General features: G+C 42.4%; 1 protein-coding gene across 4 annotated transcripts; it reads right to left on the minus strand.

Moving 5' to 3' along the window:
- Positions 1-122,029: 122,029 nt before the first annotated feature.
- On the minus strand, positions 122,030-235,595 carry LOC124711395 (cortactin-binding protein 2-like). 4 transcript variants are annotated; one of them, XM_047241446.1, is made up of 4 exons: positions 235,447-235,585; positions 185,091-185,296; positions 165,460-166,801; positions 122,030-122,697 (listed from the first exon to the last, which is right to left on the minus strand). In XM_047241446.1, the coding sequence occupies exons 3-4, from the start codon at positions 166,788-166,790 to the stop codon at positions 122,106-122,108; spliced, it is 1,923 nt and encodes a 640-aa protein (XP_047097402.1). In that variant the 5' UTR covers positions 166,791-166,801; positions 185,091-185,296; positions 235,447-235,585; the 3' UTR covers positions 122,030-122,105. The 4 variants fall into 4 exon arrangements, with proteins under 4 accessions (XP_047097402.1, XP_047097404.1, XP_047097401.1 ...); XM_047241448.1 differs by having other exon boundaries at positions 235,451-235,578; XM_047241445.1 differs by lacking the exon at positions 185,091-185,296 and having other exon boundaries at positions 235,451-235,595.
- Positions 235,596-243,793: the final 8,198 nt, after the last annotated feature.

A 243,793-nucleotide genomic window follows, 5' to 3' on the forward strand; every position in this document is an offset into this window, starting at 1 on the left:
AACCCTCTAATGTTCTGATGAAATTAACTTTATTTTTCTCGAAACTTATTCGTATTATGGACTCCTATTGCTCTAATTTCTTTCAGCACTCTCTGTCTGGAACCTGACTCTGACCTGAAAACTGTGCCCCTTTGATTCCAGTAATCGCAGGGACTTCGTCTTGTGTACTTGTGGCCCTCCTTACGGTTTCTGCAAGGTGCTCAGCCGGCCGGAGTGGCCGAACGGTTCTAGGCGCTACAGTCTGGAACCGCGCGACCACTACGATCGCAGGTTCGAATCCTGCCTCGAACATGGAAGTGTGTGATTTCCTCAGGTTAGTTAGGTTTAAGTAGTTCTAAGTTCTAGGGGACTGATGACCTCAGAAGTTAAGTCCCATTCGTGCTCAGAGCCATTTGAACCAACCAAGGTGCTCAACTAATCTTTCCTCCCCTCCCATTCAGAGGCAGGCCATGAATAGTGTATTACCATCCCCTCATCGCAAGAAGAATCACGGGACAGATATAAGATTTTCTTTTCGTCAAAAAAAATTCGCACAGCTTTTTGTTCACACGGCTAACAGCGGTATTAACCCAGGGCTGCAAAATTTCAACAAAGCCCATCCGAGTGTGTGCTGTTGGTGCTCCTATTTTCTGCAGGTCATCTTTAATGCTGTATTCTAAGTTGCTAGCGAAGCTGTTTCCTGCTCTTCCTACTATAACTACCTGATCCTCACCATCAAAAGCTGCACATAAGGCCCCTATGTCCTCGACAGGAAACCTGGCCAAGCTTGAATGTTTCTCGATGCTTGTAACCTGGTGTTCTACGCCTAGCTTTTCTTTTAGCAACTGTCCTACATTCTACTCGTGACTGATCAGTAGTAACAAGACTCCTTTCCTTCTATGTGATTTTTCTACGGGCCTAAGGTCGTTCCTACGAGTCTGATGAACCCGGTTTAGCACAAAAACGGGTTGATCCTCTTTCCCTACTTCTGGTAAAAAGTTAAACTGATTGCCGACCGTAATTTTAAATTTGATTTCTGAGGTTTTCCCCTTTCTACATATTGCTTGTCATCTTCTCCCAGCTCCCATTGTCTCTTTCCCCCTTGAACATATCTACTTCAACATGAGCCGTTTCTAATTCTGCCTGGAGGGCACATATCTTTCTACTCTGTTCCACGAGTTTCCTGTCTCGACTACATAATCTGCAACTCCGTGGAAGAGCCTCATCTGACGCTTTCTGACTTCTCCGCTGCATTACCCCCAGTGAAACACCAACACACAGGCCTGATATACCAGGCCAACTAACCATACCAATTACTCTAGGCAACATCCACATTTGCCACACGTGAATTAGTATTAATGAACTAAAAAGCACCACAACACACTTGAGCTATAAAAAGGTCAAAATCAGTAAAAACTTATCTTTCGGTGAGTTGTGCAGCTAACTTCCAGGCGTCAGGCAGACGTAGAATAAAACGCTCGAAGTTCGTTGAACGTAGGTAGCACCAAACACGGAGTGAATAAGAACTATGAAAGTGCGATATTTTCTAACAACACTATTAAATTGACGCTGTCAGGAAATTATTTAAAGCCCTTTAATGGATTCAAGACAACACATAACGTTGAAACAGCGACCGTAAGTTAACAGTAGCTTGTAAACACACCTCGATTTTCTCTTAGCGTTGCTTTTGAATCGCAGGAGACGCGAAACGAATGAAAATTGTAGAAAGCGCGATGTTTAAAACAAGGGTATTAAGCAAGACACAATCCGGAAATTATGGCGAGCTCTGCACTGTATTCAAAATAACTCGTAACACTACGCCATTGCCGTTGTTTACGTCCGAGCGCTATTGTGATCCGTCTGCCAAAGCTGCCAACTGCCGAGTGGGCATCCCAAACACTTGAGAAGTACTCAAGAATGGGTTGCACTTTCCTAAAATTCTTCCAGTAACACGAAGACGACCATTTGCCTAATTTACTGCCATCCTTGTGTGCTCGTTCCATTTCATATCTCTTTGCAACCTTACGCCTACATATTTAATTGAGATGGCTGTCAATCACCACACTACAAATGCTGTATTCGAACATTACGGGATTGTTTTTCCAACTCATCTGTGGTAACTTACATTTGTCTCCATTTAGAGCAAGCCGCCATTCAGCACACCAACCAGAAATTTTGACTAAGTCATCTCGCATTCTTCTACATTCACTCAACGACAACACCTTCTTGTACACTACATCGCCATCAGCAAATAGCCACAGATTGCTGCTCATCTTCTCCGTTATGGCGAGGTGGTGACACACAACCGCAGTTTGGTGTAATATTGAGCTAGTTATACACGTGAGAGTTTGTTTGCTCTGAGAGACCTTTTGCGAGTAATTCGTGCTACGTAAAGGGCGCGATAATCAGTTCACCGACAGTGTGCGAGACTGGATCAAGACGTCACATCTCAGATAGTCGCGCTCTGGGAGTTTAGACTTCTCGGGAACTGTTCGCCGTAGTTCTCAGACAAGAAAAATTTATACTGACATTCTCATAAGAGTTGAGAATTCTCAGTGAGTGCTGCGTGGCCATGTTGGGTCCAGTATTTGTGCCATATTTCACAATTTTACCGCTGCCACATCTCGATAACATATTTTTCTGTACTCATGCACACATCAGATGAAATTATTCTCGAAATTGCGTGTTCTGAGCCATAATTTGTGGTCGTGACATGTTTCTGAGTGCAGAAATAGCCCGTTTTATTCGTAGATGCTACATGAACGGCACGAGCTTATAGTCGAGAACTCTAGACTTAAACAATGCTGTCCACTAAAGAACTTATAAAAGCATTATAGCTAACGAACTTGCCGCAGATCACGGAAGTCAAGAGCTGCCGGGCTGGGATAACACTTGGATGGGTGACCATGTGGTCTGCCGAGCGCTGTTGGCAAGCGGGGTGCACTCGGCCCTCGTGAGGCAAACTGAGGAGCTACTTGATTGAGGAGCAGCGCCTCCGGTCTCGTAAACTAACATACGGCCGGGAGAGCGATGTGCTGACCACATTCCCCTCCATATCGGCATTCAGTGACGCCTGTGGGCTGGGGATGACACGGCGGCCGGTCGGTAGCGTTGGGCCTCCCAAAGCCTGTTCGGATGGAGGAGGAGACCTGTTATATGGAATTAATAAACAAAAAATTACCACTGAGGAGACACAATCCTACATTTACATGATGGAAAGACTCACGCATTGTGCATTGCGCAACTAACTGCTCTATAACTGTGTACCGCGATAGTCGGCACGAAAATTTGTGCGATCTGAGCCTCGAACCCGGATTTCCCGCTTTACTCGAATGGTGACACCAGCTTCTTCGACTGTCCGAACACGACCCACGGCCAGAACCAAACTACCATACTTCGTTGTCCACATGTCATACCTGTACTCGTATACCCCATTAATGTTATTCCCATACAGGAGAGACATTTTAAGACGCAGGTCCGGTTCGGTCGATAGACACGAAATAACAGCATGCATTGTGAAAAAATACGATGGAATGTTCCTGCCCAAAGGGATAATATATTTACTTTTGAATGCATTATGGGAACAGCAGTGATCAATGTCTTATAAATAATTACTATTAAAAACAGTCTTGACCACAATTTATTTAGTAAGGTGACCGGTTTCGACCACTACTGTGGTCATCTTCAGACCATTGAGTAGGAGCCTCTTTGTTGGAGAATCACTAGAGTAGTGATTCTCCAACAAAGAGGTTCCTACTCAATGGTCTGAAGATGACCACAGTAGTGGTCGAAACCGGTCACCTTATTAAATAAATTGTGGTCAAGACTGTTTTTAATAGTAATTATGGATAATATATTCTTCGCAACACAAGCAGTGGAATTTCCTGTTTATCGACAAAGGAAGTGTCTCCCCTGTACGAGAGTAACATAAGTGGGGTGTACGAACACAGATGTAACACATTGTCGACGACACATGGAAGTTTGGGTACGGCTGTTGCTAGCGAACGTAGTTGACTCTCAGCCGTGTTGCAGAGCGGACGTGCGCGGCGCTGTGAGCGGCATTCCGAAAGCGTGCAGTTGTTCACTCGCGCAAGTAGTATTACTGCAACAGATCACCTTGATCGACGGTGGCGCTTTCGTGCAGAAAGGCCACTATAAAATTACTGTACCATGCCCGGTACCCACGACCTAAGGCATACGACGCAGAGCGTTTTCTGCGTGAAGTAATACACGTCGATGACCAGGAACTCCTCGGAAAACACCTCTCGATCGGGTCCAGCACGATGTACCTGAAAGTTGTCGATAAAGCAGCGTGCGAACGGCTTATTCATCGTTCCATCGATGGATACATTTTCCACCATTCGGACGGCAATGTGGGCGCAGTGTCTGTCGACCATGCGAAACTCCGGGCTCGGACCATACGAATCTTCGAGATGCCGTTTGAAGTTCCGGCCACAATAGCTATGGACGACCTGCGGCTTTATGGGTAGGTACTAAGTCACGTGGAAGAAAAGTGGTACACGTTCCAGACGTTTGCTGCTCTGAACAGACTCCATCAAGTGCGAATTTAAGTGCACAAATATATCCTAATTGACCATTTGCGGCTATACAACGATCACTACTAATGGAGATCAACTGCAGACTTGTGGGGCTCGAGTCAGGAGGGCTATGTTCGCTTCAAATGCCTGCAGAGACGTCTCTTCCAGATTTCTCGTGATGACACGACGCCTATATCGTAACCGATGACATACGTTGAGGCAGCGAGGAACATGGCAAACACGGACGTTGTTCCGTTCCAGTTACCGACTCCCACAGGCCCTGTTTCCGCGCCCACGATGCCACAGCCTGCGTCGGAACCGTCGACGTGCTCGGCTGCAGCGACTCCGTCTGCGCTTTAATCGTGTGAAGAAGGGGAGCACCTGAAGGTCGATTCAAACTTGGACGCTGAGATGCCGGAGGTGCCTGCTGTTCGTCCTGATCGACAGGGCGCAGACACGCGTTCTCACAAACAGAAGTCGCCCAAACGCCGAAAGAAGAGGGAGCTACCCACAGGAAACGTTTTCAAAGACAGTGACACACTGCAGGAGGATGAGGGTAACCCGTCTACAGCCCAGGCTACTCCAATTCCAGCCGTTCCTAGTTCGCTGCTGACACCGGCTCCCCAAGGAGAAAGCAGCTTGATGGTACTCAGCCAACCGGTGGGCCCCTGGCAATGATGCGGCTGAGAGACCAGATGAACGTCATCCATCGCCTAGCTTACCGCTCCTCTAACTTGGTGACTGTACAGCTAAGATGAGGATGGAAATAATGTATCAGACTCGAACGACCACCTGGTGCCTGTAGCCAGTGGTTCATCAGACAGGAATCTTGTCACAGCCAATCACTAACATGCATGTTGCCAGTGAGAGGGACGGTCAGTTGGGTGACATAGCACTTACTGCCACAAACGACTGTGAAATATGTGATTGTACTATCCAATGAACCAGGTGTATTGGATAGGTACAGTCAATGTCAACGGCATTACTTGCACGATCAAAATCCGCCTGTTAAAGGATATTATTCAGCTAGCGGACGTTATTATAGTGCTTCTACAAGATGTCCGGCCTGATCACTGCTTGGATGTTTATGGCTGCATTACTAGTGGCAACCTAACTACTTAAGGTTGTGATGGTATGGTCACACTACAGTAATGGTGTGGAAGCAATGGACGTACACTAGTTGCCTTCAGCATCAGGCTTTGCATTCACCATAAGTGCAGTTCACTTTGTGAATCTGTACGTCCCATCTGTACATTCCATCTGTACATCCCATCTTGAAAAGCGAAAACAGCGAACAATATATTACACTACTGAGGTGACTGCTGTTTCAGAGCGCCATGCAGCACTTAGTGGTAGGTAGGGGCTTATGCAGCATCTTACTCCCTGAGGATCAGATCCCTTAACATGTTTCGTGTCTGGCCCGTCATGCAGTGGTCAGGGAACTAGCATTGCACTATATATCCAAGGCGGACGACTCGGATATATGAACCGAACCAGCTACCTGGCCAGCAGGTTGAACTGGATTTATATGACTCATGGTCTTTGCACAGCAATTGTTAATGCCAAGCAGTGGCTCACTCCATTCACGCACCATCAGGCCTTCACCTGCGCCGTGACCCTGCGACAACAACAGACGAGCTGTATCAGAGGACCATGAGCTCTTAATATCACCATTCTCCAGGAAGAGGTTTTGTCATCTATCTGTCATTGTGAACGACGACGTTATCCATACGATTCTGCACTGCGATGGTGGACACACTGTGCCAAGCCAGCTATTCATTGCTTCCTCATGGTGTATGAGCGAGACGAGGCGCTTTTGCAGTAGTCGACCTCTGAATTTTATTACACGATATTTAGTTGATATGTCATTGCCAGGAGATCCTATGGATAGTCTGGCTGCCTGTAATCACTGTTGCTCAATTAGCACCACCCAGGAGGCACGTGTAGGGTTGATCAGGCAGGCTTCAGACCAGGGCGTAGCTGCTGCGACCAAGTATTGTCTCTCACATCCTTCATAGAGTCAGGATACCAAATGAAGCAGAAAACATCAGTGGCATTTGTTGATCTAACTGCCGCCTTCGACACTGTGTGGAGGGAAGGCCTTATCTACAAATTTCTCCGCATCATACCCTGCAGAACAATGGCTCGGCTGATTAACAGCATGCTAAGTGATCGGAAGTTCCAGGTAATCACTGGAAGCAACATAAGTAAGGAGAGGAAGCTGAACAACGGATTGCCTCAAGGATCAGTTCTCTCACCCTTACTGTTCAACCTATATCTATCTGATCTACCTGACACTTCGTCCAGAAAATACTGCTATGCCGATGACCTGGCTCTAGCCGTCAAACACCAGGAAATGAAGACAACAGGAGAGATTTTAGCCAATGACCTGTCTGCATTAGACAATTACTTCAAAATCTGGAGACTCCAACCCAGTGTGAGTAAAACAGAAGTGTGTTGCTTCCATCTAAATAACCAGTTGGCGAACGTAAAACTGGAGGTAAGTTTCAGAGGCAGAATTCTTCATCACAACTGGAACCCAAAATATCTTGGTGTCATCCTGGATCGAACACTATGCTTCAAACAACACCTTCTTAACTTAGCTCAAAAGCTGAGGACTCGAAACAACATCCTCCATAAGCTATGCGGAACTACCTGGGGATCTTCAGCAACCACCCTGCGAACTTCAGCTCTGGGCTTGGTATACTCAAGTGCTGAGTATTGTGCACCTGTTTGGATGAATAGTCATCATACAAGGCTTGTTGATACCCAGCTGAATACGACAATGCGCATAATATCTGGCACAATCAGATCTACTCCAGTTTATTGGCTTACACTGTTAATCGGTATAATGCATCCTGATCTACGCAGATGTACTGCCCTTATGAGAGAATTCCACAAGATCTCCAGGAATTCTAACCTACCCGTGCATAGCGACCTGCCACTTTTAAATCACAAGAGACTGAAATCACGTCATCCAACTCTGTGCGATGCTGCTGACATGGTTGCTAAGAATTTCAAACCTCTTGAAGAATGGAAAGGTCGGTGGGAAGCAATGACAGATGTGCACCTGCATAACATCTTCTCAGGTGCTAAACTTCCAAGTGGATTCAACTTACCACGCAAGACGTGGTCTACTCTCAACAGAATCCGTACCAGCCATGGGCGATGCAGGGATGCTCTCTTTAAGTGGAACAAGCTGCCTGATCCAGCTTGTGACTGCGGGGCTCCATACCAGACTGTTCACCACATTGTCAGTGAATGCAGGATTCGAGCCTATCACGGCGCCAAAGAGGACTTCCTGCTAGCAACTCCAGATGCAGTGCGCTGGATTGAAGGACTGGATATTCAGTTGTAAAGACATACTTAAGTTTCTTGTGTGTCAATATGTACATATGTATATGTAATATCATGATATGTCTGTATTAGCCATACGCCAAATAAATATTACACGATTTGAAGGAACTAGCGTTGCAACCACTTTCGCTGGAGCGCCAGATCGCCACCCACCAGACACATGGCATGGCATGGCTCCTGTAGATCACCTATGCCACGTTGGAGGGCATGTGGGTTCGAGTGAGGCTGCAAAATTCCCTCCCAGATCAGTGTGCATCTCTCTGTCACATCATCTGAGAATAGAGACTACTCATCACTGCTGTTATTATGGCCGATGGTAACAAGCAGAGACACATGCCGCCATATCCTGTGCTTTCACAGATCATAATCGCGCTCTGTATCCGGCCAGTCAGCAACCTGACAACGACGCTGAGGACGTGGTGAACGACTTGCTGCCTTTGGAAGGGCACAATGAGATTACACATTCTTGGAGGCAGTCACATTGGAATAACTGAGCGTGGCCCTATCAAAGGGCGCGAGAAACAAATCCTCTGGACACGGTGCCCTTCCTCTTGAGTTTTACATAACATTTTCTGGCCTGACGGAGGAAGTTTGGCGCCAGATATGCTGCAAACTCATGCATCCGGACGTTCATGTCCCTCTAGAATTTTTGGAGGGTATGGTAATTCTTATGCCGAAACCATGGAGGTTTCAGACTACTCGCAGCTGTCAAGAATGCCATTCGTACTGGGAGATTTAGTAATGTACACATAGCATTAAGCTCTTATAATGTGGTGGCACTCATGTCGGCGTGTCGTTTAGAAGGCGGCCTCGTGGTGGTCGACCTAGACCATGCTTTTGTCTGAGGTGAGCAAGGTTTCTTGAAAGCTGTCTTAGGGGAGATGGGTCTGTCCCCAGTACTGGCTGGTGTGGTTCTCCATCTCATCTGCACCGCCTCTTTCACGGTCCTCGGCAATGGCTACCACTCGCCACCATTCACTCTTGAGCGCTGGTTGGAACTAGGTTGCCTCCTGTCAGCCTTTCTCTTTTCTCTCGCCCTCCAGATTGTACTTCATGGCCTATGTCAGAGTTTGGAGGATATTGGCCAGCACAGTGTGCATCTTAAGTGTTGTGCCTATGCGGAGAATGTAGTTTTCTCGGTCAGCAGAAGACGTGGGTGGCTTCAGCACTATGACAAGACGACCAGCAGCCATATCCGCCTGCAGAAGTCACACTACATGGACATGCACAAAAGACTATCAGTACACCATTGCCCACTACCAAGGTCCAAGCGCTGAAATATTTGGGAGTAATGTTCCACGGAAACGTGCAGCATACAGCAGCAGCTACTTTTGACTGACTACTTAATATTATCCACACCCAAGATCGTCTGCATACCTTTCGAACACTTGAATTGATCACGCAGGTACATTTTATGAATGTCTACCTCGGTCCTGAACTTAATCGTCACACACATGTTCTACCTGCTGCAATGGCTGCCAAGTTCCAAACGGCCTTTGGTCATTTCGTCAGGGATGGTAGGGTTTTCAAGGACCATAATGAAACACTAACGTTGCCCATATATGCTGGCAGCATTGGAATGGTACATGTGCAACATAGCACACATGCTCTCTTTCTACACATGCTTTGGACAAGGACACCCTCACTGGCACACTGATTGAGAAGTGGCGCCTCAATGCCTTCACCCGATGATCTGTTGGACATATCATGCCGCCGCTAAGTCACATTCGCACCTATCTGGTGATGTGAGTTATCTGTTGGATGTCCAACCGACCATGCCGGAGCCTACAACCAGGGACTTGTACTGTTACTTTTAACAGATACTTCCTGCTAATGCGACTGACCTAAAGTGACTGAACGCCAACATCAGGCGTTGGAAATAGGTGTGGAGTAACATATACTCGCTTTTCATTCCCACTGCAGTGAAGGTGCTAAGGTATGTGACAGTGACTGAAAAGTTCCCCATTCGCCAACATTTATACACTATCATCTTGGCGAGGCCGCTCTCTGTTCCAGATGCGACTTCGAGATGCACCGTTTCATTTGTGATACGGCTGCCGACTGTTGGTCCCTCACACACCGCATTTTGGCATTGCTGTTACGACGGACGCCTCAGTCATAGAGCCCATCGAAATGGTTGAACCTGAAGTCACTTATTTCCCTGCTAATGGACATAATGCCACGGTGTGGGTTAAGGTATGGCGTTGTCATACTTTTTTAGTAAGGCCACTGCAGAGTTGTTAGATTTTTGGCACTACTTAACGAGCAATTACACGATTTTGCGGCATAATCAGTCGTATTGTTTACTCTTACGCGAATTACTTGGAATCGTTGTTTACGCATCCTCCAGGGCACTGCGGGTACCGGGTGTAGGTATAGTAGAGGATGAACTGACTTGAGTTGTTTAACTGTCGATGATCGAGAAGGCGACGTGGACACCCCGCCGTCTGGCCATCGTGGACACACAGGAAAAAAAGATAGTACCCTCTCCTTTCTCACCCTTTCTTTACAGGAGCATCGGAGACATATTTCCTTTTTTTTGCGGTTGGAGCCTGAAACGGTGGCTTATAGTGTGAAAGTGGCGGTGTCACTACTTTTTTCTTTTAGGTTAGATAGTTTTGGGGTAGTATGGGTGTTAGGGGCCAACACCTGAAGTGGAAGAGATCTAGAGGAATATGCCCACGAAAGGCAAAGGTCCCCAGTTAGAGTCTCGGTCTGGCACACAGTTTCAATCTGTCAAGAAGTTTCACTTGTGGTATCCGCCAGCATCCTCATAAGATTTTTGCACCGAAATGTAAAACTCCATTCAGAATCCTAGACACCAACGGAAATTGTTCATGTGTGAAGGGTCATTGTATCGTATTTCTGAACAACACATCACGGTAATATCATATTTACCAACCGACACCGAGCAAGCGAATTTTACATAAAATATCTGACCTGGAAGGAAACGTAGATGATGGAAGTACGAATGTAGGTTGTGACACATGGGTGACAAGGTCTGGAAGTCTGGGTCTGGCGTGGAGCGTGCTCGGATAGCCTAGACGTAAGATGACAGATCGCGGTAAGCGGGAAACCCGGGTTCGAGTTCCGGTTCAAACGGTTCAAATGGCCCTAAGCACTATGGGACTTAACATCTGAGGTCATCAGTCCACTACACTTCGAACTACTTAAAACTAACTAACCTAAGGACAGCACACACACATCTGTGCCAGCGCCGGAAAAAAAAACCGCAAGAACGAGACCAACGTCGACTGAGGAGAATCGTTCAACGTGACAGAAGTGCAACCCTTCCGCAAATTGCTGCGGATTTCAATGCTGGGCCATTAACAAGTATCAGCGTGCGAACCATTCAACGAAACATCATCGATATGGGCTTTTGGAGCCGAAAGCCCACTCGTGTACCCTTGATGACTACACGACACAAAGCCTTCCGCCTGACCTGGGCCCGTCAACACCGACATTGGACTGTTGATGACGAGACATGTTGCACGGTCGGAAGAGTATTGTTCCAAATTGTATCGAGTGGATGGACGTGTCCTTGTTTGGAGACAACCTCATGAATCCATGGACGCTGCATGTTCGCAGGGACTGTTCAAGTTGGTGGAGCCGGCCGTTGTAACCGAGTGATTCTAGGTTCTTAGTCCGGAACCCCGCTGCTGCTACGGTCGCACGTCGAGTCCTGCCTCGGGCATGGATATGTGTGATGTGCTTAGGTTAGTTAGGTTTAGGTAGTTCTAAGTCTAGGGGACTGATGACCTCAGATGTTAAGTCCCATAGTGCTTAGAGCCAGTTGAACCAATTTGGTGGAGGCTCTGTAATGGTGTGGGTTGTGTGCAGTCAGAGTGATGTGGGACACCTGATAAGTCTAGATAAGTCTAGACGACTCAACAGGACCAGCCATACCTCTGAGGATGTCCAACGTAGTATTGTACGAAACGTTAGAAATAGAAGAATTCCATGGACCACGGCCGTATAACGCGGAAGAATTATCAACAACAGTACCATCCGGTCGTGAAAGCCTTCATTGCATCATGAACATTGTTGAGCATATCTCGGATGCCTTGCAACGCGCTGCTCAGAAGAAATCTCCATCCCCTCGTACTCTTACGGATTTATGGACAGCCCTGCAGGATTCATGGTCTCAGTTCCCTCCAGCACTACTTTAGACATTAGTCAAGTCCGTGCCACGTCGTGTTGCGGCACTTCTGCGTGCTCGCGGGGGCCATGCACGATATTAGGCAGGTGTACCAAATTCTTTGATTCTTCAGCGTAGTTTGTTACGTGCCAACTGAACTGTCATTTTAAGATTGTAAGATCGTAAGATTTGGACATTGTAATTCTGTCAGAGACAGCAAAGGACCTGGAAGAGCAGTTCAACGGAATGGACAGTGTCTTGAAAGGAGGATATAAGATGAACATCAACAAAAGCAAAACGAGGATAATGGAATGTAGTCGAATTAAGTCGGGTGATGCTGAGGGAATTAGATTAAGAAATGAGACACTTAAAGTAGTAAAGGAGTTTTGCTATTTGGGGAGCAAAATAACTGATGATGGTCAATGTAGAGAGGATATAAAATGTAGACTGGCAATGGCATGGGAAGCGTTTCCGAAGAAGAGAAATTTGTTAACATCGAGTATAGATTTAAGTGTCAGGAAGCCGTTTCTGAAAGTATTTGTATGGAGGGTAGCCATGTATGGAAGTGAAACATGGACGATAAATAGTTTGGACAAGAAGAGAATAGAAGCTTTCGAAATGTGGTGCTACAGAAGAGTGCTGAAGATTAGATGGGTAGATCACATAACTAATGAGGAGGTATTGAATAGAATTGGGGAGAAGAGAAGTTTGTGGCACAACTTGACTAGAAGAAGGGATCGGTTGGTAGGACATGTTCTGAGTCATCAAGGGATCACAAATTTAGCATTTGAGGGCAGCGAGGAGGGTAAAAATCGTAGAGGGAGACCAAGAGATGAATACACTAAGCAAAGGATGTAGGCTGCAGTAGGTACTGGGAGATGAAGAAACTTGCACAGGATAGAGTAACATGGAGAGCTGCATCAAACCAGTCTCAGGACTGAAGACCACAACAACAACAACAACAAGATTTTTTAGCCATACGATAAATGACCTCGTTGGGGTTCTGCAATGTGGCGGCGAACTGTGTTCCAGGAGGACCGCGATGGTGGAGTGGCAGGTGTCGGACCGCAGCCTGTCGGACGACCTGGCCGGCCTGCTGGAGTCCGGCCGCGGCGCCGACGCGGTGCTCCTGGCCGGGGGCTCGCGCCTGGCCGCGCACTCGTCCGTCCTCGCGGCCCGCAGTCCCGTGTTCGCCGCCATGTTGCGGAAGGCGGGCCGCGGAGCGTGCATCCAAGTCCTGGGCGTAGAGGAAGAGGTCGCGCGGCAGCTGCTCTACTTCGTCTACACGGACAAAGCGCCGCGGATCGACGACTTGGCGCTCGACTTGCTCGTCGCAGCTGACAAGATCGCTCTACCGCTGCTGAAGGAGATGTGCGAAGAGCAAGCGGCTCGGCACATAGCGATAGAGAATGCGGCCAGTGTCGCAGCGCTCGCCCTGGAGAACTACTGTACCGCGCTGACGAACGCCGCGGTCGCTTTCATCAAGAACCATCATGCGGAGGTTATGAAGACTGACGGCTGGACAGACCTGATGCAGAAGAACACCCATGCTGCTACGGAAATCTGTCGCCTTGTAGCCGCCCGTGAGACAGAAAGCAGGTAGGAATGGTACCACTGTGAGCCAAACCACCCTCTCTTAACACCTACCTATCTGATCAGAAGTATCCGGCCACCCCTCTGTAACTCAGACTTGACTGCTAGGTGACAACTGAGGTGGACCCGCCAACGTAAAGGGAGCCAGGAAGAATTTTAAAAAGATGGTTCAAATGGCTCTGAGCACTATGGGACTTAACTTCTGAGGTCATCAGTCCCCTAGAACTTAGAACTACTGAAACCTAACTAACCTAAGGACACCACACACATCCATGCCCGAGCGAACTTGCGACCGTAGCAGCAGCGCGGTACAAGACTGAAGCGCCTAGAACCGCTCAGCCATAGCGGCCGGCCCAGGAATAATTATGTTGTCAGTCGAGGTGCAGTAACATGGGAATGGATCGCTCAAAAGAGCTCAGTGACTTCGAATGAGGATTAGTCACTACATGTCACCTGAGTAACAAATTCACAGGGACACTGGATTCATTGCGGGGAGGGAGGGGAGGGGGGGAACAGACAGACAGTAATGCGAAATACTTATGAACACGTTTTCTGAAAATTGTTTTGAGCAGCTAGATTGGCAGTCCATACGCAATGGTAATATCTTAGACCTCTTAGATACAAATAGGCCGGAGTTTATCGAAAATGTCAGTATAGAAAGGGGGATTAGCAATCATAACATTATAGCAACTATGACTGCGAAGTTAGTAAAACAGTCAAGAAGACTAGGAGAGTGTTTCTGCTAGATAAGCATTCGTTAGTATCTCACTTAGACATTGAATTGACATCACTTATTTCCAGTAAGATGGACGTAGAGGAATTACAGGCAAAGTTTAAGCACATTGTAGATCGTGGTCTAGACGGTTATATGCGTGATAAGTAGTGGATAAAGGATGGGAAAGATCCACCGAGGTTTAATAACGAAATTCGAAAGATGCAGAGGAAGCAGAGGTTGCTGCACCTTGGTTCAAAAGAGAACGCACTAATCACAACAAGCAAAGGTTAGTAGAGATTAGTGCGTCTGTGAAAAGATCTATGGGCGAAACATACAACAGCTACCACCGTCACACCTTAGCAAAGGATCTGGCAGAGAATACGAGAAAATTCTGCTCCTGTGTAAAACCGCTAAGCAAGTCTAAGGCTTCCATTCAAAATGGTTCAAATGGCTCTGAGCACTATGCGACTTAACTTCTGAGGTCATCAGTCGCCTAGAACTTAGAACTAATTAAACCTAACTAACCTAAGGACATCACACACATCCATGCCCGAGGCAGGATTCGAACCTGTGGCCGTAGCGGTCGCTCGGATCCAGACTGTAGCGCCTAGAACCGCACGGCCACTCCGGCCGGCGCTTCCATTCTACCCCTTGTTGACCAGTCTGATGTGGCAATTCAAGACAGCAAAACGAAAACTGAAATTTAAATTTCATGCTTTTGTATTTCAAGACTCAGGAGAATCCTTTTTTTTTTTTTTTTTTTGGTCATCAGTCTACTGACTGGTTTGATGCGGCCCGCCACGAATTCCTTTCCTGTGCTAACCTCTTCATCTCAGAGTAGCACTTGCAACCTACATCCTCAATTATTTGCTTGACGTATTCCAATCTCTGTCTTCCTCTACAGTTTTTGCCCTCTACAGCTCCCTCTAGTACCATGGAAGTCATTCCCTCATCTCTTAGCAGATGTCCTGTCATCCTGTCCCTTCTCCTTATCAGTGTTTTCCACATATTCCTTTCCTCTCCGATTCTCCTTAGAAACTCCTCATTCCTTACCTTATCAGTCCACCTAATTTTCAACATTCGTCTATAGCACCACATCTCAAATGCTTCGATTCTCTTCTGTTCCGGTTTTCCCACAGTCCATGTTTCACTACCAAACAATGCTGTACTCCACACGTATACATCCTCAGAAATTTCTTCCTCAAATTAAAGCCGGTATTTGATATTAGTAGACTTCTCTTGGCCAGAAATGCCTTTTTTGCCATAGCGAGTCTGCTTTTGATGTCCTCCTTGCTCCGTCCGTCATTGGTTATTTTACTGCCTAGGTAGCAGAATTCCTTAACTTCATTGACTTCGTGACCATCAACCCTGATGTTAAGTTTCTCGCTGTTCTCATTTCTACTACTTCTCATTACCTTCGTCTTTCTCCGATTTACTCTCAAACCATACTGTGTACTCATTAGACTGTTCACTCCGTTCAGCAGATCATTTAATTTTTCTTCACTTTCACTCAGGATAGCAACGTCATCAGCGAATCGTATCATTGATATCCTTTCACCTTGTATTTTAATTCCACTCCAGAACCTTTCTTTTATTTCCATCATTGCTTCCTCGATGTACAGATTGAAGAGTAGGGGCGAAAGGCTACAGCCTTGTCTTACACCCTTCTTAATACGAGCACTTCGTTCTTGATCGTCCACTCTTATTATTCCCTCTTGGTTGTTGTACATATTGTATGTGACCCGCCTCTCCCTATAGCTTACCCCTACATTTCTCAGAATCTCGAACAGCTTGCACCATTTTATATTGTCGAACGCTTTTTCCAGGTCGACAAATCCTATGAAAGTGTCTTGATTTTTCTTTATCCTTGCTTCCATTATTAGCCGTAACGTCAGAATTGCCTCGCTCGTCCCTTTACTTTTCCTAAAGCCAAACTGATCGTCACCTAGCGCATTCTCAATTTTCTTTTCCATTCTTCTGTATATTATTCTTGTAAGCAGCTTCGATGCATGAGCTGTTAAGCTGATTGTGCGATAATTCTCGCACTTGTCAGCTCTTGCCGTCTTCGGAATTGCGTGGATGATGCTTTTCCGAAAGTCAGATGGAATGTCGCCAGACTCATATATTCTACACACCAACGTGAATAGTCGTTTTGTTGCCACTTCCCTCAATGATTTTAGAAATTCTGATGGAATGTTATCTATCCCTTCTGCCTTATTTGACCGTAAGTCCTCCAAAGCTCTTTTAAATTCCGATTCTAATACTGGATCCCCTATTTCTTCTAAATCGACTCCTGTTTCTTCTTCTATCACATCAGACAAATCTTCACCCTCATAGAGGCTTTCAATGTATTCTTTCCACCTATCTGCTCTCTCCTCTGCATTTAACAGTGGAATTCCCGTTGCAGTCTTAATGTTACCACCGATGCTTTTAATGTCACCAAAGGTTGTTTTGACTTTCCTGTATGCTGAGTCTGTCCTTCCGACAATCATATCATTTTCGATGTCTTCACATTTTTCCTGCAGCCATTTCGTCTTAGCTTCCCTGCACTTCCTATTTATTTCATTCCTCAGCGACTTGTATTTCTGTATTCCTGATTTTCCCGGAACATGTTTGTACTTCCTCCTTTCATCAATCAACTGAAGTATTTCTTCTGTTACCCATGGTTTCTTCGCAGCTACCTTCTTTGTACCTATGTTTTCCTTCCCAACTTCTGTTATGGCCCTTTTTAGAGATGTCCATTCCTCTTCAACTGTACTGCCTACTGCGCTATTCCTTATTGCTGTATCTATAGCGTTAGAGAACTTCAAACGTATCTCGTCATTCCTTAGTACTTCCGTATCCCACTTCTTTGCGTATTGATTCTTCCTGACTAATGTCTTGAACTTCAGCCTACTCTTCATCACTACTATATTGTGATCTGAGTCTATATCTGCTGCTGGGTACGCCTTACAATCCAGTATCTGATTTCGGAATCTCTGTCTGACCATGATGTAATCTAATTGAAATCTTCCCGTATCTCCCGGCCTTTTCCAAGTATACGTCCTCCTCTTGTGATTCTTGAACAGGGTATTCGCTATTACTAGCTGAAACTTGTTACAGAACTCAATTAGTCTTTCTCCTCTTTCATTCCTTGTCCCAAGCCCATATTCTCCTGTAACCTTTTCTTCTACACCTTCCCCTACAACTGCATTCCAGTCGCCCATGACTATTAGATATTCGTCCCCCTTTACATACTGCATTACCCTTTCAATATCCTCATACATTTTCTCTATCTGTTCATCTTCAGCATGTATACCTGAACTATCTTTGTCGGTGTTGGTCTGCTGTCGATTCTGATTAGAACAACTCGGTCACTGAACTGTTCACAGTAACACACCCTCTGCCCTACCTTCCTATTCATAACGAATCCTACACCTGTTATACCATTTTCTGCTGCTGTTGATATTACCCGATATTCATCTGACCAGAAATCCTTGTCTTCCTTCCACTTCACTTCACTGACCCCTACTATATCTAGATTGAGCCTTTGCATTTCCCTTTTCAGATTTTCTAGTTTCCCTACCACGTTCAAGCTTCTGACATTCCACGCCCCGAGTCGTAGAACGTTATCTTTTCGTTGATTATTCAATCTTTTTCTCATGGTAACCTCCCCTTTGGTAGTCCCCTCCCGGAGATCCGAATGGGGGACTATTCCGGAATCTTTTGCCAATGGAGAGATCATCATGACACTTCTTCAATTACAGGCCACATGTCCTGTGGATACGCGTTACGTGTCTTTAATGCAGTGGTTTCCATTGCCTTCTGCATCCTCATGTCGTTGATTATTGCTGATGCTTCCGCCTTTAGGGGCAATTTCCCACCCCTAGGACAAGAGAGTGCCCTGAACCTCTATCCGCTCCTCCGCCCTCTTTGACAAGGCCGTTGGCAGAATGAGGCTGACTTCTTATGCCGGAAGTCTTCGGCCGCCAATCCTACATACTATTATTTGACCACCGGACATACTCCCATATGAACGACATAGCAATAAGCATCCCTGGTGTAAAGAAACAACTGAAACATTTGAAAGTAAATAAATCAGCAGGTCCAATGAAATCCTAATTCGGTTTTACAAAGAGTATTCTACGGCGTTACCCCTTACCTAGCCTGCATTTATCGTGAATCTCTCCTCAAGCACAAGATCTCAAGCGGTTCTAGGCGCTACAGTCTGGAACCACGCGACCGCTACGGTGGCAGGTTTGAATCCTGCCTCGGGCATGGATGTGTGTGATGTCCTTAGGTTAGGTAGGTTTAAGTAGTTCTAAGTTCTAGGGGACTGGTGACCTCTGAAGTGAAGTCCCATAGTGCTCAGAGCCATTTGAACCAACCAGAACCAGGCATACCGTATACACTGACGGGCAGCGACAGTCGAGAATTGCGAAGGTTAGTTGTAAAAAATCGAATGAAATCAGTCTAAGGAATACTTATGAGTTCCTAAGTGCCAGCAGCAGTCCATCAAGCATAATAACTCTGCCTATGAGTAGGAAGGATGGGATACAACGGTCGAGCAGTTCCTCATAAACCAAATTGCTGTAGTCAGTGCTAAGCGATTCTCGATGTGGTGTAAGGTGTGACGCAACTGGCCAGTGGATGACTGGAAACGAATGATTTGGAGTGATGGATCACATTATACCCTGTGGCATTCTGATGGATGGATTTGTGTTTGAAGAATGCCTACCGTCATGTATAGTGCCAATAGCGAATACAGAATAGATGGTGTTACGGAATGGTGATGTTTTTCGCGGTCAGGATGTGCTCACCTTATTGCGCTCAAGAAAAAGGTAAATGCGGAAGGATATGAACACATTTGGCGGCGTTGTGTACTGCCTACAGTAGAGGATCATTTTGGAGACGATGATTATTTCTATCAGCAAGATAGCGCAACCTAAGCAATATCTGATCTGGGGGGGGGGGGGACAATATCATTCCTAAAGTGGACTGGCCAGCCCACAGTTCCGTCCTGAACCGAATGGGACACATTTCAGATGACTTACGAAGTTCACAGCACTATCATCTCTGGTGCTGATACTTGACGAAGAATGAGCTAACATTCCTCCACTGACATTCAGGCACCTCATCGAAAGCATCCGCTCAAGAGCCCAAACTGTCGTAAATCCGAAGGATACTCTTATCCTAATACCGTCCGGATACTTTTGATCAAATACTTTATGTATGTACGCTGTAATGGCTCTGAGCACTATGGGACTCAACTGCTGAGGTCATTAGTCCCCTAGAACTTAGAACTAGTTAAACCTAACTAACCTAAGGACATCACAAACATCCATGCCCGAGGCAGGATTCGAACCTGCGACCGTAGCGGTCTTGCGGTTCCAGACTGCAGCGCCTTTAACCGCACGGCCACTTCGGCCGGCATGTACGCTGTAGGCTACCCTGTCACGCATGATATTAATGTAACATATGGTCACGATTTCCAGATATTGGTTATAAATGACATGCTCATTATTTGAGGTCATAATAGTCCTGTCGTTAACGGTACCCTCCTATTGAGAAGTGAATGTTACTATTTAAGGTAAATGAACATTAGAATAGGCACAACTCGTAATTAAATGATCAGAGTCAATGTCAATCCAAATTATATTTTTCAATAATGTGTCACAGAACTTAAATTATCAGGTCGCATTCTGAATATTTCCCACACGGAGGATATAAATGATAATCAGCTTTGGACCTGTTAATGTCAGGTGATGTTTTTGGAAAAGATAGTACTTAGTCATAAGGTTGTGCTTCGAAATCATGATCAGTTCCATGTAATACAGGTTTTGGGGCGTGGCTGTTATGGAGTAAAGGTCTTATTGGCTTTAAGAAGGCTTACTCGGGGCGTCCTACCAATCTTCACATGACTTTCACTTTGTGCTACTTGTAACAACAATCACCAACAGAACTGCTGAATTTTTGAAATGATTTTCTTATGCCTTCATCTGAAATTTTCTTTATTTGATGTACGATTGTACAATTTCGGTTTTAAGCCATTTCCAATTTTCTACAACGGAACCATTATGATTTAGGTGCATTAGTATCACTTACGAATTTATCGTAAGAATAATTCATATCCCAAGATCTACTAGAAGGATTATAACTTACTTTATAGAGCAGTCGTTAATAGTATATCATGCCATGTATGTTTTTGCTCCTATGACTGCATATAATTTTCACAAAATAAATTGGAAATAGTTCTTAGTAATTTTAGGAGTATGTTATTTTTGAGCAGTTGTTGCAAAGCTCTTTTGTATAGGGTCGATATTTTTAATGTACCTAAGCTAAGAAGATTATAACTATTTTTCTGAAATTCGCTAACTAACCCATATAGGTTAGGTCCTTATATATATTAATTCTCGTTCATCATTGATGTAAATACGACAGCATGAAATTTCCGTAAAACAAGTTGTTTTGTTATTATGCGAGCATGTCACTTCCGAATAGTATTTAGATGGATCTTACATATATAGTTGATCACAGTAGTGATACGAAACATTAATGAAAATCGAATAAAATCTTCAATGATGTACTTAATTGCGCCATTTTTAGCATTGAAGTCGTATTTTTTAAATGAGGATAGTGATTCCTACATGTTCTGTTGTTCTACACTGTCCAATAACAGCAATGTGATGACTTGCCAAAAGCTGAATAACCATCTTTTGCAGTGCAGGAAGAGAGTCAGTGAGGTTCTGGAAGGTATCGACAGGGATGTGGAGCCATAGTGATTCCAGTGCCGTGCGTAGCTGCACTATGCACTAGGTTTCTCGCCTAAAAATCCATGTCACAAACAGCTTGATCAGGGTTGTCTTATAGATTGGGTTTTGATACGCAGAGTCTGGTGATCAGAGGAGCATGGTAAACTGATACCGGTGCTCTTCGAACCACGCGTGTACAGTACGAGCTGTGTGACTCGTTGCATTGTCCTGCTGGTAGATGCCATTGTGCCGGTAAAAACAAACTGATAGATGCTCACTTACGTTGATCCATTGTGGCTTCCCGAATGACGACGTCACCCAGGGGATTCCACGGAAAGATTCCCCTGATCATAACGCTCACTCCTGCTTGCACGATGTTTCCTTTCAGACGTTTCACGCAGTACACGTCAACGGCCATCTGTCCGTAAGAGCTTAAAGCGTGATTCATCTGAAAAGGCCACCTGTTACACCTGTTACCACTTAGTCGAAGTCCAGTTGACCACGACTAAACGTCAACTAAATGGCGACAGGTGGCTTTTTTCAGATGAATCACGCCTTTTGCTCCATCAGGCAGATGGCAAATTGCTATTTCCATCAATCGCCGCCGATTAACAATAGCTACCATGAACCAGGCGCCTGCTGCGAAGGTCTAGCAACGTTCCCTGAACATTCGTTGGGGAGTCACAGTTTGTAGCCCCTTGGTTGATCTGGACTGCTCGATAGCTGAACGTCTATTCGCCCGTACATATCTCTGCAGCCCTTGTTCACCTCTGTCATCTATGGCCCGTGGTGTACTACTGCTGCCTCGCCGCCGGTTTTGCATAACACGATGTACTTTAACGCGGCAGCATGTGAACAGTTAACAGCCATTTCGCAAATGCATCCATCCCTTGCCCTGAGGCCGGCCGGAGTGGCCTTGCGGTTCTAGGCGCTTCAGTCCGGAACTGCGCGACCACTACGGTCGCAGGTTCGAATCCTGCCTCGGGCTTGGATGTGGGTGATGTCCTTAGGTTAGTTAGGTTTAAGTAGTTCTAAGTTCTAGGGGACTGATGACCTCAGATGTTAAGTCCCATAGTGCTCAGAGCCATTTGAACCATTTGAACCTTGCCCTAAAGCCAATGTTATTCCCTATTGGTCGCCAGATAAATCACTTCGTCTCTGCATTATGTGAACGGCTGCACTGTTCTTCTAGCGTCCCCCCCCCCCCCCCCCCCCCCCAGCCCGACACGCTTTGTATACCCTCTACTGCTAGTGCTGCTGCCTGTCGTCTGTGAGTGGTTACTGCACGTTGACGTCGAACATTGTCGGTGGCCCCATTAATGCGACTGCAAGTCGTAGAAGTGGTGAAAATTGGTCTAAAAATTTTCTATTTCGCCAGTCTTTTTGTACATTTAAAACTCTGTCCGACTAGTCTTTTATATGGATGTAAATTTCAATTTTTTCATCACATTCCTGATTTTACCTTTCTGTAACTTACGTAATATTTGTAGTGCTTTATTATTATTAGGTATTTTGTGGTTGGTGTCTTTTTAAAGTATGCAACGAAGGTGGACGGGAAATTATCATTTATTGTCATGTGTTCTTTAGATCGTGTGCTAACATTCCTTCCTGTTTGTTCATATAAAATATTGAGAATTCTTCACACTTAATATTCTGTATTCATGACTGCGAAAAAGACCCTAAAGAAAAAAATTTCAAATGAGAAATATGAACATAAATTCGATAGTTAACCAACACCGACCGAGGTGGCGCAGTGGTTAGCACAATGGTCTCCCATTCGGGAAGACGACGGTTCAAACCCGCGTCTAGCCATCCAGATTTAGGTTTTCCGTGATTTCCCTAAATCGCTCCAGGTAAATGCCGGGATGGTTCCTTTGAAAGGGCACGGCCGATTTCCTTCCTCATCTTTGACACAGACCGAGCTTATACTCCGTCTTTCGTGACCTCGAGGTCGACGGGACGTTAAACCCTTTCTTCCTTTCTTCCTTCGTAAACCACCGATAGATATAGTCAGCCACAACCAATAATTCCATTCGAGGGCATATAAACTTGCAGATTTTCACTCTGTGATACAGAGACTGGTCAACCTACCACTGGAAAAAGGAAAAATTGAAAAAGAATTAAATATTCCCCGAAATGCTACTATAAATAACAGTTATAAAAACTTAGAGGACACATTATTCAAAAAGAAAGCCAACACAATACGCCCAATTATGTAGATGAAATAACTTTAATCAGAAATAACTTTAATCAGAACACTAGAAAAACAAAGTTTTTTTAAGGTCATATTCAGGCTTTGCTTTCCACATTATTATTCTATGTTTCAAGAATACGAAGTTACAGAAACGTTAACAATCTACAATGATTATTGAGACAGACACCAGGGAATTCAGAGCCTTTTTTTCAGTCAGGAATATAGAAAACAAACCGTGAAGATTGCTCAAAACTTTATATTGGACAAACAGGAAGGAAAGTTCGCACACTATTTAAAGAGCACACTGTAGTAAGTGACAATAGTCCATCCACCTCTTCTGCACACTTAAAGACTCGAACCATAAAATACCTAATATTAATAAATCACTACAAGTATCGTAAGTTACGGAAAGGTCAAGTCCTGTATGTGATGAAGGAAATTTAAATTTACATCCATCTAAAAGACCGATTGGACAGAGTTTTAAATGAACAAAAAGATGTCCGAAATAGAATATTCCTAGAGAAATTTTCACTAGCTGTCTGACGAAGCATCATAGAACCACAAAACGCATAGTTATCGCTATGCTCATTAATAAGTGTGACTGTAATGTGAAAGATCACGCAACCATTAAGAAGGCAATGAAAAGTTTTATTCCTTTTTTTATTTTATTACTGAGTCAATAATAGATAATAGTAATGTAGCATGTCTCGAGTATTATCTGAGCTTTGACAATATATGGCTGATCTTTGGTGTGCTATAGGATCTCTTCCTGCCAGTCTAACATCTTTGACGATGTGTTCTGTACTGAGGATCGGCTGTTAACTCAATTCTGTCTAGTACAGTACTTCATCACAAAACTATGAGATGCTCTATCTATTTTTTAATTTGAGTTTAGTGGAGAGGTTGGCTTGTACCATGATGATTTATGATGCTTATGAGATGTATTACATCTGATTACGATTTCAAAGTGCAAGCTCTCAACAAGTTGTGTATGGTTTACCATTTCTACAGTTGTTCAAATGGTTCAAATGGCTCTGAGCACTATGGGACTTAACTGCTGAGGTCATTAGTCCCCTAGAACTTAGAACTACTTAAACCTAACTAACCTAAGGACATCACACACATCCATGCCCGAGGCAGGATTCGAACCTGCGACTGTAGCGGTCACGCGGTTCCAAACTGACGCGCTTAGAACTGCACGGCCACACTGGCCGGCTCTACAGTTGTCTTTCTGATGAAGCGTTGTGGCTCATTTTGGTTGTGTGATGTATACATCGAAGCCAGCTGTGTATTAAATTTTGGAGTGATACAGCTAAGTTCGATCATGAGTTTTCAACATCCCCAATTTTGATATTAATTTTAACCTTATTTCTGGTACTCCTGATTACTTTCGTCTATCTACAGTTTATTGTCAATCAAGGATGTGTCCTCATTAGATTGTTTCATTCCATTTAACAACCCCTCCAGTTCTTCCTCACTTTCACTGAGAATAGCAATGTCATCAGCAAAACTTATCATTTATTATGAATTTTGATCCCACAGCTGAAGCTTTATTTCTTTTACATCATTGCTTCTTCGAGATACAGTGGGGGCGTAATATTCCATGCTAGTCTTATAATGCTTCAAATGCGAGCACTTCGTCTTCGGTCTGCCATTCGTTCTTTTTGTTCATACGTGATTCTTGTCTCTTTATCCAAAAAATAATTAAATTGTCTCTATTTTCGGCCAATAAAAACTTTGAAATGCGAACTAGAAAGGGAGGAGGGGAAATGCAAGTTGTAAGCACACATTAAATTTCAAGCATAGATGCACAATTAACTTTTCTTTCTCCTCACAATTTATCACGTAATTTACTTTGAAATGTCTCCGTGTATGCACCAGTCTGTTATAAAAATACCAACAAGTGCCTACTGTTAGTGGGTGTAGAAATATTTCAACTTTAGTATTGTATATGCATAATTGGAATTTTCTTAACCTTTCGAGTCCCAGAAATGTAAAAAAGTTAATTTTAAAATTTTTCACAAAATTGTGCATTATCGTCATAGTAAGTAGCGAATAAAAGAAAAAATTGACAAAAAGTAAAAACGCAACTATTTTAAGGAGGTAGTTTCACTTCGAATACAATTTTAAAATTTTTCACAAAATTAACCTTTATTACCCACACTAAGCAACGAATAAAAGAAGAGATTGGCAAAAAGTAAACAATCAATTATTTTAAAGTTGCGGTCTCACTTTGGAACCACTGGGACATACAATTTTCAACCACCCTTCATTTCATTTCACGTCATATATCTGAAATCAATGTCGCATTTTTCGTAGAGACAATCCCACATCTCGAAACTTTCAAGAACTCATAATACCTAAAACAAGTTATAGCCCTAAATAACAAGCAAAAACGGACCCAAGATATAATACATTTATGTCAAAAGTACATACTACTTTTTGTTTCGAAATCACCCATAACATTAGTAGTATACCGTTACAGTAACTTTAGATACACTAACTTTCACGGTCAATGATCTACAAAAAGAAAGAAAAAAGACACGCCACAATTTTCTACAAACATGTAGCACAATCTCAGCGCCGACGGTTGCCTTGAACGCTTTAAGTGACTGCCACAGTGCACCACATTCGTAGGAGTACCTCAGTGTACCACTAGATATCCACTGCCTCTCAATAGTACGTTTTAAAATTTTTGTTGAAGACTTGAATAATAAGCGATTACTGGAATACACGTCATGAAAGACATAATGTGTTTGTAAACATTTTGTTAATATCTGAGAGAGAGCTACACTCCACAGACCAAAGAATCAGCCACTGGCCAGCAGTGTGCGTGATCAGCAGTGCTGTATAATGATCGTCTCCAGCGGAGAGATTTGGCTCGATGTTATGAAATGTGGCAGTATAGTGAGAGGAGGGAGGAGGCCGTTTAACACCATAGAGTATTAGCCATAAACTTACAGTGGAGACATTGCGACAGAGAAAGGAAAATTCCGACCCACCAATAAAATAAGGTGTCTACTTCAGCTATACGTACTCCAGTACACAGATAAGCTTCCAGAGTGGATTTTCACTCTACATCGGAGTGTACACTGAAACTTCCTGGCAGATTAAAACTGTGTGCTGGGCCAGGAATGGATCTTTGCCTTTTGCGGGCAAAGGTAGGAGATGAGGTACTGAAGTAAATCTGTGAGGGCGGGCAGTGAGTCGTGCTTGGATTCTTCGTCGGTGTAGGCTCAGCGTGTTCGGCAACCTTCTGTAATAATAATAAAAAAAAAAACACTAAGTGAAGTTTTCATCAATAAAACAGATTTCACGCGACGTCCACACACAACTGCCAATGCAAAATGACGGAGAAACAGATGATAAGAACGGAAAAAAGTCGCTAGAACGTTTGCTCGCGAAAGGTAGAGGTCTAAGTTTAGAGTCCCGGCCCAGCACATAGTTTTAATCTGCCAGGAAGGCTTAACACAGGTCATATTGTCACAAACTCTTCAAAGTAAATCTCTCAGTAGTTCTGAAAAAATTATAATTTGAAAAACAAACTGTTATGCATGATTTCAAAGCTTTGATGACAGTTATACCCATCATGATAAAATTGTATCTTTCGTAAAACATCGAACAGTGACAGAAGGAATTAACTGTTCTATTGATACGAAATGGTAACATTGAGTAGTGTCACTAAAATTAGTTAAAGCTGTTTGGTTTCTAAAATCCATTTGAAAGGACCACATTTTCGCTTCATGAAATTGTTTGGTAACATTACGTATTTAAAAATCATCACAGCCATTTCATCATATTGTAGTTACTGCCCATTTGTTCTGATAGGTCATTATTTTCAAAACTTGCACTTCTATTTTTGTCCAAGCTTAATAATAACGGACTGCTCACGTGAACGTTAAGTTACTTATTACGTAGTTGCAATGTTGATAGTGTTTCTTATAAATCATTGGTCACACCTTCGTCAACTTTAATAATGACATATGATTTCATAGAACTGTTTCGTTTCAGAGATACACACGTGAAGGTGCGGTGCTAATTCCACGTGTTCTATGAAAATTTTTGTTGTAACACAACGAAGAGTGTCCTATTTGCCTATGGTGAATATTCCTTACTAGGAAAGGTTACATGACAAACCAGACGGTCTTGTTACAGGTTGGAAGATGACATGATACATTCAGATGATACACTTATTAAAATATTCCAGGCCATTATGCCATGGGCGGTTGTTTTTCTTGTTGAAACCCAACGTTTCGTCACCCTCTGCGGAGGATATTTTCAAGAAAGTCTGCCGTTTTTATGAAGATCTGATGTACACTCTTGCTCGCTACTGGCTGAAGTAAAATTTAGTTTCAGCATACTCCTGCGCGGAGATGTGACGTCACATGTCTTGAAAAACCGACGCAATTGGGCCTTGTCTGTAGCTGCCGTCCGTTATTGCTATCATCCCTTGGTGGAAGACAGGCACATATCTTCTTCAGCGCTGGAATCTCGATACCATCAAGTTTCACACCTTCTTCCTTTCGATTAAAGTGAGTGGGGCGTTTATTAACCTCTACGGCCTCACTGTATAGCCTTGCACAGTGTCCACTTGTGGCTACCAGTACCTAAGTAATATCACCTCGAACCCAATGGCCTTCTAGATGCAAAGCACATTCCGTCTTTCTCTGTACATCTACAGTTGCCTTTGTATTCTTTGCTCAGTTTTCGAGCTTTATTTTAGCAGTACCCTCGAACACCTCTCCACAATTAAGTATCTTTAAGTTCCTCCTTTTTCTATGCGGCTTGCGAGCATCCTTGACCAAGTTTCAGAGTTCCTGTATCTTTCAGGTGAATTTATAGATTACAGCGATAAGATCTTGACGAAACGGAATACCGCCGTAATCGACAAACGCACCTGTATGGTACAGGAGCAAATGGTTCAAATGGCTCTGAGCGCTATGGGACAACATCTGAGGTCATCAGTCCCCTAGAACTTAGAACTACTTAAACCTAACTAATCCAAGGACATCACACATATTCATTCCCGAGGCAGGATTCGAACCTGCGACCGTAGCAGTCGCACGGTTCCGGACTGAAGCGCCTAGAACCGAGTACATGAACAGGCTACTGGGCAGCAGCGAAGACGCCTAAGTGAGTACTCCCAAGAACAGTCAGAAAACGACTAGACAAACACAAAGGGCGACTGTAGAAAGGAAGTAACGACAGATCAGCTGTGGCGGAACGTGCTTTGCAGCCAAGAGAACACCGGACTCGATGTGATATGACGTCCGCCGCTCGTGGTCTAGTAGTTGGCGTTGCTACCTCTGGATCACGGGGTGCCGGGTTCAATTCCCCATCGGGGTTGGGGATTTTCTCTACACAGGGACTGGGTGTTTCTGTGGTTAGTCATTTCATCATCATTCGTGCAAGCGGCTACATTGGACAGAGCAAAGATTGGATTTCGTACGGGCGCTGATGACCGTGCAATTGAGCGCCCCAAACCAAGCGTCATCATCATGTGATGTGACTCAGGTACTGGCGCCCCCAAGCGGATACTATGACAGGCCATACAGAGAGACCATAAGGGTTACTAAACTTCAGTCTTTTTAATCGGAAGGAGGACGAAATAGCCGCGCGGGATTAGCCGAGCGGTCTTGGGCGCTACAGTCATGGACTGTGCGGCTGGTCCCGGCGAAGGTTCGAATCCTCCCTCGGGCATGGGTGTGTGTGTTTGTCCTTAGGATAATTTAGGTTAAGTTGTGTGTAAGGTTAGGGACTGATGACTTTAGCAGTTAAGTACCATAAGATTTCACGCGCATTTGAACATTTGTTTGGAGGACGAAATAAAACTGAATGGATTTAAATTTCGGCGCTGAGGAACATACTTGTCATGTTATTTCAGTCTCTATTAAATAGCGATAAAGTAGAGCATTAAAATTTTATTTGACAAACCTCCTTTATTCGACAATGAACTGGTTTGCGTGAATGCTTGTCAGTTCCTTAAAAATGAAAACCTAATAGACTTCTGTGTTGATTTTAAAAGAGGTACGTAGGTACGTGGTGTTTGATAACTGTAAGCCCTTGCTATCAACACTTGTAAAGCAGTAAAATTATCCCTATCTTCCATCACTCACTTATAATTAACTGCGGTATCACTCACCATTCTTCTGTAACCCTCGACTTACACCTTCTAGGGACCCATTCTTTCGCCATACTAAATGAATTTGGGATCGATTGCCGACGCAGTTCGACAATCTTAGTAAGTTGTCTGACTCCTCTCTATTCTCACTGAAGTGGAAACTTCGTCCACCATATGTGAAAAGGTCCTACTGAGTAGTGGTAGACAAAGACCTAGTACATCTGATATTCATGACAAAAGTACGGAACGGAAAATATGTGATCACATACGACCACACGATGACGAACGATTCTATTGTGATTCATCACACATACCTGAATTTAGTGCAACTTTCGGATGGTTCTACTATGTGGATGTATTTCAGAGGGTCACTCGAACTGAAGATTAATTCCCATAAAAATCAGAAATTTCAGGAGGAGATTAGTGTTTAACGTCCCGTCGACAACGAGGTCGTTACCGACGGAGCACAAGCTTGGACTAGGGAAGGGTGGAGAAGGAAGTCGGCCGTGCCCATCAAAGGAACCATCTCGGCATTTACCTGAAGCAATTTAGGGAATCACGGAAAATCTAAATCAGGATGGTCGGACGCGGGTTTGAACCGTCGTTCTCCCTAGCGCGAGTCCAGTGTGCTAGTCACTGCGCCACCTCTATCGGTACAAAATTTGCGGATGTAGTACGAATGCATACTCTCGAGGCTATTTCCATTAATAAAGCATTCTCGGGTTTCAAGCGAAGTCAAATATTTAACTACCCACGAGCTTACGGCAAAGATCTGTGCCGTTGTCAAAGGTTGACCGTCGTTGAATGTCGTGCTTACATAGCCGCGCTGTCGCTAGGGACGTCACATGTGCTCTGTCCTGCACCATGTATGATAATGTATTGGTGGCGCGCCCGCTAGGTCCAATTCAACTTACCAGTATTTTATTAACAAAATACTTCGTATTTTATGTTGAACTGAAATTTTACTAATAAAATTTCCGTTCCTCATAAAAGAACGATCTTAACATTAGGTTTAAATTTATGTTACTATTGTTCCTTATACATATGGAAGGACATTGGTTAAATTAATGAAATTAATTAGCAAGAACACCTCTAAATACGGCGTGGCATAGGACGCCATTAGCACTAGGGAGAAGAAAGTTCCAATTTTAACATAACCATAAAGAATTTAATTATTCTACTAACATCTGTTAAAAAATGAAAGTATCACCATGCATGTGAGGGTTCATCCACCTCAGGACAAATAGTGTCACTAGGTTTGGTTAGAGGTTGCGAATGGATAAAGTAAACAGGACCAAATTGGGGTAGCAGAGACCGTTAAACAAAAAAATTGTTTACAAGAGCTCGATATTATTGACATGGATATTCAGTAAGCTCTTAGACTGGAGTTCTCTCTGGTAAGAGCGACTATTGATCGTAAAACACGGCTTTGTCATCACGTGATGTGCAGTACTATAAAAAAGATGGCCGAGATTCTGCTAACGTTCTGATTCGAGAAAGAAAATTAACAGTCCGCATTTGAGCTATAATGGCGAAACTTACTGAAGGTGATGGGAAGAGGAAATAATAAACGGAACCCAAGATTACACACACGTGGGACCATCCTTCATAAAAGACGTCAAATCGGCTCCGAAACTAGAATTTCATTACCTTCAAGAATTTTACTCAACTGCGCTAAATTAACTGCACTGGTAATTAAGGCAAAATCCGGAACACAAAACTTAACAGCGCTATACGACCACATGGAGGGATAATACTGTGGAAGAACAAATCATAAACACAAGAACCGAAGTGGCACACAAAGCTGCTGGTATCCACACGCGAATAATATTGAAAAAGCATAACTGATCAATAACTGAACATGAAAATGCTGATACTTTCAAACCTAACACCACCCTAACTCACTCATCGCATTCAAATTTGCAGGAAAAGAGTCTCAATAAAAACCATCTTGCGTTCATCCGCTGAGGACGGCGCCTCGCTTTATTGCAAGGGAAGGTGATGAAGCTGCTCAGATAGCCAATCGAGTCAGACAGAAAACCGGTAGAGCTCCCACATGTTTCTCTAGGCCATCAGAAAGATCAAGAAGACAGAATTCGCTACATATTACTTTACTGGACATCCCTTGACCTCACACTGGGAGGAGAGAAACGTAAATTGGAAAGTCGTTTTTGACTATTTCTGAGGGAAAACCTCTCTGATCTACTCCAAACATTCTGAAATACACACTCATGCTTCCATATCATGCAGACAAAGAAATTAGAAATGGAAAGGATGAGGCTGCTGATCTCAACAGAAAATAAAACAAAAAATCCCACTGTATTAATCTCTCAATCATTGGCATCGGTTCAAAATGTGATACTGAGAGCAACAAAATCGCGCCATAAGAAAATCATGAAATCTTAAAATTATGAAAGGGTGGCAAGAGACATACCTCTTTCAATTTGAATATGTTATCTTTGCAACGACATTCATTACGCCTTCTTCAACATCTTGGCAGTGTTAGTCTCAGAGTATGAATTTTTCCTGCCTGATGAAAAAGACTGTTGAGGTTAGCGCAGGAGGAGAATTCGTGACGGGCCGTATCAAACCAGTCAAAAGACCGATGACTCAAAAAAAAAAAAAAATGACACTTGTGTACATGGGCAAAGTCACAGGTAAGAAGCTCCTCCTAAATCCTTGGATCGATTTCAACCAAACTTGGCATAAATATTAGTTACTGCCTGGAAATAAATATTTTGGGCTAAGAACCTCAGAGAGATTGCAATACATCTAGCAAATAATTGAGCCCATAAGCTGCAAGTTTTAGTCTGAGATGAAGAGGTTGGCACAGGAGAGGAATTCGTGGTGGGCCGCATCAAACCAGTCAAAAGACTGATGACTCAAAAAAAAAAAAAAAACTGCTATTGGAATGAAATGGTAAAGGTTGAAAAAGAAAGGGAAGGAGGAGATGAACAGGCAGAGACGAGGAGGGGGGAGATGGACACAGACAGGGGGAGGAAGAGATAGAGAGAGGAGGAAGGAGATGGACAAAGAGGGGGTGGAGGAAATGGACAGAGACAGGGAAGAGAAGAAGATGGAGGAGAAAGAGGAGAAAATGGACAAAAGAGAGGGGGAAGAGGAGGTGAAAAGAGAGAGGTGGAGGAGGAGATGGTCTTAGAGGAGAGGAAGAGGAGGGGTGGAGGAGATGAATTTAGAGGCGAGAAGAAGGTGATAGAGGAGTAGAGGAGGAGATAGAGGGGGGAGGAGCAGATGGACAGAGGGGCAGGAGAAGATCGACAGAGAGCGGGGGCTGAGAAGGTAGAGAGTGGAGGGAGGACGAGATGGGCAGAGAAAGGGAAAAGTAGGAGATGGACTCATAATGATTGGATTTAATACGGTAACGCCGGGTCCTCAGCTAGACTTTTAATACGTTTCCGGCCTTTATAGCTTAGGTTTTTCAATAACAGTGGAATGTTTGCAGTGCTGCGACAAGACGGCGGCGGGACGGCAGAGGCACGCTGGCGGCCGACCTGTCGGCACTGCTGGAGTCCGCAGACTTCTCTGACGTCTACCTGGTGGTAGGCAGCTCTCGCCTTCCAGCCCACAGCGCGCTGTTGCGCTCCCGCAGCCCAGTCTTCTCCAGCATGCTCGAGGACGCTTCCGACGACTGCCTCCACATACACGACGTAGAGGAGGGCACGCTTCGGAAGCTGCTGAACTTCCTGTACACTGACCGGCTGCCTCCGCCGGAGGCTCTCTCCGATAGCATGCTGATGGCGGCCCACGTGTTCGGCCTGCCCGTCCTCAAGAAGCACGCCGAGCTCGAGTCGGTCAAGAGGCTCGGCGTGGAGAACGCGGCCGCCAGCGCCGTGCTGGCCGCGACCCACGGCTGCCCCCTGCTGGAGACCGTGGCCGTCGACTTCATCAGGCGGCACATCACCGAAGTCATGGCCACGGACGGCTGGAAGGCTGCACTGCGCAACAACACGGAAACGGCTGTGCGGATATGCAGTCTCGTGGCCTCGGCAGCAGCACCAGCTGGCACAGCGACTTCCGGCAGGTTCGAATTCTGTGTCTGCATCTGTTGTGTTTTTCCTACATTTGTTATTTTATAATCCAGCACATTATAATGGCGTGCAGATAAGAAGCTGGTGATGGGACGGTGCACATTGCCGTCACATGAAGCTCCAGGCAGTAGAATCATTTTGCCGCGCCTTTCTGTGGCGTACGTTTTAGAGTGCGCGTAGAACGTAAATGCAAAAGAGTCTTTAATAGCCACTTTTTTCTTTATTTAATGACAAGAATAGGTAAGTTAGATCATCAGATCCACCTGGGAAAGGTGAAAAGAATGTGCAAACATATCAGTGAGAGCGTAACAGTGTTACTAGTATTCTTGCCGTACATGGCCTGAGAAGCAGTTAAAAATACACTGCCGAAAAATATGCAACATCCTGAAGGGTTTGTCAGTGACACCAGGATGTAATACGTGCTTACTGAGAGGCTATAGCCGGCCGCGGTGGTCTCGCGGTTCTAGGCGCGCAGTCCGGAACCGTGCTACTGCTACGGTCGCAGGTTCGAATCCTGCCTCGGGCATGGATGTGTGTGATGTCCTTACGTTAGTTAGGTTTAAGTAGCTCTAAGTTCTAGGGGACTGATAACCACAGCAGTTGAGTCCCATAGTGCTCAGAGCCGTTTGAACCGTTTGAGAGGCTATAATGTTAGTGATTCATTTGTGTTGCGTTGTTTTGGGGAGGGGGGACCAAACAGCGAGGTCATCGATCTCATCGGATTAGGGAAGGACGGGAAAGGAAGTCGGCCGTGCCCTTTCAAAGGAACCATTCTAGCATTTTCCTCGAGCGATTTAGGGAAATCACGGAAAACCTAAATCAGGATGGCCGGCCGCGGGATTGAACCGTCGTCCTCCCGATTGCGAGTCCAGTGTACTAACCACTGCGCCACCTCCCTCGGTGGTGATTCATTTGTCACGGTCATTAGGGATCAGATGGCGTTCAGGAATCCTGTCTGTACTCTCACTGTTTTGACACTGTAGGCAGTAACTGGTCTAGTTTATAGGTGAACAGCGTCTGGAACATTCATTCTGGAGTATACTCGTGCCCCACCGACGAGTGCGAACTCCTGTTGAACAGTTCCAACCATTTGAAAGGGGTCACACTGAGGGCCAGCAGGAAGCTTGATGGTGTACCGATGGACTGCTGTGCATGTAGGGCCTAGTTCACCGGTGTGCGTCGCTGCTTTCAGCAGTGGTCTTGCGGAACATTCACACAAGCGCCGACCAGGTTCTGGATGTCTTCGTAGTACATGCCCCAGTGGAAAATCGTAACAAACATACCGCTGTCCGACCGTCGAACAAACTCCCGTATGGACGACATAGTAACAAACATCCCTGGCGTAGAGAAACAACTGAAAAAGTTGAAAAGAAATAAGTCGCCTGGCCCGAGTGGAATTCCAGTTCCGTTTCACGAAGAGTACTCGACGGCATTGACCCCTTACTTAGCTTGCAGTTATCGAGAAACTCTCTCCCAGCGCAAAGCCGCAAGCACAGGTGACTCTTGTACCTAAGAAGGGTCAAACAACGGCCCCACAAAATTATGTACCAATACTCTTAACATCGGTTTGTTGCAGAATTCTTGTACATATTCTCAGTTCGAATATAGTAAATTTCCTCGAGACCGAGGAGCCTATATCCACGAATCAGTACGGTTTTAGAAAGCATGGCTCTTGCGAAACTCAGCTTGCCCTTTCCTCAGATGACCTGCTGCGAACTATGGATGAAGGATCACAAGTAGGTAACAAATTTCTAGATTTCCGAAAAGCTTCTGAGACGGTGCCCCGCTGCAGATTCTTAACGAAGGTATGAGCATATTGAATAGGTTCCCAAACATGTGACTGGTTTGAAGATTACTTAAGTAATTGGACAGTATGTTGTTGTTGAATGCGAGAGCTCGTCAAAGACAAGGGTATCGTCAAGAGAGCGCCAAGGAAGTGTAATAGGATCGCTATAATTTTCTGTATAGAGAAATGATCTGGCGGACGTTCGCCCCCAGCAGCTGAGTGGTCAGCGCGACAGAATTTCAATCCTAAGGGCCCGGGTTCGATTCCCGGCTCGGTCGGAGATTTTCTCCGCTCAGGGACTGGGTGTTGTGTTGTCCTTACCATCATCATTTCATCCCCATCGACCCGCAAGTCGCCGAAGTGGCGTCAAATCGAATGACTTGCACCTGGCGAACAGTCTACCCGACGGGAGGCCCTAGTCACACGACATTTACTATTTTATCTGGTGCACAAGGTAGGTGTTTGTTTTCTGATGATACGAGAACTTATTGCTCATACGGATGCATATAGACAGTCGTTTTTTCCTCGTTCTGTTTACGAGTGGAACAGGAAAGGAAGTGACTAGTAGTTCTCAAATGGCTCTGAGTACTATGGGACTCAACATCTGAGGTCATCAGTCCCCTAGAACTTAGAACTACTTGAACCTAACTAACCTAAGGACACCACACACATCCATGCCCGATGCAGGATTCGAACCTGCGACCGTAGCAGTCACGCGGTTCCGGACTGAAGCGCCTAGAACCGCACGGCCACCACGGCTGGCTCTAGTAGTTTTACAGAGTTTCCTCCGCCGCATACTGTAAGTGGCTTGCGGAAAATGTATGTAGATGTAAATGTGTACATAGATGCATCATGTTAGTACTGATAGCCGACTAAACATCATCCACGGACGGAATCCGGACACAAGTTGTACCAACTGTGCCATCAGGGACCGTTGGGAACCGTCTTCTTGCAGCAGCTGAAAATGGTTCAGATGGCTCAGAGCACTATGGGACTGAACATCTGAGGTTATCAGTCCCCTAGAACTTAGAACTACTTAAACCTAACTAACCTAAGGACATCACACACATCCATGCCCGATGCAGGATTCAAACCTGCGACCGTAGCAGTCACGCGGTTCCGGACTGAAGCGCCTAGAACCGCTCGGCCACAACGGCCGGCTCTTGCAGCAGCACTAAGAGGGACAGAGTCACTGCTACCTCACCTGCGAACTCATAGTCTCACTATCGATAGCTCTGACTTTGGTCATCTTTGGTGGCACTAGTGTTCAGTGTGTGTGTTATCTTTCCTGCTTCAGTCCGAGAACCGAGGTTTTGAATTTGCATGTACGCCTCCTGTCCGTTGCAGTTTGCCTTTAAAATGGCGGGGTATTCTCCCGCCGATATATCGGCGGTCGCTGAAAGTGTTCCCTTGCTGAATTCCCGGAAGTTATTTGAAACTAAGATGACATATGCATTTCAGCAGGCTAACAATGAGACAACGACACCACAAAGCATGGCTACTCTGGTGTCATGAGACAGTCAGCTGGAAAGCGTAATGGCGTTCTGTTGTCGTCAGTGATGACAATATTTTATGACTGTATGCAAGTCATGGTACTGCCATCTCTTCAACAGTAATCTATCAAAAAGCGAAAAAAGTGGTCCAACTAAAACATTTCTTTACGTACTACACGAATACGTAATAAAAAATGGGGGTTCCTATTTAAAAATACGCAGTTGATATCTGTTTGACCTATGCGCCATCTGGTTTCCCCCTTCAAGGTAGACGAGTTTAGTTCTTTGTAGTTTTTTCGTTTGATGCTTATTTCGTGAGATATTTGGCCCGGTCACTATCAATGGAGCACCCTGTGTACGGACAGTACGCTCACTGATACCACATTCACCGCGGGTGTGTCTGAGTAGCAGTCATTCCTCGCCAAGTGACGCTGCTATCTCCTGGATGGGTTCGTATCGATAGTACGTCGGTGATCATAATGTTCTGGCTGATCAATGTATACATAGTATCTACATCTACATACATACTCCGCAATCCACCATACGGTGCGTGGCGGAGGGTACTTCGTACCACAACTAGCATCGTCTCTCCCTGTTTCACTCCCAAACATAACGAGGGAAAAATGACTGCCTATATGCCTCTGTACAAGCCCTAATCTCTCTTATCTTATCTTTGTGGTCTTTCCGGGAAATGTAAGTTGGCGGCAGTAAAATTGTACTGCAGTCAGCCTCAAATGCTGGTTCTCTAAATTTCCTAAGTAGCGATTCACGAAAAGAACGCCTCCTTTCCTCTAGAGACTCCCACCCGAGTTCCTGAAGCATTTCCGTAACACTCGCGTGATGATCAAACGTACCAGTAACAAATCTAGCAGCCCGCCTCTGAATTGCTTCTATGTCCTCCCTCAATCCGACCTGATGGGGATCTCAAACGCTCGAGCAGTACTCGAGAATAGATCGTATTAGAGTTTTATAAGCGGTTTCCTTTACAGATGAACCAAATCTTCCCAAAATTCTACCAATGAACCGAAGACGACTATCCACCTTCCCCACAACTGCCATTACATGCTTGTCCCACTTCATATCGCTCTGCAATGTTACGCCCAAACATTTAATCGACGTGACTGTGTCAAGCGCTACGCTACTAATGGAGTATTCAAACATTACGGGATTCTTTTTCCTATTCATCTGCATTAATTTACATTTATCTATATTTAGAGTTAGCTGCCATTCTTTACACGAATCACAAATTCTGTCCAAGTCATCTTGTATCCTCCTAGAGTCACTCAACGACGACACCTTCCCGTACACCACAGCGTCATCAGCAAACAGCCGCACATTGCTATCCACCCTATCCAAAAGATCATTTATGTAGATAGAAAACAACAACGGACCTACCACACTTCCCTGGGGCACTCCAGATGATACCCTCACCTCTGATGAACACTCACCACCAAGGACAACGTACTGGGTTCTATTACTTAAGAAGTCTTCGAGCCACTCAGATACTTGGGAACCAATATGCTCGTACCTTAGTTAGGAATCTGCAGTGGGGCACCGAGTCAAACGCTTTCCGGAAGTCAAGGAATATGGCATCCGTCTGATACCCTTCATCCATGGTTTGCAAGATATAATGTGAAAAAAGGGCGAGTTGCGTTTCACAGGAGCGATGCTTTCTAAAGCCATGCTGATGCATGGACAGCAACTTCTCTGTCTCAAGGAAATTCATTATATTCGAACTGAGAATATGTTCGAGAATCCTGCAACAAACCAATGTTAAGGATATTGGTCTGTAATTTTGAGGATCCGTCCTTCTACCCTTCTTCTATACAGGCGTCACCTGCGCTTTTTTCCAGTCGCTCGGGACTTTACATTGGGCAAGAGATTCGCGATAAATGCAAGCTAAGTAAGGAGCCAATGCAGTAGAGTACTCTCTGTAAAATCGAATTGAGATCCCATCAGGACCTGGCGATTTATTTATTTTCAACCCAGTCAGCTGCTTCACAACCCCAGGGATGTCTATCACTATGTCCTCCATACGGGAATCTGTACAAGACTCAAACGGCGGTATGTTTGTACGATCCTCCTGCGTGAAAGATTTCTCAAATGCTAAATTTAAAATTTCAGCTTTAGTTTTGCTGTCTTCCGTTGCCAGGCCAGACTGATCAGTGAGTGACTGTATGGAAGCCTTCGATCCGCTTACTGATTTTACCTAAGACCAGAATTTCCTTGGGTTTTCAGCAAGGTCTTTTGCTAAGGTATGACCGTGATAGTGGTTGAATGCCTCGCGCAACGCTCTTTTTACAGCAGCACGAATCTCTACTAACGTTTGCCTGTCCTCATTCTCCCGATCTTTCTTGTACCGCAAGTGCTTCATCGACAGTAGAAAATCTGTCATTTTGCAGGACAGTGTCGGAAGAGAGAGTCGGTGCCAACTTGACAGAGAGACTGCACGAGGCGGCGGGCCTGGACGACGTCGGGGAGCTGCGGACACTGCTAGCTGCGGGGGCGGCAGTGGACGCCCGCGACAGGTGGGGGCGGACGGCGCTGCACTGCGCGGCCGAGGGCGACGGCGAGAAGGCGGCGCGGTGGCTGCTGCACGCGGGGGGCGACGCGAGCGCGCGCAGCCAATCGCAGCGCACGCCGCTGCACGGCGCCGCGGCGCGGGCCGGCGCGCAGCTGGTGCGGCTGCTGCTGGCCGCGGGCGCGGAGGTGAACGCGTGCGACCAGCTGCTGATGACGCCGCTGCACTGGGCCGTGGCCAACCCCAGCGCAGAGGTGGCGCGCCTGCTGCTGGCAGCGGGAGCCGACCGCCACGCCAGGGACTGCTGGGGCCACACGCCCCTGGACCTGGCCGCCGCCTGCGACCGGCAGGCGCTCGTCGACGTCCTCAAATGATCCGGCGGTAGAAACTCCTCCTTGTGAACACCACGCGAATTCCAGGAGACTGCTGTACACGCACGAAGTGACCTGTTTACAGCCAGAGAGTAAACTGCGACGTTGCCAGTTGGTTCTCTGCCTTTCTTGCTGCCTATAGTCCATTTTACGTGAGCGGCTTTCTTGTCAACGCCGTGATGACTTTCTTGAACTGGGTTCCGTTTATGCCACAACAATAAAATGAATGTCCACTACAGTAGCGGATATCTACAGGGTGAAAAGTAATTAAACCGACAAACTCTGGGGGGTTGTAGGGAACACCAAAACAAATATTTTACCCTAATGTCATTTTTTCCTATGAGGAGTATTTAAACCAGTAAAGGAAGATTTCCGTGGCTGCAAATCAATTAAACCAACAAACACCTTTCCATTTTTTATGACCAAGAGACAACACATTAACACAAACCAATTTCAATTACAGTATATTTTCAAAAATGCCTCCATTGACACGTGAACAAAGGTTACACCGTCGGATCATGTTCTATCTGACACGGGCAAAAACCCCAGGAGTATCCTGAATTGTTCCTGCTGCTGCTACTATCCGGGCAACCAGATCTTCTTCTGATGCAACAGGAGTTGCGTAAACAAGGTTGCGCATCTCTCCCCACACAAAAAAGTACAGAGGGGGCATATCTGGGGATCGAGCAGGCCATGGTACAGGACCACCTCCGCCAATCCACGTTCTGGGAACCGTCGTTCCAGGAATCGACGCACACGACGACTGAAATGTGCCGGCGCCCCGTCATGTTGGAACCACATGCGTTGTAGGGAGCGGGACATCTTTCAGCAATTCTGGCAATGCTCTGGCGAGAAAATTGTAATAGTGCCTGCCAGTTAATGACCTAGGTAGCAGATACAGCCCAGTTAAACAGTCCCCAACAACACCGACCCACACATTAACGAAGAACCGCACTTGATGAGCGCTAGTAACTTTGGCATGTGGGTTATCCTCACTTCAAACATGCGAATTGTGAATGTTGAAGACTCCATCACAACCGAACGTTGCTTCATCGGTAAACAACACAGAGGATGGAAATGTAGGATCCATTTCACACTGTTACAGGTACCACTGCGAAAACTGTGCTCTGGGTGGATAATACTGGTTCCAGGTTGTGGGCACGCTGTAAGTGCAATGGACGTAACAATTGCTCTCGAAGAACTGTTCTTACATTTGTCTGATTCGTCCCCATGTTACGTGTAATTGCACGAATGCTGATTGAAGGCTCCCGCTCCACATGTTGCAAGGCAGTTTCCTCAAATTGCAGCTTTCTTACCGTGCGACGGCGTCTCTGTCCAGGTAATTTGCTAAATGACCCGGTCTCACGCAGACGTTGGTACACAGCAGCAAAGGTCGTATGATGCGGGATACGGCGATTAGGATATTGTTGTTGATAAACCCGCTGTGCAGCTCGTCCGTTGTGGTGCGCTACGTAGTACGCACCAACCATATCATTGTACTCACTCCAGGAGTATCGCTCCACTAGTAAGCAGAGACAATGCACTACTACACTGGTGGACAGCAGTTGCCTACAACTGAAGAGCGTAATACGCCCTCTAACAACTGAAGATCGTAATACGGCCTCCACCGGTTTAAATAATCCTCATAGGAAAAAATGACATTAGGGAAAAATATTTGTTTTGATGTCCCCTACAACCTCCTAGAGTTTGTCGGTTTAAATACTTTTCACCCTGTATACAAAGGCTCATCCATTTGCAGGAAAATTAACATTACCGGCTGGAGTAGTTGTGTGCAGTATATATACAATAGTGTGAAACGCAGTATATCGACAAATGCAGTCAAATGGTGTAGTATTTTATGTCAGTAGTACAGTGCATAGCAAGGTATCAACGATTCAGGTGCTAGAGGGTGAAAATCGGTATAAAGGCAATTGGCCCTGTGCAGTGTTATTGTGTACGTACGTACCTTTACTGAAAATATGGAACAGACAGCACTAGTGACAGCGTGTCGTGTACATAAACCACGCGGAAAGCCGTTATCGTGTGACGAAAAAGCCAAAATCGTCAGTACAAGGAAAAGGGACTCTTTAATCGTCAAATTGTCAAGAAGTTGAACTGTTCAAGTACAGTGTTTGATAATTTCGGTATATTCGGCGCACGATATGGACAGAAAGGAAAATATGGGCAAAGTAAAAAATTATTTGAGTCATAGAAAAGGTTACTTTTGCGCAAAGAAAGAGCCAAGAACCGTTGTTTGTCTCAAGTTTGTTGCTGATTTACAGTTGCTAGTGACAGTCACACGTGTACGACAAATTCTGTCACATGATCTTGCAGAAACCCGCTCTAACAGCCAAACATAAACAGCCTGGATTGGAGTTTACTAAAAAAACGTATTAGGTTACCTTCCATTGGAAAAGTGGGTGTACTCAGCGACTGTTATGTGACATAAATTATAGAGTGCCGCAATCAATCTAAAAAAGGACGACTGATTGCTGCACTCTATAACTTATAAAAAACGTATGTCATGGACTTCAGAATGGAATAAAGTGATCATTAGTGATGATAAGAAGATTAATTAAGATAGAGTTCAATATTGTTGGCGTGATCTGAGAACAGAATAGAAGGTAAGAATGAGTAGCAATTTTGATGGTGCAGGTGTAATCATTCGGGCATCGTGCTGCGCTAATTATAAGTGACGCATTGTTTGGATGGAGACTAGAATTAAGTCTAACAAGTACAATGAGATGCTACAGACAGAAATAATTACAGTAAATGAGGACCTAGGGGGCGAAAATTTAATGTTTCTACATTGTAATGCATCTGTGTACGTTTCTGCTACAATCAAAAAGTGGTCAGAAGATAAACATATCGATGTCTTTCCCTGGCCAGCACGTAGCCCACATTTAAACTCCGTGGAACACCTTTGGAGGATACTTGCAAGGCGTGTTTATCGCAGTGGAAGACACTTTGAGGCCGTATGTGAGGTGACGTGAGTGGATGACAATATCACTACAAGAACTACAAACCCTAACAAAATCAATGCGGAAGAGGATTTTTGACGTAATTACGAAGAACGAAGGTTGGCCAAACTACTAATAACGCAATAACATAACATGACAGGAAGTGCCTTTATACTAATTTCCATCCAGGAAATGCTGACGCCTTATTTTGTTACTCGTATTATGAAAGAAACTATGTAATCTCGTCATAACTGTTTATGTCTTACGTATACCTTCTACTTTCGTAGTAAATTCGATTCATGTATCTCAATCACAGTATTATCATTCATTTATAGCTGCCTCACTGTGCGTCTCACAAACTGTTTCTCGTCGATGCTACTAAACTTTGACACATAATGAACACAGAGGTCATTACTTGCCACTCGTCCTTCACATTGAATAAATGTAATATAAAGTGAATAAATAGATAAAGGGACAAGGTCAGTTCAGTTACATAATTGCTAAAAGAGATATATTTGGAATCGTTATCTGAAACATACTATTCATGGTAGTCACGTATCTGCACTTTACCTCTCCGGCATTCTGTTATCTGATCTTATCTTTGCCTTCTGTCCCTCCACCACATCTCACCGTATCAGTGCACCTCCGCGACTGTAACAATATCAATTCGAGCGAGCGCAGGCGTTTAGCAGCAGGGGAATAACAACCGTTCTAAATTAAAATTGTAGAACTGCCGCAAGTCGCATGTAACTTTTACTTTTTTTATATATACATGTTTCTTCAGAGACTGCGTGGCCGAGGGACACTGGTTACAAATATCTGGCTATGTATAGTGCCGACACCATACGAGTACGTGAAATTATGTATGGAGGCGGTGGTTTACACAGCCCGATAATTGAAAAGAATGGCCCTCGGCCACGTGATACCTGAAGATGCTCGCGTGTTCGATTGAAACATGTAAAAAAAAAGAAAAAGTTACATGCAACTTGTGGCAGCTCTACAATTTTAATGGCAGTTTCGTAAGGCAATGGGTCGTATGTAGCCTGTAAGATATGTGCTTCAGTTGACAACAAAAATAATGAGTCAATCCTTTCACTGAACAGGAAGAATTTTCAGCAGTCACAGTCAAGCAACATGCAGAGCTATAACAAAAACTCGAGCGTTCCAGAGTGTGCGCTGATTTGAAACTTCGAGGCAGATTAAAACTGTGTACCCCACCAAGACTCGAACTCGGAACCTTTGCCTTTCTTGCTTAAGTGCTCTACCAACTCAGTTGTTTTATGTATAATGAAAAAAGTGACCCAGTCATGATTTTTTTTTAATAAGGAGGAGCACAACGATTGTCACGGGGAAAGGGGGGGGGGGGGGGGCGAAGTGAGTTGGGGTCGCAACCCAAAATCTGGCCATTACGTTCCCATCACCCATGGCGATCCCTGTGTCAAGTTAGGAAATATATTGATGTGTTCGAGAATGGGCGTCATTAATGAATTTATTTTTTACTTTTACTACTTTTTAAATTTTCTGCTACTTCTTTATTTATTTCAATTTTTATTTTTTGTCCCAGCTGTGCTAAATAAGGGTAGGGTTCCCTGTTGGCTCAAGGAACGCAAACATTGGTGCATGAGAAGAAACAGAAACCAAAAACGAGAAATAAAGGAGAAAACAAAGAAAGGTAAGACGGGGGAGATGTAGCGTGCATTTTTTCGGGCACGTCTTCCGCTCACTGACTGGGACTGGGCTGTTACACCGTAGCGTTCCGAGAAATGGTGCCGTGAGGTGTCAGGCATGTCGAGCGTCGGAACGCCCCATCTGGCAGTAGAAGTTTTTTTGAGGGGGGGGGGAGGCGGAGGTCGTAAATTTCACGGTATAAGACCAACTCAGTTACCGCGAAGCACAACTAACGCCCTGCCCTCACAGTTTTACTTCTACCAGTACCTCACCTGCCTTTAGCCGTGCTGCAGAATATGATGTCAGTGAGTCGGAAGTTGAATCCCACGAAGGCGGTAATGACGGGTGGACCATATGGCGCGGTAGTAAACCTTAAGAGCAAATCCTGGTCAGCAGTAATACGTAGGAGAACCACAAGTTTTCTGACAAGAAACTCAGAATTCTCTTTATTAAATATTGTTTATTAAAGACCACTTTTGACGTAGGAAATACCAGGGAGAGCCTACAGGGTCATCAGCAGTTTAATATCATAATATCGCTGCGCAGCAAACCAGTTAACTCAGTAGACAAATGAAATTATTAAATTACTGAAGATGCACGAAGAGCTACCATGCTTTACGTAATAAAGTTTATGACACAAGCAAGAGATTTCGGCGGCGTGCCGGTCACCCCAGTCGTCGATAAGTTGTAGCCGAACTCTGTTCATATACGAAAGTCGGCTTAACCATGCTTTCGAATTTTATTAACTTTTTGAAATCAATCGTCTCAGGCTATTAAACTGTTACTGTTTTGTGATATTTGCTAACAAATGCATCCTAATGGCATCCCGAGACTCATTTCAAGTAGTGCACACTCTGGTGAGAAGGCGTGACCAGTTATGCTGATACGAAATGATCGTATGGCTTGATGGCTGGAAGTCGCCACTTGCGAAAGTGCGGCCAGAGAGTTGCAAAGTCTTTCCAGCCGATCCCAGACTGGGTAACTGGTGTGTCGATGATGATAAAGACGATCTATCACCCAGTCCCCGAGCGGAAAACATCTCCGACCCGCCTGGGAGTCGTACTCGGGCCCTCTGCATGTCAGTTAGACGGACGGACTGTCAGTCACACCGTACGTTACCTACGAGGTGCGACAATACAGTAATGAGACTGATGTGAAAAAAATGTTGTTTACCGTTTTAGTCGAGTTTAGTGTTGTCTCCTTCTAAGTAGTTCCCTTCTGATTGCACACACTTTTTCCAGCGCTTTTGCATTGATGGTAACGTTTCTGAAACTCATCTTCTGTAATATCCTCCAAGACCCTCTTCACAGCTTTTTGTACATCTTGTGTTGTTTTTAAATGGTGTCCCTTGACCGCCGTTTTGACTCTTGGAAATAGAAAAAAGTCAGGTGAATGAGGTGGCTGTGATAGTAGTGAAATTTGTTTTGAGGTTAAAAATTGCTGTACTGGCAGAGCAGTATGGGGTGGCGCATTATCGTGATGCACAATCCAATTATCAGCAGTGTTGGCACGGACACGAAGAACTCTTTTAGGAAGTCCCCCTAAAATTTCCTTGTAGTAACATTGGCTAATTGTTTGTCCAGGAGGCACCCACTCTTCTCTTGGAATCAAAGAAGCACACAAGCATGCATTTCACTTGTGAGCTTTTTTTGGTCTTGGTGATCCCTTTGAGCACCATCGCGAACTTTGGCGTTTTGTCTCTGGATCGTACTGAACAAACCAACTTTCATCACCAGTGATAACACGGCTCAACAATTCTGGATTGATTTCTGTTTGCTCTAACAGATCGGCTGCCACATTTTTCCGTGTTGTTCGCTGTTGTGGTGTGAGATTTTTGGGGACCATTTTTGCACAAATCTTTCTCATACCAAGATATTCAGTTATTATTAGACGAACCGTTTCTCGATTGATGTTCAGTTCTTCTGCAGTCATTTTCACAGATAATCTTCGATCAGATCGTAAGAGTTCACGCACCCTGGCTAAGCTGACATCCGTCCGTGAGGATGATTGTCGTCCACTGCGGTCTTCATCTTCAACATTCGTTCGGCCTTCAATAAACATTTTATGCCAATGGAAAACTTGAGCTCTTGACATAACCTCCTCTCCAAAAGCCTTATGAAACTTACCGTGAGTTGTCTTCGCGTTTTCACCCAGTTTAACGCAAAAAGAAATGGTATATCGTTGCGCAATATTATGCGGTTCCATTCCCGTGACAAGAGACACAAACACCTGTTAACTTATTACAGCACAACTCACGACTGAGCAGCTGCATCGATGTGCCGCTTGGACTAGAAGCAGCTTATAGACCAAGGTCAAAGATATTGTGCCTATGCAAGCCTGCAGGGTTGCCACATGTTGCAAAGAAAATTAGTCTCGTTACTTTATTGTCGCACCTCGTATACCACTTTCTACAGAATCACAGCTAAATTGTGAAATTTTTATATGGTTTGGCACAGCGAGGGGATTTTGCAAGTTCTCCGAAAAATTTCCAGGTGAAGCACACCGGAAACAAAGGATATTGCGGAGACATGTCTTAGCCACAGCCTGAGGGATTATTTCCGAAATGAATTCTTACTCTGTAGCGGAGAGGCAAAAGTCGCAGATTCGAGCTCCGGTCCGGCGCAGAGTTTTAATCTACCAGGAAGTTTCAAATCTAGTGTTATGTGTTTTCAGGTATAATTAATATCTAACGTCATAGCACTCTACCTTGCATAATCAGTTCACCGTAAAAAATATTAGTCACATCCATGAAAGAGCACACTTTCGCTTTGAAATGTTGTAGCTGGTGTAGACTGAAATGGTATCAAGTGAACATGTGACCGCCACTGCTGACGTAAGACATCGTAGTGAAGTAATATGTATGTGATTGTCGGTTGTATGCACTCAGGGCACTAAGGTAAGTCAACGTGGAGACATGATAGACTGGTAGAAAGGAGTTAATATGTTTGGGTGTGCACATGCCTACACTGTGAATTAAGTTGCCAAATTTGCTGGTGTTCCAACACGGACTGTCGAACATTTTTACAAGAAATAGTGTAGCACTTGCAACCATGTAACACAGCGTAATAACAATGACTGTAAAAAAGATCCTAACCAACAGGGATCAGAGACGACTGTCACATCTTGCCAGGGGCAATCGGTATCGATCACGAAACGAATTTCTGCCGTCAATTAATGCTGGTTCATCTCATCCAGTTTCTGTGTAAACATTGAGGGGGGAACGGTACGAGATCTATTTCTGGGGGTGGGTATCTCACAAAACACATTCCTGTCTCTAGCACACAGAGCTTCACATCTGCAGTGGAACAAACATTACAGAATATCGACAGTAGCTAAGTTGAGTGTAGTGTAGCCCAACGGGTCGAGATGTTGTCTGTTTTCCAAAGGTTTCAAGACGTCGAGTACACGGAGGAGCCAAGAAGTTGCTTAACATGAAGTGTGTAGGTCATACTAGAGATGGCTCAATGATGTTTAGAAATTTTGTACATAACTGGAGCAGGCAATCATTTGCAAATTGGAAGGTTTATGAAAACTCCTTTACCATGGTTTCAACGTTTATAAAATGGTCTTCTTCCGAAGTAAATATAGATAGCTGGATTACAAGTTGTTGGAGAGGTCGTTAAAATATAGCAGAAAGGTGTCAGTCAAACATTATAATTTCACCTCCATAATAAATTAAAACGTGCACAACATGGTTTCCTCTGCAATAAATACACCGATGTGGAAATATCATATGACAACAACAATGTTGTGCATGATTTAATTTATTAGGCAAGTGAAATTTTAATATTTGACTAACTTCTTTCGGCTATATTTTAATGTACATCTGCCACAACATGTAATCCAGTGGGTATTTATTTCTGAAGACGACGGATTTATAAACGCTGAAAGCACGGTAAAGGAGTTTTCATAAAGCTTCCAATTTTCAACTGATTGATTGTTTACTATTTCTAAAATAATGATGTTTTGCTTGAGTCTTTCCTACCTGGGTCTAGCCATTTAGGTTACCGTGAACGTGGATCAGGATGTTTGTTTCAACATCGTCGGCGACAAGGTTTTGCCATTTCTTCTACATCTTCATAATGCATATGCTCGTAAAATTTCCATCTTCCAAAATGTCAACAGCCATTGTCACAAGACTGCACGTGTACGTTCCTGATCTGACAAATTGTGGCATAGTGTAGCATACCTTGACTGGCCCACTAAATCATCCTATCTTAATCCCAGTGAAAATTTTCGAAATTAATTCGCTGACTGCGAATTCCTTGACATCAGCTATATTAGGTAACTATTTATCACTAGCAGAAACTGATAACATAAGCTTTATCGCCCCTTCCTTTTCTCTTATTTTGTAGAAAACTAAGTATTTATCAGAAGATATGCATTTATAGTTCACATTTTATTTGTAAAAAGTGCACCCATTCAATTTGTAATGCTCTTGTGATTTTATAGCTAGAGGGCATCATTTACTACGCTCTGTTGTTTTGTATGTTTATATATAAGATCTTTTACACCTTACCTTACACAGTTTATGTTGCAATATTTTCTATCATACGTTTGTTTACTTTCATTTTTTCTGCTTATAAATCTCAATATGACTGCAGTTAAACCATACCAGTCGAAATCTGTCATTCTATGAATAAAAACAGTGTCTGTCACCTGGATAAATAAAAGAAACCAATTCTGTCTACGCCGGCAGGTGTGGCCGAGCGGTTCTAGGCGCTACAGTCTGGAACCGCGGGACCGCTACGGTCGCAGGTTCGAATCCTGCCTCGGGCATGGATGTGTGTGATGTCCTTAGGTTAATTAGGTTTAAGTAGTTCTAAGTTCTAGGGGACTGATGACCTCAGAAGTTAAGTCTCATAGAGCCATTTGAACCATTTTTAGTTCTGTCTACAATTATTATTTTTAAGTTTTTCTGCAGTTCCCTCTCATCTATCGTACACTCATCAAACAAAAGTTTTGCATCACCTCGGTTCCGAGAGTTCCGGAAACTGTACAGAAAATTGGAATAGAGATCAACATAAATATCATTTCCGCCATTTTTGTTGCTCATGAAAACCACACATTCCCTGTTGTACCACCACAAAGCGAGACCTTCGAAGGTAGTGGTCCAGATAGCTGTACACACCGGTACCTCTAATACCCAGTAGCATGTTCTCTTGCAATGATGCATGCCTGCATTAGTCGTGGCATACTATTCACAAGTTCATCAAGGCTCTGTTGCTCCAGATTGTCCCACTCCTCAACGGCGAATCAGCGTAGATCCCTCAGAGTGGACGGTGGGTCACACCCATCAACAGCCCTTTTTAATCTATCCCAGGCACGTTCGATAGGGTTCATGTCTGGAGAACATGCTGGCCACTCTAGTCGAGCGATGTCGTCATCCTGAAGGAAGTCAGTCACAAGATGTGCACGATGGTGCGCGAATTGTCGTCCATGAAGACGAATGCCTCGCCAATAAGCTGCCAATATGGTTGCACTATCCGTCGGAGGATGGCATTCACGTATCGTACAGACATTTCGGCGTATTCCATGACCACCAGCCGCATATGTCGGCCTCACGTAATGCAACCCAAAAACAGCAGGGAACCTCCACCTTGCTGCACTCGCTGAACAGTATGTCTAAGGCGTTCAGCCTGACCTGGTTACCTCCAAACACGTCTCCGACGTGCGACACTCATCGGTGAAGAGAACGTGATGTCAATCCTGAGTATATTGTTGGGTCCATCTGTACCGCGCTGTATGGTGTCGTGGCTGCAAAGATGGACCTCGCCATGGACGTCGGGAGTGAAGTTGCTCATCATGCAGCCTATTTCACACAGTTTGAGTCGTAACACGACGTCCTGAGGCTGCACGAAAAGAATTATTCAACTTGGTGACGTTGCTGTCGAGGTTCCTCCGAGCCATAAGCCGTAGGTAGAGGTCATCCACTGCAGTAGTAGCCCTTGGGCGGCCTGAGCGAGGCATGTCATGGACAGTTCCTGTCTGTCTCGTCCATGTCCGAATAACATCGTTCGGCTCACTCCGTGACGCCTGGACACTTCACTTGTTGAGAGCCCGTTCTGGTACAAAGTAACAGTGTAGACGAGATCTAAACGCGGTATTGACCGTCTAGGCATGGCTGAACTACAGACAACACGAGCCGTGTACCTCCTTCTTGGTGCGGTAACTGGAACTGATAGGCTGTCGGACGCCCTCCGTCTAATAGGCACAGCTCATGCATGGTTGTTTACATCTTTGGGTGGGTTTAGTGACATCCCTAAACAATCAAAGTGACTGTGTCTGTGATAAAATATACACAGTCAACGTCTATCTTCAGGAGTTCTGGAAACCAGGATGATCTTCTTTTTTAATGTGTATTAGGATATTTCTCCACTTAACGTCCAGAATAATATTATCCTGACTTCATATAATTTCGATGTTTTCTTATCAAAAATAAATCTCAGTATCCTTTTCAGGTTTTCATTAATTATTATTGTAAGTATCGTAAAACTGATTATATGTCTCGCAGGTTCCATTTTAATCCCATAAACTGGCACCAACTAACGACACTTGAAGGTTTCCAAATCACTTCATCGTATTGCACAGTAGCTTGCGGAGTATTCTATATGTAGATGTAGATAACATTGCTGACTCTGATAATAATCAGGACCCGCAGCTGATATACTTCCAGTCCAAAAGTTAGTTTTAAGTGTCTCACAAATCATGCTAATGAAAGCCTTATTTTTCCCGCTTTTTCATGTGTACGTGCTTACTTCTTTTCATATGTTTGGAACTTATAATAAAAATTTCATAATTCCCACTGCACTCTAATTCCTCTCCCTACCTCCCACTAGCTAAAATTAAATTCTTTATTTTTTTTCATTAAAGGAACATTTCAGTGCTCCATTGCAACAATTTTAGTCTTCTGTTTACGGTGAATTGTCAGATATTATTTTACTGCAACGTAATCGGCTACAGCGAAATCTTAACAATACTGACTATTAACTCTAAACCTTCCAGGAAAATAATTTCGATATACTCTGCCGAGATTACTACTACACTGATAGAGAAAAATCGCAATACCAAGAAAGAGTTATGCGACATAAACAAAAGTTGGTAGACCTGTTTCTACATCTGAAAGACGGTGTCATTCAAATTTCGTGCTAGTCGCATAAGAGTGGTGTTAGTTCATATGGTTCAAATGGCTATGCGACTTAACTTCTGAGGTCATCAGTCGCCTAGAACTTAGAACTAATTGAACATAACTAACCTAAGGACATAACACACATCCATGCCCGAGGCAGGGTTCAAACCTGCGACCGTATCGGTCGCTCGGTTCCAAACTGTAGCGCCTAGAACCGCACGGCCACTCCGTCCGGCTGGCGTTAGTAGCGCCAATATGAGGATGCAAATAAGGTTTGCTTCAAATACACGCTGTAGCGCTCGTGAGCGTCAGTTATCTTTGGACGTGGTGACTTGATGTTAGTGAAGAGTGTCTTTAAAACGACAAAGAGATCTGTAATAGGACTACGAGAAACTGGATGTTCCTTCTGCAATAACACTGGAACACTTGGCAGGAATGTGGGTATTGTACATGGCAGTTGTGTCACGGGAATGTACGGTCGCAAGAAGATCGGGCCCCGGACGGCCACGTGACAATACCGAGAGGGAAGACTATAGTGATAGGCGTATCGCTCTACTGATAAGAATCAGTAGATATACTTCCAGTCCAAAAGTTTGTTTCAAATGTCTGACAAACGATGCTAATTAAGGCCTTATTTTTCCCGCTGAGTTTTGGATGTGTACGTTCTTACTGCTTTACATATATTTCGGACTTATAATAAAAATTTCATAATCCCCACTGCACTCTTATTCCATTCCCTACCTCCCGTTAGCAATCTGAGCAGAAGTTGGCACCACAGTGACACAACGAACTGTTACAAATCAGTTACTGCACGGACACCTCCGCGCCAGACGCCCTGTAGCGCTGATTCCACGGACACTAGACCAGCGTTATTTGTTTGGGATCCTTCCCACTCGTCTTATATAGGGTGCTTAGGCAGCTGTTTTCTCGGATAGCTAGACAATTCAAGCAAATCATATTAATGGAACTTATTACAGTAAATTAAATAGAAAATACTGAATTTTGCCTTTTTACAAATAGGTGTCGCAAGCAATTGTCGACATGCAAATAATCAGTGTCCTTCGATATATACAATTTACATGCAAGCAATTAATATAGGTCAAAAGACACGACTAAATCGTTTGGATCACGGCTCGTCTTCTAGTGCGGCTCTTGTAGTGCGCGTCTTCTAGTGCGTCCGAGGCTAGCTGGAGCGGCACTTATATACTATTCGTATAGGTGCCACTCCTGTCGTGGTGTCGTCCTAGTCATCGTTCTACTGGCTGACGTCGTCTCACAGCCTTCTCTGCATTTACGTCCCACGTCGGCGCGCCGGCGATTGATGTTACACCGGAGCAATTTGTGACTTCAGTTTCGTCAACACAGAGCTCACTGGAGGGCAGGGTGGAGATCTGTTGTCTTTTCTGATGGAAGCAGGTCCTGTCTCGGTTCCAGTGATGGCGATTTGTTGGTTACGAGGACGCTAACTGAAGGCCTGCAACCAACTTGTCTGTGTGCAGGACACTCTGTAACTACACCTGCAGTTACGGTATATGATGCGATTTCGTATGGCATGAGGAGTACTCTCGTCGTTTACCATGCAACTGACTATAAATTTGTTCGTCAGTATGGTGATTTGACCTTTTTGCTACCATTCACAAACAGCACTACAGGGAATTTTTGGGACAGGATAATGCTCGCGAACATACCGCTGTTGCAACCCAGCATACTCTACAAAGAGCCATGTTGCCTCGGCCTGCTCGATCATCATATCAGTCTCCGATCGAGCACATATGGGACATCATCGAACTCCGACGTCATCCACAACCAGTAGTAACAGTACCTGTATTGAGCGACTAAGTGCAACAGGTATTGTACTCCATCCCTCAAACTGACAACCGGCACCTGTGCGACACGTCTGCATGCTTTCATTCAACATTCTGGAGGTTGCGCCGGCTGCAATATTAATCTCTTGAATATGTTACCTATTTCCAAAATTTCATTAACTCTATATTATTTATTTTTTCGTGTTCCGTCAGGGATCATTGAACGACGTTTTCTCATAGGGAGTAGATAGGCCAAATGATGCAGGGCGACTGACAGTCGCCGATGCAGTTGGCGGGCGTGGCTGTGGAGAGGCCGTGCGGCACCTCACAAGAGGAGTTGGAGTCGGCAGCACTCGATGGCGGAGAATGGCTCGCGACCCACTCATTGCCAGTCCTGCATTACACATTCGCCTATGGGAACACTTCGTAACATACGAACCGGTTAATGTTCTCTCACAAGGGGACCTCGTCTACCCGCCAACTCCTATTTCTTCTAAACTCATGGCATACGTGGGGCTTATCCAGAAATGAAAGTGACAAGCTGGAGCTCCAGATGGCCTAGAGTTTAGAAAAAAGGCGTTTTTGCGCGGGTCGGGTGGGACACAAGTATTTTGTGTTAGCGTAACATACAGGCAGGTCGGTGCTGCGGAAACAGTACAGTGTAGTGGTTGGCGTTCCTACCGTGCAGCTGCCCGGCGGCTGACGGTTTCCGCCAACAAGCAGTGATCGGAGCTCTCGCACTGACTGGCCCGACCGCATATATGTGTTACCAAATACAATAATTTCATACACCTGAAGATGAGATTCTAAAATCCCGAAACCGTTCGTAGTTTGAATAAATATTAGTACAACTGAAGCGGATCTCTCTAAATTAATTATCATGCCTCTGAGTTGCGGATGTGTTTCGTACCAAATCTTGTACAATACAGGAGTCTCGTGGGTTCGAGTCCTTTTGCAAAAACGTTTATTTTCAGTTTTCACGTTACTTACACTGCAAATAAACCTAAATAATTCTCAGTACATAAAACTTCCTGGCAGATTAAAACTGTGTGGCCGGCCGGGGTGGCCGAGTGGTTCTAGGCGCTGCAATCTGGAACCGCGGGACTGCTACGGTCGCAGGTTCGAATCCTGCCTCGGGCATGGACGTATGTGATGCCCTTAGGTTAGTTAGGTTTAAGTATTTCTAAGTTCTAGGGGACTGATGACCTCATAAGTTAAGTCCCATAGTGCTCATAGCCATTTGAACCATTTTTTTAAACTGTGTGCCGGACCGTGACTCGAACTCGGGACCTTTGCCTTTCGCGGGCAAGTGCTCTACCAACTGAGTAAACCGAGCACGACTCACGCCCCGTCCTCACAACTTTACTTCTGCCAGTACCTCGTTGTGAGGACGTGGCGTGAGTCGTGCTCGGGTAACTCATTTGGTAGAGCACTTGCCCGCGAAAGGCAAAGGTCCCGAGTTCGAGTCTCGTTCCGGCACACAGTTTTAATCTGCCAGGAAGTTTCATATCAGCGCATACTCCGCTGCAGAGTGAAAATCTCGTTCTGAATATGAAACGTCCCCTTAGAGAAATTATACAAGACTGTGCTTAAAGTGACACACAATATTTTTTAGCGCAACGCAATCTGACTTTCAATAATCCCTACAAAAGAATGGCCCTGTCTAATATAACCTATACGTTTCCCAAATCACTTACCTCACAAAAATCTTGGTTACTCGAACTACTGCAATACAGCGAGCGCCACTACTGCCAGCTAAATAAGAGATTCAAACTACGGAAGGCACTAACTACTGATAGGGATAGTTAGCAAATGAAAGATATTAATAGAGAACAAACAATGTATTTACCTTAATAGTTATAATATATGTAGCAGTTCATGACAAATTACAAAACTCCGCCATCTCTCTCCCCACATCCACCACTGCCTGCGGCTCACCTCCAACTGCGCAACGCTACGCGCTGTTCACAGCCAGCTGCCTAACACTACAATGGCGAGTATTACAACAATGCAAAGCAGCCACAGACTGCACACAGCACAGCCAGTGATTTTCATACAGAGGTGGCGTTACCAATAAAAAAACCTAAACAGCCTACTTACATAGCCCCCATGCTCCCCACAAAAAATTTTACAAATTGGTTTGGGCAGTGGCCAATACAGATTTGAAAAAATTTTTCATAATTACAATAACAAAGAAATCAAATGCACACACTTATTGATACAATGTTGGTCAAAAGCTCAAATTTTCTCACAGTCCATAAAGACAGTCCTGATCGTTCATCACGGTAAAATAGTAGTGTTTTTCTCAAAGTCTGAGCAGTAGAAGAAAATGCACACAGAAGTAGTGGATTTCCATGCAGTCTTGAAGAAGTAGTGTTGTCCTTCCAACGGAAAGACAGTGCTGACTCTCGACATGCAGACAAGTAATGGGTCACAACAGAGCAAACTCACAGCAGAGTCATTCGAAGTTTTGAAGAATATTGGTAGGTAGGTCATCACAGAGCAGACCCACTGTAATCCTGGTAGAGATTACGGTATTGGTGGGCCACCAGAGGTGCAGACCCACTGCAGTCCCTGTAGAAATAATGGTAATGGTGGGCCATCAAAGATGTAGACCCACTGTAGTCCTTGTAGAGATAATGGTACTGGTGGGTCATCAAAGATGCAGACCCACTGTAGTCCTTGTAGAGATGGCCAGCAGCCATCTGTTGCGACTGTGCAGGTGCACAATCACCATCGAAGAGTCTTGCGGGCAATATAGCAAGTCCATAAACCACCACTTGTGCACTCACAAAGTTTTTGAAATTGTCCTTAGAACCAGCAATGCTGTTATCCAGTCCCTTGCTGAATTATTAACACACGTGCAAACACTAACAGTCCCAACTTCTCACATACTGTGCATATATTATGGCCAACAGAAACGTGTGCAGTGAAATGATACTTAATTTGAAGAACTAGTAACAATTACAATTTGATAACATAAAAATACAATAACAAAGGTACAAAATACATCATTAAAGAACATAACAATACAGAGAACATTTGTAGTACAGGCTTTACAAAAGAATCGAAATAACATATACGTCAGTGTTCCAGGAATTATGACATGAGTACATACATAAAAGATCAGAATAACTTTCGAAACACCAACTTCACACATGAACATTGAGACAGAACAGAATAAATAATGTATAAACATCTTTACAAAGAAAATAACATAGTATTTGAAAAATTCTACAACATAAATCTTATTAGCTAAACACATAAAGACAGGAAAAAGACAAATACACAAGGGTACATAAACATATAGCGGAATAATACAAAAGGAAAGGACACGGTTTGTTGTACTGCAGTATTTTGCAAACAAAACTTTCTTTACTTCTTGGAGATCTCCCTTCATTCATCATTATTCCCAAAAGTCCTATCTATACCTCTTTTCTGTATTCTAACCATATTTCTTTCAAAATAATTATGGCTCATTGTACAATACTCATTTTGGCCCAAATCGTTTTCATATAACTTCTCAATGCATTCTTTCCCTATTCTCCATAATTAGGTTCTTATATAGTCTACCCCCTCTTAAGCTAACTTAAATCTACTGAGCTCAGATGCTAAACTAAGGAACGAGGCAATGCAGCAGCACAAAACAACAATTAACACAAACAGCAATGATAAAAAATACAAAAGGCAAAGTAAGCAGCATAAATTACAACTAATATAATGCAATGAGCAGCAAACAAGAAAAATAAATCAGTAGTAAACTGGCTTAGCAGCGTAATACAAAGTCAAATTCAGTAACATTATGCCTGGCAAACAGCAGATATCTAAACATGACATAGCTCAAGCAGAAAAAATATTACACTAAAAATGGCCATGTCTAATACCTATGTCACATCTTAACACTAGAGTGATGAATCACGAGAACTTACACTAGCAGATAAGTTACCAAATCGTAAAGAAATTATTTATGCAATTCCTGTGAAGGGAAATGTCTATTTATGTGCCCTCGTTTTCTTGGAAGTAGATCATAAATTTCTTATTGACTGGATCTGCAGGCATAAAATACCTATATTAGTACATATATTAAATTTTATTTTAACCAATGCTGCAGTGCAGCTAGAAACTAGATATTAAAGAAAATGAGCAAATATGTACAAAGGACGGCATGAAACATCATTCATTAATCATATGGCATTTCATAAGGCAGTAAAAATTCTCTCAATTCTCGAGAAAAACGCTTGTCATAATCAGGTGTGCAGATGTAAGTATCTTTCCAAGTGATGAGCGTGTCGTATTTGCGGTGCTTTCTACAAAGGAATGTCGATAGCGAGGATAATGGCCTCCCTTTTTTTTTTCTTCCTGTGCTCTGAAAAGGCACACGCTAATGGCTTTTTCTCCAGGCGTCTGACACAGCTGGGTGCCCACGACGCATTACGTGCAGGTGGTCATTTAATTTTCTTACGGAAATATTTACGACAGCAGTTTCCGCTACAGTGGCAGTCTCATATAAAAAATTTCAGAGGTCGAGAATTTGCGTTCCAAATGTGTAGATACAAACTCTTATGAATGTAACAGTGTCCAAAAAATTTTCGCCAGCATTGTGATACATTCACGCATATACACACACATTTCATAACTCTTAAAGTACGTTTCTTGGTTTCCAACATCCTTTTCATAAATCAGAGTCCCTAACCACTACTCCTTATTCCTTACCTTATTACACATATACATATTCGTCGACACTTCTTCAATATTTTATCATAATAAATATGTAGCATAATCAAATTCCTCATTTAGCATCAGCTTATTGATCATAAACATACCTCAACAGCATAATACACATCGTCATCGTAATAATAACATCATAACACCTCAGTCAAATCTCAAAAACGTCGTAGCTTTCTGCAGTAGTTTCAAAACCTAAAAATAATTCTCTGCTCATTTCAATAGTGTCGTCTACATCAAACGTACTTTTAAAATCATGATCTCATACCAAATACAACATTCAAAGCTCTCATAGTATCACAATGGTTCCAAAAAAAATATGAACAGTTCACAAAGTACAGACAAAATACAATTTCGTAAGTGTGAAGTTACCCAACTGTGTAATTGCGTAAACATGTGTCACTGATGTAGTAAAAAAAAATGTTTATCTCTCAGTTAAATGATCAGATAGCTGTGTAATTTGTGTGTTAGAGAAATATGGTACTGATGTGTAAAGTTGTATAAGCAAATACCATATTAGCTAGGGCTCCTTGGGCTTGCCAAACACATGGTACACAAAGTAGGCATGTACCCCCCTGAGGATAAATGTAATTATATCCTCAAGTGTTAGAGATTACAGCAATGGAATGAAATGTATCACGGAAAACTTTCTTTGTAATTCAAAAATCTTGAAAAATAAATGGTTTAAGTACAAAATTGATCACTCAAATGCGTGTCCTGTAGCGCTAAATGTGCGTCTTGCTGTAAGATAATTCTGTGGAAGTGTCGTAGTTATCGTCCTCTGTAAGCAAAGTTCTGCTGAAGTCAATGTACTTACCTCATCATAAACGAAAGTGAAATGCTTTGCGAATAGATATCGTAGTTATTATGTTTATTGGCGTGATGAAGAAAGTACTGTACAGTAACGTATTGTTGTGCCACGAAAAAGGCTGCCTCATTGTTGCTATACCACAAAAGTTACTACTAAAACATGTTTTACTTTCCAGAAGAATTCAGAAAAACTGTGCAGATATAAAACAGATACACCGCAAAAGCAACAAGGTAAATTGTGTCACACGTTAGTAGCGTCGTGATAAAATCGTGTAGCTGTCACATAAACTAACCACTGTGTCATCTGGTATCTCACTGAAAGTACTTTAAATCCAGAATATATTTTCAAGTAAACCAAAATGTTGCATTAAAATCTCATTAGCAGTACTGGTATGTGTCCTATGTATGTAAGCCTGATAGTCGTTACGTAATTGTGCAACTAACAAGCAAGAATGTACAAATAACAACATTGTGTCGTCTGTTCACTATAACAATGCATTCATAATTTCTGTTGAAATAATTTCTCTTGGTTCTTGAGTGGATATTTAACTTCAAACATTGTTGCATATTAACAGATTCTTAAGTCTGACAAAGCATACTAGAAATGTGAAGTGAAAAGTTTTATACCAAAGACTAAGTTAAAAAGCAGATTATCTCTCAATAAATGGTTTTACATGTGAAATGTGGTGTAAACCTTTACTCTTCCTAGTACGCAGAGTTTCAACTTCAACGCAATTATCATGTGGTATACGTCGGATGCTGTATGGTCCATTGTAAACTAGAAAGAATTTGTGACTTAAGTGTTTCTTCTTATGTGACAATGAATGAGCTTTAATGAGAACTTTCTGACCAATATACAATTTCTTTGCATTTGCTTGACCGTGTAGTTTTCTCCTTTTGTCTGCTGCAGATTTTATATTTTTAAGAGCAAAATCAATTATGTCTTTGTGTCGAAGTTTACGTGAATTCGGGAAAGGTACAAGCTCTCTCATTCTGTTCGGTGGTTCTTCATTCTTCAGTACAAGAGTAGGTGGTAAAGCAGTGGAATCATGAGGCATTTCATTCAGCACGTTTTGAAATAAATGTAAATATATGTCCCAATGCTGATGCTTTCTGTGACAATTAAGTCTGCAAAGCTTATTGATTTCTTTCATAATCCGTTCGGAGTACAATGAAATAAAAACAGGTTTGATTTTATGGTTGCGAAGCATGCGTGACCAAACAGCAGATCTGAATTGCGGTCCGTTATCTGAAATGACTTTACTAACGTGTCCAACTTCACGTAAGAAATTTTTAACAAAGGCGTTGGATACAGACCGTCCAGTGGCTTTACGTAAGCGTGTGAAAGAAACAAATTTTGAAGTAAGTTCAACAGCGTCTAGAACGTACGAAAATCCATTAGATGTTCTGACAAGCGGTCCCAAGAGATCAACAGCAGCAAATTCTTTTAATTTAGAAGGAATAATAGGAAACAGCGGAGCACGATGGGAGATAGTAGATGGTTTCGCCTTTTGACAAAGTTTACAAATAGACAAGACTCTTCGAATTCTCTTTTCCATATTGTTAAAATAACAAGTCGTTCGAAGAATATGATAACATTTTCATGGGCCAAAATGTGCATAGCTGAAATGAATATACCAAATGAGCTTATTAACAAAATAATCTGGAATGCAAAGTACCCATAGCTTGTCATCAATAGTGCAGCGTTTGAAGAGAATGTTGTTTCTAACCAGGTAATAATGCCGAATCTGAGTGTGTGTCTTTTCATGCCATTTACTTTTGATGTCTTTCCAAATCGGATCTTTATCTTGTTCATGAGCAATGTCCTTCAAAGATGTAGTGATGAAGTTTCCAAAGGCGACTTTCTGAATGTAAAGAATACTGAAATTTTTCTCGAGGTTGCCTTCTGTGTTACTTTTCTCAAGCCCAGCCGGTGCGCGTGACAGTGCGTCCGCAACAATGTTCTCCTTGCCGGGAATGGAGACTATTGTGAAGCGGAATTCTTGCAGAAACAATGCCCAACGTTTTAACCTGTCATGATTTAATTTTGAAGACATAAGAAATTGTAATGCACAATGATCACTGTATACTTTTACGTGCTTACCAGAAAGAAAGAAACGGAATTTGTTAAATGCCCAAACGATAGCTAAAGCTTCTAATTCAGTAACGGAATAATTTTTTTCAGATTTTGTTAGCACTCGGCTAGCAAAAGCAATGGTTTTCTGAACAGTAATGTCATTTTCAATGGTTTCTTGAAATAAATGGGCACCAAGACCGACTTTAGAAGAATCCGTGCTAAGGCAGAAATCTTGTGACAGATCTGGATGAGCTAGTATTGGCGCTTGAAGTAACGCTTCTTTCAAAGAATTGAATTCCAACTGTGCTTGTTCGTCCCAGTTCCAAATAGTATTTTTTCCAGTGAGAGAACAAAGTTTTGGTGTAACAAGAATTTGCATATTCAGAAAACGACGGTAAAAATTTAAAAGACCTAGAAAGCTGCGGACTTGTCTTTTTGTGGATGGAACTGGAATGGCTCTGGTTGCTTCTAACTTTTCAGGATCCGGCTGAATGCCTTCAGAAGAAATAATATGTCCCAAAAACTTCACCTTTGTCCTACCGAATTCAGACTTTTCCAAGTTAACTGTAATTCCAGATTCTGCAAAAATACGTAACAAACTGTTGAGGATGCGATTATGTTGTTCCCATGAAGCTTCTGCTATTAGAATATCGTCTACATATAAGGTGATGTCACGTTTTAAGAACTCAGGTAATATGGAATTTAGCCCGCGAATGAATGCTGCCGAAGAAATGTTCAAACCAAAAGGAAGTTTCCGAAACTGATAACAAACGCCGAAACAAAGGAAAGCTGTGTATTTTCTACATTCTGGATGAAGTTCGATCTGATAAAAGCTGGATCTGAGATCAATGGAAGACAACACTTTTACACCATTAAAATTTTGAAGAAGTTCTTCCATCGTCTGCGGCCTGTCTGTTTCAGGAGTAATGATAGTATTGATTTGTCTCGAATCTAAGACAAGCCTGATTGATCCATTTTTCTTCTCAACAACATGTAACAGATTGTTGTATGAGCTTACTGCAGGCTCAATAATGCCCTCATTAAGCATAGATTGTATTTCTGTTCTAACACGGTCCCTATAATGTGCTGGAATTACGTATGGTCTAACACAAAATTTAGTATGCTCACGAACACGAAATTGGTATTGAAATCCCTTGATTGTTCCTGTTTTGTGAGTAAAAACTGTGGAATGTGCTTGTAAAATCTCAAACAGGTCCTGCCTATCTGTGTCATTACAATTCTCAATTGTTTGAATTTTATTCTGAATTAACTTATTAGTGTCAAATGCGCCGTCGATATCATCCCTGTCAGTACTTGCAGAGTGATTGATAGTGTCAAGTTCCGTCGAAAATTCCGAACTGTTGTCTAACAGGAGGTAAATCTGATTAATTTCTTCGTCATGGTTTGAGAGCCAATCTTCAAATTTCAAAGCTACTGACTTACCTTCTTTTTCTAAAGTTATTTCAGCATCGTGAAAGTTTAAGATTGCTTTGTATTCATTCAAAAAGTCTACTCCCAATATAATTTCCGTCGACAATAATGGAACAATAAGAAAGTTCAAAGAGAAGCTGTGGCTTTGACAAAAGAATTCTAAGTTGGTTTGTTGGCGTACATCTACACTTTTTCCAAAGATTGCACCTTGTAATTTAATCTTACATAACGGAAGTGTGGGGCAATCGTTCGATTTGTTGCATTTGCTAAAGGCTGTTTCACTGATTACTGAAATGGGACTGCCAGAATCAAGTACTGCCGTAAATTTTACATTTACTGTAATGTGAATCACAGCATATGCAATGTTGTTATGTTTTACGTCGTGTTCTTGGAGTAAGATGTCCCTAATGTCTTCCATTTTTACGTAATTACTAGTTACGGCAGCTGCGTCGTCAGTTTCATACGTACGTTTTGTGGATGCCAGCGGTATGAGTCATTGCCTATTGCTCATTGCTGGCGCGCATCGTTATTGGGATTTGGAGACCTAACTTCTACAAATTCACTCTGATGAGAAGGCCCTGCCCTGCTTAAATCCCGCCAGTTCTGATGCAATTCAGGTCTGTCGTTACGATCATATCGTCTGTCGTCATGTCGGTAGATTCCATAGTTTCTTTCTTGTCGGTCACGTGGTGGAGAATTTCTCCCTGAGTCGTAACTGCGCGCTGGTCCGTTGCGTCTAAAGTTATTCTGTCTCCCTTGATAATAATTATTTTGGTTCCCATATTGTCTGTTTCTCTTATTGTCTCTGTGATAGTCATTACTGCGGAGAGGTGATCTTTCCCTGTAATTATTACTACTCTGCCAACGGTTGTCGTACGGGTGGTGTCTATTTTGGTCACGATTTGCGTTGTAAGAATAGACCAGTCGTGTCCAGTTATTGTTTCTGTCGTCACGGAATTGTGACAGATGTGACCTGTAGTGATTGTTTTCCTGTTTTCGCATCCCGCGACTGTCTGTATCAATTTCTAATTCTTGTAAGAGTCCCTGAAAAGCTTCAATGTCGTCTTTGCAACGTCCTGCCAAAATAATATGTTGTAAATGTTCAGGTAATTTGATTAAGCAAATGCGGATGAGTTCTGAAGGGCTGTATGGGTTTGAAAGATATTGATTCTTATGCAACATGTCTTCAAAATATTTGACAAGACTGGAAAATTCAGATTGTTCAAAGTGTTTCATCATCATGATGCTATGTTTTACTCGGTCTTGTGTAGCTTGAGACCAATATGCTGAGAGGAAGGCATGGTAAAACTCTCCTTCACTGTGGCAACCGTGAATGACCGATCGCATTCTTACAGCTGGTTCATTCTCTAAGTAGCCACACATAAATTCTAATCTGTGCTCTAATGACCAGTTGGGAGGAAAACAATGAGAGAATTGATGGAGCCACGCTTGTGGATGAATGTCGTTGCCAGAATTCTTAAATGTTTTGAATTTACGTGTAGTAATGAACAGCTTATAGTCAAAGTCATCATGTCGGCGAGTCGCATATCGGTCATTGTTACGTCGTTTCGGCGGTTCCATTTCAAAATTCGGTGCACCTTGCCAATTCCTTTCATAATTTCCGAAATGCGCTGTGTTATTATTTTGTGGCTGTTCCGTATTTGTATGTCCCTCTTCCCGTATTGGGGCGCGAGTGTCCTCTGAAATACGTAATTCTTGTATTACCTGTGTCAGCTGATCTTGTACTTCCCGGATTTCTCTTTGGTGTTGCGTATTAATTTGATTCTGATTTTCTTTGAATTTCCTAATTTGTTTGCACTCTTCTGTGTCATTCAGATTATCATCTACCTTCGTAGATAAATTAGTGACCTGATCCGAAAGTTCGGCTACTTTCTCCGATAGTGAACACATTTCCTCAGTGTGTTTTTCTGAACCAAGTTTCAGAGTGTCCATTTGTGTTGAAATCGAACCTACTGTGTCCTTTAAGTTTTCTTGAGTTTTTGCAAGTTGCGTAACCGAATTGGTAGATGCAACTGAGTCAATTTTAGCTTGCAAGGTGTCGTGATTTTCATGAACAATAGTTTGCAGTTCTTTTATGGCTGCTTCGTGATTCTGTAATGAATTTTCATGACGCGAAAAAATAGGTTGGAAATGCTCACAAATTTGTGTTTTTACGTCATTACAGACTTTTTGACATTTCGATTCGATGTTATGTAACTCAGTAGTTAAATCTTCACGTGTTTGTTCAAGCGTGGTGTCTAACTTTTGAAGATTTTGTTCCATTGTGTCTAACTTTTTAAGATTTTGTTCCATTGTGTCTAACTTTTGCTGTGTTTGTCTCTGATTTTGTTTCATTTGCTGCATTAATTGCAATAATAATGTGTTAGTGTCTGGAATCGGTTCCTCTATGCTTTTCGGCACTGCATTTGCACCGGCAACATTTACATTTTGACAGCGGAAAATGTGTCTTGACTCATTTGAGAAAACGGTGAGGACGCAAAACCTGAATCTACAGTATTTGCAAAATTGTGTCCTGTCATTTCAGATTCCTGAGGCGAGCTGTTGCCGAGCGATCGATCGATAATGCTTCCCTGTTCACTACCTGTTTCACTGTCTACGCCATTGTTTGCAGCCCGCTCCATTTCCCTGTGCACAGTTACCAAATTACTACTTTGAACGTCTGTTAATTCATTACACAGTGGTGCTGGCAAGCTACGCTCGTCGTCACTATTATTTCTCAGTTTACTTTGGAGCCTAGTGTTACGTTTTTCACACGCCATTATTGTCACAATATTTCACACGATAACACAGAAAAGCACATTTTTAAGAGCAAAAATAAGAGAACACATTAACATAGCACTGAAAATAATATGTAGTTAATTGCAAGCGCAGCTGCGAAACGCTTGGAGCAAATCTACATGCATGCCACAACTGTTTTACTGTACAACAATGAAAGACTGCAACTACAAAGGAGATTCTCTCTACAATTATGCGCTAGCAATAAACAAAAGCTACACTAATTACACAAACTACAAGAAAAAAATCAGAAGATTCCAGTGAGGTATCCTCGGCTAAGGGTCGACAACTGCTGGCGGCTCACCTCCAACTGTGCAACACTACGCGCTGTTCACAGCCAGCTGCCTAACACTACAATGGCGAGTATTACAACAATGCAAAGCAGCCACAGACTGCACACAGCACAGACAGTGATTTTCATACAGAGGTGGCGTTACCAATAAAAAAACCTAAACAGCCTACTTACAAATACTCAGTATATAGTTTTTCTTAGTATTTTTATAATAGGGATGAAAAGGAAAATTTAATGAGTCATTATATCCAAAAAATACAGGAAACTTACTACAACTTCATACAAAAAGTTTTTGACTGATGCATGGAGGCTTACGTGTAGAAAAACAATTTTTTTCTGTTGATTGACTCGTGGGGAGGAGAAAAAAATTCCATGATGAGGTTTTTCAAGATGAAGGATTGCTATCATGCAGTAGTAAAGTGATCCACACATTCCCAAAATGAGACCCTTTTATTCCTATTTTTGTCGTCAGGTAAATAATTTGATGAAATATCTTCAAAACTGCTCTTATCTCATCGAGAGAGGAAAATAAATCACATGCCGAGAAGACTGCATCAAAATACATTCCATTGCCAGTACTTGATTCAATGATGTGTTGCACATGGTTTGCTGGTACACTGTGCGATGAGAGATGACCTTTTATGAATTTAACTAAGTTCGTTTTTCTACAGAAACTTTAAAACTAAGAAGTATTTGTAAAAATGTGGAGTTTATAACGTGTGCAAGCTGCCATGAAAATTACTGCTTCCCCCGTTTTTACGATGAATATCACCACGGCACATGTAAATCGTCAGTTGTAAACAAAGGTATCCAATTTTATATGCCAAGTTCTCATGTACCTCGTACAATCCCTTCCTGGAAATTTTATTTGCAGTCACAAATTTTCATTCACCTTGCCTTTTCATGCCTTCACACCTAGCTCATAGATTCTGGTACTTGAACAACATACCAGAAACATAATTAAACACTCCAATCATAGCACATCACGTAACACAAGTACTTCACAGAAAACGAAACGCATCTCCACCTCAAAGAATTCTCTTTCTTCTTTCTCATCACCCTTGCAACTCTGTATACCACTGCTCTCTTCACAGGTTGCTCTCCTGTGGAAACCTCCAGAATTCTACTTTCCCTCAAGCCAGACAAACCCTCCACTGGTATTTCCTCGTACTGCCCCATTTGCCTCACCTCAGTATTTAGCAGGGTCTCTGAATCCATCCTCTCCCGACACATCCACTGCCATCTGCACCAACACTATTTGATTCCTATTACCTAGTACGGCTTCTGTCCCTCCTCTGCTGATGATGAACTCTTGAACCTCATCCTCTCCTATCCCAACTGCTCAACATGTATGAGTGCGCCATCTTTGTCTCCCTTGACCCAGAGAAACCACATGACCGTGCATAGCATTCTGGTCCTCTTCAAGCTCTAGACTTATGCACTTTCAGTCAACTACATCTGGCTTTTTCATCCTTCCTCTCCAATCGCCCATCCTATGTCATTTTTAACATCACCAATTCCCATACTTCCCACACCACTGCAGTAGTGGCCAAGGTTCCGTTTGCTGCCTTCTCCTTTATCTCTTATATACTGCTGATATGCCCAAACCACCTCCTCCCATCCACCTCCTTCATTATGATGGTGATGACACCACATTCCCTGCAGTGTATCTTACGCTCCAGAAATCCCAACAATCCCTCTAAATCCACCTGAATCAGTTTACCTCCTGATGTAACCAGTGGCTCCTTAAGATCAATCCCTCGAAAACCCAGGCAACAATTATAAGACGCACCATCTATGCCTTCCATTTCCATGATTTCTACCTCACCATTTATGACTATGCCATCCAGCTAACACACTAAAATATCTCGGACTAATCTTTGATTGGGAAGATCATCCAACAGAAAGCTCAAAATAGATTAAAACTAATAACTTTCCGTAGGTGGGGACTACACACCTCCACTGTTCTTCACATGTGCAAATCCCTGATCCGCCTAACCCTTTGAGAAGCAAATGTGGCAGGGATATCCGCCCCTCCCAAGTTCTGTACGTCCCTCCAGATTGTCGAACACCATGCTTACCACCTTGCTTGACACATATACTTACATTCCCCTACAAGAATCCTTTACCAACTCATTAAATTTCCAGCTCTCCTTACTCACATTGAACACCTTAGAATAACATACAGCATCCAAAACTCGGCTCCAATAATCTTATTGTGTCCAATTTCCTTCCCAATCCAAGTGTGCTCTTGTACCTCCAGCTTCACATCCCAACCCTCCACCTGCAAACTCTTCATATCTTCTCCCAAAGAAATTTCAACCGTCTCCTTATGCCACACCACAAGCTCTGCTCTGCCCTGACATATATACCCATCCTACCAACTCTGAATCCACCTGACCCTATCCTCCCTCTCCCCCCACTCCCCAATAGGCTCCCTCCTCGCCCTCTCTCCATACAACTCTTTCTCCTCCTGTCACCCCTATCGGTTTTCTTCTCAAATCTATAGATTCCAATACCAACTACCTCTCTCTCCTTGTTCCCAGCAGCCACCCCTATCGTGTGACTACTTATTACCAGTTCTTAGTCCTCATCACCACCACTCCCCTATCTCCCTCCATACCTATCTTTCTTTTCATCAATCATCTACCATTCCAGGGCAGTGAAAGCCATTCAAGGGCAGTGAAAGTGTACGGTGTTTTGTTTTTAATGGTCAGTGTATCTTCTGTCATGTTTGGTGTTTTTGAAGTGTTTTTTTTCAAATGTTTAGTGTTTTTCAAGTGTTTTTAACTGTGCTGTCTGTCCATATTTTTATCACTGGTTTTAAACAATTCGTGAAGATAGCATTATGTTACTTACGCTCTCCCATTAACATCACATCTTAAAGCAATTTTAAATTTATTATACGTATATCTCCTCCTTTTTTTTTGTTTAAGCATGTAAGTTTAAGTTCTCATGGTGGAAGAGCGAGTTGTTTATACCACTGACAGACCAGCTCCCGCCACCCACGTGGGGCGAGGAGGATGAAATAACAATAAACAAAAAAGGTCAATAACATTGCTCAATAATATTGTGCAATATTTCTCACATCTCTCTTTGAAAGATTAATAAATTTTTCAATAATATTGTGCAATAATACTGTAATTCGGAATATTGGACGATAAAGGCACTGCTGCTGTGACAATTGCTCTACTTTATTGCAAGCGGAAAAAATAAGATGAATGAAAAATTTGTTCGAGGAGCGTCAAAAATCACACACAAAAACTTGTTAAGAGAACTGAGTTTGAACGGAAAAAAAAGATTATCATAACTTTTTGTGTGTTTATGGCCCAATATTTTGGTACATTACTGGAAATGGTTCTCCCCATACATCAGGCACTTGCCTGGGTACGCGCCTCCTCCCTCACCCCTCCCCCCCTTCAATCCATTGATAAATTTCTGCGGCCACCCATCTCCCCATCAACAGAACACAAAATAATACACAGTATTTGAGACATAATTATGCACAAGTGTCATGTAATAACACGCGAGCTAAAGAATTGTCTTTTGGTCATTAATGTATAAACAGAGATAAATATCTATGTATACTTCTATTAATAACTTTGCGTTAGTTAAATTTTTAAAACTATGTTTCTTTGTTTCGTACATTTTCTTAGCAACGAATCAAACTAATGAGCATCTTTAACACGTCTGTTTTTGCATTCATCTGCCTTAACATCACACAATGCTGGCGATGATTTATAAATTTCGATCCACTCTAATAATAATAATGCTCTTTCGTCTTGTTTTGAACTCTTTTTCCCGACAACAACAACAACAACAACAAAACAAATCTAAACTCCTTGGTCAGTGTAGCACTCGAGAGTCTATCAATACTGGCCACAGACGGGACAATATTTTCGGGCAGCGCAATATATTCCAAAACTTTTTGATGTTCTCAGTATTATTGCGCAACTTCACAGTCTAACCCCTAAACGAGCAATACTATTCCGGATCAGAAAATATTTCTCAGTGTTATCGATCGTCTAGGGGCGCTAAAGTGAAATTAAATCATTCTAAGTTATCGATCTACGGTTATAACTATGGCTTACGCTATGTACCTTTTGGGATGTTTCACGTCATTATGCTTCGTTAAGAAAGGTATTGATGTGTGCTTATCTGTGTTATAAGTCAATATTGAGTTAGTTTTTTTGTAATACGCGAATACGCGTCTTGTACCTTGCATGTATGTTGTAGTGATATATGTATTAAGATATAATGATGTTTTCTGTGTAACTTGGTGACAGAATCAGAGATTGATTGAATTATCTCATAGTAACAAGTCACTAATCCGTAATCCGTCAAGAAGTTTCCTATGTGTTGATACTGGCCTAATTTCACTATACATTGCGGTTGTATATTCGTAGTTTCCGTCATGAAAAGTCACTGAAGGGTGCAGCATTGTCAAAAAAATTAGATTAAACGACTGAAAATCTGAAGGGTACTCATGCTCATGATCTTCGAAGTGAATTTCTGTAAAATCGTCTTTAGGTTATGTTGAGCAAGAATTGTTGGCGAAATTATCCGCAGAACTCAACTGGTACTGTCACACAAACGCAGAAATTTAAGCAAAAATATTTTGCAAAATATTACGCCATTGGTTTCTCCATTTAATACCCGTTTAAATCGTTTCAACAGAAGGTAAATGGAATCGTACTTGCATGGTTGTTCGCCTGGAGGAAGTAAAAGTCATTACAATGACAAACGAGCCTAGGAAACTTCAAATTCCATCGCTGTTGCCTGTCGCTGATAAGGGGATCGGTACATAGTTACAGCCCAAAACACAGTGTTGGGTGTATCAAGTCAAATATGGCCCTTACATGCTTTCAGAACACTTGTGGGCGATAATAGGCACCAGGGATATATTTAAGGGACTTTCGTAATCAAATCGCAGTTTCCTGATATACTGCCAGTGAACCAAAGCTCGTCATTTGTTCCTCTGACGCGATTTTTCCTCTTTTTATCGTGACATATTCATACTCTCAAGGATTTTTATGTCATAAATCCTTCCAGTTGTGCGTTAATGATCAAATATCCATAGGCTACCACACATCGAGAAGAGTCCATTTCACAAAACTGCAGCTAAAATTAATTCTGTCTGTCGACAACTTTCTACTCAGGAAAACATGTTCTATCTAAAAACTTGCAATCCAGTGGACTGGTATTAGATTTCACAAAACCGGTCGTTTCCGAATTCATTCTGGTTTTCCACATAACATACTACTTCTTACACCAAAGTGTAGGTAGGATTGATGTATAGCGATCGTCCAGAGAAAATTATTCCTTGGAGTGTCTACTTGTTGTTCTTAAACGCTCTAGCGTTTCTGAAAGCATTGAGATCCGCTGGGTTTGACAGAAGTCAGTTCGATAGTATTCCACAAGCCATACGTTTGCTTCCAAAAATATCTTGCAGATCACCAAAGTAAGATCCAAATTGTGACTTTAGATGCAGACTGCTCCACACTGTTCCATGGAATAAGCACATAAAAAATTTAGATTTCTTCATCGCATGTCTTAATTATTCAGCATGGTATTCATTGTGTCGAAGAGAGTCACAGTCGGTCTGCAGCCAGGGGTATCTATCGGTCAGATACAGTGATCGGCGCTGAGATCGCTCTAGGTTAAGTGACTTTGTTTTCCTGGTATGCTCCTGCCGTGATAGCTATTTTTTTAATACGTTCTGTTCTCTGTTTCAACAACGTGTTCGAGGTCACTCACACTGTAAAACGAAATTCTTTTGAACCAAATATGAGGTATTCGGTATTGGCGCAGACGGGGTTCACGCTAGGGATGTTTGGCAGGGAATTTCTAGTTTTGGCGTTTGCCTTAGAACCGAAGGAAATCTGCCGAAAAACTTAGTCGAAAAAGGGAAATTGGAGCTTTCTTTAACTTAATTCTTGGACATTATGTACCAGGCAACAATCTGAAGGTCTAATGCTTGTCTGAGTACATGTTTATGTACGTAACAGAATAAGGCAGACGACTTCCTCTACATATGCAGTGTACCGGTTGTAGTCGTGTGCAACAGTTCATCCGTAATGTGGTTCCTGAGTTGACAGTGGTTAGCCGATAACAGGAGTCTACAGGATGTCATTGAAAGGTTTGTGCAAGGAATTGGTCGATCTAGTCTCTCCACCTCGTACAGGCGGACACTGCCAACCTGGCACAGACTTTCTTTCCAGCTATACTTTCATGTACGCTTAGGCACTCTGAGGCAGACAAAATGGAAAAGGTGCCATGCCACTCACAAATCATCGTTTTCCTTTCTTAATTGGACTTTCAAAGTACTTACAGATGTATCCAACTATATTTAGCTACTGCAATCTCAATTATATCAATACTGATAGTAATATAATCCTTTAATGGCGTTATGTTGCGAATTCTAGTCACATCACATCTGTTTTTTATGGTCGATCGTTATATGTCGCAGGAAAAAATCTGGCCCTTTCGTGTTGTTTGGCAGTTGGTGATCATCACAAAGTTTCCAAAAGCCATAAAAGCTGACATTTAAAAAAATACATCGCCGTTGAAACACTGGTTTTCCAAAGTGCACCAAGCTTTTCGTAGGCAGGTGCAATGAGAAGCTAACTCCTCCGATGAGTAGCAAATACTATAGAGTTTTGTGACCATTAGTACGTTCCTTACAGTGCCCTTACAACGTCCTCGAGTAGAGAAAAATCTCCGACCTGGATGGGAATCGAACTTGGGCCGTCTGTATGCTAGTCAGACGCGCTGACCAATTTTCTTAAATATTTTTTATATGAATGGTGTAACAAATAATTAACATAAACTGCTTCTTTTAGCACATATCAACAACGGACCAAATCCCACTTCGTGGGTGGGTTCCTCGCCAATCTCATTGTACCTCGTGTTGGTGTCGCGTTCGTCTTCATATGTGATTGTGGATCCTCACCACTGTCCTGGTCCTTTCTTGTTCAGGAAATTGTATGTGGTAATTACATTCTTCTATCCGGTACACCTCAACTGGGTGAGAGATCAAGCAAGGCACTCCCTATAAAAATTGAGTAATATGTTTGATATCTCGAATTTTGCATAATCAATGAGTGACGCTCTTGTAGTAAGGCCCAAAAGCCTAGCACATTCTTACTGCCCTCTCGGAAAAGGTAAAGCACAGTGAGACCCCGAATCCAAGTCACTGCGCAGGTCTTCATCCAGAAAAAAACATGTCGTATGTACAGAAGTAGTATCTGTGGTTCTATTGTTTGTGGTACCACCCAAAGGAGGAAGGCAGCCGTCTTTTGAACCAAATACCACACTGCCGCCGAAGGCTCGCATCTCAGACGATGTTCATCTCTGTCTATAACGTTGCACTGTGGACACAGTGGCGTATCCGTCTTGTGAATTGTATGTAACCTGGAACGTGGCATATATTTCCAATTTGCAACCCGATATCACAGTGTGCGCTTCCCAGTATCAGGGTGTACTTGGTGCACTGTACGCCATGCCACTGTGAATGTCACTGTTGGCCGTCCTCGAGTGAGGATGCGATATGTATATCACGTGCCGTTGCCGTCCTCGTAATCGGTAGTTCCATGTGTACGTAACTATGTTTCACAAAAAAAGAGTCGTATGTAGGCAAGCGATGGTGATATGTAAGCCACTGCTATCGGCGTCAGACGAGACGTGGTGCCAGTTCTTCTATAAACGAGCCAGTCAGATGTTCAAAAATGGCTCTGAGCACTATGGGACTTAACATCTGTGGTCATCAGTCCCCTAGAACTTAGAACTACTTAAACCTAACTAACCTAAGGACATCACACACATCCATGCCCGAGGCAGGATTCGAACCTGCGACTGTAGCGGTCACGCGGTTCCAGACTGAAGCGCGCCAGTCAGAGGTGTCTTGTGTCGTGTCCACATCTTGATCATCGTGCTTACATAAACTGCGGATGTGAAATAGCCCGAGCTCTCCACGACTACTATGGAGGATGACCGTATCACATACGATTTTAAGAAGCATCCCTGTGCTCACAAAATATCCTAATGCCACCAGGATTCAGCGTGGTATCACCACCAGCATTGGAAGAACTGTAGCCAGGTCGGGGATGCAAGAAGCCAAGTAAGTGTTAGCAAAGGTGACCCAGTGCATCATACACAGTGGCCTCAACCTGTGACTTTAAGCACGCACACGAATCGTTTGCAGAAGACGTCTGTAGCTGAGTGCCGCAGTGCATCGAGCGTCTGTAGTGAAGATAATTACCAAGCATTTCATCTCGTCTATCGGCTGTAATGGTGTCACTCTTCCCGATGGGAGTTCTATCCCGATCTTCATTGCTCCTGACTGTGCCGTGTTCATGCTACTTCCCATGGCCATACCATAGAAATTAATCCAATGCAAAACCGCTCTTGCCTCGTCGTCCGACCGTGCTAAAAACACTAGATCAGCCACGTATGTTCTGCATATAAACTTTTGGTGACTTGGCGTCGGCTCCTGAGCCCGCAGAGCAGTGGCTCAAGAGCGATGGCATAAAGTGTCGTCGACAGCGGGTACCCTTGCCTGACCGATCGCGAGATGGTGATTGGCCCCACCATGTGCCCATTGATATGCATTCTGGAGGAGGCGCCATTGAGTAGGTGCATTAACACGGTGACAGAATTCTATGGAAGCTTCACTTGGGTCATCACATCCACAAGATAAGGGTGGCTCACGCTGTCAAAGACGCGATCGAAACCTATACACACCAGTGGCACCCCGAAGAAATGTTGTTGCCATGGTGCTCTAAAATTGCGGTTGTTGCGGAGTGCTGTTTTCATATTATTATTCACTCCTAGTAGGGTATGGTCGAGTGATATCACTTGGTACAGAATGCATTTAAAACGTGCTGCAAATATCCTTGTATAGATGTTGCAGTAGCAATTAAGAAGTGTCAGTGGCCGGTAGGCCTATGTCCCCTACCGCCGGATAATCATTCCTTCCACAAAGGTGTATGAAAGAAGCACTTTGTAGGACATCAATTTGCAGTACATGTCAGTACATCGCTGGGTCATGGGATCTTTAAATGTCCGATAAAACTCTAACGGAAACCTGTCGAACCTCTGCGATCTGTTCGATGCTCTCTTATAGAACGCTTCCAGTACATCATCCTCTGTGACTTCCCCCGTTAACTGTCTTTCGGCCGTCGCATCGAAACACGCGGGTACTGTTCGTGGGACATCGTGGAAGGCTGTCTCGTCATGTTTCGCTTCGTCGTAGAGGTGACACTATTGTCCACAAAGGCGTTGGCAGTTTCTTTTTGTGTTGTCATAAGGCGCCATCCGCCTGTGTTAAGACTCTGCGGCTAAACTGTTTTCCTCTGATAACGTGATACATCGACGGCGATTCTTCACAGACTTTTTCAAAGGCACTTGCGCAGACTGCGGCCCTCTACAGACGGCGCTACGAAATGGAAAATATTTGGGTTTGTGCTCGTTTTATGGCAGCACTCCAGTATTGTGAAGGCGCTTGTACCGAAAGTTCGGGGATCATCGTGAAACAGAATTCCATAGTGTTTTAAAGTTCTAATTTTTCATTCTCTCTATTATTTAATGAGCGTTTTATTAATGTCATTGCGTATTATTATTAACTGATTTTTATTTATGGTTTGGTTTAGCGACTCCTTTTTAGTTTTTTGCTCCTTTTATTTGAGTCCTTTTAATTATGTTTGCGGCGATTATGAAATCAGTATTGCTTACTGTTCTCCGTAAGTTAAAGATTAAGGTAACACCATATGCGTTTCGCAGCAGCAGATCTCGTTGAGTCTCCTTGCTGGAACTTCTCCACCTGAAACCGCTAAAGATAATTTATCGCTCTATGGAATGTGGCGTCCAACTTCAGTTCGTGAAATTATTTAGATCTTCGGAGAAATATTCTCGACGAATCCCAAAACCGTGTAAAACTGCAGGTCCGCACCATCAAACTACACAACACTTCCGAACGACTTGCGTCTTTATAATCGCTGAATATTTCTTTTGAAATAATTAAGGGTTATGAACTCTACACACCTGATACTCCTTTTGTGCTTTTATATGTATTTATTTTCTTCAATGCCATAAAACCTAGATTACTGTCTTAATGTCGGCTTCCAACAATCTCCTCTCAATCCGATATAGAACATCTCTCTTCCAATGTCCAGTATGGAACAATTATCTTTTTGCCGTAGCTTAATGCAGTCTGTATATCTTTGTTATCGAGTCCTCACGGAGATATTTAAATTCCACAGAGTACTTATCTCTCTTTTACATTTATCGTCGTATTAATAGTTCGTCGCTCTTTATTAATGGGTTTTTGCATCACGAAACGCTTCGGTGTGACGCCTTCGCTTTATTATATGCTCCCGTATGCAATCAGGGCTCGGCGTAATGCAGGCTTATCGCATTCCAGACACCTATACAAAATCATCAGATATGTCGGGAGGCGTCGTTCACGTATGTGTACGATTAAGCACCGACACTCACGTTTCCTGAGGTTCGCTGTATTCAGTTTCCAAGCACCGCGACTCTTCCACACTCATTGAAGACGCGGGGAGACCGTGCATGTGTATTCTATGTGATCTAAAAAGGCGACGCGCCATAGTTCCGCATCGAGGATAGCAGATCCGTGACGACCTGTTACGTAAATTAGATCAAGATGATTTGCAGAGTGACTTGTGACGTATATATAGCCGCCTCTCTCGCCACATATAGGTTGGATTAATGTCCTGTACCAGTTATCGTAGCTCCTGGCATGAATTATAGCATAAGTGCTGATCTTTTGGTGCGATCCCACAGTTGAAGTCGCCACCAAATGAGATGTCTTCGAAGCGGCGCAAGAATAGTGGCGCAATCTGCTCTGCGTAAATTCTGGATCGATCGCGCCTTCTGTCGGATCACAATGGCGGATATTAACGATCCGTACTACTAGCACTGTGAATGCCAGCCCTCACGCTGACGGCAGATACATCACATCCTCTGCTGCTATGCCTTTACGAAGAAGTATCGCTGTTCCGCCGCCTTCGACCATACTGGGTGTGATGTATGTATCACAATCATCGAGATCAGGAAAGCTCTCGACGCATATTTCCTGTATAAAGATGATGTCGACGTTTGACGTAAGCAGAATGTATCGTATTAATTGAAACTTGGTCGGCTTTCTAATTGTATTGATGTTAATGGAGAGTGTTCGATATGCCTACCGCTGTTCCACAGTGAGTAAAGCGCACATAAACGCTTGTGTTAACTTGTGTGCTGTCTGGCGACCTGATGTCTGTGCAACCGTCTGCAACTTCTGCGTGGCTAACATCTGGTGGACGCCGCACTCGCAATTGCTGCTGCGTCGACGATCTCCGGATCAGTATCAGGTTCATCGCCCCAGTTTCCTTGCTGAAGGTCTACCTCTCGCCGTGTTTCTCCCGCTGGGCTGATCGAAGGTAAAGATGTTGCTGCGTTGGATGGACGGGCTCCTACCGGCGGATCTCCATCTGGTGGTTCTGTACTCAGCCCCTGTCACGTGTGATTCGCGTCGTACTGCTTTTACGGAAGAAGAACCTGCCGTTGCGCATCCGGATTCACTCTGTCATCGCTGTACGCTGAGTTTATTAAGAAGGTGTCCGACGGCGCTAGCCGTCGTTTGTTGTGGGACCTCGGCAGTCGTTGTCTTCGAGTGTGCGCCTCTGTGTCCGAGTGCGGAAGTGACTCCTGGCGCTCAGGAACGAAAGCAACTTCGGGACTATAATGGCATCAATTTCCATCCCACCTACCGATCCGTTCTCGTCGGTTAATGGCGTCAGCAACGCCGGAGTGGCTGGAATGTACGTCGTTTCTTCACAGGTGGCAGTCTCTGCTGAAGGCAGTTGACATATACTGTTAGGATGGTGGACCTGGTCATTCCCGTGGGACTGCTACGGTCGCAGGTTCGAATCCTGCCTCGGGCATGGATGTGTGTGATGTCCTTAGGTTAGTTAGGTTTAAGTAGTTCTAAGTTCTAGGGGACTGATGACCACAGCTGTTAAGTCCCATAGTGCTCAGAGCCTGCCTGGTCATTCTTTGTGATGGGGTCTGTTCGAAGCGGCGTGGATGGTGGTACGGGTTCGCCATTTGGAACTTGCGCAATGCTCCATACATTCTGAACGAACGTGTCCTTCTTTCCTGCATTCATAGCATGTTTTGGGTTTCCATCGTAAATGACTATTGCTCTGCATCCGCCAATTAACAAGTATTAGGATACATGTTGCGTCATTTCTGTTCTGATCTGTCGTACACCACTAAGAACGGGGTTGGTCGTGAAGTTCAACCATTTGTCCTCCACATGACTGAGCGCTCTTCCATATGGGCTTAGGACATCAATCACTCTGACAAAACCTCGAAGGGAGGTGCCTATGATTCGTATTCCCAGTTCCGCATGATCAATAGTTACCTCTCTGACATGTCCATCGGAGTGACGAAATATGAGACCATATTTAATATCTCGAATGATTTTTTCACACAGTACATCATTAACCAGTTTGACGTAGACGACACTGCTCACTATGGAGAGGTGATTTCCAGTAAGTTCGGTGTAATCAAGTGTAACTTTGTCTCATAGTAACCTTTCAATTTCATAGGCTTTCGGTCGCGCATTTGCGTTCGAAAAACAAATCTTGAGAGTCGATTTTGGGTATACATGTTCCATTCTACATCGGTTGCTTCAAAACCTGCGAGTACGTCAGATAGGTAAAAAATCGTGCGCGCGGTAGGGACATAAACAGATGTCCGAGCCGAAGCATTGCCGAAGCTAAGAAGGCGGAAACAGACAGCAGGAAAGTGGAGGCAGTGATCTTAGACAGTCTGTGCAAGTCCACAGACTTGTTGTGCGTAGTCGGACACTTTTCACAGAAACGCCAAAAAGAAAGCCGAGTTTCCATTCATGGAATTAGTACAGAAAAGAGAGAAATTATGTTATACCTTGTGTAAAAGTACTTTTTCAATCGACCATGTTCTGCAACACAAGCGTTTCAAGCAAAACTTCGTCGCAAAGTATGATGTCTTTTGTTACAAATTGTGGGAATAGTAGCATCATAAATGAAGAAAAAAAAGCGTAGGGGAAGCTGTGCTTAGGTTCCATGCAATGGAAAAATAACCTTTCCTTCAGGTCAATGGACTACACCGAGGAAGTGAACCACGTTACAAATGTATGCGAGCGAAAAGCCATGAATTAAGAACTGATAAGTGTGTTGGTGAAAAATTGTCTATAATTTTTAACTTACTTGCTTCTCAACACATCAGCAGCGTTTTTGCTAGCACTACACGTTATTTACGCTGCTCCAGAAAGTGTGTTCCTCATCACAAATGCTTAAAGGACCGGGGGCAAAAAATACGTTTGCTGTGGAAACGGCTAAGGAAATAATTACAACTAATACTCATTTGAAAAATCATGACAAACTTACATTCTTGTGCAAAATATAACAGAGCAATATAACTGAAGAAATAATCATCATCTACACTAGTCAAAGATCTTGTTGCATTAAAATGATATATTGTGTTTGCATATGACAACAATAAGATATTTACTCACATAGTAATACAACGTATTTTGAAATTTTTTATTATTTAGTGCGAGTTTTAACGAAAAGGTACTTGCAGCATAAACCAAGTATTCTAATATAAATCTGCTACGTCAGTATAGCATTAACGGAAGTTTCTACAAAACGCTTATTCATTGAACTTTTAATTTCTGTCCTATGTTTTGGTTTTGGAAATCTGGTCACCAACATCTAGTAGTCTCCATTACTTCTTGTCTTCGCCCCATCGTGTCGTTCAAATTCCGAATGTCTTCGCTGTCGGTACTGCCAAGCACTGATTTTAGTCGTTTCCCACCAGCGTCTAAGTTAGACGGCCTAACCAATCCCTCTTTTAACATACCAGGGTTCGTGGTACCATGTCCATAACCTGCGTAAGTTGTTTCCTTAGTGTTTCATATGAGAGTCGTAAACCTCGGTATTCCCCACGTACTCGTTCTAATGTATAAAACGATTAAATTTCTAAGGTTGAGAACAAACACCGTCCAGTGAACCAGTTAGATTCAACAGATGTTAATTAAATTATATTAAAAGAGAGAACACATGAAATATATTTTAAGATAGTGCAGGCACTATAACGATAACTTACAATTATCTCAAAAGGCAAAATTGCTTTTCGATATGAATTCAATTATTGCTGTAAGAACTTGCACATCGTTCTCAGTGAAAATTGAAATCATGTTCAGTGCAAAACGGACATGAAACGACATCATCTGCCACGTAATATTTTCCTCTCATGAGATCACCTGTTCCACAAATTTTTACTCATAACTTGGTACCTGCTGAAAGAGAACAACAGATGGTTCAGATCAGTGACAGATTCATTGTCATAGTCACAAAACTGCGCTGCACTGGTGTCGATTCTGCGAAACGATGAATACTCATGTCCAAATTTCACACTGCATATCTTAGTTCGTCGTTACAAATTGCGATCCTTAAACTAGGTGTTGACCGGGATGGTACGCAGGGTTGTACCTCCGCGTAGTGCATTCCCCAAACGAGTTTCGAAGTGTTTCTTTGTACTTGCCACTCAGACGTAATTCTCGACGCTAGGAAGGTATAAAATCTTGATACAAAATCTTAATACACTCCTGGAAATTGAAATAAGAACACCGTGAATTCATAGTCCCAGGAAGGGGAAACTTTATTGACACATTCCTGGGGTCAGATACATCACATGATCACACTGACAGACCCACAGGCACATAGACACAGGCAACAGAGCATGCACAATGTCGGCACTAGTACAGTGTATATCCACCTTTCGCAGCAATGCAGGCTGCTATTCTCCCATGGAGACGATCGTAGAGATGCTGGATGTAGTCCTGTGGAACGGCTTGCCATGCCATTTCCACCTGGCGCCTCAGTTGGACCAGCGTTCGTGCTGGACGTGCAGACCGCGTGAGACGACGCTTCATCCAGTCCCAAACATGCTTAACGGGGGACAGATCCGGAGATCTTGCTGGCCAGGGTAGTTGACTTACACCTTCTAGAGCACGTTGGGTGGCACGGGATACATGCGGACGTGCATTGTCCTGTTGGAACAGCAAGTTCCCTTGCCGGTCTAGGAATGGTAGAACGATGGGTTCGATGACGGTTTGGATGTACCGTGCACTATTCAGTGTCCCCTCGACGATCACCAGTGGTGTACGGCCAGTGTAGGAGATCGCTCCCCACACCATGATGCCGGGTGTTGGCCCTGTGTGCCTCGGTTGCATGCAGTCCTGATTGTGGCGCTCACCTGCACGGCGCCAAACACGCATACGACCATCATTGGCACCAAGGCAGAAGCGACTCTCATCGCTGAAGACGACACGTCTCCATTCGTCCCTCCATTCACGCCTGTCGCGACACCATTGGAGGCGGGCTGCACGATGTTGGGGCGTGAGCGGAAGACGGCCTAACGGTGTGCGGGACCGTAGCCCAGCTTCATGGAGACGGTTGCGAATGGTCCTCGCCGATACCCCAGGAGCACAGGGTCCCTAATTTGCTGGGAAGTGGCGGTGCGGTCCCCTACGGCACTGCGTAGGATCCTACGGTCTTGGCGTGCATCCGTGCGTCGCTGCGTTCCGGTCCCAGGTCGACGGGCACGTGCACCTTCCGCCGACCACTGGCGACAACATCGATGTACTGTGGAGACCTCACGCCCCACGTGTTGAGCAATTCGGCGGTACGTCCACCCGGCCTCCCGCATGCCCACTATACGCCCTCGCTCAAAGTCCGTCAACTGCACATACGGTTCACGTCCACGCTGTCGCGGCATGCTACCAGTGTTAAAGACTGCGATGGAGCTCCGTATGCCACGGCAGACTGGCTGACACTGACGGCGGCGGTGCACAAATGCTGCGCAGCTAGCGCCATTCGACGGCCAACACCGCGGTTCCTGGTGTGTCCGCTGTGCCGTGCGTGTGATCATTGCTTGTACAGCCCTCTCGCAGTGTCCGGAGCAAGTATGGTGGGTCTGACACACCGGTGTCAATGTGTTCTTTTTTCCATTTCCAGGAGTGTATCAAGACAGAACACACTGGAAATGTCCTTCTTGGAGAGCTTGGAAGCCTTCTCATTGTCAGTTACTCTGATGGAGCTTTTAATCCCAACTATTTCAATCGTGTGACAGCGGTCTCTACATTATATTAACTCCTCTATCATTTTCTTAATGAAGTAATTCGCTCTTTCAGGCCAGTTGCTAGCTTCCAGTTTTGGCATAACATTAGCAACACTTTTATTATTTAGATTCTGCTAAGAGACTTCAATGCTTCTACACTGACAGAAAAAAATCACAACACCAAGACGGAGCTATGTGACGTAAACGAAAGTTGGTAAGCACGTTTATACATCTGAAAAATGATGTCTATTCAAATTTCAAGCAAGTCGCATAAGAGTGACGCTATAGCGCCACTATGAGGATGTGTATAGGGTTTGCTTTAAATACACAGAGTAACGGCCGTGAGCGTTAGTTGCGTTCAACATTTGACGTGGTGCGCAGATGTTAGTCAAGAATGCATTAAAGGCAACAATGACGCCATTAGCAACAAACTCAGCGAGTCTGCGATCGTTTCTTCTACGATTGCAGAAAGACTTGGCAGGAATGTAGCCGCTGTACATGACTTCTGGCAGGGGTGGTCACGAGAATGTACGGTGGCAAAACGAAGGCTAAGTGGCACTACCGAGAGGGAAGACCGTCGTGGTCGGCGTATGGCTCTGGTGCATAGTACTGCGTCCGCAGCAGCAATCTGAGCAGCAGTTGGCACCACAGTGACAAAACGAACTGTTACAAATGGGTTACTTCAAGGGCGGCTCCCAGCAAGACACCCTGCATCGTGCCTTCCACTGACGCCAAAACACTGCCGTTTGCGACTTCAGTGGCGTCAAGCGAGTGCTCATTGGAAGGCAGGATTAAGGCCTTTTGTGTCTCTGATGAAAACTGGTTCTGTCTCGGTGCCAGCTGGCTAGAAGGCCAGCAACCAACCTGTTGCTTGCTAGACACACTGGATCTACACCTAGAATTATATTCTGAGGTGCAATTTCATATGGCAACAGGAGCACTCTCGTGGTTATCCCATGCATCCTATCTGCAAATTTGTATGTCAGTCTGCCGGCTGAAGTGGCCGTGCGGTTTTAGGCGCTGCAGTCTGGAAGCGCGAGACCGCTACGGTCGCAGGTTCGAATCCTGCCTCGGGCATGGATGTTTGTGATGTCCTTAGGTTTAACTAGTTCTAAGTTCTAGGGGACTAATGACCTCAGCAGTTGAGTCCCATAGCGCTCAGAGCCATTTGAACCATTTTTGTCAGTCTGGTGATTCGACCTGTTGTGCTGCCATTCATGACCAGCCTTCTGGTGGGAGTTTTCTAGTAGGATAATGCCTGCCCACATACAGCTGTTGTAACCCAACATCCTCTACAAGGTGTCGACATGTTGCCTTGGCTTGCTCGATCACAAGATCTGTCTCCAATCGACCACATATGTGACATCACACGACGACAATTCCAGCGTCATCCACAACCAGCATTAACCGTCTCTGTATTGACAAAGTACAAAGGCATGGAGCTCCATCCCACGAACTGACACTCGGCAGCTGATCAAAACAATGCATGCACATTTGTCTGCTTACATTCAACATTCTGGCGGTTAAGCCGGTTATTAATGTGCCAGCATTTCACTTTTGCAACGTATTATCTCGCGATTACATTAACCTGTGATCTTGCAATGTTAATCACTTAAATGTATTACCTAGACAACTGTATTCCCAAATTTCATCACATTACATTAATTATTTTTGAGTGGTGGGATATTTTTCCGTCGGTAGAGCACTTGGTTTGTAATTATAGAAATTCTCGAGGCAGCTAAACCAATTTTGGGTATTGAGATCAGAAGAAGCATGAAGGCGCACCCTACATTACTTTAACTTACGATCCATCAGTGTAAACTTCAAAAGAGCCCGGTCACTTAACTTTCAGCGCTACCCAACAATTGTAACTGCGATATCTTTAAATTCATCATTCTCTGTTGTATGAGTTGAGTCTCGAAACATTAACACCGAGTAATTATTTTCACTCGCTGCAGCTGAATTGTCAGGCAATCGGTTCTACACTACTGGCCATTACAATTGCTATACCACGAAGATCACGTGCTACAGACGTGAAATTTAACCGACAGGAAGAAGATGCTGTGATATTCAAATGATTAGCTTTTCATAGCATTCACACAAGGTTGGCGCCGGTGGCGACACCTACAACTGTCCTGACATGAGGAAAGTTTCCAACCGATTTCTCACACACAAACAGCAGTTGACCGGCGTTGCCTGGTGAAACGTTGTTGTGATGTCTCGTGTAAGGATGAGAAATGCGTACCATCACGTTTCCGACTTTGATAAAGGTCGGATTGTAGCCTACTGCGATTGCGGTTAATCGTATCGCGACATTGCTGCTCGCGTTGGTCCAGATCCAATGACTGTTAGCAGAATATGGAATCGGTGGGTTCAGGAGGGTAATACGGAACGCCGTGCTGGATCCCAACGGCCTCGTATCACTAGCAGTCGAGATGACAGGCATCTTATCCGCATGGCTGTAACGGATCGTGCAGCCACGTCTCGATCCCTGAGTCAACAGATGGGGACGTTTGCAAGACAACAACCATCTGCACGAACAGTTCGACGACGTTTGCAGCAGCATGGCGCGGTTACCCTTGACGCTGCATCACAGAGAGGAGAGCCTGCAATGGTGTACTCAACGACGAACCTGGGCGCACGAATGGCAAAACGTCATTTTTTCGGATGAATGCAGGTTATGTTTACAGCATCATGATGGTCGCATCCATGTTTGGCGACATCGCGTTGAACGCACATTGGAAGCGTGTATTCGTCATCGCCATACTGGCGTATCACCCGGCGTGATGGTATGGGGTGCCACTGGTTACACCTCTCGGTCACCTCTTGCTCGCATTGACGGCACTTTGAACAGTGGACATTACATTTCAGATGTGTTACGACCCGTGGCTCTACATTTCATTTGATCCCTGCGAAACCCTACATTTCGGCAGGATAACGCACGACCGCATGTTGCAGGTCCTGTACGGGCCTTTCTGGATACAGAAAATGTTCGACTGCTGCCCTGGCCAGCACATTCTCCAGATCTCTCACCAACTGAAAAGGTCTGGTCAATGGTGGCCGAGCCACTGGCCCGTCACAATACGTCTTGATGAACTGTGGTATCGTGTTCAAGCTGCATGGGCAGCTGTACCTGTACACGCCATCCAAGCTCTGTTTGACTCAGTGCCCAGGCGTATCAAGGCCGTTATTACGGCCAGAGGTGGTTGTTCTGGGTACTGATTTCTCAGGATCTCTGCACCCAAACTGCGTGAAAATGTAATCACATGTCAGTTCTAGTATAATATATTTGTCTAATGAATACCGATTTATCATCTGCATTTCTCCTTGGTGTAGCAATTTTAATGGCTTGGCTCTGAACACTATGCAACTTATCTTCTGAGGTCATCAGTCGCCTAGAACTTAGAACTAATTAAACCTAACTAACCTAAGGACATCACACACATCCATGCCCGAGGCAGGATTCGAACCTGCAACCGTAGCGGTCGCTCGGCTCCAGACTGTAGCGCCTAGAACCACACGGCCACTCCGGCCGGCCAATTTTAATGGCCAGTAGTGTAATATAAGTAGATTATTCCACGCCACATAACTGTAATAACGCTAGTATTCTCTAGTGCCTCTATTTATGATGCATTCATAGGTACGCTCCTCATTGATACGTTAGACATACTTATACATCCATATTAAAAGGTATCTATTTTCAAACAGTGCTACCATAGTCCATTCTGGATGGGAGAGAACTCTGTAAATGATAGCCAAATTGCTGAAGTGCGTCCCTGTCATATTCTGCGTGTCGATTTCTAGCCAATAGTTATATTACTAAGAAGGCATATACGTCTAAGCTAAGTGTCAGGTATTTCTCGCAAGAAGTTAACCTGTGGTTTTCGTGTCTTTACAGATCAAACTTAATAGATTCCATGTTGGGCGTACGTCTTACAGATAAGGATGTCACTTCGGCGAAAGCTATCTTTCCTCGAAACTGCTGTTTGCTTTAGATAGCATAAGGCAGTTCACATTAAAAACATCCTGTCTGCATTAACACAAAAATTTTGAGAGTATAGTGTTTTAATTTCAACAGCACCGTCAGAAAATTGAACCTGAATAGTCTGAAACAGTCAAATAAACACAGTTTCAATAACATGCTAGACTGTAAACTGTATATGACCCAAATCGTAATGTCACACATACAGCACTCTTACAACCTAAAACAATACATTGATGGCCATTAATAGGGCAACACAACGAAAAAGGCATGAAACAAACCGCAAAATGGCATGAAGCGTATTGCATGCTTCGATATGTAAAAAAGGATTTCAGCGCAAATGTTCAAAATAGTCAGTCGACATTCTGTATACAGATTGGTCAGAAACAGTGTGAAAAGATTATAAGGTAAGTTGTGCTGAGAAACACACACATCAAAAAAAGTTTTGTATTACCTCGGTTCCGAGAGTTCCAGAATCTGTACAGAAGATTGGAGTAGAGATCAACATAAACATCACTTTCGCCCTTATTATTGCTCATGGAAACCACACATTGCATGTTGTACCGCCATACAGCGAGACCTTCAGAGGTGGTGGTCCAGACTGATGTACACACCGGTACCTCTAATACCCACTAGCATGTCCTCTTGCAATGATGCATGCCTGTATTCGTTGTGGCATACTATCCACAAGTTCATCAAGGCACTGTTGGTCCAGATTGTCCCACTCCTCAATGGCGATACGGCGAAGATCCCTCGGAGTGGTTGGTGGGTCACGTCGTCCATGAACAGCCCTTTTCAATCTATCCCAGGCATGTTCGACAGGGTTCATGTCTGCAGAACATGCTGGCCACTCTAGTCGAGCGATGTCGTTATCCTGAAGGAAATCATTCACAAGATGTGCATGATGGGGGCACGAATTGTCATTCATGAAGACGAATGCCTCTCCAATATGCTGCCGATATCGTTGCACTATCGACCAGATAGCGGTTACGACACCTTCCATGACCAATGGCGGCGTAGTACGTCAGCCCCACATAATGCCACCCCAAAACAGCAGGGAACCTTCACCTTGCTGCAATCGCTGGACAGTGTGTCTAAGGCGTTCAGCCTGGCCTGGTTGCCTCCAAACACCTCTCCGACGATTGTCTGGTTGAAGGCATATGCGACACTCATTGGTGAAGAGAACGTGATGCCAGTCCTGAGTGGCCCATTCGGCATGCTGTTGGGCCCATCTATACCCTGCAGCAGGGTGTCGTGGTTGTAAAGATGGACCTCGCCATGGACGTCAGGAGTGAAGTTCCGCATCATGCAGCATACTGCACACAGTTTGAGTGGTAACACGATGTCCTGTGGCTGCACGAAAAGCATTATTCAACATGATGGCGTTGCTCTCAGGGTTCCTCCGAGCCACAGTCCGAAGGTAGCGGTCATCCACTGCAGTAGTAGCCCTTGGGCCGCCCGAGCGAGGCGTGCCATCGACAGTTTCTGTCTCTCTGTATCTCCTCCATGTCCGAACATGTCACTTTGGTTCACTCTGTCTGGACACCTCCCTTGCCGAGAGCCCTTTCTGGCAAGCGATCGAAACGCGGTATTGACCGTCAGGGCATGGTTGAACTACAGGCAACACGAGCCGTGTACCTTCTTCCTGGTGGAATGACAGCAACTGATCGGCTGTCGGACCCCCTCCGTCTAATAGGCGCTGATCGTGCATGATCGTTTACGTCCTTGGGCGGGTTTAGTGACGTCTCTGAACAGTCAAAGGGACTGTCAAAATGGTTCAAATGGCTCTGAGCACTATGGGACTTAACTTCTAAGGTCATCAGTCCTCTAGAACTTAGAACTACTTAAACCTAACTAACCTAAGGACATCACTCACATCCATGCCCGAGGAAGGATTCGAACGTGCAACCGTAGCGGTCGCGCGGTTCCAGACTGTAGCGCCTAGAACTGCTCGGCCACTCCGGCCGGCAAAGGGACTGTCTCTATGAGACAATATCCACAGTCAACATCTATCTTCAGAGGTTCTGGGAACTGGGGTGATGCAAAACTTTTTTTGATGTGTGTAGTAGTTAACAAAAATAATCGATAAGTTGCGCCGTTTACGATTTAATTAGGTAGCACTGAAGTTAGCCATTCAGAAAGATGCGAGCGCAAATTCAAGCAGCCTGCCAGAGGCAGTGTTGGCAAACATGTCCTTGTTTCCCAAAACTGAACGAAAAAGCAATACAAAAATTAGACATAGGACGGTAGTATGGGTCTAACCTGAGCCAAAGGCTGAGCTGTCTCGTGCGCAATCATCTACGCTATGATAGAAGCTGACATTAATTGTATTTTTCTTAATAATTGTTTCTCAGTACTATAGACCCTGCAAGAAACTTGATAAATTTTCAGATTGTTTTTGTCCCGTCTGTATGAAGAAAGATTGCGCACGACATTTCTGATTCTGAAACCGCATTTGAGTATAAGTTATTTGCGTGAAGATCGTTTTACACCTCGTCTAAGAAAGAGAAATGTCTACCAGCTCATGCGGAATTCAACAGCGACAAGATCTTGGTCCATCGAGAGTCCTATTTATTGTTCCGTGATATTTCTGTTCATGTTGATCAGAATCCAACGACTGTTCAAATGGCTCTAAGTACTATGGAACGTAACATCTGAGGTCATCGGTCCCCTAGACTTAGTAACTACTTAAAGCTAACTGACCTAAGGACATCACACACATCCATGCCCGAGGCAGGATTAGAACCTGCGACCGTAGAAGCAGCGCGGTTCCGGGCTGAAGCGCCTATAACCGCTCGGCCACAGGGGCCGGCCCAACGACTGTCATGTGAGTGTGGCAGCAATGTGTTCAGGAGAGAGAGAACGTCTCGAACCACTAGCGCGCGAAAGAACTGACATGTTTTTCAGACATGCATGATTACAAATGTTCAAATGTGCGTGAAATCTTATGGGACTTAACTGCTAAGGTCATCAGTCCCTAAGCTTACACATTACTTAGCCTAAAGTATCCTAAGGACAAACACACACACCCATGCCAGAGGGAGGACTCGAACCTTCGCCGGGACCAGTCGCACAGTCCGTGACTGCAGCGACTTAGACCGCTCGGCTGCATGATTACACATCCGCAACATATCTTGTATCACAATGTTTTATCCAGCAAGACGAGTACCCACATAGACAGTACGACGTTGTCTGGAGTACCGCAGACATTACTGTTGCAGTTTCTCTTGCCGTGGCAGCAGAGATTGGTGTGTCAAAAACTGATGTAGTGAATGACAGTACTGGGCACTGGAGTGGAAAAACGCCGTATTTTCAGACGAATCCTGGTTCTGCCAGCAGCATCACGATGGATGTATTCGCGTGTGCGGGCTGCCAGCAGAACGAATGTTGAGCATTCATCATTGTGTAATAGTATGGGAATGCCATTAGGTACACAACGCAGTTTCCTCCGGTTCACATAGTCAGTAATTCGGACGCCAGCATCTACATTTCTAACGTTCTAAAACCTGTGGCTGTGTGCCCTACCTTCGGGGTCTGCGTAATGCTATCTTTCAACACTACAGTGCAAGACCGCATGTTGCCCACGTTCTTTCATCTACCTCGATATAGAGGGTGTTCTCTAGATCCCTCACACATTCAGACCGTCTCTTTACCAGTAGCTGAAAGACTGGCACTCCAGTACTTTTCAGTCCGTGTGATTAATGATCTCTATCACAGAGCAGAAGCAGCAAGGAATGAAACAACCGTATCTGTCATCCAAGATCAATTATGCCCGATAACTTGCCGAATTAGAGTTGCGATTGGTGCCAGCTCCGTGTAATACATTTCCCACCCTGTATGCATAAAAAATTTCCACAAATTGAATGACGTATTCCTCCTACTACACAGGGTTGTCCAAAAAGATGTTAACACTCATATGGTACCACACGATTTTAAATTTTCTTATGTAGCAGACCAGAGACGACCACCTGACATTCTAGAACAGAGACAGAAGGTAGCAGCTTGGATGGAAGTGTCTGGGTCAACCGCAGTGGTAAAAGAAAATTTTCAGCTATGGTTTCGTTGGGGTCCTCCAAGATGTGTAAGAATCCACGGATTCCAGGAGAAATTTGTGGGAACCACGTCTGTCACCGATGACTTTAAAGGAAACTTTGGACATCCAAGAAATATTCGGAAAGAAACTCCGTCCGAACAGGCCATGAAGGCCCAACGGTACTGACCGGCCGCCGTGTCATCCTCAGCCTATAGGCGTCACTGGATGCGGATATGGAGGGGCATATGGTCAGCACACCGCTCTCCCGACCATATGTCAGTTTACGAGACCGAAGCTACTTCTCAATCAAGTAGCTCCTCAGTTTGCCTCACAAGGACTGAGTGCACCGCGCTTGCCAATAGCGCTTCGACAGACCGGATGGTCATCCATCCAAGTGCTAACTCAGCCCGACAGCACTTAACTTCGGTGATCTGACGGGGACCGGTGTTACCACTGCGGCAAGGCCGTTGGCATTCGAACAGAAGATAACATCAAAAATGTTCAAGAACATTGATTAGAAGTCCAGGAAAGTCAAGTACGAGGTTGGCATTGGGAAACAGTCTCATGCAGACAAGTGTCTTAAGAATTCTCCACCTCAATTTGGGAATGAAGTCGATCACGTTCAAATGATATGGGCCCTATTTGACACTGATAAAACTGACTTTGTACGAAAGCTGCGGAAGTGTTGTTAGAAATGATGCAATAGATCGTAATGTTGTGTTCTTTATGTCGGCTGAAGTCACATTTCACGTCAGCGCCGGCGTGAATATGCGCACAATTATGTCATCTGGAGTACAGAGAGTCCCCTTGACTAAGAGAACGCACTCCACCCTCTCTGGAAGTTAACGTAGGGTGCACTATTTCGAAGTTTAGAGTACCTGGTCCATGCTTTTTATGATCAGACTGTAATGGGAGATTCTTTACTAGATACGTTGCTGAGTATTGTTTTGATAAACTTCCTCTCCGTATCGAAACGTCAGGTTACTTCCAGCCAGATGGTGCACCATCACATTATTCATTAAAGGATCGATATTGCCTGCATGAAACATTTGGCAGACGCTGGACTGGAAGACTTGCCCTTTGGCATGGCCACCACAGTCTAGAGTTCCGGCTTTCAGGTCTCTCAGGTGTGGCAACCACGACAATTTATAGAGTCAAAAATGAGGACCAGAAATCGCACTTAGCCTCTAAAAGGTAAAATAGTGTCCCTCATATGCAAGTCAGGTAAATTAAAAATATGACGAGAACGAATAATACGCGCGCGCACACACACACACTCTCTCTCTCTCTCTCTCTCTCTCTCTCTCTCTCTCTCTCTCTCTCTCTCTCACACACACACACACACACACACACACACACACACACACACACACACACACTTCTGTGCTGAAAACTAAAAATCCGTCTTTGCGGCCCACTCCTCTAAACTCTGCAATGTAAGCTGCAACTAGTGACTCAATATTGCAACACTGGAAGAGGAACAGAAAACAGCAAAATCATCCACAAATACGGAGCACTATGCAGGACTCCTTATCATTGATGTGATACTGTTAATGGGTATGGCAAAGAGGGTTACATCATAGCGTGTAGGCTTTCACGGCCGGTGTCTTCAGTAATTAAAACTTCAGGGCTAAGAGGCCGTGGTCCAATAGTAGAAATACTTCTCCCTGACGTTTCGTTGCCAGCTGCAGGAAACATCATGTGAGGTGAGTCTATGACTGGCTGCTAGGCCGTGGAGGTCCTGTTTATATAGAGCGCATAGAGGGCGCCACCACTCATCACGTGTTGTCAACAGTAAAACTACCTCTGGCTGGCGTCATTACTCTTGATCGAAGGTAATTGAATGTCACATCTTTGGTACAAAGTCGATCGCCATATCTTATCTAACTTCAAGCCTTCTTCTTTCCTGTTAAAATTATTGTGGTGTTTAAAAATCTCTACAGCCTCTCAATACATACGCGCATAATAATGCGATGTCTTAGCTAGCACGCTCATCTCACTAAATTTTATTTCATGGTCAACCGTTTCAAAAACATGTTCCGCTACAGCCGATTTGTCCGTGTGTCCCAGTCGACAGTTCCTTTTATGTTCAGTTAGGCGAGTATTGATACTTCTTTTTGTGGTTCCAATGTAAACCTTCCCACAACTGCACGGAATCTTATACATACCAGGAGTAGCTAAAGGGTGTCGTGCATCTTTCGCCGATCTTAAGCATTCACTAATCTTCTTGGTGGGTCTGAAGATTGTTTCAACTCTGAACTTGGCCAGCACTTTCCCGATACGGTCCGTAATATTGTGGATGAATGGAAGAAAAACTTTCCCCACCGATGGTTGTTGTTGTTGCACGTTTTCGGACATTTTTCTTCTGCGATGTAGTGCTCGATCTATCTCCTTTCCAGCGTACCATTTTTCTGGAAAGCGGTTCACAAGTGATTTAGTTCCTCTTGCAAATAAGCTGGCTCACAGATTTTATTAGCCCTGTCCACCAATGTATTGATAATACCTCTCTTCTGCCTGGGATGATGGTTTGAATCCTTATGAAGATAACGATCGGTATGCGTATCTTTTCTGTAGACTTTGTGACCCAGATTCCCATCTGCTCGTTTAATTACTGAGACGTCCAAAAAATTAATCTGTCCATTACTTTCTGTCTCCATAGTGAATTGCATTTTTGAATTGATACTATTCAAATGCTTCAAAAACCGGTTCAGTTCTTCTTCACCGTGATTCCATATGACAAAAGTGTCATCCACATACTGATACCACCTCAAAGGCCTTTTTCTGGCTGACTGCAGTGCTTGCTGTTCGAAAAATTCCATAAAAATATTAGCAACGGCTGGACTTAGAGGGCTACCCATTGCCACTCCATTAATTTGTTCATAGAACTCATTATTGTACTGAAAATAAGTCATGGAAAGGCAATGTCTAAACAAAGCTACTATATCAGTAGGAAATATGTCAGATATGCAAGACAGAGGTTCGTTGACAGGAACCATGGTGAACAGAGACACCACATCAAAGCTGACAAGAATATCACTGGGGCTGACGGTAATCTCCTTCAATTTTTCGATGAAGTGCATAGAGTTTTTAATGTGATGATCAGTTTTTCCAATAAACGGTTGTAACAAGGTGGCAAGATGTCTAGCCAGCTCTTGAGTAGGGGATCCAATAGCACTTACTATCGGTCTCAGTGGGACATTAGGTTTATGCACCTTAGGTAGCCCATATAATCTAGGAGGATAAGCTTCCGGTTTGCAAAGATCTTTTTTATCCTCTGAAGGAATAGAAGACTTTTTTATTAATTGATTGGTAACTGTCAACACTTTCGTTGTAGGATCCTTTTTTAACTTTTTATACGATTAAAACATTTTAGGAGAATTTGCTTTGACGCTGCTGGCAAATGTCGAAGCATGCAGTACCGGATTTGGACGTGTCCGGGTGCAGTGTCATAAGTCTCAGACAGTGCCAGTCACAGCTTCCACACAGAGAAAGGGGAGCTGTAGTAATCAGAACTGTTACATCTCATGTCCAACTTGTTCCTCTCTACAGTCACACCGTAACAATGAAACACCAGATCCTGTCTTGCTTTGGCAGTATGTAACACCGGAAATGCATATCCTCATATTTCCATCTATTGTACTATAAATTTTTTTCCTTATTTTATTACCTGAAGATATGACATTTCTGTGCCTTTATATATCGTAATTGTTTTACTATTTGTATATATATTTATTTATGCATTTATGTCGATGTATAATTGGATTATTTTGTAAATATTATTTGTACTTTTACACTGGGTCTTGCATAGGGAAAACTATGCTATCGAACGAATACATCGATAGGTCGTGTGGAGAACCAAAGTGTTTAGGACTTTGGTAGTGTTAACTCTGCCGCGTGGAGTGCGGGCAGACGAGGGTCTGGCTAGAGTAGGGCGGTGGAGCAGGTGTGTTGTGTGACACTCCCGCGAGTTGCCGCGCTTTCGGGGTTTGGCAGCATGTAATTGCACTCGACTTGCTATGATAGTTTCTGACATGGTGTCACGGACGGGAAGCATTAGCTGGTGCACATCAAGAGCCCGTTTCACCTGGTGACAGTCTCGAGAAGAAGGCGTGCCAACATCCAGCTTCTGCAACAGCGATGGCCTACAATGAGTGACTGTCGCCACCTCCCCGATCGACGATTTCAAACCTTCAATCAACCAACAAGGAAGACTAAAAGCACGTAAAGTTTTAGATCTGTATAGCAGACCTCAGCTTTTTCAAACTGTTGCCTCGCAAAAATACAGCAACTTAGCATGAAACTTTGTTGCTCATAGTCCCAATTGCATTACCAAGCAGGGCCCCTTGCTTTTCTGGAATGAACCCCGAGTGTCGTTGAAATTCATACGCCAGCATTAAAGTAATATCATCCATTCCACTGCTTTAATTTCAAAGTTCAGTTAAAGTATTCATAGCAGGCTACAATATTTAGATTACACAAGCAGAAATTAAGAGTGCGAGTTTTGTTACCATATTTTAGCTTACCTGTGACTGCAGCTCAGCTTGGTACGTACTAAATTTTACTATTGTTAAGTGTTCAGAATCACTTAATTCAAGTTCAAAGTTAAATCTCTTATTTCTAAATTGCATAGATTCAAGTAGCTTTTGAAATGATTGTTGAGGTAGCCCAAGACTAACCTTATTTTATTGAATTTCGTAGTACTTCAGAAACAACGTTCACTATTAATTTTAGTCACTAAATTAACTTTCAATTTTCCGGTTTTATTAATTCTTTTGCTAAATTAAGTCAAAGTGTATCGAAATTTATTACTTCTGACAAACATTCAGTTTTCACACATCACGTGTTAACCTTCAGTTGCCACGCTTTTAGTGCTAATTATATGTGCAATAACCTTTCTTTTTCAGTTATTATAGTAGTTGTCCATAGAAATGGCGACCGTAATTTTCCCCAAATCTCAAATATCTAATTAACGCCAATTAATTGTTAACGTAACGACTGCACATTTACTTTCTTTATTAATTTTACCCTTTTCTCAAAATTAATTTCCACCAAATTCATTTGCATTTTTCCTTTCATTTAGATGTAACCCTTTCCTCCCTCTTTACCGACAGATTAACTTCGGTGACGATTGCTTTTCCCAAATTTACATTAGCTGCACGTGGCTTAATTTTTCACTGTCATTAAGGTCGATAAGTGAGGGGGAGGTTACAAGTAGTTTTTGCACCGTCTGAACTATGTCTCTGGGCGTTGCTTGGCGACACCTGTTTTTCAACATTGCAGCTATTAGCACATGGCCATGTCTACCATAGATATTCCAGATGGCTTCCCATACTTTCGTAGAACAGTTGACAGAGTTCAGGAACGCTTGCCATGATCTTTTCTTGCTCTCCTTAATCACCCATCGAGCCTTGGCTCTTGTGACTCGAAAGCTGGCATTTAAACTGCCAAAGATCTGTATGCCTGGCCTGAATTGGTGAACTACACTCATCTGTCCACCAAGGTATAGGTCATCTCTAAGATGACCTGAGGACTTTGGAATTGCTAGGTCAGCGGCATGTGGATCACTCGTGTGATGTGGTCCACCCATTTATGGATGCTGTCACAGTGTTCAAACACAGCCAGATGGCTGAACAGAGTCCAGTTAGCATTGCTGACCATCCATTTTGATGCTTCTCTACAGGGAATGCTGCATCCAGTATGTGAATGCGGTGTGGGAAGTGATCAAAAGAACAAAGGTCATCAGTGACATCCTGTTGAACAGAGTCTGCAAGGACTGGAGAGCAGTAAGAGAGGTCAATGGCTGAGAATGACCTCAAAGCAGCACAGAAACGAGTTGTAGTACTTGTGTTGAGAATGCAAGGCTCATGAGTCGACATGAGGCTCTACAAAACCTGACTCCGAGCGCAAGTAGAGATGGAGCCCCACAAGACTCATAGACATTGAAGTCTCCCAGTAGGGAAAGTGGTCAGGACAGTTGTTCTATACGATGTGTGTGAGTCTCATCTCACAGAGGAAAATACAGCGAGCAAACAGTGATCCTTTGACACACATGAATTTCAGCCACAATTGCTTGCAGGTTAGTAGCCAGGGGGAGATCATAGGAGTGGTACACATTACTGACAAACACAGTGACCCATCCCTTGACCCTTTCCCCAGTCGAGTCATCCTTGCAGTGTAGCATATAGCCCTGTAGCACAGGGGCATCAGTATATTCAAAATGTATTTCTTGTAAACAAAAGCACAAGGGCCGTGCCTGTGCTAGGAGTTTGTTCCTCCATGAGTCCTGAACCCATTCATGTTCCACTGTAGTGTGGGAGCCAGTTCATCTGTGTGGTTCTAATATACCCCTATCTATGCACTGGGGAGGCGAAGCACTTGTAGAACAACGGGGAGCAGGGGCTGCCAGAATCTGGAGCATCGAAGTCCATCATGTTTCCCTCATCAATCAGATGTGCCAGAATGACATCTGACGGAGCCCAGGACAGCTTTTGACCCGAACAGAGTGATGCTTTCCCTCCGCCCTGTCCTTTGACAATGAGGGGGAAAGGGGGTTGTGAAAGGCATTCTGCTTTTTGGTTTCTTCTGGACGCCCACTGCAGAACTGTTGTTGGTCTTTCCTGTTGCAGCTGCCTAGATTGCTTTGTCCTTACTCAAAGACAGGAGTTTCGTCACCTTATATTCTTTTTGGCTTTGGCATAGGGGATCCACTTGGACACTTATTTCCTATGTTTTGCATTTCTCAGCGAAAACAGGGCAGTCTCGGTTCTTAGCTGGATGGCTCCCAGAGTAGTTAATGCAGATCGCTGGAGATGTGGCGGTTCGTATATCTCTACCCTTACGTCCATCCGCAGAAGGCTTTTTATCTGCAGAAGGCCATCTCGACCAGGTAGTGTGGTAGCACTTTTGCAGTCGAATCCAAGGAAGTTGAGCGCCGCTTGTACTGTGCTGTTTGGGGTACTGGGGTCCACTCCCTTTACTACGTACTGCTGTGTCCCTTCTTCAGCGGTCCTGTACGTATAATGTTCGATCCCCTTTTCTTTGAGGAAGATAAGGAGATCTTTATATTCATTGTTAGTTGATACGTACAGTGAGGCCCTATCCCCAGAGAACTTCGTGTGTAGCGTGCAAGGTGAGTGCCTTTCCACGAATGTTGTGCTGAGGACACTGAGGTCCCCGTAGTTCTGTATTACGACTGGGGGAAAACCAGTCTTCTGTTGTGCGGGCGTAGCTGCAGTTGGTACTTGTGTGGTGTTGCTAACCGCAGGTCGGGTCGTGTTTGTTGTTGTGTTGGTGTTCCTAACCGGAAGTGCGGGTTTTGGTGTAGGTAGCAGCGCCTTTCGGCTACCTTGCGAGGGTGGTTGATCGCTTGTTTGTGTGGTGTTTCTCTGTTTGCGTCGTGGGCCCTCCACCTGCCAGGGCCCAGTGTAGTGTTGTTCTGTGTCCGCATCTGCAGCTGCTGGTTCTGCCGTTGGAGTCAGCTGCCGCAGTGGGACAGTAGTGCATGAGTCACCAGTTGCAGGTGAATGTAGCGTTATGTGGAGGGTACTTGTCCGCGTGGGGGATTCACCTGGGCCGCAGAGGTCGGTTATCAATCGACGCTGGCTCAGCAGTTCCTGCGCTTGCGCAGCGATCTGCCGGTCCTTGCCAGCCAACACCTCCTCAACGGCGGCAAGCGGGACGCTGACGTCGACGGGAACAGCCGACTCTCGCGCCTCTTTAGCTGTAGCCTTGCTGCAGGTTAGGGCGGGGGAAACACCGGCGGAATCTGCCATCTTAGTGTTTACAGGAGCTTTATTTGGTGTGGGTGGGCACGACAATTATGCTTTTTCTGAAAAGAAAAGGCTAACAAGTAGGTCCTACAGAAGAGGGGAATGCCCTACGGCCTAGCGTGCGCCGTTGGTGCAGTGGTGCGGCACCTAAAGGAGGTGCGGAGGAAGAGAAGTGGCCTACAGTACGTGGGGTGGTCCGACGTGAACGGGCCCCTGGCACTGATCAACCCTAACACAGAACGAGATAGTCTCGCTAAGTTTGTAACCGAAGTTACGGGTTACTGTGAGTCAGTGACTCTTACAACAATTGAGCTTCTCCGCAAGCTACGCGGCTTTTCGACGAAAGGGAGCAAGCTCAACCTTCCGCCGATCCACCGAGCACTACTGGCGCTTCGAAAGGGAACTCTCTGTAGAGCAGAGCGGTCAGCGAGGCCTAAACCCCAATAGCTACCGTTGCACCGGCCTATCACCGGCTGAGAGCTCCTTCCGCTGCGACGGCAGGAGCGCGTCTGGCAATGTTCGAAATCTTCACCAATGTTAATGACGTTTCTTTCCAGAAATATTCATATGACGAATGCCGCTGTAGCAAACCTTCATTCACGCGATGGTCATAGTGTTCGGAATATCTGTTTTCACACGCTCGAATATGTCTACGATCGTTATTATCCAAGAGAATGCACCAATTCTTCCTTATGACAAATATATGAATAAAATATAAGAATGGATATGACAATGAAATATCAAATATGAGCATTTAAAAATATTGCAATCCCTCACCTTATCATAACTCATATGTTATATAATAAATATGTGACATTGTGAAATCTAGTTGAAATTTTTCAACTATAATAACGTTCTTGTATCCCCTACTTCGATAAGAAACATCCGTGTAGTAACCTTCTATGTACATAGTTAGATAAAAATAAAATAAATAAAAACAATAGCCGGGTTCCAAACCTGGGGCGCAAAATTTAGAAGCTGTGACGCTAACAACTGTGCCACCATGTCGCCTACATAAACATACATAAAGGACTGCAAAAAATACTTCAAAAAGTTTGTTGTTTTTTGAGAAACGGTCGAGGATCTACGGGTAGGCCGATACGCATGTTCGCTTATTTTGACTCCTCTTCCACCGTGCGAAGTTCCTGGGAAATGGGTGATGGCACTTCCTGTGTTCTCCTCATGGGCCAGAAAGTTGCGTAATTAGTTACATCAACCAGCGAACGCTTTGGTTGGTGTTTATTACACAACTGACATTGACAACACAAATTACACGAAAATTGTGTGCTCTTTAGCAAGAATCCCTCATACTTATGATCGCTACGTCAGGTACCGTACAGAATCAAGAATTTTATTCATCATGGATCATTTTACAATGATATTGGCTTCGTCATACAGGATGTACTAGTACATACAGAATAATAAAATAAACAAGTGTCAGTACGTTATAGAATACATTTCAAGCATGGCAGTGTACCAAATTACACCAGGATAGCTTCTAAAAGTTAAAGCAATAAGCTATACTATAATCTAATACAATATACTATTATATTGTTTATTTATACACTATGTAATTAAACATAATTAACCACAACACACAATAATATGTTTAACTACAAACAACTTTTAAATGCTAATATCCCCCTAAGGCATCTCAAAGAATTCTTTAATGTCATAGAATGGATGATCTGACATCCAGCTTAATTTTTTTTTAAAAATTATATCGATAGACTGAACATGAATTGGCAGTTTATAGAACATTGTGAGAGGATTAACTTTGTGGGAATTTCCTGTTCTTGCTAATCTGTGGTGCAGTATGTCTAAATTACCCTTAGCCCTGGTGTTGTGTTCATGTATTTCCCCTCTGGCAATAAATTCAGAAATATTATTTTTAATATAGAGTACAGACACATAGATGTATAAATTTATAATTGTGAGTATTCTGAGTCTGGAATAGCCCCAAGTATGTCACACTAAGGTACTCTAAGCTCACTACCTCCCTTAGTTTCAAGATAAGGTATGCCACCTGAGATATTTTTTCACATACGTGATTGACATGCTCCTCCCAATAGAGTTTAGAGTCAATGTAAATACCTAAGAGTTTTACTGACTTATTGCCTAATTCATTTGATATTCCCATCAAAAGTTGTTGGGCTTTATCAGGATTGCACAGGAGCTTATTGGCTGGAAACCAGTCCAGTGTCTTATCAAGCGTTTCTTTAGTTAGTTTATTGAGATCTGAAATGTTCAGATGTGTGGTAACTAGTGTTGTATTGTCAGTATAACACACGACAGGGTGGGCTATGTTTTTAGGTAAATTATTAATACCTACAATGGAGAAGAAGGGTGCAAGGATATACCCTTGTAGTACATCTTGTGCTGATTTCCATTATGCAAGAAGTTACATTTCTGACTGAAACAAATTGTTTTTCGATATACCCTTGTAGTACATCTGTGCTGATTTCCATGATGCAAGAAGTTACATTTATGACTGAAACAAATTGTTTTTGGTTAGTTAAATAAGAATGTATCACAGCTAAAGTGCTCCCTTTCACACCATAAAACTCTAGCTTCCCCAGTAGTATGTCAACAGGAATGCAATCGAAAGCTTTGCTTAGGTCACATGATACCAGTGATACCATGTTACTGTTTTCAAAAGCTGTTAAGGTTTGGTCAATGATTTCCAAGATGGTCCTTGTTGTGTTTTTCCCTTTGCGAAAACCAAACTGATTGCTACATAGGATACTGTGTTTTTCAAAGAAGCTGCTTATTTATGTGTGTATCAGTGCCTCAAATATCTTTGAGAATATTGGAACAAAGGAGACTGGTCTGTAGCTTTGGGGAAGATATTTGTCCTCTTTTTTTTAAAAACTGGGACAACTTTTGCTACCTTAAGTGCATCTGGATAAACTCCAAATTCTACACATTTATTAAAAATAAAAGCTAATGGTTTGGCAATTGAGTGTATTGTCTTTTTAATTACGTTATTTGATAACCAATAACAGTCCATACTTTTAGAACATGAACATTTGGATACAGCTTTTATAACATCAGCAGGTGTGACAGCCCTCCATTGAAATACCAGGTTAACAGGCAGTGGTGTTCCAACAAGGTCCATTGCAGATGAATTTGTTGCTTTAATACTGTTACTTATTTCTTTAACTGAGTTTAAAAAGTATTGATTTAATTCCTCACGTTCAAGCAGAGCTGTTTCTGTACATTTTGGTGTATTCTCTTGTTTTATTATTTGCCATGTTGCCTTGCATTTATTGGGAGCCCAGTTCCAGTACAGCACTCGTGGCTGCCACATCGCGGTCACGAAGTGGGGCCGAGGCAGTTTCAGATAAGTTTTTACAGTCTGACGATAATTTATGGATTTGTAGTTTTAGCTTGATGATGTCCACTATGGACAAATGGTAGTTACTGTTATTCTGAAGAAGGTTGGGTTATCCCAACTGAAACCTAGGTAAATGGTGCAACTGAGGCTGTTGATTATTAAAATTAAAATGAATATTCTAATGCAAGAGCTGCCTGGAACACTGCAGCAGCAATTACATGTGAACGACTATTACTTTTTGGATTTTGCTGGGATTTTTTAAAAATAAAATGCTGATCTGTGAGTACGTAGTCACCACAGCTTCTGTATGGAAAGAGACTGACAGGGAAATAGCAATGTGATTGCGGACAATGACAAGGGAGTTGGGATTGACTGTTTAATGTAAGATAAAGATAATTATATACCAAATCACAAGCCTAGAAATGAGCAATTTTATTGGTAACTGCCTGGTAGATTTCATAGTGTCCGGGCTATGAGAAACTTTAACGTCATCCTTGGCTAAAGGAGGACATAGTATAACCAGACTGAGCTGTATTTACAATGTTCTCCATGCATTACTCCCATGTGGTATCAATAAATACTTTACAGTACAGCTGTTGCATTGTGTTTAATGATGTACTGTAAGGGTAATAAGAATATGCACAAACTGCAAATAAGTCTACCAGCTACACAAGGCCAGGAAAAACTTGTTAATTATGTTTCATCTGCATGTAGTTTTAATTATTTACCTATAAACTATGTGAAGATTCTTAACACCTACTCCAACAAAGAAGATGTAAGTATTACACAGAAGTGCTATATTAAAGAGGTGTAGCATATTTCTCTCAATCCATGACACTGCTGCCCAAATACCATCTAACATATAGACATTGCCAAAAAAACTTCAATTGGGAAAAAAGAGGTAGCTACTGCAGGCAAGACTGTTTTAAACACAGAGTATGGTGAAAACTGACTGTGGAGTACAGGATATTAGCATTTGTGTAAGCAGCAATGAAGATTAGTTGCATGTTAGATTACTGGTCTAAATCAATCAATTGAATTGAGAATGTTTACTACTATATCATATGACACATGAAAAATCTGTTTACCAAGCTCTGCTTCCACCTGGATTTGCTTAAAAAGCATGACAACATTGTTTATAAAGATGATGTGGCTTCAAGGAAATGTAACTAGCAACAGAAAAGTCATTTGCAGGGCTTAAAACTGATGATGCAACTACTTTTAACGAGCACTTGTTTGAAAAAGGTGTAAACTTAAAAGTTCCATATGGCGATTTCATAAGAAAGTGCAGCAGCAGAAGAGTTGGTAATGTAGACCCAGGAAGATGTGGTGTGCTTTAACAGGAATTGAACTAATTGTTAAAGCCATAAAACAGATGCTTTACTGTAAATAGCAGTGGTGAGTGGCTAACAGTGTACTGGTGGAAAATTTTAGAATTGAGAACCTTTACAACATTAAGGGACACACGTAAAAAAATCTGTTTGGAGAGTTACGTTCACATCCGGACCCACTTAGACAACATAACAATCATTTGCAGAGTTTAAAACTGATTCAGAATACTGTGGTGGCATATCGTCATCTATTTGCATTGCTCGTCCTCCTACTAGATATTTGTCCTTATTCCTAACACTAGCAAATAAAACCAGTGGTGCTTCTTTCAGCCATATTAGCAGCAGATAGCCATATGGAGTAATGTCTGGAATCAAGACCATTTACTAACTTAAGTAGTACCTGAAACAAAAATCTATACATCTAAATGTGATGAGAATCTTATAGCATGGAGCAGAGTGAATCATATGTCAAGTCCTGTGCAAAGAACAAAAAATAGTATTTACAACCACTCTGCACCAGTCAAATTTGTTGGAATTGAGACCGTTTATTGGATTAAGGGACACACATAAAAACTACAATTGGAGGAGAAATGAAGAGGTTTACATACTGTCTTAAACACAGGGAGATACTAGTGCATACTGTAAAAAAAATAGTAGTGGGGGGTAGCCATATGTTGGAATTATATGCACAACTCAACCGTATTTAACTCTCTGTAGGACATATAGAGGAATATGTCTTAGCATAATGAGGTACAATAACACGTAATCTTCTGGTCATACCTTCTAAACGTGAACAGCCATGCAAATCCAGTTATACATTATTTTGTGTGGGCTGCTGTGGCACAGATAACCGAATCGGTGAATATTTGCTGTGTAATATGCATACATAAGCATAGGGCTGTCAGTAAAATAGACTTACATGGAGGCAGTCCAATTCATTAGCCCCACCTGAAAAGTCTGCCAGACTGTTGATGAAATTGCGTATTTGTTGTAACACTCACACCACAAAAATCCTAAACATGCGATGTATGTGGTGGTTACAGATTTGATGGTATTTATTTACATTTCCAAGTGGACATCTCCGCCTGCTTCGCTGAATGGTAATGTGCTTGCTTCTGATGCAGCGGGGTCGGGTTCGATTCTCGGCCGGGCTGGAGATTTTCTCTGCTCATGGACTGTGTGTTGTATTGTCTTCATCATCATTTCATCCTCATCACCGGTATGCAAGTCACCCAATCTGGTGTCGACTGAAATAAGACTTGCACTTGACGGCCGAACCCGAATGGGACCTCCCGGCAAACAATGCCATACGATCATTTCATTTCACCATGTGGGCATTAGCACTGCATGGTGACACTATAATATACATCAGGAAAAGACAAGGTTGGCAGCAGGCAGCAGCTGAGTTGCATGGTCATGAGTCATATAGAAGAGATGTGACGATGGTGGAGGGGCATGCCTGATGATGCCAGTGACAGGATAACTGGGTGGCAAGATGAAGAGCAGTGTGTGCTCATTGTCTCTCCAGTGTTAACGATGATGCAGGTACTGGGCAGAGCAGGGAGTAGCATGGTCAGGTGTTGGTTGAGTGTGACTGGTCAGTGAGTCCAGGGACACATATGCACTCCCACTCTTGTCACGATGACGGTTGTGTATCAAGAGCATGAACAGCCCAAGCACTTGGGTGAGGGCAGCGTATATCTTGTTATTACGTTGCGGGAACAAAATGTTCATATGGTGTGTGTCAGATGTCACACAGCAGTCAGTGTAGCACTGGTGAACCATCAAGAGCTCGTCAGCTGAGGAGGCACACTTCTTGAATGTGTTGATGGGTGAACGATTGTCTTCTTGTAGTCTGTGTTGAACCATTGATTTACCAAGTAGGGTTGTGGGTCCTGTGATGCAGCAGCCTGAGTCAAAGTGTGAGTTATTGTACTACCAGGGAGAGCTGGATGTGGCATAAGAAGTCCATCCATAGGCGCAGTTATACAGGGTGATTCAAAAAGAATACAACTTTAAAAATTTGTATTTAATGAACGAAACATAATATTACCTTCTGTTATACATCATTACAAAGAGTATTTAAAAAGGTTTTTTTTCACTCAAAAACAAGTTCAGAGATGTTCAATATGGCTCCCTCCAGACACTCGAGCAATATCAACCCGATACTCCAACTCGTTCCACACTCACTGTAGCATATCAGGCGTAACAGTTTGGATAGCTGCTGTTATTTCTCGTTTCAAATCATCAATGGTGACTGGGAGAGGTGGCCGAAACACCATATCCTTAACATACCCCCATACGAAAAAATCGCAAGGGGTAAGATCAGGGCTTCTTGGAGGCCAGTGATGAAGTGCTTTGTCACGGGCTGCCTGGCGGCCGATCCATCGCCTCGGGTAGTTGACGTTCAGGTAGTTACGGACAGATAAGTGCCAATGTGGTGGCGCTCCATCCTGCTGAAATATGAATTGTTGTGCTTCTTGTTTGAGCTGAGGGAACAGCCAATTCTCTAATATCTCCAGAGAGTGTGGAACGAGTCGGAGTATCGGGTTGATATTGCTCGAGTGTCTGGAGGGGGCCATATTGAACATCTCTGAACTTGTTTTTGAGTGAAAAAAAAAAACCTTTTTAAATACTCTTTGTAATGATGTATAACAGAAGGTTATATTATGTTTCTTTCATTAAATACACATTTTTAAAGTTGTGGTATTCTTTTTGAATCACCCTGTATGATTAAGAGAGAGAGTCCTTGAGGGATGGTAAGACTGTGACCATTGCAGGGTTTGGCTCAAGGATCCACGGACTACGATATATGGTAGCCTTGTGCAGTTGCAATGCCGTAAGTCTGTCCTTTCTTGTTGAGCCGTCATGTAATAGATAACTGATATCAGAACTTATGTCTACTGGAAGGTGATTATTGGAAGGAAGAAGACACATGGCACAGTTGAAAATAGAGTTCTCAGAAGTGGGATCAGCAGATGAGGAAGCTGTGCATAATCTTGTCACAGTCCATATCAATAACAAGAGCATGCTCATGCGTGCAGTGAGAGATGCTGAGTAAAATAGCAATCATTGTCAGTGGAGTGAGAGAAGATTTGCTGCCATGTGGAGCATTGAGATGACTAGAATAATCTTCTTGCTAGATGAACTTGTTGCAGGTGCTATCAAGCAATCACAAAAAAGGCAACAGTCACCCACAGTGTCAGCAAACCGCTCCCGCATAGATGTGGGGCTTGGGGCATAGTTGCTTGGCATGCAGTCGTTCATTGACACCAATTTGAGGTCACTATGCTGAGTGGCAGTACTGAAATATATTGCACAATGCAGGCAGAAGTACTTCTGCCCAGGCATGGTGTAGTTGGTTGTGTGTGGTGGCTGCATGGGCATGATGCAAGATGGTGGTTTTCAGCGCAGGAAAACATCGATGCAGCATGCTGAGCGGCCTTCTGCACCAGCTTTGACACAAAATGGATGACTATGAAGTGGGGGTTAGTTGCTGTCGTACAAAGATCATTGCTACAACCAGGTTGGATGAACTCGCCTGCTGCTTGAAAACAAGCACATCAAGACCGATGCTGCAGCACATGGCAGCCAGAATTGTCATCAACAATGTCAATATGTTTATCAGTGTTCCATGGAATACTGTTGATGTAATTGATCATTTGTGACACTGGTCATTTGTAACGGGTTGTCGTCAATCGCAGACCAGGCTTGGTGGTGGTCTGGGAGAAATTGAATCTGTTCCAGATCCATCCCTGGCACAATGGCAATGGTTGAAACCCAGGTGGGTGGTGGTGGCGAAGGTGGATCGAAGAAATTTGCACATGGTGCAGAAGACGTGGTGTCCATGATGAATGAACACGAATCTGAGTAGTTGGAATATTGCCTGCTGCTTCTGCAATATCAGAATGATGATGTGGTCCTACAGTAGAATATGAACAATACAAGGTGTTTCAAAATGAATATACCGGTTTTAAGGCATTGTAGCATTTATTATGTTCAATTTACAATTGTAAATAATACACCAAATAAAAGAGCAACTCAAACAATTTTGTTTGTATACCTGCGCACAATGGGAAGAGTATGGAATGACAAAGAGTGACTGAAAATCGTGTTGAACGAGTGCAAGTCTTTCCTGCTTAGCCCCAAGAAATATCCCTGTGGAAAGTTTATGGGCCTTTCTTTTTCGGTGAATCAACTGTAACTGATGTTTCTTATCTTGATGTGCAACAGCTATTGTCTGTGCCTTGATGGAAAGAAGCTGAACAACACATCTTTATTTTGGAGCAAGATGATGCACTGCTTCACTGGCATAACTCAGTACATGACTGGTTAATGACGTTGTATCCTAATGGTGCCTTGGGTGTAAGGGGCAGGTTGACACAACATTTCATGCATGACCTCCACTTTCACACACGATCTGATGTAATCATGTATATGTGGCTCTGATACCAGCTGATCTATCCGACTTCAGAAACAGTGTTATTGCAACAGTTACTCCTGACACATTGATCAAGGTTTAGGAACAACTGACGTATTGACTCGATGTGTGATCAGCATTCACACTGAATAATTGTAAGAAAAACTGTTAATGTTTCTCCTTCATTTGGTGTATTATTTATAACTGTAAGGTGAGTGTAATATGTGTTATAAAGCCTTAAAACCCATATATTCATTTTGAAACAGCCTGTATCATTAATCAATCATACAATCACCCTAGACAATACACAACTTCTTTCCACTGCAGTATCACTGCTACTCTTGCAGACTGAATATCAGCCATTGATAAATCGCTAACCTTGCAGATGGCTGACTAAATTAATTCATTATTAGCCCATTATTACCACTTCATTCAAATGTCAAAGTCATTCAAAATCAATGAGCTGATATCAGACATTATTGTCAGTGCATGTCTCAGTGCATGTCCTAAATGACACTAGACGTGACCCTCTTTAATTTATACAACTTATCATAACTTTTAGTGTGAAATGCTATCTGCTCATTTTAACATATGTAAGACATATTTACATTAAGTGCAAAAAGGCATCATGGAAAAACAGTTGTTGAGCCCCAGAAGAATAAGGGGAAAGAACAGAGTCAAAACTTTGGCTCTCTCCACAAATGGATTTGACATTGCTCTTTCGGCTACAGAGTGCACCAATGAATGATATGCACTGAGATGACAAAAGTCATGGATAGCTACTAATATCATGTCGGTCCTCCCACCATTGAGCAGCAACTAAACATGACATGGACTCAACAAGTCGTTGGGACTCCCCAGAAGAAATATTGAGCCATGCTGCCCTAAGCCATCTATAACTGTGATTGTGTTGCCAGTGTTGGACTATGTGCTTCAACGGATCTCTGGATTATGTCCCATAAATGTTCTATGGGATTAATGTTGGGCAATCTGAGTGGCCACATCATTCACTTGAATTGTCCAGAATGTTCTTCAAACCAATTGCGAACAATTGTGGCCTGGTGACAGGGCGCATCTCTGTTTGGGAATATGAATGGTTACAAATGATCTCCAAGTAGCTGAACATTGCCTATTCCCTTTCTGTATGTCCATCTTTTCACACATGGTTGCTGGACTTGGGTGTTCAATACAGAATTTCAAACCAAACACCTTCAACTGCTTAATTTTCGAATTGTTATTTTACTAGCCTACCAGTTATCACAATATATTATGCCATCCTCAGGACTCCTGACTGACATGTAGGAAGATGCCCATCTTCAGTCCACTCAGTTGGGGCCAGCATTTAATGATTGGTACCCATAGATTTCTACTTGAGACAGTGATCACTTCAAACTTCGCTACTCTTGGTCATTAAGTGAAGGCTGTCGGCCACTGCGTTGTTCGTGGTGAGAGGTAATGCCTGAAATTTGGTATTTTTGGCACTCTCTTGACATGGTGGATCTCAGAATATTGAAATCCCTAATGAGCTCTGAAATGGAATGCCCCATGTGTCTAGCTCCAATTACCATACAGGATTTTAAGTCTGTTAACTCCCATTGTGCAGCCATAATCACATCCGAAACCTTTTCACATAAATCACTTGAGTACAATTGACAGCTCCACCAATGCATTGCCATTTTATACCTTGTGTATGCAATATTACCACCATCTGTATACGTGCATATCACTGTCCCATGACTTTTGTCACCTCAGTATGGAGTAGGGCCGGCCAAACGCTGCACAGTGTGCAGACGTGTGGAAGTGCTGCACATGTGCGCACGTGTGCGACAGCGACATCTCTTATTAGACATGCGTCCTAAATGAACGGCGGCGGCTCGACTTCCCTGTTTATGTGGTGCAAGCAAGAGCGCAACTTACCCAGTCTCGTTTACCCCTGGTAACTGTAACCTTAACAGAGATGTACTGAGAAATGCCAGGTACTGTGAAAAACCAAAGGACGGGAGATCTATGTTCTCAGTCGTTTAAAAATGACTGGGAACTGCAATTCTTTTTTGTATCCGTTGGTGAAAACTCACAATGTTTGCTGTGCCGCCGAATAATAGGCGGCCAGCGTAAGTTTTCAATTGAAAGACACTACAATAAATATCAGAAAGACGAATGTAGTGTACTCAACAGTGAAGAACGGCAAGCAAAATTAAATGTCCTTAAGAAAATGGATGAGACACATCAACTCGATTATCAATTCTCATGACCAGTGATAAACGTGTTTGGATTTATTCCATTCATAATTAAAAATTATTGTTTACTAACTGTGCATTATTCCCTCATTCTGCTCCATGTTACATTATTATCAGGAAAGTTGGTCATTAAATCGATTGTTCCAATGTATACTTACATTTAGGGATTTTTTTTTTTTTTTTTTTTTTTTTTTTTTTTTTTTTTTTTTATGTGTGAAGGGCTATTCTCAGCTGAAGTCGATAAAACATAACATTCATCTAATTGTCGGTTATTATGCAGATTTCAGACGTAAATGATGAAAGATATAGCAATAATGGTATTGAAATACCAGGTGATCATCGAGAGGTCTGCGGTTATTCTGTTCAGAGGTCAGTGAGACATAAATTATGTGGGTGTAACTGAGGGCACCGAGAATTAGTTATAGGAAACCTTACATTAGTTTAATGTCATTTGAAATCATGAATAAGGTTCGTTGGAAGTCGGTAAGTGCTCTCTTTCTTAAATACTAGATCAAAAACATTACGCATATTTACGTGCCATCAGACAAGCTGCCTTAATAAAAACTCATGGTTGTTAACTGTATTACTTGGCTTACTGGGTTAAACTCTTAACATAAAAGTAGACGTCTCAATGAGTAGACTGTGACAGTATTTTAAATGTTTAATACACGAAATACCTTCCCATGGTTGGCTTGCAAGCTGTGGAAAGAGCACTAGAATGCGCCGGTACAGAGTATCCCAACAGGTGGATAAAGCGACATCTGTGCGTAGAAACATGCACTACATGAACGTTGACGGCTGCGGCGTGCACGCCGTGACCCGGAAGTTGCACATGTGCAGCAGCACCGCACGCGTGCAGAATTTCTGGCCAGCCCTGATGTACAAGAAGCAAGAGAGAACAATAGGACTGGAAGACCAAGAATGAAGTGCTTGGATTAAAAAAGGTTTAAGACAGGGATGTAGTCCTTCGCTCTTCTGTTCAATCCATGCACCCAAGAAGCAATGACGGATCTAAAAGAAAGGTTCAAGAGTGGTATTAAAATTCAAGGTGAAAGGATATTGATGATATGATTCCCTGATGGCATTGCTATTCCCAGTGAAAGTGAAGAAGAATTGCAGGATATGTTGAATATAGTGGACTGTCTAATAAGTACAGAATATGGATTGAGTGTAAATGGAACAAAGACAAAAGGAAAGAGAAGTAGCAGGAATGAGAATCACGAGAAACTCAACTTCAGAAGTAGTTATCATGACGTAGATAAGGTTAAGAAAGTCTGCTACCTAGGTAACAAAATAATCCATCAGGAGGACATAAAAAGCGAATTAGCACTGGTAAAAAGTGCAATCCTAGCCAAGATTCTATGGTAGTAAATCCTGGACTATGGGAAAGCCACAACAGAAGAAAACAAATCATTTGAGATGTGGTATATAGAAGAGTGTTGAAAATTAGGTGGACTGATACAGTAAGAAATGAGGAAGTTCTCCAGAGAACTGGAGAGGAAAGGAAACTGTGAAAACACTGACAAGAAAAAGGGACAGGATAATAGGACACTTGTCAAGACATCAGTGAATAACTTCGATGGCACTGCAGGGATCTGTGGAGGCTAAACACTGTAGCGGGAGACAGACGGGAATACATACACAAAACAAGGTCTTGGGTTGCAAGTGCTACTCTGAGTCGGAAAGATTGGCACAGGAGGGAATTTGTAGCAGGCCGCATCGAACCAGACAGAGGACTGATGGCTCCTATTGACAGCTTCATTGATGTACCATGAAAAGGGGTCAAGCCATATGCTGTCCTGATTTAAAGGCATGTGCACTCCCTCCTGCCCTCAGCATTCATCTGTTGGTCTGTGTAGTAACTAGGGCTGCTCACCAAGGAGTGAGAGATAGTGTATCATATGATGACTGTGAGAAGTGTGTCTACCACAGCACATTTCTTATTCCTGCTGCTTTGTTTGTGGAAGCTGAGCTGCCAGTACTTACTATAAAACCAAGGACTGGGCTAGAAAAAAAATGGCATGCACCTTCTGTTACATATGACAGATGGTTGTAAACCTTGTTCTTCAAACAAGGTTTTGCTATAGACATTGAATTTGTGTCCTTGCCTGCAATGCTGTCTAGCTTCAGGTAATGACCATTATTTTGGTCTTAATCCCCAATCTGGGTCAGCATTCTGGGTTACTAGAACAAGCCTGAGTTATTTTGGTCTACTTGTAAGGCAAACAGAATTAATATTTTTGAGATGATTGTTTTATGACAGCTTTATTTCTGTATTTATTTTTTGTCAGATTGCTATTGTCATTATTCAGTTACAACTAAAACCTGAAATGGGTGTGCAAATTACAACGTATTTCTGTTGTCATTACCTTAAAAAAAGTAAAACCTTTGCATGCATAGCTTTAAAAATTTCTTCAACTATTTAACGACCTGAATTATCACTCTCATTGGGGCATCTCAAACATTTTATGGTGTCTTTTTGTCATTCATTTTGTCAATGTCAAAATGGCACCAAGCAACTAAATATTATAAGTCTTTTTAGTTTTTGTCCACCACCTTACAATTCCCAGTTCCATGCTCCCTGTCCTTTTATTCGTAGCAGAGTGGGGTTCTGATAGTGTATGGTGTAGTTGGAACTAAAATGAATGGTAGGGAAGTAAGTTGTTTTTTTTTTTTTATTGGAAAAGTATATTGCTTGTTTTGATGGTTAGCCATGGAAAAAACAGCTGTACATGGCATGTATTTGACTACAAAGAAACTTGAGTATGAGCTGGTATTACATGGTTCACCCACAGAAGGCAATGTGACAGAGTTAAGCCAGCATTTGTGTGCAGTACATTGGATCACAAACTCTGTATCACTGCTGACAACATTACCAAGATTGGTGCCACTAGTGCTGTAAGCAGTAGTTTACTTTATGGCTGCAGATAAATGCTGAATTTTTGCAGAAAACCTCCCCTTTGTATAGCACATCTTTATAAACCAGGCACCTTTAAACCATTTGTGTAATCATGCTCAGGATTTACAGGCAGTGAATGTGGAATCCGAACACACACATTATTGAATAACTGCACAGTAGAGCCATTTAGTTGTAGCTTAGTACCAGTTTGCTCAACTGGCAGGATACCACTGGTCAGGATACAATTGATTGTTTTCCTTCTGACCAAGCTAATCAGGATTACGAGTTTGGAGTAATGAGTGGAGACTGTGGGGTCATGTGCATACAGTTCAACAAATTCCTGGACCTGCCTTTTCTGATACTGCAACACATCAATAAACTGCTGGCTGAAACAATTTGTGAAATTAAAGACATTCTGTTGCTAACTATCCAGTTACATAATCAGGCCAGAGGTCTTCAACTTGACCATTTAGTAATATTTCAACTTATTTATCAGCTAACAGGTGGCAGATTAAACAAAATTATATCTGAAGCCCTTGATAAGGTTAAATCGTTTGTTGCTTGATAAAAAATTGTTTTACAAAAATTTATCAAGTAGAGTTAAAAAGGAATTGGCCAAGCAACATTCCTGCTGTGTTCAAAATCATGGTGAATCATTCGTCCTATATCAGCATATTAGTATGGTCACTGGTGGTTATTGGGATGTTTAAGGGGGACTAAACAGCGAAGGTCATCAGTCCCCCATTCCAAAAACAGGCGAGACATAAATTCACGAAGCAGGTAAAACCCCAAGGGGAAGGAGACTCCCCCCCCAGACCCTAAAAGAACACAAATGCGGCAACGAACACTACAGACACGAAGAGTACAGATGAACACCAGACAGAAAGAAACAGAAGAAAAGAAGAAGGCCGGAGACTGGTTGACTGACCATGAGAACAAAAAAAGGGGAAGAGTCAACCATCCGACAACAAACCAAAACAGCAACAAATATTGAGAGACGCGAGGACAAAAGACACAGAAAGGGAAAGGTGCAGGACCTCCCTAAATGGAACCATAAAAAGGACTGCCACGGATAAAATTTAAAACGTCATCAGCCATGGAGGCATCGTCACATAAAATGAAAGGCAAAGTGCCCGGGAGATTAAAAGACTGCCGGAGGTGCGCAGTCGGGGACACTCCAACAAAATGTGGGCGATCGTCAGCCGGGACCCACACCGACACGGGGGGGGGGGATCCTCCTGACGCAAAAGATGACCGTGCATCAGGTAGGTATGGCCGATGCGCAGCTGACACAGGATGACAGAGTCCCTGCGAGAAGCCCGCAGGGAGGAGCGCCACACATCGGTCGTCTCCTTGACAGCCCGCAGTTTATTCGGGGATGTCATGCCACGCCACTCAGCAGTCCACATCCCAAGTACCTTACGGCGCAACACCAGCTGCTGATCGCGAGCCGTGAGGCCGATCTCCAAAGCTGGGGCGTCGATCGCCCCTTTGGCCAGCCTGTCAACACGTTCGTTCCCCAGGATGCCAACGTGACCTGGCGTCCAAATAAAGACCACCGAACAACCAGAGCGGGTAATGGCGGAAACAGACTCCTGAATAGAGGACACCAGAGGACAAGAGGTATAGCAGCGGTCGATGGCCTGGAGGCTGCTCAGGGAGTCACTGCAGATGACGATGGATGTACCTGAGCAGGAACGCATATGCGCAAGAGCGCGCAATATGGCCACCAGCTCTGCAGTAAAAATACTGCAGCCAGCCGGCAAGGAGCGCTGTTTAACATGGGCAGCGTGAGCAAAAGCGTAGGTAGTGCGACCATCAACCAGGGAACCATCAGTGAAGACAATCTCACAGCCCGAAAATGAGGCGAGGAGCGCAAGAAAACGGCGACGGAGGGCCACAGGTGGAACCGAGTCCTTGGGTCCCTGTGCCAAGTCCAGACGGACGGACGGCTGGGGCAAACACCAGGGAGGCGTAGGTGCACGGACCCGGAAGGGAGGCAGAAGAGGGAATGACCCCAGTTCTGACAGCAGGGACTGGACGCGGACAGCTATGGAAAGCCCAGACCGAGGTCGCCGTTCGGGCAGATGGAGGACCATGGCAGGGAAAAGCAGGCGACGATTGGGATGGCCCGGCGAGCAATGCTCGTGGACAGCATAGTCGGCGAGCAGTCGATGGCGGCGAATCCGCAGCGGGGGAACCCCGGCCTCCACCAGTAGACTATCCACGGGGCTCGTACGAAAAGCGCCAGTTGCAAGCCGAACCTCACAGTGGTGTATGGGGTCTAACAACTTCAACACTGAGGGTGATGCAGACCCATAAGCCAGGCTCCCATAATCAAGCCTGGACTGCACAAGGGCTCTGTATAATCGCAACAGCGTGTAGCGATCCGCACCCCAAGATGTGTGGCTCAGGCAGCGGAGGGCGTTGAGGTGCCGCCAGCACTTTTGCTTCAGCTGAGTAAGATGAGGAACCCATGTGAGCCGGGCATCAAAGACGAGTCCTAAGAAGCGGCAAGTGTCCACCACTTCAAGCAGGTGGTCGTCGAGGTAAAGTTCAGGATGAGGGTGGACCATCCGACACCTGCAGAAGTGCATAACTCGAGTCCTGGCTGCAGAGAACTGAAAACCATGAGTCAGAGCCCATGATGCTGCCTTGCGAACGGCTACTTGCAGCCTGCGTTTGGCGACTCCCGTAGTCGTGGAGCCAAATGAGATGCAGAAGTCGTCGGCATACAAAGAAGGAGACACCGACGACCCCACGGCTGCAGCCAGACCATTAATGGCCACTAGAAATAAGGAGACGCTCAACACCGAGCCCTGCGGGACCCCATTTTCCTGTAGAGGCGGCACCCACTTGCACCCGGAAAGAGCGGCGCAGTAAAAAGGTTTGAAGAAAAGCCGGGAGCTGACCACAAAGACCCCACTCATGCAACGTAGCAAGGATGTGATGCCTCCACGTGGTGTCATACGCCTTCCGCAGATCAAAAAAGACAGCAACGAGATGCTGATGTCAGGCAAAGGCCATACGGATAGCAGATTCCAGCCGCACCAAATTGTCCGCTGCAGACCGGCCCCGACGGAAGCCACCCTGGGATGGAGCAAGGAGACCGCGCGACTCAAGGATCCAACACAAACGCCGCCCCACCATACGTTCGAGCAATTTGCACAAAACGTTGGTGAGGGTAATGGGACGATAGCTGTGCACCGCCAGTGGGTCTGCACCGGGTTTCAAGATGGGGACAATAACACCCTCTCGCCATTGCGACGGGAACACGCCCTCGCTCCAAATGCGGTTAAAGATGGTGAGGATGTGTCTCTGGCAGTCCCTGGAGAGATGCTTCAGCATCTGCGCGTGGATGCAGTCTGGTCCTGGTGCTGTATCAGGGCAATCGGAGAGGGCAGCGAGGAATTCCCTCTCGCTGAAAGGAGCATTGTATTTTTCAGAACGACATGTGTGGAATGATAACGGCGTCTGCTCGGCTCACTCCTTGAGAGAGCGAAAGGCAGGGGGATAAGACGCAGTCGCAGAGCTCTTAGCAAAGTGCGCAGCAAGGCGTTCAGCAATGGCGGCAGCGTCCGTGCAGACAGCGCCGTCCAAGGAGATCCCAGGGACACCCATAGGGGTCTGGTATCCATAAATCTGCCGGATCCGGGACCACACGAGCGAGGGGGAGACACGGGAGCCCAAGGATGAGACATACCTCTCCCAGCGCTCCTGCTTACGCCGCGTAATAAGACGACGGGCCAAGGCACGGAGCCTCTTAAAGGCGATGAGGGTCTCTAGAGACAGGTGCCGCCTATGACGCTGGAGGGCCCGCCTACAGTCGCGAATAGCCTCAGCAATCTCCGGCGACCACCAGGGTACAGCCTTCCTCTGAGGGAGTCCAGAAGAGCGGGGGATGGCACCCTCGGCCGCCGAAATGATTGACGTGGATAAGACACGGACCACCCCGTCAATGTCACCCTGTGGGGGAGACTCGATGGTTGCAGCGGAAGTAAAAGCCGGCCAGTCAGCCCTGTGGAGAGCCCAGCGGGGCAGGCGCCCAGAAGAATGACACTGGGGCAGTGACAAATAGATGAGAAAATGGTCACTACCACACAGGTCAGGATGCCCTCTCCAGTGAAGGGATGGGACAAGGCCGGGGCTGCAAAGAGAGAGATCGATGGCCGAGAACGAGCCATGGGCCACACTGAAATGCGTGGGAGCATCGGTGTTCAAAAGGCTAAGGTCGAGCTGAGCCAATAAATGCTCCACGGCACGACCGCGGTCATCGGAGACAGTCCCACCCCATAGAGGGTTGTGGGCATTGAAATCGCCCAGAAGCAGCAATGGTGGCGGGAGTTGAGCCAGCAGCGCAGCCAAGACATGTCGGGGGAGCTCCCCATCCGGAGGAATGTAAACAGAGCAAACAGTAATAGCCGGCGAGAGCTCAACCCTGACAGCGACTGCCTCTAAAGGCGTCAGAAGGGGTACGGGCGAGCTACAGACAGAGTGGTGAACAAAGAGGCAAACTCCACCTGACGCTCGTTGACAGGCAGTGCGGTTCTTATAGTAGCCTCGATAACTGCGAAGGGCGGGGGTCCGCATTGCTGGAAACCAAGTTTCCTGCAGAGCAATGCAGAGAACAGGGGAAACACTCAGCAGCATCCGGAGCTCAGGCAGGTGGCAGAAATAACTGCCGCAATTCCACTGGAGAATGGAAGCAGTAAGGGACTGGGAGGGCGTGAAGGCGACTAAGAGGCAGACGGCGCCTCAGAGCCAACTGCCGCCACCGGGGGAGAGTCAGCTGTGTCCATAGGAAAAGCCCCCACGGGTTCCGTGAGGGCGAGATCCGCGGCAGAGGCGAGGATCTCCACCTCATCCCCGGAGCCAGGATTATGTACAGCAGGCGGTACTGAAACCGCCGGAACGTCCTTCTTCTTGGACACATTCCGTTCCTTCTTCCCACGTCGGCCCTTAGGGTGAGAGGGCTGGGAGAGCTTCTCTGAAGGAGCGTCGGAGGCTGACGACGACGCAGAAGCCCTACGATCAGCCGGTGGCGGAACCTTCAGCCACTGGCTGACATCCGGCTGGGTAGGAGAAGAAACGGAGGAAGGGAGAGCCCCAAGGGACCCCTTCCGCGAGAGAGGAACCGGCAGAGGCAACGCCGGCAGAGAAGGAGGGGGAGGGATCGAGCCACCCGGTTTTGGAGGAGATGGCACTCCCGAAGTAAGTGTGAGGGGAGCGACAGAAGAAGGTTTGCCCCCAACTGCTAAGGGGGCAACAGAGGAAGGCTTGCCCCCCAGACACGAGGGGGGCAGACTGAGATGCACGGCCCCGAGGGCCCACTGAAGGCGGCACAGATGAGGCGACAACCGTCGCTCGCGTGGGCGACGATAACGTGGCTGCAGCATAAGATGTTCGAATGGAAGCAGGATACAACCTTTCATATTTCAGTTTTGCCTCTCGATAAGTAAGCCGGTCCAGGGTCTTAAATTCCATTATCTTCCGCTCCTTATGAAGAACGGGGCAATCCGGCGAGCATGGAGAGTGGTGCTCCCCACAGTTGACACATACAGGCGGAGGCGCACATGGAGAATCAGGATGAGAGGGGCGTCCGCAATCTCGACATATAGCACTGGATAGGCAACGGGAGGACATATGCCCAAACTTCCAGCACTGGAAACACCGCATCGGGGGAGGGACGTATGGCTTGACGTCACAACGGTAAACCATTACCTTGACCTTCTCGGGCAAGGCATCACCCTCGAAGGCCAAGATAAAGGCACCGATGGCCACCCTGTTAGTCTTGGGGCCTCTACGTACACGACGGACAAAATGTACACCACGTCGTTCCAAGTCGGCTCGCAGCTCATCATTGGATTGTAATAGGAGGTCACGATGGTAAATAAACCCCTGGACCATATTTAAGCTACTGTGGGGAGTGACGGTAACAGGGACTTCACCCAGCTTATCACACAAGAGCAACGCTCATGACTGGGCTGGGGAGGATGTCTTGAGGAGGATGGACCCATTCCTCATTTTAGACAACCCCGCCACTTCCCCAAACTTATCCTCCCGGTGTTCCACAAAAAACAGAGGCTTCGTCGTAAGAAAGGAGTCACCATCAATCCTGCTGCAGACAAGGTATTGCGGTACGTAAGGCTCCCGCTTGGCACTAGATCGGCGTCCCTCCAATGGCGCAGCCAATGAGGGGAACGATTGAGGGTCATATTGCGCAGCATCAAACTCAACTCTGCCTTGCTTAGAGACGCTGGTGGCCGTGCGACCACCAGCTTGGTGTGATTTATTGCGCTTCATTGTGCCACATCCGCCCAGATGCTACCTACTCCGAACGAGGGCTCTCCCCAAGGGCGTCACCCAGCCAAAGCAACGGGTACCTGGCCGATATCCCAATGCCCGGAGTCCCCGTGCCCCAGACAAGATGGGCACATACTCCTTGGCATGCATGGGGAGGAAACAGCTCTGGCATCTGTAGTGTGATCCCTGAGTGGTCAGGGGGCTACCACCAAGAGGGTACATGATGACCCCACCACAACGGACTGGCTACCGTGCTGTATTTTTGGTGTTGAAAGGGTCCACAGTTGTCGTGGGCGCTAAGAAGAGGATTGCGCACAAGACGAGAAGGAGACAACCCAGAAGATGTTGGGTGTAATCCCCCCCCACACGACAATAGGTAACATGCAAGATGGTGGTGCATGATGGACCAATAGAAAAACACCACGTAAGGCGTCCTTCCCCAAATGGCATGCACTAACAAAGGAAATTTGGAAAAAAAAGGAGGTCAAACCCAAGAGGGGACCAGCACAGAAGGCCGAAACATTTGAGACTCCTTTTAGTCGCCTCTTACGACAGGCAGGAATACCGCAGGCCTATTCTTACCCCCGAACCCGCAGCGGGGAGTATGGTCATGTTAGCTTTCCTGCCTTAGAGTTACTGAACAGGAAGGGGTTAATAAAACCTTGGAAGGTATGTTCATGGAAGACTGTTCTTTTATATTACTCACTAAAAAACTGGATACTTTTGCTGATATAGATAAGGCAGCTGCAGGTATAGAGAACCTCCTGTTTAGTGACAAAAAGTGCGACACTCCTGAATGCAAGTTTGGGCACTTTTCTGCTAAACACACATCATCTGATAACAAGGAAAAACTGTTTGCATTTGATAATAGAGTTTGTTTCCGCAACACTCACATCAGTCATTACACTATTGTCTAGTACCTTGATACAAGGTTAAAAAGAGCTGACGTCATCGGTCAGTAGTTCCTGGTAGGAATTGGGGTGAGTCACCAAAAGATGGCAAAAAGGTACAGGCTATTTTGAGGCCCGATTTACTCAGTGCAGCCCTAAAACACCAAGGTTTGTGTCTTGCTGGATCCAGCCAGCAGTATCTCTCTGCTTGATTATGAGTGATATTGTACACATGTTCGCATTTCTAAATTTCCTCCTCCACAATTAGTTTTCAAGCAAAACTTTACTGTGCATTTTAGATTATGCAGTTAACAGTTTTCCTTTTTTTTTTTTCAGAATGACAATGCTTTGCTTTGTGGATGATGAGGTGCCAATATTTACTATACCGCTAAGGACTGGAGTCAAAAGAAAACTTGTGGGTATCTTTCATTATATGTGACTTAAGTTCTGGTTGTAGCTTATTCTTCAAGCAAGGCTTTGCTGTAGGGACTGAATTTGGGTTCTTGTCTGAAACACTAGCAAGGATTTGCTGTAGGGACTGAATTTGAGTTCTTGTCTGCAACACTAGCAAGGCTTTGCTGTAGGGACTGAATTTGAGTTCTTGTCTGCAACACTATCTAGCTTTGAATAACTACCATTATTTCGGGCTTAGCCCCCAGTGTGGATCAGCATTCCAGGCTACCACTACAAGCCGGAGATACTTTAAGCCTGCATGTAAAAGGCAAACAGAGCTTAGATTTTAGTGTTGATCATTTTATGAAAGCTTTATTTCTGCATTTATTTACTAACAAGAAATCAATCTTTAAATTACGTGCTTCCTTTTAAAGGATGACACGTTACAACTTGAAATAAGTTAACTTCTGAAAGAATTTGTTCTATTTTAAATACCCGTGTATCAAATTATGGGAGTTGTTCGTAAATTTAGCTCAGCACCTTAACAATCCTAGTTCTTTGCTCCCTGCCACTTCAACACAGTTAGTCTTCCATGACACTGTACCCGCACAGAAATGATTCAATCTACTGTTGCCAATGAAGGTGTCATCTAAACTTTCCACGAATGAAGTGGAGGAATGACAATGCTGAGAGAAACTTTTGTTATAAATGCCTGAGTCACACCACAGTCATGATGAAAAGTTCAGGGCTATTGGCATTACTGCCGTCCCTTAAATGGTATGAAAGATGCAGTTTGCTGTTACAACCGATGGCAATATGAAGCTCAGCACACTGGATTAAGTCTGCGTTTGGAGCCTGGTTGCACTGTTTTGTCCGAATGTGCACCACCTCCGTCTCATCCTTGCCAGTAATTCCGTCTGTTACAATGACATGTCCCTTCAACCATGATAACATAATTCTGTTGCTACTTCTGCAAATATGTATACAATGGCAATCATAAATGTTTACTTATCCCCACAAAAATATAAAGTTATGTAATTAAATTTTTGTTTATTTGCAGCTACATCCGCAGTCCTATAATGCATTGAAACAACCAAAATTTGTCCATGAGTATAATAAAATTCACATAAACGTTGTTTTAAAACCACAATTTACTCCGTAAATAGCATATCATACCAGATAGTTTTCCAAATCAGTAATTAATTAAATTTTACTGATGCCTATAGGTTGCTTTAAACATAAAAGTAGGAATAGCAAGTTGCTTAGCATCCAAATACTTATCAAGTACAGCTCTGAACAGATGAATGGTAAGCATTACCTTTGTAACAAATACATAGTTTTCATAATTTACTCTAGTGGGGGGGGGGGGGGGGGGGGGGAAAGTTCAGCTGAGACTAGACTTGGCCTCGACATTCCTGCATTGCATGTGACTTGCTGTATTAATATAGGCATTTGGCTGGTTTCATTTGACAGCCACAGGATATACATAACATAAAATTTTGTACGTATATTTTTTAAAAGCAGTGGAAGGAAAGGAGGAGGATATTGGTGTTTAACGTCCCGTCGACAATGAGGTCATTATAGACGGAGCAGAAGCTCAGATTAGGGAAGGATGGGAAAGGAAGTCGGTCGTGCCCTTTTAAAGGAACCATCCCGGCATTTGCCTGGAGTGATCTAGGGAAATCACGGAAAAATCAGGATGGCCGGACGCGGGATTGAACCGTCGTCCTCCCAAATGCGAGTCCAGTGTGCTAACCACTGCGCCACCTCGCTCGGTACAGTGAAAGGAAAACCCACCAACAATGCCACAACTGTGGAGGAACTTGTCATGGGAATAAAGCAAAATTGTGTTCTTGCAAGGAGACGGACCCTTTTAATTCACTGTTACTTTCTGCAAGAATGGGCACAGAGCTTAAATAGCATTATGAAAATAAAGATAGGGATGTTTCATTCATTTCACTCAACCGAAATCTGCACCTTGGGCATGTGTTCTTACCTACTAGCAAGCTCCATGAACTGGAGCACACAGTTTTGTTGGCAGCCCACTTCACATAAAGTGCATGCTTGGGGAGATATACAATGCATGCTGAATTTTGTGGCCGAGTGCCACTACATCCACTAAGTTTAAATACTTTATGGTGGCAGCAGGTACTCTCTCACCAACATTAAGTGGAAAATTTGGCAACTAATTTTTCACCAATTAATAAAAATGACACAATGGCAAAGAAGTGTTTTTCCCTGTAATCATGTTTGAAAGCTACCCACAGAGAATCCACACAACAATTATTAAGTGGGAAATATTAATTAGAGAAATTCAGCAGGTGGGGGAAAGGAACTGACAATTGAGTATGGGCTTTGCCTAAAATATAACAAATCATATCTCACCTAAATATACCAAATCATATTTCACCTCGGATAGGGTTAACTGAAAGGCTCTATTGTTTAAAGAATTTCAAGAGTTGTCAGCAGTTTGGAAAATCTGAGGGTGTTTGTCAAGTAGTCCTCCCAGGTGTACAAGGTAATTGTGGAGATGTTCAGTAGCACGAGATGTTTCTTAAGATTGAAGTTAGTCATCATCAGTAACTGGTAAAGTTATTCTTACAATATGAGAAACTTTTGCTGCATAGGCAAGCAGTTATGAATGGTTATTTCAGATTTTTGTAGGCTACTATTGTGACTTAATTGACACACTCACAACTCATTAGTAGAGGCCTCTTATTAGACCAGGTGACAACTGGCTAGCTGGAGATTGCAGTGATGACAGAAATGGATTTTGCAAGGAATAATAAAAATAAAAGACTTTATTTCTTTCTACGAAAGCTTAAGTATTTCAATTTTGGTGTGACTCTCGACTTAGAATAGTGTGTTCAAAACTTTCTATTTTCTCTCTGTGGAGATGTGCAAGCACATGCACACAAAATTACAGCTTCGCCTGCAGTATTTGTCCATAAAGTAACAAATAAAGATTATAAACACTGAATAGAAAACATAAATATATTTTTCTTTATTTTATGCTGCATACAGTTAATATTGATGCACATAAAATATGAGGCAAACTACCTCATAATTGCTGTCCAATGGTTTTGCTTGTTTTTTCTCACCAAGTCCAGGGGCTTCTTTCCTTTTTTGTCCTTGGCACTTTTATCCGCACGAGCCCGCAACAGCACCTGCGCTATCTCCATCTGACACCACTTAGCTGCACAGTGTAAAGGTGTACTCCCGTCCTTGTCCTTTGCATTGACTTCTGCACAGTTTGATAAAAGCATATGTGCAATGTTAACATAGCCCCAGGCTGCAGCCGAATGCAGCGGTGTACTCTGCCAGCGGTTTCTAATACTGACATCAGCCCCTGCAAGGAGCAATAATCTGACAACCTCTTCATGCCCATTGTGTGTTGCCCAATGCACTGGTGTCCACTTGTCATGGTCCTGGGCATCTACATTTGCCCCTTCTTGTAGCAACCACTTCACAACTTCTTCATGGCCATTCTCTGCTGCCAATAATAGAGCAGTCCTTTTTTTCTTGTCTTTTGTATCCACATCTATTCCTTGGGCTAAAAGTGCCTCTATGTCCTCCAAAGAACCACATTCTGCAGCACTGTGTAATGTGTGTCTCGTTTTCTGTGCACCGCTTGCTCCAGCTGAATTCCTGCATGAAACAGAAACTCTTTTAACATCCTTGTTGTGATAAAACTCTCTCATATTTTATAAGTGCTGCTAAGTGAATACTTGCTATCATCAAGTATTTGTACTAGAAAATAAAAACATGCTTGATGAGCCCAGTGAAACATACTCTAATAAGACTATGTAGCTTATGTTAAATTAACACTTTCGCTGCAGCTGACGCTTATAAGCGTCACAACAAGCCTCGAGCTAGTGCGGCTGACACTTATAAGCGTCCGCCCTCACTGTCGGATTACTCAGTCTAGTTGCAGCATCTAAGCTAGCATCAAAACGTGTAAACTTTTGTTTTGTGTGGTCAGTTATTGAACGTATATTGTTCATAATGGTGGCTAATGACCCCACATCTGGACCTTCCAATGTGAAAAGGAGCAGAAAAAGCGTTAAATTGACAGAGAAACAGTGACTCAGTGTACTAGACGACAGTGATTTTTTTGTGTAGTGAGGACGAGGCATACCACGGAGATTGTCATTTAGAGGCTGCAGAAGAATTGCACAGTGATGATAGCGTGGAAGCACAGCTTTCGAATCTGTTTTGTGACAGTTCCGAATCTGACAATATGGATCACGACGATTGTGTGGAAATAGATGACGAAAAAGAACCCTACCTGTCACACGGAGATAATCCTGGTGAGTCCCGGCATAAAGAACCACATAATATGCAGTATCACCCATTTACGAAGGAAGTAGTTTTGCAAATTCATCCTGCTGGCAATTCTCCTATGGATGCCTTAAGTTTATAGGTAACAAACGAATTGTTGCAACTTGTAGTTGACGAAACAAACGATAACACAGTCAACATATTGCCAAGCGAAAATACAAAAGAGGGATCTAGGGCACTCCACGTTGCCGGGCCGCACTGGAGAGTTGCTCGCTTGCACCGATGCCGCAGCGAAAGTGTTAAGCAACTGCCTGCTGTGACTAACACAACAAGCAAATTTGAGGGCACAGGATGTTCTTGAATTCAGGTTTTCTCTTGACTGATAAAACACACTAGTTGTATTAGTTACATTATCGCATAAATACATTGGAATGTCAATTTTACATTCTTTGATTTTTTATGTTTATTGCAATTCTGTGCCATAAATTGACAGCTCCTGTGAAAAAGCATAAGATAAATGCTAAAAATTCCCTGATTTTACGTTTCTTCCTTGTAAGGTTTACCTCAATTCCATGTTCTTACTTGACATCTCACCTGACTTCATCCCATTTTCTTCCTATTGACATTTGATGTGACTGAGTGAGTTATAAGTTGCCCAAAGACAGACGGTTCACACCATGGGTGGTGGCAGAGTTAACGGAATATTTTAGACTGTTGTGGAGAGGGGAGACATGAGAAAGGAAATTCTGAGGTAATTCATAATCGGTGTTGCAAACACAACTTGCAACATTTAGCTTCACCGCACAATTATCATACAACTACCGCTAGGTTGTGGCAGCAATGGAAAAACAGGACAGTCAACACAAAGTGCTCCGGACCGAGCCACTTTTAACTCGGTCTCATCTTTTTGCATGTATTTCTGATGTACTGTATTCAGCAAAAAGATCAACTGTCAACCTTTTAAATTCAAACACTAAGTCTCAAAGAATATGCTTGGTCGGAATCAGAGAAATGGCCATTTGTGACTAGTGAGCTCTTATTGACTGGTGACTTGTTACATCACCCAACAGCCAGCGCAGCCACCACACCACACTAACACACATAATAAGTTTACAGACCAAAGCCTCTGACACATTCAAAATTCCTAATGTACTGGATTACAAACAAGCACAGAATCTATTAATCAAAGTCAGTGTGAGTATTTCATTCTTATCCTCCTAGGTAACAATTTACCAACACTCATAACATCGACTAACATAACCAGATCACAAACAAAAAAGAAATTTCCAAATTTTACAACATATAATAGATATATTAGGAAAGAAGAGTGGGTTTTGCCACTAGTAATACTGTAGGGTACGTAATTGAAAAGACTGTCATTTCTTCTGATGATGTACAAGATACTTGAGCCACTTCCAAAAACACTACTCCCACAAATTATACCTTAAAACATGGCGTTTTGAGGGTTCTTTTATTTCATGTTCACCGCAAAAATAGCAAAAATTTGCAGCCTACATGGTGAAATAATCTGAAAACTGTGAAATACAGTCAAAACTGCCTCATTTTAACAAGTCAGATGTTTGTTTTCCACCTTCAACCAATAACAGTATAGCACAGTGACATCATGCTAATGCAGTGACTTCTCACATATACAATGACTAACAGTGAGCTTACTTGGTGGCTTGTTCCAAAGTACAGCTAATGTGATTGGTGTATAGGAAACTGAATGACCACAGCTTCCACTTAGGTTCCCCTACTACTTGCATTAATTTTACTTAAAGTAGTTCTGCTCAGAGCCTGCTGTCAGAATTCAGAAGGTATTGTGCCTCTACCAACTGCAACCAATGTAGACTACTCCATTTGGCATGTGTGGCACCACAATCAACAGGACATATTCAGTGAACAGCCGTGCAATGGCTTTTTCGTCATTGTTGCCATCCTCAATGGTGTTTAATGCACTATGATGGAAGACAGATTGCTGTAAATGAAACACCCTGAAATCACGTCATGGCTTAATTTTATTTTATATTCAGTGAAATAAATAAGTATCACATGTGGAGGAAAACTTGTGTGTATATGTAGACTTTCACAAAACCTGCTGTGTTTATGCTACAGCAAGCAACGAGTTCAAAACGCAAACAGCACGTGTTGGCAATACTTCAGAACGCTCCACTTTGGCTACTCTGCACAAGATGTGTCACAATCAACAAAGAAAAGTTTACAATCAATACACTAGAGGTCGCTGCACTCACATCACCAGGGTATGCTGCACTGCCAATGGCTACAAAAGGAAAACACACACCCCCATACATTAGATTCCAACACCTTTCACCGTACTTCACAGTTTTCAATTTGATTCACCATGTTCATCAATTTTTGTTTTCTTCTGAGTTAAAGCAAAGGAAAGCTCTTTCAAAAATGTGTGTTTTGCTAGATAATTTGTGGTCACAGCATGTCAGAAAATAGCACAATTACCTTGCACCCAGATGCCAATTTCAATTTTTTGACACATTTTTACTTGCTGTTACACATCTGTGATTTTTCAAGAACTGTTGAAATTCATTACCACAAATTATTGTACAAACATTGCACTGTACAGATTTTGTGCATTGTATTGGTGAGGATTTTCATATACGCCAATTACATGTTTTTGCCCATATTTTGGGAGTTTTAAGGTTTTCCTTGATTCTGCATGTTCCTCAATTTTGCAATTTTTTAGTCTAGACCACACAAAAATGTAAAATAAGCGAATCATGTTTTATCGGCCATACTGCTGAATTTCAAGACTGAGAGAAAAATATATTTCTTAACAAATTACTTTCATTTTTGAGAAAGAAACATTGCAGTACAACTATTATTATTTTTATTATTATTATTGTTATTAGTTAATATAAGCAAATGTGTCATTTCCAATCATGAGGGAACTTTAAGTTCAAACAAATGTTCAAAACGAGAAAACTAATTGTATAACAGTCTCACAAGGGAACCTCCCCATCGCACCCCTCTCAAATTTAGTTGTAATTTGGCACAGTGGATAGGCCTTAAAAAACTGAACACAGATCAATCAAGAAAACAGGAAGAAGTTGTGTGAAACTATGAAAAAATAAGCAAAATATACAAACTGAGTAGTCCATGGGCAAAATAGGCAACATCAAGGATTATGTGAGCACTAGAGCGCCGTGGTCCTGTGGTTAGCGTGAGTAGCTGCAGAGCGAGAAGTCCTCGGTTCCAGTCTTTCCTCGAGCGAAAAATTTTCTTACTTTATTTTTGCAAAGTTATGATATGTCCGTTCGTTCATTGACGTCTCTGTTCACTGTAATAAGTTTAGTGTTTGTGTTTTGCGACCGCAGCGCAAAACCGTGCGATTAGTAGACGAAAGGACGTGCCTCTCCAATGGGAACCGAAAACATTTGATCGCAAGGTCATAGGTCAACCGATTCCTCCACAGGAAAACACGTCTGATATATTCTATACGACACTGGTGACGGCGTGTGCATCACATGACAGGAATATGTTGTCGATGCACCTAACTTGCACACTTGGCGAATGGGTGAAAAGATTCTTCTACCTTGCCCGGTTTAGGTTTTCTTGTGAATGTGATAATCACTCCCAAAAAGTGATGACAACATAAGAGTGTGTCACATAAACTGCAACAAATGAATGCAACAGTTTCACAGTCGCACAGTTTTCTGTGTGCTCTGTCAAAACATATTTTTTTAACGTTTTCAAATTTTTCCGTGTGTAGACCGCCAAATTCTGCATATGTCCAAGCAAATCTGAACATGTCCTGGAAGTTTGGAGAGCGAAGTTGATTATGTGTGAGTGCCTGAACTCTGATAATTGTCTGAAAATAAAAAATTAAACTTTTCGCTCGAGGGAAGACTTGAACCAAGGACCTCTCGCTCCACAGGTGCTCACGCTAACCACAGGACCACGGCGCTCCTGAGCTTACGTTATCCAAAATGTTGCCTATCATGCCCATGGACTACTCAGTTTGTATATTTTGCTTATTTTTTCATGGTTCCACACAACTTCTTCCTGTTTTCTCAATTCATCTGTGTTCAGTTTTTCAAGGCCCATCTACTGTGCCAACTTATAACTAACTCTGAGGGGGGTGCGATGGGGAGGTTCCCTTATCAGCATCAATCCCTAAATTATAAGTTCGGGTAAATCACTAATCTCTTGAAGCAACTTTTACAAATTCATTCTTTTTCTTTAAGTATTTCAGTTTTTACTCTACACTGCCACACTCTATAACAGAAACCAAAATTATGTCTTCTGTTGGAAAAAAGATCATGTACATATCCTTATGTGCCTGACATGTTCTATTAATTCAGAAAGGCTTTTCTATAAGAAATTAGCCACTTATTAGGCCACTCAGCAGATTGTATTTTTTATGATTTTAAAATGTACTTGTCAGCTAGCTCTCAAGCCACAATAGGTTCAGCATCAGATGGTAGAGACTTAACAGACACTTCCTACTTTCTATACAACAGCAGTTAAGTCATTGCTACAGACACAATTATACGATTACATGACATCACCATGATCCCAGTGACTAACTACGTTTGGTACAAAATACATATTGCCTGAAAATAGCCACCATCACTGTGCTGTGGCTGCAATGATGGTTAATGGTCAAATAAAAGTTTTAAAAACATTGGGACCTGACTGGCTGCAGTTTACACAAGCTATCTGATAATTAACTGCAGTCGCAATGTCATCCACAGGAAAAACGTTTGTCACATTTAACTGCTAAAAAGATTACAGTGAAACCTCACTTAACAAGCACCTCCCGTAATGCACAATTGACATAATGAGCAAAACAAATTGTAAAAAAATGAGTGACTTAATGAGCAATGTTTCACATAACAAATGACAAGAATTTAGTGTGACATCACCATCCATTCATGCACTGCGGGGGGGAGTGTTCATAATATTAATACCTCCCACTGTCAGCAACAGCATATGAACAATATCTTTAGTACGTACTGCAGTCTGGGTTTAGTGCTCTTTCTGCTACCATCTTAGCGGAGCTTGTGATCACACAGTTTTCTAAACTTATGTTCACACAGTGTTTTTTTGTGCACAAATTTTGATAACTATTATTTAATGTCCTTGAAGATAAGCAGCAAGAAGACGACCATAAGAGAAAGAAAACTACTTTCAAAATGAAATGTAAAATCATTAAAAACCGCGAACGTGGTGTGAGCATTTCTGATTTAGCACGCACATACAATTGGTCTACAGCAAGTATTTGCACTGTCCTCAAGAACAAGGACAAGATTAAAGAGACAGATGCTTCAAAGGGAGTGACACGAGTAGCTAAACAACAGTTTCATATTCTGGACCATGTCTAAAGATTGTTCCATATATGGATAAATGAAAAGCAATTGCAAGTTGACACTATTAATGAGAACATCATTTGTGAGAAGGCGAAATGATTTTTGCTGAACTCATTAAGAAGACGCCAGGATCATCAGTGGCCGAATAAGTGTTTAAGAGAAGCCACGGATGGTTTGAGAAGGTTAAGAGAAGAACCGGCATCCACAGCATTTTGAGACATGGTGAAGCAGCCAGCATCGACACAAAGACAGCGGAGAACTTCATTAGCAACTTCAAGATGCTCATAGACTCTGAGGGTTTCTGTCACAACAGGTATTTAATTGTGACAAGATAGGTCTATTCCGGAAAAAAATGCCAAAGTGTATACTTGTAACAGCACAGAAGAAAGCATCGTGTGGTCACAAGCCAATGAAAAGTCATCTCACACTGCTATTCTCTGCCAATGCAAGTAGTGATTTGAAAATTAAATCGCTACTTCAAGAAGTGTAAAGTCCAGAAGAGCAGGTTAAATGTGATGTGGGGGTCCAACAACAAGGCTTGGGTGATGCGTGATCTTTTTTGTAATTGGATCAATAAAGTATTTGGTCCTTCGGTGAAAAAATATTTGCTTGAGATGAATTTGCCACTCCATGTCTTGCTTGTTATGGACAATGTTTCTGCCCATTCTCCAGGCCTACAAGATCACCTCCTTGAAGAATTTCAATTCATCAAGATCCAATTTCTGCCTCCAAACACCACTCTGTTACTCCAGCCTATGAATCAGCAGATTATTTCTAACTTTAAGAAGCTGTACACTAAAGCACTCTTCAAGCACTGCTTTGAGTTGACTAAAGCTACCAATCTTACTCTCAGAGAATTTTGGAAACATCACTTCAAGATCAAGATGATCGAGAAGGCATGGGATGGGTTTACCATGAGAACTCTGCCTTCTGCTTGGAAGAATCTTCGCCCGGAGTGTGTTGTCGAAAGTGATTCTGAGGCATTTGAGCCAGTACCTGTGGCGCCTGTAGTCAACAAGGTTGTGTCTTTGGCCAAGAGCATGGACCTGTGGAAGATCACAGCCAATAAATGACCACTGAAGAGCTTATGAAATTGCAGTGGGTTTCACACCAGGAAGTTTCTGTGGAAATGATTTCTTCTGAGGAGGAGATGATGGTAACAGCAAAGCAGCAATCTTCGGGCACAATAAGAGAAATATTGAAAGCATGGGAATCAGTTGCATTGTACGCTGACAATCATCATTCTAATAAAGCAGTGGCTACATGAGCTGTAAATTTATTTGACAATATTGCTATATCACATTTTTGTCAAGTGTTGAAGCATTGGCAGAAACAATCAAGTATAGATAATTCCTAGTAAAAAAGAATTAATTATATAGTGTGAATAACAAATACATAATACTGTAGTATAATTTTCTTTGAATAAATGTCACAAATAAAACTTTTAGTACTTTTTCTGCATAGAATCCATTATCATATTTTATATTAATTTACATGGGTAAATTGTTTCACTTAATGAGTGTTTTGTATTACGAGCAAGATTCTGGAACAAATTATGTTTTGTATGCGAGGTTCTGCTGTATTGCACTGTACTCAACATCACTCTTATCGATACTGCGACAGAAGAAAAGCACTGTGTACAGCCAGCTTTACATGGTAGGGAAAGTAAAACTCACGTTTCTTCCATCCAGAACAGGACAATGCAGTTTGTCTACCCTGTTCAGTTTGTCAACATGCAGCAAAGGGTCATCTGAAGCTTATCTCACACATGTACTGTCACTTTATGGCAAGAAAAATTGTCAATATGGGAAACTGCCTGCCAAATTGGTGAACACTAAGGTGAAGGCATTAGTTAGTTAGTTTTCATGTTCCATGGATCATTTTGCATGATAGATCATAATGATGTGAAATGAGTCATTTTACATTCACATTACAAATTAATCTGTACATATGGTTACATTCTGAACATTTTTTTCCCAAAATGAAAAAATATATACATACATGTGAGTTAGTAGGTGTTACTCACCGCCTTCTATACATTACATTAATAGCAATTCTTATATGGACTATGATTTGTCAAGGAGAAACTTTCTCAATTAATTTTCAAACTTTACTTTGCTGTCTGTCAGAAACTTTATATCACTGGGTAAGAGATCAAAACTTTTGTTGCAGCGCAGTGCACACTTTTTTGTGCTAAAGACAATCTTAATGTGCAGTAATGAATGTCATTTTTCTATTGGGTATTGTAATTATGTACATCGTTATTCCCTTTGAACTGTAGCGGATTATTTACACAAACTTCATGAGAGAATAAATATACTGTGAAGCAGCAGACAGAATGCCCAACTCTTTAAACAGAGTCTGCTCTTTGAACAGATGTCTACAAGACAATCGTGGGTGAGCACCGCATATTATTCTTACAACATGTTTTTGCACAATGAAGACTTTCTTTCTTGAAGATGAGTTACTCTAGAACATTATTTGACATAAATATCAAAACATATAAATTTACTGATCGGTCTCTCCCAATGATTTGCAATGATTCTAAGTGAAAATGAGGCAACTAAGTTGTTTTAGTATTTCCAAAATGTGCTTCTAACAATTTAAATTCCCATCAATATGGACACCTCAGAATTTTGAAGTTTCCACCTTATTTATTGTTTTCTTTCCATGCATTACACTTATCATTGGTGAAGTATCCCTAGATATTCAAAACTATCCCTAGATATGCAGAACTGAATGTGTTGCATCTTTTTAAAACTGAGGGTGAGACCAATAGGAGAAAACTAGTTAATGATACTTTTGAAGACTTTGTTCACCACTGCTCCTGTTTCTGTGTGTACGCTTGAACTGATTACAATACTGGTGTCATCTGCAAAAAGAAGTAATTCTGCTTGTTTTGCATTAGACAGAAGTTCATTTATATACAATAGTGGACCTAAGATTGAACCTTGTAGAATACCATATGTGATTTCTCTCAAGTTAGGAATGTCCCCTGACTATACTGATTGAATTACTGAGTACAACTTTCTGCATTCTTTCGCATTCTGCTGCTATTGTGAGAGAGAAAACACTGAGGATCATCTCATTGGGGTTGTCCACAGTCAACAACACCAACCCATAATCACTATCTAGAAATCATAATTTGTAAGCGTCACGAGAAGAATCTAACAACTGCTGTTTTGGAGACAAGTGAAAGGGCTGTGTTGACCACACAATATAAAGCTGCATTCTCATGATCTATTTGGTCTATACAGATCCATTACAAATAACAGTACAAACTTCCCCCCCCCCCCCCCCCCTCCCGCTTCTTTCACAAAAACTGTGGGGGTGCAAAGAAGGCAAGTAAGAAAACAGCTGGAGCGGTACTTGAATCAGTGGTACTGGGTTCTCTTCACTAGCAGATTTGTCTGATGATCGCTGTAGAGTGGGAATAGGCCAAGTACCAACACATACCCCTGGCACAAAGTTTCACAGACTCAGAAGGAAGGTGGGACAGGCGTTTTTTGGCCAATATCATTCACGGATGTCAAACACTTCTCGTTGCTATTGAAGTTAATTTGAGGTCTGTGCGGAATTGGTAGGGGATGCTCCAATCTTTTGTGCAGCCATACATCATGGTGATGAACTGGACTTTCAAGACTGCAACACACATGAATGGCATTATGCCCTTCCAAACACCTTCCACAGCCAAAAGGAGGCAGAAGTCAAATGAATGGAGTGACGTGCAGTATCTGCTGGGCTACAGTGAGCGTGTTTGGAATTAGTTAGAACTTGCAGCTTGCATTGTTGCTGAAACTCTCTTCACTAACTGGAGGACGTCAAAATAGTACTATCATTTTGATCACCTAGTGGACAGCACACCAGCGAGGATCCAAGCATGTTACCTACAATGCAAGGGATGCAGGAGTACAGTATTCAGCGTCATAACTTTGTCAAGACAAAAGGGTAAGCACATTTGCTCCAACACTGGTTTCTTCTTGCAAATGTTTCTGCACAATCATTAAAATATTTCTACAGTAATGAACATTAACTGCTTTTCCTCTAGAGATAAACTGCAATCCCCAATTCAACTGCCATCAAAAACAATGAGCATTACTTTCAAATGGTTTGAGACCACAACCCACTGTAAGGACTGACCTTGCCTAACAAAGGGCGTTCAAGGACTACCCCTCTTTGATTTTCTTCATGTTTGTAGAATTTGAAGCTCTGTGCCCAGACATCAATTTTCTAAAGTAGTACAATGAAAAAAAAAAATTCACCTTTGAGGTTAAGAAGATTCAAAGCACAATTAAGTAGAGGAAAAAAAGAAATATTCTCAACTATTAAAGTAGTCACTGGTAGTAAGGTCAGTATACATTCCAATGTGAAATAATTTAGGTGAAGATAAATGTTAAATACGAAAAACATGGGTCATCAAGTGATTTTATGGACCCCTGCCCCACAGAAAAGTAGCGGTGAAATTTGAGAATATTTTGTGTGGTTTTCCTGGGCAAGTTATAGTATTAGGTGGAGATTGCAAATTAGAGTTATAGACTGGGAGATTTTACAGATCTGGGCACATCATAGGGACAGGGAACTGCGTGAAACTATTCTAAGTGCTTTGCACTAAAATTACCTAGAGCCGTTAATCAGAGAACCACCTCATGAAGTTAACATCTTAGATCTCCTTGTGACAAACACACCCAAATTCTTCATTTCAGCGTAGAACAGCGAATCAGTGATCATAAGCCAGTTGCAGCATCATTCAATACAGTGGTAAACAGCAATATCAAGGAACGTAAGGATGATATTTCTGCTGAGTAAGAACAACAATAAGCACACTGCAGATTACATGAGCAAAAACCTTAAGAATTTCATCTTCAGCACTGACACATCAATGGACAAAGTTCAAGAGTGTTCTACAATTAGCTGACAAATACAGTAATGGCAATGTACTCATTTTGTCAGTTTTCAGTCAGAAACAAGAACAAAAAAAATTAACTATGTTTGTAGTGAAGTAATGAAAAAAAAATCATTTCTTCTCTTGAAATTATGAAAGTCATACAAAAAAAGTATGGATACTGTACAAATGTGTAAGTACAGTATCCAAATTAAGGAACATAATCCCAGTAAGCTGGGCACAGCTGCTTTGCTTGTCTACAACACGATTTTGTAAATGTCTCTAAGGCAACAGCTCTTCAAGTTCTATAGACAGCTACTGTTTTCGCCTAATGCTGTTTGTGCTTCACAGTCGAAAGCTGTCAAAAGTGCTGCAATATGTCATGGATTTACTTAATTTGAATCGACTGTACGAGTGTCTCAGTAGTTAAGAATAAATTTACTAAAACTTTATGCATAATGTGGCAAATTTTCATGCATCTCAGTCCTATCTCCTGAAATACATGTGGCACAATGACATCCTTTTGTAGATGTTTTTAGCAGTAAATGTGGATACAGCCTGCAAACTTTATTGTGGATACAGTAACACAGACATAATATATGTAAACATCATGCATGCTGTCACAGATTTTCACACATCTCATTTGTTTATGACATCACATTTCCTAAACTATGTCAGGTATTTGGTTCATTTCTTCACAGAAATTGTTGCCTGGCAGCAGTGGGTATGTGTACTATGTTTGGTTGAAACCACTCCAGTGATTTACGAGTAGGTGTGGGAAACACACACACACACACACACACACACACACACACACACACACACACACACACACACACTTTTATAATATGTACATGAATGGAAATGCTTTATAAGGACACCACACAGCAATAGGATTTTTGTAACTTTTTGTATTTATGGTATGGAAAGTTCAAAACTCATATCAACAGCCCAAAGGCAGTTCCGTGCAAACTCTATAAACTTCTCGACAAAATCAACTTTGAAGATTTCTAAGTATGATTACCAGCTTAAGGTAAGGTCAATTTTTCGACAGACAGTGTGGCTCTGTGGCAGTATGCTCACCTATCAAGCAGATGGCCTGATTTTGATTCCTGGAGGGTGCAAATTTTTCAGCGGTGCATGTTCTACAAACATTTCCAAGAAGCATAAAATGCGAAACGATGGAAAATAAGTCTGCTAGAGAATGTGATCGCTGGTCAGTTTCATTTTGGCCATAATTTTTCTATTTAGTTTGAATACCTACGTCATTTGAATATACCATCAATCAAAAATATGCTAATTAACACATATCTAATTGTCATGTTTATGAAAAAATACATGTCATCTTATTTTCAACTACATATCAAACACAAAATCGTAAATTCTTAATCACCAATCTTTTATATAAGATTATTAATAAAGATAGTTTAAATTTAAAAAAATCATTTTATGTTAATTTGTTTTCATCTCCAGGTATTTTAATTTTCATGGAAATGCTCATAAAACATGCACCTTTGTTTAAAAATTTAGCGGAGCCAGGAATCAAACCCGGAGCACCCATGTATCAGGCAAGCATTGTACCACAGAGTCACGCGATTCATCAAAAGAATGATATAGCCTTCAGGTATTAAAGGCACTGGTTTTCTCGAGAATTTTTGTGAGCTGCAATTACCTGCTTTAGCAGTTTGGTGTTTGTGTTCTGAACTTCAATTACCATGAATATAAAAAATATTTAAAAAAACCAATTGCCAAATGGTCTCTTTGTTACACAAGTATGTACCGGGCAAACTTGTGAGGGGTGGAAAAGACCTGCTGTGGTTCAACACCCATGGTAGATAGCTGCTACGAAATCAAAGAGCCTCACTGCAAATTTAAACACAGCCTAAGCCTCACTGACAAATAAAAACTGAACAAAGCCAAAATTGGTGTACAAAGAGCCATGCTTGACACTTTCACTGAATTCAAAAGTAAAATCCCATTTACTAACATGACAGGACATCCTTACAAGTTCTGGTCTTTTGGTAAATCAGAAAATTGATCAAAACCATCTGTCCAAACAAACTGTGACCATAATGGCATTGAAATGGTAGATGACACAGAGAAGACCTGAATACTAGATTTTTTTTTCCAAAATTATTTCATTGAGGAAGATCCCACATTAGTTCTTCCTTTAACTTGTAATCCAAATGACAGTTACTGAAATAACTGACCACAGAATAGAAAGGCAACTGAAACCGCTCGACAGAATAAAGGCCACTGGAAGTGATGCATATCAATACAATATGACATAATAACATACAAAAGAACTTGTTCCTCTTATGACAGCAGTTTCTGAATTAGCAAAGCATTTCTAACATTGGAAAAATGAACAGGTCATTCCCACTTTAAAGAATGGTTGTCCTTGAGGTCCACAAAGCAATAGACACCAGTGTCCAAATTGACACCGCATTCCTTGACTTTCGGAAGGAGTTAGATACAGTTATGAATTGCCAGCTAATGAACAAAACACAAGCATGCAGACTATCATATCAGCGGTGTGATTGGATCAAAAAGTTTCTAGCAACCAGGGCATGTCATTCTAACAAAGAGAAATCTTCAGACTTAAAAGTAGGTTCATGCATAACCCAAGGGAATGTTACAGGACCATTATTTTTCATAACATACATGCAAATGACATGGTGGACAACAGTGGGAGTTCCACGAGTATTTTTGCAGATGACACTGTTGTATTCAGAGAAGTTGCAATACTAGAAAATTGTAGTGAAATGTAGAAAGACCTCCACAGGATAGATGTTTTGTGCAGGGAGTTACAATTGACCCTCAACATAAGAAAATGTAACATTTTGTGAATAAATATGCAGAAAACCACATTATTGTATGATTACATGACTGCAGAACAATGGTTACATCCATAAAAATCTGGGAGTAATATTATATGAAAACACCATATAAAACTTATCACTGATAAGATAGATGCCAGGCAGATATTCACTGGAAGAATTCTTGGGAACTATAGTCTGTCAACAAAGGAAATAGCTTACAAAAGCTTTGTTTGACCGATACTTGAATATTACTCACGAGCCTGGGATTCATAGCAAATAGGATTGACAGAAAAATGAGGGAAGGTCCAAACAAGAGCAGCACATTCCATTACAGCTTCATTTTGTAAGAACAAAAGCACCACTGAGATGCTCAGTGAACTCCAGTGGCAGATGCTAAAAGTGAGCCATCCTTACTGTTAAAGTTCCATGAGTATATATTGCTTCCTCTGATGTGTATCTTGCAAAAAGACCATGTAGGTAAAATTAGAAAAAATTCGAACCCACACAGATTCTTACCAGCATCCATTCTCTGATCAAGGCTATGCTAGCTTATCTAATGATCTAAATGGCAACTGGCAATCTGATGTGACGAAGAATCTTTGCAAAAGACAGTACAATTCGAATATCTCAAGAAGACAAAGCAGGCCAGGAGGAACTCCTTCCTATTGCCTAGCTTGCCTATCTTCCTTCTTCGCTCTGTTGTAATCATCTCCTCATAGAAGTATCATCATTAACAATTTGAGACACATTGGGTACACAGCAAAGTACAGGCAGTTACGAGACCCTCTTCGCCAGTAGGCCTATGCAATTATACAGAGAGAGGCAGTTAAGAGAGAGAGTGTACAGAACAACAAATTAGAAAGCACACATAAGCTGATAGTTCCCACAAGTGACCATGTGAGCATAGAGTAGCTGCATGCAAACTCTTAAGTCACATTCACGTTGTGTTTGAAACTTTTTTTGCAACAATGATTACAACCATGTTTGCAGCTATTGCTGGGCTATCAATGCCTGCAACATGTTACAAAAACAAAAACAACTAACTGAGGCTGTGTCAGTACAGATCAAATTAAGCATTGTTTCTGGCCTGTTACTGCTAAATACCAGTGTATAGTGCTAGTGTTAGTTAACAAAATACTCTGGGAACAGTATTATAACTGTGTTGCCTCAGAGTGTGAAATTCAAATACCTGTATTATTGTCAAGACTACTGATATATGTTGTATCGTTACTTATGAGACAGAGGAGTGCCTCTGGAATATGTTACATGCAAACTAAAAATTTAGAAGATAAAACAGGACTACAACCATAAAATTGCTGCTATGCTTCACACCATCAGCAGTAATATAGAAACTAAACTGATGTATATGAAAACACAATACAGACATTTTGTATTGGGTTTTCTGAAGCGGAACTGAATTTATGCAAGAGAATGGAGGAATCGTCAGTGTGGATATGGAAAAGGGATCAACAACAACTGCACATTTGTTAGAAGAGATTGTAAACATCACTGCAGACGAGATGGCAGCTGTTGGTAATAAAGATTTGATTTTATATATTAATGTAACAACATTATAAGTATGTCAAGAAGCAATGAAACATATACTTCAAAGAAACTTCCTGGCAGATTAAAACTGTGTGCCGGACTGAGACTCGAACTCGGTCCGGCACACAGTTTTAATCTGCCAGGAAGTTTCATATCAGCACACAAATACTTCAATGTTATTTACATAACTAGACTGCCATTACATAATAACGCTTTGACCAATGTTGCACAAACTGCATGAACTATTTGAGATATGGCTGGCTTTCAGATATGGAATACATATGCAAGACTTTGGAAGGAATCTCCTACTACCAGAAACTGAAGACTAATAGCAAGTCATTGTAATTGATTTTCTGAAATTTGTGTCTTTCTTTGAAACAAATAGCTCTACCATATTTGTTAGAATTTCAAAATCAGCTGATGACATCCTAGTGAAACTATGAAAAGCAGCACAATCTTCCACATTCAGTTCACACACATCATTCCTGTCAGATTCTATAGTATGTTTTTGTTCAACACAACAATTACACTTTCATTTTCATCTGTTTATATTGTTGAATACTGTTAATGCTCATATCATCAACTAATTCCCTTTGGTGAACGTACTGTAGCAAACAACGTGAATACACAGCAAGAAATGTTTGCCATTAGCTCCATTGTAGGATACAACATGAATATCTATTGTTTGCCACTAGTGTCATAGGTACACATACAATGCTGCAAACAGAAACATGTTTGTCAACTCAGTGCTAATATGGCTTTAGTTTTTGTGCACAACTGACAGGCATAAATAGGTGGCCAGAGAGCCTGTCAGCAGTACTTTCCTGTGTACAGTGAGTGGCAGCAGCCAAGGGAGGTGTCCTAAGGAACAATAGTGAGCAACTGTCAGCCAATGACCAGCATGTTAGTTTGGGAGAGGCACTTAAGTTGATTCCACATACTTTCAATGGTAATAAGGCACAATCAAATTTTTCAGTTTCCAGAATGAAATTTTCACTCTGCAGCAGAGTGTGCGCTGATATGAAACTTCCTGGCAGATTAAAAGTCTGTGCTGGACCGGTACTTGAACTTGGGAGCTTTGCCTTTTGGGGCAAGTGCTCTACCAACTGAGCAACCCAAGCACAACTCAAGACCCATTCTCACAGCTTTACTTCTGCCAGCACTTGCCCACAAAAGGTAAAGGTCCTGAGTTCAAGTCTCAGAATGGCACACAGTTTTAATCTGCCACAAAGTTTAAAAGTTTTCAGTTAATTGTGATAATGCATTTGAGCTTGCGTTCCAACGTAAAGCAAGAGGTATTGTAAAAGTTTGGCACAGACAGAAGATATACTGGATGGTTTAAGGAAAACCAAGTATTTTTCAATCCTAAAGTTAGCAAAAGGTTACTATCCAGTCCAGTTGGATGAGAAGCATAGGCAAAAGGTAGCTTTCAATCAAACAAACAGGAATTATAAATATAAAGGATAGAGAAGGGGTTGAAAGCAGTGGTCAAGCACGTTCCAACAGTTTATGAATGCCAGTCTGACATGACTCCAAGGAGGTAAGTTCATTTAACTTGATGACATTGTGATAGTCTAATGAGCAAAGAGCAAACTGTACGGCCGACCAAGGACCAGAAGAGACTTAGAATGACAATTGGAAATTGCAAGTCAACAATTATTAGTTTCTGAATAAGGACGGGCGCTGATAACCTCGCTGTTGTGCGCCCTAAAACACTAACCATCATCATCATCTGAATAAGGATGTCCCCTAATTAGGTCATGTATTCTTGGTTAACAGACTGAAAACCAGTAAAGTAGAAATACTCTACAAGAATTACACAAGAAAGAAGTGTCAAACTTACAAGTGGTGGAACAAAAGAATTCATCTCAAATGCTAAAGGAAGTATTACTCACTCACTGCATGGAAAAATTCCTCACTCAATGCACTATCTTCTTTTCAACAAGGAATTTGTAATTACAACATATTCATTTCCACTGAGACTGAATTGACCCAACAGAGACTAGAAAAGTGCTTGCAAGTGGCATGCACTTCTAGAAGCTTAACAAAGCTAAGTGGTCATATATCAGCACTGACAGAGAGACAATGCCCATATGCTTGGCAATAAATATTTCAGACCATACACATCTGGCAGAAAGCTTATTGTACGTTTAGACCATAACCCCTAATGCTACATATAATGTTCGTTTTTACTGTTAATTTAGTCATGTTGAAGCTTGAGGAATAAGACTAGCAGATTCTTGACAAGGAAGGTAAACAGAATGGAGAAGCAGATGCTCCTTCCAGTAGGAGAAATTGCAGGCACAGTGCTCAGCAGAGACACTACCATAAACAGTGCAGCAGCTCCGGGAGCTGCAGCAGGCATCACAGTCATGTGGGAGGAGCTACAGCAGGCCATCACGACTGATGGAACAGCCGGCAAACTGGAGCAAAGTGCTGGTCCCTCACATGAAGACTCAAAAACCAAGTCTGGCCCAGGTACATGTGGGGAAGTCCAGTGGATAAAAGAGAGACAGATAGATAGATAGAGAGAGAGAGAGAGAGAGAGAGAGAGAGAGAGAGAGAGAGAGAGAGAGACTGACTATTATGGAACGGTATCATAATTAGTTAGTGGATGGGTAGCAGGGGATGTTACCACGATTAAAGAAGTGTATCTCCTGGGATGAAATGACAGCAGGAGATATAGAAGAGTATGAGGCATGTCCAGAAAGTAAGAGTACTGAGCCTCTGGTACTCAAAGTAATTTCTTTCACAAAGTTTACAGCACTTTGATCAAGAATAAGATGTTGGCAGTAGAACATGTGCTCTTCTTAGTCAGCTGAAAAAACCTTTTAGCGCCATTTGTTGTTGTTGTTGTTGTTGTTGGTGGTGGTGGTGGTGGTGGTGGTGATCCTATGGTACCTAAATGCTGAGGTCATCAGTCCCTTGTGCCATTTGGAAATGAGTGTGCGTATTGTAAACCCCAACAGTTGCAAAGTGAGGGACATAATCTGGTTTCCACTTGCAGATTTTTAACTAAACCAAAACTGTTTATGGCATAAAGCTTACCAATGTGTACAGGTGATTCCAGTAAGAAAGCTGGCAGAATGAATGTTCGCAATGAAAAGGAAGTGTGTGTGTGTGGGGGGGGGGGGGGGGGGGGGGGATACCCTCACTCTTGATTGATGAGATGGTGAACAAGACTGAAGAAATGATTTGTGGTGACTGTGAATTGACTTTGGATGAGATGAACACAATGTTTCCAAAAATTTCTATATCCTTCTTCAATGAAATCATTACTGAAGCACATGGTTTTCAAAAATTGTAGATCAAAACAGCTCACAGATCACCACAAAGTCAATGATATTTCACATTTATGGGAATTTCTCGAGTGTTCTAAACTGGAAAGTGAACAGTTCCTTGATTCTACTGTGACTGGCAACAAAATGTGGGTGGCTCTCTTCACATTCCTTGATTCTATTGTGACCGGCAACAAAATGTGGGTGGCTCTCTTCACACCTTAAATGTAAAGATAATCGATGCAGAGATAACATCTCTCTTCTCCACCAGTGAAAAAATTCAAAACTGTCCTTTCATCCCAAGAAATCATGGCCTCTGCCTTAGGACCATAGAGGGATTCTCTCCACAAATGATGAGCAGTATTGTTGAACCCTAAACACAATACAAACGGCACTACAGAATACAAGAAGGTGTATGTCAATGAGGGTGGATGCTTGTTACATGACAATTCACAGCCCTCATCCCCATAGAGCCAATGTTACAAAAAAAAAGCTCAGATTCATATTACTGGACATCAACTACCAGCCTGTTCAATCCCTGATATTTAGTTTTGATCTTCTCATCTCCCTGAAATTGTTTATGGGTGGAAAAAGATTTTCTACTGACTATGACATCCAGAGAGCCATGAAACAATGGGCGAAATATGTTGAACAAGACTCTTCTGATGATGGTATCAGAAAGCTCTTTCTTTTGCTCACAAAGCACATTAAGTGTGGAGGCAACTATATCAAAAAATAGTGTTTTACATAAATTGGTAAATTTTTAAGTTTTTCATAAATATATTGCCTTTTTGATTTTAAAACAAGTGATTAATTTCAATTTTTGAATATGGCTCGTACATCATCTGGAAATTGAGAGTTGTCAGTTGAATAAGGTAACTCAAAGTAAAATTAAAATGCCTGGAAATAATTGCCTCCTCAGAAAACATATATGAATGATGTTATTGACATTGTGGGGCTGCTGAACCAAATGGAACAAGGTAATAAATATGTATTAATGTTCCAGGATACATTAACTCAAGATATCATGCAACAACCGATTGGAGAGGTGTCGACACGATAGGACACGTTGGCGAAAAGAGTAATCATATTATTTTATCCGTTTTGATTGGAGAACATCACAACTGTTTTTTCAAGTTACACTGTAGTAAATACTGCAACCAGCCACAAGGTTTTTTTTTTTTAAAAAAAATGATTTTATTGTGCCATTAGTAGTTTTGGGCCTAAGACCATCCTCAGATGGTAGCGTTGACTTATTTGCAAGCTTTACTTCTGTGACTACAATATAACAAAGCTTTTGTGATGCAGAGTTTACAAAATGTTTCACATTTGTTATATTTTAGAACGCAAATGTAAAATTTGCAAAGAAGTCAATGATACCATCGGGCAATGGGCTCAAGCCCGAAAGTAGTAATGGTACAATTAAATCATTTCAAAAAAAGCTTGTGGCTGGTCGCAGTATTTCCTTACTGCATAATTAAAGAATAATTGTAGTTCGGAAAACCATCATGCTGCTAAGTGCAAGTGGAAGTAATTTTGTCAGTGACATAATTAAAAGACAGTGCAAATTGATTAGGATCGCATAGATGCAGTGATCAATTATCACACACAAAGTAAGTATGCTCTGGAGAGCAAAATGTACAATTACGGAAATGTGGGAAACTTCGGGTCTGAGCACAAACAGACTGGGATGACCGAGGTTTTTATGCTTAACACTACACTACATAGTGCAACTGAATATACCCCTCAAGAGCTCTTGTTTACAGAACCGTATAATATTGCAGGCACATTACAGCAGAGCCTGACAGGCTGGATATATTACATTTTTTAATTAAAAGAATGTACGCAAACAATGTACTGTAGTGTGGGTCAGTAGAATGCACAGTGCAAAACAAAGAATAAAAAGCGCTTCAGCAGGACTCAAGAACAAACATACTCATAATCTAAGTTCCGCAACAATTGCTGCACAATCAAAGAGTGTGGCATAGGAGGTTAAGAAACCTAAACACTAGTGTCAAGGGCCTCACACAGCAGTGTGAGCAAAGGGACCAGATGCTGTGGTCTAAGAAAGAATAAGTACTTACTAGTCAGCATTAACAGATTAAAAACACTCTTAATTACAAATAACTCTGAGATACTTTTTTGTCAGGATGGTGTAGACAATGTGGCTGCTGGGATACACAGGGGAATCCAATCTTGTTCCACAGATGATCAAATACTGACTTTTGCCAGGACTATGTTATGGCATAATGGAAAAGGCAAGCATTTTAGTGTCACTTGGAGGGTGATCAGTTACTTTTATCTCTTACACTTAAAATATTAAATTAAGGAAACCGAAAGAGCTCCACAGTGAATTGTAGGAGTCTGTATAAATGGACTGAGAGCTCAGAACGTGGGTTGGTACATTACTAGCCATCAAACTGGCATTCTACTGGCACGTTACAATGATACAGAAAATGAAAAACCCATTCATGAAACTGGCTCAACAGTAAGTCAGAACAGAAACACAGAGACAACTAAATTTGCGGTCGAAGTCGGTAAGATATTATTTGGCACACAAAACTAAAATGATTACTCATATGTGAGCAAACACAGTTACTACAGTTCACGAATAAACAACTAAATTTAGGGAAGTAACATTAGGCAGTTTCAACCAGACAATGTATTCAAAGACCAGAAACAAAGAAATGATTACAGCAGGACTGAAAAAGCTAGGTAGGCACCTTGAGGACTATAAGAACAGTATGGTCAAAGCATTACTTCAGTAAGGAAATTATTTACTATACATGATACCAAAAGACAGTATGCGCTATAACAAGCATAAATGTGATCCATGCAGTATTTTACAAACACATAAGATACAATGAAGTACAGGTTGTGCACATTACTGAACACACTGCACAACATTAATATAGATTACAGAATAGGTCGAGCACTCATTCGTGATCGCTTAAATAATACTGTTTCTTTGGCAGCTCACCAGAGTGTGCCTCAGGGCTGACCCAGGCGGCTTCTGTAAGCAGACCTGTGAACTGTAAGGATGCATGATCCTTGAAATCGCAATAGTCATGAGTGAAGATACATCAGTATGTGAAACTGAGTACAAACAACTATCATGCAAAGAAATCAGTCAATTTAATACACTACTGGCCATTAAAATTGCTACACCAAGATGAAATGCAGATGATAAACGGGTATTCATTGGACAAATATATTATACTAGAACTGACATGTGATTACATTTTCACGCAATTTGGGTGCATAGATCCTGAGAAATCACTACCCAGAACAACCACCTCTGGCCATAATAACGGCCTTGATACGCCTGGGCATTGAGTCAAACAGAGCTTGGATGGCGTGTACAGGTATGCGGCTTCAACACGACACTGCACTTCATGAAGAGTAGGGACTGGCGTACCGTGACAAGCCAGTTGCTCGGCCACCATTAACAAGACGTTTTCAATTGGTGAGAGATCTGGAGAATGTGCTGGCCAGGGTAGCAGTCGAACATTTTCTGTTTCGAGAAACGCCCGTACAGGACCCGCAACATGCGGTCGTGCATTATCCTGCTGAAATGTAGGGTTTCGCAGGGATCGAATGAAGGATATAGAGCCACAGGTCGTAACACATCTGAAACGTAACGTCCACTGTTCAAAGTGCTGCCAAAGCGAACAAGAGGTGACTGAGATGTGTAACCAATAGCACCCCATACCATTATGCCGGGTGATACGCCAGTATGGCAATGACGAATACACGCTTCCAATGTGCGTTCACCGCAATGTCGCCAAACACGGATGCCACCATCAAGATGCTGTAAACAGAACCTGGATTCATCCGAAAAAATGACGTTTTGCCATTCGTGCACCCAGTTTCGTCGTTAAGTACACCATCGCAGGCGCTCCTGACTGTGATGCAGCGTCAGGGGTAACCGCAGCCATGGTCTCCAAGCTGATGGTCCATGATGCTGCAAATGTCGAACTGTTCATGCAGATGGTTGTTGTCTTGCAAACATCCCAATCTGTTGACTCAGGGATCAAGACGTGGCTGTACGATCCGTTACAGGCATGCGAATAAGATGCCTGTCATCTCGACTGCTAGTGATACGAGGCCGTTGGGATCCAGCACAGCATTCCATATTACCCTCCTGAACCCACCGATTTCATATTCTGCTAACAGTAATTAGATCTCGACCAACGCGAGCAGCAATGTCGCGATACGATAAACTGCAATCGCGATAGGCAACAATCCGACCTTTATCAAAGTCGGAAACATGATGGTACGCATTTCTCCTCCTTACATGAGGCATCACAACAACGTTTCATCAGGCAACACCAGTCAACTGCTGTTTGTGTATGAGAAATCGGTTGGAAAATCTCCTCATGTCAGCACGTTGTAGGTGTCGCCACCGGTGCCAACCTCGTGTGAATGCTCTGAAAAGCTAATCATTTGCATATCACAGCATCTTCTTCCTGTGGGTTAAATTTCGCGTCTGTAGCATGTCATGTTCATGGTGTAGCAATTTTAATGGCCAGTAATGTACAATTTGTAAGGAAAATTTCATTCTGTGATCATGAGAGTACCAAGCAATAATGCTGCGGCCAGTCCCAGAAATTCCTTCCAGCTGTGTGGGAAAATTCAGTATGGTAAATGGAAGTGCGTGGACTCAGTTCAGTCAAAAAAAGTACCTGTCCATTACTCCCAGAGATGAGTAATTTACAGTATTGAGTAACAATACCAATTAACCCTTGTCAAAGTAACAAGAACAGGAAAACAAAAATCCCTTAGTGTTGTGGAGTACAATCAGAAGTACTGCTACTCTCAGAACATGTGAAAATATCAAATGTAACCAGCATTAACATCACGCCAGGCTGTAAGCTGGAACTTGACTGCTGTATGATAGATGACAAAGAATGAAATGAGCTCAAGCTAAACATATCTCTATGGCAAATTGTGCAGCAGGTCGATATAAAACTAGATGAATTACAAATGGAGATATACAACCAACCGAGAAATATCTGTCATAAATTCTATATGAAAAATTATGCAGTCATCATTTACTCAAGCTGTAGTATAGTAATGTTAATAATAATGATGATAATGATAATGTCTCTGTATATACCGTAAATGCTGTCAAGATTGTATCTAGACTGATTTCAAAAGTATGATTGACAACTGTTGTGGATGCACGAAAAACACAATAGTGAACCATTATGGAGGGGGCATAGATGAGAATGGTACCTTCCTGTACAGATGATGTCACAACCACAAGAATGGGGGCATAGATGAGAATGGTACCTTCCTGTACAGATGATGTCACAACCACAAGAATAAGCTATTTTCAACAGGGAGAATATTTGGTTGGGGTAATGGAAAAAGAACACTGTAATCATGGAAGGAAGTATTAGCAACAACATTATAAAGCTATCTGTATTCTCTTTCAAGAATGGTGTTATACGCATGGTATGCAATTTTAACATAATGTACTACTGATGAAAAGCTCTCAGGTTTCCAGCTGGAAGCAGCATTGGGATACTGCAACGTTTCGATCAGTGTCATTATCATCATCTACTAGTATTGGGATACTGCAGCGTTTCGATCAGTGTCATACTCATCACCTACTAGCAAAGTATTGAGATACTGCAGATCTGACAATATTTATACTAGTGATGCACCCTCTCCATTTGGCTGCAAGCGGTTGGCTCTGTAGGACTGGCAAACAGAGCAAGGCATGGGGATACAGTGGTGCACATTGGCCCCGTCACACAAACAGAAAACAGCAGTGACAGAACGTAGCATAAACAATGATCACGCATTTGACTTTGAGAACGCAAAGTTACTATGACTAACAAGCTGGCAGTCAATATGCAGAGAATGGAATAAGATTGCATGTAAAGTAAAGAAATGTCAAATGTTGAATTGTTAACAGTAAATTGCCTATGCACTCATAACAAAGTTCCTGAATTTCCCAGTCTCCAGGAAAGCTTCCACACTTAAATTATGCTTGAAACTGAGATCTGGATGAAGCTTGAAGTAAAGAGTTTTGTAACATTTAATGAGGCATGGAATTTACACTGAAAACTGAAAACATAGGTTACACACCACATGAGGGGACGGGGAGGGGGGTAATGTTCATTGCAATCTGTTGTAACTGCGACTGAGATGGTCGTGGGGTAGCAATGGCAGAAAGAGCGGCAGGGCTCGCAGAGAGGTCCGCGAACAACAACACAACAGGAGAGGATGGACACAACCAACGAGAGACAGAACGAATACAACAAGATCAAACAACGGAGTCACAAGGAAACGAACACGTCCACTTGTACACAGAACAAGGAAGTAAGCTGTCTAACGCGAGGCGAGATGTCAACCGACGTACGCGAGATTAGACTGGCTGGCTGAGCGAGAGGCAGGCGCTTAAGTACGCTATCGGGGGTGTCACGTGTTCCACTGTGGTGCCCTCACACTAAAAGTGAGCCAGGAGGCGCGCACCGCCACAGCTTACAGTGCGATGGTGCAGAGACCTCTATGGGTCTTTAACGTCCATGACATCTGGCACGGATTCAAATTCCGCGGCGCATGGTACCAGATAATCGACAAAAATATTGTGCCTGTTGAGGTTAAAAATTGAGTATGACTGTGAACTTATCCATACGCAATTAACAAGACTAGATGGACTGGAGTTAATCATTAGATGTCTTTACTGGCTACCTGATTCACAATTGTAGAACAATTCAAAGTAAATGTGAGTGTATGCTTTCCCGGCGTATACAGCTGGCGAAGAGTTCTCGGGCTTCCAGCCAGGTGGCGGTGTCTTCAAACAGCGACGTTTCGACGAGTGACATACTCATCATCTTCTGGCGAAGTGCCGAGACTTTGCGGATGCCGGTCCCTTTATACCTGCAGTGTGCCCCCCACCACCTGGCCGCGGGAGGCTGGGTCCAGAGGAGCCGGCGGGCGAGGTGGAGGGGGAAGCGGGTGCGCCGTTCGTGTCTCCGTCAGAGCATTCTGATTGCGTCTCGTGAGCTGGACGGTTCTTGTTGCGTTCCTGGCGTATTGCGGCTAATGCTGGATTCCAGGCCGCGCTCAGTTGATAGCCTTCGTCCCTGTTCACAAGGTTCTCGTGGACCCGTATTTCTATTGATTCTTTAATGACGCTATCCCAATAGCTCCCGGCTCGGCATAGCACCCTGGTGTTTTCGAAGTCAAAGGTGTGGTTTTCTTTGACGCTATGTTCAGCTATAGCAGATTTCTCTATCTGTCCAAGTCGAACATGCCTGATGTGTTCATCGCACCTTTTCGAGATGCAGCGCTGCGTTTGACCAATGTACTGCACACCACATTCGCAGGCAATGTTGTATATACCAGGTGTGTTTAGTTTGAGTGGGTCTTTAGCTGAGCCCAGCAGCTCTTTCGTCTTCGGCGGTGGTCGGAAGACGGTATTTATGTTAGATTTTCTTAATAGCCTCCCGATTTTGGCTGATGTGGGCCCCAAATATGGAAGAAAGGCGAGTCTCTTGTTGACTTCCTCTTCCTCTTCCTGAACTTTGTCAGCCTGTCTCCTCTTGAAGGTCCTGCCAATCTGTGTTTCACTGTACCCGTTTTTCCGAAATACCTCTCTTAGGTGGTGTAATTCGTCTGAGAGGCTTTCTTTGTCACAAATGACGTGCGCCCTATGCACCAAGGTGGTCAGTACTGACTGGCATTGCGCCGGATGGTGAAGCTGGTTGCATGGAGGTACAGGTCTGTGTGTGTCTTTTTTCTATATACTGAATGGCCCAGCGTGCCATCCGCTTTCTTCCTGATCAGTATGTCCAGGAATGGAATACAGCCATTCTCTTCTACTTCCATCGTGAAGGTTATATTCTCATGTATGCCGTTTAGGTGGTCCATAAACTCCTCCAGTGCCTGCCTGCCATGCTGCCAAATCACGAAAGTGTCGTCCACATAGCGGAAGAAGTGCCTGGGTTTACGGTGAGCAGTTTGTAGTGCCACCTCCTCAAAGTGTTCCATATAAAGATTCGCGATCCCTGGAGCAAGGGGAGATCCCATGGCCACTCCATCCACTTGTTCATAATGCTCTCCATTGCACTTGAAGTAGGTGGTCGTAAGTGCATATTTGCGGAATTAAGACATCCTGTGAAAACGATGAAAACCGAACGTATTTTATGGCGAGCAGGGATGGCCATTGTCAGGGAACGCATTCACTACACACGGCAAGAACTGGACAAGAATGCACGCATCCTGATCGCATGTCACCTGAAAATAGCAGAAGCATTACCGGCACACACTTGGGAGTGGGTTGACTGCAGCTCTCACGCCGACAGTGAGGTGCAGAAACGACATGTTGCCGCAAAACAGATCAACAAATTCGGCAGACTCTCTGGAGCTCAGTCGACCCAGAAGGTGACAAATAGCACCACAGCTATTGTAAATTTGACAGATAAGGTGCTAGATGCAGCCACAACTTCTGTCCTCACGAAAGGGTTGAACTTTGCACCTGTACCAAGGACCATACCGAAACGGGACATCATCAGCAGCGTAGAGGAAGCAATCCAGGGCCTACCCAAGGAGGAAGCTGAGCAGATCCGAAGGGAGACCTGCAGGATCATCGACAAGTCACGACTCCCTAAAGCTAACATTACTGCGCAGGAGCGAGAGGCTATCCGCGCACTGAGGGATGATGCTGACATCATGGTCCTCCCAGCAGACAAGGGAAATGCGACGGTGCTGATTCGCACAGTCGACTACCAACAGAAAATCTGCTCTCTGCTGCAAGACCCAGCCTACAGGAAGCTCAACAAGGACCCTACATCGACGATGACCAGGAAAACCGTGGCGCTACTGAAGGACTCAGATCTATAGAGGCAGTGCAGAAACGGCTGTATCCCAGAGCGCCAACGACACCGCGCCTGTATGGGTTGCCCAAGATTCACAAAGATGGGGTGCCTCTACGGCCGATTCTGGACACTATCAACTCGCACAGTTATGGACTGGCCAAATACCTGGCGACACTATTGAAACCACTGGTGGGACACTGCAGTCATCACGTGAAAAACTCCGCAGATTTCGTTAGAATACTGAAGGACATCCGAATACAGAGTGATGACCTACTCGTGAGCTTCGACGTCACCTCCTTGTTCACAAAAGTACCGCTACAAGACGCCTTGGCGCTCCTTAATCGGCACTTCGAGCCTGAAACAGTGAAGCTCTTTGAATATGCACTTACGACCACCTACTTCAAGTGCAATGGAGAGCATTATGAACAAGTGGATGGAGTGGCCATGGGATCTCCCCTTGCTCCAGGGATCGCGAATCTTTATATGGAACACTTTGAGGAGGTGGCACTACAAACTGCTCACCGTAAACCCAGGCACTTCTTCCGCTGTGTGGACGACACTTTCGTGATTTGGCAGCATGGCAGGCAGGCACTGGAGGAGTTTATGGACCACCTAAACGGCATACATGAGAATATAACCTTCACGATGGAAGTAGAAGAGAATGGCTGTATTCCATTCCTGGACATACTGATCAGGAAGAAAGCGGATGGCACGCTGGGCCATTCAGTATATAGAAAAAAGACACACACAGACCTGTACCTCCATGCAACCAGCTGCCACCATCCGGCGCAATGCCAGTCAGTACTGACCACCTTGGTGCATAGGGCGCACGTCATTTGTGACAAAGAAAGCCTCTCAGACGAATTACACCACCTAAGAGAGGTATTTCGGAAAAACGGGTACAGTGAAACACAGATTGGCAGGACCTTCAAGAGGAGACAGGCTGACAAAGTTCAGGAAGAGGAAGAGGAAGTCAACAAGAGACTCGCCTTTCTTCCATATTTGGGGCCCACATCAGCCAAAATCGGGAGGCTATTAAGAAAATCTAACATAAATACCGTCTTCCGACCACCGCCGAAGACGAAAGAGCTGCTGGGCTCAGCTAAAGACCCACTCAAACTAAACACACCTGGTATATACAACATTGCCTGCGAATGTGGTGTGCAGTACATTGGTCAAACGCAGCACTGCATCTCGAAAAGGTGCGATGAACACATCAGGCATGTTCGACTTGGACAGATAGAGAAATCTGCTATAGCTGAACATAGCATCAAAGAAAACCACACCTTTGACTTCGAAAACACCAGGGTGCTATGCCGAGCCGGGAGCTATTGGGATAGCGTCATTAAAGAATCAATAGAAATACGGGTCCACGAGAACCTTGTGAACAGGGACGAAGGCTATCAACTGAGCGCGGCCTGGAATCCAGCATTAGCCGCAATACGCCAGGAACGCAACAAGAACCGTCCAGCTCACGAGACGTAATCAGAATGCTCTGACGGAGACACGAACGGCGCACCCGCTTCCCCCTCCACCTCGCCCGCCGGCTCCTCTGGACCCAGCCTCCCGCGGCCAGGTGGTGGGGGGCACACCGCAGGTATAAAGGGACCGGCATCCGCAAAGTCTCGGCACTTCGCCAGAAGATGATGAGTATGTCACTCGTCGAAACGTCGCTGTTTGAAGACACCGCCACCCGGCTGGAAGCCCGAGAACTCTTCGCCAATTCAAAGTAAATCTATGCTGAGTAGTGCGGAAGTACCCCAATCATGCAACATTAGTTGGACATGGTTTTGGCCCACCAAGTGTAAAATACAATGTGTTTTGATTCATTTCATATAGTACAAACAGACTTGTGAACAACTTCTCAACACATTTTCTGAAAACTCTGTTCAGTAACTAGTTTGACAACCATATGGAATGAAAATATTTTAGACCATGTAGCTACAAACAGGCCTGCCCTTATAGGCAGTGTCAGTAGAGACAGGGATCAGATATCATGACATCATAGCGATGATGATTACTACATACATAAATCTATCAAGAAGACAGAGAGATTTTGTGCTCAAAAAAGCAAATAACAGCTGTTAGCAACTTACTTAGATAATGAATGGACATCATTTAGTTCAAATATGATGGATACAGAGAAATTATGGACAATGTTTAAACTAAGTGCAAATCACACACTGGAGAAGTACGTGCCGAGTAAGGATACTAAGGACGAAAAAAGATTATGTGATGTTTTTGATATGACACTCATGTCAGTGAATTTTCCTTATGTGTTCATTAATGGTTCTGTCAACAATCACAGTATTTATTAGGCAACTAGTTTTGAACCGTCACAGGTCCAGTTTCAAGCTTGGCCTACTGAGACTACAAACACAGTACATAGTTGTCAATGAATAGTGAATACGAAATTGGTATTACAATAAAATGTTCAAGAATATAACAGAAATTAATTATTTGAACACAAACATACCTGTGCTGACAGTGCCTGACCTCAATAATACACATTAAGTAGCAACACATGCTCTATACATGTTTGCAGGATGAATGCCACAATCCTGAGTGAGCTCCCTGCCGCCGCCGTATAAGCAGCAGCCAGCAGCAAGTCGCACTCTTAGTTCACTTATTTGTTTCATAGTTTAATTCTTAATTTTCTTGCATGTTTTTGTGTACTTGCATAGTTTAATTCACAAATTTCAGGCATATTATAGTATTTGAGAGTTGTGGCATCGCATTTTAGTACCCGTTAGTGTAAATTAGCGTAGCTGTCAGTCATTTGTTTGTTTTGAGCAGCTTGTGAGATAAAGAGAGGGAAAAAAAAATTGTTAGGGATCGATAGGGACTGCAGCTGTTATGTACGGATTCAGGGGGAATTGGCCACCGTCTGTAAACAGTTGGAAGTTGTGTTGGCCGAGGTCAACAGGCTCCAGGCTGTTGCCCTGGTCCGCGGTGACGTTGGGACACACGAGGTCAGCACTTTGGCACCTCTGGAACCTGTAGCATCAGATGCCACTGCGCCCTCGGATTCGGACGTCCCTGCCGGTTGACACTTGCCTGACAGTGATTGACGAACTGTTGCAGTGTCTCAAATCCCCGGGTGGAAGGCAAAAGTCGGAGCTTGCTGCAAGGCTGTAACCTTACGCCTCCGTAACAGGTTTGAGGTACTGCCCACTGCTGAAAGTACTTCTGAGCCAGCAAGGGCGGCCTCGCCTGTTGAGGCAGTGGCTGGTCTTCCTGAGAGGTCCGGACAAGTGCAGAGGGTGGGATTGCTTGTCACTGGGAGCTCCAATGTTAGGTGGGTGATGGAGCCCCTTAGGGATATGGCAGCTAAGGATGGGAAGAAAGCCAATGTGCACTCAGTGTGCATACCGGGGGGAGGGGAGTCATCCAAGACGTGGAAAGGGTCCTTCTGGATGCCATGAAGGATACAGGGTGCAGCCAACTGCAGGTGGTGGCTCATGTCGGCACTAATGATGTGTGTCACTATGGATCGGAAGAGGTTCTCTTCAGTTTCCGGCGGCTATCTGAGTTGGTGAAGACTGCCTGTCTTGCTAGTGAGATGAAGACAGAGCTCACTATCTGCAGCATCATCAACAAGACCGATTGCGGACCTTTGGTACACAGCAGAGTGGAGGGTCTGAATCAGAGGCTCAGACAGTTCTGCGGCCGTGTAGGCTGCAGATTCCTCGACTTACGCCATAGGGTGGTAGGGTTTTGGGTTCCGCTAAATAGGTCAGGTGTCCACTACACACAGGAGGTGGCTACACGGGTAGCAGGGGCTGTGTGGCATGGACTGGGTGGTTTTTTAGATTAGGCAGTCTCAGCAAAGATCGAAAAGGGCTCCAGTCTCAAAGGGTACAGGGCAAAGAAACAACGAGAATCGACCAAGCAACAGTAGGTACTGTAGTTGTAAATTGTCGTAGCTATGTTGGAAAAGTACCAGAGCTTCAAGTGCTGATAGAAAGCACTGAAGCTGAAATCATTATAGAAACAAGAAGCTGGCTAAAGCCGGGGATAAATTCTGACGAAATTCTTACAGAGGTGCAAACCGTGTTCAGAAAGGATAGATTAAATAAAGTAGGTTGTGGTGTGTTTGTGTCTATTGGTAGTAGTTTATCTTGTAGTGAAGTTGAAATAGACAGTTCCAGCGTATTACTATGGATAGAGGGTATACTCAGCAGCCGTACCAAAATAATAATTGGCTCCTTCTACTGCCCCCAGACTCAGATGATATAATAGCTGAACAGTTCAAAAGAAAACATCTTCCGAAATTGTACTAAATGCTTTCTCTGAGAATTACTTTGAACAATTAGTTCATGAGCCCACACGAATTGTAAATGGTTGTGAAACCACACTGACCTCTTAGCCACAAATAATCCTCATTTAATAGAGAGCGTCATGACGGATACAGGGATTAGTGAACACAAGGTCATTGTAGTGAGGCTCAAAACCATATCAACTTAAACCACTAAACATAAATGCAAAATATATCTATTTATAACAGCAGATAAAAATTCTGCTTGATGTCTTCCTAAGAGAGAGTCTCCATTCCTTCCAAGCTAATTATGTAAGTGTAGACCGGATGTGGCTCAAATTCAAAGATACAGTATCCATAGCAATAGATAGATTCATACCACATAAGTTAATAAAAGACAGGACTGATCCACCATGGTACACAAAACACTGTTGCAGAAGCAACGAAAAAAGGCATGCCAAATTGAAAAGAACGCAAAATCCCCAAGGCTGGCTAAGTTTCACAGAAGCTCAAAATTTAGTGTGGATGTCAATGCGAGATGCTGTTAATAGTTTCCACAATGAAACATTGTCTCAAAATATGGTAGAAAACCCAAAGTGATTCTGGTCATATGTAAAGTACACCAGTGGCAAAAAACAGTCAATACCATCACTGCGCGATAGCGATGGAGATGGTACCAATGATGATTCCACTAAAATGGAGTTACTAAACACAGTTTTCCATTATTCCTTCATGAAAGAAGATGAAGTAAATATTCCAGAATTCGAAACCAGAACAGCTGTTAGCATGAGTGACATAAGAGTAGATATCTTAGGTGTTTGCAAAACAACTCAAATCACTTAAGAAAGGCAAGTCTTCTGGTTCAGATGATATACCAGTCAGGTTCCTTTCAGAGTATGCAGACACAATAGTGCCTTTCTTAGCAATAATATACAACCACTCACTTGACGAAAGGTCTGTTCCTAAAGACTGGAAAGTAGCACAGGTCACACCAATATTCAAGAAAGGAAATAGGAATAACCCATTGAATTACAGGCCCATATCACTGACCTCAATTTGCAGTAGGATTTTGGAGCATATACTGTACTCTTAACATTATGAATCACCTTGAAAAAAATGACTTATTGCTACATAACCAACACGGATTCAGAAAATATCGTTCTTATCCCCATGAAGTAATGAGTGCTGTCTACAAGGGATCTCAGATTGATTCCATATTCCTTAGATTTCCAGAAGGCTTTTGATACAGTTCCTCACAAGCGACTGTTAATCAAATTGTGTGCATATGGAGTATCGTCTCAGTTGTGTAACTGGATTCGTGATTTCCTCTCAGAGAGGTCACGGTTCGTAGTGATAGACAGTAAATCATCGATCAGAACAGAAGTGATATCTGGCATTTCACAAGGTAGTGTCATAGGCCCTCTGCTGTTCCTGATTTGCGTAAATGATCTAGGTGTTAATCTGAGCAGCCCTCTTAGATTGTTTGCAGATGACGCAGTAATTTACCGTCTAGTAAAATCATCAGATGATCAATTCCAATTACAAAATGATCTTGAGAGAATTTCCGTATGGTGCTAAAAGTGGCAATTGGCACTAAACAAAGAAAAGTGTGAGGTCATCCACATGGGTACTAAAAGAAATCCAATAAATTTTGGGTATATGATAAATTGCACAAATCTAAGGGCTGTCAATTCGTCTAAATACCTAGGAATTACAATAACAGCAACTTAAATTGGAGAGACCACATAGATAACATTGTGGGCAAGGTGAAACAAAGAGTGTGCTTTGTTGGCAGAACACTTAGAAGATGTGACAAACCCGCTAAAGAGACAGCCTACATTACACTTGTCCGTCCTCCGCTGGAATATTGCTGTGCAGTGTGGGATCCTTACCAGGTAAGATTGACAGAGGACACTGAAAAAGTACAAAGAGGGGCAGCTCGTTTCATGTTATCGCGCAATAGGGGTGAGAGTGTCACTGATATGATACACAAGTTAGGGTGGCAGTCACTGAAACAAAGGTGGTTTTCTTTGCGGCGAGATCTATTTATGAAATTTCAATCACCAACTTTCTCTTCCAAATGTGAAAATATTTTGTTGACACCCACCCATGTAGGGAGAAATGATCATCATAATAAAATAAGAGAAATCAGAGCTCGAACGGAAAGATTTAGGTGTTCCTCTTTCCCAGGTGCCATTCGAGAGTGGAATGGTAGAGAAGTAGTATACAAATGGTTGGATGAACCCTCTGCCAGGCACTTAAGCGTGAATTGCAGAGTAACCATGTAGATGTAGATCCACACGTCTGTTACCAACTCAAACTCACATTGGAGGTCAACATAGCCAACAACACTGAGAAACCTTCAATGGAACTAGCATCACATCTCATGAACAAGCACACATCTGCAGCCAATGGGCATGTTGTGTTCTTAAAAAAAAATGTATATGTGCCTAAGCACATTTCTTAAACCTGACATCAATACAATGCAAAACAACAACAAATGTACAGGTGTTACACAAATACAAATACTGGTGTGACATGTATACCCATTACATATTTGAACAGAAGACAAGCATTTCATGTCCAAGTGTGTGTCCTCGGCCGATAGACATATTTAATTAAAATAAGGGGCATCACAGCATCTTCATTAACCAGTCACATGTAACATAAAGTACAATGAAACAAATCACATTTGTTGTACCATTACAAATTTTGTGTTGTACAAACCGATGGTTGTCTTCCAAAAGTCTACATACATATAGTTTACATACACAAAACACTTAACAACAATACATATCATTTGTCCAGCCAATAATTTTTGTAGAAAGCAGTTACATAGTCGCACGAAAATAGTTTCTCACAGCACTGAATCATTACTACAACTTAAAATCGCCTTGTCCTGCACTCAAAGTGGATATCTGTTCATGTGAATCCTGTTGTTAATTACCGGGGACAAATACAGAAATATGAATACTCAAGCATTTTACGTATTTCCAGACAATTTTGTATTGCTAGTCATGCATGCTGCATGAACATCTTTTTCATATAGTGTCCCTATGATCACACCACCCTTCAGATACACATATACCTGACATAATTTACTAACTAGACATGCTAATCCAATAATTACAGACACACTTAAATGCTCTCCTTTGTAACATTGTTTCAAATTCAAACATTCTGATCCAACATGTTTGCTGATTTGATATGTATCTCAGGACAAGGCAATTTCAAGCTGGTCGTGCAGGACATGATGTAGTAATGATTCAGTGCTATGAGACACTGTTTTAGTAGGACTATGTAACTTTTTATTTTTCAGGTCCATCTCGATCACATAAATTTTTACATTTCACTATGAGCGGTTTTGGCTACTGCCATCTTCAGATCATAAAATATTCTGATGTAGTATAAACGTCAAACTAAACATGTACGTACATAGTAAGCACTTACTATGTACCTACATGTTTAGTTTGATGTTGATACGACATCAGAATATTTTATGATCTGAAGATGGCAGTAGCCGAAACCAGTCATAGTAAAATGTAAAAATTTATGTGATCAAGATGGACCTGTAAAATAATGTGCCAAAAATATGATCACAGACTCATTTTCAGACTTTATGTCTTCAGTTGGTATGTAACTTTTTTTACAAAACTTATTGGCTAAACTAATGACAAGTCTTGTTTTTAAATGTTTTATGTAAACTATATGTACGAAGACATTTGGAAGACAACCATCTGTATGTGCGAGGCCAAATTTGTAATGGAGCAACAAATGTGATTTGTTTCATTGCATTTTATATTACACATGACTCGTTAATAAGTGCTACGATTCCCCCTATTTTAGCGTGATGTGTCTATTGGCCATGGACATGCACTTTAACATGAAATGCTCGTCTTATGTTCAAATATGTAACAGGTACATGTCACACTAACATTTGTATTCGTGTGATACCTGTACATTTGTTGCTGTCTTTCACTTCAATGATGTCAGGTTTAATAAAGGTGCTTGGACACATCCCCATTTCAAAACATGCCATGCCCACTGACTGCAGACAAGCACTTGTATGTGAGCTTGGCTATGTTGACCTCCAATTTGATTTTGACTTGGTAACAGACTTGTGCATTCATTCTGCAAACATACTTAGAGCAAGTGTTGCCAGGCAGTGTTTACTATTATATTCCAACACTGTCTGTGCAGGTATGTTTGTATTCAAATAATTAATTTCTGTTACATTTTAACTTCTTATTGTAATACCACTTTTGTATTCACTGTTCACTGACCACTATGTATTGTTTTTGTACCCTCATAGGCCAGGTTTGAAAATGAACCTGATAAGGTTGGAAACTTGTCACCTAATAAATACTGAAACTGTTGGCAGAACCATTAATAAACACTTTAAGGAATTTAAGTGAAGTTGCTGTTGTTGCCTGTCAACAAAATGTTGAAACTGAAGAGGAGGGTCAGTGAATTTTATTTCATGATCACCCTCTTGGTACAGACGTTCCGCTATGGCCAATTCATCTGCATGTTCCAGATGGCAACTCCTTGTGTTCAACCAGACAAGCATTAACACTTCTTTTTGTGATACCAATATAAACCAGTCCACAACTACAAGGCATTTTGTACATAGCTGGTGTAGCCAAAGTACGTCTTATAACTTTTGCTGATCTTGAACATTCTTTTATCTTCCTGGTGGGTCTGAAGGTAGTTTTCACGCCATACTTGTTCAACACTTTCTCAATGCACTCTGTAATTGTACTGATGAATGGAAGGACAACTTTTCCTTTGGGCAGCCATCATTCCTCATCAGTCCTGATTCTCTCTCTCTAAGGTGAAGTGCTTGATCTACGTCCTTGTTCAAATAACTGTTCTTCTTTAATGCTGAAGTAGATGTTCAGGCTCACCTTTTAAGTCAATCACATCACAAATTTCATGTGCCACATCTACCAAGGTTTTAATCACACCTCTTTTTTGTCTGGGATGGTGGTTAGAACTTTTCCACAGATAACACAATGCACGAATTTTCTGTATACCCTGTGGCCCAACATCCCGTCACCTTGCTTTATAACAGACACATTCAAGAAATTCAGTCAGCCATTATTTTTTGTCTCCATACTAAATTATATTTTCAGACTGATACCATTGAAATGTATCAGGAAGGCATCCAATTCCTCTTCATTGCACGTCCGTACTACGAGGGCATCATCACGATAATGGTACCATATGGCTGGTCTTTTACTCACAGTTTGCAACACCTGTTGTTCAAAGTTCTCCACAAAAAAATTGGCCATAGCCAGACTAAGAGGACTGCCCACAGGCACCCTGTCAATGCGTTCATAAAAATCATTGTTGTACTGAAAATAGGTCGCGGTGAGGCAGTGTCTGAATAAAAGTTAGGAGAATGTTTTACACACTGACCATTGAAGTTTTTAGTAATAGATTACATGGATAATGATCTGTATTTTTTTCCCTTCTCTACTGGGTATGTACACTTCATATTCATAATTAACATTCAATTGTTTTCTCCTTCTCTTGCACATCCGCACATTGACACACAAATCATACCCAAGTCTTCAATCTCAAGTTCTTTTTTGTTTCAACATTCAATAACATGTGCCTCACAGATCTCTTCACTCATGTATTCTAATGAAAAACTCTTATTTTCTGTCCCTCCATTTAATTTTTGAACACTGTTCAACAAAATAACATGTATGAAACTTTCAAACTCCAACTCTTTTCCACCGCCCATCTCTCTCACGCACACAACAGTATATTCTAATCATGAGCATCTTATTCCTTCATCTACAGTCTAAGTCCTGCATTAAGAAGCTTTTCATTGCATTACATGTCAATACCTTGTGTACAGAATTGGTCCCAATATGAAGAGTGCCTAACCTAGCATCAAAAACAACGAAGTTACTTTGATTTCCTCACATTCTGAAGATCATTCATTTTTTCCTCCAACTGTGCCTACATCAATCCACAGATTTCCTATGACCCACTATATGGCATATGACCATGATAAGCTGCTATGTAACACATATTACTCTTAGATTAGCAACTTGGGCCGCATAATACCAACACTCTACAAAAATGTTTCTAGCAATCGGTTCTGGTCAGTGGTAAATTAACTATGTGATCACACACATGACTGGCTTTCATTTCAACTAGTAATTGCTTTTCCAAGCTTACGTAAAATACACATCCTTTACGCAGACACATTCAAATCACCACCTAAGTTATGTGAAGTTTTTGGTGTAAAAACTGTGATACACACTGACATACTAGGAAGAAGCAGAAACAGGGAGCACTTTCACGTCGACAGTCATTTACATTTTAGGTCATGCTGAAGAGACCAGAAACTAATACGTTAGCAATTAGAAGGAGGCTATGCTTGAAAGAACAACCACTATTAGGCACTAAATGGTATATCAAATAAGTCAAACCATTCATACAACAAATGTCATGAGGAATTATCATTACTTGGAAAAGTACTTTAGTGCAGAATCCATAAAAGAAATTATCAGCCTTCCTCTGCCTATAGTCTTTGGTTTTTGAGTGATTCTTGAGATTCTGTCTGTAACTACTTGCAAACTCAAAATGTAGCTTATGTTATGACACAAGAGGAAAAAAATTATATATAGAGGGAAACTTCCACGTGGGAAAAATATATATAAGAAACAAAGATGCTGTAACTTACGAAACGAGAAAGCGCTGGTATGTTGATAGACACAATAAAACACACACAAACACACACACAAATATTCAAGCTTTCGCAACCCAAGGTTGTTTCATCAGGAAAGAGGGAAGGAGAGGGAGAGATGAAAGGATGTGGGTTTTAAGGGAGAGGGTAAGGAGTCATTCCAATCCTGGGAGTGGAAAGACTTACATTAGGGGGAAAAAAGGACAGGTATACACTCGCACACACACACATATCCATCCGCACATACACAGACAGAAGCAGACATTTGTAAAGGCAAAGAGTTTGGGCAGAGATGTCAGTCGAGGCGGAAGTACACAGGCAAAGATGTTGTTGAAAGACAGGTGAGGTATGAGCGGCGGCAACTTGAAATTAGCGGAGGTTGAGGCCTGGCGGATAACGAGAAGAGAGGATATGCTGAAGGGCAAGTTCCCATCTCTGGAGTTCTGACAGGTTGGTGTTAGTGGGAAGTATCCAGATAACCCAGACGGTGTAACACTGCGCCAAGATGTGCTGGCCGTGCACCAAGGCATGTTTAGCCACAGGGTGATCCTCATTACCAACAAACACTGTCTGCCTGTGTCCATTCATGCGAATGGACAGTTTGTTGCTGGTCATTCCCACATAGAAAGCTTCACAGTGTAGGCAGGTCAGTTGGTAAATCATGTGGGTGCTTTCACATGTGGCTCTGCCTTTGATCGTGTACACCTTTCGGGTTACAGGACTAGAGTAGGTAGTGGTGGGAGGGTGCATTGGACAGGTTTTACACCGGGGGCGGTTACAAGGGTAGGAGCCAGAGGGTTAGGAAGGTGCTTTGGGGATTTAATAGGGATGAACCGAGAGGTTACGAAGGTTAGGTGGACGGCGGAAAGACACTCTTGGTGGAGTGGGGAGGATTTCATGAAGGATGGATCTCATTTCAGGGCAGGATTTGAGGAAGTCGTATCCCTGCTGGAGAGCCACATTCAGAGTCTGATCCAGTCCCGGAAAGTATCCTGTCACAAGTGGGGCACTTTTGTGGTTCTTCTGTGGGAGGTTCTGGGTTTGAGGGGACGAGGAAGTGGCTCTGGTTATTTGCTTCTGTACCAGGTTGGGAGGGTAGTTGCAGGATGTGAAAGCTGTTTTCAGGTTGTTGGTGTAATGGTTTAGAGATTCCGGACTGAAGTAGATTCGTTTGCCACGAAGACCTAGGCTGTAGGGAAGGGACCATTTGATGTGGAATGGGTGGCAGGTGTCATAATGGAGGTACTGTTGCTTGTTGGTGGGTTTGATGTGGACGGACGTGTGAAGCTAGCCATTAGACAGGTGGAGGTCAACGTCAAGGAAAGTGGCATGGGATTTGGAGTAGAACCAGGTGAATCTGATGGAACCAATGGAGTTGAGGTTGGAGAGGAAATTCTGGAGTTCTTCACTGTGAGTCCAGATCATGAAGATGTCATCAATAAATCTGAACCAAACTTTGGGTTGGCAGGCCTGGGTAACCAAGAAGGCTTCCTCTAAGTGACCCACGAATAGGTTGGCCTATGAGGGGGCCATCCCGGTTCCCATGGCTGTTCCCTTTAATTGTTGGTATGTCTGGCCTTCAAGCTTTCGCAATTCACAAACCCAATCATCCCGGCCGCCCCATTGTAGCTGGTTACCAAGCCCCCACAGAACGTATCTCTGCCTACATAGATCAACACCTTCAACCCATTACATGCAGTCTCCCATCCTTCATCAAAGACACCAACCACTTTCTCGAACACATGGAATCCTTACCCAATCTATTACCCCCGGAAACCATCCTTGTAACCATTGATGCCACTTCCTTATACACAAATATTCCGCACGTCCAGGGCCTCACTGCGATGGAGCACTTCCTTTCACACTGATCACCTGCCACCCTACCTAAAACTTCTTTCCTCATTACCTTAGCCAACTTCATCCTGACCCACAACTTCTTCACTTTTGAAACTCACCCACCTAATCCTTCACCTACACATCAACTCAGCCAATGAACACACCCGTCAACTCCTATCCTTAATAAAAGTCCTGAATCTTTCCTCTCCCACATCCACACCGGCTGTTCAAAGCATCCTCCTACATGCCAACCGCAAATTAGAACAGCATGCCACCCTCCACCTCAAAAAATTATCCAATCTCCTGGTTTCCCACCTCCGGAAAGGCAACTCACTCTCCCTTCACAACCTTTCCAGCAAACCTCAACCTCCTCTCATTGCACACAAACCCAGTCTCTCGCATCTACTCAATCTCCCACTTCCAGCTCCACTCCCTCCAAAACCTCAAAATTCCAATCAACGCAATCTGGAACCACAACACCCCAATTCAGTAGTTAACCTTTCCTCCAAACTTCTCTCCCAATCCGAAACCTCTGTCCTAACCAAAAGCCTCACCTTCTGCCCCACTCCCAGATTCAACCAAACAGCCCTCGTCAAAGATTTACTGTCCTACACTCGTACTCTCTGCTGGAAATATCACTTTGCCACGAAGAAAAATGATCCTAATCCAACTCCCCAAGACACGATCCAAATTGAACCCTGCCTGGAACAGTTCCGTCCTCCGTCACAGCGAGACCCACTTCCTCAAAATCACCCTCTCCAAACCTTCCAGGATGGAGCACTTCCATTCATGCCGATCACCTGCCACCCTACCTAAAACCTCTTTCCTCATTACCTTAGCCAGCTTCATCCTGACCCACAACTTCTTCACTTTTGAAGGCCAGACATACCAACAATTAAAGGGAACAGCCATGGGTACCAGGATGGCCCCCTCATACGCCAATCCATTCATGGGTCACTTAGAGGAAGCCTTCTTGGTTACCCAGGCCTGCCAACCCAAAGTTTGGTACAGATTTATTGATGACATCTTCATGATCTGGACTCACAGTGAAGAAGAACTCCAGAATTTCCTCTCCAATCTCAACTCCTTTGGTTCCATCAGATTCACCTGGTCCTACTCCAAATCCCATGCCACTTTCCTTGACGTTGACCTCCACCTGTCCAATGGCTAGCTTCACACGTCCGTCCACATCAAACCCACCAACAAGCAACAGTACCTCCATTATGACACCTGCCACCCATTCCACATCAAACGGTCCCTTCCCTACAGCCTAGGTCTTCGTGGCAAACGAATCTGCTCCAGTCCAGAATCCCTAAACCATTACACCAACAACCTGAAAACAGCTTTCACATCCTGCAACTACCCTCCCAACCTGGTACAGAAGCAAATAACCAGAGCCACTTCCTCGTCCCCTCAAACCCAGAACCTCCCACAGAAGAACCACCAAAGTGCCCCACTTGTGACAGGATACTTTCCGGGACTGGATCAGACTCTGAATGTGGCTCTCCAGCAGGGATACGACTTCCTCAAATCCTGCCCTGAAATGAGATCCATCCTTCATGAAATCCTCCCCACTCCACCAAGAGTGTCTTTCCGCCGTCCACCTAACCTTCGTAACCTCTCGGTTCATCCCTATTAAATCCCCAAAGCACCTTCCTAACCCTCTGGCTCCTACCCTTGTAACCGCCCCCGGTGTAAAACCTGTCCAATGCACCCTCCCACCACCACCTACTCCAGTCCTGTAACCCGAAAGGTGTACACGATCAAAGGCAGAGCCACGTGTGAAAGCACCCACGTGATTTACCAACTGACCTGCCTACACTGTGAAGCTTTCTATGTGGGATTGACCAGCAACAAACTGTCCATTCGCATGAATGGACACAGGCAGACAGTGTTTGTTTGTAATGAGGATCACCCTGTGGCTAAACATGCCTTGGTGCACGGCCAGCACATCTTGGCACAGTGTTACACCATCTGGGTTATCTGGATACTTCCCACTAACACCAACCTGTCAGAACTCCGGAGATGGGAACTTGCCCTTCAGTATGTCCTCTCTTCTCGTTATCCGCCAGGCCTCAACCTCTGCTAATTTCAAGTTGCCGCCACTCATACCTCACCTGTCTTTCAACAACATCTTTGCCTGTGTACTTCCGCCTCGACTGACATCTCTGCCCAAACTCTTTGCCTTTACAAATGTCTGCTTCTGTCTGTGTATGTGCGGATGGATATGTGTGTGTGTGCGCGAGTGTATACCTGTCCTTTTTTCCCCCTAAGGTAAGTCTTTCTGCTCCCGGGATTGGAATGACGCCTTACCCTCTCCCTTAAAACCCACATCCTTTCGTCTTTCCTGACGAAACAACCATTGGTTGCGAAAGCCAGAATTTTGTGTGTATGTATGTGTTTGTTTGTGTTTCTATCGACCTGCCAGCACTTTCGTATGGTAAGTCACATCATCTTTGTTTTTATATATATGCTTGTGTCTGTATATGAATTTTGTGTGTATGATTCTGTTTGTTTGTGTGTCTATCGACCTGCCAGCGCTTTCGTATGGTAAGTCACATCATCTTTGTTCTTATATATATCACACACAAACAGAAATGAGAAAATATCATTGTGTTCTAACCTGCTTTTGACTGTTGTTGTTCCCTTTGTGCTCAATCTGTGTTTAGCAGGGGGTTTTGGAGATTCCTCTATCACAATGACTTCAGGGATTTTTGGTGATGCTCCATTCAAACACACACTATCTGCACTAGTCTGTACAGTGATTTTTGGACTTTCTCCATTCAAACAAGATTCCTCAACAATAGCCTCTACAGGTCCCTCATAGGTAGAGCAAACAGAATGTGTTGGTGATTTTGTATCTAAATGGGATCCCTTGTCAGCTGCCTGTACTGGGACTGTTGGTGATTTTCCAGTTAAATGAGATCCCTCATCAGTAGCCTGTACAGGAACATTTGGCGACTGCCCATTTAAATGAGATCCATCATTAGTAGCCCGTAGAGAACCTTTTGACAATTTTTCATTTAAACAAGATGCCTTATCAACAGGCTGTAAACGTAATACTGCCATAAATCCCTGTAAACAAGATTGCTCATCAGTAGCCTGTAAAAGAACTTTTGTTGATTTTCCATTAAGATGAGATCCCTCATCAGTAACATGAGACCCATTGTCAGCAGCCTTTAATAGGACTGTTGGTGATTTTACTTTTAAATAAGGTACTTTGTCAAGAGCTTGTATTGGGACTTTTGGTGATTTTCCTTTTACACGAGATCCTTTGTTAGTAGTCTGTATGAAGATTTTTGGTGATGCTTCATTGAAAATCCACATCCCCTCAGCCCCTTGTAAGGGCATTTTTGGTGTTGCTATTTGAACACTAGATCCATGTCCAGAAGTTTGTACAAAACTTTCCAGTTTTCTTTTTTTTGCACTAGATTCCTCTGTGGCCACTTGTAGGGAGTTTGGTGACATTTCTGTAGAGTGCTCTACATTTGCATCTTGTACAGTTTGGGTGTAATTCATCACAGCTGCAGTCCTCTTTTGGTTCTTAAATGAGTTGTGCACAGTGATCAATGCATTTGCAGCCATTTGCCCTTTAGACATGTCCAGAATTAACTGCTCCTTACATTTTTGCTCCAGGACAGGCAATTTGAGCTTTTCTGCTGCTAAAAGTAACTTTGGTGCCATACTCTGCAGCTTGGGAACTCTGTCAGTGTACATGAAAATTACAAGTTGCAGCAGCACATCTGCCTCGACATCATGCAGTTCGATGTGACAGTGCTGTCTTCCATTTTTTAATATAGCAGCAAAAAATGGGCTTCGTGCAACCAGCACAGTCTTGTGGGCCAGCACCTTGAAGTTGCCAGCATGCAGAGTGATGTCTGCACTGAACCCAGAATTGAGCAGCGCTGCCAAGTCATCTGCCAGACTACCCCTCTGATTTCCTTGGTCACCCATTAGAACTGCACCTGAAATGCAAATTTTAACAGCATTATACAACAATAATCACTTTTCTTCCAATAGCTTCACAAATTTTTAATATTATTAACTATTTTATGTTCAAGCGAGACTCTATGGAAACATTCAGGACGTAAGCATTACTCTTACGCGCTAAGATTCTTAATGATTCTAATAGAACATACACACTTTTAGCTACTGAGACTCAAAGGAATATGATTGTTACTGGTAACAGTGCCAGTTTATGTTACAATGTTGATCTTCCTTACCAGACAACATGCATAGATTTGGCCCTTAAAATTAAAACAAGATAAAATTTCGGTATACATGTTCCATCTAAATGGCTGGATAATTTCTAGACTAGGAAAAAATTTTCTCCCTCTTCATAGTTTTATTAATTTTCTGTATTTTGCATGAATGGGAATTGGGTGATTTGTAAGTTCCTCACTCAATCAATTAATTGACTGCACTTGATACAACTGCCAACACGTTTTCATTTGGTCATACAATAAATTCCAGTGAAGATAAAACGCCAAGTACTCGAGGAATATGTTACGAGTTGATTTACTCACAAACTTCTCTCTTTTACCCCCAGGAAAAAAGAAAGAAAAAGTATAAATCAGGTATGTATGGTGACCTTTTTATCCATAATTCAATTACTGCAGCACAACCAGAAATCAAAGTGCAAGTACTTGCAAACTAAGTTAATACTGTGCACTTCCGCTGTATATGACATTTAAAAAGTGTAAATGATAACACCACATGATTTACACATCAAAGAAATTTTTAAATTAGAAATTGGGAGGGGGCAGTGCATTTCAACTAGGGGCACCTTTAAACAGTTTTAATGTCTCACCACATGAACTTCTCTGTCCTTGGCCAACAGGTACACTCAAGTTCCACAACTGGACAATAGCTGACAATGGGGTCCTCTCCATTTTATCCATAATAGGACTGCTATTCAATAAGTACTGTTACATGGTGGACAAACGAAACCTCAGTTCTGTTTTCAACAGTGCATTTTTGTTACTTAATGTCAATCAAGGTAAATGAAATACGTTCACTCCATTAATTAGGAAATTCTGCATTAAATACCCCATAAATAATGTCACACACATTGTTAAAAGAAGTAACAGTGCTTTAATCTTAATGGCTGCACATGTGGCAAATTTCAAGAAACCATTGGGGGTCATTTCAACAGCAAGCCATTTGCATAATTATTTTGGCAATAATGTATTACTATTTGGAATAACAGATGAAAAGTACATTGTTTCTGTTAAGCTTGGTTAATATAGTGTGCTTTTGCAAAAAGCAAGTGTGTTAAACCATAAGCAAGTGAGTAAAAACTTGGAAAGGTGAGAAAAGTGACAAAAGATTTTATTATAAAAGCAATGAAAGCAAAAAAAAGATCAGATTACAAAGGTCGTACATCAGTATAATATGGGGTGCCCTTTAGAATTGCAGATCTCTTTGGGATGTACTGTCCTGCTTTATTTGAGATGTTAAGAAACAATAATATGAACTACATTAAGCTGAACAATAGCAATTCTTAAGTTAAAAATACAAATTGTTGAATTAATTATAAACATAAATGATAGCTTACATAAGAGTGTGTAAAAATACTGGGTTCATGGACACAGTGTAGATGGGATGTATATAAAATAGTTAGGATTAACTTGGCCAAAAGTTTCAGCAGGTGCTATCAGCAGCTTTTGAAAACCTGAGAGAAGTAAATTATCAAGAGCAACAACTATAAATAAAGTAAATGTTTCCACAATATCCTTTCTTCCTGGAGTGGTAGTTCTATAAGGTTCGCAGAAGAGCTTCTGTGAAGTTTGGAAAGTAGGAGACAAGGTACTGGCAGAATTGAAGCTGTGATAATGGGTTGTGAGTCATGCTTGGGTAGCTCAGATGGTAGAGCACTTGCCCACGAAGGGCAAAGGTCCCGAGTTCGAGTCATGGTCCAGCACACAGTTTTAATCTGCCAGGAAGTTTCAAAGTAAATGTTGCTGCAATGCTTGACTATAATGGATGAGCTGTTCATTCAAATGATATCGCAGAAGACTGAATTCACAACCTGGATGTAGTTGGTTCCTATAATGTTGAAGTGAACTGTACAACTAAATATGAACCTAGAATAAGCAATGAAAATAAAGCTGTCTGGCAGATTCCAGTTGCAGAAGCAAAAAGTAAGTTGAGGGGAAGAAAGAAAAGTCAATATTTGCTTAAAAAAAGAAAGAAAGGAAAAATACTTAACTGAACTGGAAAGCCTTAAAAAATTCAGAAGAAATGAAGAGTGGCTTTAAAGAAAATGAAATCTGAAAATAAACAAACATGCAAGGCTACGAGGAAAGTTATACTGTGTGAATCTTCTTACACTGAATATGGTGCAGGTCCTTTACAAATTTGATGTGGACTTAAGTAAATGATGATGAACCTGTAGAATTTGCAGGAAAGAACAGCAAAGAGCTATTTTTAAGGCAAGTTGAAGTGAAAGAAGGAAAAAATCAATGAAAGATTCATGTGGACAATTCTACTTCTATTTATTGCATTTGGTATCACTAATTTTGTTGTGTTTGTACCTCTAGGTATCTTATACATCTCTTACACTAATAAAATACACAGTGAGTTGATCTAAAAGTAAGAACAGCTAAGATGTTATTAAGAGGCTGAAATGAACTCCAGAGTAGGAGTAATTTCAACAAAAATTGGACCGTTTGTTTATCGTTAGGTACTGTGATAAGAAGCTACAAACTATCCAACATTCTGTAGTAATTACAAAAGCTATTTACAAAAAAAGTCATGTTTCATATGATTATATTATAATCTAGAATTTGGTGAAATGTGCCCGGTTCTTCCCTGTAGGAGGAGGACATTTGTGTTTAATGTCCCACCAACAATGACGTCATTAGAGACGGTGCACAAGCTCAGATTAAGGAAGGACAGGGAAGAAAATCAGCAGTGCCCTGTCAAAGAAACCATTCTGGCATTTGCCTGAAGCATTTTAGGGAAATCACGGAAAACCTGAATCAGGATGGCCAGACACAGGTTTGATCCATCCATACTCCTGAATGCTAGACCAGTGTGCTAACCACTGCACCATCTCACTCGGTCTCCCCCCTATAAGAGGAGTCTTATGTCTTGTACATACACTGCCCACTTTTTAAGTTTGTTTCATTACATCTTTGCCTGCTACATCCCAGTGACTTAATGTCTACTGAAATGTGGCTGCATGCAGACAGTTTCCAGATAGGTTTACATTAGTGTACAGAATACGTAGTTTAATAACAAAGGTACAAAGAAGGTGGTCACATGTTTGTTACACCAATGGAAGAGAATCACAGAAATGGGGTAAGTATGTGGCACAGCTTAATGGCTACTCTCATATTTCCCAACACTATCATCTTACAACTACTTCATTAATGTGCAGTATTATCATTTTTTTAGAAATTATAGCAGAGTGATTTCATCTCAGATCATACAGGGCACAAGTGAATGTGTCACATCAGTATTTCAAAGTTTGCTGAACAAAAAATATGTCGAAGTTCCGCATGATACTTCTCCAAAACTAAAATATTTTGATTTTCTGATGATTTGTTAAAACACTACACATTTCTTTAAATGAGAACATTAAAATAAACTATGAAAATTTGTAACTATTTGCAAATTTCAAAATTATGTTTTGAAAATATGAACAGTCAAACTGTCTTGAGAAATAATAAAGTGGAAGGACTGCTAACTGTCAGCTACGACATTGCACACGAAATACTTAAACTGTCAAAATATTTGTACATAAATATGGAAGAACCTGAAATTTTTTGGTTTTTAGTAATTATTTTCTCCAAAACCCCATCTTAAATGTTCTAAAAATTTCATGGTACGTTATTTTGTATCCCGCCTGAAAAGCAGCTCATGTGTCTGCTCCTGAGATCTGTGAAATAGGCCAAATGAAGGAAGCGAGTAGAAGCAGGTGAGCTAAAGTACTTCGGTACTGCAAGTAAAGTTAAAGCACCTTTACTGGTGTATAAACATATACAAATACATTATTTAACTTTTGGTACAGATGAGCACGTAGGTGGGAAGCCGTTCATGTATCAAAGCTAACAAAGGCCAAGTCTATAATGGCTAGCCCCCCTACAAGTAGAAGCTAAGTTGCTAGGTCGTCTGCTCTTGATCAACTGGGCAGAAAGCAGAGCGGCGCTCGTTGAGCTCCAAAGTGTCAGCTAGAGGGTGCTGTGGTTGGCGTAGTTCATCCACTCTCGTAGTGCCAACCTACGGGTGTGCACCAACGCTGTGGCATCAGAACTATCAATACCACATGTTAGTTGGTCATTCTACTCAGGGAATGTGCAGTGAGTATGGGAAATACTTGTCTATACAAAATGTGAGAAAAATTTTAGGTAGACTTAGCTCTACTATAAAGGTCAAAAAGTCATGAGCATTTAAATATTTAAATTGACTGTTAATTTTAAGTAAATGTCATGCAAACCTGGTATTTATGAATCAAAATAATTATTTTACAGCATTGTAAGTGAGTGGAAATACAATTCACAATTTTATTCGAAAGCATTTTATAGCATACATTAGATATATAGAATATTTATACCCATTTTTCTTTTTATGATGATATTCACAAATTATTATTGTCCTCTGTCATGATTTTACTACTTTTCCATGAACTAAAACTGCCTACAATGTAACAATCAACACTGCACTGTTGAAAAGAGTTTTTTTTTTCATCTGCTTCTCATTGAACTTGTAAAGCCAAGCTGAATTTGCAATCGGACAAGGATGATCCACCAACAGCAGTACTTGGAAAATGGGAACTGCACACTGGTCTGTTGAAGATGGCTATTTGAAAGCATTAGCAGGACCATGAGGTATTATGAAGGAGATGTTTATATCATATCTGGCAGCTCCTGAGACACACTTATTATCTGTCCCACCCCCGCACTGATTGTCATACACACAAGAAATGAAATGGATCGCTACAAAGTCTTCTAATGTCTACTGTGGTCTCTGCATTTCACACAAAGTAACAGGATGCATTTCATGGAGAACTGTTCTCGCAGTATGTATGCCACTCCCGTTTGCAACCCAGTAGTGACCTGATTGATATCCTACCACAGGCTTCACAGCAGGCAACTCTTCCCTATCTTTTAAACAGAATTCTCTTAATGTGCTTTCACTTAGAATTAAGAGTTTCATGTTCATTACTAAAGTTGATATTGTGTGTAAAAATCCAGTAGCATCTCTTATAACATCAACAGCTTTGTGCTGGAGATTAAATCTTGTTGAAAGATGTTGTCTTGATTCATGTACTACAGTGTTGACCAAGCTCATAAAGATGCAAGTGGTTCTTAAAATGAGATGCTGCACTATCAGTCACATGTGTAGGAAATGCATGGCCTCTAGATGCTAAGTCATCAATTATCATGCTGACAGCATAGCATGCATGTACACTGTCATGAATGAGATAATCACTGACAATAGCAAAACAGTGTGATGATCCAAGGAAGTGAGCAACATATGTGAATATTGATACCTGTGATGTGTGCCTGTGGTAGCTTTGAATTTCATTCTGCAAAGCAACAGACCAGTTATCAGCAAAGTCGAAATGAAGAACTAAAGTTCCAGGATTCTGGGATGTGGCTGATTTTATTTCTGCTATGGCCTACCTATGAAACCTCCAGATATGATGGCGAGCTATTCCTTTCATGACCAAATGCCTAACCTCTGTAAGAAACTTCTCTGGCTCTTCTGTCTTCTTCAGCAACTCTCCTCCCTCCCACAATGCATAGTTTACGTCACTGTCAGTATTCTGAAGGTTTAATGCTTCAACAGTCATCACTTTAGCACCAGGACACATTGCACACTCCTGCAACCAACATTTATCTTGCAGCTCCTGACACACAAAAGTATCAGGTCCATCTCTGTGTACTTCTTTCCTGTGACACTGCTTATGGCCAAAGAAACAAGTTTCAAAATAGTGCAGTAAATACACGTGCACACTTCCTTCACTGGCTGGCATTTTACCCATTTTGGTCGTAGGAAGTAGAATTTAGTGAGGCCAATTTTTAAATTCTGGTTCACCTTTTTCATCAGGAGAAAAGCTTCTACTGTTGATCTTGTCATATTTCTTTTTACCTATTTAATTTTTTCACCATTTTCACTACCAGAGATAACATCAGCCTGGTTAGAACTTTGCCTGTTGCAGTCTTTGTCATCACACAGAGCACCAGTAAGCATATCGTCTTGCAATGGATGCCCACAGTAAGAATCTAGGCTTGCCCAAATACCTTTCTCATTTTAAGGGAATCTTCCGTCGATTCTTGGTAGAACAACATTATAATAAATGAAAAGCACCAGTTTACTTTTGTTCTACAATATTACTTTTATGGTTAACCAGTTTTCGGCTTACAGGGCCACCTTCAGACACTTACTGAGCATTATCACCAAAGAAGTTCTTTATTTTACAAGCTTTTGAAATCAAATAATGTAAGGAAGTGAGTATGTATTTCAGCACCTGCTGCTTAGAGTAGCAACCTGGTATCAGTGTCAGTAACTGTGCCTTCTCAGTATAGGTGGCTGCTGAGATAGCTGAGATAGCATCACATTTCATAAACATATTCAGGTTCTGCACCAAGTGCATCTACATTATACACTTCACAAAGTTTTGAAGATGTTGCTTGTGTAAAAATTGTTTCAATTTCTTCCACTTTTCTTTTTACATACTGTTTTCTTTTTGTGCTTTTTATCTTTCCTAGATATTTAATGGGGAATATAGTAGGGGATACAGCAGAAACACTAATATTCAACACACCAACAGCTTCACACCCAGGAATATAAACATCTGCACTGTCTTCTTCAGCTTCACATTCTAGAGATAGTGATTGTTCAGATGGGTTGTCACTAAATTTCTTCTTGTAGTGAGCATAGCAATTCCCGCAAAATGGATGTGATGCTAATACCATTATTTGAGGACCAAGATATTTCTGCAAAACCTCTGACAGATTTCTAACAATTCTGAAGCATTTTCCACTTTTCTTGAACACCATCTTCTTGTGTCTTTTTGCATTGTTCACATACCTCACTCTTTCACTACTGCATTTCATCATTGACGTATCTAACAAAAAGTTCAAACCAAACAAAAACTCGATGCATAACGGAAAGAGCACTGCCAACATGCATATTTTGCACAAGAAATTTAGTGATGTGAAATGTGCAGAATGTTGACAAATTTTTAACACTTTACACAGAAATATATTGCCCTTACTGAATACTACCATATTAACTAAACAATATTTTGTGTAATTCTCAAATACTTTTGGACAGGAGTTTCCGAGTAAATAATTCGTAAAATCTCATAAAAATGCAATTTTTTAAATTTTTGGTAATAAATATTTACATAATACAGATAGTTGGAGCAGGGAAGATACTGTTTATAATTACAATGGTAGTATTTGATAATATGGCAGAAGTTACAACAAATATTAAGTGGAAAAAAACTTAGATTTCTTAAGCTTGTAATTTAAAGGAAGCCCATAAGTGCACTGGTGTCCATTAAATTTCAACACACTTCGAAGGAGCTTTAACATAAAACATCTGGCAGGTCTCCATTACTTTTGGTTTATTAGTTATAGTTTTTTTGTTCTCTACTGTTTTAAGAGTTATTTACAAAATATACATTTTTCAAAGGGCTGTACCATTTACAAAAATTAAGATAAAACGAAAATACTCTATTTCTTACACTCATGATATAGAGGTCTAATATATATTTTTTCCAGAGAAATTCATGACCATGAGTTTACATGACCTGCTTGATTTGAGATGAAATCATGCAATAGCTTTTATAACTATATTTCTTTATTCATTTTTACCTTACAAGGAGACATTACGGAGTGGAAGTCTTTGATTTTCTTCATAGGTATAACATTTAGAGTCCACTGAGACACATCAATTTGTACAATGCAATCCTTTAAAAAGATATGCCTTTGAAGATTGGAAAATCTGTGAGCACAAACATTTGCAACTTCTTAACATAGTCATTGGTAGTTTGATACGTAGCATAAAAGTATTCAAAACCTGAAGTTTCTGGCTTGAATTTCACCAGTAGCAACTACCTATTTTTTTCACTTTTGTTCAGATTCAATATTTATTAACAAATAGACCTCTTCAAGAGACACCGCCTTATAGTAGTACTGTCTACGCGAGTGGAAAGGGTTGCATGTTTGAACAACATGGGGATAATGCTACTTGCAGGGTCTACCAAGCAGGACAGGTCTCTGGGAGTTTGCTTCACATCATATCTTCCTATTCACTGTCCTTCATTCATTCACATTTTTGAGAAAAGGGGAGATGAACTGTGACGGCTCTAGAGAAAGCAATTCATCCAGGGAGGAGGTTACCCCAAAATCAAAAACAATAGTCCTCCAGATTGGGAGTTGGCAAACGTTACCCCTACCACAGAAAACTTGTTAACAGTAAACAAATTACAAGAAGCCTTGGAATCCGATAGTACAAAACAGACAAGAAGTGTGAGAACATAGAACATGGAATATTCATAGTTTATACAGACCAGGTGCTTCAGTCAACCTAGTCAAAGTCATTGAAAAATATAGCATGGATTTAGTTGCTTTACAGGAAGTATGTTGGGAGAATACTGGTATCACCAGTGTCAAGAACTATACAATATTTTATGGAAGTGGTGAGATAGGACACAAACTGGTTCAAATGGCTCTGAGCACTATGGGACTTAACATCTGAGGTCATCAGTTCCCTAGAACTTAGAACTACTTAAACCTAACCAACCTAAGGGCATCACACACATCCACGCCCGAGGCAGGATTCGAACCTCCGAACGTAGCAGTCGTACGGTTCCAGTCTGAAGCATCTAGAACCGCTCAGCCACAGTGGCCGGTGACATAAACTGGGTAAGGGATTTTTATCAGTGGCCCCTAGAATAGCTGGATTAAAAATAAGCAAGACAATACGTGAAATGTCATTTGTGAACTGCCAAGCACATACAGAAGAAAGCACATGCCAAGTGAAAGATGAATACTGCATGCAGAATTGAAAGTTGTCATGGGCGACATTGCAAAAGCAATTTTAAATTCCTACTGGGTGATATGAATACTGAAGTGGAAGAGAAGGTGTATTACATTCAACAATTGGAAGACACAGTTTACATTAACTCAGCAATGACAATGGCTTCATGTTCATAACATTTGCAACATCAAAAGGGATGTTCATCAACAGCACAAATTTCCAGCGGCAGGATGTACATTAAGGAACCTGGGTGTCACCAGATGGTAAAACAGTTAATCAGATAGATCACACTGCAATTGACATCCAAGCAAAGAAATGGGTGAGGGATGTAAAAACAGCATGGGGTGCAGAAAACGGTAGTGACCACTTCCTAGAAGACAGCTGGCTACAAATACAACACACATCCAGGGTCAGCAACAATCTTAAGAAAGTAGTATGCTATCACGTTGATGCACTCAAAGATATTAAGAGATATCAAAGCTATCTTAGCAACCACTTTGAAATTCTGCAAGAGAATGATTAAAAAAAAGGAAAGTGTAAGACGTGCGGAGAGAAATCAAGGACACAGTAACTAAGGTGGCAAATGCAGCCATCAAGAAGCAGATAAGGGGCAAGAAGACTTGGTTTGGGGATGAATGCATTACGACATTAGCCAAGAGAAGAGGAGCCAAAAAGAGCTGGCTATGAGGCACATATTTTGTTCAATGCAAAGCACAGTTCAAAGAAGTTAGAGAAGTAGCTCGACAATCCCAAGGAGAGCAAAGAGTGTACATCAAAGGAATGATAGGGGAAGCCTAACAAGATTTCATGGGGAAAGAGGTACAAAAGATGTAATGTAAAGTTAACTTCTTTATATAGGGATACCACAGCAGCCAAAAATTTGTTAAGGACAATAATAGGACCACACTCAACAATGAGTTCAACATTGCTGAGAGATGGAAATAATGGAAACAATACTTCAGGGAGCTGTGATGAACCTAAAGGTGTGCTTGAATTTCAACCTTCTAACATTGTAGATTTAAATTATCCATCACCTACACTGGAGGAAATAAAGATTCAAATAATGAAGCTGATGAAGACCAAGAGCCCTGGAAAAGGTGGAATCCAGAAAGGAGGAGATCTCAGAAGACTGAAAGACAGCAATCATCTGCTCTATACACAAGAAATGCGACCAAATGGACTGCATCAGCTACAAAGGAACTGTCCTCCATAGTGTCTGCTATAAGATCTTGTCCAAGTATATACATGATAGAATCCATCTGTTTAAAGAAGGAGTGACTCTTGGAAATCAATGGGGTTTCAGAAAGAGCTGTTGACTGTCGACAACTTCTAGGTGCTGCAACAACTCATTGAAAAGGTGTGGGAGTATGGAGAAGACCTACATTTTATGAAGGCATATGACGGAATCCACCAGGAGAGCCCAATGAATTGCCCAACAGAGTCTGGATGCTCAAGAGATTTGTCATTCTAGTTCGAGCTTGTCTCACTGATGCCAAAGGTAAAGTGAAGCTCGGGAACTAAGTCACGAAGAGCTTTAAGGGTTGAGACAAACACATGGTGTGCTACTTTCAACCTGGCACTCAAAAGGATAATGACAGGAGCTTTCCACCAGGAATCAAAGTACAGGGTGAGAAAATCAAGTCACATATCTCACATATGCCAGTGATGTAGCCGTGTTGTCCAGATCTACAGAAGAAGTGAAGCATATGAGAAACAGTGTTGGGGCAGCAGCAAGCAGAATTGGTCTCCTTGTAAATCAAGCAAAGACTGAGTATCTGATGATGAGCAGGACTCATACCCATTTGAGAGTCCCACTCTTCTCATTTTCAAGTGAAAAATCTTAAAGAACATCTAGTGCGTAGTATAAAATGAGATCGCTGGAGAAGGGAGAGTCTGGCACAACTGTGAGCTGGATGAAACCTACAATACAACAAACATAGTAGGCCTCCCCCATGAACCATGGACCTTGCCGTTGGTGGGGAGGCTTGCGTTACTCAGCGATACAGATGGCCGTACCGTACGTGCAACCACAACGGAGGGATATCTGTTGAGAGGCCAGACAAACGTGTGGTTCCTGAAGAGGGGCAGCAGCCTTTTCAGTAGTTGCAGGGGCAACAGTCTGGATGATTGACTGACCTGGCCTTGCAACATTAACCAAAACGGCCTTGCTGTGCTGGTACTGCGAACGGCTGAAAGCAAGGGGAAACTAGAGCCGTAATTTTTCCCGAGGGCATGCAGCTTTACTGTATGGATAAATGATGATGGCGTCCTCTTGGGTAAAATATTCCGCAGGTAAAATAGTCCCCCATTCGGATCTCCAGGCGGCGACTACTCAGGAGGACGTTGTTATCAGGAAAAAGAAAACTGGCGTTCTACGAATCGGAGCGTGGAATGTCAGACCCCTTAACCGGGCAGGTAGATTAGAAAATTTAAAAAGGGAAATGGGTAGGTTAAAGTTAGATATAGTGGGAATTAGTGAAGTTCAGTGGCAGGAGGAACAAGAATTTTGGTCAGGTGAATACAGGGTTATAAACACAAAATCAAATAGGGATAATGCAGGAGTAGGTTTAATAATGAATAAAAAAAATAGGAGTGTGGGTAAGCTATTACAAACAGCATAGTGAACGCATTATTGTGGCCAAGATAGACACAAAGCCCAACCTACTACAGTAGTACAAGTTTATATGCCAACTAGCTCTGCAGATGATGAAGAAATTGAAGAAATGTATGATGAGATAAAAAAAAAATTATTCAGGTAGCGAAGGGAGACGAAAATTTAATAGTCATGGGTGACTGGTATTCGAGAGTAGGAAAAGGGAGAGAAGGAAACATAGTAGGTGAATATGGATTGGGGCTAAGAAATGAAAGAGGCAGCCGCCTAGTAGAGTTTTGCACAGAGCATAACTTAATCATAGCTAACACTTGGTTCAAGAATCATGAAAGAAGGTTATATACATGGAAGAATCCTGAAGATACTAGAAGGTATCAGATAGATTGATTATATAATGGTAAGACAGAGGTTTAGGAACCAGGTTTTAAATTGTAAGACATTTCCAGGGGCAGATGTGGACTCTGACCACAATCTATTGGTTATGAACTGTAGATTAAAACTGAAGAAACTGCAAAAAGGTGGGAATTTAAGGAGATGGGACCTGGATAAACTAAAAGAGCCAGAGGTTGTACAGAGTTTCAGGGAGAGCATAAGGGAACAATTGACAGGAATGGGGGAAAGAAGTACAGTAGAAGAAGAATGGGTAGCTCTGAGGGATGAAGTAGTGAAGGCAGCAGAGGATCAAGTAGGTAAAAAGACGAGGGCTAGTAGAACTCCTTGGGTAACAGAAGAAATGTTCAACTTAATTGACGAAAGGAGAAAATATAAAAATGCAAAAAGGAATACAAATGTCTCAAAAAAGAGATCGACAGGAAGTGCAAAATGGCTAAGCAGGGATGGCTAGAGGACAAATGTGAGGATGTAGAGGCTTACCTCACTAGGGGTAAGATAGATACTGCCTACAGGAAAATTAAAGAGACCTTTGGAGAAAAGAGGGCCACTTGTATGAATATCAAGAGCTCAGATGGAAACCCAGTTCTAAGCAAAGAAGGGAAAGCAGAAAGGTGGAAGGAGTATATAGAGTGTCTATACAAGGGCGACGTACTTGAGGACAATGTTATGGAAATGGAAGAGGATGTAGATGAGGATGAAATGGGAGATACATTACGGCTTGAAGAGTTTGACAGACCACTGAAAGACCTGAGTCGAAACAAGGCCCCGGGAGGAGACAACATTCCATTAGAACTACTGATGGCCTTAGGAGAGCCAGTCCTGACAAAACTCTACCATCTGGTGAGTAAGATGTATGAGACAGGCGAAATACCCTCAGACTTCAAGAAGAATATAATAATTCCAATCCCAAAGAAAGCAGGTGTTGACAGATGTGAAAATTACCGAACTATCAGTTTAATAAGTCACGGCTGCAAAATACTAACATGAATTCTTTACAGACGAATGGAAAAACTAGTAGAAGCCGACCTCGGGGAAGATCAGTTTGGATTCCGAAGAAATATTGGAACACGTGAGGCAATACTTACCTTACGACTTTTCTTAGAAGAAAGATTAAGGAAAGGCAAACCTACGTTTCTAGCATTCGTAGACTTAGAGAAAGCTTTTGACAATGTTGACTGGAATACTCTCTTTCAAATTCTGAAGGCGGCAGGGGTAAAATACAGGGAGCGAAAGGCTATTTACAATTTGTACAGAATGCAGATGGCAGTTATAAGAGTCGAGGGACATGAAAGGGAAGCCGTGGTTGGGAAGGAAGTGAGACAGGGTTGTAGCCTCTCCCCGATGCTATTCAATCTGTATGTTGAGCAAGCAGTAAAGGAAACAAAAGAAAAATTTGGAGTAGGTATTAAAATCCATGGAGAAGAAATAAAAACTTTGAGGTTCGCCGATGACATTGTAATTCTATCGGAGACAGCAAAGGACTTGGAAGAGCAGTTGAACAGAATGGACAGTGTCTTGAAAGGAGGATATAATATGAACATGAACAAAAGCAAAATGAGGATAATGGAATGTAGTCGAATTAAGTCGGGTGATTCTGAGGGGATTAGATTAGGAAATGAGGCACTTAAAGTGGTAAAGGAGTTTTGCTATTTGGGGAGCAAAATAACTGATGATGGTCGAAGTAGAGAAGATATAAAATGTAGAATGACAATGGCAAGGAAAGTGTTTCTGAAGAAGAGAAATTTGTTAACATTGAGTATAGGTTTATGTGTCAGGAAGTCGTTTCTGAAAGTATTTGTATGGAGTGTAGCCATGTATGGAAGTGAAACATGGACGATAAATAGTTTGGACAAGAAGAGAATAGAAGCTTTCAAAATGTGGTGCTACAGAAGAATGCTGAAGATTAGATGGGTAGACCACATAACTAATGATGAAGTATTGAATAGAATTGGGGAGAAGAGGAGTATGTGGCACAACTTGACAAAAAGAAGGGACCTGTTAGTAGGACATGTTCTGAGGCCTCAAGGGATCACAAATTTAGCATTGGAGGGCAGCGTGGAGGGTAAAAATCGTAGAGGGAGACCAAGAGATGAATACACTAAGCAGATTCAGAAGGATGTGGGTTGTAGTAAGTACTGGGAGATGAAGAAGCTTGCACAGGATAGGGTAGCATGGAGAGCTGCATCAAACCAGTCTCAAGACTGAAGACCATAACAACAACAACAACAGTAGGCCTGATGAGAAGCAAGCGGCTAGAAAGGGCAGGACATGTCACTCGGATGGATAAACACCAATGGCCCTTGAAATCCATAGATTTTACTCCCTGTGCAAGAAGACCACTAGGAAGACCAAAGAAAGGGCGGAGAGATGGAATCCATGAGGCCCTGCTGTAGATCAGCATTGAGTGTGTGTGACTGGTTACAGATGGCACAAAACAGAATCCAGCAGAAGAAGAACCTCATAGCTGCACATGGTACTCTGCACATGATCACCTGAAGTAAAGTATTAACAAATGGAAGCATTAATCAACAAGTACTGAATCATAACTTTCAATAAAAATAATGTCTTTTTTTTTAATTACTACTTGCATGAAAATACTAGTAATCACAATAAATTAAAATTTTGTACTAAAATGAAAAACTCCAAATACAAAATAAAATACTCTTAATTCCGAAAATTGAACAGTTATTAACATTTACTTTTTTTCCCTCAACATACCATTTTACATGCCTGTGTCCAAATTAATTTTTTTCATACAAGCAGTAATTAACAATTAAAAAATTATTTTTATTAAAAATGACTATTCAATAATTGTCAATTAACATTTCTATTTCTTAATTCATGTGGTATTCAAATCAAAGCAAAAAATGATGTCACCAGTGAGATTCAAACCAGAGATATTACATAAAATTGCATGGCTTTTTCGCTGCTACACATTTTTGAAGCTACCAGCAACTATGTTAATAAGTTATAAATGCTTTGTATGTAACAGCATTTGCAAATTCTCTAATCTTCAAAGTCTTTTTTAGATATTTTGAGAATTGTGTTGTGCTATTTTAGGAGGTTTATGTCCAGGCATTGTATTTCAAATCGTATAAGTATGTAGAAAATCAAAGAGTAGCAATCTGTAAGGTCCACCTGATAGATTAATAAAATAAGAGTCCTCATTCTTTATTCTTAAATAAATCCAACTACACAAATTGTGTTTTACGGATAGAAGCCTCAAATTATGTCAAATAAATGTTTTTGTTAATTTCACACTTTCTGTCTTAAGAAATTACAAACAAATACAAAATGTACAATTTACTGTAAAACTGTATTACATTTATATTTCTAGTTTTATACTGTAATACGCGATACATGCTGGAATTTGTTAAGACAATGTATTTTTGAAACTTTTATTCATTATGGATGAAGATTTCAAGAAAACTTTAATGTATTTTTGATTTAGTAATTCTCTTTATTTTATGATGAAGTGATCTTTATACTGAGGATGCTGACTTGCACGTGTGTCTTGTGATCGACTGTGTAACTTTCCTCATTGCATCTCCTCCAATTTTAAATGTAGTTTTATGTTACTTTTTTACAACTACTGACAAACAGCACTTTGAAGAACTACAATGAATAACTTCATGGTATCTTACTGTAATTTGTAATACCATTATTGGAATCATTTTACAGTGTAATTTTATACTGTGGAGCCTGATTCTTCCTTTCCTCAACTTAAATCTGAAGATGCAAGTCAGGTCAAAGCTGGCCATTCATTCATTACAGAAAACTCTGATTTGGAATAAACTTGTAGATAAGGCAGCAATTATCCTTGTGAAGGTCTATTTATGAAGTTCCAAGAAGTAGTGTTTAATGAGGAATCAAGAAATACACTACAGCTCCCTATGTATAACTTCCAAAGGACCATGAAAACGAGATTAGACTAATTACAGTGTGCACAGGGAAGTTTAGGAATTAACTCTTCACATGCTCCATATGTTAATGAAAGAAGACAATAGCCCAATGTGTGGTGCTGTATGAATTACCCTCTGCTACACACTTCCCAGTGTTTATGGAGTTTATAATGCAATTATAAATGAATTAAATATATACCACGTCCTTGTTAAATGAACACATTTGTAAATAAGCAATATTCTGTGGAACATAAGGAGCTGCCCAAAAGCTAATTTTTAGCTTTCTTTCAAATTTATGTTCACCATATATCAGATATTTAATATCACTAGATAAATGTACAAAGAATTAGCTAGCAGCATTATTCACTTCTTTCTGAGATAAAAAGAGCTGTAATGCAGAGTAATGAAGGAAAGTTTTCCCAATTGTATTGTTGTTAGGAACAAGGGTGCCTATACAATATTTTGTAAGGGTTAGGGGCCTAGACCTTGGGTTATGGAGTATTTTTAATATTCTGGAAAATGAAAGGCAACTTTTAAGTAGCCATAAAAAAAGCTCCAGTTCCGATCATTTTAAAAATTTGCATAACACTGACTTTTAAACCATTTTCTTGAAAGAAAACAAGTATGGGCACTCTTGATTAAGGATGTAATTATTCCTTCTAAACATTAAAAATTATTTACAATATATTTCATGAAGGAAAATATGCCCTGTGAAATGAGGGTTTCTCAGCATCATAAAATCTTCTCTAGTTTCTTGACATATCGATTTGCTGTGGGCCTAGAAAGATTTGGAAGGCATTAACTGTCTTTCCATCTACTATCGAACTGTGTGTCTCACAGTCAGCAGTCTTCAATACACCAGCACTTTTCCAGAAAATGAAAGGATAGTACACATCATCCAAAATACTGTGGGTGCATTACATGAAGATTTTATTGCATCTGCTGTACTGTGATGCTGGTGCATAAAAATCTAACAAAGCCATCATGAGTGAACACATTTTATTCTTACAGAACATTTTCGTTGAGTAAAAACTTATTTTCTCAAAAATGAGTTACCCCAGATTATAATTCCACATGACAGTGATACAAAGCAACATCTGTTATGCACCTTGCAGTGGCTCTTCAAAATGCCACATTCCAGAGGTTATCCGTTCATCATTTGACAAACAATTTTTCCACTCCAAGGCAAAAACAGGAATATGAAGAAATTCCCTAAAATTTATAACACAGGAAGTGCTAACTGTTATTGTAAAAGGGGTAGACAACACTAGTTTTATAGTTTTGCTGAATATGTGTTAATTGTGTTCTGTAAACCAGGATATAACACTATGGAACAATGTAGAGGTTGAGTTGTCTGCAGACAATACAGTAAAAATAGTATCTCTGCTGAGACTGTAGGCAAATATATTTTTGTAACTTGTGCAATATGAATGTAAATATAATTACAAAGAAACACCTCTTCAATCTCACTTGTCAGTAATTATTTTGTATATTTTAACAAGTCTTAATAGCTTTACACTTCTAGAGCTCATACTTGGAAAATTTAGTTTATTATTGGAGACTTTATTTCATCCATTAGGTAACTAGCCAAGTTTCAGAGCAGACTTTTATGATATTAATGTACGATGTAGGTATCAATTGGAATTCCAACTAATTAACTCTATAGTCAATGGAATTGTTGCAAAGAGGACTGGGGATTTCTCTTGTTAAACAATCAATTTCTTATTCACTAACATAGATAATTTTTCAGCTACATTTTTTTTGGGCAATCTAATAATGAAGAACAAATCACTACAGTTTAGCCCTTGTCTGAATAATATATTACAAATACACCCTGGTAAGACAAATAAATAAAAAAGATGGAGAAGAAAGAGTTGATATCCTCTATCAAAACCAACTAAAGTGGTTTTTGTTTTCTTTTGTGAAAACTCATCAGCCTTTAAATGTAGTAAATTCCTCCAACACTGACTCAAGTTTACCTTGAAACCTAAGCTGTCGAATGCCAGCCATAAAGCCAAGCAAATTAAGCAAAGCATATTGTAGACCAATAATTGGTCTTAACTATTTCACTGCCGAATTCGTATGATACCACTATCCTGAGACCCAGGTAATGTCTGGAGGAGAAGAGTAGCATCTCATACAAATTCTTTAACATGCTCGGAATCATAACAAAATTCCCTCATACAAATGATTTACATGATATGTGCAGTGAAATGGCTGTTTCTTAATCAATGGTGTTAGTATGAGTTTTCACTCTTCACATATATTATCATTCAACAGCACAAACAAATTCCCTTTATAATGGAATTTGCTATTCAAAGGCTTTCCTGAGGCAAATTTACTTACTCTGGGAAGGTGGTTGTGGAGTATCTTGCACTTCTACCACAGAGTCAGCAGCATCTTTGCTATGAAACAAAGCTATGTAGCATTTCCTAGACTGCCTTTTGAAATTTTAGTTCAGTATGTGAGAATATTGTTGGTATAACATTACACTTCCATTTCTTCTTGCTGTCCACCCTTAATTTTTGCCACTGGTCATCATCAAAATGTTTCTGTTAGGAGTAAGAAGTGACATACCTGTACTTGCAAGAAAATATGCAAACACTACGACAGAAGTACACCTACAAGTAATTTGGAACTACACCCTTAACATACGAAGATTAATCTACTTCTGCATCTACATGATTACTCTGCAATTCACAATTACGTGCCTGGCATACAGTTCACTGAACCACCATCAAGCTATTTCGCTGTCATTCCAATCTAACAGCATGCAGGAAAAAGGAATGCTTAAATCTTTCCATGTGAGCCCTGATTTATTTCATTATGTTGCTCATTTCTCCCCACCTACCAACCAGCATACCAAATCTATGGCATTCTCTTCCCTAATTCTTGATAATACAAAATGAGCTGTCCTCTGAACTTCTTCAATGTCCTTCATCAACACTATGTGATGCAGATCTCATACCATGTAGCAATACTCCACAAGAGGATGGGCGAGCATACTACAGGCGGTCTCTTTAGTAGACCTGTTGCATTTTCTAAGAGTTCTGCTGATAAAGCACAGTAGTTGGTTTGCTTCAGACACAACATTATGTATGTGATCATCCCAATTTAACTTATTCATTACTATAATCCATAAGTACTTAGTTGAATTCACAGCCTTTAGATTTGTGTGATTTATTGTATAACTGAAACTTAGTAGATCCCTTTTAGCACTCATGTGGATGACTTCACACTTTTCATTATTTAGAGTCAATTACCACAGATATCTTGGCTACATAATTTTGCACTTGGTTATGATCATCTGATGATTTTACAAGATGGTAAATGAAGCATCATCTGCAAATAATCTAAGAGGCCTGGTCAGATTGTCTTCTAATCATTTCCATAGATCAGGAACAGCAGAGGATATCTAATACTTCCTTAGGAATCATCAGAAGTTACTCCTGTTTTACTGAATGACTTTCATTGATTACAATGAACTCTGATGTTTCTGACAGGAAATCACGAATCTAGACACACAATATATACAATTTAAGTAGAACTCACTTGTGAGGAATAGTGTCAAAGGTCATCTGAAATACAGAATCCATCTGACTTCACCTGTCAACACCACTCATCTGACTTCACCTGTCAACACCACTCATCTGACTTCACCTGTCAACACCACTCATTACTTCATTAGAATAAAGAACTTGTTGTATTTCACAAAAATGATATATTCTGAATATGTGTTGGCTATTTGTCAAGGCCATGGCTACCTCGAGGATGAAGAGCAACATGTATGCAGTTAGCATCCCTCATGTCACTCAAACTTCTGCCAAGTGTTTACAGGGCCATACTGGCTCCTAACCACACAGGATCAAGTGCAGCACAATATAATTATGTTAAAAAGTTTTAGAACTCTGCCTTCTGTAGTCTTGCTGGTTCCTTTGATAATATGGTTCACAAAACCCAGTTTGCCAACCAGTCATATCGTCTGACCCAAGTTAATATGGATATATTGTTTGTGTTGTTGCCCCGGATGATAATTACACGAAATATTTGTCAGGATTTGTAAGTGGTGAGTTCTTGAGGTACGGTAATACACGAACACCGAAAAGTAAGTTTAAATAGTTTTATTAACAAAAGGCTGATTATAAAACACAGATGCTACATGCACCCATCATCACTGTGTCTGACATCCTAACAGCGGCTAATTACGGTCGTATCGAAAGGCTCCATGGTGAGCTAAGGAAAAGAGACATATTCATGCCCAAGACTGCGCTAGTTATCCAGCATGCTGCGGACGGTGGCCAGTCGCTTACTCCCTGCACTGCGGCTGGATGCATGTGTACTGACCAAGCAAATTGTCAGTATTCCAGATAGGTCAGCTGGTGAGCGCTCATTACGCACCATACGGCTGCGTGCAACCCGTAGACCCTTACATCACTCTCCCCAGAGAAAAAGAGCAACCATAGGTGGCTCAAAATGACCTCTGCACGCTATGTATTTATTTCAACATTGCAACATGTATTTCATTTACAGACACAGTAACGTTCGGTACAGAAAAGCGTGCCTTCAGGATTTGGATATTTGCATTCGTTTCATTATGAATTATGTGGAAACGTGAGATAAATTGCTTTACAATCTGTTCAATGAAAACTGTGTGGTTAGAAATGGTTCTTTGCATATTCTTTAAAACAGATAATTTCATTAGAGAGGTTAGTTGAATCTGTACTGGACTGTTGTTCAAGAGCTAATATTTTGCCTTTAATTTCCAGTAGATCTCAACCAGTTAAAGTACGAAATACAGTACAAATGATACTCCCTCAAAAATCAAACCAGGCATGTTTACACCTAATTGAAGTTTTACATCGACATCTACATCTACGAGATTACTCTGCTATTCACAATAAAGTGCCCGGCAAAGGGTTCAATGAACCACCTTCATGCTGTCTCTCTACCGTTCCACTATTGAACAGCATGCAGGAAAAACGAGCACTTAAATTTTTCCATGCGAGCACTGATTTCTCTTATTTTATCGTGATGATCATTTCTCCCTATGTAGGAGGGTGCCAACAGAATGTTTTTGCAATCAGAGGAGAAAACTGGTGATTGAAATTTCATGAGAAGATCCCATGGCAACGAAAAACGCCTTTGTTTTAATGATTGCCACTCCAATTCACATATCGTGTCTGTGACACTATCTCCCCTATTTTGCGATAATACGAAACGAGCTGTCCTTCTTTGTACTTTTTCGATGTCATCTGTCAGTCCCACCTGATGCGGATCCCACACCGCATAGAAGTACTCCAGAATAGGGCGGACAAGCGTAGTGTAAGCAGTCCCTTTGGTAGACCTGTTGCACCTTCTAAGTGTTCTGCCAATGAATCGCAGTCTTTGGTTTGCTCTACCCACAATATTATCTATGTGATCGTTCCAATTTAGGTTATTTGAAATTGTAATCCCTAAGTATTTTGTTCAATTTACAGCCCTCAGATTTGTGTGACTTATCACGTAATCGAAATTTAGCTGATTTCTTTTAGTACTCATGTGAATAACTTCGCACTTTTCTTTATTCAGGGTCAATTGCCACTCTTCGCACCAAACAGATATCTTATCTAAATTATTTTGCAAGTCGTTTTGATCATCTGATGACTTTACAAGATGGTAAATAACAGCATCATCTGCAAACAATTTAAGATGGCTACTCAGATTGTCTCCTATGTCGTTAATATAGATCTGGAACAATAGAGAGCCTATAACACTTTCTTGGGGAACACCAGATATTACTTCTGTTTTACTCAATGACTTTCCATCTATTACTACGAACTGTGACCTTTCTGACAGGAAATCATGAATCCAGTCGCACAACTGAGGTGATACTCCGGAGGCACACAGTTTGATTAGAAGACGCTTGTGAGGAACGGTGTCGAAAGCCTTCTGGAAATCTAAAAATATGGAATCAATTTGACAGCCCTTGTCAATAGCACTTATTACTTCATGGGTATAAAAGAGCTAGTTGTGTTTCACAGGAATGATATTTTCTGAATCCCTGCTGACTATATGTCAATAAATTGTTTTCTTCGAGGTCCTTCATAATGTTTGAATGCAGTATATGTTCTAAAACCCTATTGCGAATCGGTGTTAGTGATATAGGCCTGTAATTCTGCGGATTACTCCTACTTCCCTTTTTGGGTATTGGTGTGACTTGAGCAGTTTTCCAGTCTTTAGGTACGTATCTTTCTGTGAGCGAGTGGTTGTATATAATTGCTAAATATTGAGCTATTTTATCAGCATACTCTGAGAGGAACCTGATTGGTATACAATTTGGACCGGAGGCCTTGTCTTTATTGCTTTGTTACACCGGGGATATCTACTTATATGTTTCTCATCTTGGCAGTTGTTCTTGATTGGAATTCAGGAATATTTACTTTGTCTTCTTTGGTGAAGGAGTTTTGGAAACCCGTGTTTAATAACTCTGCTTTAGTGGCACTGTCATCAGTGACTTCACTATTGTTATCGCGCAGTGAAGGTATTGATTGTGTCTTGCCACTGATGTGTTTTATGTATGACCAGAATTTCTTTGGGTTTTCTGCCAGATTTAGAGACAGAATTTTGTAGCGGAAATTATTAAAATCATCTCACATTGAAGTAAGTGCCATATTTTGAACTTCTGTAAAACTTCTCCAATCTTGGGGATTTTGTGTTCTGGACCTTGCCGTTGGTGGGGAGGCTTGCGTGCCTCAGCGATACAGATGGCCGTACCGTAGGTGCAATCACAACGGAGGGGTATCTGTTGAGAGGCCAGACAAACATGTGGTTCCTGAAGAGGGGCAGCAGCATTTTCAGTAGTTGCAGGGGCAACAGTCTGGATGATTGACTGATCTGGCCTTGTAACATTAACCAAAACGGCCTTGCTGTGCTGGTACTGCGAACGGCTGAAAGCAAGGGGAAACTACAGCCGTAATTTTTCCCGAGGACATGCAGCTTTACTGTATGATTAAATGATGATGGCGTCGTCTTGGGTAAAATATTCCGGAGGTAAAATAGTCCCCCATTCGGATCTCCGGGCGGGGACTACTCAAGAGGACGTCGTTATCAGGAGAAAGAAAACTGGCATTCTACGGATCGGAGCGTGGAATGTCAGATCCCTTAATCGGGCAGGTAGGTTAGAAAATTTAAAAAGGGAAATGGATAGGTTAAAGTTAGATATAGTGGGAATTAGTGAAGTTCGGTGGCAGGAGGAGCAAGACTTTTGGTCAGGTGATTACAGGGTTATAAATACAAAATCAAATAGGGGTAATGCAGGAGTAGGTTTAATAATGAATAAAAGAATAGGAGTGCGGGTTAGCTACTACAAACAGCATAGTGAACGCATTATGGTGGCCAAGATAGACACAAAGCCCATGCCTACTACAGTAGTACAAGTTTATATGCCAACTAGCTCTGCAGATGATGAAGAAATTGATGAAATGTATGACGAAATAAAAGAAATGATTCAGCTAGTGAAGGGAGACGAAAATTTAATAGTCATGGGTGACTGGAATTCGTCAGTAGGAAAAGGGAGAGAAGGAAACATAGTAGGTGAATATGGATTGGGGCTAAGAAATGAAAGAGGAAGCCGCCTTGTAGAATTTTGCACAGAGCATAACTTAATCATAGCTAACACTTGGTTCAAGAATCATGAAAGAAGGTTGTATACCTGGAAGAATCCTGGAGATAGTAAAAGGTATCAGATAGATTATATAATGGTAAGACAGAGATTTAGGAACCAGGTTTTAAATTGTAAGACATTTCCAGGGGCAGATGTGGATTCTGACCACAATCTATTGGTTATGAACTGCAGATTGAAACTGAAGAAACTGCAAAAAGGTGGGAATTTAAGGAGATGGGACCTGGATAAACTGAAAGAACCAGAGGTTGTAGAGAGTTTCAGGGAGAGCATAAGGGAACAATTGACAGGAATGGGGGAAAGAAATGCAGTAGAAGAAGAATGGGTAGCTCTGAGGGATGAAGTAGTGAAGGCAGCAGAGGATCAAGTAGGTAAAAAGACGAGGGCTAATAGAAACCCTTGGGTAACAGAAGAAATACTGAATTTAATTGATGAAAGGAGAAAATATAAAAATGCAGTAAATGAAGCAGGCAAAAAGGAATTCAAACGTCTCAAAAATGAGATCGACAGGAAGTGCAAAATGGCTAAGCAGGGATGGCTAGAGGAAAAATGTAAGGATGTAGAGGCTTGTCTCACTAGGGGTAAGATAGATACTGCCTACAAGAAAATTAAAGAGACCTTTGGAGAAAAGAAAACCACTTGTATGAATATCAAGAGCTCAGATGGAAACCCAGTCCTAACCACAGAAGGGAAAGCAGAAAGGTGGAAAGAGGGTCTATACAAGGGCGAGGTACTTGAGGACAATATTATAGAAATGGAAGAGAATGTAGATGAGGATGAAATGGGAGATACGATACTGCGTGAAGAGTTTGACAGAGCACTGAAAGACCTGAGTCGAAACAAGGCCCCGGGAGTAGACAACATTCCATTAGAACTACTGATGGCCTTGGGAGAGCCAGTCATGACAAAACTCTACCATCTGGTGAGCAAGATGTATGAGACAGGCGAAATACCCACAGACTTCAAGAAGAATATAATAATTCCAATCCCAAAGAAAGCAGGTGTTGACAGATGTGAAAATTACCGAACTATCAGTTTAATAAGTCACAGCTGCAAAATACTAACGCGAATTCTTTACAGACGAATGGACAAACTGGTAGAAGCGGACCTCGGGGAAGATCAGTTTGGATTCCGCAGAAATGTTGGAACACGTGAGGCAATACTAACCTTACGACTTATCTTAGAAGAAAGATTAAGAAAAGGCAAACCTACGTTTCTAGCATTTGTAGACTTAGAGAAAGCTTTTGACAACGTTAACTGGAATACTCTCTTTCAAATTCTGAAGGTGGCAGGGGTGAAATACAGGGAGCGAAAGGCTATTTACAATTTGTACAGAAACCAGATGGCAGTTATAAGAGTCGAGGGGCATGAAAGGGAAGCAGTGGTTGGGAAGGGAGTAAGACAGGGTTGTAGCCTCTCCCCGATGTTATTCAATCTGTATATTGAGCAAGCAGTAAAGGAAACAAAAGAAAAGTTCGGAGTAGGTATTAAAGTCCATGGAGAAGAAATAAAAACTTTGAGGTTCGCTGATGACATTGTATTTCTGTCAGAGACAGCAAAGGACTTGGAAGAGCAGCTGAACGGAATGGACAGTGTCTTGAAAGGAGGATATAAGATGAACATCAACAAAAGCAAAACGAGGATAATGGAATGTAGTCAAATTAAATCGGGTGATGCTGAGGGGATTAGATTAGGAAATGAGACACTTAAAGTAGTAAAGGAGTTTTGCTATTTAGGGAGTAAAATAACTGATGATGGTCGAAGTAGAGAGGATATAAAATGTAGACTGGCAATGGCAAGGAAATCGTTTCTGAAGAAAAGGAATTTGTTAACATCGAGTATAGATTTAAGTGTCAGGAAGTCATTTCTGAAAGTATTTGTATGGAGTGTAGCCATGTATGGAAGTGAAACATGGACGATAACCAGTTTGGACAAGAAGAGAATAGAAGCTTTCAAAATGTGGTGCTACAGAAGAATGCTGAAGATAAGGTGGGTAGATCACGTAACTAATGAGGAGGTATTGAATAGGATTGGGGAGAAGAGAAGTTTGTGGCACAACTTGACTAGAAGAAGGGATCGGTTGGTAGGACATGTTTTGAGGCATCAAGGGATCACAAATTTAGCATTGGAGGGCAGCGTGGAGGGTAAAAATCGTAGAGGGAGACCAAGAGATGAATACACTAAGCAGATTCAGAAGGATGTAGGTTGCAGTAGGTACTGGGAGATGAAGAAGCTTGCACAGAATAGAGTAGCATGGAGAGCTGCATCAAACCAGTCTCAGGACTGAAGACCACAACAACAACAACAACATGCTTTTTTTGTTGCTTATGCAACAACGATCTGACCCGTTTTGTGTACCATGGGGGATCAGTACCATGTATGTATGAAGTATATATCTCTCAATTGCTGTTGATACTATCTCTCTGAAACATTCCTCTCTTTAAAAAAGGGGATAAAAGCATTGTTACAAACTATCGCCCAATATCCCTATTAACTACCTTCTCGAAAATTCTAGAAAAACTCGTGCACAGGAGGATTGTAGACCATCTCAACATCCACAGTATCTTAAGCAAAAATCAGTTTGGGTTTCGTGCCAGTCTTTGTACTGAACAGGCAATATTCTCTTTCAGCAACCAAGTTTTGGAAGCCATTAACAAAAAAATGTCTCCAGTGGGTATTTTTTGTGATCTTACGAAAGCCTTTGACTGTGTAAACCATCAAATTCTTTGGAAAAAGGCAGAATACTATGGTTTAGGTGGTACTGTTGGCTTGTGGCTACAATCATATCTACAGGATCGGAAGCAGACTGTAATGCTAAATGGCTCTTCTGGAGAACCTGCCTCGTCTGAATGGGGCACGATAACGTGTGGTGTGCCTCAGGGCTCCGTTTTGGGCCCACTGCTTTTCCTCATCTTTATTAATGATCTTCCTCTTTGTTCTGAGACAAACAGCAAATTTACCCTGTTTGCCGATGATACCACAATTCTAATTGACGATTTGATTGATCATGATCTTGAAAAAACTACAAATACTGTTTTTAATGACATCTTAAATTGGTTCTCCTCAAATGGTCTCTCGCTCAATGCAGATAAAACTCATTATATGAGGTTCCATACATCACAAAGTAATCCCGATGAAATTAACATAAAATGTAGAGATCAACCAATACAGAAAGTTGAAGACACAAAATTCCTGGGTGCTTACATAGACAGTAAATGTAATTGGTCAGTTCACATTCTTCATCTATGTAAAAAAACTTAGCTCGGCAACATTTGCATTACGGGTAATTTCTTCAGTGGCTGAAGTTGACACTATTAAGGTTGCCTACTTTGGCTACTTCCACTCATTGATGTCATATGCTATCATATTCTGGGGGAACCAACCACTTGCAAAAAAAGTTTTCACCATCCAAAAAAAAGCAATCAGAATAATGTGTGGGGTCCATCAAAGACACTCTTGCAGGCACTTGTTTCGGAAGATAGGTATCCTAACAACTGCCTCACAGTATATTTTTTCCTTCCTCACCTTTGTGTGCAAAAATTATTCCATCTACCAAGACAACAGTAAATTCCATGGTTATAACACCAGAAACAAAAACAATCTACATTTAGAAATGAAACGTCTCACTCTGGTACAAAAAGGAGTTTACTACTCCAGCATTAAGCTGCTCAATGCTCTACCACTACATATCAAATGTGTTCATACAGAACTGCCAAAATTTAAACAAGTTCTCAAAGATTACCTAACAGAGAAATCTTATTATACTGTGGATGAATACCTGAAAGAAAATGTATACCATCACTAAACTTATTGTGTCTAGAAGTAGTTCAATTGATTTTATTGTGCATTTGGGCATTAGCGCACTTTTTGTAACAACAGATTGGCTGTACATGTATTTACTCTTGTAGGTCTAATATCTGATTTAACTTTGTGCTCTTATCTTTAACCTTTATTTGAAACTCCTTTTTCTGTCAAATGGTAGTTATGTTATCTAGCTGACATTGTATCTGTTACTTTATTTATAGTATGTCTTACTTAAACTATGTACAATTTTCCATTGAATTGCCCTTGTATTTATTGTAAGTTTAAATTGAAACCTGTACAATTTGACACGTTCCATATCCTTGTGATTGACTCACTAACTGGATCTACGGAACAAGAAATAAATAAATAAATAAATAAATAAATTTCTACACTTACATGATCAGATCAGAAGGAGTGAAGATTGTCTCTTAAAAAGGGGTTAAGAGCATTTATATCAGCTTTTTTTAAATAGATATACTACTCGTTTCTTTTTGATGGTTGTAGGTGTTACAGTATTCAGCCTAGCAGCAACTGCCTTGTGGTCGCTAATCCCTGTATTCGTCACAACACTCACTATTTGTCCAGGATTATATGCTGCTAAAATGTCAAGTATGCTTTCGGAACCATTTACATTTCGAGTGGGCTCATGAACTAATTGTTCAAAATAATTTTCTGAGAAAGCATTCAGTACAATTTCGGATTATGTTTTATGCCTGCCGCCGGTTTTAAACATACAGTTTTTCCAGCATATCGAGGGTCGATTGAAGTCACCACTAACTATAATTGTATAAGCAGGGTACTTAGTTGAAATGAGACTCAAATTTTCTTTGAACTGTTCAGCAACTATGTCTTCTGAGTCGGGGGGGGTCGGTAAAACAATCCAATTAATAGTTTAGTGCGATTGTCAGGTATAACCTCTACCCATACTATTTCACATGAACTACCTACTTCAATTTCGCTACAAGGCAAACTACCTCTGACTGCAATAAATACTCCACCACCAACTGTATTTAATCTATCCTTTCTGAACACTGTTAGAGCGTTTGAAAAAACTTAGGCTGAACGTATTTCCAGCTTTAGCCAGCTCTCTGTACCTACAACTATTTGAGCTTCAGTTGGTTCTTTCCCTACACAGCTACAACGATTTAAAACTACAATACCAATCGTGTCTACAACTACCTTACCATGTTTTACCTGCCCACTTTCTGATGGATGCCCCTTCTGTGGTTCCCTGAGACTCCTAACCCAAGAAACCGCCCAGTCCCTTCCACACAGCCCCTGCTACCCGTGTAGCCGCCTCCTGTGTGCAGTGGACTCCTGACCTATTAAGCGGAACCCGGAAACCCACCACCCGATGGCGCAAGTCAAGGAATCTGCAGCCTACACGGTCACAGAATCATCTGAGCCTCTGATTCAGATCCTCCACTCGGCTCTGCACCAAAGGACCACAGTCGGTTCTATCAACGATGCTGCAGATGGTGAGCTCCTCCTTAATCTCGGAAGCAAGACTGGCAGTCTTTACCATTTCCGCTAGCCGCGCGAAACCAGACAGAATCTGCTCCGATCCAAAGCAACACACGTCGTTGGTACCGACATGAGCCACCACCTGCAGTTGGCTGCACCCTGTACTGTTCATGGCATCCGGAAGCACCTTTCCACATCTGGAATGACTCCCTCCCGGACTGCACACAGAGTGCACACTGGCTTCCTTCCCCTCCTTGGCAGCCATGTTCCTAAGGGGCCCCATTACACGCCTAACACTGGAGCTCCCAACTACCAGCAAACCCACCCTCTGTGAATGCCCAGACCTTGCGGGCCGAGAAGCTTCCTCTGGAACGGGGTGAACAACTGCATCTGGCTCAGAGACATCATCAGCCACAGATAACGCCCGAAACCTGTTCGTCAGACGAACTGGGGAGGTCCTACGATCGGCCCCATGGAAAGTTTTTCGCTGCCTGCCAGACTTTGGAATGATCTCCCACTCGACCACGGGTGAAGGGTCAATCTCAGTGCAGGCAGTATCCGGGGAGGTCACAGCAGTGGACTGATCGGAGGACACGTGGGACGTGCTCGATGTCCCTCACATCCCCGCATCCGATCCCCAACAGTGACTCCCCCTGGCAGCAGCCTGAAGCTGTGTGACAGAAGCCAACGCAGCCTGAAGATGTGACCGAAAGGTTGCCAGCTCAGCTCGCATCTGTACACAACAATCACAGTTCCTATCCACTACACTGAAGCTCGTAAAAATATGTAACAAGCGAACGGTGTACTCGCCTTAGTAGTAGCAGGAACTAGCGATGCGCTCTCACTGACTGTCTAACTGTGTATGTGGTAAAAGCTTTAAAAAACATTAAATCTCTTGTTCATAATTAGCAAATGTAGACTCTACATACATTTTGGCTGTGATCCAGTTACTATACCAAGATGTTCCCATTTCCAAATTTGTATCATTACCTTTAACAGAACGAATTAGATCAATTTGCTTCTTTACAGAATTGAACTGTTGCTGGATTTCACTCAGATTGTACTTGAATACAAGTTCTGCATGGCTTGTTGAAACTATCATGTCTGATTGTGGTTCAAACAAAACACCTGTACTCTGTGGTACTATTACAACAGCATTAGCAGAATACCCTATCATAGCAAACATTACAATAAAAATGAACATGGTTAATTAGTTCTAAATACTAGAGTTACCAATGAACATAAAATAAATGAGTTTCTTGTGGTAACCTGTGGAATAAAAGGTTTAGTTTCACTTGTACAATCGTGCAATAGCTTCAGTACTAAATTTTCACAACACATTCACATAAGCACATGGCCAAAATAAACACATGCATTGCACCCTCACACACTAAACACGTTTTCGCAAATTGTAGAGGTGTCTGGAACATTATCACTCAGAACGTGGCGATGCCTCGGCCTCGAAGTCTGGACTGTGACCTCGCGATTCTAGTTTCTTGGGTTTGAGAACAGCAGGTCTGCCTCTCGGTCGGTCCTCGTCATCTTGCGATACTACAGGGAAATCTACCCAGACATGGCTTTACACGACTGACATGAACGACAATCGAACGAAAGGGCATTTGGAGCTTAAGAGTGACTGCCGACAACACCTCCAAGATCGGATATGGTCCTTTCCAAAACTTCTTAAACTTTTCAACTTGACTCTTCCTTAACACCATGTTGCTCAGATACACAAGATCTCCAACTCAATACTGTGGCACTGCCACTTGGCGGTCGTGTTGTCTTGCTTGCTGAAGAAAGGAGTGATGATTTCGCTGTTTCACTCCCTTCCATGCTTCCTTTAGCTTGCATGCTAGATCCCTTATGTGTTCATTGCCGATTCTGGCAGTCGATCGGGCAAAGTCCAAGGGTGAATGCATTCTTCTTCCGTAGACGATCTCATATGGACTTAAGCCAGTTGAGATGAGCATTTTAGCATTGTAACAACTAACCAAGTACGGTAAACAGACATACCAACTGTCGTGTTTGCTGCTCACGTAATGACTAACCATTTTAATAATTGTTCTGTGGACTCGTTTGACTCTTCCATTTCCTTCAGGGTGTGCTGGTGTAGTCCTTAACTGAGTTATTTGCATGACCTTACAAGTCTGTTTAAGTAATTCACTCATAAAATTCGTTCCTTGATCACTAATTATACTTAATGGTGATCCAAACTTAAGAATACATTCTTTTTCAAAAACTTTAGGTATAGTCTAAGCGCTCCGATCAGGTATTGGTATCATGAGAAGGTATCTAGAGAAATGATCTAACACTGTCAATATATATTTGTTTCCATCTTTAATCTTAGGCAATTGTCCTACGACGTCTAGTCCTACTCATTCAAATGGTTCACTTGTTTCTGGCAGTTCTTGCAATGATGCTCTACTTTTTCCTACATTATTCCGTCTGTTACAGGAATCACATTGTGAAACAAACTCGAAAATGTCAGCTTTGTGGCTCGGCCACCAAAACATTTGAGCAATTTTAATGTTGGTTGCTTTTTTACTGCAGTTCTTTGAATCATGTTGTTCTTCATGATTTGCTCTTTCATGCTTTCTGGAATAACTACGTGGTTTCCTTTACTAGTGATTTTGTACAATAATCCATCTATTTCGACAAAACATTGATCATTTTTCCATAATTTGCATTGTGGATCTTCTTCCTGAGCTGCCTTTAACTCTTCTTCTCAACTTATAGTAACACAAACATAGACTTTTTGACTCATTGCATCAGCATTCACATGTTGTTTAGCATGTCAGTGAATAACCTTAAATTGGTACTCACTCAGACTTAATGCCCATCTTGTTAATCTGGAACTTGGATCCTTTAAGCTCAATAACCATTTAAGTGCAGCATGATCTGTAATAACCGTAAACTCTCTTCTTGTTAAGAATCATCTGTTATGTGCTATACCAAAAACCAAAGCACAAAGCTCCTCCTCAGTAGTAGTATAATTACATTCTGCTTTGTTTAATTGTCTGAAAGCAAATGAGATTGGATGTTCATGACCATCAACTTCTTGAAACAAGATTGCACCTATGGCAAAATTGGGTGCATCTGTTGAAAGAATAAAAGGTTTACTGAAATCCGAATAGGCTAACACTGGAGCTGTAGTTGGAGCAGTTTTAAGTTCTTCCATTGCCTCTGTGCACTCTGTTGACCAATTAAATATGGCTCCTTTCTTCAGTAGCTGTGTCATTGGACATACTATATTAGCATAACTGGCTACAAATTGTCTGTAGAAATTTGACAATCCCAAGAATTATTGTAGTTCTTTCAAATTCTGTGGTTCAGGAAAATTCTTTACATCTCCAATTAATTTTGTATCAGGTCGAACACCTTCACTGGTTATAACATGACCAAGGTAGTTAGCTTTACTTTGTGTAAAATGACATTTATCTATTGATAAAGACAGGTTTGCACTTCTTACACACTCAAAACCAGCTTGTAGTCTCTCAGTATGCTGCTTCATGTTTTCCCCAAAAATTATTATATCATCAAGATAAACAAGTGCTTGTGTTGGGGTGAGCCCTTGTAAAACTGAATCCATCAGGCGCTGAAATGTATCTGGAGCATTACGAAGTCCAAATGACGTATGAAGATACTTGTATACTCCTGTTGCTGTTACAAATGAAGATTTTGCTTGGTCATCTGGTTGCACTGTTAACTGGTGATCATCAAACCACCTTCACAATTCCCCATTATTCCAATCTCGTATAGTGCGCGGAAAGAATGAACACCTATATCTTTCCGTACAAGCTCTAATTTCCCTCATTTTATCGTGGTGATCATTCCTCCCTATGTAGGTTAGTGTCAACAAAATATTTTCACATTCGAAGGAGAAAGTTGGTGATTGGAATTTCGTGAGAAGATTCTGTCGCAACGAAAAATACCTTTCTTTTAACGATTTCCAGCCCAAATCCTGTATCATTTCTGTGACACTCTCTCCCATATTTCGCGATAATACAAAATGTGCTGCCTTTCTTTGAACTTTTTCGATGTACCCCATCGGTCCTATCTGGTATGGATCACACACCGTGCAGCAGTATTCTAAAAGAGGACGGACAAGTGTAGTGTAGGCAGTCTCCTTAGTAGGTCTGCTATATTTTCTAAGTGTCCTGCCAATAAAATGCAGCCTTTGGTTAGCCTTCCCCACAACATTTTCTATTTGTTCTTTCCAATTTAAGTTGTTAGTAATTGTAATACCTAGGTATTTAGTTGAATTTACAGCTTTTAGATTAGACTGATTTACCGTGTAACCGAAGTTTAACGAGTTTCTTTTAGCACTCACGTGAATGACCTCACACTTTTTGTTATTTAAGATCAACTGCCACTTTTCACACCATTCAGATATTTTTTCCACATCATTTTTCAGTTTGTTTCGATCTTTTGATGACTTTATTAGTCGATAAACGACAGCATCATCAGCAAACAACTGAAGATGGCTGCTCAGATTGTCTCCCAAATCGTTTATACAGATAAGGAACAGCAAAGGGCCTATAACACTACCTTGGGGAACGCCTGAAATCACTTCTGTTTTACTCGATGATTTTTCATCAGTTACTACGAACTGTGACCTCTCTGACAGGAAATCACAAATCCAGTCACATAACTGAGACGATATTCCATAAGCACGCAATTTCACTACGAGCCACTTGTGTGGTACTGTGTCAAAAGCCTTCCGGAAATCCAGGAATACAGAATCGATCTGAAATCCCTTGTCAATAGTACTCAGCACTTCATGTGAATAAAGAGCTATTGTGTTTCAGAGGAACAATGTTTTCTATATCCATGCTGACTGTGTGTCAATACACAGTTTCCTTCAAGGAAATTCATAACGTTCGAACACAATATATGTTCTAAAATCCTGCTGCATATCGACATTAACAATATGGGCCTGTTATTTAGTGGATTACTCCTACTACCTTTCTTGATTTGGGGTGACCTGTGCAACTTTCCAGTCTTTGGGTACAGGTCTTTCGTCAAGCAAATGGTTGTATATGATTGTTAAGTATGGAGCTAAAGCATCAGCATACTCAGAAAGGAACCTAATTGGTATACAGTCTGGACTAGACAACTTGCTTTTATTAAGTGATTTAAGTTGCTTCACTACTCCGAGGATATATACTTCTACGTTACTCATGTTGGCAGCTGTTCTCGATTCGAATTCTGGAATATTTACTTCGTCTTCTTTTGTGAAGGCACTTTGGAAGGCTGTGTTTAGTAACTCTGCTTTGGCACCACTGTCTTCGATAGTATCTCCATCGCTATCGCGGAGAGAAGGCACTGATTGTTTCTTGCCGCTAACATACTTCACATACGACCAGAATCTCTTTGGATTTTCTGCCAGGTTTAGAGACAAAGTTTCATTGTGGAAGCTGTTATAAGCGTCTCGCATTGAACTCCGCACTAAATTTTGAGCTTCTGTAAAAGATCGCCAATCTTGGGGATTTTACGTCTGTTTAAATTTGGCATGTTTATTTCGTTGTTTCTGCAACAGTGTTCTAACCCATTTTTTGTGTACCAAGGAGGATCAGCTCCGTCGTTTGTTAGTTTATTTCGTACAAATCTCTCAATTGCTGCCGATACTATTTCTTTGAATTTAAGCCACATCTGGTGTACACTTATATTATTAATTTGGAATGAATGTAGATTGTCTCTCAGGAAAGTTTCAAGTGAATTTTTATCTTCTTTTTGAATAGGTATATTTTTTTGCTTATTTTTCGAGGATTTGGAGATTATAATATTCAATCTCGCTACAACAACCCTGTGTTCACTAATCCCTATATCAGTTTTGATGCTCGTTATTAACTCAGGATTATTTGTTGCTAAGAGGTCAAGAGTGTTTTCACAACCGTTTATTATTCGCGTGGGCTCATTAACTAACTGCTCGAAATAATTTTCAGAGAATGCATTTAGCTGCTCTCTGTGAAATCTGATCGTATTTTTACTTTTAAATCTCTGAACAACAATCATTCTAAACTCATCGTTATCTTCTGTTTTTACACAAGTAGGCTCTGCGCTAATGAAATCTTGTGCTGCTCCCTGAATTCTTAATTTGGCAACCAATAGCTTATCGGAATCTGTCCATGATCCTAACAGGGCGGCACTTTCAAGTTTATGAAAGAACTCCTTCACATCATCTTCAGGTTTCCCACTGAACACTGGTACTGGTGGCAATAATGAAAAATTCTTTATTGTAGTTGTACCTGTACTGCATGAACTATCATTTGACAAGTCTTTCGGAATGTTACGCTCGCTTCTTTCTGCTTTTAACTGCCTTTTGTATTCAAGCCAAACAGGAGTAGACCAACCTGAATTCCAGCGTTGGATGCCCCACTTAGTCAGAAGATGTTCATGCCGCTGCTCGAAGTTCACGTTGTGCTGCACCTCTTCAGGACTGTAGATTTTTCCATAATTATCCCCATGCTGACACCACTTCTTTAAGAGGGTTGTTTGTGTTGTTGCCCCAGATGATAATTACACGAAATATTTGTCAGCATTTGTAAGTGGTGGGTCCTTGAAGTACAGTAATACGCGAACACCGAGAAGTAAGTTTAAACAGTTTTATTAACAAAAGGCTGATTATAAAACACGCATGCTACATGCACCCATCATCATTGTGTATGACATCCTAACAGCAGCTCCATGGTGAGCTGAGAAAAGAGACATATTCGCGCCTAAGGCTGTGCTAGTTATCCAGCATGCTGCAGATGGCAGCCAGCTGCTTACTCCCTGTGTTGCACTGCGGCCAGAAGCACCTGTACTGACCAAGCAAATTGTCAGCATTCCAGATAGGTCAGCTGGCGTGCGCGTGTTACATACCGTATGCCTGTGTGCAACCCATAGACCCTTACAGATATGTTTGATCAAATTACCAGCTTATGTTTATAACATCAATCTTGCTGGAAGGTATAAGCACAATGTTGATGCTTTCCTGAGTTTGACAAGGCACATAGGCATTCAAAAATAGGCACAGGGAATTTTAAATGACAAAATACTGTCAGCAGCCACACCAGAATAATGGCTCATGGGCACATAGGAATTGTTCTGGAGAGAAGACTGAACATGGGAATCGGCAGAAACAGTAGAAACAGGAACTGAGATCTGTGGAGTCGCAGGTGGTTCAACAACAGACAGGCTCAACCAAAATTGGCAGGTCCCTGAATGATTGTCTATGTGTTACCAGTCACTGTTTAATTTATTTCCACAACGTGTTTCAAAGAATTAAACCTCTATGATCAAGTGGATTCATTTGTATTAATATAATGAGTGTGTTGCATTTCAACTTTATGGTAACCTGTGCCACTGTCTCCAGTTGCCACAGGCTCCTTTCTCTATCTTAATACATGACATATGAACTTCAGCACTTGTAAACAAAGACTGTGTCTACAAACTGATACATATCAGTTTATCAGTGATGAATTATGACCACTGGAGACAGTGCCACATGTTACCATAAAGCCATAACACAACACACATCATATTAATACAAATGAATCCATCTGATGATGGAAGTTTAAACCTTTGAAATGTGGAAATTAAATGGTAATAGGCTTGTTGTTTCACTCAATATTAATAACAGTCGTGGTAAAGCCTAATCAAAAAAATGTTCTTATTTAAAGAGACACTACTGGCTGAGGAAGATAGCACAAGTCATCAATGATCCATCTGATAACTAATGTCAAAGTTGACCCCATAACTCTGCAATGTGACACTGACACAGGTAGTCCAGTTACTGTTCTAAGTGAAGCAACTTTTGGTAGATGTGAACAGGAGGCAGTGCGGCCTGCTTTGCCACTGCAAAAGACAAAAGTGACAGGAGCCACTCTCAACAAAAGTGTCAAGACAAGACAACCTCAGATCAATTTTACATACCAGGGGTACACACTGAGTGCAAATTTTATAATTTACTACGGAGCCAATTTTAGGCTTAGCTTTTCTGATTTAGATAGTGTTGAGATAAATCTGTAGGTCCAGAGCAGTCCCAGAAGTTAAAGTTCGATGTTTGCATCCTTAAGCAAGATGTCAAGATGAAATGGCTTAGACCAGTTACTCAATCTGGGATGAGGACTGAACCAGAGTTCTTTTCCGATAATAATGGGATATCCATAGCTGCTGACTCAGGTTATGACCATAAGATCACTTTAGAAAATAAAATGGAAGGGAGACAGGGCAAATTTAGCAAGGGAGGAAATTGCAAAGTTACAGGAGATATTGAACACACATGCAGAGGCATTCTCTGACGCCCCAGGAGTCATTATAAACTTCACATTGATATTCCATCCCACTGGCACACAAGGAGAAGGTAAAGAAGGAAACAGATTCAATGGCTGGGGCAGGGAGCCACTGAACACGCAGTAAGCTCATACAACAGTGATCCAAAGTGAGATGGCTCGATCTGCTTCGTGGTCAACTCAAGGTAAATTAATGCTATTATCATGCCCAAGACAAACCACAGAGCCTGAAAAAGCTATTCCAAAAGTTTTGTGGAGTCAAAGGGCTGACTTCACTGGATTTGCAAGCTAGTTACTTACATGTCACGAGTAAATGGCATTCCTTTGCTTCAGCCAGTGCTATCAGTTTAAGAAACTTCCGCTTGCTCTCAGGGTCTTTTTCATAATGCTCATATGAAGTTTGAACATAGTTAACCCCGATGAACAAGAGAAACATGACATTATACATGGATGATGTCTTCATATGTGAGAACTCTTGGTAATCATATATCCAGGTTTCAAAAAAGTTACTAAAAGAATTCCTTCATCTGTTATTATATTGAAACTTGACCTGATACTTGGAAGATTCAGCCAGAGCGATTCCAGTACCCATCATCAAGAGTCAGTTGAGGGTTTACCTTATATAAAAGAATTTTTATAACCTTATCAATTGAAGACATAAAGTCTGAAAATAAAGTGCCAAAATTTTTATAACCTCTTTGTGAACCTTAATACGAGGGTTGGAACTTAAATAGTGGCAACTATTTATTCACAGCTGATACAAAAGAGTTACATGTTTGCACCTGTTACTGTCCTTCAAAGTAGTCACCAGCAATGTGCAGAACCTGTCGCCAGCGATGTGGAAGGCGTAGTATACCGTTAGCAGAGCCTGTTGTGTTGATGGTGCAAACGGAGTGGTCTAAAGTTACGGTGATTCTCATGTACAGTTGTGATGGTGTTCTCCTAACGTATTACGTTCCTCCACGGCAGACCGTCAGTGCAGTTTTACTGTTTGTTTTTGGAGCATCATCTGCAACAGGCTTTGCAAAAAAAGCGGCGACACTTTCCGCACAACCCACCAATTATTTTGCACGACAATGCGTGGGCACATACAGTGAAAACTGTGGCTGCTCTGTTCAGTCAATGGGACTGGGAAGTACTGTACCATCCAACATACTCCACGGACCTAAGCTCTTGTGACTTTGATTTGATTCCGAAGATGAAGGAACTACTTCGTGGCATTCGCTTCAGAACTGTTCCAGCGATTCGACAGGCAGTAGACCACTCTATTCGTACCATCAACAGAACAGGTTCTGCTAACGGTATACTACGCCTTCCGGGTCACTGGCAATGGGTTCTACACAATGCCGGTGACTACTCTGAAGGACAGTAACAGGTGCTAACATGTAACTCTTTTGTATCGATTGTGAATAAATAGTCCCCAATATTTAAGTTCCAAACATCGTATATTGTCGATGCTGCGCATTAATGGAAAGAATACTCCATGGAATTGGGACACAAAGGCACAGGAAGAATTTCAGAAAGTTAAAGATGCAATACTCATTGCTTCCCTATTTTCACATGTAGCTTGAAGGCAGGAGTTGCCGTACAACTGCTCCAAGAATGTGAGGATCAAGGGATAGTTCATTGTAAAACAATCAATTTGCCAGTTAAGTGCACAGTAAAGGTGAGTGACTGTATTAAAGGTTTCAGAAACTGTATGGTCATTTGCTAAGTTTACATTTTTTAATTTGGACGCTTTTCTAGAATTTTCTAGGAGCATAGGGCACTGGAATTTCTTGTGACCACTAAACTGATATACAGAAGCTAGGCATTGTGGGCTTTATACTTGCAGAAATTTTGATTCACAGTGGTGCACACACCAGGAAAAGAAAATACTGTGTCGGACATGTTGTACAGGGCACCAACTGGCACGACCAGCAGATATGGTGACACTCCATGACAGGACAATTTCAGTCTGTTATACATGAGGCAAGTTGCCTTTGAGACTCACTTAGTCACATGCCTACTAGGGATTGTGCCAGAACAGGACAAATATCCAGTCATGAAAGAAGTATTGAATAAGTGGCATGATAAATGCCACACAGCACTGCAGCAATATTACATGATAAGGAATGGGTTTATTGGTTGGGGTTGGTTTGTGGGATTGAAGCGACCAGACTACTAGGGCCATCGGTCCCTTTTTCTATAAACTTTAAACCCCCACAAGAAATAAAAATAAACAATGGAGATGACAAGAGACTACACAGGACAAGGAAGACACAGACAGAGACCAGACAAAAGGAATTAAAAATCACACAGAGTGTGACAGTGGTTGGCCGACCATAGAAAAAAAAAAAGAAGGAAAAGCCAACCACCAAGAAAAACAGTCTAAAATCATAGGCCAAAGGCCAGGATAAACACAAGGTAAAAAAGGACAAACTCTTAGATCAAGCGATAAAAACCCCCTGCACGAATAAAACCCAAAGCTAAATCCGCCATCGCAATGTCGTCTGATAAAAGTGCAGGAAGCATATCAGGCAGTGCAAACGTCTGCCTGAGCGGAGTTAAAAGTGGGCAATCCAAGAAGATGTGGACCACAGTCAAAGCTGACCTGCAGCAACATAAAGGTGGGTCCTCGCGGCACAATAAATAGCTGTGCGTTATCTAGGTGTGGCCAATGCGCAGCCGGCAGAGGACAACTGAGTCCTTGCGAGAGACCTGCAAGGAGGAGTGTCACGCACCAGTAGCCTCCTTGATGGCCCGAAGTTTGTTGGGTGAAGACACGGCGCGCCATTCTTCACCCCAGGTGCGAAGTACCTTCTGCCGCAAAACTGACCTGAGGTCACTCTCCGAAAGGCCAATCTCCAAGGCTGGTGCACCGACAGCCTGTTTGGCCAGCGTGTCAACACATTCATTTCTCGGGATGCCTACATGACCCGGGCACAGAGCAGCTGCAACGGGCAAGAGTATGGAGGGACTCCTGGATAGCCATCACCAGATGAGAGTGAGGGAAACACTGGTCGATAGCTCGTAAACTGCTCAGGGAGTCACTACAGATAACGAAGAACGCACCTGAGCAGGAGAGGATATACTCTAGGGCGCGAGAGATGGCGACCAGCTCGGCAGTGAAAACACTGCAGCCAGCTGGCAATGAGTGTTGTTCATAATTATCCCCTAGAGTAAGAGCATAACAGACATGACCAGCAACCATTGAACCGTCAGTATAGACAATGTCAGAGCCTTGAAATGTGGCAAGGATTGAAAGAAAGCAGTGGCAGAGGGCCTCAGGAGGGATTGAGTCCTTCGGGCCCTGGGGCCCGTGCCAAATCGAGCCGAAGGCACGGGCAGAGCACACACCACAGGGGTATACACAGAGGGGCCCAGAAAGAGGTGGAAGACAGAAAACCTCAAGCCCAGAGAGAAGAGCTCTGATGTAAACCGCGATCATACACCCTGACCAGGGCCGCTGTTCTGGAAGATGGACGACCAACTGACGGAACAGGAGATGATAATTTGGATGCCCGGGCAAGCTACGAACGTTTGTAGCCTAAGCGGCCAGTAATCGTTGGCGCCGGATCGCAATGGAGGGACACCTGCTTCCACAAGTATGCTGTTGTCAGGGCTTGTCCGAAAAGCTCCAGTGGCGAGTCGGATCCCGCTGTGAAGGATGGGGTCCAGCAAATGCAATGCGAAAGGCGATGCCGAACCGTAAGCCAGGCTCCCATAATCCAGACAGGACTAAATTAACACCTGGTACAGCCGTAGAAGGGTAGACGATCAGCACCCCAGCTGGTGTGACTCAAGCAACGAAGAGCGTTAAGATGCCGCCAGCATGTTTGTTTAAGCTGCCAAATATGAGGCAGCCAAGTCAGCCGGGTATCTAATAACAACCCCAAAAACCGATGAATCTCCACTACAGCAAAAGGTTCGCTGTCAAGATAAAGCCGTGGCTCAGGGTGAACAGTGCATCACCGGCAGAAATGCATAACGCAGGTCTTGGCAGCCGAAAACTGGAAGCCATGCGCTACAGCTCAAGACTGCACCTTTTGGATAGTGCCCTGCAGCTGCTGTTCAGTAGCTGCAATGCCAGTGGAGCTATAGTATAGGCAGATGTCGTCAGCATACAAGGAAGATGAGACAGATGTTCCCACCGTGCAGTGAGCCCATTAACTGCAATCAAAAAGAGGCAGACACTTAAGACAGATGCTTGTGGTACCCCATTCTCCTGAACTCGGGAGGAACTATGGGAGGCCGCAACTTGCACACGAAAGGAACGAAGCGACAGAAAATTTTGTATGAAAATCGGGAGCGGACCCCAAAGACCCCAACCATGAAGTGTAGAGAGGGTGTGATGTCGCCATGTCGTATCATATGCCTTCCTCATGTCCAAAAAGACAGCGACCAGATGCTGACGGCGGGCAAAGGCCATATGGATGGCAGACTCCAGGCACACCAGCTTACTGGTGACAGAGCGGCCCTTACGGAACCCACCCTGAGACGAAGCCAGAAGGCCCCGAGACTCAAGTAGCTCACTCTACCTCCGGCTCAACATGCATTCGAGCAACTGGCAAAGAACGTTGGTGAGGCTAATGGGGCAGTAGCTGTCCACCTCCAGTGGGTTCTTGCCAGGTTTCAACATGAGGATTTGACACTTTCCCGCCATTGCGATGGGACTTCGCCCTCAACTCAGATACGGTTGAAAAGGTCTAGGAGGTGTCGCTGGCAGTCCACCGAGAGGTGTTTGAGCATCTGGCAGTGGATGCGATCTGGCCTGGGAGCCATATCAGGGCAAGCGGCTAGAGCACTTTGGAATTCCCACTCACTGAATGGAGCATTGTACGATTCAGAGTGGCGCATGTGAAATGAAAGGCTCTGACGTTCCAACCACTCTTTCAGGGAGCGGAGGGCCAGTGGCTGCTTGTGATGCTGGAAAGCCTGCCTGTGATCTTTAACCGCCTCAGTGATCTCAGACGACCACCAAGGACAGTCCTCCGCTGAGGGGATCCAGAAGAACAGGGAATGGCAGATTCTGTGGCAGTAACGATGCTGGTGGTGACCGAGTGAACCACCGCATCAATGGCGTCATTGGAAAGAGGCTCAATAGTGACAATGGAGGTGAACAATTCCCAGTCAGCCTTATTCATAGCCCATCTGCAGGGGCACCCAGAAGAGTGATGCTGTGGCAGCGACAGAAAGTGGTCACTACTGCACAAGTCATCATTCACACTCCATTGGACAGATGGTAATAGGCTAGGGCTGCAGATCGAAAAGTCAATGGCTGAGTACGTGCCATGCGCCACACCGAAATGTGTGAAGGCACCATTATTTAAAAGGGAAAGGTCAAGCTGTGCCAATACTTGCTCAATGATGCTGCCTCGGCCTGTTGCCACTGATTCACCCCACAGAGGGTTATGGACATTGAAGTCGCCCAGTAACAGAAAAGGTGGTGGCAATTGGGTTATCAGCGCAGCCAGGACATGCTGCAGGACATCAGCATCTGGTGCAGACAGCAACAGCCTGAGGCATCCACACCCGAACAGCGACAGCCTCTAAAAGTGTTTGTAGAGGGACAGACTCACTGTAAAGGGAGTGAAGGATGTAGATGCAGACACCACCAGATACCCTCTCATAAGCTGCCCAGTTCCTATAATAACCCCGATAGCCACGGAGGGCAAGGGGTTCACATCGCCGTAAACCAAGTTTCCTGAAGAACAATGCAGTGAAAGGGTGAAGGCTGAGAAGTTGTCGGAGCACAGAAAGATGGTGGAAAAAAATGCTGCAGTTCCACTGGAGGACGACACAGTCCATGGCCGAGAAAAGCGTGAAGGGACCGAGGAGGCAGATTACACCGCTGGGTCACCTGCTGCCACCGATTGAGTACCTGTGTGAGTGACATCCATCGTGTTTGAGAGTCCGGTGAGATCTAGGTCCTCAGCAGACACCAGAATCTCTACCTCACCCTCACGTGCAGAGCTTGTAAGTTGCGGTGGGGTGGGTGCCACCGTAAGTTCCTTTGTCTTAGAGGTCTTCTTCTTGGACTTTTCTCGCTGCTCCTTGGGTTTCACTGGCTAGGAGGGCTTCACCAATTCAGTCTCTGGTATGGAGGAGGATCGCGAAGCCCTACAACCAGCTGCTTGTGGGGACTTATGCCACTGCCGAGTGTCATCCTTCCCACTTGTGGAAACCTGGGAAGGGAGGGACCCAAGGGACCTCTTGCGAGCGAGAGGAGCTGAAGAAGTTGGATGCTTCTCCAGCTTAGAAGTGGGGACAGACATTCCCGATGGGTGGGGGCAGGGGGGAGGGGGTTGCCCACAAGGTAAGTGGCACAGGAGCAACAGGGTGGGTAGTGCCCCTCATGGGCAAGGCGGCATGTGGAGCTGTACGGCTCGATGAGCTGACTGGAATTCGCTGAACTGATGGGGCTATCACACTTGTAGTAGCGGCGGCATATGAGGAAGTCATTTGCACAGGATGGAGCCGTTCATATTCCCTCTTAGCCTCAGTATAAGTCAGTCGGTCCAGCGTCTTATATTCAATGATTTTCCACTCTTTCTGTAAGGTCCTGCAGTCTGGCAAGCAAGGTGAATGATGCTCTCTGCAGTTGACACAGATGGAAGGCGGGGCACGTGGAGTATTGGGATGTGATCGGCATCCGCAATCTCGACATGTGAGGCTGGAAGTACAGCAGGAAGACATATGGCTGAACTTCCAGCACTTAAAGCACCGCATCAGGGGCGGATATAGGGCTTGTCATCGCAGCGGTAAACCATCACCTTGACCTTCTCCAGTAATGTATCATGCTTGAAGGCCAAGATGAAGACACCGGTAGCAATCTGATTATCCTTCAGACCCCGATGAATGTGCCAGACAAAATGAACACCTCGACGCTCTAAATTGGTGCGCAGCTCATCATCAGACTGCAAAAGAAGGTCCCTATGGAAAATAATACCCTGGATCATATTTAAACTCGTATGGCGTGTGATGGTAACTGAAACATCCCCCAACTTGTCAAAAGCAAGTAACCTTCGTGACTGGACAGAGGATGCTGTTTTTTTTTTTTTTTCCAATACTGACCCAGAGTGCATGTTGGACAAGCCCTCCGCATCCCCAAACTCGTCCTTTAAATGTTCTATGAAGAATTGAGGCTTTGTTGACATGAAAGAATCCCCATCAACTCTTGTAGAAACCAGGAACCAAGGCGAATAAGTGTCATTGCCATCATGAGCCTTACGCCTCCCATGGTGTGGCCAGGGAGGGGAACGATTTGGGATCTTGCTGGCCACCAGCAAGAGATGATGTACCACGCTTCATTGCGGGTCATCCGCCCTGATGCCACCCACTCCGACCAAGGGCCCTCTCCACGGGTGCCACCCAGCCTCAGCGAGGGCCACCTGGCAGGATGGCCATTGCCTGGAGCCCTGATGCCCCAGGGAGGTATCCATCTACTCCTTATCTTACATGGGGAGTTAACGGCGCAGGCATCAGCTGAGCGATTCCTGTGATGTCAGGGGGCTACAACCAACAGGGTACATGGCGGCTCCACCACAACGGACTGGCTACCATGCTGGATATTAGGTGCAAGGAAGTCCATGGTCATCGTCTCCGCAAAAAGCAACACTGCGCAGTGCATGGTGGAAATCGCACCCAAGAATGTATCCTCAGCCAAGAGATGGAGAACAAGCAGGACAGCAATGCGACGATGAGAAAACTGGCTAAAGGTCTCAATGCACGATGGACACTATGCACCATGTAAGGCGCCCTTCGCCAAGTGGCTCAATCTTTGGAAGAATTTGGAAATATAGAGGTCAAATCCAAGAGGGGCCATCACATATAGGCCGAAACATTTGAGACTCCTTTTAGTCACCTCTTACAACAGGCAGGAATACCACAGTCCTATTCTAACCCCCGAACCAGTATGGGGAGGGGGGGGGGGGGTATGGGTTTATATTTAGAAGGAAGAACCCAAGTGATCCTAATTAGATATTCTGTATACCCAAGGAGCTTAGTAATTATTTGGTACACTCATCTTAGCTGTGCTCACTTTTGATCCCGTATATGTTTCAATAAGCTTAAAGAAACTTATATTTTAGTAAAGTGGAGTAGACAATACAAAAAGTGGAAGCTACTTGCAAAGCTTGCCAAAATGACAAGCTACAAGCAGTTCCTGTTTCCACTGCATCTAAAGCTACAAGTAAAACTGTAGCAATTACCTCCATGAAACACTTTTTCATGAAGTAGGGCACATACAAAAAGTAATTTCCAACAAAGGTCCCCAGCTTCAGTGCCGGCAATGGAAGGAAATTCTGCAAAGAAGACAAATCAAACCTATTCTCACTTTGACTTACTGACTTGCCAGTAACCCTTTGAAGAGGATTTTCAGAGAACTCGGAATACTGTGTTGGCTATATTTCTCAAAGAAACACTGAGCATGGAACTTTCCTTTGAGTACTTTCAAAATTTTTCAGTGAATTGCCACATGATTCAATGTCACAGAAAAATAAATAGCTGACAGATCAAATAAAGGAGCTGGTACCTTTCTCAGCATAGCGTAAATGGAGGCACCATGAGATTGTCGATCTTGCCCTCCATCAGAATCAAAGCAATGAACACAGACGGAAAAGAAGGGCTAAAGGATCAATTCCCAGAAATTTTCATGTGAAAAAAGGTTCTTATAAAGTTACACCACTTATCAAACAATCACAGATTCCTCAGCCATATGTTTCTTTTTTAATGCCTACTGCTTGTACTGCTCACAAAAAGAATGAACACCTATATCTTTCCATACACGCTCTGATTTACCTTATTTTATCATGGTGATCTATTATCCCTATGTAGGTCGGCGTCAACAAAATATTTTTGCATTCGTGAGAGAAAGCTGGTGGCTGGAATTTCATGAGAAGATTGCTCTGTAGTGAAAAACACCTTTGTTTTAATGTCCATCCCAAATCCTGTATAATTTCAGTGACACTCTCTCCCCTATTTCGCGATAATACAAAATGTGCTGCCCTCCTTTGAACTTTTTCGATGTATTCCGTCAATCCTATCTGGTCCCACACCGTGTAGCACTATTCTAAAAGAGAACAGACAAGCATAGTGTAGGCAGTCTCCTTAGTAGATCTGTTACATTTTCTAAGTGTTTTGGCAATAAAATGCAGTCTTTGGTTTGTCTTCACCACAACATTTTCTATGTGTTCCCTCCAATTTAAGTTGTTCGTAATTGTAATTCCTAGGTATTTATCTGAATTTATGGTCTTAAGATTTAACTGATTTATCATGTAATCAAAGTTAATGGATTCCTTTTAGCACTTTTTGTTATTTATGGTCAATTGTCAATTTTCGCACCATAAAGATATCATTTCTAAATCTTTTTGCAAATTGTTTTGATCTACTGATGACTTTATTAGTTGATAAACAACAGTGTCATCTGCAATCAATCTTAAACGGCTGCTCAGATTGTCTCCCAAATCATTTACATGGATAAGGATCAGCTGTTGTTGTTGTGGTCTTCTGCCCTGAGACTGGTTTGATGCAGCTCTCCATGCTACTCTATCCTGTGCAAGCTTCATCTCCCAGTAGTTACTGCAACCTAGATCCTTCTGAATCTGATTAGTGTATTCATCTCTTGGTCTCCCTCTATGATTTTTACCCTCCACGCTGCCCTCCAATGCTAAATTTGTGCTCCCTCGATGCCTCAGAACATGTCCTACCAACCGGTCCCTACTTCTTGTCAAGTTGTGCCACAAACTCCTCTTCTCTCCAATTCTATTCAATACCTTCTCATTAGCTATGTGATCTACCCATCTAATCTTCAGCATTCTTCTGTAGCACCACATTTTGAAAGCTTCTATTCTCTTCTTGTCCAAACTATTCATCGTCCATGTTTCATTTCCATACATGGCTACACTCCATACAAATACTTTCAGAAACAACTGATACTTAAAACTATACTCGATGTTAACAAATTTCTCTTCTTCAGAAAGGGTTTCCTTGCCATTGCCATTCTACATTTTATATCCTCTCTACTTCAACCATCATCAGTTATTTTGCTCCCCAAATAGCAAAACTCCTTTACTATTTTAAGTGCCTCATTTCCTATCTAATTCCCTCATCATCACCCGACTCAATTCGACTACATTCCATTATCCTCATTCTGCTTTTGTTGATGCTCATCTGATATCCTCCTTTCATGAGACTGTCCATTCCATTCAACTGCTCTTCCAAGTCCTTTACTGTCTCTGACAGAATTACGTCATCGGCGAATTTCAAAGTTTTTATTTCTTCTCCATGGATTTTAATACCTACTCTGAATTTTTATTTTGTTTCCTTTACTGCTTGCTCAATATACAGACTGAATAACATCGGGGAGAGGCTACAACCCTGTCTCACTCCCTTCCCAACCACTGCTTCCCTTTCATACCTCTCGACTCTTAAAACTATCATCTGGTTTCTGTATAAATTGTAAATAGCCTTTCACTCCCTGTATTTTACTCCTGCCACCTTTAGAATCTGAAAGAGAGTATTCCAGTCAACATTGTCAAAAGCTTTCTCTAAGTCTACAAATTCTAGAAATGTAGGTTTGCCTTTCCTTAATCTTTCCTCTAAGATAAGCTGTAAGGTCAGTTTTGCCTCAAGTGTTCCATCATTTCTACGAATCAAAACTGATCTTCACCGAGGTCGGCTTCTACCAGTTTTTCCATTCGTCTGTAAAGAATTCGTGTTAGTATTTTGCAGCTGTGACTTATCAAACTGATAGTTCGGTAATTTTCACATCTGTCAGCACCTGCTTTCTTTGGGATTGGAATTATTATATTCTTCTTGAAGTCTGAGGGTATTTTGTCTGTCTCATACACTTTGCTCATCAGATGGTAGAGTTTTGTCAGGACTGGCTCTCCCAAGGCCGTCAGTAGTTCTAATGGAATGTTGTCTACTCCCGGGGCCTTGTTTCGACTCAGGTCTTTCAGTGCTCTGCAAACTCTTCACACAGTATTGTATCTCCCATTTCATCTTCATCTACATCCTCTTCCATTTCCATAATATTGTCCTCAAGTACATCGCCCTTGTATAGACCCTCTATATACTTCTTCCACCTTTCTGCTTTCCCTTCTTTGCTTAGAACTGGGTTTCCATCTGGGCTCTTGATATTCATACAAGCGGTTCTCTTTTCTCCAAAGGTCTCTTTAATTTTCCTGTAGGCAGTATCTATCTTACCCCTAGTGAGGTATGCCTCTACATCCTCACATTTGTCCTCTAGCCATCCCTGCTTAGCCATTTTGCACTTTCTGTCAATCTCGTTTTTGAGACATTTGTATTCCTTTTTGCCTGTTTCATTGACTGCATTTTTATATTTTCTCCCTTCATCAATTAAATTCAATATCTCTTTTGTTACCCAAGGATTTCTACTAGCCCTCGTCTTTTTACCTACTTGATCCTCTGCTGCCTTCACTACTTCATCCCTCAGAGCTACCCATTCTTCTTCTACTGTATTTCTTTCCCCCATTCCTGTCAATTGTTCCCTTATTCTCTCCCTGAAACTCTGTACAACCTCTGGTTTAGTCAGTTTATCCAGGTCCCATCTCCTTAAATTCCCACCTTTTTGCAGTTTCTTCAGTTTTAATCTACAGTTCATAACCAATAGATTGTGGTCAGAGTACACATCTGCCCCTGGAAATGTCTTACCATTATACAATCTATCTGATACTTCTAGTATCTCCAGGATTCTTCCATGTATACAACCTTCTTTTATGATTATTGAACCAAGTGTTAGCTACGATTAAGTTATGCTCTGAGCAAAATTCTACCAGACGGCTTCCTCTTTCATTTCTTACCCCCAATCCATATTCACCTACTATGTTTCCTTCTCTCCCTTCTCCTACTCTTGAATTCCAATCACCCGTGACTATTAAATTTTCATCTCCCTTCACTACCTGAATAATTTCTTTTATCTCATCATACATTTCAGCAATTTCTTCGTCATCTGGAGAGCTAGTTGGCATATAAAATTGTACTACTGTAGTAGGCATCGACTTCGTGTCTATCTTGGCCACAATAATGCGTTCACTATGCTGTTTGTAGTAGCTTACCCACACTCCTATTTTTTTGTTCGTTATAAAACCTACTCCCGCATTACTCCTATTTGATTTTGTATTTATAACCCTGTATTCACCCGACCAAAAGTCTTGTTCCTCCTGCCACCGAACTTCACTAATTCCCACTATATGTAACTCCAACCTATCCATTTCCCTTTTCAAATTTTCTAACCTACCTGCCCGATTAAGGGATCTGACATTCCACGCTCCGATCCATAGAATGCCAGTTTTCTTTCTCCTGATAACAACATCCTCTTGACTAGTCCCCGCCTGGAGATCCGAATGGGGGACTATTTTACCTCCAGAATATTTTACCCAAGAGGACGCCATCATCATTTATCCAATCAGTAAAGCTGCTTGCCCTCAGGAAAAATTACGGCTGTAGTTTCCCCGTGCTTTCAGCTGTTCGCAGTACCAGCACAGCAAGGCCATTTCGGTTAGTGTTACAAGGCCAGATCTGTCAATCATCCAGACTGTTGCCCCTGGAAAAGGTTGCTGCCCCTCCTCAGAAATCACACGTTTGTCTGGCCTCTCAAAAGATACCCCTCTCTTTTGGTTCACGATTGGTACAGCTATCTGTATCGCTGAGGCACGCAAGCCTCCCCACCAACGGCAAGGTCCATGGTTCATGGGGGGGAAGGAACAGCAAAGGGCCTATAACACTACCTTGGGGAACACCAGAAACCACTTCAGTTTTACTCTACATCTACATTTATACTCCACAAGCCACCCAACAGTGTGTGACAGAGGGCACTTTACGTGCCACTGTCATTACCTCCCTTTCCTGTTCACATATGGTTCGCTGGAAGAACGACTGCTGGAAAGCCTCCATGCGTGCTCGAATCTCTCTAATTTTACATTCGTGATCTCCTCGGAAGGTATAAGTAGGGGGAAGCAAGATATTCGATACCTCATCCAGAAACGCACCCTCTCGAAACCTGGACAGCAAGCTACACCGCGATACAGAGCACCTCTCTTGCAGAGACTGCCACTCGAGTTTGCTAAACATCTCTGTAACACTATCACACTTACCAAATAACACGCCGCGCCGCTCTTCTTTGGATCTTCTCCATCTCCTCCATTAACCCGACCTGGTACGGATCCCACACCGATAGGCAATACTCAAGTATAGGTCGAACGAGTGTTTTGTAAGCCACCTCCTTTGTTGATGGCCTACATTTTCTAATGACTCTCCCAATGAATCTCAACCTGGTACCTGCCTTACCAACAATTAATTTTATATGATCATTCCACTTAAAATCGTTCTGTATGCATACTCCCAGATATTTTACGGAAGTAACTGCTACCAGTGTCTGTTCCGCTATCATATAATCATACAATAAAGGATCCTTCTTTCTATGTATTCGCAATACATTACATTTGTCTATGTTAAGGGTCAGTTACCACTCCCTGCACCAAGAGACTATCCCCTGCAGATCTTCCCGCATTTCGCTGCAATTTTCTAATGCTACAACTTCTCTGTATACCACAGCATCATCCGCAAAAAGCCGCATGGAACTTCCGACACTATCTACTAGGTCATTTATACATATTGTGAAAAGCAATGGTCCCATAACACTCCCCTGTGGCACGGCAGAGGTTACTTTAACGTCTGTAGATGTCTCTCCATTGAGAACAACATGCTCTGTTCTGTCTGCTAAAAGCTCTTCAATCCAGCCACACAGCTGGTCTGATATTCTGTAGGCTCTTACTTTGTTTATCAGGCGACAGTGCGGAACTATATCGAACGCCTTCCGGAATTCAAGGAAAATGGCATCTACCTGGGAGCCTGCGTCTAATATTTATGGGTCTCATGAACAAATAAAGCGAGTTGGGTCTGACACGACCGCTGTTTCCGGAATCCATGTTGATTCCTAGAGTAGACTCTGGGTTTCCAGGAATGACATGATATGCGAGCAAAAAACATGTTCTAAAATTCTACAACAGATTGATGTCAGAGATATAGGCCTATAGTTTTGTGCATCTGCTCGACGATGCTTGAAAACTGGAACTACCTGTGCTCTTTTCCAATCATTTGGAACCTTCCGTTCCCCTAGAGACTTGCGGTACATGGCTGTTAGAAGGAAGCCAGTTCTTTCGCATACTCTGTGTAAAATCGAATTGCTATCCCATCAGGTTGAGTGATTTCAGCTGCTTTTCTATTACTTGGACACTTATTTCGATGTCAACCATTTTTTCATTCGTGTGAGGATTTAGAGAAGGAACTGCAGTGCGGTCTTCCCCTGTGTAACGGCTTTGGAAAAAGGTGTTTAGTATTTCAGCTTTACGCATGGCATCCTCTGTTTCAATGCCATTATCGTTCCAGAGTGTCTGGATATGCTGTTTCGATCCACTTACTGATTTAACGTAAGACCAGAATTTCCTAGGATTTTCTGTGAAGTCGGTACATGGAATTTTACTTTTGAATTCACTGAACGCTTCACACATAGCCCTCCTTACACTAACTTTGACATTGTTTAGCTTCTCTTTGTCTGAGAGGTTTTGGCTGTGTTTAAACTTGCAGTGAAGCTCTCTCTGCTTTTGCAGTACTTTCCTAACTTTGTTGTTGAAATACGGTGTGTTTTTCCCGTCCCTCACAGTTTTACTCAGCACGTACCTGTCTAAAATGCATTTTATGATTACCTTGAACGTTTTTCATAAACACTCAACATTGTCAGTGTCGGAACAGAAATTTTCGTTTTGATCTGTTCGGTAGTCTGAAATCTGTCTCCTATTACTCTTGCTGAACAGATAAACCTTCCTCCCTTTTTTTTATATTCCTATTTACTTCCATATTCAGGGATGCTGCAACGGCCTTATGATCACTGATTCCCTGTTCTGCGCTTACAGAGTCGAAAATTTCGGGTCTGTTTGTTATCAGTAGGTCCAAGATGTTATCTCCACAAGACGGTTCTCTGTTTAATTGCTTGAGGTAATTTTTGGATAGTGCACTCACAAGGAAACCTCCCCATTGCACCCCCCTCAGATTTAGTTATAAGTTGGCACAGTGGATAGGCCTTGAAAAACTGAACACAGATCAATCGAGAAAACAGGAAGAAGTTGTGTGGAACTATGAAAAAAATAAGCAAAACATACAAACTGAGTAGTCCATGCGCAAGATAGGCAGCATCAAGGATAGTCTAACCTCAGGACAGCCGTGGTCCCGTGGATAGCGTGAGCAGATGCGGAACGAAAGGTCCTTGGTTCAAGTCTTCCCTCGGGTGAAAAAGTTTATTTTCGCAAAGTTATGATCTGTCCGTTCGTTCATTGACGTCTCTGTTCACTGTAATAAGTTCAGTGTCTGTGTTTTGCGACCGCACCGCAAAACCGTACGATTAGTAGACGAAAGGACGTGCCTCTCCAATGGCAACCGAAAACTTTTGATCGCAAGGTCATAGGTCAACCGATCCCTCCACAGGAAAACACGTCTGATATATTCTATACGGCACGTGCGTCACATGACAGGAATATGTTGTCGACCCACCTAACTTGTACACTTGGCGAATGGATAAAAAGATTCTTCTACCTTGCCCGATTTAGGTTTTCTTGTGGATGTGATAATCACTCCCAAAAAAGTGATGAAAACATAAGAGTTTGTCACATGAACTGCAACAAACGAATTGTCTGAAAATAAAGAAAGTAAAGTTTTCACTCGAGGGAAGACTTGAACCAAGGACCTGTCGTTTTGCAGCTGATCACACTAACCACAGGACCACGGCGGTTACGGAGCTCACAGTGTCCTTGATGCTACCTATCTTGCGCATGGACTACTCAGTTTGTGTATTTTGCTTATTTTTTTCATAGTTCCACACAACTTCTTCCTATTTTCTCGATTGATCTGTGTTCAGTTTTTCAAGGCCTATCCACTGTGCCAACTTATAACTAAATCTGAGGGGGGTGCGATGGGGAGGTTCCCTTGTCAGTATAATGTCACTTGATGCTCTGTCCGTACCACCCGTCCTAAACATCTCGATGACTTACCATCAATTACTATGAACTGTGACCTCACTGCACGAACTCACGGATACAGTCACATAACTGAGACTAAATTCCAGAAGCACTCAGACTATATTCCAAAAAGCACGCAAATTCACTACAAGCCAATTGTGTGGTAAAGTGCCAAAAGTCTTCTGGAAATCCAGAAATACTGAATCAATTTGAAATCCCTTGTCAACAGCACTCAACACTTCATGCGAGTAAAGAGCTAGTTGTGTTTCACAAGAATGATGTTTTCTAAATCTGTGTTGACTGTGTGACAATAGATCATTTTCTTTGAGGTAATTCATAATGTTCGAACATATTATATGTTCCAAAATCCTGCTGCATATTGACGTTAATGATATGGGTCTGTAATTTAGTGGATTTCTCCTACTACCTTTCTTGAGTAGTGGTGTGACCTGTCCAAGTTTCCAGTCATAGAGATTGAGATGCTTTGAACAAAGAAATTTTGTGGATTACAGCATGTCTCTAAAGTTAAGCATTTCATAGATTAGAGTGACCAAGATTTCAGGACGAAAAAATAAGTGAAAAGTAAATAAAAATTGCAGTATGTGTGCCTATTCAGGGAAGAAACATTTGATTTTGTTTAAGTGGTAAATGGTTTGTACACAAAAAAACTAGTGCGAAGCAGAAATATGAAGAGACATATTCCCACTCAAGTGTAATATTGCAGCCTCAAGATGCAGATGTAAAATTCTGATTAGGTTAAGTCATTTTTCTGGGTAGTATCAGTCACAAAATATATTGTTCTTTGTCTTCCTCATTGGAGAACAGTTTCTGTCAGATATTAATACATATACAGAGTGGTTCGAAACAGTATGGAAAGCTTGTAAGTGTTCCAGGGTATGTTGTGCTGAAATAACTGATAAGAAAAAATTCAATACATCCATGAAGAGGAGCAGCATCTTTTTCAGTAGTTGCAGAAGCAACAGTCTGGATGCTGAATGATCTAACCTTGTAACATTAACCAAAGTGGCCTTGTGGTGCTGGTACTGCGAATGGCTGAAAGCAAGGGGATACTACAGCCGTAATTTTTCCTGAGGCATGCAGCTTTACTGAATGGTTCAATGAAGATGGCATCCTCTTGGGTAAAATATTCCGGAGGCAAAATAGTCCCCCATTCGGATCTCCAGGCAGGGACTATTCAAGAGGACGTTGTTACCAGGAGAAAGAAAACTGGCATTCTACAGATCGGAGCGTGGAATGTCAGATCCCTTAATCGGGCAGGTAGGTTAGAAAATTTGAAAAGGGAAATGGATATGTTGAAGTTAGATATAGTGTGAATGAGTGAAGTTTGGTGTCAGAAGGAACAAGACTTCTGTTCAGGTGAATACAGGGTTGTAAGTACAACGTCAAGTTGGAGTACTGCAGGAGTAAGTTTAATACTGAATAAAAATAATAGGAGCACGGATAAGCTACTACAAACAGCATAGTGAACACATTATTGTAGCCAAGATAGACATGAAGCCCACACCTACCACAGTAGTACAACTTTATGTGCCAACTAGCTCCGCATATGATAAAGAGATCGAAGAAATGTACAATGACATAAAAGAAATTATTCATATATACACATCAAAAAAAGTTTTGCATCACCTCGGTTCCGAGAGTTCCAGAACCTGTACAGAAAATTGGAACACAGGTCAACATAAACATCATTTCTGCCCTTTTTATTGCTCATGAAAACCACACATTTCATGTTGTACCACCATACAGCAAGACCTTCAGAGCCGGTGGTCCAGATTGCTGTAAACAATGGTACCTTTAATACCCGGTAGCATGTTCTCTTGCATTGATGCGTGCCTGTATTCATCGTGGCATACTATCCACAAGTTCATCAAGGCACTGTTGGTCCAGATTGCCCCACTCCTCAACGGCGACTCGGAGTAAATCCCTCAGAGTGGTTGATGGGTCACGTCATCCGTGAGCAGTCCTTTTCAATCTATCCCAGGCATGTTCGATAGGGTTCATGTCTGGAGAACATGCTGGCCACTCTAATCAAGCGATGTCGTCATCCTGAAGGAAGTCATTCACAAGATGCGCACGATGGGGGCACAAATTGTCATCCATGAAGACAAATGCCTCGCCCATATGCTGCCAATATGGTTGCACTATCAATCGGAGGATGGCATTCATGTATCGTACAGCTGTTATGGCACCTTCCATGATCAACGGCAGCATAGTACGTCAGCCCCACATAATGCCACCACAAAACAGCAGGGAACCTCCACCCTGCTGCACTTGCTAGACAGTGTGTCTAAGGCATTAGCCTGACCTGGTTGCCTCCAAACACGTCTCTGACATGCACCACTCATCGGTGACAAGAATGTAATGCCAATCTTGAACGGTCCATTCGGCATGTTGTTGGGCCCATCTGTACTGTGCTGCATGGTGTCATGGTTGCAAAGATGTACCCTGCCATGGACGTCAGGAGTGAAGTTGCACATCATGCAGCCTATTGGGCACAGTTCGATCGTAACACGACGTCCTGCGGCTGCCCGAAAAGCATTGTTCAACATGATGGTGTTGCTGTGAGGGTTCCTCTGAGACATAATCTGTCAGCAGCGGTGATCCACTGCAGTAGTAGCAGCCCTTGGGAGGCCTGAGCGAGGCATGTCATCAACAGTTCCTGACTCTATCTCCTCCATATCCGAACAACATTGCTGTGATTCACTCTGAGACACCTGGACACTTCCCTTGCTGAGAGCCCTTTCAGGTACAAGGTAACAATGCAGACATGATGAAAATGCGGTATTGACCGCCTAGGGATGGTTGAACTACAGACAACACGAGACGTGTACCTCCTTCTAGGTGGAATGACTGAAACTGATCGGCTGTTGGACTGCCTCCGTCTAATAGGCACTGCTCATGCATGTTTGTTTGTATCTTTGGGTGGGTTTAGTGACATCTCTCAACAGTCAAAGGGACTGCGTCTGTGATACAATATCCACAGTCAGCATCCATCTTCTGGAGTTCTGGGAACCGGGGTGATGCAAAACTTTTTTTGATGCGTGTAGTTAAAGGAGACAAAAATTTAATAGCCATGGGGGACTGGAATTTGGTAGTAGGAATACAAAGGGAAGGAAAAGTAGAAGGTGAATATGGACTGGGATAAGGAATGAAACAGGAAGCTGTCTGGCAGAATTTTGCACAGAGCATAACTTAATCATAGCTGACACTTGGTTTAAGAATCATGAAAGAAGGTTGTAGACGTGGAAGAGGCCTGGAGATACTGGAAGATTTCAGATAGATTATATAATTGTAAGACAGAGATTTAGGAAGCAGGTCTTAAATAGTAAGACATTTCCAGAGGCGATGTGGACTCTGACCACAATTTGTTGGTTATCAACTGTAGATTAAAACTGAAGAAACTGTAAAAAGGTAGGAATTTAAGGAGATGGGACCTGGATTAACTGAAAGAGGTTGTAGAGAGTTTCAGAGAGAGCATTAGGGAACAACTGAAAAATACAGGGGAAGGAAAATGGGTGGCCTTGAGAAGTGAAATAGTGAAGGCAGCAGATGATCAGACAGGTAAAAAGACGAGGGCTAGTAGAAATCCTTGGGTAACAATGCAGTAAATGAAGTAGGTGAAATGGAATGCAAGTCTCAAAAATGAAATCAACAGGAAGTGCAAAATGGCTAAGCAAGGGTGCCTATAGGACCAATGTAAGGATGTAGAGGCATATATTACTAGGGGTAAGATAGATACTGCCTACAGAAAATTTAATGTGACCTTTGGAGAAAAGAGAACCACCTGTATGAATATCAAGAGCTTAGATGGAAAACCAGTCCTAAGCAAAGAAGTGTAAGCAGGATGGTGGTTAGAAGTACATACAGCAGAAGGACCATGTACTTGAGGGCAATATTATAGAAATGGACGAGGATGCAAACGAAGACGAAATGGGAGATATAATACAGCATGAAGAATTTGACAGAGCACTGAAAGGCCTAAGTCAAAAAACATTCCATTAAAACTACTGATAGCCTTGGGAGACCCTGGCAAGACATATGAGACAAGCGAAATACCCTCAGACTTCAAAAAGAATACAGTATTTCCAATCCCAAAGAAAGCAGGTGTTGACAGGTGTGAAAAATACAAAACTATCAGTTTAATAAGTTACAGCTGCAAAATACAAACAAGAATGCTTTACAAATGAATGGAAAAAGTAACAGAAGCTGACCTCGGGGAAGATCAGTTTGGATTCCATAAAAGTGTTGGAACACGAGAGGCAATACTGACCCTATGACTTATCTTAGAAGGTAAGTTAAGGAAAGGCAAACCTATGTTTCTAGCATTTGTAGACTTAGAGAAAGGCTTTGACAATGTTGACTGGAATACTCTTTTCAAATTCTGAAGGTGGCAGGGGTGAAATATAGGGAGCAAAAAAGCTACTTACAATTTGTACAGAAACCAGATGGCAGTTTTAAAGAGTCGAGGGACACGGAAGGGAAGCAGTGGTTGAGAAGGGAGTGAGACAGGTTTGTAGCCTATCTGCAATGTTATTCAATCTGTATATCAAGCAAGCAGCAAAGAAAAGAAAAGAAAAATCTGGAATAGGAATTAAAATCCATGGAGAAGAAATAAAAACTTTGATGTTTGCCAATGACATTGTGATTCTGTCAGAGAGAGCAAAGGACCTGGAAGAACAGTTGAACAGAATGGACAGGGTCTTGAAAGGAGGATATAAGATGAACATCAACAAAAGCAAAACAAGGGTAATGGAATTAAATCAGATGAAGCTGAGGGAATTAGATTAAGAAATAAGACACTTAAAGTAGTAGATGAGTTTTGCTATTTGGGGAGCAAAATAATTGTGATGGCCAAAGTAAAGAGGATATAAAATGTAGATTGGCTATGGCAAGGAACACATTTCTGAAGAAAAGAAAATTGTTAATTCCGAGTATAGATTTAAGTGTCAGTAAGTCTTAAGTATTTGTATGGAGCGTAGCCATGTATGGAAATGAAACAGGACAATAAATAGTTTAGATAGAAGGAAAATAGAATATTTTGAAATGTGGTGCTATAGAAGAATGCAGAAGATTAGATGGGTAGATCACATAACTAATGAGGGCATTGAATAGAATAGGGGAGAAAAAGAATTTGTGACGCAACTTGACTAAAAGAAAGGATCGGTTGGTAGGACACGTTCTGAGGCATCAAGGGATCACCAATTTAGTATTCGAGGGAAGTGTGGAGGTTAAAAATCGAAGAGGGAGACTAAGAGATGAATACACGAAGCAGACTCAGAAGGATGTAGGTTGCAGTAGTTATTGGGAGACAAAGAGGCTTGCACAGGATAGAGTAGAATGGAGACCTGCATCAAAGCAGTCTCTGGACTAAAGGCCACCACAACAACAACACCTAGAGTGGCCAGCTACAATAGATTTGTTGGAATGATCATAACAACAATGAGACAACATATTCTGTGACATTTTAGGTAAGAATACTCACACTCACCCTGTTGGAACAAGTATGTGGTTGGTTGGTTTAAGGGAAGGGGGGAAAGGACCAAAATGAGAGGTCATTGGTCCCTTGTTCCCAGTAAAATAATTACCCAAGGGAAAGAAGAAAAGAAAGGAGACATACAACACAATAACAGGAGAATGGAAGAATTAAAAGAACGACAGGACAACCGACACTACTATGGACAAAACAGGAAAAGAAAACCACAGAGAAAAGCAAGAAACAGGTAGAAAGTATAAAAACAAGAGAGCAGATGACCGTGACTGGCCGGCCATGGGAATAATAAGGAAAAGCCAGCCACTCTGCGACACATTAAAACATCCAGCCTACAAGCATTAGAGTGGAAAACACAAAGGGACAAAGGACATGTGCGAAAACTTATATAGAATGATAAAACCCACCATCATGTATAAAACGTAAAAATAAATTAGACGATGAAGCGTTGTCAGCTAAAATTAATGGCAACGAGTCCAGTAACTGAAGAGTCCATCACAGGGCAGACAAAGACAGACAGCTCAACAAGATGTGGGCCGCTGTCAGCCGGAAGCCACACCATCACTGAGGTGGTCATCACGGTGCAGGAAGTAGCCATGTGTCACCCAAGCGTGGCCAATGCGGAGCCAACAGAGAACCACGGAGTACCTGCGAGAGGTCCGAGTGGAGGTCTTCCACACATTCGTAATCTCCTTAATGACACGCAGTTTGTTGTGTGTACTGAGGTTATGCCATTCCGTCTCCCAAAGCCGCAAAACCTTGCGGCGTAGTATTGAATGCAGGTCAGTTGCAGAGAAGCCTCTCTCCATACGTGGTTTCCGCATAGCCTGCTTTGCCAGCCTGTCGGCAAGTTCATTGCCTGGGATTCCGATGTGACCTGGGGTCCAAACAAACACCACTGGATGACTGGACCATTCCGGGGCATAGATGGACTCTTAGATGGTCACTACCAAAGGATGAGGAGGGTAGCACTGGTTGATAGCTTGTAGGTTGCTCAAGGGGTCAGTACACAGAAGAAACGACTCCCCAGGGCATGAATGGATGTGCTCAAGAGTGCGAGATACAGCCAACAGCTCGGCAGTGGAAACACTGCAGCCATCGGGCAAGGAATGCTGTTCAATATGTCCTCCATGGACATATGCAAAGCTGATGTGATCATCCACTTCATGGCCTTGGTACATGTCAAGAATTGAGAGGAAGAGGTAGTGCAAAGCCGCGGCCTAGATGTACATGATCGAGCTGTAAGTGAATGGACCTCAAGTATAGGTGGTAAAGGCAAGGACTCCAGTTTGGAAAGAAGGGATCAGACACAAACTGCATTTGGAAACCCTGACCTGGGCCACCAATGAGGGAGATGAACTGACATGGGTGAGAAAAGGAGACGGTAATTTAGATGCGCAGAAGAACTATGAACGTGTTCAACGTAACTGGCTAGCAGTTGTGCACTCCTAACCTGCAATGGAGGGACTCCAGCCTCCACCAGGACGCTGGTCACCAGACTCGTCCTAAAAGCTCCTGTCACCAAGCAAACACCACAGTGGTGCACTGGGTCAAGTTAACACAACACTGAGGGCGCCGCTGAATCATAAACCAGACTCCCATAGTCAAGGCGGGATTGAACAAGGGCTCTGTAGAACTGCAGCAGTGTAGAGCGATCTGCACCACAGTTGGTGTTGCTCAGGCAGCGGAAGGCATTGAGGTGCTACCAGCACTTCCACTTAAGCTGACGAAGGTGAGGAAGCCAAGCCAATCAGGTGTCACAAACCAGTCCTAAGAATCGATATGTCTCCACTACAGTGAATGGATCGTCATTAAGGTAAGTTCTGGTTCCAGATGAACGGTATGAGGCTGACAGAAAGGCATAACACACGACTTTATGGCCGAAAACTGGAAGCTGTGGGCTAGAGCCCATGACTGCGCCTTGTGGATGGCTCCCTGTAGGTGCTGCTCAGCAACACTAGTACTGGTGGAGCAGTTCAAAATGCAGAAGTTGTCTGCATACAGCTGCTGGCAGACCATTAATGGCCACTTAAAATAGAGATACACTCAATACAGAGCCCTGTGGGACCCCATTGCCCTGGATATGGGGGGAACTATGGGAGGCACCAACTTGGACAAGGAAAGTACGAAGCGACAGAAAATTTTGGATAAAAACCGGGAGCGGGCCTCGGAGACCCCCTTGTTAATGTGGCAAGGATACGATGTCACCAGGTCATGTCATACACTTTTCATAAATCAAAAAAGATGGCAACCAGGTGTAGGCATCTGGGAAAGGATGTTCAGATGGCAGACTCGAGGGACACAAGATTATCAATAGCAGAGTGACCCAACCGCCGACACACCATACGTTTCAGCAGCTCACAAAGAATGTTGGTGAGGCTGATGGGCCGATAGCTATCCACATCAAGCAGATTTTTACCGGATTTGAGCACCAGAATGATGGTGCTCTCTCGCCATTGCGATGGAAATATGCCATCGCACCAAATCCAGTTGGAGATGCTGAGGAGATGTCGCTTGCAGTCAGATGAGAGATGTTTAATCATCTGGCTGTGGATCTGATCTTGCCCAGGAGCAGTGTCAGGGCAATGTGCAAGGGTACTGAGGAGCTCCCACTCTGTAAATGAGGCTTTATAGGATTCACTGTGATGTGTAGTGAATGAGAGGTCTTTCCCTTCCAGCAGCCATTTGAGGTTGCGAAAGGCTTGGGAGGGAGGGGGGCGGGGTAATTCTCCGATGCAGAGGATCGAGCATAATGCTCAGCAAAGTGTTCAGCAATCGCGATTGCGATGGTAGATAACACACCATTTATGTTAACACTAGGAACACCTGTTGGGCTCTGGTACTCGAAAACACGTTTGATCCTTGCCCAGACTTGGGAAGGTGATTTATGGCACCCAATGATCGAGACGTATCTCTCCCAACACTCCTGCTTCTGTCATTTGATAAGTTGGCGAAGGCGGCCATGGAGCTGTTAAAAGGCTATGCGGTGCTCTGGGGAAGGGTGCTACTTATGCCGCTGCAGAGCTCGCCAATGCTCCTCAATGGCTTTATGGGCTTTCGGCGACCACCAAGGGACTGCCTTTCGCTTGGGGCACCCTAAAGAGCGAGGGATCGTGTTTTCTGCCACAGAAAGGATTGTCGTAGTCAGCTGCTCAACCATCACATCAATGTTCCCATATGGGGGAGATACAACAGTGACAGCAGAGGTGAGTTTCCCAGTCCACCTTGTTTAAAGCCCATCTGAACAGGCGTCTGTGGTCCTGATGCCAGGGTAGTGACAGGAAGATGGAAAAGTAGTCACTACCATGCAGGTAGTCATATGCTCACCAGTGGACAGATGGGAGAAGCCCTGGGATGCAAATTGATAAATCAATGACTGAGTAACTACCATGAGCCACAATGAAATGTGTGGCAGTCCCAGTATTTAAGAGGCAGAGGTTGAACTGAGATAGTAAAGTTTTGACATCTCTGCCTCAGCCAGTAAGCATGGTGCCACCACACAAGGGGTTATGAGCATTAAAATCTCCCAAAAGTAGGAAAGGTTTAGGGAGTTGATCAACCAGTGCAGGTAATACGTTCAGGAGTACTGCACCATCTGGAGGAAGATATACATTGCAGACATTTATTTCCTGCGTCATCCTTATTCTGACAGCCACAGCTTCAAGAAGGATTTGAAGAGGCACAGTTTCACTGCAGACTGACTTTAGGACATAAACACAAACTCCACCTGTCACTATTATAGTCGCTATGGTTCCTGTAATATCCCTTATAGCCGCAGAGGGCAGGGGTCTGCATTGCTGGGAACCAGGTTTCCTGGAGGGCAATGCAGAAAGCAGCTTAACAGTTGGCGTAGCTCAGCCAGGCGGTGCACCTACTGGCACCGACTTTTTTCCTGAGCAGTCGATACCCATTGTGCCTGAGTGTACAGCGAGATCTAGGTCCTCAGCGGACGGCAGAATGTCCACCTCATCCACAGATGCAGAGCTTGTAGGTAGCGGTGGTGTGGGTGCCACCATAATTCCCTTATTCTTGGGAATCTTCTTTTTGGATTTCTCCCACTGTTTCCTGGGTTTCCCTGGCTGGGAGGACTTCACTGATTCAGTCTCCAGGACAGAAGATGAGCGTGAAGCCCTACGACCAGCTGCTTTTGGGCTCTTCAGCCACTGGTGGGTATCATCTTCCCAACTAGCAGAAACCTGGGAAGGGAGTGATCCGAGGGACCTCTTCCTAGCGAGAGGAACCGAAGAACACTTATGTTTCTTGGGCACAGAAGTGGGGACTGATATCCCCGATGCGATTGTTGGGGGGGGTTTGCTCCTGAAGTAGGTGGTGCAGGAGCAACAGGGAGGGAAGTGCCCCCCCACCACCAAGGGGACAGGGGGTCATCCAGCTCTGAGAGGTGACTGGGATTGGCGCAGCCAATGGGGCTAAAACTGTTGTAGTGGCAGCGTAAGACAATGTCATACGTACAGGGTGTAGGCGTTCAAATCTACTCTTCGCCTCAGTGTAGGTCAGTCAGTCCAGGGTCTTCTACTACATGACTTTCCTTTCTTTCTGGAGAATTCTGCAGTCAGGTGAACAAGGCAAATGGTGCTCTCCGCAGTTAACACAGATGGGAGGCGGGGCACATGGAGTATTGGGATGGGATGGGCGTCCGCCACCTCGACATGTGACGCTGGAAGTAAAGCGAGAAGACATATGGCCCAACTCCTAGCATTTAAAACACCACATTGGGGGAGGGATATAGGGCTTTACATCATAGCGGCAGACTATACCTTGACCTTTTCAGGTAATGTATCACCCTCGAAGGTCAAGATGAAGGCACTGTTGGCAACCTGGTTATCTCTCGGACCTCAGTGGACACGCCGAACGAAATGTACACCTCACCACTGTAAATTGACGCAGCTCATCATCAGGCTGCAAAAGAAGGTCCCCGTGAAATATGATACCATGGACCATATTTAAGCTCTTATGGGGCGATCATGACGGTTACAGAAATATCCTCCAGCTTGATTGGGCAGAGGATGCTATTTTTATCAAGATTAACTCAGATCTCACCTTGGACAAGCCATCCACCTCCCCAAACTTGTCCTCTAAATGCTCAACAAAAAACTGAGGCTTCATCGTCATGAAAGATTCCTCATCAGCTCTCGAACATACAGGGTACCGGGATGAATAAGAGCCACTGCCATCCTTAGCCTGACGTTCCTCTCATTGTATGGCCAGGGAGGGGAACGATTTGGGGTTGTACTTCTGTGCGTTGAATTGAGCCCGTGAACACTTAGAGACTGCTGGTGTTTGATCACCAGCAAGAGAGGATGTACTATGCTTCATCACGTGTCATCCGCCTTGATGCCACCCACTCCGACCAGTGGCCCTCCCCAAAGGCGCCACCCTGCCACAGCAAAGGCCACCTGGCAGGATGGCCATTGCCAGTAGTCCCAATGCCCCCGGGGTGATGTGCACCTACTCCTCAGCATATGTGGGGAGTTAATGGACCATATTTAAGCTCTTATGGGGCGATCATGACGGTTACAGAAATATCCTCCAGCTTGATTGGGCAGAGGATGCTGTTTTTATCAAGATTAACTCAGATCTCACCTTGGACAAGCCATCCACCTCCCCAAACTTGTCCTCTAAATGCTCAACAAAAAACTGAGGCCCCCGGGGTGATGTGCACCTACTCCTCAGCACATGTGGGGAGTTAATGGCGCAGGCATCAGCAGAACGATTCCTGTGTTGTCAGGGGGCTACAGCCAACAGGGTACATGGCGGCCCCACCACAACAGACTGGCTACCATGCTGGACATCCGGTGCAACCAAGCAAACAAGTCCGTTGTCATCGTCAGCACAGAAAATGATACTGCACAGTTGCTGGAAAAATAGGCACCCAGGAGGGTGACCTCACCCAACAGTTGGAGAATGAGCAGAAGTGCAGATCCACATTGACAAAGTATGCAATAGGTCTCAGCTCATGATGGACACGATGCACCATGGAAGGTGCCTTTCCCCAATTGGCTCATTCTTCAGGAAAATTCTGAAAAATGGAGGTCAAACCCTACAGGGGACCACCACATAAAGGCTGAATTGTGTACGACTCCTTTTAGTCACCTCTTACAACAAACGGGAATACCTCAGACCTATTCTAACATTCGGACTTGCAGGGGGACAAGTGTGTGGAATACCTAGATAGGGAATATAAAAAAAAAAAAAATGGACAACCCAGCCCTGTGAGACAGGATCTTACAATCAGTTACTGAATCATGCTAGAAAATGTGGATGAGAACTATAGAAAATCTAAAGCAGCAGTCATCTCAAACCAGGACCTTCCAAGTAGTGTTGTACATAAAGAAACACACAGAAAATACACTATTTAACCCATGTTTAAATAAATAAATAAATAAATGACTCAGGGACAAGAGTGAAAAAAGATAGAAGACACTAATCTCCCCATACCTTTCACAGAGGAGAAACTTTATGTAGTAATCAAATCCCTCAAAAACAGGAAAGCTGCTGGAATGGATGGTATATTTACCAACTTCATTATAAAAATAGAAAGAAAAAGCTACAACAACAAAACCATGTTGCTCCATTTCTGAGACAATTTGCATTGAAGTTACGTAATCAGACTCACACATGTGAAAATTCAAGCAGCCCACCAGATACAATTATTGTCAGTTGTTCTCATAGCGTAGATGAATGCGCACAAGACTGTTCAAGTGTTGGCATTCAACATTCAAACATATTGATTTTTTTTTTTTTTTGTTAGTACAACCCACCCTGCAACATCCTTGGTACCATCCCATATCCAATGTTTGTATCTGTCCCTTGTTCAGTTTTAGAAAACCAAATGAAGAACACATTTGATGCCACTGTCTCTGGCAGGCAGATTGAACTTGTGCATGCAACAGACTGATTGGTTAACTTAAATGTTAATAACACTGAAACAACATTCAAACATATTGATTTTTTTTTTTTTTTGATTTTTTTTTTTTTTTTTACAACCCACCCTGCAACATCCATGCAAACTTTGCAGCCTGTTTCTGACCAACCTGTATATGTTTCTTGATATTGGACTGGGATGATATTCATTTGCAGTTGGATCATTAGCTGTTATCTTCTGATTGTCGGGGTACCGCAATGGTCATACATAAAAATTGCATTATGATATTTCATAAAACAATTTAGGTAGAAAAAATTAAATTTTTCCAACATATTTTATCATTTTCCAGTTCAGTACTGTATCAGCAATGACAATTTGGACAGACAACTTATTTAAGACATTTTAAGGAGGACCTAAACACTAAAAAGTTTTTTCGTAGCACAGAAGGTAAAGACATTTCTTTCTAACCCATTCAAGGCTTCTCGCACAATTTCTGTATGCTTGTTTCGACTTCAATCTCCTTCATTTAAATCTGCTATACAGTTTTTCTATTTTTCTATTAGCTTTTCTAATATTCTTATTGGACTACTGTGGGTCCATACCCTTTATCACTATCTTCTGTGGCACTAACATCTAGCATACAGCCTACAGTGTGTCAATTTCTGCCAGAGATCCTCCACTGCTCAGTTAGTTTCCAATCATTTGACTTTTACTTTGACGTCAGTGATCAGTGATGCTATGGTACCCTTGTGGCAATTGATCTCTACATTTGTGTTCACCAAACATAAAACTTAGGGCCTATTCGTTGCTGGCAAATCCAATAAATTTTCCTCCTTGGTTGGATGTCTTGGCCACTGCTCTAAATCATTTCTGGAAAATATGTTTATTACAGTGTCTCAAGATTCTTTGTCCCTGCTTCCCACTGCAAATATGTCTCTCAGTCTATACATGGTAGACTGGGACCTTCCAGTAGTAAGGAAGAGTGTGGTGGCTCTAACTGGTTCAAATGCAATTTCAGCAATAGGAGCCAACTCACATCTACTGTTACAGTCTGCAGGGGCAGCCATACGGTCAGTACCCAATCATATCTTCGACATAGAGAGATGAACTCTATAAAAACTGAAAAATGCTGCTACCTGTATGTCAATGAATGATTATCAGTAAAGCCTGATTTGTTTCTTGGAACACACACCACTGATTATCATTGCCCAGTCTATGGTAATATAAAGCACACGAGCAAAGGCCTTCAGATAAAAAATAAATAATAATCATAAAAAAATAAAAATAAAAAATTGTTCTCTCCCAGGTTTCTGTTTAATGCATGTCCATGTTAGAGGACATGTCATCCAAATTATTGAACAACATAATTCCGAACGACCAAACCCCGCCATACTGGAAATCAAATTCAGACATTTGCCTTTCCCATGTTGTCAGTCATGTTGCACAAGCTCATAGCTGGAACAAGCATCTCATTACTGCTTCCAAACTCCAGACAGACTTTCACATGATGCTGTGGGATTAGCATCTCTAGTAGAAGAACTGTCAGTCCCACCTCACAGAAGTTTTTGTTGAGTCTTTAAGGGATGGAGCAAAAATACTGGCAAAGTTAAGCACTGGTCATGAGTCATGCTCAGGCAATACAATAGGTAGAATCCTCCTGCAATAGGAATGTATCTGGATTCAAACCCCAATGAGACAAAATATTTTAACATGTCAAAAATAATCAACACCCCACAACAGAGTACAATGAGATTTGAGAAAAATGATTACCAAAGCAGCTGATTGATCAAATACAAAGCATTGATTTCATCAAAGACTATGATATCCCATATTTAAGCATAGAACATGACATCTGAGGTATATCTTTGCATTAACTGAATTGTCTGATACCGCTTCGTCAACTTGCATCTAAACTGTAATCTTTCATTCTAACATATACCTCACCCTAGTTAGAGAACAATTCCTCACCACAGCTAAAATTTCATACTCTCACCACTGGCTTTACCAACACACAAGTCACTAACCTATGCCTCTGATTAAGCAACAGTTCGGCCTGTCACAACAACCAACATTTCAAAAAATACAACAGAATTGAAAACAGAAAATATTGTTATTGTTACATTCTCTTCCTTTCTATGCATGTATGATGTCACAAACCACATCGTCACCATTATCATCAGGACAAAGCCAACATCTGGTATCAGTAGATTCAATTGTCCCTGTGACACTCTCCTCATGCCTAATACTCCTATTTTATTAAAGCTATCTTTTTCCAATTAAAATTTCGATGATATCAGATGGTGATATGTAGGTCCTAACTTAACAACTCTGTAATGCATATAATCTAAGTCTACTTCTTACACAACATACAAATATTCATTAACTGTAGTTAAATTTCTCACAATGCAGCCAACAGTTTATATAGATAATAATTAAACGTAACTGCTATGGACTTCTTGAGGATCTGCTGCTGATACTGTTCACGAATTATCAAATTAGTACAAAGTGACATTGAAGAATATGAGGGCATTTAGTAACTAGTGGTCAATACATAAAATACATTACGTAATCTACAATCATTCTACGCGTCGAGTGCTTATCATCATTAGGTTATTGCACGTGTCTCAAAGGTTTATGAAGCTATACACAAATGTGGTAGAATCAAAACTTTGAGTCAATCATACGCAAAGGTATGGGACCAACAGCACAATTTAACCCTTACAAAAGTCTTGACTTGTGAAGCAAAGTTTTCAGGTCTAGAACTACATAACACGGTAAACTATCACGTAAAAAAACTACATAAGCGGTAAATTTAATACTTTACAGGTGATCCAGGATTTACCAAAGCGTTGGGTAATTCAAAATCACTGTACAAAGTGTGTTTAAACAGTTTATAGTCCACCGTATTTAAATATCAACAAAAGTCTGACTTTCTACACATCTTTTCAGCTACATTGTTGTAAATTCAAGTATCAAATCCGGCCTTTATACGAAGACATTGTACTTCTACTGTACTGAACTTACCGATAGGCCATTCAGAAAACTCGAACTTACAAAAGAAATATTACTTGAAACCACAGCATTCTATACCTACTTTTGAATAAAATTCCACGCAAACAGCGTCGCTAATCAAAGATATCTTACTTCTGCTTCACTTGTAATCACTTAAGATTTGCTGTACTGTATGTCTCGATTCATACATGAGAAAGGGCGCCATATTGTGGTCTAGCTAGTGCTGTTTTTCACTTGTCCAGAACGCCGCGCCGTTTAAACTTGTGTACAAACCAATAATGCTTTCGGTAATTCTGTAGCTTCGTAGCACTACTAGAAGGAGCGACTTTACATTGACCTGACGCGTGACACTGGATATGGTTCAGTCGATATACCTACGCAAAGGTTATTCATCTTTCGTTTTTATTTTCAGTTTACTACCATTTCCCAAAGCTGTGTAACTTCATGCGAAAGTACAAATCCCTCTAAGAATGTGCGCCATAGTCATTCTTCGTGCGTTAACCTTGCCACATTTGAAGTTTTAAGTAGGTTGGATTAAGACATGTGTTCCTGTAACAATAATTTTTGTGACAGACCGAAGCAATAGGACGTTTTTTTGGTGCCAGAGAGAGAGAGAGAGAGAGAGAGAGAGAGGAAATGTTTATCAGAATCTCAGCCCTTATACGTGCTCTAGAGAACTGCTGGTTAACGCTGGAACAGCGTCGAACCTGAGTATTATTAGTTTCTCTTCCTTGGATCACTTGGACGATAAATCTTAACGATGTGGAACGAGTCATTTTGCTTTCAAGTCGCAAATTAATTTTTTAAATATGGCTACATGCTGAACACATATAAGGTGTTTTTTTTTTATGCATATCGTACATGAACACGGGATAAACTATTCGGCGATTTCGTGCTTGAGACAAGTTAGCTAGAGAAAGAGTTTGACAAGTACTCAAAAATTTTAGTCTTGAACGATGACGACGTGGTTTTTGCAGAGTTGCTCGTCATAATGTCAAAAGGATAAGAAAGTTAGACGTAGGTTCAGGCAGTTAGAAGAACACGTTCACTCAGTTTATAACTTTATTTCGTAGATGAACGGAAGCTCTGCTATGTTTTTCGGTATTTTAAGTGACAACTAGATTACGTTAGTAACAAGTGAGTCTTCACTTGGGTCTCACGACATAGTTCTGTTGTACATTGTATCTGTAGTGGCGTTACCCGAAATACACCTTTCTTTCTTACAAAAAAAATAAATAAAACTGCGAGCATGTGCATTGATACTAAACCTGGAACAGTTTCATGTCCCTGTCTTACCATTGGATTAGATTAAGTTTTTTTTTTCCTTCCATAGACCCAAAAGTGAGACGATTCTCATGGGTGTGAAACAAGTATATTTAAGATTCACCTTTTTATTTAGTAAAAAGAGACCAATGGAAACCTCCTCTCGTGAGGCACATAATTGGACAGAACATTTTCACCTTTTTTCTTCCCCTTCATTAGCGTGGTGCTAGGGTTAGTTCAACATTGGCAGCACAAAATAAAATTTCACTCTCGCCGTTTTGAGGTCGTACTTGAATGAAATAGGCCAAGTGTCAAAGCAACTTGGTCTTATTAAATGATAGTATTACGACAACAGCCCCATTAATGTTGGAAACAAACAAAATTGACTTATCACAAAGCATCATGTGCACTGTTAATGAGTAGTAATTATGAACTGTACATCTGAGGAATGAATCTGCCAAGGGAACAGAGTATCTATAAACTATATCACTGATATTGATGTATATTAGAACGAGACTTTGAATGAAGACTTTGGTTGTCACACATTGTCAGATTGTCATCTCTCCCCTCCCCCCCCCCCCCCCCACGTCTCTCTCTCTCTCTCTCTCTCTCTCTCTCTCTCTCTCTCTCTCTCTCTCCCCCTCTCTCTCTCTCTCTCTCTCCCCCCCCCCCCTCTACCCCTCTCCCCCCACACTCTCTCTTATTTATTCGTCCATAGACCATTAAATAGCACAATGGTATTGGATATGTCAGAAACATCACAGAACTACTATAAACATATAAAACTGTTAGCAAAGAAGGGTAGGATAAGGTGAGGATAGGACAAGAAATCGGCCATGGTCTAATAAAATGGTGCTATCAGTTGCAGACTGTGGTGCAGGTTGGAATAAATGATAAATGATGCCTGTTGTCTGGGCTCAGGCGTTATTTCTGGGTCATTACAACGACTGGCAGAGAAGGTTGAGAAGACCAGCCTTGCACATTAGTGAAGCTCACAATTTGCAGCATTGTCCTGAGAACTGATCGTGGCCCTTTGGCTCAAAGCTGAGTGGAGGGCCTGAACCAGGGACTTCAAAGGTTCTGTGACAAGCTAAGCTGTAACTTCCTGGACTTGGAACACTGGGTTGACAACTGTAGTGTTCCCCTAAATGGGCGCACATAGGTTTTTTTTTTTTTTTTTTTTTAGATTAGACATCTCTTCATCCAATACAGATAACAATAGCTGTAGGAAAGCTAGAAGCATAGATGTAAGATTGTGTCCTGGGTTAGATTCATGGCCGGGTTGGGGATTTTCTCTGTCCAGGAACTGAAGCATCATCATCATGAGTGACAGTAGCTAGATAGGACTGTGAAATAATTGGGACTGATGACAGCACAGTTGAGTGCTCCACAAACCAAACATCATCATCATCATCAATGTAAGATCGAAAAAGATGCTTGGCAGATGAGAATATTAATATCCTAATAGTAAACTGCCAGAGTTTGAAGTGCTCATGAGAAGCAGTGAAGCTCACATAATACTAGGTACAGAAAGCTGGTTGAAACCTGACATTGATAGCAGTAAGATTTTTGGGGAGAATATAAGTGTATATTGAAAGGATAGGCAAATATGGGAAATGGAGGTGTATTTGTTGCAGTAGACAAGAAACTCAGATGCACTGAGGTAGAAACTGAAGCTGCATATGTGATTGTCTGTGCAAAACTCAGAATCAGGCATGGGCATAAAATGGTAATTGGATCCTTCTGTTGCCCACCAGACTCATTTCCTGATGTAGCCAAAAAATCAAGGAGAAACCTCAGTTCACTTGTACATAAGTTCCTCAATCATACTGTAATCATCATTGGAGACTTTAATCATCCAACAATTAATTGGGAAACTTGCAGTTTTGCTAGTGGTGGGCATGATAAGACATCCTGTGAAACTTTACTGAATGCCTTCTCTGAAAAGTGCTTAGAACAGATAGTTAGGAACCCTACTCATGATGGAAGCATATTGGATCTAATGGCAACAAACAGACCTGACCACTTTGAGGATGTCCACATCTAAACTGGTATCAGTGACCATGTGTGGTTGTGGCAACAATGATCATCAAAATACAAAGGAGAAATAAAACGAGCAGAAACATATATATGTTTGGTAAACTAGATAAAAAATAAGTTATGTCATATCTCAGTGAGGAATTTGAAACTTTCAGCACAGGGCAGGAGCATGTAGAGGAACGCAGGTTCAAGTTTAAAAGAATAGTTGACCACACACAGGATAGGTATGTACCCAGTATAACAGTTCATAATGGGAGGGAATCTACATGGTATACAATCACTGTAACGAAGCTTTTATAGAAACAGGTATTACTCCATAATAGGTGTAAAACAAAGTGTTGGGCTTTAGATAAAAAGATGCTGAATGAAACATGTTTGGCTGTCTGTCAAGATAGCAATGCCTGACGCCTTCAATGACCACTGTGTTCGAATACTGTCAAGTGATCATTCACAGAACCCAAAGAAATTCTGGTTGCATGTAAAGGCCATTAGTCGCACCAAAGTTAGTGTCCAGTCCCTAGTGAATGAGACAGGAACTGAAATTGAGGGAAGCAAAACAAAAGCTGAACTGCTTAACTCTGTTTACAAATGTTCCTTTTGCCACTATTTAATCCTTGTACCACGAAAAAGATGAATGAAACAAGTATCAATATAATGAAAAGGATAGTTGCTGTTCACCATATAGCGGAGATGTTGAGTCACAGAAAGGCACAACAAAAAGACTGTCACACAATTAGCTTTTGGTCAATAAGTCCTTCGTCATAATAAGACAACATACACATATGCACACACTCGAGCAAATGCAACTCACACACACATGACCACAGTCTCTGGCAGCTGAAACCAAACTGTGAGCAGCAGGGCATAATGGCAGATGCAACCAGGTGGGTGTATGGAGGAGGCTGGGGATGGGAGTAGCAGGGATACCATGGTAAGGGTTGGAAGGGTAAAGTGTACTAGGGTAGGCATGGGTGAGGGTAAAGTGCTGCTTGAAATGTGCAGGGATGAGATAGAGAGTGGGGCAACTAGTTGCAGTCTGTAGGTTAGACAAGGGATTAAGGGGGGGGGGGGGGGGGGGGGGGTAGCGGAAAAGAAGAGCAGTAAGAAGACTGGGTACATTGATGGAATAATAGAGGGCCATTTAGTGCTGGGATGGGTAATAACAGTGATTAATAAGGGTTGAGACCAGGAGGGTTACGGGAATGTAGAATATATTGCAGGGAGATTTCCCACCTACATAATTCAGAAAAGCTGGTGTTGTTGGGAAGGATCCAGATGGCACAGGCTGTGAAGCAGTCATCAAAATGGAGGATGTCATGTTGGGCAGCATCCTCAGCAACAGGGTAGTCCGGCTGTTTCTGGGCCACAGTTTATCGATGGCCGTTCATGCGGGCAGACAGCTTGTTGGTTGTCGTGCCCACGTAGAATGCAACACAGTGGTTGCAGCTTAGCTTGTAGATCTCATGACTGGTTTCACATGTAGACCTGCCTTTGATGGGATAGGTAATGCTTGTGGCAGGACTGTCACAAACTTCATCGCCATACCATCAAAGGCAGGGCCACCCGTGAAACCTGTCATGATCTACAAGCTAAGCCGCAACCACTGTGCTGCATTCTATGTAGGCAACACAACCCTCTCTCTCTCTCTCTCTCTCTCTCTCTCTCTCTCTCTCTCTCTCTTTTTCCCCCCATGAGTCTTCTGACTGGTTTGATGTGGCCCAGCAGGAATTCCAGTCCTGTGCCAACCTCTTCATCTCAAGAGTAGGACTTGCAGCCTACATCCTCAATTATTTGCTGGATGTATTCTAATATCGATCTTCGTCTACAGTTTCTAACCTCTACAGCTCACTCTGTTACCATGGAAATCATTCCGTCATGTCTTAACACTTGTCCTATTATCCTGTCCCTTCTTCTGCTCAGTGTTTTCCACATATTTATTTCCTCTCTGATTCTGTGCAGAACCTCCTCATTCCTCAGCTTGACTGTCCACCTAATCCTCAACATTTGTTTATAGCACAACATCTCAAATGTTTTATTCTTTTCTGTTTCACTACCATACAAAGCTGTGCTCCAAATGTACATTTTCAGAAACTTCTTCCTCAAATTAAGGACTATGTTTCATATTAATAGACTTCTCTTGGCCAGGAATGCCCTTTTTGCCAGTGCTAGTCTGCTTTTGATGTCTTTGCTCCATCCATCACTGGTTATTTTCCTGCCTAGAATTCCTTAACGTCATCTACTTTGTAACCATCAATCCTGATGTCAAGTTTCTTGCTGTTCTCATTTCTGCTATTTCTCCTTACTTTCTTCTTTCTTCAATTTACTCTCAATCCAAATTCTGTGATCATTAAACTGTTCATTTCATTCAGCAGATCATGTAATTCTTCTTTACTTTCACTCAGGATAACAATGCCATCAGCGAATCATATCATTGATATCCTTTTGCCTTTAATTTTAATCCCACTTCTGAATCTTTCTTTTAAGCAGTAGCAGCAACAGCGGCAGCAGCAGTAACAACAACAACAGTAACAGCAGCAGAATCAACAAGAACTGGAGCAGCAGCACAGCACAGCTTAAGGAGGAGCCAAAGGCAAAATACATGACAGGTTTTTATGGTTTCAAGCCAGGAAAAAAAAATTAAAATGTGAAAATCAGCCTGCCAACTCACAGATAAGTCACAGTAACAACTTATTCCTAAACTCACAGGTAAAACAGAAGAATATGAACTTGGTTCTTTTCCATCAAAATGTGCAGTCACTAACTAGTAAAATAAGCAAAATCAAAATCCTCTTAGAAAACACATTAAAAACTACCTTTTTATTGTGTCTCACAGAACATTAGTTTGATGAGGACAAGTTACATATTGTGTCCCTACCTAACTTTATGATAGGTGGTTATTACTGTAGAAAAATTCTTAAACATGTTGGCAGTTTTATATTCATAAGAAATAATATAAACTTTGTAAATATAAAATTTCCTGTTGAAATAATGAAGGAAAAAGATGTTGAGCTATCAGGAGTTGAGATAGTGGACACTAAACTATTTGTTAATACAGACCTCCAACTGGTGACAAATACTTTCCTAAAAAGTTTGGAGTATTCACTTAACAGGCCAACACAAAAAACAGAAGAGTTATTCTATATGGTGATTTTAATACCAACTTTGCAAAGGACACCAAAGAAAAGAATGAATTCCTGAATCTCTTGCAAACATTTAACATGAAATCTACTGTAGAAACAGCAGTTTGTATTACAAAGACTTAATCTACCACCATTGACCAGATATTTGTAAATGTAAAAATGAACTGTAAAATAAAAACACTAAACACAGGCTTTGGAGATCACACAGCTCAAAAACTCTCTCTCTCTGAGTACAGAAACTGAGCTGCAATCTCAGCCATATTTCTAGAGCTCTCTAAAGCATTCACTGTCATCAATCACAACATCTTGCTTAAGAAACTTAAATCTGTAGATATCGGGAGCCCAACCTATGAGTGTATTAAATCATATCTTCAAAATAGAGAGCAAGTAGTTGAGCTTGGTATCCAAAACGGGAACAAGATAAAGTCCTACTGCTCAGAAAAGCAGAGCATTAAGTATGTTGTACCACAAGGCTCCACTCTAGGGCCAATTCTGTTTCTACTCTTTGTAAATGACTTAAAATCAACCAGCCCAAGTCATAATTACGTAAAATTCACAGATGACTTAAATGTAATAATAAAAGAAAGGACCAGAGAAGAATTGCTGCATGAGATTAAAAAGTGTACCACTCACATTACAGACTGATTTTCTGGGGACAATTTAGCAATAAACAAAAAACAAAAAAAAAAACCAGTTACAATGCACATACACACAGTGCAGAATAAATGCCCACTAACAGCATACATAGAGTTGTTTACCAGAACCCTTAAAGATGAAAGCTCTACAAAATTTCTCGGAATATGGATCCAAGAAGATCCAAGATGGATTCAACATGCAAAATCCATTACAAATAAATTGAATACCATTTGTTAAACTATCAAAATTCTTTCTGATTGCACATTGAAAAAGACACTAAAAATGTATACTTCACTCAGGCAGAATCTTTACTGTGATATGGCATAATCTTTTGGGGAAATGCATCTGCCAGCAAAATTTGTTTTATATGTCAAAAGAGAATTGTAAGAGTCCTAGAAAATGCTGTCGCAAGAAGCTCATGCAAGCCCTTATTTAAGAAACTTCACATCCTTCCACTACCATGTCTATATATCTTCCAAGTAATAATATTTGTTAGGAAAGTCTTAGAAAATAGCAACAGTCTTGTATCGACTAACCAGAGTATCCATCTATATAACACAATGAGAAAGCAGGATATACATGTTCAACACACATACACAACACTAAAACAGAATGGACCACTGCAAACAAAACAGACTGTACAGCAAGCTGCCTAATAACATTAAAAACAAAATAAAGATACTTCAAAATTTGAAACTGCTGTGCACAAATATTTATTGTAGAAGTGTTGTTATAGTATAGATGAATATCCCAAAACATAAAAATTTGTTCTGCCTATGTTCTGTATGTAAACCCGAACACCTTAATACAGAAGTGTGTCACCTTTACTGTTTTACTTTATTAATGGATTTTTCAGTGTATAGGGTACTTTTGAATTATCCATGTTATTTGCCTATGTGTTTCTTTCCCCTAATAATGTGAACTTATTTAGAAATAGTATGCAATTCTGAATTTTCCACAAGATATCCACCTATACACTTTTCTGCTTTTTGGCATTACACAAGTATTTTTTAACACTATCAGAGCACTGCCATAATCATTTTAACCATGTATCATCTGATCTCCATTTTTTACTTGTCCTGTATCATCATGTGCTTCTCTGCACACAATGTATGATCTACAGGATAAATTAAATTATAATTACAATTACAATTCCATCTTTGCTTCTTCGCTGTACAAATTGAATAGTTGGGACAAAAGACTACAGCCCTGTCTTACCTCTTTTTAATCTGTGCATTTTGTTCTTGGTCATCCACTCTTATTCTTTCCTCTTGGCTCCTGTACATATTGTACATTACCAATCTCTCCCTATAGCTTACCCCTATTTTTCTCAGGATTTTGAACAT

Source organism: Schistocerca piceifrons, chromosome 8 (assembly GCF_021461385.2).
Source record: "Schistocerca piceifrons isolate TAMUIC-IGC-003096 chromosome 8, iqSchPice1.1, whole genome shotgun sequence".
Lineage (NCBI taxonomy): Eukaryota > Metazoa > Arthropoda > Insecta > Orthoptera > Acrididae > Schistocerca > Schistocerca piceifrons.

Excerpts from the sequence above, each read along its gene's own strand:
- LOC124711395 (XM_047241445.1), bottom strand. The coding sequence starts at position 166,790 with ATGGGTGACCAAGGAAATCAGAGGGGTAGTCTGGCAGATGACTTGGCA. Across the intron at positions 122,698-165,459 it reads ACAACAACAGTCAAAAGCAG|GAATTCAGCTGGAGCAAGCG; the intron begins GTTAGAACACAA and ends TGTTTCATGCAG.